Raw genomic sequence first — 288358 nt, forward strand, 5'->3', positions numbered from 1 at the left:
CACTTTGAAAATCGCTGATCCAACGGTGGCTTAACCAAACAGTAAAATCAGAAGCTACCGTTGGATCAGCGATTTTCAAAGTGGCTTAATAAATAGTAAAAAAATTCCAAAAAATATAAAATTTGGTCTCCTAGCACATTTTAATATGGAGATCACATCTAACGGTTTGGATCGATCATTTGGACTTTAAAAATCGAAAAACGACTTGGTTGTACGGGAGGCTAGGAACAATCGATTGTATATTAGCCTATCTCTCTCTCTCCTCTCTCTCTCTCTCTCTCTATATATATATATTTTTTGGATAAAAGGAGTTTGCCCATTTCATTAAAGAAACGTTTACAATCAAATATGAAACAGATATAATCTATTTTGGTTCTGCAATGAAGCCCAATACACTACAACAACTGTATAAACCACACACTATATTTATATTATTGAAAACACTCAAAATATATCATGTGAAGCACAAAAACAGCTGGATTATGTTCATTTGTACCGCAAACAATGTCAGGATTTTGTAATGGGAATTGCAAAAAAATTATAAAGCAATTACCTGTCTGATCTGGCTGCTTTGAGCATAGCAAGTGCGCTTGACCTGGTTAACCCTTCTCTTGGTGAAGCCAATGCAGAACATGCGCAGGGTATAATTGTCAGTGGTTTTCACATCAACATGTGCCTCAATAAGAGTTTGCCACTTCCTGACCAAGGACCTCAACTTGTCAGTGGTGAAGTCCATTCCCTGAAAAAAGCATGCATGAATAACAAACCAAGGAAAAGAGAAAATTCAGTTGAATAGGTGCAAAGCTACAAGTATCTTTTGTAGCTTCCATAACAAAAGATATCAATTTAATACAAAGCAAACAGAAAGAAGCATCTTATTAAACCTAGAAACCGCAAAATACCCCCCCTACTTGAAGCTACCCCAATTGTTCTTCAGCACTCTTGTATTAAATACATGTGAAAATGGGGTAGCGTGAGAATTTTCCACAGATACAAAAGACATGGGTCAGAAGCTTCAGTTTCAATATGACATGAGAAAATTAGCTCTCGATTTGCCAAAGAAACATAAATTTTTGAGATCAACCTGAGTTCAGCAGAGCAAACCCCAACCCAATATATACCAAACCACATTTCTATCTTACACTATATTATCTATTGGAATGAGCCTCTTGCTCTGAAAAAATAATATTCAAGCTGACATAGAAAAGGAACATTTACCCAGAAGTTGGTGAGCACATTCTTTCCCTGTACATCCTCAGCCCGCAGACGAATCTTCCTGAAGGCCTGATCCTCGTCATTCTGAAGATCGGCCAAGACAACCTCAAATACTCTGTGTTTAAGTCCCTCGGAGGCAATCTGAAGTATAGCAAACAAAAAGAAGCTATAGTATTCATTTCAATTCAGCACATGGTCATTTGACTTTCTAACACGTATAACAATATTTATACTGTGGCTGAACAATATACAAGAGATCCTAACAACATTAAAAAGAGTGACAATGGTTAAAAGTACAACTAACCTTGGTACCCTGGGTCCTGGAGACGAGGGTTTTCCCGACGTTCTTGTTTTGGAAAACTGACGGAGCCTTGATATCGTACCAATCCTTCTTGGAGAACGGATCCACACTGTACCAGACGAAAACACAATCTAATTAAGCTTAAAATCAACTTAAACCTGCAAACTATGAGAAATAAAGGATAAATCGGGTTGAAAAGCGTACGTCTTCTTCTTTCCTCCTTTCTTTCCCTTAGAAATTCTCTTGTTCTTGCTGAAAAATTTACCAATGAAAAATCAGCATTGTATCAATTCGTACGAAGGATAGAGCAAGAGAAGGGATCCAAGCTTACCCGACCGCCATTGTTCCGGAGCTGCTGGTTCGTTGCGCGGCGCTGCACGTTACGGGAACTCCTTAGGGTTTTGCGGCGGCGGGAGAAGACGAGCAAGGAAACCCTCGTGAAAAGAGGGAGCAGTATTTATAAGGAGTTGCTTATTATTTGAGATTAGTAAACATCTGATCGAACGGCAGGAAGGAATTTAAGATTGTTGATAGCATTCCAATATTTAGTGATTTATATATCCGCTAACTAAGAAAAAGAAGGCCCGATTAAATTCGAAGATTTTTGTGTTTTATCCACTAACAAGAAAAGGCCCGATTGAAATCGAAGACTTCAGCCCGCTAACAAAAAAAGGCCCGACCCAATACAACCTGAAAGTGCAATTGGAGTTCCAGCCCGAGGGTTGGCCTGGTATGTGAACTGTAAAACTCAACACGTTGTTCCCAAGTATGAACCACGTCGTAGAACATTTTGTGGTTGTCTATTGTACGCCAAGAACACAGTTTTGGCCTATCATGAAGTGTTCAGAGGCTAATTTACCAAAATAATGAAAAAATACAGAACAAACACCTGGTGCTCGCTAATAAATACAATGTTAAAGTTTTAACATGCATTAATGCATGCTTGGATGACAAAAGAACCGCCATTAATTAGGTGAAGGTTTTATCTTCAAAATACGGCCCAGGACCATATATACAGATATATATTGTGATTTCTTTGGGGGTTTTTTTTTTTTGAGAGAATTTCATATATACCACTCAAAAACTGTGAAATTATATACTTACCATCCAAATTTTTATAATTACATATTTACCATCTAAAAATCAATAACTCACATATTTATCCAATATAACTTTAGCACATATCAAATATACCCAAAACTTAGATTAATTATGTTTAATTTTCTTAAAACTATAATCAATCAAGATTAACTTAGCATCCTCTCTCTCATTCCTTAGAACCGTTCTCCTTTATACCCAATATAAAATATTAAAAAAGATATTCCAAATTGAGTCGGTAACAAAACACAGATTCTCAAACTCAGTTACTACTTTGATAACGGGTTGCGATATCAACGTCAAATTCAGTTACCTTGTTTTTAGACAATCAAGCTAGAGTTGGAATCCTTAAATCTGAGTCTGTTGCTCCTTCTCTCTGAGTTTAAGCGAGAGAGACAAGATGAGAAGAGAGTTTAAACGAAAATAGGGAGTTACGACAAAAAGACGGAAGAAAAATCTGTGTGCAAAAGAGGAAGGGGCAGAGAAGGAGAAGCGACTAAATAAATTGTTAATTATATTTTATATAATTTTAAACTTAATTTATTCTCATTTTTTGATTAATTGGATAAATATGTGAGTTATTAGATTTTTAGATGGTAAATATGTAATTATATAAATTTGGATGGTAAATATGTAATTTCACAGTCTTTGAGTGGTATATATATATATATATATATAGAGGTTGGCTAAGATCAAAGTGGTAGTTCATGAGCTTTGGTGCTACCAATTCGTTTTTTTAATTTTTAAAGTTCAAAACATCGATCCGAACCGTTCAAGTTGTTCTCCATATTAAATTGTGCTTGGAGACCAAATTTTATATTTTTCTGAATTTTTTTAATATTTATTAAGCCACTTTGAAAACAGCTGATCCAACGGTGGCTTCTAATTTTACTGATTTGTTAAGCCACCGTTGGATCAGCGATTTTCAAAGGCTTAATAAATAGTAAAAAAATTCAAAAATATATAAAATTTGGTTTCTAAGCACAATTTAATATGGAGAACAACTTGAACGGTTCGGATCAACGTTTTGAACTTTGAAAATTGAAAAATCAATTGGTAGCACCAAAGCTTAGAAACTACCACTTTGATCTTAGCCAACCTCTATATATATATATATATATATATATATGAAGTTCTCCCTTTATTTTGCACAAAATAGGTACTATTGTTCTCTTTGTTGGATTTATTGCCAACCTCGTTGGATTTAATGCCAACATTGAGCATATATGTAATCTAATTAGAGTTAGGCTGGGGTGCTATGGATAGCATAGTGGCCTCTATGTTACGGCTCAATATTCGAGTTTTCAAAATCCAAACGGTCGATCCGAACCGTTCATCTTATTCTCCATATTAATATTTGCTTGGAGACCAAATTTTACATTTTTCTGAATTTTTTTACTATTTATTAAGTATTTTACAAAATTGTTGATCCAACGGTGGCTGCACAAAACAGTAAAACCGTTGGATTAGCGATTTTCAAAGTGGCTTAATAAATAGTAAAAAAATTCAGAAAATTATAAAATTTGGTCTCCAAGCAGATATTAATATGGAGAATAAGATGAACGGTTCGGATCGACCGTTTGGATTTTGAAAACTCGAATATTGAGCCGTAGCATAGAGGCCACTATGCTATCCATAGCACCCCAGCCTAACTCTATACTTATATACATATATTATATTATATTATATATACACATACACATACACATACACATACACATACACATACACATATACATATACATAAACATATATTATATATACATATATTATATATACAAATATTATACATACACATATACATATATTATATATACATAAAAAATAGAGATGCTACACAAATCGCCGCACGGAAAAAAGTGGAAAAAGTAAAAAAATAATAATAATATTGAGACCGGATGGCTCCTCCGGTCTTGAGAAAAGAAAAAAAGTGAGACCGGAGGAGCCCTCCGGTCTTTGTGGTTTTTGAAAAAAAAAAACAATCATGCTGGATTAGTAAAAATAATTTTCTTAAGTATGGTTTATCAAAAAAATTCATTTAATTTGGTATATTTGTAAGCTTGTGCTCATGATAAGGATTAAACCGGAGAACAGCCAGTCGGCCACTATAAGTACGTACGTGCGCGTTTGATTGTTCAATTAATACATAAACGACGGAGGGGGGGGGAGCTCATGATGCCCCCACGCTTTACTCACAGATGATCGATCATGTCAAGAATTTGCGCTTAATTAGTAAGGAGTAGGGTCGACAGTAAATTAATATGTACTGGTTAGCCAATATCATGCACATTCCTGATCAAAAGTACTAAGCCGCAAACTCTTGAAGAAAGCACCAAATTGTGTTCTCCACCCTTAATCTGTTGGCTATCGGCCGAGAGAATCGATCAAACATGTTCCTTGGAAATTTGTTATATTTAACAGTAGTTGGTGTTTTCTTATATGGGGTAATTAATGGCATGGATGCCTCTAAATTTTTGGGTTATTGCAAGTTGGCCCTCAAATTTTTATTAAGTGGGAATAGTTCTCTCCGCCCCCAAACTATGAATCAGTGGCAAATTCTCCAAGAGTTAATTTACTATCTAATACTTAATTTTTAATTATAAATGACCTAATTTAATATTTATATTCATATTTAAATTACAAATGACCAGAATATCCAAGTTGTTTATATAATAATATTTAAAATTTTATGATTTACGAATTACGACCTAAAGCTATTAATTGTTTTTAAATTATAGATATACTTGATTAAATATTCATAATACATGAAATATTTGCTATGTTATTTTTTATTTTGTTTTTTGCATGCTTTATATTATTTTTATAGAAAATATAGTTTCATTATAAATAATTAACAATGATAAAACTATTTTTATTTATACATAAAAATAGCAAGCATTAAGAAATAATAAATTATTGTGAATTTACAATTGATATTGAAGATTGTAAAGTATTATAATTGATAAAAATATTTAAACAAGTATAATTTATCAAAAATATTATGGTTATTTTATTATTAAAATTTAGCGCTATACGACCGCCGTCAGTGCTTGCAAACTGATAACTCGGGGAGAGGAGTTCTTGTCAAAATTAAAAGTTTGAATTTGCTCAACAACAAAAAAAAGTTTGAAAGCTAACTTGTCGCAAACTAAAGTTCGGGAACATTAATTAAGTGAAATAATTCCTTCTTTATTTATTATTTAATGTAATTAATATTATGTCTAGTTTTTCTCTTTATTGTAGGCGATCTGATTTTGTGCCATGTCATGTATGATTAGATTGACGAAGGTTTAGTGTTTGGTTTGGTTATTCAAGGATTTAAAATTTGACTTTGGATTTGACCAATACAATCCCACTGGCACTGGAGAGCGTATCCTCTGCGGAGGTTTTACCTGAGGTGCTGTGCGGTGGTTTTGATCTGGTCCGTTCGTTTCGGATCGGACGGACCAGATCAGATCTTATCCGAATTTTAAAAAAACTCAAAATTTGGTGAACCATTAATCCAGCCCATCCGATCCGAAACGAACGGACCAGATCAAAACCACCACAGCACCGCAGGTAAAACCTCCGCAGAGGATAGCGTTTCCTGGCACTGGCCTTCTTTAATATAAGCCTAAACGAACCAATCACCACATTTGAAGGCCCAAAATTAACATATACACATTTGTCTCATTTGTCAACCCATGAAACATTTGTCTAACGGGAGAGATGACTTTTCCAAGCAAGTGTATACGATTTGGGGAGTACTACAATGAGGATAATTTTTGTGATTTTGAGAGCTAAGATAATTGTTTTTTTCTAAATACTAATTTTGTCTTTTTACTGATAAATGAACTAATAAAGAAAGTTAATTTTTTCCAATTGGATAACATTTAATAAATGAACTAATAAAGAAAATGACTTGAAAGGAAAATTCACTTTCTTATTTGAGATTAAACGAATCAGTATCCCTGCCCTTTCTTTGTTTTTTTTGTCTTTTTCTGTACACAACCATATCATTAAATTTTAGAGTCATCAAATGGTTTTCAAAGCATTGACAGTATTAAGCCAATGATCAAGCAATTAAAAATTATTAATTAGGATTGGTTTGAATAAATGTAAAAAGAAGACAAAAATAAAGAAAAATAAATAAAAAGGTAAATAAAGGAAGAACAAAAAAAACGCAAAAAAAAATAAAGAAAATAATTTTGTAAGAAACTGACAGCTCCAAAAGATTCAAGAGAGCTCTTAATGTTATACCATGTGGTAATTTTATAAAAAAAAAACAAAAAAAAGAAAGATAAATGACAATCATGCAAAAAGGAATGTCACAAATAATTTGCTTTTTTTCACTTTTGTACACCAAATGCGTCAACCTTTATTCGAAACAATGTATCTCATTTTAGTGTGGAAGCAAACAAATAATGAGTCGACCTTTATTTGAAATAACATAAAACGTTAAAATCATTGAGATAGAAGCGATTATTTGTTGTATTGAATCTTCTTTTTAGAGATAGAAAAAATATTGAATTCAAAATACGACAGATAGAAACGGAAGATCTTTGAGATAAAGGAAAGGAAGGATTTTTAGGATGCAATTTTTTTCATATAAGGGAACTCATATTTCTCCTTTTCTTTATTAATTTTTTTTATTAATTGATCTTATTAAGTAGTTAGAGAGAAAAATAGAAGGACAAAATATTGATATGTAGAGAAAAAATTCTCTTAGCTTTCAAAATCAAAAAAGTTGACCTCAATATTAGGACTCCCCATACGATTTTTACAAACGCCTAAAGAATCTTTAGGGAACTTTTTTTTATCCTTTTATCATTTTCCCTTTTTTTTCTACTTCGGTAGAATGCTTGCCTCTTTGTTTATGTAAGAACTACTTGTTTAGGATGTACACTTATACTATCGAATTCTTGTTTGTTTATGCTTAGACAGTTCTTGAATAAATACCCTTATTATGTGCCTCCCTTTTTGCAACTCAATTTATTGAAGTGTGCTGTGTGCAGAAGCTGGGCGCTTGGATTTCGGGCCACTATGGCACTACCGTAATTACTTTCAGCTTAAGCTTAAGTTTAGGTACTGACATAGCAATTGAACTTACAATCAAGTGATCAAATGCAAATCCTAAAACCCAAACAGAAATCCCAATCAGCACAAACAATTGTGCTGTCAGAATATCAGTCATTCCCAACCTATCAAAAGAGAATCATGCCAACACACATGTTCACAGGCAAACATGTAAATAAGATAACTTGGGGGGTTAAATAGAGCCTCTACAAACCTATTACTAACAGAACAGGAGCATTTCATTAATAAGGCAACACCATAAGATCAAACTAATTTAAAAAAAAAAGATCATCTTGACTCAGAGGTAAGCTACTAAGTACTAATCCTCACACCACTACACCTAATTTACTATGCTAAACAATCAAGAATATGTCAAGCCGACAACGCACCCGCTTGAACTTTAAACTTTCTGTTTAACTCTATGTGCGACCTTTCTTGGAGGAAGAACAGGAGGGGCACTTGTAGTGCTTGATCGAGTCGGCCTTGGCAGGGGTGATCTTGACACACTTGCCGTGGAACCAGCGTTCACATGCATCACACATGATCCAGAACTCGTTGGCATTGTAGTTGCCACCACAAGCACCACATGTCTCTCTTTCCTCTTCTTCATCCTCATCATCATACGCTTCATTCTTTGCAGGGTTTCTTGTTTGTGGCTCACTTGACCTCTGAAAAAAATAAGAGGCAAAAATGGGAAAGGTTTTTGTGTGTGTGTTTCATGCAGGAATACCTGACCTGGATTCCTAATTCCTGATTAAAAATCAGATGTATTGAGGTCCTTTCTGCATTTTATGTTCTGGAGCTCTTTAGTTTAATTTAGATATTTTTGGCTGTACGTCTTTTCTATAAATATATTCCATAGCAAATCACATGCTGATACATGGTGGTGTACTTCGAGAGCAAGGAAGGTGCAAAATTTTTAGCAAAGTCTGACCAAGTACTTTGGCAGAGGGAAAAGCTTTTAGTTGCAAAATAATTAGGATATCTAAGACACGATACAGAGGCTGGTACATGAGAATGACAGAACTAGTTTGAATATTTTTAATTTGTATACAAGTAGGCTTCATAATTTACCTTTACAGAGTTCCGGGATTTGCTAGTACTGTCAGTGCCGGGTCTATCTTTCATTTGCACCTTGCCTGATACCACTTCATACACAGTGGGCAGCTCATTGATCATGCTAAACAAGCGCTTCCTGCCAATATAGAAACCATTGATAAAGGCATATAGCTCTAGCACATTACTCAAGACAATGGAAGAGGATGAAAAGGTGCAATCTAGCAGTTGCATGACTCCATTCTGCAAACAATCCGGCTTTGTACTGTCATGTACCAACTGTTGAAACTTTTACCATTTGATGTTAAAGCTGGTTCAGCTGTAGCAGAGAATCTCAAATTCACTGGCAAAGCTCAAAGACATAGTCAAAGCATAAGCTCAATAATTAAATCAGATTAAACAAATTCACTTCGGTGTACTGTCCCAGCAAAAGAGGCCTGGTACCGCACCTGGCAAGGCATAACCATCTTTTTTTCTCTCTTTTGCCAAGAAAAGTCATAAACCCTAATAGAACTAAGTAATCAATTCATTTGGTACCGTGCAGAACAAGAACCTGCAGCTTTTTTTATGCCAAACAAATTTGAGATTAAGAGATAGGTTACCTATCATTGCGGTTGAGGCGAGCCCCAAGATAAAAAGCAACAGAGAGGAGCCATGAGTCGCTGTGAACTGCTATAAGAGAAAGCCAATCACGACGGTTCATCCCGTCTCTTGCAAAATTGATACCGAGTGCGGGTTCAGGAATCTCTGGTGGAACCTCCTCTGCTGGCAAGTTCACCTCCCATGAGTCATTTGGAAGCCCGTACAAGCAAAGGTTATCCTTCTCTGTTTATTCAAGGAGGAAAGAGATTGTATAATTAATAAGGTAAAAGTTCAATGCTTAACCTATGCTGTACTCAGTAACTGTCAGTTGATGCTCAGATGAAAGGATATTGGTTTCAGATTTTAGTAGCACCCAATCATACCGGGTTCCAGTAGATAACTAGTAAAACCCAATAGTGATTTAAGGTATGCAATTTAGTTCTTATTGTTTTCTAACCTATGCTTGCTTGGCTTTCAATTGGTCAACGAGTTGGTGAATACTAAAATCATTTCAAGTGTGCAAAACTAAGATGAACAGGAGAGGAATTGATGATTATGATTTTAAACTCCTCCATAATCCTACTTAAAGCTGAGGTGAAAAGATATCTGACAGCATGGCTAAAAGTTGAATTTAAAAGATGTCTGAAAGCATGGCTATTACCTTAAAACGATAGAGAATGCAAAAAAAAAAGGTATTTTTTGACAAAAACTCAGCAGTGGAGATCCAAAAGTGAAGGTATACCTGGATCGCACTTCGAGTAGAAATCATCCACATCTGAAAAGAAGAAGCAATTCCCAAAAGGTAAGAGAAATAATTACTAGGAAATGAAAAATGATGAGAAAGGGTGAGTAAGAAAGAGAGAGACACCATGAGTGAGAGCACGAACGATTCCAGATCGGCGCGCCGAGAAATCCTTGAAAATCTCCTCGACGGTGCGACGAGACGAGGTGACCGAGTCTGATTCCATCGTTTCAGCCGAAGCTTCACAGATCTGTTTTATTATTGAACAGCCTGCTACTGCTGCTTGCTGTCCGTGGACTGCCGAGTATTCTAACAAAAATTGGAAGAACAGGCAAAGAAAGAAGAGATTCAACAGCTCCATTTTTGGTCAAATGGATATGTCCATTGCTTTTGACTCCTGAGCAGTGTTGTAAATAACGGTATGCGTCCGACGGACGAAACACCGCCAAATGATTAATTGATATGCAACCGATTAATTAAAATTATACAGACAATTTAATGTTTGTATTAAATTTATGTGTATATATCATAATTTATTAAAAATAATTGGGTCTGTCTAAATTGCTGCTAACAGCATTTCAGTATAGGTGTTTCCGGGGCTATATTTAGTCGTGTGATGTCCAAACAATAAATCCAAACCGTTAGATGTTTAATCTATATTATAATCTACTTGGAGACTAAATTTTACATTTTTTGGAATTTTTTTACTATATATTAAGCTGGTTTGAAAACCGCTGATTTCAGTAAATTTCTGCAGCATTGAAATCAGCGGTTTTCAAACCAGCTTAATATATAGTAAAAAAATTCCAAAAAATGTAAAATTTGGTCTCCAAGTAGATTATAATATAGATTAAACATCTAACGGTTTGGATTTGTTGTTTGGACATCACAAAATAAATAAAAACAACGGCAACAAATTAGCCACAGCCAAAATAATTTATTTAACTCATTATACTTATCAAATAAATTTAATTTAACTTAGTTTTATTATTATAACATGACACTACGCTTATTTTTTCTTAACGCATAAGCACCTTATATGTTAAATAACACATTTATTTAATAAATAAATAAATTCAAAATTTAAGTATTTGAAAGAAATGAAACATTCTAACATAAAATCACTAAATTTAGTTTATGATAACAACTTAGTTTCATAAATTAATGTCATGCTAATTGAAAAAATTACATCAGTGAGTAAGAAAAATATGTGGTATATAAATAACAGAAGAATTAATCAATTTCAAAGTAAGTGAGAGAAAATAGAGTTATAAAAAAAAAAGACAGCATATAAAAAAAAAAGACAGCATATAGCTTTTTTTTTTAAATAGAGTTATATGTTGTCTTGATGTTAGGTTTTCTTAAGATTTTAAGACTTTTTTGAAGTGTAAATTAGATCGGGTCAGATTCGATTCCGAAAAGGATCCAACGAGCTTTTTTGCTAAATGTCACTGTATATGTATCACAATTAAAAAATTAAATTATTTGCTAAATCAGAATTAAACAATTGAACACTTATGTTACACATACTGCATATTTTTTTAATAAATGATAAAATGGAGACTTTATAAAATTTGAAATAAAATTTAAGTAAATAGATAATAAACTGAATAATTTGTGAGCTTTTAAAATTTAAAAGTATAAACATGATACTATAAATTTTAGAAAAGAAATACATAATTTTTGATATTCTATAAACGATGTACATAAAATTCTCCCTAAAATTTAGACAAATTTAAACACGATCTGATTCGAACACGAGGCAATTAGAAACCTAAGAAAACTTGATATAAAAAACAATTTGAAAATTTTGAATAATAATTGAAAACAATTTGGAAATTTTCGAATAATAATTGTATCAGAGACTCGATTAGATTTCAAATCTGATAGAATGGATCCTTTCTACTAGGTCAGGATCTCTGCTGCTTCTAAATGACAACTTTATTTAAAACGAATAATCGAGAATAAAAATATCGCTCTCCTCTTTAATATCGCCGAGGCGATTGAAAGGCGATCGGCAGGTTTGAAAGTCCGCCGATTTATTTCGATTCCTCCGTCCTGTCTTCTCTCTTCTGTCCCACCTTCTTCCTATGTCTGATTCACTCAGTCATCTTCCACTTAAGCAGATGCTTCCGTCTGATGAATCTAGTCACTGCTCGTCATTTGCCTTATTGCTCCCCGCTTCATTTTGATTTACCGAATTTTGATGAGGGTCTTGTAAATTCGTCCCGCCTCTACTATAGTATATATATCTACGTAATAATAAGGTATGTTTATGGTTAATGATGATGATGTGCTGACAGTGATTCTTTTTCTCCTTCTTCTCTCTCTTCTTCTTCTTTCTTCTTTCTATCTCTTTCCTCTGTGTTTCCTTCTAAATAAATTAGGTACAAACCTCATCTGAGCACGAAGGCTCTTCTAAATACCCCTGCTTTGTTTTGATTACAACAACATTGTTTTGTGCTAACGACAAGAAATTATGCAGGCTCACAACCTACTAATCTGAGCATAAGCACATAAAATTATGCAGGCTCACTATCTACTGATCTGAGTGCAGTAACCTTTGGTTTTGCTTTTTTTTTTTTTTCTGATTTTTCTTGTTTATTTTTGTAAAGGGGTTCAATTATAATATTTTAAGTACTAGTACAAACACAGTATGTACTGATACAAATTAATGTGTAATTAATTTGATCCTAATTAATGAAATATTGCCTGCGGCCTTTTAATCACAAAATAAATAAATGACAACTTTATTTCAATCTTGTCTGTTTTTATTTAGTCTGGTCCGTTTTAAGCTTTGATTAGAAATGTCAAGGTTTTGACAAATTGATGTGTACATCTAAGATCTAACTTCTATAGTTCTACAGTTCAAATCTGATAACCACTATCAGAGTTTTAAAAAGAATAAAAAATAGTTCTACATTTCAGCTAGTCCTTGAATTCTAAATTGATATCGCCTGAGAAAGAAATTTAGACTGTTTGATCAAAATCCATACGAATATTAAAAAGGCTCGTGTATTCTTCTCGGACCTGATTTGTTTAAATTGTGATTAGCGATTCAGACCTTAATTTTCTACCGCTAGAACCATCCAAATCCATATTCTCCCGTTGGCAAATGAGCATAATAGTGAAAAAGGAGAAAAGAGAAGATACTAAGACTCTATATTATTCATTTTTATATTTGACATATTTGGAATAGTAAAAGAGTGAAATTGAGTGTCACACCCCGCAGCCTCGGATTGTGACAGAGCTCCGCCGTAAACATACAACCAATGTTGTAAAAAAACAGTCTTAACGGCCAATTAATCGGCCGTTTAATCGGAAACGGCGGCCAAACCGTCACGAATACACTTAACGGATTACTTTTTGCGGATTTTCCGATTAATCGGCCATTTTACCGTTTAATCAGCCCTTTATTCCCGTTTTTTCTAATTTTTTTCAGAATTTTTTTTTTTCACATTGATTTTTTTTTTATGTGATAGTGTGTGAAATAAGATTTATAAATTATGTATTGTAGTTTTATTTGTGCTTGGACATACATTCAATATTTTTTATAGATGTTTTTTCTTCTTACTTACTTTAAAATTGATTAATTATTCTTCTATTTATTTATCATTTTTTTTCTTACTAATTATTGATGTATTTTTTTCAATTAGTACGACATATTCATTTATGAAACTAAGTTGTTATTATAAACTAAATTTAGTGATTTTATGTTGGAATGTTTCATTTCTTTAACATAATATGTTATTAGCATTTGAAAAAAGTTTAACCCTTGAATTTATTTTTTCATTAAATAAATGTGTTATTGACACATGTAAAGTACTTGTACGTTAAAAAAAAAAGTGTAATGTCATGTTATAATAATGAAATTAAGTTAAATTAAGTTTATTTGATAAGTTTAATGAATTAAATAAATTATTTTTAATAAATTATGATATATTTACATAGATTTAATAAAAACGTTAAATTGTCCGCATAATTCCAATTAATCGCTTGGCAGTACCCCGTCCGTCCGATGATTGCATACCATAATTTACAACACTACATACAACATCATGTATGCTTACAAGGCAATTAAGATATAACTCATCACATCACAATAAAAGACATAAAACAAGTTTATATAACAGTCCAGGTACAAAATATCTGGGAAAAGTAGAACATACAAAATGTATCTCGTACGGATACTAACCATAAGGTATGACATAAAGAACTATACAACAAAACAAGATATACCCCTCTAGTCAAATAACAAAACAACTACTAAGGTAATATGGTGACATATACCGAAGGTCTCCTACTCGCGTGCCTCTAGAATCAGCCGCACCGAAACCTGTAAAAAGAATCCAAAAGGTGGGGGTGAGAATTTATTTCTCAGTGCAAATTTGCCACAATCAGGTTATTGGACTTGCAATCAGATTTCACGTCCAAAAATTTAATCCATACAATAGCACATTAACAGTTCTATATCCATATATAAATGAATGCATATGCTCGACAACAATAATCAAATGGAACACAACTTACGGAATTTCCAAGATGAAGTTCAAACAAACACATATTAGGCTTAACTCATCTTATTATGGCTGGTAGCACCTACAGATGTTCAATCGATCTGGACCCTTTATTTGACCCTTGTATGTAGGGTTAGTGTCACCTACCTACAGATGTTCCACCGAGCTGGACCCTTTATCTGACACCCATTTGTAATGCTTTGGCTTAACCATTTACTAAAGTCTGGTTCAAAGTCATATAATGAAAATTCACTTGAAATAATTTAGAATGTCGTAATATTCAATCGATCATCCAAATACATTACCACGTAAGATAATGCACCCAAGCCACAGACGTTACACACTAGTCACCCACAATCACAATCAACATATATATAGTCACCCACCCCTCGTCCCAACCGGTACTAAGAAACTATGAGGGCCCTTCACCTAATGCGCCAATAAGTTCTTGAAATCAAAGTCAGCTAGCCAGACTTTGCAAATTCATTCATATATAATTCCACAATCATCAATTTGTGGTGACTTTTAACCATAATCAAATCATAAGAGAACAATCAAAATAACAACCATACGAATATGCAAATCAACCATATCACAACAATTCAGTTTTAAATGGATTGGGTTATGCACATAATTCACACAATTCTAATTATGCAGCAATCAAACATATAATATGACAATCAAAAAAGAATTTAATTTCTAAAAATGAAACATCAAACAAGTCCAAGAACCCCGCACTTGATTATGAAGAGCATATCTCGCACTTATGGTTCGGACATCTCGAAAGGTCCCACAAAATCTTACTCAACCGAGCCTACACCTATACCAACATATATAATTGATTTAATCTTTGTTCGACGATCGATATGCTTACTTGAGTTATATTAGTTTCTTTATACTTTCCTTAACATAATCCATATATCTTTGTATCAACCTTCTTTATTCACCTTTATTACTTAACATCCATATAAATTCACATAACTTACAACTTGGTCCTACAAACCATACACATTTCCAAACATAGAAACACTTTGCAAAAATACCCATTTCACCCTTGCCTATCCCAAAACCAAAATATAAAGGAGAGGACAAGAGTTATTAACTATACCCATTTAATCATCCATCAATCTTGCTAATTTGATTCAATACTTTGGACATCATAGAATATGCAAAGTTCGACTTTTAGAATTCAAATTGAATAACAACATACACAAGAGAGAGAACAAATAAAAGAGATCAACTTGTAGAATTTCACATCTTATACCTAAAGATTACCTTCTTAACAACAATCAAAAAAGAGGGGTGACCAATTTATACTATCAACCCTTCACTTTCTTATAATCAAACTAGAAGAGATCATTAACATAATCACTAAGTATTTGGTTTAAACCCCAATTAAAATACAAAAAAAGATGAGATATACATCAAAATTTCAGATTTGGTCCTTGATCCTTCTACTTACCTTTGGTCGAAATCATTACTTACAACATAATCAAAGTTCATTGTTCAAAATCCCAATTAAATTGGAGGCCGAAATTCAAAGTACCTTTTTCTTAAACCCTAATTACTTGATGGTTATCAATTGATTCTCATATCAATTTGATGGTTAAACATATAAAAGATTTAAGAGGTAACCAATCAATTTCTCAAACTACACCAACCCTAAATCAGTCAAAACCAAAATAATTTCAGATTTTAAAAGAGAGGAACTTACCTATTAAAACCTCTATTTGTTTGATTAGACTAGATTAATCACAACTCCTCTCTAATTTTCGGATTTGAGACCAACCCTAGATAGAAAATCAAGATTGAGATGAAATTGAGAAATAAATTATCAATTTAACAACATAGAAGCTTATTGGAGATTGATTACTCACAACTTACACAAAAATTTCATATTTGATCAAAACCCTAAACAATTGAGATAAATTTCAGATTTTGAGAGAAGAGGAGAAAAAACAAATACCAATTGGAGAACTAGATGACTACTAGAGAGAGATAATCAACGATTCCCACTTCTTTCTTGGATTTTTGAGGGAGAAGAGATGGATTCTCTCCTTCTCTTTCTTTTGGCGGAACACAAAAAGGGGCAAGCGGACCAACCGAGAAGAAACAAAGAGAGAGAGAGAGCTTGAGTTGTTTACATGTATTTTGAAATTTTTGCTAAATAGACCCTCAAATTGCTTGATATTGATAAGAGAAGAATTTATATATATAATTATGTATATGTAATTTTTTTTTCATTTCAATCCCCTAGATCTCTAAATTTTTATAAGATATAAATTTCAAGATTCGATTAAGTCTGACTGTTTTGAAATTTCAGACTAATGTTATAATTGTTTCAATTTTAGACTCCTAGTTCATCAATAAATTTTTTGATTATGTTTTAAACATTCTAATTTTTATTGTTGAAAATTTCTTAACATAACATTGAGCCTATTTCATCATTAGCAAATTAGATTAACTCAAGAATAGCTCTATTCTACTAACCCATAAAAATAGTGGATTAGCAAAAATAGAGCTAGTGGAGTTAGTAATATTAATAAAATATTTGATTCCTCTTATTTAGAGTTAGTTAAAATATTAAATTAGTATTAAATAAAATATTTGATTAGTATTAAATAAATATAATATTATATTATATTAGTATTAAATAAAATATTAATTTAAATTAGTATTAAATAAATATTATATAATATTAAATTAATATTAAATAAAATATTAATTTAAATATTAAATGTAATATAATATTATATTAAATGTTAAATGTAATATAATATTAGTTTAAATATTAGATTAGTATTAAATAAATATAATATCAAAATAGATTTATATTAAATATAATATAATATTAATTTAAAATTTTAATGTAATATAATATTAGTATAAATGTCAAGTGTTGAATAATATAATATTAGTTTATTTATTAGATTAGTATTAAATAAATATTATATTAGATTAGATTATATTTGTATTAAAAAAATATTATTTTAAGTATTATAATATTAGTTTAAATATTAAATGTAATATAATATTACTTTAAAAGTTATATTAGTATTAAATAAAATATTAGATTAAATATAATATATTATTACTTTAAATATTAAATTTGTTTTAATAAAATATTAGATTAAATATAATATAATATCAGTTTAAATATTAAATATAATATAATATTATTTTAAATGTTAAATATAGTACAATATTTGTTTAAATATTAGATTAGTATTAAATAAAATATTATTTCTAGTATTAAATAAATATAATATCTAATTAGATTAGCTTAGTATTAAATAGAATATTAGGTTAGTATAAAAAATATAGTTTAAATATTAGATAAGTTTAATTATTATTTTATTCATTTCTTCCATCGTTATTTCAAATATGTAATCCAAACGACATTTTTACTAACCCAAATAGTTCAAAGCTAGTACTATTCTCAAAACACTCGGGTTAGCACTATTCTCAACTACTAACTAAAAAAATCGCTATTTTTGTACTAATCCTTGCACGATCCAAACGTTTGGTTGTAACATTAGAATAGCAAGAATAGCAAATTTGTAACATTAAAAAATCGCTATTTTTGTACTAATTCTTGCACGATCCACTCGGGTTAGCACTATTCTCAACTACTATATGTTTGGTTGTAACATTAGAATAGCAAGAATAACAAATTTGGTCTTTGTCTTATTAGAATAGCTTGTTTCAACTTTTTGTGAGAATAGCTTGTTCTAATAAGACAAACAAGTGTTATTCTCTATTCTAGCTATTCTAACTCAATCAAACACCGAATAGCTTGTTTTCAAGAATAACTTATTCTCATTGCAACCAAACATAAATATGAAATGGAATAGAATGGTATATTTCAATAAAGTCAGAGCTAGTTCATAACAAAAATAGCTCATTAAACAGATTAGTAAAAAAACAACAATAGTAAAAATAGCTCATTAAACAGATTAGTAACTATTCCAAATTTTAAACAGATTAGTAAAAAAACAACAATAGCTCATTAATCCGGAGTAGCATTACTGATCTAACCACAAAATAGAGAAAAAAATAATCACCAACCTGAATTAACATGCTATTCTCGTGTCACCCAAACACATAACACTAGTGCAAAAACTAAGAATTTAACTGTATATTTCCAAATCAAGTTCACCTTTTCTCTATATCATTCAATTATTATTCCATACAATTTCGCCTGTTCCATCACAAATTCACTTTTCCTCCCGAACTGAAAAGATATCACGAAGGAAAGTCGACTTGATCAAATTATAGGGAGGACTCTTCCAATATATTTTTTATTTTTGCATCAAAGGACTATTCCAATTTAACAAAAGGTAGAAAACCCTTTCCTGCTTTCTCCGCTCCGGCCTCCGGGGAAGGCCTCAAACAAACCAAAATGGTGGTAATAGCGATGTCGGGTTCGTCCGAGCGCGCGGCGGGTTACTTCAACCCGGGGAGGCAAACAGAAGAGGCCATGTCGAAGCTCAAGCAACTCAGGTTCTTGAAGGAAGTGGCACTGAATCGAGATGCCACCCGTTTGAGCGAGCTGTTGCGACTGATCTCCCACCTCCAGTCCGACAATTTCAGCCCAGTGCGCAAATTCGTCGCGCAGTAAGCTCGTTTGCATATTCTCTCTTAACTTTTGCATTTAGAACCTAGAGAATTTTCAATTGCACCAACTCATGAAATCTCACCACTTCCGGAATGTAATGTTCTATTTTTTTTGTACAGCCGACATTGATTCAGGTCCGTATTTTTAGATTAAATCCTGAAACTGGTTAGATGCACTTTTTGGAATTGGGAAAGAACAGCTCCTGTCTATTTGTTTGAAAAATGGTTTTAGTGTTGAAGTGCTACAGGCATCTGATAAGCATAATGAAAGTCCATAGTGTATTGTATGTCCTGGTAAAGGCTCTTTCAAGGAGTAACCTTTTAGGGGGGCACATTGCAAAAGTAGACATTTCAGTGCTCCTTTCATCCTTTTGAATTATGTATCATATATTGAATTTCTAACTGAAGTCTGATTGCAAAACTAATTTAGGGTAATTGGAGAAGTTGGGTCAAAATATACTGAGGTTTTACCAGAATTGATGCCATCCTTGCTAACTTTTCTGGCGGATGGGACCTCAGCAGTGACCAGACAAGCTATTACAACTGGAACTCACCTGTTTCGTACAGTACTAGAAAAGCTAGTTTTTCAGGTAAATGCTATGCATCTCTTCTTCTGTACCTACACATCAGGTTTGGTTATTAACCCTTTTAAATTAATTAAAATGCAGGGTCTATATTCAAGTGAGATTGAAGACTCACTGAAGTTATCATGGGAATGGTTGCTTAAGTTAAAAAATTTGGTACTTCCCATGGCATTCCAGGTAACTGTTTTATGTCTGATTTTTCTGAATTTTTCTCTTTGTGCATCTTTTCTTGTACACGGTCTCCACATTTATAATTTGCTTATCAGGCAACTGGGAATGAAGGAGTAAGACTGCTAGCAGTAAAGTTTGTTGAAGCTATCATTCTTCTATACACTCCAGATCCAAACATTCCCTCTGATCCTCCTCCTGAATTGAGTAATGGTACGTCTATACAAATACATCTAGTTGTTGTTATAATTTCGTAAGTTGATGGATGAATTATACAAGCTAACCATCTAACAATCTCAAATCAATTCAATGAAGAGAGGAAAAAAAGGAACCACAAATGGACTTGGTCTGGTGTCAGTGTGCATTTTACCATGAATGCTATGCTAGGATCAGTGCACAAGTGGTTTGGTACATGCACTTGCTGCTATAATCATTAGTTGAACATTGACTGGGCAAAACCAAATGCACATTAAAATAAAAGGAGCAACAAACAAACTTAATTTATTTTAGAACCCTCAAATAACATACCTAAGTTCGTAGGTTGGAATCATCTTTTCTTGAATATGATTAAAAATTGTAATAGATTTGAGGTTCAATGTATCATGGCTGAGAGGAGGCCACCCTTTCCTAAGTGTTGGAGATTTAGCTATGGAGGCAAGTCAGAACTTGGGTTTATTTCTTGACCAGCTCAAATTCCCTCAAGTCAGATCGCTTTCGAGTTCAATGACCATTGTCTTCATAAACAGGTTTCTTTGTCTTCTAACTTTTTTTTTCCTATATTTATGTTACATCATAATAGAGTACCATAGTTTCTTTTGCCTTCTCCCCAGTAATGCCCTGCAATGTCAGTTTTGCAATTTTTAATGCCATATTTGCCTCTTCTCAATATTTATGTATTCAATTTCTAACATACTTGAAACGTATCTTCGTTAATGTAATTTTGAGACTGAGCTAAGAAGTTATATATTGACCTCAGGTTAAGATGTATTTTAAGTCCATTTTCACTCTGGCATAGTGCGAGGGTGTTTTTCTGGAACTATAGTTTTCTTAAGGTGTATTATTGTAAATAACAAGTTGATGGATGTAAGTGATTAAGGAGAGAGAATTCGCCTACTATTGAATAAAAAAGAATAATAGATAGCTATTGTCTGTACTACCCTTTGAACATTTATAATTTCTTTCGTTTCCTTTGAACTTTGTTCTTTAACAGTGTTACTTTTAACTTTCTACCAGTCTTTCAGCTATTGCGCAAAGAAGGCCTTCCTTCTATGGTCGAATATTACCTGTTCTACTGTCATTGGATCCATCAAGTTCGCTCTTGATGAAAGAAGTGCAGATACCGGGTGCTTTCCATGCTCTAAAGAATGCCTTTTCTGAGTGCTTTAAATGCACTCACTCTAGTGCTGAACCGGTACTATTTGCCTGCTGTTCTTTTGTATTTTTGACATGCATATAAGCCTTCCACAATGCAATAAATCAGCTTTTTGTGTGGAGGCTTGTTTTTTTGCATGCATACATTGTGTAGAATTATTAGATTACCAGTGAAATGATAGTATAAACATTCCAAAATATATTTCGCTCAATTCATGCATATTTTTTGCAGAACTCAGACATCATAACAAATGCGAAATTTCATGTATACACCACTTAACACAGAGGTCACTTGAATACCCCTTCCCTTCCCTTGCCTTTGCCATTTTCTCTAAAAGATGCGCATATTGATACTGCCCCCTTCTTTTTTTGGTCTGTAGTTAAATAAGTAATGGATGTTAAAAGTGATAACTAATTCTGTGCATATTTGTATTCTTCTCTCTATTTAATATTATAGTGGCGTGCAAGGTTAATGCAAGCTCTGAAAGCCATCGATTCTGGTGAGGCAGCTGAAGATAGCAAAGAGTCATCCGGTGACATACCATCTTGTCGTGAAACACAAGAGTTGTCTCCTTTCAAAAAGGTAGATTATTATACACTCTGAAGAGAATAAGAGAAGTAATGAAAAAGATATGAGCTACGGGCTACGGCTAACAATATACTTGATTGACATGTCAGGAGGGAAGCGGAAAAAGAAGCTTATCTGAGGATACAACAGATGGTACATCAGAAAACAGCACCCCATCCAGCAAAAGAGTCAGGCAAGATACTGTAAAAGAGACTGACAAGGTGGTTTCTGACCTGATATGGAGTACAATAAAAAACTCCGAGGCTGTGTACCAGCTCGTGTCAATGTTTGCCACGCTGGCAGCACAGGGGGAGAGAGCTGCAAATTCCTTGGAGGTTCTCTCATCCAGCATCTCGTCTGAGCTTCTGGCTGAGGTCGTTTTGGTCAACATGTACAATTTACCGCCCACTCAACCTAGAGGAGATGAGGAGAATGGGGCCCCTGCTTCTGATGTAGTTGGCACCTTTGCTGAGCTAGCTTCTCTATTTGATGATCCTAATGTATGTGCACTGCAAATTTAAGAGATTTTAAGTGAAACTTTATCTATAAGTGTGTTTATCTCTCTTTTTTTTATTGTATATACGCAAGCAAGTCATTTTGGGGAAATAATTAGCTAACAAATCTCTGAACTCACATTTACAGAAAATGGAATTAGCTACTGAGGCTGTCATCCCATCAACTCCAACCAAACCAGAGCCCGAAATTACGGATAGTGAAATACCAACTCCTGTTACTGCTGTCACCGCCTTAGTAGCTCTCCAAACCAAACCAGAGCCTGAAATTTCGGAGAGTGAAATTCCAGGTCTTGACTCAACTGCCACTCAAAGAACTGTAAAAATCAAGGAAGAGTCACCGGAACCTTCTCTTAGCTCCACCGCTGATGCTTCTTCCACTGGAAATGCAGCCTTGCCCCCGTCAGAAGAACAGAGCACATCAGTTGTTGCTAGCTCGGTGCAATTTGTTCTTCCAAAAATGCAAGTGACTAACATAGATCTCAGTGATGAAGACAAAGACCGAATGCAAAGAGAGGCATTTGTGCGGATTGTCGAGTCTGATGAACAGCTACTGGTTGCAGGAGGGACCCATACACGCCTGTCGCTATTAGCTCACATTGGTGTTGAGGTAATTCATCGTCTTATACTTCATAAAGGAAGTGAATTAGGACCTACTCAGTAACATATCATGTTATGTTAATTTGTAGTTCCCTCTGGAGTTAAACCCATGGGAGGCCTTACAAAAGTATGCTCTCTCTGATTATGTGGATCACAAGGTATGCTATGTTTTGCAATTTTTATTGCTCAATTTGTAAACTTTTTTTGACTGGCCTTAGTTTACCGTAGATGACAAATTGAGTGTTTTTTTTTTCTTGTTTTCCTTTTTAGGGACATGAATTGACAGTGCGAGTCCTATATAGGTTGTACCGGGAATCGGAGCAAGACCAAGACTTTCTTATCTCTAGGACAGCTACATCAATTTATGAATCATTTCTCGTGACTGTGGTACATCTCTGTGATCTAAACTACATTAACTTTTGCAATACTGTGTTAGTGCCATGCCAGAGTATCTTACTGGACCATATAAAAATATGAGACTGGATATATTCTTTTGGCTCTTCTATCTCTGGTTTCAATTTGTGTTCGTAATTTTTGTTTCATTTGTTTGGTAACCCCAGGGTTACTAGAAATCAAGGGGTGTGACCTGTGAATTGGTACAGACATTCCCAACCACAGGTCACCAACAACCTGGTATGGTGCAACTGACGATGTGGCTGAAAAGAGCGTTTCATAGAATTAGCTATCAACCCTAGTTTTTACTTGTATCATGGGGCTTTACAGCAAGAAAAACCATATTTATTCATTTAGGGCCGTAGCTGTCTTATGTTCTTCTTCTTCTTCTTTTTTAAAGGAAGAAAATAAAAATGAAAAAGAATTTGGGAAATAAACAATGACTGTTTGGGTTGGAAGGAAGGAAGTATCATTTAAGTGTTTGGATAGACTTTTTTTTTAAAGGTTAGTGGCTTATGTTTGAATAGACTTGGTGTGTGGTTAGAAAATAAAAAATGCATTGTTAAATCATTATGCAGCCAAGTGTGTGGTATGCAAATGAAACACTTTTCATCGACCTTTTACATTGATTCTGCAGGAAGAGGAATGTCCTGAATATAATATGGACGGCAAAATATTTGTAAAAGACACAACAGCATTACATTCTTGTAAATCAGTAAATTATAACAAATGCTAATTAATTTAAAAGCATCTGTCGGCACTCGTGATACAAAACAATGGAACTCACTTTCAAGAAACCTTATTTCCTTCCTAAAAGTCATACTTTGTTCCAACCCAGTCATTCTGACTCTACCCAGACAGTTCCTAGTTCCACAGGAGGAGTGTACCACATTAGGTCCCGATTCGTCATACCATACAATTCCCATTGCCTGGCAACCCTGGGTACCCCACCATGATATGGATTCTCACTTGAGATTGTTCAAATTTTGGTTCTAAGAATTTTACATGCTTTTAGCCTTTGAGCACATTTTCCTTTGCTTAAATATTTAATATTTAAGGGACTATTAAATTTTCAGAGCTCTAATATAGAATGATTATATTTTTGTCACTCGGAACATCAGGCGGAGGCACTACGCGACACATTCCCAGCATCTGATAAGTCACTCAGTAAGCTGCTTGGTGAGGTGCCATACTTGCCGGAGGGCGCACTCAAGGTGCTCGAAGGGTTGTGCTCTCCTTCACTAGAGAGGTTGAATGCCGAGAAACATGATAAAGAGACTCCAGGTGGGGACCGCATTACTCAAGGCCTCAGTTGTGTCTGGAGCCTCATCCTGCTGAGACCCACCAACCGGGACCGTTGTCTTCAGATTGCCTTGGAGGTGTGCTACTTTCTTGCGTTTATTATTGTTTTCCAATTTGCACCCTAGGTTTTTACTGAATTGAAAAATGACATCATTGCAGTTCATTTGCTCTTAAAATACCCAACTTTTAGAACTAATGTCAAGTAACTTAAGAAAACAATTAGGTTTAGAAACCCTGCTCCCTGCGTTACTAAAAATGAGCGTGTAGAATGTAATATGTACCGTCTGGAAATGTCTCTCAAGTAATTGGGTTTAGGTGGCTGATGGAGATATTAGTGGGCGTACATTGTAGGAGTTGATTAGGAATATAAGTCTATCTATTCCACTGTACGTCAGAATAAACTCTCTCTATTTCCTCAGATCTATTCCAGCAAATAATCTCTATTACATCTCCTATCATATTCCCTCTATTTCAAAAAAAAAAAAAGAAAAAAAAAAGGAAGGGGCAGATCAGTTGTCGTCGGAAGGCCGCACTTGCATCATTCTGCCATGCCGAGCACACAACCCGCTGTGTTGCACACCGGAGACATTCTTGCTTCGCCACTGCCACATCTGACCTCCGACTGACAATCTTGCACTGTCTCTTACCCGTTCTCATCAACATCCCCGTTAGTGGGGATGTTTAGGATTATAATCAACCCTATAAATAGGCTCCATGTAATTGTAATAAAAATACACAAGATTAATACAATATTCTCTCTATCCTAAAACCTTTAGTGGCAACTGAATGACATGTTGAGTGTTGCTTGTAGATAGTGCAAAGAGCCGGGTACAAGTTTGCAGAAACCCTGCTACCTGTGTTTTTATGAAATTATAAATTTCTTTATGTTTTTCATGTGTACCAATATCTGAGATGCATCAAGAAACTCAAAATTGTGACTTTTGGTCTTATTTTTGTTATTTTTTATTTTCATGAAGAGTGCAGTTCATCATCTAGAGGAGGTGCGGACGAAAGCAATACGTCTGGTAAACTCTAGCCCTCAGACTCTTATCTGTACTTTGGTTTCTTTAGTTATTCATTTTTTTTTAAATCAGTTGTCCACTAAATTTTGTCACCTTGGACTAATCTTCTATTTTTGTTTAACTGTAAATATTATCAGATTGCAAATAAGCTGTACCCCATGGCGACTATTTCGAAGAGGATTGAAGAATTTGCGACTGAAAAGCTTCGGTCCATTATAGGCAGTGCTCCTACCACTGATGGTTTAAATGCAGATTTACAACAGGTTTATCTTACCCTTTTTGCTTTTTCTGATATGACAGTATTTGGTTTGTTGCTTAGGAATGTTGAACCTATTAGATCTATCCTTGAAAAAAAAAAACTGTATGTAATTCGTATAATTTTTTTTTCACAGGATCCAGTGTTGGGAATAACTGAAGCTCAACAATGCATGTCACTTTATTTTGCATTGTGTACCAAGGTATACCTAAAATTGTATTAAAACTGCTAACTTAGAGATATCTTTCTGATAACCTGTTTACATTGTTTGAATTCATTTATTTTTCAGAAACATAACCTTCTTCGTGAAATATTTACTCTCTTTGGAGATCTACCTGACCCTGCAAAGCAGGTTAGAGCAGTTTTCTTAATCCTCTTCAGTAGATTCTACTTTTCACTTTGCCCCTCGTGATATTGTAACCTTGATTTTTCAGGTGGTTTATCGGCATATCCCAATTCTCATTCGATCAATTGGCACCTCTTCTGTTCTTCTTGGAATAATTTCTGATCCCCCAAGTGGTTCTGAGAACCTTGTCATGAAGGTACCCCAATTTATAGGGGAGAAATAATATTGGAAATTTTCTGGGTTTTTCTTAAAATTTCCATCTTGTGTTAGCATAAATTTGTATGCAAAAGTTTGACCCCATATCTGTGCAGGTTCTGGAGACTCTAACTGATGGGCTAATCCCTTCACGAGATCTTATCTTGGCTGTCAAAAAGTTGTATGCAAAAATTAAGGTAGCCGAAGTATTTATTTATTTTTCCCTACTGACCCACCTGGCTCTTTAATTCTATAAAGTTTAATATTTTATTGTGACAGGATGTCGAGTTTCTTTTTCCAGTATTGGCTTATCTTCCAAAGGAAGAGGTACTTGCATTCTTGAAGTACTCTTGGTTGTTTTTGAGTTTATACATAAATGTTAAGTTATGATGCTAAATTATCTGCAGGCCTCTCAGAAAACTAATATATTATGAAATACAAATAGAGCTTTTCCTTAAACTACCTCAATCTTAAAGACATCATAGTGACTATTATATGTGAGTAGGGTTAAAATGCCCCATTGGTTTCGTGACCCATCATGCCCCAACATCATTATCTCTATTTTCAAAGTCTAAATAATTTATCTGAACTGTTCAACATGATCTTCATATTGAAATGTTCCTGGATAACAAATTTTAGAATTTTTAGAATTTTTTTACTAATTGTTTAGAGAGGTACAAAATCACTATTTTAGAATGGTCCAGAATCTTCTAAACACAGTGATTTTGTACCTATCTTAAAAAATAGCAAACAAATTAAAAAAAATATAAAATTTTGTATCCAGGCACATTTTAATATGAAAATCATATTGAGCGGTTCGGATCAATTATTTAGACTTTAAAAATAGAGATAACGATGTTGGGGCATAATGGGGCACAAAACCAATGGAGCATTTTAACCCTACTCATAATGTGTATTTCATATTCAATTATGAGTTTAGATTAATCAAGTTTCTGTTGATGCAATTTAGATCTTACCCCTCTTTCCAAATTTCGTTAATCTTCCGATGGATAAATTGCAACTCGCACTTTCACGTATGTTGCCGGTATGTTTATGTAAAATTGGATTTTCCTTTTTCTGTGTTCCTTCATGATTGCAAAAATTATTTAATCCTTCTGACAATTCCTCTTTTGGTCGATTTATTACAGGCCGTGCCACAGAGTGCTTCAAGCCTCTCTCCCTCAGAAATATTAATAGCTATTCATGGTATTGATCCTGAAAAAGATAGTGTACCTCTCAAAAAGGTAATCTCTATCATTCCACTGATATAAATTTATGTCTTGAATCTCTTTCTGAAAGAAATAAGTTATAAATTGTTGTTCAGGTTATGGAAGCTTGCTCAGCTTGCTTTGAACTGAAGACTATATTCACACAACAAGTCTTTGCCAAAGCTTTGAATCAGTTGGTATGGATCTCCAAGCTAGATTATAGATATATTCCGTGTTATGTTTTTCTTCAAGTTTGTTGAGGCTCAGTTGAATTATTATTATTTTTTTGTGTGCAGGTTGAACAGATCCCTCTTCCTTTGTTGTTCATGAGAACAGTCATACAAGCCATAGGTTATTTCCCTGGTTTGGTATGTGTCAAACAATGTAAATTTGGGTACTATACTTTATTTCTTTGTTACTGACAGTATTATAATAGCTTGAATTTTTTACATATATTTCAGATAGATTTTATTATGGAAATTATGTTGCGGCTAGTGAGCAAACAGGTATTCCATGCATGCACAATATCTCAGAGCTAATTTGTAAAGTTTGTTGTTCATTATTTTTGGTTGTTCATGATTCTTGTTATTGTTTACATATACAGATATGGAAATACCCAAAATTATGGGTTGGATTTCTTAAGTGCGCAATACAAACAAAACCTCAATCATTCAGTGTACTTCTTCAGGTCGGTATTTTTCTTTTTCTTTTCCTTTTTGTTTATGCTTGTTCGGTTAGACTGACATATGATTTTTTTCATTATTACATGTCAATATTCTGAATTAATTTTCTTAATTTATCTTTCCAGCTCCCAGCCCCACAGTTGGAAAATGCATTGAGCAAAAATCCCATACTGAAGGCACCATTGGTCGAGCATGCTAGCCAGCCACAAATACGTTCTGCTCTTCCTAGGTAGTATCTTTCACCTTTTATTCATTTAGACATTAACTTTGAATAAATCTTTTGTCCGTGTAGAGAGGGAATGAAGAATTAGTTATAGAAACTGAGATAAATATGTTTTTTCCAGATCAAGTCTGGTGGTCTTGGGGCTTGTGCAAGATACGCCACCAACAGGCCCCACTCAATCTACTAGCCAAAGTCAGGCTGCAGAAACTAGCAAGTCAACTGGAGATGCCCCAATTGAAGCTGCCGCAACTGAAGTTACTGAAGATTCTGCCCCCGTAAGCTGAAGATTGCTAGCTCTTTGGGTTATTTTTTCTAGTTAGGTGCTTGATTTTCCCTTTTGTTCTTTTCTTTTTTCTTTTTGCTATTTAATACATATGAGTTGCTTCTTGTGGATTTTGGCATCTCAGAGCTTGTAAAGGATTTCTCCTTTCTGCATTTGTAAATGCACCCATTTTTAAGATAATTTATGGTAGTAATATGTGCATACATCAGCTGTTGTTGAGCTTTAAATAACGAATGGTGTTATCAGACATACCATACAGCTTTGTAGATTATGTACGACTTGTCATAATTAAGGGGGGAAAAAAATACAATCCTTAAGCATTGTTTTTGCACCAATGCCTATGCCTATTCCGGATGCATTAACTGTATTTCGAGTTGTTAACTGGAGAGGCACTTGTGTATTAAAAATCAATTGTTGATATTTGTCATTAATTTTGAAGGGAAAAAAAAAAAAAACGACCATCGTTTTATCTTAAAATGGTTTTTGCACATGTGCCCTTTCTCTTTCTATTTTCTTGAGGATTGTGGTTGCCTGCATGCATGAGACGCGGCCACAACCGGTTGGCTTGTCTTCTGTTGTAATGGAAAAGAGGCCACGAATCTCCATTTTTATTTTAAGCATGTTACAATCCGTTGATAATTGTGATTAAAAAATGAAGTTTCATATAGAATATCAGTCTTCTAATCAAATAGTCTATTATTTTTTATTTTATATATCTTTTTTTATGTTTATTTACGTGTAGAAGTCCAATATTATTTAGACACACTCATCATACGTCGCCTTTTTAGTGTTCTCTATCTCACAAAATTTATGCTTCATTCTTTTTCAACATTTTAAATATTATTTAAGAAATATTTAGATTGATTGAGAATTGATTAATTATGTCTTCATTTTTTTATATTATTTATTAAATATTATTTGTCATTTAATATGTCATTTAAAAATGCAATTTATGTGTAGATATCATTTAATATATCATTTAAAGAATATTATTTATCATTGTTTAAACTTTTTATAAAAATATATCATTTTATATGAAATTTTTTTTCCTCTAATAATATATTTCCGTTATAACATATAACGTACAAAATACTACGTTACTAGTATCTTATTATCCACTATAAGGTTAAGTCCCTCGTAACGAGAAGAACTTCGGCTTAATCAAGTCACTCGTAACCGGAAGAACTTGAGCTCAAATCATCGAGCCTTCTACCGTAATACACGCTAGTGTCAAAAATTCAAGAAACATAAATTATCCACTATAAGGTCTGCATATCATTTTGTCAGAATAGAATTTGAAGAATCTGTAAGAAGGCCGCATGATTTTTTTTTCTTCATTCGGTGTTTATTTCCAATTCAGTCCCATGCTTGATTTATTATAACAAGCACAACAACTGGTACACAAAAAAAATATGGGAAAAATATTTTGTTTGAAAATTTAGAAATTGGACAATTATTTTTTTAAATGCCTCGATCATTCAATCAAGACTAACGGATTGGAACCGTCTAATTTTCTTTCTCTCTCATTAAATGTAAGAAATTTGCATCTATGTTTTTCTAAAAAGATATAAAACGGGAAAAGTTAAAATTGCGCACTTCCAAATATTTTAGTCGAAGAACCATCTGTATTTTTCTCATGGGCAAAATCACGTCAGTTAGGGGTGCAAACGGGTTGGATATTATCCGACCGTATCCGACTCCGTATCCGAAAATTTAATACGAATATCCAATATCCGAATATCCGTGCGGATACGGATACGGATATGATTTTGAATTTTAACTATCCGTATCCGAATAGTAGATATATATTATATAGTTTAATATATATTATGAAAAAAATTATGTTATTTACTATTATAAAAAGCGGATATCCGTATCCGGTTAATATCCGATCCGTATCCGTATCCGTATCCGTATCCGTCTAATATCCGATCCGTATCCGGAAAATAAAAACGGATACGGATATGGTTTTACCACTATCCGATCCGTATCCGATCCGTTTGCACCCCTAACGTCAGTACGGTAGGAGCTGAGAAAAATCACGTCGATCCCGAATTAATGAACGGTAGATCTGCTGGCCAGTCCAAGCGGTTCTAAGAAATTTTAGAAGGCCGCTTGGACCTTTAGTGGGCACCATTCATTCTAAGGGCCTATTCAACAACCAAAATTTTAGTGGAAATAAGAAATTTTATAGATAAAAATGAAAAATATCAATTAGTTAATTTTCAAAGTTATTTAATTTATGAGAAAATTTAGAATATAGATATTCCGTAAATATATGAAAATTTTGTTAGATTTTTCTTTTTCTTTTTACAATTAAATTTTTTGTGGAAGATGTAAAGTTAAAACTAAACTCTGTTAAGTATATTGACAATGAGCACTGATTCAGATTAATATAATTGTACATATCATACTCAAAAAAATTAAATGAGTGAATAGATCACATAATATAAAGTGATAAATGAATGAGTTAACTATACACTGTAAAACAATAAATGTGAATGAACTAACCACACACTACAAAGTGACAGATGAATGAATTGATCACGCACTGCAAATGATACATGAATGAATTGACAATGCACTACAAAGTGGTAAATGAGTGAATTAACCACACAATGTATAGTGATAAATGACCACACATTACAAAGTGACAAATGAGTGATCGTGAGTACTTTATTAAAAAAAATTCAAAGATGTTTATATATAGAGTCATTCTGCTAGCAAATACTTCTTCACCTCTTTTATAACAACATAATGGATCATTTTCTTCGGTAATAAAAGGAATAATGACAGTGAGAAGCATACAAATTGCATTAGCCAGGGGCGCATCTTAGTACTAGCTGGGGGGTGCTAAGCCACCCCTATGATTTTAAAATTTGTTTACCAAGTATATTGAACCTTGACCGAATTTTTCTTTTTAAACATATTAGCCCCCCCCCCCCCCACCCCCCCACCCCCCATATAATACAATAAAGTTATGAGGGCTTGAATGCTAAATTTAGAAATCAAATTTGGAGGCTGCCTTTTCATTTCCATATACTCGCTTGGGTTTCCTTCATCACTATTGGAAAAAAAAATTATTACTCTTGGAAAGGTTTAAATGGAAGGAAATATTGTAGCCAATTAATTGACAAACTTCGACAGGAGAGAAAAGCTTCAAATATGAAAGCTACACCTTCCCTTTTTTTCAAGAATAAATAACTCTAAACTTTCTAATCACCACTTTATATTTTGACAAAAAAAAAAATTAGAAGAAAACATTAAACAAGAAAAGTGTCTAAAAAAATCTTCAACGGAGAGCAGAAAACAAGAAAAAAAAATAGTATTCAAAGAAAAATTGCACAATTTTACAGTATCCTTAATCAACAATAATGTTTAGCCTCCCCTTTCTTGAGGACTAACATTGCAAAAGCTTGTAAAGATATTTGAGTTTCTAAATGCACCTCTTTTAAAAATAATTTGTGGTAGTAATGTGACAGCATATATACGTCGTTTTTGGTGGTTGTTGAGCTCTGAACAATGAATTGTGTGATTTGCCCATTTTGCAATAGTCAGGGGTACCATAGAGTATATAATTTATACAATGCGTGTCATAAATCAAACAATCAGGAGAAAAAAATGCAGTTCGTAGCGCAGTTTTCACGCCATGTACCTTCGTTGTGTACCTTTAACTTTACTCCGTTGTTGATGTAAAACGCACTTGTCGCTAAAGTTTGCATGAAGTTCATTATGTTATGTGCATCAGTGCATTTCGAATCTATCAGAGCGGATAAATAATCAGACATTGGAACATTACATGCAACTTTTCAAGACTTGCGAGTCTTGACGACACAAATCCAAATAAGTCAACAACGATCAGCTATCACTATCAAGCACACGCAAAATGAATAGCAACTGGAGAAAGATAAAAGAAACGCCTCCTATGGTGGCATACTGAAGCTTGGTGCTGCCTTCAACTTGAGGAAAGTCTTTGCTGACAGATCGGTTGAATCCCCCGGCAAGCCACGCCAAGTTCTTGTACCCTGCCTTGTGTAACATTTTAACTGCCATCAAAGACCTGAATAAAAATAAAGAATGACGCAGTTCTATCAAGCACTCTCTCTCTATATATATGGTTAATTTGGAATAATAGATGATCATTAATTTTTTTTCTTCCAAAATGGTGATTATCATCACTCGCGTGCTTGAGATACAATTGCAACATGCCGGCATGTCATCTCATGGGTGGCCGAAGTTAGCAGCACCGATTAGTATTCGGAAGAAGCCCTAACCAGTGTTTTACAAATCGGTTCTTATGCGGTATTCGGAAAGTCACCGCATACCGCATATATGGTATGCGGCCGCATGTAAGGATTTTTATTCGGATTTATATATGCGGATTTTAAAATGAAAATTCATATTAATTTGTATACAAAGAAAGTATTTATGATTGACTATACATGTTAAACTGGTGATTAAATATTAAAATAATGATTCTCATCTCATACTAAATGAAATACTGAAATATTTATATATTAATCTCAATTCGACCGAATATGCGACCGAATATTCGAATATGCGGCCGAATATTCGAATATGCGGCCGAATATTCAAAACCGTATATTGGATCGAATACTCATTTTCTATTCAGATTCCAACCGAATATGAATATTCGGCCGAATAGACCGATTTTTAAAACACTGGCCCTAGCCCATTACTCCTAGATCATTCAAGAATTTTCAAACCCATTTATAATGTTAGGTAACGAGGAAAATTATACTATAAATTAGTATTGTAATATTTTATGTCCAGAAGCATGTATGCATTTTGTACCATGTATTACTTAGAAGTATTTTGTCTCCATTTAGTAGTATATATAAATGATGGAGGCTCATATATGTATGTGAGTGAGAAAAATGTAGATCAAAGTTTTGTAATTTATAGTATTATTGTACTCTCTCGCTTCTCTCACTTTTTAAAATAAAGAAATTAAAATTTCCCCTTTTCTTTTCACAATCTAAGTAATTTTCAACATTTGATATGAGTGAGACAGGGCAATGTAAATATTTTTTCTACTCTACAAATGTTAGTGGCGCAATGCCATCCAACCTTAAAAAAAAAAATTGATTTGAATATTCAGGTTCAAGGTTCGAGCACAAAGTTAGCATAGTAAGGGGATTTTGTGAAAGTATAAGAAGCATTTGAAGTCGATTTTTTCTAGCATTGGTGTAAATATGACGCAGTCTATGCATGGTTTATGTATTTACGGAGAGAGAACTACGACATGTGGAAAATCAAGATGCAGATGCTGCTATCCTCGCAAGAATTGTGGGATGTTGTTGACAAAGGATTTGTGGCACCAACCACAATCACTGGAGAATTAACGCCAGAGCAAAAAGAAGACAAAATAAAGGACCTTATGATGTAGTTGCTTCTACTTTCTCATGCCTTTTTCGATATGGTCACTCTACTTATTCGTGAAAATAGACTTTTTGCAACACCATGTTGAATTAGAAACACGACCTTGGCATTCTCAATTTGATCTTTCTTTTACTCTGACGTCAATGCTCACGTAATTGACATCGTAAACCTTTGTCAACAACATCCTACAATCCTACGAGAATAGCAGTGTCCGCATCTTAATTTTTCATATGTCGTAGTTTTCTCCCATAAATATGGGAACTATAAACTACGCTATAGCTGCGCCTTCTATGTCTGAAGACATCAACTAAAGACGCTAGCTTCTTATACTTTCATGAGCGCTCCTTACTACTTTGCTACCTTCTTGCTCGAATTTGAGCTCTGATACCAATATTGAAAATTTAACTTAAATTGTGGATAAAGAAGAGACGAATTATATAGTAAATTTTATTTTATTAAAAAAATGAGTACAAGAGAATGGGTTACAAGGTTTTGCTTTCTTTATAACTATCAGAGTAAAATTACGAAGAGTATACTAAATTATTCAATCTAAGATTATACTCGAGATCATTATAGAGTATACTAGATTATTCTTGAATTCTTTACATTGTTCATACTATAGTAGTATGTATATATATTCTAGAAATGTATGCATATTCTATAAAGTTTTAGTTTGTATAATTTAGAAGATGTATGTCTATTTTAGAAATATCTTATTATGATGGATAAAAATAGGACCTGAGGACTATAATTTATATGAGAAAAGATAAAACAAAAAAGTTTGTAACTCATTCTCTTGTACTTTTTTTTATAATAAAAAAAATTACTATATAATTAAAACTTCTCTCTTCTCTATCCACAATCCAATTTAAATTTCCAACACAAATTTCTTTATTAATATGCAAAATTCTAAGCCTAGATCTGATCTAGATTGTAGTCACAGTACAGGTACACCTAAGAATCTCACCTGAGGCCTTCACCACAGGCGACAAGTAATTTCTCGTCTTTGTTTGGCACCACATCCGCCACTTGAGGCACAAACTGTTCATTAATCTTTGTAAAAAGCTGGCCAGTCCAGAGACCAATGTAACCGAAATGAACCCATTTCTTGAGCAGAGTTACCGGCCCGTTATCTGCGTCATCAACAAAGAGCGGAACGTGTATCGACCCAGAGACATGCACCCGCTCCCGCTCCCAAACAGGTCGGATGTCTAAGAGCTGGTATTCTTCAGCTTGTATGGCCGCAGTTGCTTCTTTAGAAGGGATTGAGCGGACAATACCGGATTGGAGAAGGTACTGGGCGGTTGATGATGTCGGAGGAACCGAGCCCTCTTGCTTTGCAGCAAAGGTTCTGGTGTTGGTTTTGGTTCTTCCAGGGAGGAAGGAGGAGAGATGTATGGCTCTTATTGCCATGAGGGAGGATAGAGCTCTCCCTCTCTCAGTCTCTCTTGCAGCTTGATGTGTATTTCTTATCCACAAGAGCAAAGATTTTAGATTTTTTTTTTTTTCTTAGTGCATCTACGGCTCTATACCTGTCAGAAGTTGGTCATCAATCTTTCCTTTTAGTCCCTAAAATTTATTTTTTTCAGATTGAAACCCAAAAGATGCTAATTCTGCTCGCTATTCATAACTTTTAATTTTGCATCTTTCATTTGTTTGCATGAACGCCAACGGAAACGATATAACTAATCAACTAGGATTAATTGGATCCCGCGCAATGCTGCAGTTTACTTTTTTTTTAACCATTATTGTGTGAAAGATTTTGATTTTTTTTTTCTTGATACTTAATTTTATGCGTAAAAGAAAATATCCAAGCTTCGTTTTGAAAAATTACTCAGGCTCGATTTTGTCAACCCGGCCCGAAATAGTTTCAAAGTATACGAGGATAATTAATACATACATTTAATCTCATACTACATATTCGGTAATAAACAATAAGCCAACATTTTTTAAATTTTAACTAACTTTAATTAATGTCGAATATGTATCTTTGATCAAACACATTTATCTGATTTTTTTTTTTTTTTGACAAAAGCGCAGAGAGACCCCAACCAGTTTTATTACGAAACCTTAATAAATGTTTATAAAAGATGGTACTAAGCTAGTATTATATAATGTCAGTGTCAATATTAACCTTAGCTACATCAGCAAAAAGATATATAGAACAGAAAAGGCCACATCCAGCTATATATTATGGATTTTATTCTTGATATTTTTTAGTATATAGTACATATTTTGTTTTCTACTACAATGATTAGTAATTTACTGGTTAACAAAAACAAATATTTATGCTTAGTAGTGTGCAAAAATATTTACGTCGTTGATGATCTGACGGTCTAAAAATTTATTTTCTTTCCCCACTTATTAATTAATTTATGTACATTCGCAATCTATTAAATTCCTTATTTAGGCTTTATTAATTTCTAAACATTTAAAAAAAATCAAAGATTGATATTATACGTATTTTATTTTAGTTAAATAGATTTCTAGAAAAATCTGATTAACTGTAATTAAGTTTAGATTAAATCAATTATCCTATTGATATGTTCAGAGAATAGTACTTGATTTTATAAATGTTACGTGTTTTCCTGAAAAAATCATTCAGATATTTCGTATATGAATTTTAATTATTAATTTTCTGTATGTATTTCTGCGGAATGTAACAATCAGACATTTTAGCAAAGCTATCCGTTGTTCAGGTCAATCAAATTGTTTTGTTAACAAAATGATCCCATTTGTAAAAATTGTTAGTTGCAGAAATTCTTAGATTACCTTTTAACATGCAATGATGTAGTTATCGTTCTTTTGGAGATCAAATATTTTAATTTCCAACTTTTTTTATTTTGTCTTTATTGGGAGGTGTTATCACTTATCATGCCCGCTTTAAGAATTTTAATCTTAATAAATAATTTAGTTTATGAAAAGAGGTTAATTAATTCATAAATAAATAATGATGACCAAGTCCTTCACTGACTAAATGTTCTGTATCTGTTTAAGACATATATGATTTTAAATTTTAATATTCATTTATTATTCACATTCGTTTCGTATTTACTAATTAAAAAATGGATACATATGATATTAGCATTATCCGCTCCGTTTACACCCCTGTGAGTCTGTGACTCGTCGATCTCTTCCTGGTCGCTCTCTAAAATAAAAATAAAAAACAAATTCCAAAATTTCCCGTCGCTAGCCCCAAATTCGCATTCTCTAAGATATCTCGTATTTTTGCGTGACTTTTTGAAAAACCTCAACCCTTCAATTACGTTCTTCATCAATCTCAAAGCTCAAGTATTACTGCCCCTGCGTTATCTCCGAATAGGCACCGGACACGTCGGTCACACAAAATATGAGATATCTAACAGAGTACGCACTCGGTAGCCCCTGGTCGCTCTCTGACTCGGATGAAATTCTTGAAACAAAAAAAAAAAAAAAAACTTGGCACATGAAGTGAAGAAGTGAAGAAACAAAAAAGTCTGGTCCCAACTTAGAAAAAAAAAAAACGAAATTCTCTCTCCCTAACTCGAAGCGACGAAGTGAAGAGGAAACAAAAGGAATGGTAAATTTCGCTATTCTCTAATTTTATAAATTTATTTAAACTCTATTTTAATTTAATTAGAATAAATTTACTTGAATTCCTTAAATTAATTAAATTTTTGAATTACTTGAATTCATTGAATTAGGATAAATTAACTTGGACTCTAATTTACATAAATTCATTAAATTAGAATAAATAACTTGAACTCTAATGTACTTGAATTCGTTGAATTATGATAAATTGACCTGAACCATAATTGAATTGAATTAGGGTTTAGGATTTGATTGAAGTAAATTATAATAAATTATGCATTTTTAATAGTGATGGCAATTAGGATTAGAATCTTAATTTATATTTTTTTTTATTATGTTGATTGTTTATTATGTTTTTTTTTATATACTATCAATTAGTTAATGAGTTTGAACTTAAATTCTGTTCCCCTCTCCCTCTCCCACTTAATAGAAATCATGCATCTATCCCTACCTAGTCCACAATCAAACAAAAATATCTTGTCATCTTAACTTAAAATAAACAACGTGCCTAATATTTTTATTTCACAATTAAACATGGACCAATGCAGTTGTATTTGTTTCCTTTATTTTTTGCCACGCAATTCTCTGCAAAGTACCAACAAAACTAGGCCTAGAGAATTTTTTGAGAGAATATTTTTTCGGAATGATAGGTGTACTTGTTAAAGTCGGAAATAAATCTGTTGTGATTCAAAGGAATTGTAGGGAGCCTGTTATTCCAAATTCAATCTTTCGTTTGTTTTGAAATTTGTTGATAAAAAAAACAAATTTTTTTTAAGATTCGTGTATTCTAAAAAATAAAAAAGTTCGATTTGAAATAACAAGACTTTCTTTGGATCGTTGCAGTAAAGTCGGGTATAAACACACACGAATAGTGGAAAAACAAATCCAATATCCGAACAAAGTTTCGTTGTTAAATGAAGCTGGCAATAGCCTTTTATTAAAAAAAAAAATCCAATATTGTTGCAGCACAGAGAGCAACAAGCCAACAATGGAGGAAACACACAAAAAATAGACATAGGCGATCTGTGGCGGGGATTTTTTTTTAAAAATCATAAATAAAAAATAATATTTTACCAAACTAACTTGATTGCTTTGGTTTTTACAAAAATTACAAGAATCAAAATGTTATTTCGGGACCGAAATACTATTTTGGTCCTGGCCATTTTTATATATTTCGATAAAAAATATGATGATAAAACTTATGAAAATATTTCGGACCGAAATGACGTCCCGAAAAAAAAAATTCTTATGATTTCCGTAAAAACCAATGCAATCTGGTTGGTTTAAAATATTGTTTTTTAGTTATGGTTTTTAAAAAAAAAAATCGGAAGCACAGGAACTTTGTCTTGTGCCCCCACCACGTGTTAGGCTGGTTTTAGCCGGGCGGTATTTTGTGCGAACAACCTAAATAAATGAAATTTTTTTATAAACCACAATTAATTAAATTAAATTTAACAAAGCAGTATGATTAGTTTTTTTTTTTTTTAAATGTAAGGACCGAATTGGAGATTCGATCTCTACATTTTGCTTTTTCCCAGACCGAACCAAGTTTTTTTCACTTTTTTGTGAACGTGGCCACAGATGATCCGAATAACCCTCTTTTACCCCAGACGGAAATTACCATTCGGTCTTGATAATTTGGTTATTTTTCCATGCGCGAAAGGAGAGGTAACTGGAGGGGTAGGGTGCGGATCCGACTCCATTCTTCAATTTGGTTAAGGCCAAATTTCTTTCAAATTTAATAGAGGTAAGAAGGGCTTTGAGATTCGTGCAAGTTGTAATTGATCGATTGATTGAGATTTCTCTGGCAATTAAAAGAACAATACCGTCCATTACATTTAATCAAACGAAAGTTTCTAAACTCAATTTATAATTTGTTTGTATCTTCGTTACCCTTTTTTTTATTAGCAAACTTTTTATTAACATTTTTATTCTTATCAAACTACTTATTTTTAATATGTCAAAAAAAAATTGTATGTTATTTTTATGAAAATTCGTATTTACAGAATTTTAATTTAATAATTTGTACATTATGTAATTTAATAACATATTTTTATAACCTAATTCATTTATGCAATTTCATAACATAGAAATAATTTGTACATTTTTTATAACCTAATTCATTTATGTAATTTAAATGCACATATATAGATAAATGAATTAGGTTATGTAATTTAATAATTACAAAGGAATTAGGTTATAAAAAGATGTTATTAAATTACATAAATGTACAAAATTATTAAATTAAAATTCTGTAAATAAGAACTTTCATTAAAATAACATACATTTTTTTTTTGTAGTTTGATAAGAATAAAAATGTTAATAAAAAGTTTGCTAATAAAAAAAGGGTAACGAAGATACAAACAAATTATAAATTGAGTTTAGAAACTTTCGTTTGATTAAATGTAATGGACGGTATTGTTCTTTTAATTGCCAGAGAAATCTCAATCAATCGATCAATTACAAATTGCACGAATCTCAAAGCCCTTCTTACCTCTATTAAATTTGAAAGAAATTTGGCCTTAACCAAATTGAAGAATGCAGTCGGATCCGCACCCCACCCCTCCAGTTACCTCTCCTTTCCCGCGTGGAAAAATAACCAAATTATCGAGACCGAATGTTCATTTCGGTGTGGGGGGTAAAAAAGGGTTATTCAGATCATCTGTGGCTGCATTTACGAAAAAGTGAAAAAAATTTGGAGATCAAATTGGCAATTCGGTCTGAAAAAAAGCAAAATGTGGAGACCAGATTTTCAATTCGGTCCTTGTGATTTTTGAAAAAAAAAAACTAATTATACTGCTTTGCTAAATTTAATTTAATTAATTATGATTTATAAAAAAATTGCAAATAAATAACTAAAGTCTTCCAGTTGTCCTGTCTTGTCCAGCAGGCAGATCGTGCGGTGTAAAACACGTCCATTTCTCCGGTATTTGGTCAGTTATCCAGTTGTCGCTATTCGGTCAGTTATCCAGTTAATAAAATTGTCGCTATGCAGTGGATTATTTTATAGCAGGGTAATCTGAGACGTCGGCTTTTGTCTAAACTCGAATCTTGATGAAATCAAAGATCTATTTTTCGATGTAGCACGATTGTTGGGAGAAGAGAGAGACCAAATATCAACATTGACTGCAATTCAACAATTACCAAGCGAGTAGATGGTATTTTGTCTCGAATAACACACTGATAAACCTACTACTAGAAACGCACTAATTATCATTCTATGTACAAAGCACTTCATTCCTTATTTAAGAAATATCCACATTATTGTATTCCACACAACACAGATGCACATAATAAACACTAGTAAGAGACTAAGAATTGCCGAGTGTTACTAAATACCCTCTACAATAAAACAACAATATAATTCAACCAAACCTCTTACATACATAAAATGAACCAATATCTATGAAACAATTTCAAACAATTTCAAACCGCATGAGCATCTTGACCGACTTGAATTTATTTCCCTTGTGATCATACAGAGGGACAGCACGAACACCCGGTCTCAATTCAGATACCGGAAGGACAGTCTGGCCGCCAAAATCATCCTTCTCTGACATGTCATACTCGTGTACTTCTACACGAAGCAAAGCTATCTCTGGAACTCTCAAGGGAAATTCAAACTCTTCATTCCAAGATGGGGCCCAATTATCCTCTATTGCCTTTGTTTTTTTCATTATTGAATCAGCTGGAACTCCAGCTATGCCAACCTGTTGATAAAAACATGTTAACTGACAGCCTTTCTGTCGTACCAATTTTGGAGATATTTGCAACTATTACCCAACAAAAAATTGCTTAACATGACCACATTTTAGATTCTAATTTTAGTTCCTAAACCTTTTCTTCCGATTGATGGGTCAAATGTAAAATTCGATGTCGAGGCAGTTAATAATTTCATGGATATCCAGACCCTTCTTTTATATGTTATTAAAAAAATTAAAGAACTCCTTGACATACTCGAGTGTAGAAATCCGGAGGGGAATATTGGTCAAAATGTGTCTGCGTGAAGTCCAGATGCCAACCATCTCCCATGTACACTTTAACCTGTACAATACTCATTAAAAGTTGCACTTTTTGCAATAAATGGCCATCTGAGGGAAATAAACAAAAGGCACATCGATGATAATAGTACCTTTAATGTAGTTTTCACAGGTAACTCTGCTTTTGGATTAAAAACCTCATCATTAGGACCATTTTTCATAAGAAAATCAGGTTTCTTAACATAACCACATCCACCGTTGGCTCTGTAAAACCCATGCATCAACCATAGAGACCTTCCATATCCCTGGATCAAGAACATAATTAGACTTGCTGTTAGAAAAAATCATTAACTGTACCCATCCAAAAGAATTTTAATGGAGAAATAGGAATACTCACCTCACCCCATTTTGAGAAAAAAAAAGGAAACTAGAATGGGAACGGTAGTGCATGTGTTGGATATCTGGATTTATGCAGGATATGCACGTCTGCACGGAATCTTCAACTAATGGGGTGTTGAAAAAACATTTGCCCTTAAAATGTTTTCCAATCTATATGCTAAGCTTAAAATAGAATCAATGGTATATTAAATGTCCTTTACTGCTTTGTTGCCACTGTTCTCATTGTCATCAAGAGGAAAGTTCCCTAATAAAATTAATAGCCCATTGAACCATTTTTCACAAGATTCTTCATTTCTACTAAATAAATTTACAAACAAAGGAAAAGGAAACACACCTGCATATTGAATGCAACCATCTGAGCACCATGGACCCATCCAATAAACGGGTTGTAATTTGAGGAATTTATGCGAACTCCTTTGGGGTAAATCCTCAGTATGTTATTCTGAGTGAACCTACCATTAATAGATACAGAAGTAAGCTCTCATTATCAAATAATAATAAAAAATGTCTCATTTCCCCAGAAAGCACAATGGAAAATGCTACTGCATTATTACTCTCAAAGTAAGCTCGTAGATATCGCATGGCTTAAAAGAAGCTAGCTTTCTATTACTGACAATATGATGCCTAGTTCTCAAAGATGATTGCCATTATTTTGTGCTTTTATCATTATGTTTAGCTTATATTCACTAATGCAGTTGTGTTTGCTCCCTTTTCTGACCATGCAATTCTCTGCAAAATGCCAACAAAACCAGGTAGGTACCTGTCAGGAACACAACTGCCACATGTTGGTGTTGGTCAGGATGGCAACCTACAACATTACCAGTGCAAAATAACAATAGGTAATTTTACCTTATAAGCTCAGCACTGTGAGCAGAGGCAGCTTTAGCGAGCTCTTGTTCACTGAGACTGAGCCTCCGGACTTTACCAGGATCTACTTTAAGTGCTTCACTCATGCTACCTTTGGGCTTCCCAGCCCGAATTGTAATGAGGTGCTTGTATTCTAAGGAATGAACTGGCGGCACCTTCAGGTCATCATTGTCATCATCATCATCATCTTTCTTTCTGTCTGAGTCATCGTCATCATCCTATTAAACAGTTTGCCGTTGTCAAATAATCCTAAAAGGAACAAGACCTTGGCTTCTTTCTTATTTCTATGAAATTTGGATTTGATGTATGAAAGATATCAATTTATGATTTGAAATTTAATTAGGAGCTTGGTAATAAACAAGGGGGCGTAAGTGTTAGTCTTGACTATGATTGACAAATAAACGAAGGCTATGCACATAGAAATGAAGGTGAGTTTGACTAAAATCAAACTAGAAAATAAGACAGGTCAAAGAGAATGGTGGGAGGGGGCACTGGAAGGCCCAAAAAATCACAGTAACTGACAAAAAAAAAAATTGAGAGGCAACAGCAAGCAGTTGGGGGAGTGGGAGGGAGGAAAAGAGAATTTCTAATCTGGTTATGAATCCAACAAGTAGCCAAAAGCAAATAAAAGAAAGCATTAAAAGCAAGATGAGTAATACACCATTGAAATAGAAAGAATAGTAACCTTGGCAGCAGCTGATTCAATTTCAGTATCGAGATCAGGCACTTCTCTTCCCCAGGCCGTCTCTTCATTATTTTTCTTTGAATCAGAATGTTCAAAATCTTTCTCCTTGAAGCTCTTGGCTTCAAGATACTCTTTCGGTGGTTTTGTAGAGAGGATAACTCGGTTTTTGAGAAATTCTGGGGAAGGGAATTCCTTCACATGCTCTGTTTCAGGATAGTAGAGTATGTTTCCAAAAACTTCTGTCACCATCTGAGAAAATGCCGCAAGAGAAGTATCAGCTCAGGTCATTTGTAGGGGAAATTGCACAACAACCTTTTTAGTTTTTCCAAACTTGCACTATACACAAGACAAGCCATTTGTACGATTTGTGAAGCGACCCATTTGTTATCTTCACCAAGCAGCAACATGGACTTGCGTGACGAGTTGCTCTTAGTACTACTGGTGATTGATATAACAGCATTCGTGAAATTAAAAGAAAGGCTTAACTAATCGTTGGCATTCAATATTTCTAAGAGGTCGTTTTACCCAAGTTCAATCTACCTTTTGTTATTACTTCTATATACTTTTTGTGCACAATACCATAGATATTCACCATTCAGAAGCAGTGCTGCTAAAGCTGACCCTGCTTGTTTATGGGTTGACATTGACTGTTGAACATTAAAAGGCAGAAAAAACTCATAAAATGATTTTTTTTTTTCTGCAATTTCCGAGTTTCATAAAAGAAGTGTCTACCTTTGCTACTTTAGCTTGAAGGTCAGGAGTAAGATGGTCCTCCAGGGTAATAATAACAGGATATGGGGATGCTACAAAGGCATGCTCCTTAATAGACTTCAAGCACCTCAGGAGCGAGACTGGAGAGGTCAAGGTTCTACAAGACAAAAGGAAGTAGAAATCTTGATCTAATTTACACTTCTTAGCTCATTATGGTATTTTCACTGTGATAACAAAATTTTGACACTTGAAAATATGGTATTCAGGTCTAAAAAAACAAAGAAAAAAGAAGTGGTTTATCAATCAGTCTACATTGGTTTTCCTGGGTTCATTTCCAATTTAACAGCACCACAAGGTGGAAATTGGTAGCTCTAGAATTTTAGGTGTAACTGGTACGAAGTTATGCCTAGTATAGTGATGATAAATTTTCAGTCTTTATTGGTCTTAACTGCTGCTTAAATTTGTACAATCCACTTTTGTGAAGTATGTGAGGCCTGATACCAGTACACACTGCTATCAATGATGCATAATTCCTATTATTACCTTCCATGAAGAATGTTGATGTCATCCTTCGCAGAATTAGGCCACATATCCAACTCAATTACTCTAACACCTCTTTGCAATGCTTTAATGATAGGAGCATCACTGCAGTCGCTACTGAGCTGGTTTCCGGTCAAGTACGAGTTATGCCCAGTGTATATGAAATAATGAGATAATGGCTCACTCATGTCATGGTGAATCTGAGACCAAAAAAAAAAAAAAAGGTAAAGCAAGAACAAAAATGAGTCAAAACAAATATTGCATGTATTGTATGGTGTGAGAGAAATAGACACAAAATTGCATGTACTATCACATTTACATAGTGCCAGATAGCTTCATTTTAATATGGTCTCCCAAAACTGAAAACTCTTTTTTACTAGATCTCTACCAATTAAAAGCTTGAATGAAATTTTGTAATCAGAATAAAAGAGTTAAGAAGGTTAAAATAATAAAAATAGAGATCTGAGCGCAAAATAAATTCACAAAGAAGAGATTTGCTTGCACCCGTATAGTTAAGGGACTTGGTAGATTTACATAATTTCAGAAAAAAGTTTCCCCAAAATCAGAATCCGAACCAAACCTCTGATTTCAAGGGAGGGTTTAGCTCGAGAGAAAATAAATAATGGTGAAAATCCTCGAGCGTTAGCACGGGCCTTGATATCCGCGCGAGGGGGCCCTTCTGCTGTCGGATCCGTTCGATGATCCTATCCGCCTGGTCGGGGTCGCTCGACGCGTGGGGCCCAGCAAGGAACTTCCTGAGCTGGTCCGCTGACATGTGGGACCCACCTTCGCTGTACTCGTCGAACAGACTCCTGACGTCATCCGGCGGCCCAGCATCCTTCAGGTGGAACTTGCGGGTGAAGCATAAGCAATACTTAAACTTGTGGGTTCCCATTCCTCTCTCTCTCTCTCAGTTACTTAGTTGAGAAGAGTGATGGTGGTTGAATTTAAATTGTTGTTTTTTTCCCGGGGCTTTTGGGAACTTTTCAGGAAAGCTTTGATAGAGGGAAGGAAGAGACGGAGGAGGAGGGCAAGTATAACCGTCGGCAAGATCTGAATACGTCGCTGTTTATCGGGAATGGATTCAACTATCGACTGACTATTCTATTATAACCAAGTAATAAAAGATGATGTCGTGTGTTTTAAATGATGCTAACTGATTACTTATCCAGTTGTCTTCGAATAATTTTATGGGACCCCTCCAGGCAATTTGATGTTGTCTTTTATTTAAAAATTATCTGATAATGCTGTTGGTTAGCTATATACGTCTCCTTGGACCTGGAGAAAAGGATGTGATATCGGCTCATCGCTAGGAAATAACACGAACCCTTTTTCTAGTAAGCTTTGCAGGAAAACACCGCGGTCATGTTCGGCAACAAGGCTTTAGCCTCCTTAGAGTGGTTTTAGCTTTTTTAGTTGCTTAAGCTAGCCGAACAACAATTCCTTAGACAAATTTAGAACATCTTTCTTAAGCTTCCTTAGAGCAAATTCTTAAGCCAAAAAAAACATAGGCTTAGGAAAAAGTGCCTCCTTAGAGCCTTTCTTTAGCATCTTTATACACTTAAGCTTCATTACTCTAAACCTTTGTTAGCCGAATATCTCCTCCTTAGCACAGCTTAAACTCTTAAGCTGCAACACTCTAATCTTCGTTGCCGAACATGACCCACGAGCTTTATTTTATATCAGCTTAAAATACTAAACAATGATCAGAGACAGATCCAGAATTTTTATCAAGCGAGTAAAAAAATATCGAATTGAATTTAAAATCATTAACTAATTAGATACTCGATAAAAAATAATACTTTAATTTATACTTTTTAATACACTGATTTGTAATTTCTGATTTTCTAACTTATAATTCTAATTATCAATCATAATTCAAAAAAATTATTTTAATTTTAACCATAAGTTTAACCCGAATTACAAATCAAACATCCAGATAAGTGCAAAAAAATTTTCAGGAGGAGCAAAGTCAATCGGAATATCATGATCTCCACTAAAATTCAAAAATCAAAATTTTGGAGAAAAGCAGCTGACCCCTGGGACCATGTGGGTCCGCCCCTGATGATGATATTTTTTTCTGCTTTATTTATTTATTTTGCAAAGTTGTTTATATTTTTAAGAAGGAAAAATGATATGTTAATGGGCATCGACTCGCTTGTTAGTCAAGTGAGATCTCCCCCGCTGTCTGATTCATTTTATGATTCATGCGTACGAATATTAAAACAGACGTACACGAATATTCAAGCACAACATTCGGATTTATAGTAAATTGAACAGCAGAGAAACTCATCGAACTCAAAAATTAGTCCAATACACGACGCATCCTTTTCTTTTATTTTCAAAATTGTCATCAGATTAATCTACGAAAAGTACAATTAACAAAGATTAGAGAACATTGAAATGTACATATAACATTTTTGAGTAGCTATGGATAAACAAAAATCTGTTTGTAAAATCTATATTTCAATTTTAATATTTTAAATATTCTTTTGTTTCTTTAAAATTTTGGAAAATTAGACATTACTGATATTAATTTTAATGAAACTTTTTTTTTGACAATTTTTTTAATGAAACTTAAAACTAAGCATCTATTTTTCTCTAACAAAAAACAATCTGCTTGCAACCGATTCAAAAACTCCCATCCCTTGCAAATTAAAGAACTCATACGAAAAAAGCATTTGATCAAACCTGTGGTTTCAGAGAAGGATTGAGTTCATTTGAAAACAAATAAGTTTGCAAATCATCGAGAAGTATCAACGGTCTTGAGATTCGTTTCGTGTGGCTTTTTTGCTGTTGGATCCACTCGAATATTTTGTCGGCGTTATTTGGATTATCACCTGCTTCAGGATCTGCGAGAAATTTCTTAAATTGCTCCATTGACATGTGGGACCCGCCTTCGCAATATTCTTCAAATAATATTTTCACGTCATCTGGAGGCTTCGCCTCGCTCCAACCAAACGTGCGTTTGAAGAACAAACAATATTTGTAGCTTCCCATTATTTATAATTGTATTTTTTTTTCGTGAGATTTTTCTCTTCAGATTAATGTCAATGTTTTTTTCATTTTGTAGGTTTCCATTTCGACATTTTTGATAGGAGAAGAGCGAGAGCAGAGGAAGAAAGAGGAAAACATTGTGTTATTTTTTCACTAATTCAGGAAAAATATTGTTTCTACATTTTATTACATAACGCTTTGTAAACAAAAAAGTAAGTGATTTTCTAAAGCCACATGTCATGTACATACATTAACATAAATATGATAAGAATATAATAATAGTAGATTAATTGTAAATTTTGACGAACACAGGAACTGTACCAAAATCCGAAATTGAGAATTAATTTGTTCTATATTCAACAATTATATGACAAATAAAAATGATAGACTTAATCAACCTAAAGCCCTATCAAGGAAAAAAAATGACGACAATTTAGATAAGACCACTAATATATAATAATAAAAAATAGTGGAAAGATGTACAACCAATATTATCAGAATCGGACTGGACGTCGAACCGCTAAAGTTTCGGTTCAACGGTTCAGTGGTCGGACCGGTGGTTCAACCGGTTCAATGCTGGTTTTTTAAAATATATATAATTTATTATCATAAATTTATTTTCATCCTATTCAAAGCATCTAATTTATCTAGTATGTTTTTCTGTCATCATCATTGCACAATGCACTGACGAAATTGAATCCGAAGTATATGGTCATAATATATAGATTGTAACCAGTAACATGTCTCAGCCCTTATCTTTCTTTCTTTTTTTGAAAAAAAACAAAGATCATGTCTGAAGATTGTGGTTACAAAGTTTATAACCATGAATAAAAAGTATTGAAAAATGCTCAAAATAGTATAAAAGTGAAATGAAATATTAGACCATAAAGGAAACAATATATATATATATATATATATATAGATGAGCTATGGTGAACCATTGAGTAAAATGCGTTTGTACTTCACGCCATATTTTCATTTTGAAAATCCAAACAACCGATTTGAACCTTCCAACATGCTCTCCATATTGAAACGTGCTTGGAAACTAAATTTTATATTTTTTGGAATTTTTTTACTATTTATTAAGCAATTTTGAAAATTGTTGTTTTGTTGTGAATAGTAAAAAAAAACAGTAAAAATTTCTGAACCATCGGATCAATGATTTTCAAAGTGGCTTAATAAATAGTAAAAAAATTCTAAAAATGTAAAATTTGGTCTCTAAGCACATTTTAATATGGAGATCATGTTGAGTGGTTCGGATCGGTCGTTTGGATTTTCAAAATAAAAATATAGTGCCATGGAGCACAAGCGGTCAAAAAACGTTCAAAAAATGAATGCACTAAAATTAATTTATTAACCTTCTAATTTTGACCGATTGACTTTATACTAAATTAATTCAAATGTTTAAAATTTTCACATGTAGACGCATCACTCGTAAGGTAGGAGGATTTCAACGGTTCGGATTTGTCATTTGAAACCGATTTGATGGGTTTTGGAGTTGAGAAAAGGTTTCTGTCCACTGGGTTTTGTCCACCATTTGTCCACAACCTTATCCAACTCCCGTTTAACTTGTTTTAACGACTCCGGTCCCCACATAACTGAAATACGCGTATATAAACAAATTTCTTATTATCGCTATTGATCTCTCTCCTCCTTCTGTTCTTTCCAGTATTTCAAAGGAGAAATCGTAATCAAAGGAGAAATCTCTCTCCTCCCTCCGTTCTTTCCAGTATTTCCAGTATCTTTAATTCTTGTTTGGATCAAGGGCAAGCTGTGCTAGTGTCTCCTCAGATGGAGATGTGTTACTGTTACCCACCACCATCTCTTCACGTGCAGCCGTGTTATTCTATGCTGTCCCTTCAGGTATTGCAGTCGTGTTATAATATCTTTCTCCGAAGATAATATTTGGGGTGTATATCAAAACATCTCCATTAAAATGAAAGAAAGAAAGAAAGAAATGAAGGAAATCATGAACATGATCATACCTGATCGATGCTGATTACAGTAGAAAGATGTAGAAAAGTTATTTTTGTTGAAGAGCACGGCAAAATTCAAATCTAGTAAGTTATTTCTGTTGAATTTATTGTTTTCGTTGTATGCAATAACAGATCTAGCATTTCAAATGAAATCTGGAGGAAAGAGATGATAGAGAGGCGATATGGAGTATTCATCTGTTAATTTTACTGTATTGCCCCGTTAATTTTACAGTATTCATCTTGTCATTTTACAGTATTCATCTTGTGAAAATCTGGAAGAAAGATATGATAGAGAGGCGATATGGAGTATTGATCTGTTAATTTTATAGTATTGCCCCGTTAATTTTACAGTATTCATCTTGTCATTTTATAGTATTCATCTTGTGGAAATCTGGAGGAAAGAGATGATAGAAAGGCGATATGGAGTATTGATTTGTGAATTTTACAGTATTTATCTTGTAATTTTATAGTATTCATGTTGTAATTTTACAGTATTCATCTTGTGAAAATCTGGAAGAAAGAGATGATAGAGAGACTTCTTACTCATCCGAACAATATTCAATTGAAAAATCTACTGTATACAAGATTCAATTTTACAGTTCTGCTGATTCAATTTTACAATATACAAGATTCAATTGTAAATTTTACTGTGTATAAGATTCAATTTTACAGTATACAAGATTCAATTTTACAGTATACAAGATTCAACCCAATGCGGACGCTAATAATTAACTCTAACTGCCAATAACCGCTAATAACTAACTCTAACTGCCAATAACTTCATATAACTGTAATTTCTGAAAGTACAGTTTGAAAGTACATTTATTTTGTCATGTTGTGCAAGTTGCAATTTTTTTCTAACTATCATAGGACCACTTCAAATAGTTGCTGGATGTTTTGTGATTAACTGATATATTTTATGTGATATATTGTATAATTATACAGCATGTAGAAGTAATTTTACAGTATTCGCGCAAGTCAAAGCTGTGGACAAGTGGTGGACAAAAAGTTGTGGACAATTAGACGCTTCCTTTATTTACTATCAAGTCAAGTAATCAAAATATAAAAGATTTTATGAGCATTTTAATGCTTTGTTTTATTTTAAAAAAATTACCGCTTAACTTGACAATAAATAAATTCGAAATGTTTTGTATTGTATATAAAAACGAAAGCTCTAAATCCACACACACATATATATATATATATATAAATTATGTCTCTTCGTAAAAAAAAATATAAATTAAGTCATTAATTCACACAGTCAACACCTTGAAACTTTTCGAGATCCATGTAAATATGTGATGCAAGGGGATTACAAATGGCGCTTCACTGAATTCATATAATCTAAAGTAACTCAAAATTTGAGTTTAGATCTGGACCATCAAATCTATTTTAACACGAATATTAAAGGAATTCCATGTCATCTAGTCAGTGTAATAAAATGCAGTTCTATGCAGCGCATCTACGTATGCAGTCTACTGCCGCATAAAAAATGCTTATGCGGACCGCATATGAGATTTAGGTTAAAAATAAGTTCAAAAATATTCAAAACCCATTATTTGAATCCACAGACTCAAAAATATCCAAAACCCATTATATGAGTTCTAGACCCGAGTCCGCTAACCTCCCAGAACCTCCCTAGGTTCGTTAGTAAAGTAGATTTATAACACTGCCTCTAGTACACTACTTTGAACTGAAATTATCCGAATTCAGATCAGGATGGTCCGGATCTAAATTCAAAATTTGAGTTACTTCAGAAGATCCGGACTCTGCTTCATTAGAGCTTAATGCCAAAATGTGCTGAGCTGTTATAGTACGTGGTATCCTTTCAGGCGTTGGAAGGTGTGCAATTCTGATCGGACAGCTATAGTTGCAGGCTTGCAGCTAAATTTCAATTCGGTATGCGTACGGGTTTATTAAAAAAAAAAAAAAATCAATTCGGTGAGTCGGTGTTGGGTTGCTATCATAGGCTCTCCGCTCTCCAAATACGCAAATTGCGTACAGGTTCTAAGTTGAAATTTCAACTATTGAAAAAATGTACATCTTCATCATAATTTTTTTTATAATTTTATAAATAGATTTACAATTCAGCAGTATACAGGTTCTAAGTTGAAATATCAACTATTAAAAATGTACAACTTGAGCATAAATTCAATTCGATGTTGAGTTGTTATCACTGACTGTAAAAAATAATTCAGAGTCACTCTCCCAATGCTCCGGAAACTTCATCGAGGATTTAAGTTTAAATTTCAAATATTAAAAATTGTATAACTTCAGCATGGAACTTGGATATATAGTTTTACATATAGATTTACAACTTCAGCATATATACATGTTCTGAGGTGAAATTTCAACTATTAAAATTTTACAACTTCAACATGAATGTTGGATAGTTTCAGCATGAATTGAATTCGGTGTTGAGTTGTCATCATTCTCTAAAAAAAAATTGAGAGTCACTCTCCAAATGCTACGCAGACTTTATACAAGTTCTAAGTTGAATTTCACCTATTAAATATTGTACAACTTCAACGTGGATTTTGAACCGTTTTACATAGAGATTTACAACTTTTGAATGTATGCAAGTTCTTAGTTAAAATTTTAAATTTTGAACCGTTTTACATAGAGATTTACAACTTTTGCATGTATACAAGTTCTTAGTTGAAATTTTAACTATTAAAAAATTGTACAAGTTCAACGTGGATTCATGAATTCGGTGGTTGAGTTATTATCATGGCTTTTAAAAAAATTTGAGAGTCACTCTCCAAATGCTACAATAGCAGCAGCACAGTAGAGGAGAGAGAAATGTGGATCCCGTCGTACGTTTACCCGACCCGTATTGTATTCGATAAGGCGGGTATGGATAAGTTTTTTTTTTCGTTAGTTTATTGGGTATGGTTATGGGTAAGAATTTTTTTTCGTTAAATAAATGGGTAAGGGTATGAGTAATTACTATTTTGTACCCGTTACCCTATAGGGTAATTATAAAATCCAAATATATATTCAATTCGATTTCCAACCCACTTAAATGTATATTTAATTCAATTTCTAACACACTTAAATGTATATTCGTGTTTTTGAATTTTTATTCTTTATAAAAAATAATTTTGTTGGAATTGATTGCACATTTATTTTATTTTTTATTAAAAATACAATTATATATGTGTTAAAATGAATGAGTTTTTGATGTTTGATTTGTAAAATATAATAAAACTAATTATTATACTAGTATTATCCGTTATTCACCCGCTACCGTTTCGTTACCCGATAACATTAACGGGTAAGGGTATGGTAGGGTAAAATCAAATTTTAATGGATATGGGTAGGGTATGGATAAGATCAATTTTAATGGGTATGGGTATGAAAATGTCTCCACCCGACCCGTACCGTACCCATTGACACCCCTAAGTGTGATTCCAATTGGCTAGTTGGACAAGGAACAGCGTAAAGCTGGAAACCAGACCGTTTTGGGAATAAATGCCGGACCTTCCTGAGACCCATACAGCCGTACTCTCCCTTTGATAAGTCAATTTAAGATTAAAAAAAAAAAATTAATCTAAAGAGGTTTGATAGTATGCTAAAATAAAATGCAGTAACTAAAATATTCTGTCCTATACGTAAGTTCAAGAATCCGAAGATTTTTATTAATATCCCTGAAACAAATTAAAATTTTAAAAATGTCCCTGTCTCCAATTTTTTTTTAAAAATGCCCTGACCGCCTGGGCCCAGGGCGGCCCAATATTCCCTATGAGGGGCCACCCTATGGGGCGGCCCATAGCACAAGTGAGGCGCCACACAGCAGGGCGCCCCATATCTAATCTGATTTAAACCCCGTTTTCTGCCTCTGTCACTTCTCGATTTGAGAATTTCGCTCGAGGCGAGAAACTGAGTGAATAGGTATGTTTTTGTAATTATAATAATTAGTCATTACTGTAGTTATTTTTTACTGTTGTAATTACTGTTGCGTACTGTACATTTACTGTTGCGTACTGTACATTTACTGTTGCCTACTGTACATTTACTGTTGCCTACTGTACATTGTCTGTAGCGTACTGTATGTTTAGGGTAGCAATTTAGTTGTACAAGCACTGTAGCGTACCGTATATTTACTGTAACAATTGCTGTACACGTACTATAGCAACATTGTAATTTTTTTAAAAAAATTTTTAATTATTTTTTAATTAGTCATTTATTTTTCAATTAGTCATTTATTATTGTACCCATTATTATGTCATGTAATACTTGTCATTTTTTTTTTTAAATGTAGTTTGTTAAAGAAGAGATGTTAGTTGCACTGTATGTCGGCGGCAAGCTAGAAAGGGATGAAGATGGCGTGCATTACACGAAAGAAGTCGCATTTGGCTTCGAGATTAATGAAAATACCACATTTGAGGAACTGAAGGAGCTAATATACGAAAAGACATCTGTAAACCCCAACAGGTATGAAATAGAATTGGCTACACGGATTGACAACTCACGTGTGGGGGGTAGACCTTACTTTGTTAAGTTTCCAATAACAGATGCCAATTTGTGGAGAGTTGTGTATACTCAATTTGTGGCTTGTGGGGTCCCGGTGATGGACATATATTCGAAGAGGGTTCCCCGGACGAGGGCTGGACCTTCAAGTTCGGCTGGGGCGGGACCTTCAGGTTATGACAACCAGGGGTACCACCAGCACTCCCCTTATGACAACCAAAGGTACCACCAGCACTCCCCTTATGACCACCAGGAGTACCACCAGCAATCCCCTTATGACAACCAGGAATATCACCAGCAGTCCCCTTATGACAGCCAGAGGTACCACAGCCCCGGTTATGACAACCAGGGGTACCACAACTCCCCAAAAAATACTGAAGAGTTGCCACCACCACCCAGACAGACACCCATAATCCCTAGATTTCCAACTATGCCAGAGTCAGGACCGGTACCCGTTAATCGAAATGATATTGATATTGATGTTGATGCTATTGATGCCATACCAGAAAGGGAAATGGAAACGGGAGACGAATACCAAGGGGTTTGGGAAGCTGATGACTTATCAGATGGTGATGCAAATGTACCAGGTTTATCCAGGGCAGAAAAATTCCCGATTACAGGTCGGGGAAGTAAGCATCCGGTCGCCACATTCAACGACACCACAGCTTTCGAAGAGGCAGACATTAGTTTCTTCGGTCCTCGTGTTGAATACAATAAAGAACTTGCCGCAGGGCAAGTTTATACCAACATAGACGAACTTGTAAAGAAAATAAATGAGACTCATGTTCACGGCAACTGGGAATGTATACTATACAAAAGGGACCGAACAAGGTTAGTTGTGCTGTGTAAAACTCACCCGCGCTGCGAGTTCCGCCTTTTTGCAACCCCTGTGGGTTCATGGGAAGCATGGATGATTAAGAAGTGTGAACCACCTCATACATGCAAGTCTGCGTCCACAAGGACAGACCATGCGCAGCTGACGACATCACTAATTGCCGATGCAATTGAGGAGGACATTAAGTTGGATCCATCGATGAGCATCAAGGCGGTGGCTATGACCGTCAGACACAAATACAAATATGTAATCCCAAAATACAACAAGCTGTGGAGAGGTCGTGAACTTGCTATCTGCAGGATATTCGGTAGTTGGAAGGATTCGTATGGCTATCTGACACCATTGCTCCAGGCCATGGCAAGTACAAATGTCGGCACCGTATATGAGCGATGGCATGGCCCTTTTTTTGATAAAGACGGAGTACTAATAGAGGGAGCTCAACAATTCAAGGGCATAGCATGGGCTTTCGGTGCTTGTATCCAGGCTGTGCCATACATCAGACCCGTTATCAGCATTGATGCATGCTTCATGTCTGGCCGTTACGAGGGGAGGCTACTGATAGCATGCGCATATGATGCTGAGAACCAGCTGTTGCCTTTGGCGTTTGCAATTGTTCATAAAGAGGACGGCGAGAACTGGGGATTCTTTATGCAGTTTTTAAGAAGACGGGTGATTGGGGAAGGGAAGTTTTTCTGCGTGATATCAGACCAGCACAAAGGAATAAAATATGTTTTTGATCGTGAAGATTACGGTTGGTCAACACGTACTGGCCAGTGTGTGCACAGGTTGTGTATGCAACACGTTGCGGAGAACCTTTCCAAGGCAACCGGGGGCGACAAGTGGGTTACTTATACATTTAGATGGAATTGCAGAAAGAAAAAGCCGAGAAGGGTGGTAGAGATGACTAGCAGTTTTGCAAAGGTACATGTATTTCAATTGTTTACATATATTATTGTACTTTATGAAAACAATATTTTTTAGTACAATTGTCTACTTACATTATTCTATTTCCTTATTTTTTATGTAGTACATGCCAAAGGCAAATCTCTACTTAATGAAGGTGGGCAAAAATAATCCCCGAGATGTCAACGAAGATCCAGCATACGAGAAAATATATCAATCCCGTGATGGAGGTTGGCGTTGGGGAATTATGACCACCAACGGGTCCGAGTCGCTGAATGCAGTATTCAAGCAGAGCCGGATGTTGCCTGTGGCTGCAGTTGTAGAGGACACATTCTACAAGTTAAATGCCTGGTTTCAGGAACGACGTGCTAAGGCCGCAGAATTAATAAGGATGAACCAGTCATTTTCAACAAGGGTGGAGGAGAAACTAAGACGACACAGGGACAAAGGTGCAACTATGACCGTGATCCCGATGGGTAATGATGGAACAGAATTCGAAGTGCAAAATCCAAATGAGTACGTTCCTACCAGCCGTAAACCAGACGGCACTATGGCATTTGTCAAGAGGGCTTGCAAGTACGTGGTTAAATTCGGAGATGCCAGGGCGGTAACCTGTACATGCCAGGGACCCCAACTAAGTCACATACCATGCAGTCACGTGATGGCGGTATGCCGAGTGAGGAACTACTGCGAGGATCACTATGTTGCTGACATGTACCGTACCGATTACCTTGCTTCCACTTGGGGTGGATCTTTCCATTCTTATCCCGATCAGCACGAGTGGCCTGCATATGTCTGTGATAGAATACTCCCTTCAGAAGGATGGATAAGGAATGGGAGGAGGAGACACAAACGTGCTATAATGACCATGGACGAGATGGGTGGTAGGAGGCCATCGGGAAATCAGGCTCGCCGTTCCGTTTCTGACAGGCGTAACGCAGGTATGTAGCATTTTTCGGAATTCATTTATGATTTTATTATATTACTAACTGAATTGTATTCTTATTTTCAGATGCCATAAACGCGCACAACGAAAGAGAAAATGCTAGAGTTGTTGCTGAAGCAACTGGTAGAACACAACCCCCCCCCCCTCCTCCGAGCCAATCATCTAGTAGCAAAGCCTCTACAAGTAATGCCGCACCTGCAGCTCATACCAGTACAACTAGTCGTTTGTTAGGTTTATTGAGACGTCGTGGTAGGGGCAGATAAACTTGCTATTTTGCTTGTGTGAACTTTTTTGTTTATTGTAATATATTTCTGACTGTAGTATTTTTACTATGGGACCGCTGTATTACATTGGCGCGCATATTTTATGTTGTTTGCACTTTACATTTCGTTATTGTAACACAGTTTAATAATACAATTAAAGTTGAACAATATAATTAAAAGCGTAACAATATAATTAAAACCGTTAGATGTTCAATCTATTATAAAATATGCTTGGAGACCAAATTTTACATTTTTTTACATACTCATAATATTTTATTTTTTGACATACACATATACATAAACCCTAAACTTTTTTCACAAAATTATTCAAATCAAAATACTAAGATTTCTCTAAAAAAAAAAAAAAAAAAACACACACACACACATGAGGCGCCCTGCTGTGTGGCGCCTCACTTGTGCTTTGGGCCGCCCCAGGGGGTGGCGCCTCACAGGCTTTTTTGGGCCGCCTGAACCCCAGGCGGTCAGGGCATTTTTAAAAAAAAATTGGGAGCAGGGGCATTTTTAAAATTTTGATTTGTTTTAGGAATATTAATAAAAATCGCCGTCAAGAATCAAAATACTCTTATTACCAGTTACAATAGAATGATAAACAAACAATTGGAGTATTAAATAAATAAAAATCATTTGACACGACGATAGTAATAAAATAAAATCTAAAATGATGAATAATTGAATATAATTAAGATAGATCCTAATGAATAACAATCAAGAACAAAAATAAATTCGAAACATACACCATGAAAATATAGCACGAGTTAGGCTGGGGTGCTATGGATAGCATAGTGGCCTCTATGCTACAGCTCAATATTCGAGTTTTCAAAATCCAAACAGTCGATCCGAACCGTTCATCTTATTCTCCATATTAATATCTGCTTGGAGACCAAATTTTATAATTTTATGATTTTTTTTACTATTTATTAAGCCACTTTGAAAATCGCTAATCCAACGGTTTTACTGTTTTGTGCAGCCACCGTTGGATCAACAATTTTGTAAAATACTTAATAAATAGTAAAAAAATTCAGAAAATTATAAAATTTGGTCTCCAAGCAGATATTAATATGGAGAATAAGATGAACGGTTCGGATCGACCGTTTGAATTTTGAAAACTCGAATATTGAGCCGTAGCATAGAGGCCACTATGCTATCCATAGCACCCCAGCCTAACTCATATATCACTTTCAAATATGTGCTGTCCTCACAAAATTATTTTGTTTATTTGGACAAAAAGAAACTGATTGATTGTTTCACATATCAATGGATCGCAGGTCAAAAAGTGAAATATAGATGACCCATTGTTTTACTTAAATTTGCTCACGTAACAAGAATATTAAAAATCAACTATTAACTCAATTAACTTCGCTTGACCTAGTATTTTTTCCTAAAAAGAACCCCTTTACTTCACAGCATCTACCTTGAGTAAGACGTTAGTGAACTGCCAACTTTGGCAATGATCATACAACAAAATAGGTACCAAATGCAGTGACCACCAAAGCGAACCAATTTCACTAAGAGATTACCAACTCCACAGTTAAGAATTTATTTACATTTTGCAACCACTGCCACAAAAAAAGAAAATTAACCTAAGCTAAAAATCATAGACCTGCATATAAATGGGTTTCCTGCCTAATTACTTCTAAATGTTTGTGCAAAGAAACGCAAAAACCCAATGCATAACAGTAACAATGATGCAGTACCACAGATTAACCTAATTATCCCCCTTCAATTCTGCGAACTTACATCTTCAAAGGCTTCAGATTTGCACACTGGGCAAGAGTTCTTCATTTGCAACCAGTTCTTGATGCAACCAGTATGAAAATGGTGTTCACACCTAAGTGTACCCATTTTATCTCCCTTCTCATATTCCTCCTGCCAAAAGAACACAATGCAACTTGGATGTCAAAAAACATAAGATTTACAAAAAAATAAATAAACAAGTAACAAAAGACTAATAGTTGGTGCAGTTTTCTTGACACCTTAAGACAGTAAAGGGGATGTGTATTGTACCCATGCCCTAGTGTGGTTGCTATTTTAAGGTTACTCAACCTATTATGAGGTTTACAGGCTTCATATGAAATCAAATTTCCTCGCTACCAGTTGGCACTTTACCCCGAACACCAGTTATATATGTCCCACATCTTTTAACCCAAATTCCTTGATGAAGCGTAAATTATAAAAAAAAAAAAAAAATTATGTTTCTTTCCAGAGGCATGAAAATACCATGCATACAACACAGCTATCACCCTGGCTTTCATTGCAAGTGCGGTAAGTGGCTTCCTTCAAGCACTTTGAAATTCTATCATCAGGCAAACCTGTACTGACATATCCAATTCTCTCTTCCAAAGCAAGTAGCTCCTGTAGCAAATGAAACATTCCAATCATATACAATCTGATTAAAAAGTTTTACAAAAAATTGTAAAAAGTAATTCAAACAAAAGTAGAACTCACTTCATAGGTCATATCGTCAATGTCCAATCTCATGTCTCTGTGCTCATCGAACAAATCTCTGGGGACAAAAAACATAGGATCCTCCGCATTCACAAAATGCTGAGAAATATGCAAAAGAAAATTGAGTGAAAACCAGCACAACAAATTATTTGCAATTTGATTCCTACTGCCATCTGTCTTTCTTCTTCAGGTCTTCCCATTCATACCCCAATATAGAAACAACACAAAAATATAAATAAACTAACAGAATGAATAGAAAAGAAAAGAAAAAAATAAACAGATGAAGCATACTTCAAGATGATATACTGGTCAGCGTCACTCAGTATCCATACATAATTATACCACCCTAACTGGCAAAGGGATCAAAAACTTGATGCATATAATACAGAAGGAAAGAGAAGGAAAGAGACACGGTACCTCAAATAACCATCTACTGGCATTATGGTCCCCATGAAATGGGGTGCGGAGACCTGAGTCAGAATTCCTTGGCCTTGCACTGCTCGTATTAGAATCAGAGAATGTGATTGGCCTCGAGTGACTAGAAGATGGTTCAAATTCTGTGAATCCCTGGCGCCACCTAGCACTTGCAGAGGTAGCTGCATAAGTTGGAGTAGGCCCATGGTGCTCTGCTATCTGAGAAAAGTTGGTGCTGACATGCCCAACAGCTCGAGCCATGGTACCTTGATGAGATGTTGCAGGCACAGGGAAACTCCTATTTTGGGCATAATAGTTCGGCTCACACCTCACCATTGGTCTATGGTTGGCAACATGGTTTCCGGCATGATGACCATTGCTGAGATCATAGTTAAATCTGCTAGAATCTGATATTTTCAAAAGTAACCGATTAGCAGATAAATAAATGCAAAATTCTTATCTTAATCTTTATCTTTTTCCATATCTTCTTCTAGCTTGCAGCTTTGGCAAGATATATTATAATAGTTAACATAGCACCATTATCCAGGCCAAATTCAATAATTAACATATCAATGTCAGGGCTAAGCCAAAATTCAATACTTAACATAGCACTGTCATCCAATTATCTCAGCATTTTTGTTTGATAAGCAGCAGTTAATTTTACTTCCAATTGAAAGCAAATGCAGCAAGTTAAAAGGGTACCTGGCATGTTTCTATCTTGAGAAGGAGCATGCACAGAATAGTTGGCATGCTCAGGACCTCTCGTTGCTTGTGAATTGGAATGTACAGAGAAATGCTGAGGTGTCACAGTGCTTGGCACATAGTGTCTTGGTGGATTCAGTTCCAGAGGAGAGTAATAGCCCTGACGAATTCTGACATTCCTCTGAGATCCCTCAGCCATGTCACTACCCCAGTTACGTGGTCTACTGGTACCAGATTCTGGGGGCCAGTACTCAGCATGGATGGGACCAACAGGTACATCATGGTGCTTTCTCTTCAATGCGTTTCTACGGTTATCTGTGACATCGTGAGGCACATGTGTCGGTGGGTAAGACGGCCCTGCTTCACTGTAATTTGAAGAGAAATAAGAACTGGAGCCTTCATTGGAAGCATGGAGCACTGTCGGATGATAGTTGGGGTATTCTGGATGGAGGGTGAAGGATGATGAAGATGATGCATGGTCACGATTTGATCTCGGCATGATAGTTGGATGATTTATGGGGGTGACAGATGTTTGGTGACTGTTTCTCATGTATGGGTTTGAATAGGGCACAGGGGGTGGTGGTGGTGGTACGTCAAGTCTTGAGTCACTTCTTGGAGGCATTGGATTATGACCTGACCATGATTTAACCTTGTATAAGTACTCTATAATTCTAATTTGCAAATTGAAATAAAAAGTTCATTCTACAAAACACCTATCAATTGTTCATATTTGCACAAGAACTATAAATTTTGGTATTTACAAAGAGCCCAGACTGACTTAAGCGTAAACTGGGTAGTATAGAGTAACGGGTAGTAGAGAAAAATAAAGATGAATGTCCTGCATATAAATTCAATCCCATTAAATAGTTCATTTTAATCAAAATTTGAACTAACAAGAAGCACACCTCCATCCCACCTCAAGCTTACAATTTAGCCTCCTTATTTTCCTTCATTCCCTTGTCTATTGTTTATTTTCCCTTTAAAACCACAACCCCAAAATAGAAAAATAAAACTAATACATGTACTATGGTGAAAGGCAAGGAGAACGTACAGTGTCCAAGAAAGTATCACATTCAAATTACAGAGAATACCATTGGATAATCTCAGGTCCACATGGTAGTTGGTGTATTTTGCAAGCACATAACATTTCTGAGAACTTTCGGGTTACTTTGTTTATCAATAGAATAAGAAAACACTAGTTTAGGACAAATACCAAATTGCAAATGACGGTCAGGGATAGGATTGCTTCTAGATTGTTCATAGGTCCTCTCAGAATGTCGAGGCAAATAGTTCTGCCCAGCCATTTTTAGACAAGGAAGTGAGCTGAAATATTAGAAGAAACAAAAGATTTTAACAATTACATCAACCATTAATTATAATCAACAATTATTTCATCAACTGTTTCTTGATCTGAAAATAAAGAAAAATTAAAATTAAAGCAGAAAAAGATTACAACACAAAGTACCTGATCAACAAAGGTTCATACTCTACAATTTATGAACAAAATGAAATGAACCTATGTCCAAAGACTACTGTATTGGCCTGTACATACAGTATAAGCTGGGCATATCGGTCAGGTCTTTCAAAAGGTATCATGTCCATATATGTGCAGGAAATTGATCTTCCTTTATTGGAATTTGAAGAACGATATGCCGGGTCCAATACATCATCCGTTACCATTGGTACATGGCAATGCAAAACACATCCTCACAAAACTTAAACAGGCAACAAAAACAAGAATTTGCAAGACACAAGCAGCTAATTATAATTGCTTCATTTTGTGCGGAACCTTTCCCGCCTATTTCTATAAACCCTTTCCAAAAAAATCAACCAAAATCATTTTAACACAAATATCCGAAAAGATGGGAGTAAGATCAGCCCCAAAATAAGGAAAAATGAACTTAAAATAGAAATTGACATTTCTAAGAGCTCTGCATTGACAACAGTTAAATCACTCCTTGTTCCAATTGCTTGAGAACTTTTTTGAGCCATTTTTAAGAAATTCACCAGAAAAAACTAATATTGTGACAAGCATTATGTAATTTCCATTTTTACTTTGTTCATAGAAGTCAATGATTCAAGGAAGCAATTCAATAATTAGTAAGGTTGTGGTCCCAGAAACTATTGAGATGATATACCCATATTTCTCTTATATGTTATTTTGCATTTTGTTGCGTGAAACAGTTACCTGTATGTGTTATTATATGCCTGCAGCGCCTGATGCTTGCCCTGAACCAATGTTATGCTATATTACATAATTTCTTTCATTTATGTTATTATGATCTCTTTCAATCTGCTGTTCCTTCATTAAGTTCTTTTGCTTCAAACAACTACTTCTGTATATTTAGTATTTATCCTCACCAGCAACTTCATTTATTCATCTTGCCTTAGTGTGCAGTATAAGTTTACTGGTACAAAAAGGCCAATGACAGCTAAAAACATTCATTAGCAACACTAAAGATGAGTATGACTTCACTTAAACTTTCACCATTTTCTAATTTATATGCAGTATTCATATAAAATTAGATAATTAGACAGATAAAAATTGAGTATTAGTGTGATCCACCAAAAACAAGTAATGCAAAATTTTCAAATCCAAAAACATAAACTCATCGTGAAGCTACAGAAGAAATTTGCAGACAAATTAACTATAACATTAGTTATTATATAGTAAAATTATATTGTACATTTCAAAAAAGAACTCAAAGTTTACTTGAAGAAATCAACATTTACAAGGCCTAAATACTATTGAGCTACAAAGTACCATTGGCAACCAGAAAAGTGGTAAAAGGATATTGTTCGGCCAATCAAAATTGCAGTCCTGCCCCTCTCCCCATTGCAGTGCCCCCAATAACAATCCCACAAATCTACTGGCCCACTAAAAGAATTTCTCCATCATATATTTCTCCTAACACATCCATTTCTCTCTAGACAAACCAGATGATACTGATGCTATACTGGTAAGAGAATCTTAAACCTCCAACTCACTTAAGATTAGTCATATCCTGAATTTTTGGAAGAGTTCTTGTTTTGTGAATTCATGCAGATAGTGAAAAGCAACATCTCTCCCATATTAGTTTCACGCCCCTCCAGACAAACATTGATTTCTTGGCTTTGCAATAAGAAGAGAAACATAGCACCCTACTTTGGAAAAGTTCATGGATGAGGTTCTATCAAACAAACAATCCTGCACCAAAGCATCATGCATTATGATGCATGGTGCATTCGGTATGTTTAAGTTGCCCAAGAGGCCACGTCTACTTTTAACCAAAGCCAAAAAAATTACTTTTTTTTTTTTTCTTTTTTATATCTTTCTTCCATTTCTTTTTTGTTCAATGATTGGGCTTAGGGCATGAAACATGTTGCATCTTATAACAATCCCCTGAGAGTCTGAGAAACTAGTTGCTTGGTCGAAGAAAATAAAAGGTGCCCAGAAAGCTTATAGCCAGAAAAGATCTACATCCCAAGCTACCCAAGGAGGCTCAATCATAACCACTATCAGACAATTTGCAGCCACCAAAGGAGAGTGTGAGTCTATATTGACAGGTCGTTGAGGAAATATTGAGCTGCATTCTATCTAAATATCAACCCTGCAAAATTATTCAATATTCACATGAAACTATCCAGAAAGAAAGACATCACCAAATATTCAACTAAGTGATGACTACATTATAATATTGGAGCATGGACAGAATGAGGAAAATGACGGAAACTAAAAGGATAGTGAGTCTCTAATAAAATTTATGTGGCAGGAAAGAAATTAGACGTGATAGAGGCTAAAATTATCGGACAAAGAAGGAACCATGAAGCCCTAACAAGCAATGGATAGCTTCTGAAATTTAAGAAATTAGCTGGTACAGATTAATAAAGAGAAAAAAATTTAGCTGGTATAGATTATAGAAAAAATCATCCCAACTCACGATATTTTAAATGTAGTCAATACCTGTACCCCAGAAAAACCAACTTCAATGTTCTTTTTCTTAAATGTATTGGTAGTTCAATTTATATGCCTTCAAACATGACAGTTTGAACTCCACCTATGGAGAGTATGGACCTGCAAGTGCGGTGTTATAACTTATAACTAGTAGGTTCTACAAAAAGCATAATAGCAAATGAAACATGAACAGCAATTGACAAGTAATACCTAATGGCTCTTCATGAACATCTCACGTAGGCGGGCTATTTACTTAAAATTTGCAGCGATATCATCACAAAAGAAAATTCTAAGCTCCCAACCTTGCTGAATCTACCAAACACTGTACTGGCAAGGCCATGGTTGAAACCTGCCCACCAGTACAGTAGACATGCACTGTGGAAACAACCCACATAAGGCAAGTCTTATGGTACATATTCCCTCTTTCTTTGACTAATCATCAGATGCTTGCCGAAGCAGACTACAAAGTTCAGACATGTCAAGCAGATAAAAATTACATTATGGGAAGAGAGACGACGAGACCTCTGATTTCCCTCTAAATCTTAAAAGATGATTTTAAAATTGATCAAAAGAGTTAAAAATTGTACTCCCAGCAAAACATAAGAAGCCCATTATTCGGAACAGGATAGCAACTTGTTGAGAAGACAACACTTTATCAGAGTGGGGTACATAACTGATTCATGCAAAGGCATCCAATCGGAAAAAATAGCAAAGATAATATTCTGCATAGACATTGGTAAAGTGTAAAGTAACCAACAAGAGTAAGAGAGACTCAAATGACCACAATTTATAATTAATTTGTTGTTATCTTTTAATATTTTTAAATTAATTAGTTCAACATTTTTTACAATGTTTTAATGATAGAAGTACAAGAAGTTTGAGATTAATCTAAGTTCTTGCCAATATTTTAATTTCACATTTGTTTTTCTTCCAACATATTAACAGGGTAATTTTCTTGGAAGTTGTACGGACACGGAGGCTTGCATATAGTTCACACAAAATTTGTGAATAAGCAAAAGCGTCGGAAATATAACCTCGAGACGGTGCAACCACATAAAAGAACGGTCTGGTGTGCATCCAGATCTCGATCAACAAATAAACCTATAGTTCTTCCAATAGGCGATCATTATTCATTCAGCAAATTCTACGATCAACAATCAAATCAAACAAAGAGAAACTAGACCTCGATCGCCAGGTCTGATAGCTCCCAACAATCTTTCAAAACCTTTACGAGGAAAGATAATCGATCGAATCTAAAACGCTCCCGTTTAAGCAATACGATGATAAATAACAGGCAGATTAGCGGTAGAAAATCATAAATTGAAAGAAAATAGTAGATTGATTGCGAGTTTTAGATTTAAAATACCTCAAAATCGTGACGACTTTCGAAGGAGAATTTCTTGTTCCTCTTTCCAAACCGTCGATTAGAGAGCACAAACGACGGGAAGGCGAAATCCCCACGAAATTTGTCGAGTCTTGCTTTCTTGTTTCTCTAGGCTCAGCGGTCCCTTTATATTGAAGCGGTAGGTGCGTCAAGGCAATTTTATATAGTTACCCCTCCTAAATATAAAGAATAAATTACTAGTCCATCCAAGTAACTAACTAATTGAGGCTGTCAATTTCGCGGTCAATTTCTGTGTGTAGTCATGTAGATAAAGCCATGTGAAAATTATTTCCTACAGATTGATTTATTCTATTTTGTTATGTGCATGGAACAAAAATAATTTTATTTTTCTTTAAACAATAAAGAAATTATATTCTCCTAACATGTTACCACTAGAGGGTCTAACTTGTAAATTAAGCAACCTCGTGAATTTTTTGAGGTTATGTTTAGTGGAAACTTAAAACAGAGGAGGTATTACTTAATAATATTAAGTTAGGTCCGTCGAACAGTTTGACTCAAACTATTTTATTCTGTGAAGGTTAAAAATTTAAAAGACCTGAGTTACTCAAATTATGACGTAGAAATGATTTTTCGTAATCATAAGTTCGTAACTATCTTTTCTACGCCATCACCTATACATCTCATGTATTCTTTTTTTAAAGAAAACATAAAATTAGTTTTGTGATATTTTGAGAATATAAAATAAAGAAGAGTCAATTCAATTTTGAAACTATAATTGGGAAATGAGTTTTCTGAAACTGTTTTTCATCATGTTGGATCCTCACATTTAAGTTGCGGATGTAATTAATTGACTCATCACATTTGTTCGACATTTTTCTACAATTAAGCGTTCTTGGCCAGATTCATCCTTGTCCAACTCGAGGTCTTCTGGATTTCGAGATCAAGATGAGCAAACACAAATATTGACTGATGAAGCGCACATTCAATGATGCTACACCAACTGATATTTTAAATCAATAGCTTTTGTTTTGTATTCTCTCTTTCTTTTCAACCTTTATGGTTTATTTAATTAAGCCTCGACTCTTTTGAGCCGGCGTCTTGTGTTTTATATTCATTATTATAAAATCCGAAAAAACTTTTTCAGTCAATGAATATATATAAATATAGAATAGCTTCCTACTTTTTTATGTATAAAAAAAATGCCAAGTTAAGCAGGAGAGAAATTATAAGAAAACAACTTTTACTTAAAAACGGATTCCACATATGAAATAAGTTAAATTAAGTAATTTAGCTTTAACTATTCTCCGTCGGACAACCCAAGCGATGACTAAATCCCTTATCCTTTTGAACTAAAAAAAAAAAAAATTCCCTATCCTCTGATTTAATCCTTAACTAAATCATAGACCTACTGTATATATCTCATTTTCAAACAAAGAGTAAAAGCAAGTCTGGATCAAAAGAATTATAAAATCGTGTATGAATTTCTGACAAACTAGATCGCTCGTCAGGATCCAGAATGAAGAAACATAATTGGTGATGTGATAATTTTAGAAAGATTATTAATTTAGCAAGGTTGTTCAATTGGTATTGTGATCATTTTAAAAAGATTAGAAATTTAATAAGGTTGTTAAATTAGCAACTCTCACTTGTAATCGTCATGGTATAATTTGTATTTTTTTTTATAAGTTAGATAGAGATGCTGAGTATCACACACTATCGAGTATTAATCCCATGGCGAATTGTTGTTATCTTAATTCTCCACGATTAATGCCAGTAGACCTGGAAATAAATCTGCTGCGATTCTCAAAAGAATTACAGGTCCTGCTTTTCAAAATCCACCCCTCTATTTTTTTAAATATACAAATCTCAAAATTTGTTATTTTATATGCACAAATCTCAAAATAAATGAATGGGTAGATTTGGAAAAACAGACCCTGTGATTCTTGAGAATCACAGCAGATTTGTTTCCCAGTAGGCCTAGCCTCTTGGGCCTTTCGCCTTCGAAAGGGGAACCCATTTGTACAGAGTAAATTTTGATGCGTACAGCATTTCAACTTTTGATGAACGAAAAGACCCTTGCTCAACTCAATCCCTGCCCTTTTTTTTTCTGCTCAGTTCGATCCCTGCCTTCGCTGTAGGGGCATTTTGATCCATAAATAATTCAAACTCTGTACGCACAGAATCTCACGCTGTAAAAATGGGTTCCCCTTCGAAAGCCTGCTCATGATTGGTCTGGAGCGGACTCGATCGTAATGAAAATCGGAAAAATATTATAGCAGTAATTCGATCTTGGAAGAAAAACTAAATATAATGATTGAAATCTGAAAAAATAAGATTAGTTTTAAGAAAAAATAACATTACAATATTTGATTTTGAAATTGCTATGTATAATTTTGTTAACACCTGGAAGACATCCCAACCTTTTCAAGAAATATATTCGATATGAAACTCCAGAGAGACTAAACTAGTGGTCAAGAATCCAATCGACCAATCCAAAATTATTACTCAAATCAGAGAGCTCACCACGTATACTTAGAAAATTCTTATTTTCATTGAATCGTTTAAGAAACAAAAGCTAATGACCGGCATACAATCAACCTGCCAAACACAACTAAGCTAGGTTTGCACAGCAAAAATCGCTTATCCAACATCAGAAAAGATAGACCGAATTAATTCTACTATGCTTGAATTCGTGAATGAATAACCACGGACAATGTACCTATTTATCAGTATATGCTGGCTTCATATCGTCTCCGATGAATTTGATAGTATAATTCTGACGACAGGCATTGGGTACCTGAATCACAGCTAATAGCGGAAGACAGAATTCAAGAAGTAATACACCATTACTAATGAAAATACACCCACAAAATAGAAAATCTTTAGAGAGCTTCATTTGATTCAAATCGTGCTAGTAGTGTGGGCTCCTGGAATCTTCTGCCAGAAAAATAATTTCCCACATTTACATCTGCAAAGTATGGATCGCAACAATTAGTGATAAGTCAATTGGAAGAAAAGAAAAGGATAGAAAACTATTATTAGAACTCCAACAGTCTTGACTTATTGAGCTCCTAAAATAGGCAAAAGTGATGAAAAATAAGGGGAAAAAGATACAAAGTATAAACATATAGAGTCCTATGATTCTAAAGGAAAGTTCCTTGAATTAAGAGTAATACGACATATAAATATACAACTACAGTTTAAAATTTAAATCAGGATACAATAATGTTTACAGGAAAGCTCCTTGAATTACTCCTTGGTTTGCTCTAGTAAACAGCATTCAGGGTGGAAGGGAAAGGGTTGGAGATGATTAAATCCTTCCCTATAAAATTGGGGGTACTATTACTAAATTGTGGCATGAGTATCCTGATCTACCTTGTCCTCCTTCCTCCAAAATTTTAAGTTGGAAGCAAGGAAAGATTGGCCAAAGCATTCATCCCATTCCACTTCCCTTTACACATATCTATTCCAAACTGGAACCTTGAAAAATCCTCATTCTTAGTTGCCCGTTTACTATTGCATGAGCACCACCTCTAAAATCCAGCGTCCTCTAGTTTTCAGCTAAGCAACTCCAAACTAGTTCCTTTAACATGAGTAAATACCCAACCCATGCTTCTAAGCACTTTAGGCAGCATCCTAACATTGTACAGCACCCAGCATGTATTGTTTTATAATAAGTTATAACAAAGTTTAGTGCAACATGTTGACACCAAAATTTTGCACAAGGATCACAAAAAATAGACAGCATAACATCACAAATTTATCCTCGAAGGAAATAATTTATCACGAAAAATAGACAACATAACATCACAGAATTTTACTGGAAGGAAATAAATTTTTCATTCCATGTCACATATCAATTCACAGCATAGCCTATCCAGAAACCACACGGCACTGGTAGCACATCATTCACAATAAAACCACAATTAAAACTGAAACTGAAAGGATAACACAATGTTCACACCTATAACATTCAATTGTGCAGCTGTCACAAATTATCGAACAGCTTAAGCCAATCTGGTGCTCTTTATCAACAGCCCAGATTTAACAGCAATTGTGCCAGAAAAAAAAAGGCTACATATAAGGTGAATCAGTAGCCAAGTTGATACTCCACAACACAAATAAAAGGATGGTGGCAGGTGTTACCTTGAATTCAAAACCATATTAAATCAGAAGATTACAAGAAGTGAGAAGAGGCAGAACACAAGCCAACATGCATAAGCTACAAGACCTCTATGCTCGTCCCCACAAGATGCAATCTCAGCCAGAAGCCTCGTACAAACCCTAGTAGACCACAGCACAAAAACCAACCCCAATCCAAACATCACGACCCCACCTCTCGGCACAAACAATGAAATTGCTGAGAAAATCACCATGGGCAGCATACAGTACCCCACTAAACTGAAGCACCTGTACAAATCCAAATTACCATTTCGCCCCAGCAACATGTTGACGGCGAAGTAGAGAAACATGGCTGTGACAGTGACCCAACCAAGAATTATGCCGAAATGGAACTTGCCTGCGAGGAGCTGGAACAGGCCGAAGGCCATGAGGAAGATAAAGGGACCTGAGAGATCACCGTCTTCGTGTAGGTTCGAGTTCACGCGGATCGGGTTGAGAATAGAGACGGTCTTGCGCCAGATCTGGCGGGTGTTGATCCCAAGCTCTTCTAGAAGCGGGGGTTCGTCTTCGAAGGAGGAGGTGGGAATGGTGGACGAGGTGAAGAGAGATGGAGGAGGAGCGGAGGATGTGGAGGCGGCGGCCGCGGACATGTCGAAGGACATGAAGGGAAGAGCGGGGTTGGAGGCTCCCGAGGCGGAATTCTGGGGCCGAGGGGGCTGGAATTGAGGCGCCATTGAAGCGGAAGGAGGTCGGCGAGGATTCGCGGCCATGGCGCCGCCGCCGGAGGGGAAGACGATGGGAGGTGCGTTGAACTCTCGCGACATCTACCCGGCGACGGCTAGTCGACAACTATGAGGGATTGCGACTAACAGATCTGCAAAGACTAGGGGAGAGAGAAGATGGTGACAGTATTGTCTCCAGTATATTCCTTTTCTCCAGTTTCACTGTTGCGCGACAAAATAGACATATTGGCCCAGTAGAATGGGCTTACCAGGGACAAAGCGAGCTTGTCATAATCTTTTGATAAGGCCCGTCAAGGAATTCTTGGTTTTTTTTTTCTTTGTTCTTTCTTTTGACCTTTCTAATCTCTTACGAGTTACGAGTTACGTCTCAGACTCTCACTCTCAAATTTTTTTTTTTTAAACTCGGAAGCGACCGCACTCTCAATTTTTATCCTTTCTCTTTCACCTTTTGATGTTACAGTGGTTTTATCTTTCTTTTTTTGAAATTTCATGGTTGCATTACCAAATACCAAGTGCAGCACAACACATCGAACAGTATTTATAATTACATTAAACATAGAGCTAAAACAGTGTCCTACTCAAAATGCGTAAAAATGAGATAAAGTTTCTCACCAGAACCCACATCAACAAAATATAAGAAACAATACAGTGGATTTTATTTTTTGGAAAAATAAGCATAAGCTCTTTCATTAGAATAATATGCAAAATACAAAGGTTCAAAAACAAAAAGAGTTACAAGTAGAAAGAAAAAACTATCCCAAAACAAAAATCAGGAACTCATAAACAAACTACCAGGCACTAACAAAGTATGTCAGTCCTGAGGCACTAATAGATTGTCTATCACAGAGGGGAAGACCCCAATTATTACATATAATGTTCATGCTCATAAAATAAAGGCAAACTGCATAACAGACAAGGATAGGGCATTGGTTCATGCACTCATCAAGACCGGTACCAGCGGCACATGTGCCATGGGTGGCATAAGAGCAAGCACAGGGGAGAGGGATTGTATAGGCACCATGTCCAAGTCTTCAGGCATCCACCCAAAATTTTTTATTTTATTGACTTATTTACAATACAGACGCTAGTGTCGGCCAATTTCTTTTTTTCTACAGTTTACAATACTTTTGTACTGCCTCTCCTCAACTGCTGTATTTATAAGGTATTTTGGATCCTTCATAGATAAAAGATATTTTGAATTGATTAGAGTCAATAAATAAAAAAAAACATATTATTTTAATATATAAATATAGAAAATATCGATTCCAATGTCTTTTGCTGTCAGCTTCTTTATTTTCTTTTTTTTTCAAAGGAAACTTATCCATTTTTATATATTTCACTATATGCATATGTGTATATATATGAATTTTATAACTCTTATTTGAATTCCTTCATTTCAAGGAATTCGGTGGTATGTTAGAATCAAAATGATCATAAATAATTTAGTAAATAAAAAATGGTAGATAATAATAAATAAAATAAAGAAAACATAGGACAGAAGAAAGATATTTTTGGAATAATTTTTATTCATGATCAATTATTAAAAATATGAATAAAAATTATATGGGTCATGAAAGAAGAAAACATAGAACAGAGAGAAGATATTCTTGAATTTTATCACTATAGGTTCACGCTAGACGGCCGCCATCTTAATGCACTTTTCTGTAACTTACTAACTGCCATTGGAAAACAAATAAGCATTTTGTATGGGTCATGTTTCATGCAACGAATGCGAAATATGAGGAACCTCCTCGTTTTTTCTGTCATTTTTCTCAAAGCTTAAATATAATATAAGTTACCTAAATCTTGTTTGAAATGCTAGAAAATGAAGAATGAATAAAGGTTAGTCAGGAGTGGCTAAACTATTTCTATAATTTTAAATTTTAATATACATAATGAAATTTAATTGAATTTTTCTTTTTTTTTACTTTTTTATAAAGTCAAGCTCCTCGTAACATGTTGAATGTTTATTTGTAGTCTACTAGTTAGAACTTTATTTTGTGATGGTGAAGACATGAGTTTAATTTCCACCAGTGGCAGAGCCAGCTTAATACAGGGGTAGGCAGTCGCCTACCCCTGGATTTTGGAATACGGTGCCAAATTTGTATATAGTTGGTTTCTATTTGGGTTTTGTCCATTTCTGGATTTGGATTTTGTCTATTCCTAGATTTGAGTTTTGCCTACTCCTAACTGAGTCAAAGCTCTCGATTAGTGAAATTGGCCGAGTCGTCGTTACAAATTTGGTAGTCTTTCATCAATTTATTTTGAAATATACCGACAAGAGGAAGGTGATTAAGAATGGTATGATAGTGGAATCACAGTAAACATTTTTTTTTTGAAAGGAATAGACTAAAATGTTTTGTAAAGTAATATACTGAAATTTAATGTAATGCATTAAGTTATTTTTATTAGGTTTAACTATTCAAAATGGACTAAATTTTAATAGAAGAGTCTTGTGAACTATGCTTCAAAGTGAAATTTAATACTTCAATATTTCAGATTAAATTTTTTATCTTAATAATTTTTCAAAAAAATCGAGTTTTCGATCTAATTTGGTTGATTTATACCGATTTTCTCGATTTTAATTCATGGTCAATTACCGATTCCACTTCCAATGAAAATATTTAATAATTTAAATAAATAATAATAATTAATTTTGCCTACCCCTGATGAAAATTTTGACTGCGCCACTGATTTCCACCTACTACATATTGAGCATTTTAAATTTCAGTTCTCCTATCAAAAAATTTAATTTTCTTCTGAATAGAGAAAAGTAGTACATTTTTTATCACTGTTATTTTTTCTGTTGAAAAATCAAAATATATTTAAAAAAAATGAAGGAAAGTTGTCCATTTTTATTTAATGTTATTTTTGCAAATTTTGACAACAAAAAAAACACAAAAAACGTAGTAACTTGAAAAATATTGCTCACATGTTATCATGATTATTTGACTCACATATTGATTGTTAAATAAACCATTTCATAGGTGAAGATATGAGTTCAATTCCCACTTACAATATGTATTTTAAATTTCAATCTCCTATCAAAGATTTGTAGTTCTGTCCTTGAATGAAAGAAAATAGTACATTTTTTGTCACTGTTATTTTATCTCTTGAAAAATAAAAATAGAAGGAAAGTTGTTCATTATTGTTTCATATTATTTTTGCAAATTTTGACCAAAAAACATAGATACTAGTAGAAAAGTATTCCTCACATGTTATCATGATTATTGGACTCACATTTTGTTAAATAGACCTTTTCATCGTGCAAGGATTTTTCATTTGAGCAAGCCCCAAGAGAAAAATTACAGATTAAAAGATGAACAACATAATAATCTGATATCTACAACAGAACACTTGGCAAAATACAAGTATCGTGATCAATCATCCCAGTCAGTAATGCGATGCCGTCAATTAACGGTATTTGTACCGATCGCACATAGCACGCAATCTATGGAAATAAATCTGCTGTGATTCTAAAGGGATCGCAGGACCCTGTTATTCAAATCCATCCATTTATCTGTCTAGAGATTCGTGCTTTAAAAATAAGTGTTATCGAGATTTGTGCATTCCAAAAAGTAGAAGGTTAGATTTGAAATCACAGGGTCCTGCGATCCCTTTAGAATCACAGCAGATTTATTTTCCGCAATCTATAACTCATTGCTGGTTGGTCTGACGAGGAAAGGAACGGAAAGAAAGTCATTGCACGCACATAGCACGCAATCTACAAAAACAAATGATGGATTCTTAGGTAACCCCATTAATTAATTAATTAATCTTACAACTCCTTAGTTTCCAGCAAATTTTTAATTTGATAAAATGGATCAGAATGGAAGCCCTCTTTCCCATCATTCTATTTTAGAAATGTTCAACTCAACAAAGATTGCATCATTTGCTTTAATTATATTTTACTCCCCGTACCTGAAATCAGAATAAAGAAATGGAATTGCAAACCTATCCCTTTCTCTCTCAAAAACCAACAGCACATGCAAATGCAATCACCACTCAATGCATCATCTCCCATGGAGCCCTCGAATGCTTGTCAACTTGACCAAGGTATATCTCATTCTTTTTTCCTCCTCCCTTTAAAAGACTACTATTACAAGATCTCCTGACAAGCCTTTCCATTATCTTATATCCTAATCAATCCTCTAATCCCCTCATCGATTATTTAATTAATTATTGGTTATGCACTAATGCACCACGGCCTTCTCTCTAGAAGCTGTGATTTTTTATTCCTTATTAAATTCTCTCTTTTTCCCTCTTAGCACGTCAGCCCTAGACAGTACGACGCTCCTTCGCCCCCGCTCCCGCCCGGCGACCGACGTCGATCCGTTTCTTGTTTGGCACGTGCGGTGTGGGCCCCAGAACTCCGGGCACGTGAGACCTGTCTGACGTGGCAATAGATATCTTCCGAACAAAATATACGGTTTCTCACTTTCTCCATTTTTTAAACTGGAGAAATCCTGTAATCAATTGAGCGGCGCGCGAGACAAACAAAAATATTCCCATCTTGTCGTGTTGTTCTTATCGCACTGGATAGATCCTGATTAATTTGTAATGGAGAGAATCGCGCAAGAATTATTTCGCGGTTGACCAGGTGCTCGAAGGAAGGATCCAGAAGCAAAGGAAAGCATGGACTGACGTAACTGCCCTTGGAATTGATTTCTCTCCTTTAAAGCGGTTCTTGTCGTAAGTGCAAGGGAACACCGAGGCCTGGTACTGGCTACTGGGTCCATCTTTTAGATTTGTTATTTTTTGGCAGTACATATTAGATCTTTTGGTTACAAAAATCCCGGTTTGGCGGGCTGTATCAAACCAGAAGACGATCATTAATTTTTTCAGGAGTTCGCAATTAAGGACTGTATCTTTTCGAACAGTACAACGAGAAAGGACTAATAATTGTAATCTAAATAAAATTTTCGAACGTATCTCTCAAGTAATTTAACAGAAAAAACTTCTAATGTTATCTAACTTTTATTTTCAACGCTAATATTCAAACATTTAAAGCTATGTTTATAACATTTTACAATGCCACTCGCAAGTATTTAAATCTCTGTCTGCAAGCATTAAAATTCTAAATATGTATAGTTTTAACTCCTAACTATTTTTATTTTCAAACCAAAAACGGAAAGATTCATTTCACCCACTTTTTTGTATTTTCTCTCTCATCATTCTCATCCATTTTCTCGATGATTCGTGATGAATTTTGCGAATATAAAAATATGAATATTTTTTATCCGATTTTTTCTTTCAAATGAGATCCATGAAGAATAACTTTCAAGTTATATTTGTGTCGTAATTTTTTTTACCACTTTAAATTTTTGTGACTTTCATTTTTTTTTAATTTTGCTTCAAAATAATTTAAATCTCTGTTCACAAGCATATAAACCTCATTAATAACACTTTAAATCTCTAGAATAAAACATATAAATCTCATGTACAAAAAATTAAAACCTCAACAATGACATTTCAAAGCATATAAACCTCAACAATAACACTGCATTTACAAATCATAAAACCTCGTGTACAAAGAATTAAAACCTCAACAATAACATTTTAAAGCATATAAACCTCAACAATAACACTGCATTTATAAAGTATATAAGAATAATTATAACAAGCCCCTCACCCCTGTCCCCCCATTTATCCTTGCACTCTCTCACTTCCTTAACTGTCATATCCCCTCACTTATTTGGCTAAAAATTTCCATTTATCCCCGCATTAAATTAGAGTCATTTAATACCAATTCCCGCATTAATTATGCTTTCCTCTAATAACAATTCCCGCATTAATTATTCCTTTAAAAATAATTTCCGCATTAATTATACTGTTATCTAATAACAATCCCCGTTAATAAATGTTTATTTGTTATTTCTGAGAAGTATTTATCCATGTAACATAAAGTATTTATCCATGTAACATAAAGTATTTATCCATATAACATAAAGTATTTATCATTATGTATGAGAATATTTATCATTGATGTTTACTGTAAGTTGCAATTATGTTTGAGAAATATTTATCTATGTAACATAAAATATTTATCCTTATACATGAGAATATTTATCATTATGTCTAAGAGTATTTATCACTGATGTTTTACTGTAAGTGCAATTATGTTTGAGAAATATTTATCTATGTAACATAAAATATTTATCTTTGTAACATAGAGTATTTATCCATGTAACATAGAGTATTTATCATTATGTCTTAGAGTATTTATCATTGATGTTTTTACTGAAAATTGAAATTATGTCTGAGAAGTATTTATCTATGTAACATAAAGTATTTATCATTATGTGTGAGAAGTATTTATCATTGGGTGAGGGGATTGTTTATTTAATGGTCCCCAATTGTGCGGGGACAATAAAAAAAAAAAAAAATTTGTGCGGGGATAACTGACAAGTATTTATGAGGGGATTGTTTATTTAATGGTCCCCAGTTGTGCGGGGACAATTCAAAAAAAAAAAGAAATTTTGTGTGGGGACAATTAATGGATTGATTTATTCAGTCATAAATAGAGATCATTGTATAGGGATTAATACTTTGCAAATTCAAGATAAATACTTTGATGCTTCAAGTTAAATACTAACATTTTTTGCGGAGTATTAATGATTGAGCGGTCCCCCCATGACTTTTTTGGCAGTTAGTGCGGGGTTTTTTGCGGGGATAGACCTGCGGGGATTGTTATCATGATCCAGTATATAAACCCCATGTACAAAGCCTTTGAAAATTTTAATGGTTGTAGACTGAGATATAAAAACTTGAAAATTTAAAGTGCTCATAAGTTTTATATTGAAAAAAATAAATGACTTTAAAATTACTCAAAAATATTTCTTCATTGATCTTATTTGAAAAATAAAATCGAATAGAAAACGCTCGTATTTTTAGATTCGTAAAATTTATCACCGATCATCGGAAAAATAAATTATAATGATCAAAGAAAAAATTAAAAAAAGTGGGTGAAAGTAAATCTTTCTGTTTTTGGCTTGAAGACAAAAGTAGTTAGGAGTTAAAACTATGCAGATTTAAAATTTTCATGCTTTCAGACAGATGTTTACATGCCTACGAGTAGCATTGTAAAATGTTATAAACATAGTTTTAAATGTTTTGATATTTGTGCTGGAAATGAAAGTTATACAACATTGAAAGTTTTTTCTGTTAAACTATTTGGGGGACGCGCTCGGGTATAATAGTTCGAGATACCATAACATTTCTCATTATTATAATCATCCGAACCCTCGCCTCTAAATATGTGTATAACAAGAAAATGTCAAGATTACAAATGTATAATATAGAATTCACTCTGTTTAATGTTACTTAGCATAAAATTCTAACAATTTTAAATGTGACCTCGTCAAATATATAATATCCTGTATTTTATTTTAAATGTGATTTTCAATACATGAATCGAAAAGTACATCAAATATTGCGATTACATAAATACTTGGTAGTTTTTTTTAAATTATACAATGGACGATCAAACTAGTAATTACCGATTTTTTTATATATATCCAAGAATTAAATCAAATTACAAAAAATAACCGAAGCACCGTTGAATTTCGATTATTACCCAATCCGGTTATCCAATAACCGGATTTGATAGAAATGTCCGGTTACTCACTCCCCGGACTCAAAATGCACAAATCCGGTTAATGGTTAACCGGATTTGTGCATTTTGCCTTTTTTTTTTTTGAAAACAGAATTTTTTTATTTTTTATATTAAAATATTAGAAATATTGAATATATTTCTTTGAAAATAGATAGAATACAATATAATTTGATTTATTAGAAAGACTGCAACAAATAACCTGGATCAATATTTTTCAGATCGGATTTTTCGCGGCTGTAAGAAAAATTAATATATTTCTTTATGTGTTATTGGAAAAAAATAAAAATAATTAGATTCTGAGTTATTGATCCCGGTTCAAAAGTCACTTCTAGGTAATCCATAAAATATTGTGACCGTTCTAGTACATTTAATTTATAAAAAGTTGTATCTATTTTGAGAATTCTTTTTGAAAAACAATAATTAAATAAATTAAATTTTTTGATTTTTTGATTTTTTTAAAAAATAGATACAACTTTTTATAAATTAAATGTACTAGAAGGATCACAATATTTTCTGAATTACTTAGAAGTGACTTTTGAACCGGGATCAATAACTCAGAATCTAATTATTTTTATTTTTTTCCAATAACACATAAAGAAATATATTAATTTTTCTTACAGCCGCGAAAAATCCGATTTGAAAAATATTGATCCGGGTTATTTGTTGCAGTCTTTCTAATAAATAAAATTATATTGTATTCTATCTATTTTTAAAGAAATATATTCAATATTTATAATATTTTAATACAAAAAATAAAAAAAATAAAAAATTTCTGTTTTCAAAAAAAAGAAAAAGAAAAAAGAAGCAAAATGCACAAATCCGGTTAACCATTAACCGGATTTGTGCATTTTGAATCCGGAGAGTGGATAACCGAACATTTCTATCAAATCCGGTTATTGGATAACCGGATTGGGTAATAATCGAAATTCAACGGTGCTTCAGTTATTTTTTGTAATTTGATTTAATTTTTGGATATATATAAAAAAATCGGTAGTAATTATAATGGAGATAAAAATAGAAAGAGCGATATAAGAGAATGGAGACTAAAGTCTAAAATAGTGTCAATAAGGCATGCTAACGTTCATATTATTTGATATTTTAAATGTTTGAAAATATTATCTTTTAATAGCTATTATTATAATGTTTTAGCAAAAATAATATTATTTTTTTGAAAGTGTGTCTTAACGTGTCGTGGCTTGCGAGTTGCGACTGCATGTCGAATTGTCGATTCTAAAGTCTAAAGTTTGAACCTTCTCCCTTGTAACAAATACGAATTTGAAGAAATAAAAGGACAGGGGTGCAAAGTGCGTTATTTATTAGTTAAGCGGACGTGAGAGGGGGATTGAAATGGAGTTAATGGCGCCTGCGGCGGGGCATTGAAATCCAGGCTGTGGTCTGTGGGGGCAAAGCAAAGCGCAATCCATCTCACCTCCCTTTTTTCCCTCTCACGTTTACCCTCTCTCCCTCCTCTCTCTCTCTGCTCCCCGCACCCAACCCAACTCTACACCTAAACTAGATAAGGCTGAGAAATTGAACGAGAAAGAAAGCCCCGATTTCCTCTTCCCTTCCACCGCTTTCTTCCCAGAGAAAAACCAGAAATTCCAGAGGGGAATTAGTAAGGAGACGACGCAGCAGCGACTAGTGAGGGGCATAGATGCCCTTTGGAGAACCGAAGTTTGATGCGTTCGGAACAGCCTACACCTCCTCCTCCGTGGGAGAGAAAGGAGAGAGAGCTCGAGAGAGGTGGGTCAGGCTCCGGCTACGGTGATGCCCCACTCGGCGCCTCCGCCTCCGCCACAACCCCTCGATGGAGGGACCTGCGCTTTGGTGGCCCAGTGGTACGTGACTCACATCGCGGACCCCCCTCAGGTACAGATCTGGGCTAATTTGGTCTTTGCTTTGATTTTCTAGGCGTTTTAGCTTTTGCACCATATTCAAGTGGAATTTATCGAGTTACCCGTGCAAAACTGGTTTTTGCCTGTAGGGAGTGACAGAGTGTGGTTCATTCGGTGTGCCGTGGTGGTTTTATCCGTATGTGTTCGTGTTCTTTTATTATTATTATTTTTTTGTTTTTGGGATATATACTTTTTTTCGAAGTTCTTTCTATTGTTAATTTTGGGTGGGTTGGGTTGTTGGTTTGATTAAGAAAAGGGCGGGGGGGGGGGGGGGGGGTGGGGGGGGGGGGGAGAATTACCTCAGAACCTTTAGTTTAGTTTTTTTACTCCAATGGTAATTTTAGCTTAAGGTTTTTGAAAGGGACAAATTTCTATATTCTGGGTATTTGCTGATCTTTAGCGCGTTCATGTGATACTTCATTATTAATTTTTGTTTTGCATAGAAAAAGTGAAGGATTCATTTAGGGAAATTTAGAGAAGACCCCTTTGAGAAATGTGAAGGTCGCTCTTAATTGCCAAAACCACTCTCAATATTATACCATCGCTTAACAAGCTTTTTATTTTTCAATAAAAAGGAAATCTTAACCATTTCCATACTGTAATTGTCCCTTTCTTGATTAGATACAAACATCACAAACTGTCCAAAAAGAAAGGAATGGAATTTATAAACAAGGTCATTAAAACAGTCAAATTGAACGGTAAAATTAGGCATTCTAATGCCGTTGTATTTTCTGTTAAAGGTCACAACAGGATATACCAAGAAGATTCCCCATCCCATTCTGACCGGCTTTACACTGAGGATGAAAGAAGATATGGAAGGGACAACCGCAACCCGTTCAGACGTTCTCCTATTTTAAATGCTCCCTCAAATGGCCCTATGCGTCCTTCACATGATACCTCAATTGTTACAGCTGCTAGATCACTCACTGCCCCTGTTTCAACCACACCAACAACACAACCTTCTTCAAAAGACCTCACTGACAGCAGGGGCCACTCACTGGTACCGTTATCATGGAAACCACTCAAGTGGGTCCGCCCCATGAGTAGTGTACCGTCAGCAAAGGAAGAGACAACCCTGAAGGTTTTGGTGCCCCCAATGAAGGAAGCACCAGTCGCATCCCCTGTTACTTCCCCTTTGGTTGGGGATGAGAATGGGGCTCTTAGAAAGAGGGCACGGCTTGGGTGGGGCCAGGGATTGGCTAAGTATGAGAAGCAGAAAGTGCAAGGGTCTGTTGATTCATCTGGCACAAGGTCTGGTGGGCCTGGCGATGCAGGCAGTAGTGGGGCTGTTGATGTGGGTGTCAGTGGGGCTGGTGATGCTGGCATCAGTGGGCCCATGACAGCTGCCAGTTGTCCTTCTCCTGTAACTCCTCTATCTGCCACTAGTCGTCCTCCTGGTAAGACTTGATTTTATGATTCCATGCACTTGTTGGCTCAGACTTACTTTATTATTTTCCTTTAAAAATGGTTGTTTGGATATAAAGGGGTAAACTACTAGAAAGTGACTTGGTCAAGCTTGGTACGCTTTGTGCTGCCCATGATCAGGATTCAGTTTTTCTTGACCATGCTTTAATAATTTGTATCCTACACAATATAATGATTATTTTAAGTCAGTTGTTGTTGGGCTCACATTTTAGTATAAAACAGTTTTGTCTTCCATTTTTTGGGTACTATTGGATATCATTACTAAAGGGAAGTTTTCTAGAACTTAGTGATCGGCTTTTGTGGTCTATACTATGGACAAAATTACTAAAGAATACTACTCTAGAGTTATGCAAGAGAATACTTCTCTAGAGTTATGCAAGCAAGTTTCAGATAATTTAAATTTGGGTCTCTGTAAATCATTAAACTATTAAAAATTGCATCATAAATGCTTATGAGAGGCTTCCTTACCTTTATAATTTGCAGGGTAAAATTAATTCCTTGGCCATTTTTGGTAGTAATTTGGCCAATGTGCTTGGTGCTTATTTCTTAGTTACATCTTGTTATGACATGAAATATGTTATTCTTATCTCATGATCGCAAGATATTACTACTATTATTCTATCTGTGACTGCTATCATTTTGGTATGATTCTCTAGCAAACATTTTGCCACTAGTTCTTCTTCAACCTTGGAACATTATATATCAATTAATCAACCTTTTTTTTTTCAGCTGTTCCTGCTGAAAAGAGATGTACAGCTATGGCAAACACTGATGGAAACACCTCTCACCAAAATGTGGCTGAACCAGACACTAGGCCGTGCTCGAAAGATTTGCATATCAAATTAGATTTCTCTGTCAACTCCGTCGGTTCCCTTAGCACTCTTCTTGCCAACCTTCTACAGCCAGAGGATGCTTGCACAGGTGATTCAACTTTTATGAACAAGGTCTCAATGCTAAAGGTGGATATATCAAAAGAACTAGAAAAAACTGAAAGTGAAATTGATTCACTCGAGCTTGAGTTCAAGTCCTTGAATTCTGGAACCAAACCCATTAAAGCCCATGAAGCTCAGGCCCCATTTCCCACTGAGAAAATGTCAGAACCTTGTTCAGGGGCTACCAAAGATTGTAATAAATTAGTTACTGAGGAGCTGGTAGGTTGTTTAGAAAAGCAAGAAGACATGCTAGTAGATTTGAAAATCGAAGATTATGAATGCCAGGAAATTGGTATGTTTAGTGATGAGCCAAGCACTAGCAAGGATAATGATAATAATCTGGCACTTGTTGAGACTAAAGGGAGTAACCTTATACATTCAATTGTTGCTGCTAACAAGGATACCGCAGAACTAGCGGCACATTTTATTGGAATTTCCCCAAATGAGGTTGATGTATGGGAGTCAGTTAAGGTAGCTTGCAGTAGAACAGACAATCTGAGAATAAAAAAGAAGTTAGCAGTGCGCAAGAGGCAGATGAAATTCAAGGAGCAAGTGCTTGCGCTGAAATTCATGGCGCTTAAACAACTGTGGAAGGAGGATGTGAGATTGTTTAATATTAAGAATAATTTCACCAAGTCTGGGAAACGTGCGTCTTTGAGCAGCTTTCCCCTGCAGTGCTCATCCCAGAAGCCGCGTTCTTCTGTTCGTGCACGACTCTCATCACCTGGTTTGTCTCTACCTTTACCCCCTCCCTCTTCTTTCCTCTTTCATACGAGTTCAATTTATAGTATGTATTTCAACTAAGTTATGCTAGTGTTACTTTGTAATTATTGAGATGATTCCTTGTTGGTGAATGTGCTTGTTATAATTGGATGAACAATTACTTTCTTAGATTGGGTACATGTTGGTTCCTGCACCCAGTTTATTCAAATCAACCAAATTTTTTTACTAACATCTGCATAAGTGTTTCCTTAATTATTTTTTCTTAGATGGGTTCTAATTTTAGAACTAGTGCATAATAGCCATAGCAACCATACAGTGGCTGCAGTGTAGAGAGAGATTCATTTCTGAACCAATCATCAGTACTGGTAATGTATATGTGAGATATGATGTTGCATTAGTCACTCAATAGGAAGGTTGGTACCAAGCCTGAGAAGCTTAGCGCATGTTAACTTCTGACAGTGCTTAAGGCATGCTTATTAGGATGCATTCAATTTGTAAACAGTACCTGATTCTTGCATGGTGATTAGCATGGTAATGTATATGTGAGATATGATGTTGCATTTGTTACTAATGGGCTTTTCTTCTTGTTGCTTGATTTTGAAAACTCTTGTCCTGGTGATTAACATGATTGCATGTTATTTTTTTTGCTTTATTTTTTTGGAGTAGAAAATAACTGCCCTCTAATCAGCAGGGTTGGATTTATTTTCTACGGTAAAACTTCAGCTGCCTTTTTCTTTTGTTTGGGAGGTGACCTAATTTATCTTTATTCATATCTCTACAATGAATGAAGACCAAATTCCATAATCTCCGCAATTTACCAATGGCTATACGTCCTTTTGTGATTAATAGTTTAATAGTAAGGGTATGAATGTACTTATTTGGAGATTTATAATGAAAACCAAGTTCCAACAGATAATCAAATTCAAATGCAAATTGAAAGCTTGTGTATAGTTGTTTCTTGCATTAGTGTGATTGTTCACCTTTCTTGGATAGATGTTTTGTCTGAACTGAGAGTACAGATTGTATGTGAGGCTGAGTTTCTTGCAGTAAATAACATCTCCTATCTTAATATATTAATGTAATCCTCGTTTCTCTTTGCAGATGATAATTCAACTTTTGCTCCTTCCACTGATGTAGTAGAATATTCAAGCAAGGTGCTGTCGAGTTCTCAGATCAAGCAATATAGAAGCCATCAAAAGATGCCTTCATTGATCATAGACAGCAAAGAGAAGGAGAACAGTCGGTTTCCCACAAAAAACGGTCTCATTGAGGATCCTGTTTCCTTTCAACGTGACCGGTCTATGATAAACCCGTGGAACCCAGAAGAAAAGGAGGTTTTTATGGAGATGCTTGCCACCTTTGGCAAGGACTTTACCAAAATCTCCTCTTTCCTTGACCACAAAACAACTGCAGACTGTGTCGAGTTCTACTACAAGAACCACAAATCAGAGAGCTTTGCTGAGGTGAAGAAACGCCTCTTGATGAAAAAGAAGGAATCACAACTGAAGTTGCAGCAGCTGGCACAATCCAGTACATTCCTTATGGCGACCAGTCGAAAGTGGAGCCGAGAATCGAATGCAGCTGCACTCGATATACTTGGGGCTGTGTCAGTGGTTGCAGCATACAATCAAACCACTGGCTCGAGAGGCAAACAGAAGGTTTTTGGTAGCAAGTCTCGAGGAAATCACAGTGCAGCTGGCAAGAAGGAATCTGCAGGGGCTAATGTGCCATCAAGTATAGGCCGTGCTGTCTCCTCCTCTGAGGCAATGAGCTCTTGTGTAACTACTTCCACTGACCCTACAGGTAAAACAAGTCATGTTCGAGCAGTGGGTGAAGAGGATGCATTCTCTGAGGAGAGCTGTGGTGGTGAGCTGGTCTCTGCCGATTGGACTGATGAAGAGAAAGCTCTTTTTGTTCAAGAGTACAACACCCATGGCAAAGATTTTTTAAAGATTTCACACCGTCTTGGTACAAGGTCAAGGGACCAGTGCAAGGTGTTCTTCTGCAAGGCCCAGAAATCTCTCGGGCTGGATTTTGCCAATCACAGCGAAGACAATGGTGATGCCAGAGGCACACTGCCGGGAAATGGTGATAACAATGGTGGGAGGAGCGATACTGATGATGGGGCGGCTGAGATAGATTCTGGGATTTGTAGTACACAATCTTGTTCTAAGGCAGCTGGTGACATGGCCATGACCAGTGAGGCAGGTGCAGAACCTGAAAATGAAAATGCAAATGATGGAACCAGTGAACAGGAAGCTATTGGTGATGTGGTGAATTCTGAGACGTATAATTGTTTTCCTGGAAAACAAGAAACTATTAGTGATGGTTGTACTGATCTTAATGAAAAGCCGGTGCTTAAAGAAGGAAAGATTGGGTCTGAGCCTCTATTGAATGAAATTCAAAATGCGAGTTTGACTTGCTGTGAGAAGGAATCTTTACCTGAAATTAAGGAGAAGATAATTCTGGAAATTATGGTGGAGCAGAGTAGAACGGAGTGTGCTGAGGCTAGTTATGTTCCTGCTTTGCATTCAACTGGTACTTGTAGTACTGTCCAGCGTGAGGATGTAAGCAAGAGGCCCATTGATACGTTAAACGAAAGAGTGAGTTCAGCTCATGCTAGTGTGCTGCTTCATCAGACTGGTACAGCAAGGAGCAGAAGACGTGCCAGCATTGATCTTGGTGCAAGTAGCAGTGTGATATCATTTGCATCAGATTCAGTTGCAAGTGAGAGCTTACTTTCGAAGTCAGCATTTGGCACCGTTTATCCTTCTCAGGTTCCGTTAAAAAGTCTTCCTGTTACGTTGAAAGAAAACAATGCCAGTAACCGATCAGTACACTTTGGCTCTGCACCCAGCTCCTCCTGCCCATCTGGTTCTTTTTGTTTCAACCCACATGGTTTATCTCAGACAACTTTGAATTTTGAAGAGCATTTGAATAAGCCTCATCACAACGCGCCAGCAACTGACAACTCGTTGCAACAGTACATGCAGAAAAAGAACCCCTCAGTGAATCAAAGCAATCAGTCATCACATTTTCTCAAAGGTTATCCGCTGCAAATGCCAAATCACAAGCGAGTAAAGAATGAAACTGATCTTTTTGGCCAAATGAAAAGAAATGAATTTTCTCAGCCAAACCAGTTCTTTGGGTTGAATGCATCTAATGCCAGATACAGTCAGGTAATTGAGATTTTAACGACCCAGAAAAGAGATGACAAGTGCGAGTTTTCAGGGCGTCCTGCTTCTCAGCCAGTGTGCTCTACTGAGAATGATGCACCTTGCCGGACGGGTGATGTGAAGTTGTTTGGCAAAATCCTCACTCAATCCTCATCTGAAAAGGTGTGCACGAGGCCTCCTTCACCTAAGCCTAATCCCAAGGAGTCTTCCTCGGGCATGCAAAACGGGTCTATTATAAGTGTGCCCAATGGTCATTCTTTTAGTACACCTTTGTTTTCTAAGCCAGTTGGTGCCAGTGCTGGCAATCACTTGGGGTTGGATACGTTACCAGTACCAAGCCATGGTTTTTGGGACAGGGACAGTATACAACCTGGTTTCCCATCCTTGCCGGAGTCGGCTCGTATGATGGCTAAGTACCAAGATTCCCTCGCAGGAGCCTTGCCATTTTACCCTGGTAAAGATGGTAGCAGCTCAAATGTTCATGTTAATTTATCAAACTACCAGCAGCCGCGTATGCAACAGCTGGCTTCAAATGGCGGGAGAGTTGATGGTTTCAGCATGACGGTACCAAAGAGAAATGGAGTTGAGGTGGTTCAACAGTTTGCACCGAGTATGGTTGGGCCTGGTGCTGGTTTGATCAGAGCTGGTGGTGTTGTTTCTGACCCGGTAGTGGCTCTCAGAATGCATTATGCCTCAAATGCCACTGTTTGTAGTACTAGTAGTAATGGTAGTGGCATGGAAGCATGGAGTGATGTAGGGAGGTAGCTGTTAGCTGTTAGTGGTGTTTTCTTAACACCCTCTGTAATATATTTAGTTTTTCTATTTTTGGGGTTTTTATCCTTTTTGGTTATTATTTTTTTCCTTGTAACTTTTAATGAAATTGACAAACAACTGGAAAAAAAAAATTCTCTCCAGTTCATACTGTTAGGCCTGGAAAGTAGTACATTGTTGTAGTTACTCTTTATGTTGCGATAATCTTTTCACCTTCACCTAATATTGAGGGTGTATTTCAGATTTACGCATCTAATGCTCTCGTAGCCTGACATCGTCATTCACTTGTATACTTGAAAATTTGAAGCAGCTTATTGATATCTGAAAGGCTCTTCTCTAAACGAAGCGTGAAGGGTTGAGGATTGCAAACAACAGATCTAAGGTTGGAGTGCATGTGATGAAAGAAAATAGGCAGGAGAAATTTGCATCGCCTGTCGGACTCAAATTTGAGTACAATGGGTTCCTCTAATGTTTGTTTGGTCCGTGCATGTTAGATTGGTACGAATCCTGAAGTGAATGAGCACAGGTATTGAATCTGCACAAATCTTAAAGCAGATTTGACGGTAGAGGAACTCATTGGACTCAAATTTGAGCATCGGATGCAATCTGTCCCCCGAAATAAGCATTTGTTGCATCCATGGTTAACCCTATTTTGATGTAAAATTTGTTCATTCAAAGGTGTTGGTGCCCAACGGTCCTTTTACTTTGTAGGAATTGCTCGTGGTTCATTCAAAGGTGCTGATACCATGTCTGATATTTTTCTAGGCGCGCTGGTTAAAATTTACCTGCGTTGGCTGCAGGATAGGGGAACTTTGAAATTTGAACTATAAAATTCAGCTACTATCAAATTATATCAGAGAATACTAGTTTGATGGAGCGTATATCAGAACAATTTAGAGTTTAGTCGCAAATGTTAAATCTTTTTATCTGAAAGAACCAGGTTAATGTGAAATTTCGAGTCGGCCAAGATGGCATAAGACATGGTAGAGCGCTTATGTAGAACTATATATGTTGGATAACTTAATTGATAGTACAGGGTAGTCTTTCATATTTACAGAGATATACTATTCAATGCACAACTTATTACACAGCTAAATTCGTAAATAGGGAAATTCATGCCGCGAGACATAAAATGTCATAGTAGCTAGTAGAGGTCCTCTCTTCTGTCCCTTATCCACCTCAACCTACAAAATCAATAAAATAGAAATGTGAAGAAGCAGAAAAGAGAATAATTACATGACAATTTACTGTAACAAAGGTAAATTTGACCGCCATCCTACAATTTTAATTGTGTAAGCTTAATAAATTGATGGTAAAATATAATCAGAAAATATAGTAGGACAAAAGATGAGAAAGAACAAACCAGTGATAGTCCCAACGGGGATGAATTTTAGACATGGTAGCATGGGTGCTATGCGGGTACTCCGACTCAGCACGGCGCACGTTTCTAAAGGCGCAACAGCCGATTGCATAAACAGCCATTAGAAAAACGACCACGACAATGTTAAGTACTGATATGTTATGCCAATCTCTTCTCACTTGTTCTAGTACCCCTGCCTTACATGAATTGCACCGGTAGCACAACAAACCGGAATCATTGCTCCACCTACAATATTTTAATTTTTCAAGTGCATATGGTATTTGGTCAGGACTTGAGAATAAAGGGGATAAAGTTGAGAATTGCAGAGATATAACTGGGATGAGACCCAACCTGTAGCAATCTTCATCGAAGACGACCATGGTACCAACAATATTATATGCGCATGATGTTGGTGGTTTGCAACAGCCAGACTGCAAGAGAACGAGTGATATTGAATTTCAAGGTGAAAATATTTACATTAATAAAGCAACACAATAAGATTTAAAATAGATTAATTAAAAATTGCACGGGTTGAGAGAGCTCACTACACAACCTTAAGACTACGAGTACCTCAAATCAGAGGTGTGGCATTTACATCTGGTACGATAATTGTTGGAAGAAACAGAGGGGCGTTTTGAGAAAAAAAAAAAAGAGAAGAAGAAAAACAAAACTTGCTTATTAACCAACTGATGCTTGGTCACTTGGTACCTGGACTGGCGTGAGATCTCTTTGAAGAAAATCCACCGGTGACCAGAACTGCACATCAGCGCATGCCTTAGAGCCAACAATGCACCCGAGAGCCATATTCCAATATTCCTTCTGCTCTATCTTATGTCTCAACCACCCCGAGTAATCCCCTAACCGATATTCTCTATACTCTCTTCCAGGTACCTCATGGCCACCACCTCCAGTTGTGACGGCTAATCCAAAAATGGCAAGAATCAACAACGCTAGAATGAGCAAGAACATGAAGAAGAGGTAGAGCCATAGAGCAAAAGCTATGTGAAAGCACGAGCCGACGAAGCCGGCAAGGGAGACTAGAAGGATGATGAAGCCGATGACAGTGACTGGGGTCTGGAGAGAGGTGGTGCAGAGAGAGGAGGAAGAGTGTGTCATCCATAGACCCGCACCGATTAGCGGTATGGATGAAAGGAGGGTTAGAAGATTTAGATATCCTAGTGTTGTATTGCTGAAGCGGTACATGTTTTTTGGTACCTTACAACTGAGAAAACCTGTCTTGTGTCTCTCTTTCTAATCTCAATGTGTCTCGTTGTTGTCTTCTTCTTTTCTTTTTTAGTTTTTGGCTACTTGCTTGGTAAGGACTGTGAAGTGGAGAATATGTGCTTGGGAACTTTTATTGGAATTGATTCTGATCAAATTGATACTGGAATTGGTTCTAAATTGATTAGTGACATTTATATTTTATCAAAAGATAATCAAATTGACAAGTGAATAAAATATAATAAATGAATATCAGGATTAAAAGCATGATCCACATAACATTATATCTCTTGCTGAATTATTTATTCCAGTAATTAACGACAAGTTCTATACGTTTCCTTTTAGGCAAGGAGATTTGAGAAAAAGCAGCAGTTTCTCAGCTGAGTGGCGAATAAGAATTTTTTTGTCTGAAGACAATTAACTATCTTTTAGACTAGAGAATATATTCTCTTTATAGTGATCAACTTCAATTATTACATGTTGTTATAGTAAAGTGTTGCTTGTAGCGAACTCCAGATTCCTACATATCAGAGAGATTTTTTTTTTTAATTTAGAATAAAATAATATAATGTGCTGGAAAGAGAATGGTTGGAATTGGAACTCCAGATTCCTACATATCAGAGAGATTTTTTTTTTTAATTTAGAATAAAATAATATAATGTGCTGGAAAGAGAATGGTTGGAATTGGATCTCGGGAACGAGGAAGAACCAAGTGTCTGCACCACCAGAATTTTTTTGAGAAATGGCTTTTTTTTTCAACCCTATTTTGAATAGAAATGAGGAAAAGCTGGGTTTAGATTCTTTAGAATGAATGAGAAAAAGAACTGCACCGAAAAACAAAATTCAATGCAACCTCTCTACACTGAAAATTGAGTCTATGGTACTATGCATATTACGATTTGTTACTGTGCTACGGCTCTATATTCGAGTTTTCAAATCCTAACGGTCGATCCGAACCGTTCATCTTGTTCTCCATATTAATATGTGTTTGGAGACCAAATTTTACATTTTTTGAAATTTTTTTACTATTTTTTTAGATTTATTGAAAATCACTGTTTTTGGATGGTCCAGAATTTTCATATCAAGCGATTTTCTAAACATCTAAAAAAATAGTAACAAATTTTCAAAAAATATAAAATTTGGTCTCCAAACACATATTAATATGGAGAACAAGATGAACGGTTCGGATCGACCGTTAGGATTTGAAAACTCGAATATAGAGCCGTAACACAGTAACAACCCGTGATATGCATAGTACCATAGACTCACTCTTATTTTATTCTCTTTTTCCAAAAACTCGCCCAACCATTCCCTTCCTAACATATTATATTATTTTATTTCTAAATTAAAAAAAATATATATCTATCAAGGGCATGTATATGGCCCAATTTTATGATTAGTTGCAGCAGGCCGTGTTATTTAGCCCAATAAAAACACCAACTTGATTTGGATTCCGTGGAGCCCAGATGATGGAAGTATATCACTGTCATTTGAGGCACTCTTTGGAGTTATTGGAAAGGGAGCCACGCTATGGACCAATCTCAACCTTCGTAGGCAAACGCACCAAGCAACTTTTTGTATTTAAGCAAAATAAAAACCTACGGGCTTGTAATTAAAACAAGCAAAATCAAAAACAAAAATTTAATATCCAAGAAAAACAAAGGTGAAAGGATTTAATCATGCAAGTACGACGCTAACATTGTCAACTATCAACGTTAAGGATATACTATGGATATTGGATGCTGACAATATTTTTCTTGCATGTTGTAATGTTTCACCTCTGTGCTAACATTCTCATAAATTTCTCTGGATACAAAATTTTACAACTAAAAATAATTGTTAAATCTTACTGAAAACATTTTTTTTTTAGGTGAAAAACATAAAAATAGAGATGTATGAATCTATCATGAAAATTTTCATGAGCACTTGATAATCTATGGGGAAAAAATATTCTCGCCAACAAATTTTTTTCCTAGCGCTCGCCTTAATTTTTTGTTATATTTATTGGAATTTAATTTAATTTTTTTCAGATTTCTTTATATAGTCTAGTCCTTTTATAAAATATTACATATTTACTTGTAACTTAATAGTTAATGTTTATTTTGCAATTGTGCAAAACTTAAATTTAATTTTGAATCACTGCATATTATGCATTTTAAATTTTAGCCTCGTTCATCTAAAATTTAAAATAATTAAAACATAAAACTATATCAGTATTTGTATCCACACATATATTCATATATCGAATATCATATCTAATTTTCCGAATACTAATTGAATACGGATCATATATTATCCACTACATTTTCACCTAGGATCATTCCAACCTGTATGGATACTTTATATGATATAGTTTTACGTTTTAATTATTTATATTCGAATAGCAGATATAGTTTTACGTTTTAATTATTTATATTCGAATATCATATAGTTTAATATATATTATAAAAAAAATTATATTATTTATTGTTATAATTAGATAAATACTATGAACTTCTTCATCATCTTTTTAATGTAAATGCGAATATGCGTATCCATCTGAGTATTTAATCAGTATTCGTATCTGGAAAAATAAAAATAAATATAAATATGGTTTTACAGCTAGATAGCTCCGTATCCAGAATCCAGAGTTCGAGATATCTATCTTACGTGTTACGTCATGCCCAAAATGAGGCCAGATATTTGTTTTTGGGTGTTTTGGAATATTTGCGCTTTTGTCCTGATTGAATTATTGCCAAATTTCACGTTCATTCACTAGATTTGGTTGTCAAGTAGTGAACTCTATTTTCATTTATTTTACATTTGTACTGGCCAGTATCTGAATGAAAGGATTCTCTAGAATTGCGAAATTCAAATGCAATGATTAGAACACAAACGGAAGCAGGAGATGAATTGTGAAAATTCAAATTCAATCCCATACACGTGAATTGTGAATACTTAAGCTTTTACATTTGTATTATCGCACTTAAGGTGTTTATTGGATCAGCTTTATTTGATTTTTAACCGAACTGACAAATTTTGATTTAAATGATTCAGTTCGGTTGAACTTTTAGAATTATTTTTATTTTTATATTTGGTTCAGTTTATATATATATATTTTTTTTTCAAAACTAACCAGACTGAACTGAACGAACTATATAGTTCAAATATCCTAATGGTGTTTTGCACTATATAGGAACCTCGGAAACACAAGTTGCACAATAATAAAAAGCAGTCCATGTCCCTTCATCTCCTTATTTTTTTTTCATTTACTCTTGGGTGCATATGTTTATATATAGATGGTAAAGTTTGTGGGTCGCAAAAACAATTTACTCATTATTTTATTTTAATTGAATTGTTCGAAAACAAAATATTTTGTTTCTTTCTTGCTTCGCTATGTACAGAGACTTAGCCTTTTGAAATTTAATCTCTCTTATATCAGTTTAATAACAAGCTGAAATTTACTTTTATTTTTTTATGTTTAATTATTATTTGGTTGACAAGTTTAATTCAGTTGGTTCGATTAATTTTTTAAAAACCATATAAAATTTTGATTAAGCTATTTAAATTTGATTTTAACCGAACAGACAATTTGAACACCCCCAATCGCACTATAAAGTTCCTTCCAAGTATTCCAACTCCGGCTTAAGGATTTTTGGTTTATTTTCTCAATTAGCTTTCTCTTAATTCTTTGTTTTTGGTTTATTTTCTCCTCTACGCATGAAATCCTAAATAGGATTGATGGAATAAATGGTAAATTGGAAGAATCGCATGGATTATTATGATAGATGACTATTGAATATTTTCAATTTCAGATCAACTCTATTTTATTCATTTCTATTGAATTGAAATGAATTCTCGTCGAACTTCGTTTCAGTCAAAGATTATGAGATATGAGAAATGAGAATTTGATTTCCCTTCCTTTTTTTTTTTGAAAATCTTCGCAGAAACTACGAAGTCGTGAGGAGAAATTGAATTCTCAGCCTTTGAGTACAACAATTTTAGAACTTTTTCCTAATCAATTGTGCTACCTCCATTTCACAGAGAGGGAATGGCGTCTGGCCAGGATGTTACTCGGGCCTCAACTTGAGTATTTGATAATATGTCAAATTTTTATGACAATAATATTCTTGCACGGGTCCATATATATAAGTATTACTCGCAAACAATCATCATAACAGAGCACAAATAGATCAATTACCTCAGCCAAAATAGAGTACAGAGTAAATGTTCCAATCTCACATATATCATTACTGGTAGAAATCCATATAGGAATACGGGTATTCCACCCAAATAACCCTAATAAAGTTAATTAGGCTCACAGGAATTATAAAATAACAACAACAACACAACCTACATAAACCAAGAACAGGTGCAGGCTTCTCTTATCATTTTCTTTTCTTCTCTCAAAAGCGAGCAATTCACAAATGAAAAGCCAAGAACACAACCTACATAAACCAAGAACAGGTGCAGGCTTCTCTTATCCTTTTCTTTTCTTCTCTCAAAAGCAAGCAATTCACAAATGAAAAGCCAAGCACCAACTGCACCCGAAATCTCCAAACCAGTGTAAAAGGAGACCAAACTTTGTTTGATTATCCACACACAAAAAAGACATCCAAACAAGCAGCCAAATCCTATTATTCTGCTACCAAATTATACGCTCTATGTTCCTGTACATTGAGTTATTTGAAACAATCAGATAACTCTAAGTTTAAAAAGAAACTCCGCGCAGAGGTCGAGGAATAGAAGATGGGGCCCAGTAATCCTTTGCAAATCAAGGAAGTATTTATCTTCCTTTGTCCTATACAGCTGCATTATAAAAAAAAATTGTAACTTGTTAAGACAATTGGTTCATAAAGCTCTGACAGTGTTACAGATTTAATTCATGTGCAGTGTGCATAATTTTTTAGCCAAAAGAGAAGCATACCTGAATTTCAAACTTCATTTCATTATATGATCTCCCTGCAACATTACCATTGCTAACAAATGAGTACTCATCAGAAAAGTTGTAACCGCCATGTGAGACCATGTCAGGCTGAGGTATACCAATTGATCGTTTGCACTTCATGTTGTAGTGCCCATTCTTCTTCCAAGAAACATTCATGTCGTGCAATGCTCTTAGTACCTCTGCCATAATCTCACGGGGATGAGCCCGAGACTACCAAATTATAAATTTATTCATCAACTTCCATAGAAAAAATAAGATACATGATGTCATCAAGAGGCAACACCCCACCCCCGCCAAGACACACAAAAGAACAAAACCAATCCACCCACTTGCAATACTTTCAATTAAATTTTTTTGAAGCTGCCGTATCTCGCAAGGAAATGATGATGGTGGACCCAATAACCAATTATTCCGTGATATATAATATTATTTATTTGTTAGTTTTATCTTGGCATTTATTAATTTTTTCCAAGAATGTAACGGAAGGAAGGAAAAACAGAAAGATATCTATTTATTCTGCTATAACGGTATATCTAGTGAAATGGATTATTCAGTACGTTTGGGTTAGTTTTCTAACCTGAAGCCCAAGAGCCCATTTTTTCTCATGGTGGCAGTGAGACTTCGGGGCCATTGATTGGGGATCCATGCTCCCTTGATGATTAGCAGATCCGTACAAATTGTAATTTAAAGAATCCTGAAGAAAGAAATTTGCATGAAATATTATTAATCAGAACCATCTGTCATTTGTCTCTTAGACATCATAGTATACACATCTTCCCATTTTCAGTAACTTGAATTCCATTTGGTATCACTGTCTTTTGTTGATCTTCATTTTATTTCAGGGGATAAGGTACAATATGTTCTATTAGATGGCATAATTTCCTTTATTTTTACAAGTCAAAAGGAAAAACACAGGTTCCTTAAAGTAGCGTGGAGGCATTTAAATTTTTTCCATTTTTATTTTCTCCCCTTCAAATTATAACTACACTCGCATTTCACCCTCTTTACTCTACGGTCCCAACGTCATTGCTCTATGATAGGAATAACTGGAAAAATAGTTTATGGACCAACTGATTTGAATGTAAGTTATAAAATTGCTAGATCAAGTGGAAAAATTCACAGCAGTGATTCAAAAATCTCATCAAATTCAGAAAGCTTTGAATTTATTCAGCAATACAAATACACTTTCATATGTTCATAGAATTTATATCCGAATGATGATTTGAGATGACCCTAATTAAGTTGAATGTGCCAGCAGATCAACAGAGCATGAGGTGATTCTCGTTAGTTTGGCTAATCCTTGTCGCATGGATTGTTCACAAGAGTGTTTGGCGCAGCGCATTTGGAATAGGCATGTCAAAGAACAACAATAATGAAATAAATCAGAGAGTTCCTTTTCCCAACAGTTATTCCTTTTTAGTTTCAATAGTATATTATGATATTATGTAATATAAACATTAAACTGCAACACGGATGTCCATCATTTGCATTTGGAAATAAATTGGTTACTAGAATTGTTGATTGTATAAAATCTATTCGGTTCTGATGTTCCCATTTTACTTGATTGAGGTTCCTCTCTGATCTGATTTTGGTACCATGCTTAGCCAGCTTGTACCAACAAGTATTGAGGTATATTTACGGATGCTACCCTTGTCCTATCAACACCGGTATTGTATTAGGTGCTTGTTAATATTAATAAACCAGCCACAGGTTTCTTGCTATTTCAATTCAGTTTTACTATTTTCTATTTAGGTTTATCATTTATGAATGAAACGGAGACTAACTGTTTTAGTCTAAATGGCAATAGAAGATCCATTAGAGGACGCAATGTGGCAATGCGCAATTAAGAAGTTTAATTAAATTTTATTTTTTCATATTAGACTAAAAATGAAACCAAGACTAACAGTTTCAGTTAAAATCACAAGTAGAAGATCCATAGAGGTTACAACCTGGCAATGCCCAATTAAGAATCCTAGCAAAGTTTGAATCACTACTATTCATATCTCCGGCGCACGCTTCGCATGGCCTATAATTTCGGAAGCAAAAGCGGCGGTTGCACAAATATTTGCCATTTTAAAAATTAATTCATGAGATTTCAACTTGGAAAACTAATGCTTGATTTTTTTTCTATAAATAGAAAGGATAATAGTATAAAGGGCACTAAATTTCTGGTAAGAAAGTTCTCGGTTAAGAATTAATGGTGTCCAGCATTAGTTTTTAAAAATGATATTGTAAGCACTTAAAATTAAAAACAAGAAAAATGGAAATTTCCTTCTTGTTTCTGAAAAGCAAAAAGAGGAGAAACGAATAGGTAATAAACACAGCCTTCATTATCCAACACATTTCTGAAGCAGTTAACAGATGCTTAATATTTACAATGAAATGTATGCATTTTTATCTCTTAAAGGGCAGTATGAAATTTGACAACATTCACACATATATTATGTAAAAAAAATACCCTATAAAGATACAAAACAAACCTTACACTCTTGATAATCAGCCCCGAGATAGCCACTCGTAGCACGCAAGCGGCTGTCCAAAAGGAGATTATATGTAACAGTGGCCTGTCATGAGATTTTCAGAAATATTTCAACATTACATACATAAATTTTGTTATTAAATTTTGTCAGAATTGTTTCGTCTTCAAATCAGCTTCATTTGAAAAAATCACCTCATTTTGACTTCGGCTAGAAAGAGATTCAAGCAACTTGATCTTGTCATATCCCATCTTAATCACCTGCTCTAGAACTTCTTCATCAATCTGGAGTAGGATGAAAAAAAAATGCTTGAAAAAGGGGAAAACTATGCAAAGCAAAATTGAAAAAAGTCAAGCAAGGCAACAAGAATTGTACCTTTCTTGCCTGAATGGAAGTGTCAGGAGGCGGGACTGCCAGATAGTGGGGTAGTCGAGTCCGAAACCAGGCGTGCTCACAAATTTCATTAATTTTTATTCTCTTCATTGGATCAACAACCAACATTCTAGGAATCAGATCCCTTGCCAAAGCCGACAGATGGCTCGGTAATGTGTATATTCCACTCTAATTAAATAAATAAAAAAATCAATCAAAGAAGAAAAAACCAAAACAGAAGATAAATTAAATGCTATAGGAAAAAAGATATCACCTTTATCTTTTTAAATAAATTGGGGATATTCTCATCATCAAAAGGAAGGGTGCCACAGAGAAGAGCGTAAAGTGTAACTCCACAACTCCACACATCAACCTCAGGCCCAGCATATAATTTCCCAGATATAACCTAAGACAATATAGAAAAAATTATTTTTGAGTCTACAAGAGAAAAATATCAGCTAAAGATATATTTACCTCAGGGGCAGCATAATTTGGACTGCCGCAACTGGTCTTCAAAAAATGGCCATCTCGCATAACATTGCTCAACCCAAAATCTGCTAATTTGACATTGTATTTTGAATCGAGCAACAAATTCTCCGGTTTCAAATCTCGATGCACAACCATGTTCCTATGACAATATTCAACTCCCGATATGATCTGCATAAGAACAACAAAATATCAATTGTCAATTATGTGCAATTAAATATTCATTCCCAAAATGAAAGCGGATATCAAAAACTACTATGGACCTGTTGGAAGATACGTCGGGCTTCATCCTCCTGCAATCTACCTTTCTCCACTATGTAGTCAAATAATTCTCCATATTTGCAATATTCCATTACAACGAATACATGTGTTGGTGAATCTATGACCTCATAGAGACGTATCACATGTGGGTGAAAGAATAAGCGCAATATTTTCATCTCTCTCTTCACTGATAGATCACGAGTAAGAACAAAATTATTATAATCAAATCAAGTTCTACATAGCTGGTATACTGGTATTATGACAAGTTTTTGTTTGCTTGTTTTGTTCTGTAGTGATAACATCTACAAGTATCACTTTGCAACTTATAATTATAGGAAACTCAGCTACAGCAACTGATATTGATACTGTACCTAAACTGAGCTACAGGCCTCAACTCGTACCAATCGGTGTGAATTACATCGACATTTTTTGTAGTAACCATTTAAATGTAGATTTAAAAATGTAAAATCTATAAGTTTTTTCTTGTTTAGTTGTTGTTTGCAAGATTTATTTGGTGATAAGTTACGAATACTAGGCTGCAGCTTAAAGTCATTGGGAAAAAAACACTACAGTACTTCATTTGACACTCACTATCAGAAATATAACAGTATTGTAACTTGTAAGTAGCTGTATATGGTCTGCGCATACCAATAAGAAGCCAGTTACATCTAAATAGTTTCAGAGATTATTGTATTCTTGTTATCCAAACTAGAAGACAAAAAAAAAATTTGGCAAGGTAAAACTCTAATAACACTTTGGTCAATTCAAGACTTATTCTTGACCAAAACTACTAACAAAGAAAGAACTGTGACTCGGTGGTACTGACATGGGTTCATGGTACCTTTTTCTTCCATGTCCATGCTTTTCATCTGACGACGGTCGACAATCTTGATAGCAACACGAAGACCAGTTACTATATGCTCAGCAACTTTTACCTTGGCGAATGAACCTATACCCAGAGTCTTACCCAGCTTGTAACTTTTTACTAATGCCTCAGGATAGCCTCCTCCCCTACTGGAACTCCCCATTCTAAATGCTCCTGGCCAATGGAGAAGTTCCAATATATGTATTATCTCTATTAATAAAATACATCTTATTTATAAACAAGATATAAACAAGATAGTGAATTAGAAAAGTTTACTCCGGAAGTTCTATAATTGAATGGTGAAAATCATTAAACTAAAAGTTTAATATGTTTTAAAATCACAATGCTACCATAATTCCACTTAAGTTGATCAAAAGGATTGATGAGTATTCATGTCTTCGAGTTACCACAATGAGCTAATTAGCTTTCAGCAAAAGACTATTCAATTCTGACTTCAATTCTAGCAGAAAACCTCTCCAATACCAAAATAACATATAGTATAATTCAAGATCATACTGCTAAAAATTCAGTAATTTGACTAAAAACTTACTGTGAATTCAAAATAGTAATTATTCGTGAACCTCCCTGATCAAACTGACATGCCTTGGGCCATTAATCAGAAAAATCAAATTTGATTCAATCTGTGCAGCAGTCATATGAATCCACAACATTCTCCCAAATTAATTTAAAATTTCATCATGAATTAATGTTATATATAATAAGCTGATCATACAAACTAAATACCCAGCTAACAGCAACTCCATTCCAATTAGATATCAACATGCGCCGAGCGAAAAGTTCAAATCGACTTCGAAACCAAATAAAAGAGAAGAGAAATAGAAAAGAAACAGCTCGCTTCTTCAGTACCTGATCTCCCGGTGTATTTTTTTCTCCTTCAGAGAATTAGAATAGTTCAAACTTCTACTCTCGGAGGGAGGAGAGGAAGAGAGAGAGTTCTAGGGTTTTTTAAGAGGAGGATTGATCGGAGGAGAGGCGGAGCAACGGTGCACTTCCGTCCAAAACGATCAGAGACGACCTTTTTGGGCTAGGGGGATTATTCCCTTCTATTTTATTCTGGGCTTTACTTTATTTTTATACGACTATAAATATGATTTGCTTAAAGTAATCCCACGACCTTCTAGTTCAAATCCTCTGAAAATCAATCTACGTGATATACTCTATGGCAAGTCGCTGACAATGTAAATAACTGAATCTTTTCCACTTCAGTGAAAGATAAACGATGTTACGTACAAAATACGCCGCACGGGATCAAAAGTTAAAACTCGATTATCTGCTGCTTCCGTGCTCCGCGAGGCTTGCGAACTTAAAGGATCGGTCAAAGGAAAACGGGTAACCAGTGCGGGGAAATGGTCCTACTTGTTGTTATTTGTTAGTTGTTACTGCTGAGTGCTGACTAGTGCGGGGAAATGGTTCTCTTCCCGTATAATATCATCTATATCAGTAAACCCTTCTATAAGTATAAAAAAAATTATGTAGTAATTCACAAATGTAAGGAACAGTAGTAAAATAAAAATATAGGTTCAGCCGTTCAGGTGTTACTTTGTGAAAATAGTAGCCTCTGTAAATTGATGGTCGAAGAAAAAAATATTAAATTAGCTTTTGTTATTTTTCTCTATTTTATAAGTCCAATTATGAAAATATTATTTATGTGATGGTGAAATTATTAAAAAATAGAGGTTTTTTGCTCATAAAAATGAGATAAACATTTTGAAAATTAATTTAACTTGATCTAAAACTTGAAAGTAAGCATGTATAACACCAAAAAAAAATTATTCAATATTGAGATTTCTTGCGATTAAATATTTTTACATATGTCGATATGCAAAAGTGTTGTAAAAATTGTACTAAGCAAAACCTTATCATGCATAGTTTGTACTTTACAATGATAAAAATCTGCTTGATTGATTGATGATGTTGATGTTAGAAAAAAAATATGAGAAACTTTGAAAAAATTAGAGAGAATTCAAATCCTCTCATTAGTTTAGAAGTTAATGCGCGGTCCCATCACGTGGATGGAAGAAACTCATAAGCTTATTTTAGTGACATTTTCTATTACAATATGTATGACGAGGAGGGTTCAAATGCCTTTATTTTTTGTCTCCATCATGCTTCCGTTTTAAAAAACTTTAATAACTCAAAATTTAAAACTTGAAAGTCAAAATAAAGCCGTTAAATGTGATATATGTTATTTTTTTTATGTGCTCATAAAAAATTATCACATTTCAATTTTATTTTTATGTGAATCAATAAGTTCAAAAATCAACGTCTAAAAATCATCCACATTAGTGTGTTTTTTACAAGCTTTTGATGACAATCAAAATATAATTGAAATGTCATAATTTTTTACACGTGCATAGATAAAATGAGGTAAGTCATATCCAACAGTTTTTTTTTACTTTTAAGTTTTAATTTTGAATTATTAAAGTTTTTAAAAATAGATAGAGACATGGTTGAGGCACAAAAAATAAAGGTATTTGAACCCTCCTCCTGTATGATATTGCCACTTATTTTTTACAATTTATCATCCTATTGCATGGAAAGTTGAATGGTTTGTTATGTTTATATTTTCAACTTAAAATTGATTGATACAATGTGCAAATCTTGATGCAAATTAAATGACAGAAAATAATAGCAAGGAAAGATTGTTGAGAAAGCTGGATTCCTTACCATTTTTATGGAGTATAAATTTGTTTAGAGAATATGAGAAAAGAAAATCTCCGGAACAGTTCTCGAAGAGAGGGAAAAGGTTTCACTCGCTCGAGAGCCGAAATTTTTATTAATAGAAAATATAATAAAAAAATATCCAGATTAGGGGACGCTTTTCGTTATTTTTCAGATATAAGGAAAACGTTTTTAAATATCGCGGCCAATGGCCGTTGTGGCTTATAACGGCCATACTTAGTGCCTTATTAACCGTTCTAACTACATTAACAATGCTAATTGAACCAGAGAAAAAAACCGGAAAAAAACCCTGTCCGTTGTGAATAGAAACGGCCAGGCGAAAAAAAAAAAAAATTGCTGTCCGTGATTAATAACAACGGCCAGCAAAAAAAAAAAAAAAAAAAAAGATGCTGTCCGCGATTAACAACAACGGCCAGGGAAAAAAAATAAAAAATACATGTCCGTGATGGTTTGTAACGGGCAGGGGCGGAAGAAAAAAAAAAAAAGTGGACCGTGATTAATAGCAACGGCCATAGCCCATTCTTTAATTCGCCTCCCTCGTTCTCTCACGCTCTCTCTCGCTGCCCCTTTCGCTCGCTCTCTCTGTCTCTATCTCCGCCGACAGCACCAAAAGAGAAAAAAAAAATCGGTGGTCCTAACTGAGGAAGGAGATCAACAACGTACACAGGACGTTATAGAAAGCAACGGCCAGGTCTCTTCTGCCTCCATTTCGTCCTCTCTCTTTCTCAAGTGAGTTTTTTTTTTTTACTTAAATTAGTAATATCTCAATAATTTATTAATTTGATTAGTTGTGAAGACAATTATTAAGTTTAATTAGGTGAAATTACAACCAATTAGTAATTTTTTGAAAAATATTGTTAATTAGGTGGAATTGAAACCAATTAGGTGGAATTGTAACCAATTAGGTGGAATTGAAACCAATTAGGTATAATTGTAACCAATTTGATTGTAGAAATTAGTAATTTCTCAAATAGATTTAATTTTGTAATTAAGCATCAATTTTGTATTTAAGTTTAATTTCATAAATTAGCACACACTATTTAGGTTTAATATTTTAATTAGTATCCGATTAAGTTTAAATTTACAAATTAGTTTTAATTTTGTCAAATTGTACCAAACTTGCATTAACTTTATGTTTTAATTTTATTCAATTAGTTCTAGATTTATATTTTAGGTTTTATTAAAATTTAACAAATATTATGTAGAAAATTCATCGTATTATGTACCTCAAAAATGTACACTTGAATATAAATTATTTAAAATGTTATTCATGCAGGATGGCAGAAAATTTTAGCAATCTGTTATGGATGCCGCATGCACAGCATAAAATATCATTATTATCTGATCCTGTAAGTTACTCGATGAATCATATAAAATTCAAATTTCATATAACTTTTGCTATGAGATAAATGCTTGAATTACGATATTGTTTTTAATCAAATTGTATAACAATGACAGACTTATAACGGGTTGGATGTTCGACACCGTCGGGCTGTGATTCCATTTCACAAGCTCTGTGAACCATACGTGCAGAGGCTTGGTTTGTTTCAAGTTGCTAGAATGAAAGAAATAAATATTGACAAATTCCTCCTCGCTAGCCTTATTGAGCGGTGGAGACCAGAGACACATACGTTCCATCTTCCAGTGGGAGAGATGACAGTCACACTGCAAGATGTTTCATGTTTATGGGGATTACCAATAAAAGGGGCTCCGGTGACTGGTTTTGCAGACGTACAAGCGTCTGAATTAGTGGAACGGCTTCTTGGAGTTGGGCTTGCAGCTCGGCTACTTAAAAAGAAGAAGAGAACGGGGCCGAACGAACAAGTTGTTCGCACGACTTCTGGATATTCTATAGAATTGAAGGAACTACGCAATCAATTTCAGGTCATGCCACACTTACAGCCGGGTGAGCCTACAGAAGAGCAAGTACAACAGTATACTCGGGCTTACATACTCGACTTGTTCGGGACCATGCTTTTTGCTGATTCTTCGGGAGATTCTGTTCCTGTCATGTATCTGCAATTTCTTGAAAATCTCAACTCACCGACTCAATACAACTGGGGTGGTGCTGTTCTAGCAGTACTATATAGAAACTTATGTAATGCCGTTGAGCGTAGCACAAGAACAGTGTGGGGGCCGACTCTTCTTCTCCAACATTGGTGTTGGACCAGATTACCGAACGGACGTCCTCGTCTCCTCGGTGGATGGAATCCAAATTGGGGCAACCCGGATTTAGAAAAGTAAGTACAAAAAATTTTACAATAGTTTAATTTATCATTTATTATGTGTATTAAGATTATGTATTTGTTTATTATAGGTGTCCTGCAATCGGGGAACAGTGGTGTTATTATCATAACTATAAGGAAGCTCACGGTCGTGCTGGAGTTGGTTACTTTCGTTCGACACTGCAAGATCTTGAAGACCACATGGTAAGATGGGAACCTTACAAAGATAAGTTACAAGAGAATCCACCCAAACTGCCGTTACGAATTTACGAGGAGAGTGATGTATGGCTTGCATGTGTCCCACTAATACACTTTTGGATAGTGGAACATCATTATCCTAATCGAGTGATGAGGCAGTTTGGGTATTCACAGGTCATCCCACCTCCTGAACCATTGTTGAACGAGATTGAGGTACGTCGGTTACATAACATTAATCACAATGTCAGTGTGGTCAGAAAAAATTGGGCCAATGAGCACCAATTTTACATAGAAAGGGCATCTAATCCTGCCGACAACTTGGCTGAAATAACGGGGATATGGACGGATGACCAGCTTTTTGATTATCGAACTTGGTTTCAGAGGGATTGTATGTTTAACGTCTTCTTGAATAGAAGGTTCATACAGGGTGTTGATAATCCCATGCCCGAATATAGAGATGAGCACAGCGCAGTAGGGTACATTCCCAGTGCCCCGAAATCAACACGTGTTGTAAGTTCAAATTTAATTACAAACACAATTATTTTATGAAATTATTCTATCAGATAAGTTACAAGTTTTTTAATGTTATAGGGACTACGAGGGATAAAATTAAATGCCATTAGTATAGCTCTGAGCAAATCAACCTCAAACACTTACAAGGCTATCGGGAAGTTTTTGCTAAAAATAAGTTGTGGCCTTCTACGAGATAATGGGATGGAAACTAAATATCGTAACATGATGAGAGCGGCCAATCTTCCGGAGAATCCCGATGACATTGAAGTTGGTGATATTCCACCTGATCAAGAACCCATCCCACCCTTTCCCCAAGATGATAATCCCAACTATCAACAGAATTGGATCAACTCTGAGAACGGGTTGATGGACTATCTCGCACAAGTCGCGAACATGCCACCTCAGTACGATCTGGTAAGTATAGAAAACTTCACAGTAGCTTTAACAAAGTCTTGATTATGATGCCGATTATGTTTATTGAAATATTAATGTAATTTTTATGATATGGAGCACATGATCATGTTGCACAGGGAGACGCAGGTCCCAGCCAGCCACCTCAGTACGCAGGTCCCAGCCACCTCAGGTCTTCCCTCTGTGTTGGTTGTGTTTGATAGGGTTGGAATAGACTGGGACCCGTTTGTGGAACACTGTATTGGGTATATACAGCTTGTGGTTGTGTCTCTGGTACCGTACTATCAATAAATAACTGCGGTTGTATTGAACCGACAATTGGAACCAACTCAACGTATAAATCAACATAAGTAAACTGGGTACTCGTGTTTACACTTTGGGTATAGATACCTCTCCAAGTCTGGTCGCAGACGATTTCTAGTATTTCATAATAAGGTCGAGAAGTTGTACCCACATTAACCCGTGCAAGTATTTTTAGATTGTACTCACTCTCAGAATATCCAAGTTGACAATAAATGTCACCTATCACATCATACCAGCCAGATTCATCAGTTGCCGTCAATGAGAATCGCGGAGCAATACTATACGCCGCTCCTTTACGACCGTGTCGTACTTCACCACCGAAATGAATCCTTAGCAGGAGCATGATTAGTTGTTTTGATAAACTAACCTACACAATAATAAATAAATTAACATGATTAGTTGTTTTAAACTAAATTATACTTAAATGCATAATACACTTTACGAAATATATAATAGCCTGGTTCTTTCCTTTTACAAAATTCTAATTTAAGAATGCAATTTTACAATAACATGTAGTGAACAAATACTAACATATGGATCAAACTTTCCAAATAAATACATATTTCGTGTGTCATTTTCTTCGAGTGGATTTCAACATTATAAATTTCTTACTAGTTAAATACCATTGTACATCTAACTTTAAAAAGATAAAAAAAAAACACCACACAACAATTTGTGACAATTTGTGACAATTTGTGACCTCATGCATCCAATTTTTTTTTTTTGCGTCCGAACAATCCACTACTATGCATAATTAATAAAAATAAATCCTTGAAATTGAAACTAGTATATTTTCCCTATTTTTTTTTTTGGAAAAGATAATATTAATATACCATTATCAAATAAATCATAATCATAATCATCAATAGCAAGACAATGGTTATGGTGCATTAATAATTTAAAAAAAAAATATTAGAGTAATTACAGCGTACATCCATTTGACATTTAAAAAAAAAAACACAGGCCTTGTCACAGGTCATAATTGTTATATACCATCACATTAAATCAGGTCAACACACTTTCATTAATAAGTTGATCCCTGACCATATTTAAATTAACTATTTTTTTTTTCTGATATGTTATCATGTATTATACAAATATTATTTTTTAGGTCTAACTTGACCCATGTAATAACAATATTTTATAATGCTCCATTTTTAAAAAAATGTCTACTTTAAAATTCCAAACTATTAAAATGTTTTAACAACATCATAATCTAATTAGCAAAAAAGAATGGGTTTCGTTTCACGAATATGGACTAAAACAAAGCATATCCAAAAAAATAAAATTTTAGTTAAATAAGTTATTGTAATATAATTTAATTTTTTGAAAGAAATTAAAAAAAAAATATTAGCTCTTGCATAATTACAAGAAAAATTCAGTCATCCATCCACCACATTTTTTTAATTATTTGTTGAGTACAGGGCATATATATATTTATGAGATGCTAATCTTTTTCAATGATACACATGCATGCGTAGAGTTATAAAAACTAAGCATTTATGACAACAAAATAATAATACAAAAAAGTGTTGCTAGTGTGGTGATGACAATAATGCGACATGGATTGAAGCTATAATTCACAATACGAGAACCTGAGAAAGTGAGGGGGAGCTTTGTAACGTGAAACAGATCAACGTTCCCCCCCGAGGGACCGTCAAGAAATCTAGTTTCAGTCTATGATAATAATGACATAGAAAAATTTGAAACTAACCTGTTGATGGTCCAACGGAGGGAACGATTATCTAATATATATATTTCACGATGCAAAACTCCACAACACTTTCTACAATAAATTAATTATTTTTCATAATTGAAAAATATCTAAGAGGGTTTCTTTCTTTTTTTTTCAGAGGAGATTAAGAGAATATTATGAAGTTATGATACAAATCAAGCTGCTGATGGCAATTTATATGCTGTATGGACGTCATGGAAAATTACGTTCAGAGTATTGTTTTGTATTGCCCTTCAGAGATAATTACGTCCAGAGTGCCCTTCGGAGAGAATTACGTCCAGACTTTTCCACCGACAGGCCGGTGCTATCTATCACGGTCCAATTTTTTTTTTCTTCCGCCCCTGCCCGTTACAAACCATCACGGACACGTATTTTTTATTGTTTTTTCGCTGGCCGTTACAAACCATCACGGACAGGCATTTTCGGAATTTTTTATTTTTTCCGCTGGCCGTTGCTATCCATCACGGACAGAATTTTCGCAATTTTTTTTTTCCGCGCTGGCCGTTTCTATCCATAACGGACAGGGTTTTTTTTCCGATTTTTTTCTCTGGTTCAATTAGCATGGTTAATGTAGTTAGAATGGTTAATAAGGCACTAAGTATGGCCGTTATAAGCCACAACGGCCATTGGCCGCGATATTTAAAAACGTTTTCCTTATATCTGAAAAATAACGAAAAGCGTCCCCTAATCTGGATATTTTTTTATTATATTTTCTATTAATAAAAATTTCGGCGCTCGAGAGTGATCACTTAAGGCTCACGAGGACGATCGCACGAAAATTAAAAATTCATGTGTACAAACTTTGGTGCGTCCGGAAGGGTGAACACTGAGCATTGACACATTGTAAAAAATATAATTTGTACATGGATTTGTGTGCGTGGATCAAAAAGCACGCCGGAGATTCTACGTCAAATTGTAATGCGTCAAAAAAAGATAAACTATGTTATCCATGTGCACAAATTCTCAAATTTTGTATTAACGTCTGCACAAGCGTTGGACGGCCACTCTCCAATAATTGTTAGCACTTCTCAAAATCCAAATGATGAAATCCGCTTCAGGACTTGAAAGGGAAGAGCCAACATTGGAGCTACTGTTCCAGTGCCATCAACCATGCATGCGTGACGAAAAGATAACTAATCCAGTGATCCCTACGGGTTCATGATATTCCAAAAATTCTGAGGGCTTAAATGCAAAAAAAATACTTTGTTATGTTGGTCGTTGTGTATACGCTGAAATTTATTAAGGAAATTTATAGGAGTGGTACTACCCGGTAACAATGTAGTGCCAATACAGGGGCGATGATGATTGATAACACGACTTATTCTCGTTGGTATTTAATCTGAACACATATTTCTCTTGGTAATAATACTGGATTACCATATTTAGGTATCCGGCATTTTGTAGTAATACAATCTCACATTAGTTTAAAGAATTCATGTTATTAATTTAATAACATGGACTATTCCGAATTGTATGAAATTAACACTTTTTCTATATTATTCGAATATTCTTCTCGTACTATTCTCACACACTAATCCGGGAACCACTATTTTCTTATTATTATTTTGATGATCCAATCACACCCTAGATTAGTGGTTTCCGTAATTCGACAGGATGGCAAAGACTATTCCCGGGTTAATTTTTGTAAGGAACTTTTTAGTATTCATATAGGCGTTTTCATAAGAATAAATAGTAAGAATCTTTTATCATTCTACAACTAGAAATCAAGCTACCGATTAACATGTCTACATCCTACTTGCGCATATAGCAGCATTGGTGGGACAATATTCGATTAATGAAAGTTACTGATCGCTCTTTATTCCTCCCACTTCCTCTGTGCCTAATTGGCTAGATGCCGCTAATCGTTTTATCTATGATATTGATCAACGACTAACCCTCCTCTCCAGTCTATAGATATACCTCCCCTTCTCTCCAATTACCCAATTTATATATACACACGACTGTTAAAGAATTCAATACGTCAGCTCTGCATCAGGTTCAATTCCTGAGACTGATCTGTGGAGGACTACAATTGATGCTGGTTTCAAAAAAAATAAAAAGGTTAAAGTGATACAGATACTGCATACAATAAAAACTCGAAGAAAGAAATATCTTATTGTTACAGTTCAGTCATTAATATGATTATAAGTGCCCACATATACAATCATACCAAATTAACAATAACTTAATACATATCTCCGGGTATTTAGGTCGAATTTGACATAAAATGCATACCTCCATTTAAATTTTAACTCTAGATAGTAGACAGTAGACACCAAATCTTAGGCCTTGAACTTTCATAGCAAATAAAAAAGAAAAAAGTTACAATTAGGTTTCAAGAACAATAGAATATCGAGTTACATCAATCAAATCATCTCCAGTCGAGGAATAAAGACTACACACAAATCCATGACCATGTTAAGCTGCACAAAGAATCACGAACTAATCTTATAGAAAAACCTAATAAACAAGTTTATCTCAAACAACTTTATAAAATTTATTACTAGTTCAAGCTCCTAAAAATTCAAAGCTGAATATCTAGAAGACGAGCGTAAAACCAATAGACTGAGGCATTTGTTGATAGTACATCAATCTCCCAGTGATATTGTTCCTGAAAAAGAAGGATAGACATTTAAATGGTAACATGTGATAAATACCTTTACAAACACAAGAGTAAAGCTTCACAGAGCCAGATCATTGTACCAGTATGATTATTACAACTAAGTGAATACCTTTGCACAGTTTCCGATAAATTTTCAACTTACTTCCTGCATTGATATGCTTAGTATGAACTTCTACAGTGCATTATTAAAGAAGTGCAGAATTCAGGATTCAGATCCTTTACAGTACTGTACTGATCCAGTAGCCATTGCCTGATCATTAAAATCTCACAGCATAGTGCTAAACAGGATGTGGTACAGCAGTCGATCAATACATTTTTACATGCTAAACACTAATACAGTCGATCAATACATTTTTACATGCTAAACACTGATACAGTAATACCCAAAATATTCGTTGTGCAAAGAACTCCACCTTTTTTGGTTTATATGTGGATAACACCAAGCTGTTTAAACTAAACACATGTTGATTAAAAGACATGATAAAGTTGCACACTTAGACCCAATGCATCTTGAATAAACCAAAATGTTTTCTAATCAACAGAAAAAACATGAAACCCAACAGAAATAGTTCATGTTTAATCTTAGCACAATTTGAAAGTAGGTAAAATGCTCACAAGTCGCAACAGTAGAGGCAAATTTGTCAACTTTTAAGGAACCTTCCCCCTCACTCTAATCTAACAGTTGGTTATATTAAAAATAACATATAAGTGTCAGCTTCTTATTAGGAAATTGCAAGTCTATGGTATGATATCTGTAAAAATCCCAAAACTATTGGCATAATCTATAATAAAGCTTCAAATGCAATAACCAAAACTTTACCTTGCTAAGTCACCACAGAGTCAGTCAAGGAGGCTTGTTCTTCCATAGGTCCTTCAACCTTGGCTATGCTAACTAAAACATAAAGAAAACTTTGCGAAATTCAAATCACCCATATAAACAAGAATATTACTCACTAAACTGGAGATGTCTCACCGTATTTAGTTTTCTCATTTTTCGTTGCTTGTTTGCCTTTGCTCTTACTCTGTTCATTTGCACCATTACCAGCTTTCTCAGTCGAACTCTTTTTCTTTAAACAGGTTGTGGAGATCTCATTAGAGAGTGAGCCTCTAGTTGGTGGAGACTTCTTGTTCAATTTCCTGGCTACTTCATCAGATGAAGAATTGGAGCAATCTTTCAAAACATGTTGCTTCAGTTTGTCGTTTGCCTCCTCTATTAGGTCAGAATTTGATACCTCACAATGCTCAGTTTTGACAATTTCATCCTGTTTCTGGTCAGACTTAGGTTGCTCTTGGCTTATGTTTAAACACAACCCTTGATATGAATTACAATCATGCTCCTCTTCCAATGTAATATTTTCAGTTTTACACACAAAACCATCGGCCTTTTCCTCGAATTCATCTTTATCTGTATCAGAAAAGAGTGCTTCCCTTTTTGACTCGGGAATTAGAATTTGAGTGCATTCAGATTTAGTTTTCTCAGCATAAAGTCCATATGATTGCAAGAGGTCATCGAAAAGGGAGATTGTAGAGGTTGTTTGGTGTCTTTTTGTATACTTCTTTAGCTCAGAACGCATTTTCTCGAATGGCTGCTCCCATAAAACCACAAGCATAAATTCAGATTTTAGTAAGACATAAATAATGCTATTAAAATAGTACTAGTAATTACTCTTTCATGTTTTTCATTTACAATGATCATTCCATTATCAGATATTCTCAGAGACAAATAGGCATGTAATTTAATGCATATAACAAGTTTCTCTTTGCATAGCTATAGTCTTCATAATCTGTTTTACAATAGTTTGTCAAAGGTCTTGAACCCAATTGCTTGGTTTGAGTCACTTTGTCCTACTAGAATATTAAAAGCTAAGCATTCTTGAAAGAGAAACAAACTACATTACTCAATTAATCTAACTTGAATGACCCTATAAATAGCTTTCCCCGTGATACATGAAAACTAGGAAACTTATAAACTACAGATCCAAGATATATAATTGTTAAAAGGACACAGTTTACAAGCACAACAATTTAAAACCATAATGACGAGCAAAAGAGTTTAACAAACCTGAGCATGGCACTCTAAGGCAAGGCGAAAGAATGCAGCTGAGACAAAATGCTTTCCCACAGCCTCAGAAACTCTGATCTGGTTAAGCCAATAACTGGATGTCTCCATCCGATCGAGACAGCATTTACTGCAATTTAATGCACTAAGATAAGGGGTCCCATCTTCCACTACCTTCTTCGCCACTGCCAATGGGGTCCGCATTGCTTCTTCTTGTCTTTTTTCCTTGTGTTCCTTTAAAGGTACTTGTTGCGGCTGCTTCTTCCTTTCAGCAGGTTTTAACTTGGCATTTTCTGTGGATGTTCCATTTCTTTTTGCAGGGATAGCCGGTTTGGGTTGCTTCAATTGTGCCTTTTCCACTGGTATGTTGGTGTTTCTGCTGACACCAAAAGCACGCTTCGGCCTGAATATAAGGATTAGTTTGAACCCCAATTTTAGTCTTATTCATGTTTCTTAAATTAGCTAATAGTATAAGTAAAAAAAGGGAGTTGAATAATATGATGCTCTCTGATACCATGTCAAGTGGCTTATACTGCAAGAGAGAAAACCTCAAAAAATATAGAGCACCATCTCAGACATTTTGTCCTCTAGACAATTATTTAACTTAATACTAAATTACTTTTGGATGGAACTAAATTAGCTTTCTTATATGGAAGAGCAATTAATTAACTCCGCACTAATTACGTTACCAAATTACACTGGAGAACCTGTTTTGCTCACTAGTGCCACTAATTAAAAACTTGAAACGAGAGACTTTGCAATAAGTATTTACTACCTCGTCTTGGCTGGTGCGAGGGGTTGTGTCTGTTTTTCCTTCTTTGCATTAGGTCGAACCGTAGTCGGTTTCAAAGTGGGGTTCACAGCAACACGGCGCTTTGTCACTGCCAAGAGGGATCAAGAATTCAAGATGAATAAATCAGCAGATAATCGAAGTATTATTCAAACCTAAATCAGAAGAAAAGAAAAAAGAAAAAGAAGAAGAGAATTAGAGTACCCGGAATAAGAGCAGGATGGGGATCCATGGAGAAAAATGTTTTAGCAGATGCGGGAGAAGGAGAGAGGGAAAGGGGGAAGGATGGGGTGTTTGAAATATTTTGAACCAAACCGCATGTTCGCAGTGCCAGCCTGGCAGAGATAAGTAGATAACTAACTGATAAGGAAGACTCGCGACGTTTTGACTGGATTAATTTTTTTTTTTTTTTTTAGTATAGCCGTAGGCCCCAATTCTGCTCTCAAGCAGAATCAATCCCATGTGATCATGTCTCTTCCGTAGGGGACTGGATTATTTTGATGATACCCTAATAACGACATACGGTTTTATTCACCGCCCCGTAATAATTCAAAGGGAGGATTGGATTGGGCCAAATTTTTTGTCCAAATCCGCAATCTGCTTAAAATTTAGATTTTGGGCTTTCACTGAAATCGTAGTCCTATCTTTCCTGTTTATACATACAGTTAAGATTAAAATGTAAAAAAATTTAAAAAATTACCTCTTGATGGAAACAATAGTTGTGTTTTGGAAAAAATAAAAAAAATCTGGTCTGATGGAGAGAATAATAGTGAACACGGACGCATTACAAGACATGATAAAACAAATGACAGGCAATTGTGTCAAGTGTTCGAAAAAATTAATAAATATTCATGTCCATTGCATCCCTCAGTTCTGTAACTTTCGCCCACTCATCTCGGTGTTACATCCATCACATTAGCTTGGAGAGAATAGCATCTTGTCGTAGCATCTTCATCTTTTTTTCATGGTCTATATCATACCAAAACTAGCACAACGTCGATGAGAAGTTCACAAATTTCAATCGAGCGGTGTAGATGTACAATCTGAGGTTTATAATCTTACACTTGCAAATTTGCTCCGATTATTTTCTTTTATCGTATTGCGATCTACATCATTTTATCTCGAACTATTACAAGTATAGAACATTAGTCAGTGTTTCAGAACCTCAGCCAGTCCAGATCACCGAGAACAAATGCATCTGCACTAGACTGACATAACGACATTAAAGAAAAGGATGACAGCAGTTGAGAAGCAAAAGAAAATTCACAACAAAAATAAAAAATAAAAAAATACATGGATTAGACAAAAAGTAGACGATCTCTAACTTTTAATCAGAAAAAAAAAAGAGTAAATAAGCTAAGTTACTGCTAACATTCAGGATCAAAAAGGGTAAGGGAAAGAAAAAGGCGAATCAAGCGTTAGCTTCTTTCCTTGTTTCCTTTTGAGTACTTCTTGTAAATAGACTTGGACTTCTAAGCCCAAAAGTCTTTTCCTTCAGACCTAACAGAATATTTAGAAAACAAAATACCTAAATCAGAGAAATATTCCAAAAAACAGTGTATGATTGCAACTCCCAAAAGTATGTAAAACTACTGGGATCAAATCCCGCTGCTATAATTTCTTCCTAAAATGCCCAAGCTACCCTCCACTCCCATTTTGATTCTAGTCTCTATGAATGAACGAGGGAAGTGTGAACGTCATTTCAAGACAAAATGTGGAGGAACCGGCTAAGGATATAATTCTCATTTTGAATGGCACTTGAAACTTTGAGTGCAGTGTTTTGACAAAAAAAGAGTAAATAATAATAAAAAAATTACAACTATTCAGCACCTTAGCTAAGTAAAACCTCTCAGGCCTCAGTGTCTGAATCAAGGACAGAGAGAAGGTTGAGAGCAGGTGACCCCAGCTGAACTCCTCTTACCACACTACCATAATCTTCGTTAATTTTGTGGCAGAATAGCAAAATCGAATCCCAAAATGCTGTTCTTCCCTAAGAAAGAAAACAAAAATATAATAGAGGCTTTTGTTAATGCTTATTAGAGTGAAACACTTCCTTTTCACTACATGCGTGTAACCAAAGCCAATGAAGGCTTCAGAATCATTCAAATGTATCTTTAAAACAATCAAAAGCGCATATTTAATTTAACCAGGAAAACAAATACTTCATAATTACCTGTTAATGATTGCTTCAGTTCAACCATAGAAGGCAAAACTTGTTTTTTTTTCCTCATTAATAATAGTTCGATTATGGACCAAACTTAAAAGCATGAGGCACAAACAACGGCTAAAAAGCAACTTAAACTAGATAACTACAATGAGATACCAAAAGTTCTCATCTTTTGAAAAAAGAAAAGAAACATTAAACTTACCTGAAGGGAGAATTGAAGCTTCTTATTCCAATAAAGAGAAAAAGTCGGTGTACTCTGCTTCCCTACAGATAGTATCAGTGCACCCGGGTGGATGACTGATGGGACCCCCAATATGATAGCTACATATTTCTCTGGAAACCTCTCTTTAGGAGGGAGAACACCCAAAAATAAAGGATTTTCACTAGACTCAGACCCAGAAAACCACTGTGTGTCAACGTGAAGCGTCCAGCCAGGATGCTCCATGAAAGCCGCAAATAAATAGAGGAGGAGGTGGGAATCTGAAGGGAGATCTCCAGTCCACTTCTTGCCTGCTTTATCTGAGCTATATCCCTTGCCCATGTAGTCATACTTTTTTAGACAGGTTCCTTCAGCCAGATCTGCCATACAAAGGACAAAAGGATTGCTGGTATTAATGATTATAAATGTTCACATTAGATAAATAAACATTAATAAGCATTTCAAAATCCATAAAATATAGCAAACTGCAATGATAATGACCGAGTTCACCTTTGCTTAGTTCAATAGAATTACTAGCTTCAGTGAGATAAAATAAGATTAGTTTTTGTACGCAGCAAGCTAATTAAAACCACAGCTGCCACAACCTAACACCAAGCAACAACCCAATGTGCCTGGTTAAGGTAAAATTAATCAGGCCAATGCATTTAGTGCCCCCTTTTAGAATAATTGGCTAAATCTCCACTACCATCATATTGAAAACGTACACACCTCATATTCTTACATGTACCCCAGAATTTCGTATTAAGAGTAAAATATTATAATGTATCAAAATGCAGTGCATATCCAAATCCAACCAAATTACGTTACTTGAGAAGCCAACCCCGCTAGTGTGGGTTAATGGGTCAGTTTAGGTTCAGGCACTATGCCTTAACCCAGTATCGGGTCACGTCAGACCCAACCTGATCTTATTTCCAATTGGCACTCTTCAGCCTGCAATACTACAGAGATTACAACAGAAACAGTGTGGGGTTGGAGATGTACCTTCAACACGACAGATAGTATAATCAGCATGGACACCTCCATGAGGTAGTAAGCCCTTTATAAGCTCCCCTTTCATGAGAGATTTTAGCCTCTGGTGCTCAGTTATAGCATCAAGGCATGCTTGAATGATCATGGGAGGGGGATTTTGTGGGGCATTTTGTACACTACCAAAAGATTGTTGTGCTGCAAATCAAAAGGAGTTTATCTCTTAAGGTTAAAAACAACAAGAAAATGGATTAAACTAGAAAAAAAAATACTTCTTTACAAACAACCTTCTCTCTTAACAGGTATCATTACAAACAGATTGGGAAAACCCTAAAATAACTGGACTAAGACCAGGCTACCAATCAGCTAGTGTGGGCCCACACAGTATAGTACCTACCAGTGCAAAGTGCTACAGCATTACTCCTGCAGTTTTATACTAGACCCAAAACCCTGCAATCGCATTTAATAGCTTTATTAAAAAGAGAGCTACTACCAGGAGTATAAAAGGCTCACCTGGTGGTTTGTTTAGGGCTTGTATAAGAAAAGTCTGCAACTTGTGAAGAAGTTCATCTTCATCCAGTGTTACAATAGGTTGCCATCCATTAGCTGCAGACAAGCTGATTGGAGCAGTCGAGGCTGCTGTATCACTTCCAACTTGACTGACAGTAATCGGGAAACCAACACTGGCAGCAGCTTGCATTACCTACAACATAAGCATGAGAAATCAACAATTGTGCAAAAGGTATTGTATTCTCGTAGGGACATTTGCCGAAGTATTGTACTTCTGAAGATTATGGGAAAGCCCCACAATATGCATGTCATTTTTAGTCATTCCTTGAATGAGAATTCAGAAATTTTAACAGTCAAATTATTTAATCAAGGTCAATTTTGTCATTTTGTCAGGTAATGCTGGTATTAGTGTGCAATATAAACGGTTGTAAGACCAAAAGATGCTATAGGCATAATTTTATAGAAATTAATAGACATGAAAATTGTGCACCTACAATGAAAAATTCCCAAAGTAGAGTTACCTGAACATGACTAGTTTTGATCTTTGCAAGGAGAGGGTTTATCAGAAATGAAGAGAACCACTGCCTGAGGCAGTCTCGCCACTCCTCGATCTGAGGATATATACCCAAAGTCTTGTAGCCTTCAACAGCCTTCTCCATAGACATAGGGGGTGGTACATCTCCTTCTCCCTTCTTGGGAGAAGCTGAGGTAGGAGACATGCGCACCGGCCTCAGAGGAGTGCTCCTAGTGGTACCAGACAGAGGGGTCGAACCAGGCATTGAGCCAGGGCTGGCTACACTCAGACCCCGCACTGATGCTGGTGGTGTAACTGTGGCTACCTTAGACGCAGATGATTCCCACATTTTCTCAATCTTTTCATCAACTTCTTCCAGAAACTTCTCCAGCATCGCCTCATTTTGGATCCTCTTGCCACTTCCAGATCCGTGGTTTCCACTTCCAGATACATGCTTTGACCAAGAAGTAACAGGAGAGGAGCTAAGCTTGGGAGTTACTGGTGAGCTGATGGCCCTTTTCTCTGTGCAGGGTGGGGTTTGAGTAAATAAGGACCTTCTTACGGGAACGAGAGGCTCATAAGTAGATTTTGATTTAGGAGGCTTCTTGTTTGATCCTGAGTTGATGGTTTTGGATTTGCTTGAAGTGAGAATAGGTCTGGCAATCGGCGCCATATATGCAGAAAAAGCTCTAAAGAAGGCTGTCAAGAACACTACTAGAAATAGCCCTGTTGTGATTTGCATGCCTTTAAATGCATATTCTGCAAAATCCAAAGAGGAATTTTTACAAACATGTGACAGGCACCAAAAAGTAATTAAATTCTTGTCAAGGAAAGAAAGATTTACCAGTTGCCCTGGTTGAGAGGAGGATATTATACATGATGGTAGTGATCTTCTCTTCCCTTGAATGATTAGACAAACCGAAAGGTGTTAGCAATTAGATTATTGTCAGCCTTGAGTTTATGATTAATCAGGTAAAATCGGTGCCAGAGTTTGACATCGCTCCACTTTATTTACAGTGTCCGGTGAAACTAGCAACGCAAAGGAATAGTTATTTACTACTCAAGAGAAAGCTCATTTTCTACAAATGCTGAAACTAGACTATCCAAAGGAGTAACCGAGTTACACAGAGATAAGCTTTGGCGCGCATTATAAAACCAGCTAGCCGGTAAAATAAATAACCCGGAATAGAGCTCAAGCTCTTTCTCTTTTCAGTTATTCTGTACCTCCTTATTCCCGAACAAAACACCACACCGTAAAAAGCAAGAGCTAACAGGAGTGCAAAAAAACCTGGAAGAGAGGTAGAATAGGTAGAAGGAAGAGGCAACTACAGCGAAGAGGAGGAAGAGAAGATCGGTGGCGTACGGACGGGGGCCACGTGGTCCCACGCCAGAGGCTAAGGTCGGGCGGCGGACAGAGAACTTGGGTTTGGCGCCGCCTTGGGGAGCCGGAGGGCTCCGGTGTCCCTCCATCGGCGTAGCCAGTGAGAGAACTGGAGAGCGCTTCTCTATGAACCTGAGTTATTCTTGTGCAACAACAGTAGCTCCGCACAGACGCATTTTGAATTCGGCTAGGTTGGACGAAACTTTAGGCTGCGCCGCGATCACGGGCGGGAAGACGCTACCGAAATCTTGTGTTGGGGAAATTTTACCAGGAAAGCCTCCTCAAATGTTATAATTTATGAGATATTTGATATTTACACGTAGTTTAATACTTAAATATGATAAGTTTGAGGGCGAGGCGGTAGATTGGGTAAATACTTTAACAGAGTAGTTTTGGCTTCATTCAGCGCACGTACAATAGAATCAAAAAAGTGTTGCATATGGTTCTTGCGCTGCATGAAGCTAAAACTACTCTGAAAAAATCTTTACCCGGTAGATTCATCGTGTGTTATTCACTGTTCGATATTTTGGAACAAACCGTGAACTTGGTCTTAATTTTCGTAAATGTAAAAATTTTAAAATAAAAAAAGAACGTTTTAACTGATTCATCGTATCTCTTAGCCTGGGCTCCAGAAGCGTAGAGGAAGGAGAAGGCACGGGGAGCATCGCTTACCTCAGTGCACTATTTCGTACATTCTAATTTGAAGATATAAATTTCAATAGAATACACGTCATCTCTGAATAATGTCTGCTCTCCTCCGCTTTCTCTTTATTTTTTCTCTTTTGAAACAAAGGACCACGAGAAAGAGGAGGTAACACAATTGGCTAGAAAAATATCCTAGAGTTGTTATACTCAAAGGTCGAGAATTCAATTTTCCCCTCACGAACCTTAGTAACTACTACCAAGTTTTCAAAAAAAAAAGAAACAAAGGACCACAGACATCTTGTGGTATGATCGCTCTTCATCTCATCTCCTTTTCCTTTCCTTTAAGAACGGCTTCTTCTCTTTTTCTGAAACACGACTTTAAAGTGGACCACTTAAATGCGGCGCTTAAGGCTATTGAAAACTCGTCCAAGGCAATGCTGCTGCCTCCCACCTCTCTTACCCTCCAGTCCACCCATCCACTTCGTTTAAGCAGGTGATTTTGCTCAGCGGATCTGGTTATTGTTTTTGGTGCTTCTGTCTAGTGGATCTGACCACCGCTTTTCGCTTCGGGCATCACCTTGCCTCTCTAAGATAAGCAGTTCGTTTTTCTCCTCTTCTCCTATGTTCTTCTTCCTCTCTTTGACAATGGAAGAGTAGGTGGAACGAGTCGTACATATAGTTACTTATATTATATGTTTGTTGTTTTTGTATTGTGTTGGTTGTTTGCTTGTGTTTAGCTGCTTCTTCTCTCACCCTCTTGCTCTAATAAACTTTTATGGCTCCAACTCTAGCGACTCTCCATTTGAGAGGTGGACTGTCTTAGTCTAATTGATTCAGTTCCTAGTCTAATTTGATTCAATGCCTTCTTGGCTGCCTTTGAACAGTGAATGTCATGATCTAGTTGATTCAGTTCCTAGTCTGACATGATTCAGTACATTCTCAGTTGTGCACAAGGAAGAGTTTGATACGGTGTAATCTGCCAGAAGAAAATGAGACAAATATGCACACAGTAGAAACAATTATTAAGCTCTTATAGTTACAATCAAATCAAGTAAAGATAATTACATTTGTGTTCACAGAACACGCATGTGTTTATTTGTTTACAGTTGAATACTTTAAAAAATACTCGTTGTCTAATATTACGTAACAGCTAGGTTGTAATTTTTTGGAATAACTATAATCGCTTTCGGACTTTTAATGAAAAAAACGATTCATCGTTCTAGAACATGTTTTTGTAATGTTTTTAGGAGTGAGGAGCGGAAGATTATGTTTCTATTATATTTAGAGTAGATAGATTGATGGATATTTTCTCTAATTTCTTTAATTAGCATGACACTCCATTACACGCACTACAACTGAAAATCAACATTAAAACGAAATTCAGAAAAATACAAGTGATAATTTCTTTTTTCACATAGATTAACAGTTTTTATATACCGTCGTTATTATAAAACAAAGACGATACACATTTATTTGCAGGAGAGCTATAAGTTGCAACTATGTTCGATTGGTTTAAAAATTGCATATAACTATAATATATCAAATTCTCAATTAGAGGTGCTATCGGATTGAATAATGTTCGGATACTATTATATTTAGACCTGTACACTAAAGTGTTCAGGTCTGAATTTCGGTTCATATATTTATTATTTTCAAATCAGATCAAGTCCAGATACAAATATCTATTTACCGTAAATATTTTGGATCTAGTCTTTTGATTCCGGGTAGATAGATACCCATAATTTGTTTGTGGATTATCGGGTCCGAATTTAGAATAGGTACATGTCACAACTCAGAAAATATTTGAGAAACCGTGTACATTTAAATATAATTATAATATCTTAAACATCTCACATAATATATCATTGTAATATAAATTAAAAGCTGCTCCAAAATAAAATTTATATTATTGTTGTTATTGTTGTTAAATATTACAATATAACATGCTACATAGCAAAATACAAATAATAATCCTAAATTGATTTTCTTTTTTATACTTCCAAAAATTCATAAATAAAATATTAATACCATTTGTTTCAATTAACGAAGAGAGCGATAAATTTTAATGATCTGTGCAGAAAAGCAGATAGATGGTAGACAAAGATCAAATATATTGTAGAAGAACTTAATTAGCTTCAAAAATTTATAGGCAAGAGGTGAATATAACATTTTATTTCAATGATCTGTATAAAGAGAACAACAAATTTCATTTAAGAAATTAATAGACAAAATGCGAGTTACGTGACATTTGATTTAAAATAAATAAAATTATTAATTATTAATCTAGATATGATAATTATAATTTATTTCTTGAAAAAATATTACAAATGATTATCTTTTCATAGTTATTAATATATATTTTTGTATTAAATAATTATAAAGAATGATATTATTATTTTATCGGGTATTTATACGGGTATCGGGTCGGGTACGATTATGGGTCAGATAATTAAATCAAACTCATATTCTATTCATTACAATATTTGTTCCGGTTCGAATCTAGATCAGGTATTAAATTATTGATTTTGTAACCTTATCAATTACAAAATATCCAAATTAATCATATAAAAATAGCACCCTATCCAAATTATTGGTTATATTTTTTAAACCACACTCTATTCAAATTAATCAGATCCGGATCAGTTTCAAAACATATCTAGATAATAAGATAAAAATAGCACCTCTACTCTCAATTCTAGAGCCTGTAATAATTTCAAGTAACCATTGGCCGAATTTATTTAGTTACCATCTTTTAAAAAACAAAAAAACATAATTGACATGAGTTTTGGAATAATGTTATTTTTACCATAAAGGCTGCTAATAGTTGTGTTCCCAATTGAACTAAAGCAATTAAAAAAATATATACCAAATTGGATGCCAGCTGCGTGTCTAGTAAAAGTAAAAAAATTCACTCCTGACAACCACTGTCAAGCACTAAAAAAACACTGAAAATCTATCTATAGATATAATTCAGGATGTCCCGGTTACTGTAGATGAACAGTATCATCTACAGAGACACTCTAATTCTCCTTTGTTCGATCTATTTTTAACGGTTATTGATATATCGCTGATTCATTCAACATTACCCACTTGATGGACACGTGTCTTTCATTGTTTCTTCATCGTTTGATCGACACGTGTTTGATTTTCTCGGTGTCTTCGTCTTTCCTCTTTAATTTATCTCCGTCTAAATTTTTTTCCCAACGTTCTATCCTCTTCCAGCTCCATCTATTTCGCTCTCTCCCCGTCATCAACTCCACTCCCTTCCTCTCCGCTCGAGTCTCTCTTCCTCTGTTCCACTGCTCAATCAATTGAAGAAGAAATCACTCTCCTCTTTTGAGCTCACTGCTTCACTCTCTCTTGGATAAGGTAATGTTGTTTGTTCTCTCTCTCTCTGGTCGCTCCATTTGTTTTCCATTAATATTATGATACACCTCACTAATTTAAGGTGTTTGTTAGTTTATTGAAGGAAATAATCCCAAAATTTTCAAAAAAATCCTATCAAATGCTACTTTTTTTGTGAAAGATAATAAACAAAAACTGTGAATGATAGCGTACAATTTGCACTTACACTAATAGTTGAGGTTGTAGAAAATTAAAAAAGAAAAATTGATTAGAAAAAATATCAGAAAAATTCAACCTAAAAACTAAATTTAGGGTTTAGGGTTTATTAGAAAAAATGAAACCATAAAACTAAATTTAGGGTTTAGGCTCTAAGGTTTGTGTTATATCAGATCTAGGATTTAGGATTTTCCTTCTGTTGGACAAATTGGAACCTTTTTAACTAAATATGTACTTTTTTTTTTTACTTTTTAATGCAAGTTGGTTAACAACAAAGTTCCAATTTGTGGTTGCTTATCTTGCTTGCTGTCTGTCTATCTTTGGCTTTAAAGAGGTATATTGTTTGTTTTACCTTTTCTCCTTTTATTCTTTGTTTGTCAATTGACTTACTGCTTAATTGGTTGCAGTTACTAAAAACAATATAATTTTATTTTAATTCCTTAAAGGAACTGCAAAACACTGAAGCAATACATGTTTAAATTTCTATAGATAGCAAAATGTAATATACTTTTGTAGTTTCAATTAGGAAAACAAACATCTATTTACATCGAAGATGAAATGCTTTATAATATTTTCAGTTGGGAAAATTCTTTAATCGAGAGATAGGAACTTATCTGTAGATTTTGTCTAATGTTGTTAATTTTGTGGGGCTTTTTTAATCAAATCAGGCAAATGTGGGAAAAAATTGTTGGCTGGTTGGGCAAAGAAGGCTGAAATAATGAGAATTTGTGTAATGTGGTATGATCCATTGTGTGGTACTAGCGACTTTATTTGAACTGAATCAATGGTACCCTAAATGGCTAAATTTAAATTGGAATCTTGGCTGGTTGATTTCTCATTTTGTTTATGGTTATTACTTGAAAAAGGATGTGCCAAGTGGTGTGTGATATGTGACGGTCAGATTGGCCGGCAATGCCACATGGAGAAACTGGAGAGCCTCATGCATCTCCTATTCCCTTTCAGGTATTTTGCGTACTCTTTCTTTTTTTAATTTCCTTTTCTGAAACATAGTTCACTTTGGAGGATCTCTGTAACTGATTGATATATGGTATGAAACTCTGAATGCATTGAATGCCTTGATGCCCGGAAGTACTGGTAAATTAGCAATGTCAAACTATATCTATAATAAAGAAATATTTAAGGTTAAGATTACTAATTTTGTTGCCCGAAAATGACTAGAGCTATATATAGAGCAAATTACTTGAGATTATGAAAATTTTATTTAACGTTAATATTACTAATTTCTAAAAGTGAGTGCTTAATTAAAAATGAAAGTAATATAATTATTGAATGCACTTGAGATTTAATAAAATGAAATTATGAAAATCTAAGCCGGCACTCTCCCTCCCTAATTTTTGAACCATTTTTTAGCTTCAACTTATTGGTTGCTTGAAAGCTAAGATAATATTATAATCTCTTACTATTATTGATAGGTATGAATCGAAGGAGAAGTTCTTGAAATACGCTAATGATGTCATGATCGTCGATTAGGTCATTGAGGACTGGTCACTGGGCCCGTCGCAAGTTGAACCTAATTGTAAAAATACTCAAGTGCTAATAAAGTGTAAATCAATGACTTCGCACAAGTTGAACCTAATTGTTTCATATTTAATAAATTTTATCATGAAATTTGGTAGTTAAGTAATTTTATTGTACTTCAATTTGGACTTTTAGCAAAAAAAACCTATCATGTTTAATTGTACATTGTCAGTAAATATAGTACCTTGTCCATCATGCTAGAATAAAAGTTGGCACTTGGAAGTTATTTGCATCATCCTCCTGTGTAATGAGAAAAACCGAAGAGGATTATGGCATGTCTAAACAGACCCTAAAAACCATTACAACCAATGTCGACAGTGCAATGCTTAATAACATCACGTTGATCCATGTTTAATGCAATTGCAAACAAATAATATGGGGGATTTCTTTTAAGTTTATTATCTATGTGATTAATTTACACATATTTGTCGCTCATTTTTTACTTTTAGTAACAAGTATTTGGACATTTAGTTCTAATGCATAGTTGTATCCTTCATTCTAAATGTATATAGAGTTATTTGTTAATTGCGATTATTTTTCAAATGCAGGGTCTGATATAAGCCAAAGATTTGGGTTTGTCCAGTTGTAAGTTCAACACTTTTGATAACCTTAATCACTTTAAATTAAATTGAAGACAGTATAAATTACTACATCCATTTATTTTTATATTTTCTTTAGGTGTCAGATGGCCTCGCATGTAATTGAGCTAAAAAATAACCATGAGATATGGAAGGTAAATTAGAGTTAAGCCTTGCGATGCACCACACCACTGGAGCAACGCATGCAAAAGGTTAAGAATGATTAGTGTCTTTTTTCGTAGACTTTCCTCTAACGAACTGAAACAATATGGAAAGGAAATTCAGAATGACTTTGTTGCTTACATCTAATTAAATTTTCTTGATTGCTTATGCTTCCGTTGGGCCATCAATTATAATAATTGTGTCAATAGATTCTAGCATATACCATGTAAGAAGAATTTCTAACAAGACTAATTAATCTGTTGATACATAACTAAGGTTTGTAATATACATTTTTTTCATGCCTCAAAAAGTAATTGCCGAAGCAATGCGAGGCCTATGGCTAGTATGTAAATATAGCTTTGTAAGGAATTGTAAGAATCTCGCAATAGTATCTCTGATTGAAAGCTAGTAGGATTAGATCTGGTTTTCCTTGCATACATAAATTAGACATGAATTGTGATTTATCAAGAGGTCAAAAGAAAACAAATAGGCCCCATTTTAGTCAAATCAAGTGTGTCAATAGGATGGGCCCAAAATTATTTAAAGATACTTCGGCTTGCCTAATTTAGGCCCAAATAGCTACATTGACAAAGTTGTTTTTACTTTGGACCTACTGGTTTTCTAAAAGCTGCGACGACTTCCTTTATTTATTTTTTTATGAAATTGTAGCTAAAAAAATCCGGAAACATTAGATGTCATTTTTTTATCTCACTATTGAAAAACAAATAAAAGTTACATTATGAAGTGCACCTTACCTCTAATTAAGATGGCATTAATTCCAAGTGCATGACTTCTAGACTGTCCTGAAATGTGGAAAGTGGAATGAAAAATTGATTCAATACACGGACAAATTTTCTAAGAAGTGAGCAACTTTGAGAATAATTTTTGCCATATTTTTCTCGTGTGTGCGTGTTTCGTATGGTTGAAAACACATCCTATTTATCGGACGATGCAAAAAAACTTTGGGTCGAAATGAATCATAATAACCACGTCTTTATCTCTGTGTTCTCTTAAAAAACACATCCCATTTCTCAAATTTTACAGTATTTTTATGATTAATAAAAGGAAGCGTCTAATTGTCCACAGCCTTTTGTCCACCATTTGTCCACAGCTTTGACTTGCGCGAATACTGTAAAATTACTTCTACATGTCGTATAATTACACAATATATAACATAAAATATATCAGTTAATCACAAAACATCTAGCAACTATTTGAAGTGGTCCCATGATAGTTAGAAAACGATGGCAACTTGCACAACTGGACAAAATAAATGTACTTTCAGAAATTACAGTAATAGGAAGTTATTGGCAGTTAGAGTTAGTTATTAGCAGTTATTAGCGGTTATTGGCAGTTAGAGTTAATTATTAGCGTCTGCACTGGGTTAAATCTTGTATACTGTAAAATTGAATCTTGTATACAGTAAAATTTTCAATTGAATCTTGTATACTGTAAAATTGAATCTTCTACACAGTAAAATTTACAATTGAATCTTGTATACTGTAAAATTGAATCAGCAGAACTGAAAAATTAAATCTTGTATACAGTAGAATTTTCAATTATATCTTGTATACTGTAAAATTTTCAAATAATACTGTAAATTTTCAATTGAATCTTGTATACTGTAAAATTTTCACATAGTACTATAAATTTTCAATTGAATCTTATATACTGTAAAATTTCTAAAACTAAACCATAAAATAATACCATCTATACTGTAAGATAAAATGTACCAAATGCTACATTTCAGTTTAAACTACAACCTACAAAGAATCATGTATACTGTAAAATTGCAAAATATAAACCATAAAATAATACCATGTATACTCTAAAATTGCTAAATCTATACATACATCCATCATCACACAAAAAATCTGTTCACCACAAAACAACATCTGTTCAACACAAGATAAAAATATTCACCATAACATTCAGAATAGCATAATAGTAACAAAAAAACTATGGACAAATAACTTTTACATTAAAAACCTCTTGTGTTCATTGTTCGGATGAGTAAGAAGCCTCTCTATCATCTCTTTCCTCCAGATTATCACAAGATGAATACTGTAAAATTATAAGATAAGTACTGTAAAATTAACAAATCATCTCTTTCTTCCAGATTTTCACAAGATGAATATTGAAAAATGACAAGATGAATACTGTAAAATTAACAAGACAATATTGTAAAATTAACAAATCAATACTCCATACCGCCTCTTTATCATCTATTTCCTCCAGATTTCCACAAAATGAATACTGTAAAATGACAAGATGAATATTGTAAAATTAACGGGACAATCCAGTAAAATTAACAGATCAATACTCCATATCGCCTCTCTATCATCTCTTTCCTCCAGATTTCATTTGAAATGCTAGATCTGTTACTGCATACAATGAAAACAACAAATTCAAGAGAAATAACTTACTAGATTTGAATTTTGCCGTGCTCTTCAACAAAAACAACTTATATTCGATCGCGCTCCATGATTGAAGGTTCCATTGCGATCATGTATAAAAAACGAGATCGAGTCAGTAATCTCAATTAAAATCGACATTGCAAAGGAAAAATGAATCAGAAAAGGTAAATACAAAAAAAATACCTCTTCTCTGTCGTGCCACAGCAGCAGCTAATCCACGATGATCTTTTGTTTCACTATTCTAATTCAGATCTGACCGAGCATCTTGCCTTGTCAGAAGTGTCGGTTAAAGAAGCGAAAGAGAAGAGAAGCGAGATTTGTTACCTGCTGAAGGAATCAAGGTTAAGCACATAAAATAGGGTAGCGGGAGTTTAGATAGGGTACGTAGCGGAGACAGTGAGCAAGGAGAAAAGAAAGAGAGAGAGAAATTCAAAAAACGAAATATGATCGGAAATTTGAGAAATGAAATTCGGAAAGTTACGACATGTTTAAATAGAGTAGAGGAGACCGTTAAAAAGTGAGAACCGTATAAGGTTGTGGACAAATGGTGGACAAAACTTAGTGGACATAAACCTTTTCTCTTAATAAAATCCTATTTCGGTTCAAACTAACAAATCAAAATTTATTTCGGTTTGTTTGGTTCAATTCTTATTCGGTTTTTATTCTATTTCGGTTTGATTTTTAAAAACCGTAAAACTTTGATTTGGACCAAACCAAACCGATGAACACCTCTAATTGAGACGTACTGTAAAAAAAAAATTACAACGAAATTAGCTGGGAAAAAAAATAATAATGAGAAAGTATTTTCTCATATTTTGACGAAGCGACTTGCTATTTTGGTACACCGAAACGCAAACCTGTTTGTCAAGATAACGAAATTATTAGAAAAAATGAGGAAAAAAAATTCACGTCTTTATTTCCATATCGGTTAAAATAAATTAGTTTTCCGGTGCTGTAAATTTTTATGGATCAAGTTTACTGTTTACAAGTTAATTAATAAAAAAAGAACTCCCTCGGGCTCATGCATAACAACACTCCATTTTGCATACAACTGGAGCACCAGGTCTCCTCTCGCGCTAAACACTCCGTCACCTCTATCGCGCGCCCCTTCTCCTACTAGTTCCTTCTAGCTTGCTTCCCTCCCTTGACGCTCTAAAATGGAGGCTTCACCAGCGAACCGACTTCCAGAAGCGGATTCTCTCCCCGACGGATTTGTCGACAGCTCCGCTGAACCCGCTTCATCACAGCTGTCCGATCAAGGAAAAGACTGCTCCATTTCCCTCGATCTCGATCGACCTGAGGAGACAACGAAATCAGCCGCTGCCTCTAGTGCAGCTGAAACCCTAGATCCTGAAATTCTGGCTCAGAGTTTGCAACAGCTCAATACATCTGACAATTCAGTGAATGAATCAAACAATGTCAACTTACCAGGAGGTTATTTATCTTTTTCATTCCTAACTTAGAATAACCATTTAGTTATCAAAACTTAATTGGCCGAACTGAGATGTGTTTTGTCTCTTCATTTACATCTGTCAGTGACATGATCTGACCTCACTTCAAGTTGAAATTTTCTTTTAGTTTTAAAGTATTTATGACTAAAATCAGCAGTATAATAAGTAGAGTTCTGTGGCAGTCTTATCAATAGATTTATCTCAGTGCACTGCAGAGAATCTAAAAGTATTAGAGCTTGGTCTGTGGAAGTTCAGTAGAAATCAATTGCCAGTGCTTATATCTTGCTTGTGCCACTTATTAGGTGTCATACCTGACATAGTTTATGCTCACGCATTACAGGTGAAAAGGAGCTGCACATTGACGAAACAAAGGAAATTTCAGCAGCAGCAGCTGAAGCTGCTGAGTGCCTGAGGAATCTCAAGGTAAATTATTTTTTTATTGCAGTCTTGTATGCCAAGGTGTCTTTCACATTTGTTGCACATGTCTTTTATCTTGTTGGAGAGGTTAAATTATCTCTTTTTTATACTTCACACTTTTCAGGACAACAATGAACCGAAGCGTAAAGCAACAAAACGAGGTGCAAAATCAGAGAAAGAGCTCGTGGAGCTAACTTGGATGTATCAAAAAGCTATAGCAGAAAGGGATTCAGGCAAGTTCAGCATCACAATTATTGAAGTCTATAAATTGGAGAGGAAATAATTATTTATTTCGTTGTTCCATTTTATTTCGTACAGCAATTGCGATGCGAGAAAGGCTTGAATCGTTATGTCGAGAGTTGCAGCGTCAAAATAAAATGCTTATGGTAATTATTTTAATACATTTTTATTTTTTATTTTTTCGCTGGAGTGCACTCTTGTATTTGTATGTATTGTGCAGGGAGAATGCAAGAGGGTATCAACAGAGGGGCAAAACATGAGACAGGAATTGTCTGAAAGGTTTAACAATGCTATCAAGGTATGGATATATCTAGTATATTTTTTCTAATCATTATAACGAGTCAATTAATTAGCTCACCTTTTGAATTAATATTCTGTCTTCTTATAAGGATGTGAGTATCAAACTTGATGAACAGAAAGAAGAGTGCATTTCCCAATTAAAGGAGAATGAATTGTAAGATGACATTTTCCAGAAACTGAATTGCAATGTCAGATATTGACCCATGCTATTAGAAATGAAAAATAGCATTAGTTTTGTCTTGGATTTTATTAACATGCTTTCTTCTTCTTAGGTTGAGAAGTAAATTAAAACATCTTGCTGATCAGTATACAATTTCTGAGCAACAATTTGCTAACAAGGTGATAATTCTACTCCCCTATTTATTACAAACCGTTAACTCCAATTCCAGGAAAAGATAAGCTGCAGGAAATAGCTGATTTTTGTTGAACCATTCTGAAATGCTATGGGGTTTGGACTGTCATTTGACTCAACTGGCACAAAGGTCATACTGAATAGCAAATATGCCTTTTGCAGTTAGTTTAAGCCTCAACTTAGCATTTTTCCACTAATAGAAAGCCTGATTTACCCCTACATTAGGAAACATTATGAAGAAAAAATATAACACTTGAGATCAAGCTTGCACCAATATTTTTGTTTTTGTTTTGTTTGCTCACCTTAAGCTCTTGGTATGGTACATGGTTCAATCTAGTTGAAAGAGAAGATGCTGGAACTTGAGTTAGCAGATTTGAAAATACAGCAACACCAAGAGAAATCAGCTCAGGAAAAGACACAGTTGCAACTCTATGCTGACCAAATATCTCAGCTCACTGCTACTGAGAAGAGTTTACGCCTCCAGTTGACTACCGACCAAGAAAAGTTCCAACAATTTCAGGTACTTGTTTGACATTCTGTTTATTATTGTATACTGGACATTGACGTGTGTATCTTTTTGTCATCTTAATATATTCTTTACAACTAATCTATGTGAAGTTTAAGTTTAGCAAGATGTCTGTGAATTTAGTACTTGCGGATAATTGATAATGCAATATTTAATGAAGTTGTCTTTGATCATTTATGCAAAAATGCATTTCACGTATTATAGATAATAGTATTACATGTATTCTCAAATCAGAAGATTATGCCTTTTCAGGAAGCATTGACAAAAAGTAATGAGATCTTTGAAACATACAAGCAAGAGATGGAAAAGGTATCTAGTGCTGTATTTTGAATTTTTCATAAAGGTCCCTGGAAGTTGGAATGACATGTAATACCATTTCGTCCCGAAGTACCACAGTTAGGTAGAGAAGTGAGACCATATTTCATCACAAAGTTGGCCTTTTAGAATTCATGTCTGGACAGATAGGGTTAGGATTCAAATTGGAAAATTGATACCTTTTGAGGTAGGACCAGTATTGGTACTTATTGGATAGAAATGGAGGTGTGTACTGGTATTTTTATATGAGGAGGGCTCAAATGCCTCCACCATGCCTCCATTTTTAAAACGTTAATAACTCAAAATTTAAATCATAAACGTCAAAATAAAATCTTTAGATGTGATCTATGTTATTTTTTCCATGTGCTCATAAAAAATTATCACATTTTGGTTTTGTTTTTATGTGAATCAATAAGTTGAAAAATTAACGTCTAGAAATTATCCACACTAGTACGTTTTTACAAGCTCTTGATGACAACCAAAACAAAATTGAATTATCATAATCTTTTACCCAGTGCATAGATAAAATGATGTAGATCATATCCAACGGTTTTATTTTGACTTTTAACTTTTAAATTTTGATTTATTAAAGTTTTTAAAAATGGAGGCATTTGAACCCTCAATAATAAAAGTTGGTTTGCTTGCACAATATTTTCAATAAAAAAATAATAATAAAAGAGTTGCAGTGCTCCTAAGTTCTTGAGAAAAAAATTAAAAAGAGCAAACTTTACTATCACATGCTCTTCTTGACTAATGAAGTTGATCAAGGATTAAACATCACTGACCAAAAAGGACCTTTCCAAAAATTAAGGACTAAGTTGAGAAATACATTCAGGACTAGTTTTCACAACTTTCTTTTGTCATCTCATGGAAAAGGAAACCCATTCAACCCTCTTCTATTTTAAATCAGATGGTCAAGATGATAAAAGATCTGAAGAAGGATAATGAATTCCTAAAGAGCAAATGTGAGAAATCAGATATTGCCATTGTGAAACTTATTGAAGAGGTACTCAACCATCTATACAAGCTTTTTTTAATCTCTGATTTTAGTTCCACAAAGTTGTGTATGAATTATGATATGTTCACGGTTTAAGTCCATGAACCAATCCATCTTTTTTGAAGAACCAGATAAAAAAGAAGTATCTTTTGTGATGCGTGGTTGCTTAACATTAAAACACAAAATTCTTTGAACTGTCCTTGATGCTGATTTAGATGGCTTCTATGTTGCTTGTGGTTTTTATGTTGTATCAATTATCTAATAAGTCACTTGTTTATGTTATGTAGCGCGAGGCTATGAAGAAGCAGTTAGACAAGATGAAAAATCAGAAGGAGAAGTTGGAATCTTTATGTCGATCTCTTCAGGCTGAAAGGAAGTGTGCCAACACTGCTCCAGTCAGCGACTCTGCCAAGGAATCTTGAAGGTCTCTTGTCTTTACTTAGGAGGGTTCAATTGACTAGCAAGATGTGCCTTCTATTGTGGGATTTCTTAGTTTTATTAGTAGATGTTTAGCTGGTGTTTTTTATCAGCAGCTTGAGAGAAATTTTGGAAAACTTGTGACTAGTGTTGTTACTAAACTAGTGAAGAGAAAAAAAAAATGCAAAATTCTAACGTAGTGGATGTTTAGCTGGTATGTTTCTTGAAGTGGTGCTTTGTGTGGCTGTCATAGCCCGGGACAACCCGTTACGTATTTTTACGTAAGGCGTATTCATATCACATACATTATCAATAACAATATAAATAAAGCCACATTTATTCCATAATCAAGCGAGTTTAACAAATGATCATAACAGATATGGCTAGTAACACAAGTATTGCCATGCCTGCTCAATATATCAATTATTGAATCATGGATATAAAAATAAACATGTGGCAATTTATAAATGATAAGCCTTTTCGCTTAGTCTTACTCTTGTCCTTCCTCGAATCCTTCTTCTTCATACCTGAAATCCACGTAAAAGTGAAACGGGTGAGAGATCGAACCTTCTCTCAGTGCGGAATTTAGTTCCAATCCAGAGCTTATAAAACCTTTACTTACATTCACAAATATGATAAGAAAATAACATGCGTATGCTTCTTCTAATGTAATGCATATTCTATCATTACTTACTACTTTCATTTATTTAAAGAAAAATTCGTTAATCTTGTTCGTTTGACTCACTAGACGGTGAATTCATATGCCGCTAGGTCTTGGCGTGATAGGACCGCTTCCGCCTACAATCACGTCAGTGAAAGGATCGCTTGCGCCTACGATCACGTCCGTGAAGGGACCGCGTCAGCCTACAATCACATCCATGACATGATCGTTTTCGCCTACAATCACGTTAACGAGGGGTCCACTGGTCTAGTCGAACACTAGACCCAATGTATACATCCCAATATGCAAGCATATTGGCCCCTGTTCAATTACCATATTAGTTCTTTTTCAAAACACATTTATTCAATCACATAGTTCATGCCATGCTCAACACATCCTATTCATGCAAGCCCATTGGTCAACATATGAATCATATCATTTCATGCAAATTATTTATGTCTACTCAAATCATACGAATGGTTCGAAAACAATATGCATAAATCCAACTAATGGAATAATAATAAATAATTGAATGACAATAGGAAAGTAAAATAGTTTTATAAAGTATAGGAAACCCGCACCTGTTATCGTAGGAGATTTCTAGTAAATCTTGTTGTACTCTAGTACTTTGAAATTTAAACCTAAGTCATGTAAATACTACTTCTAATTAATATCATTGGATGACCGTACTTGTCCATATTTTCTAAAGTTCTTTAATCTTATTTATCATTATAGTTGTAGATATAATCTAAATTGTAACTAGTTTAATATTACAGTACTGTTATTTCAAGACATAATTAAAAGGAAGAATGAAAGTAACCAAAACAAATTTGAAACTTTGTCCCGAACCATTTTAATATTCACTTATTACATATATTTGAGAACTAAAAATAAATTAATCAAATCAATGTGAAATTTAATAAGAATCCGAAACTTATTTATTTGGTTCATAAGAATACAAAAACTTTGGTCATCTAGCAATAGATTCATTTCCAAATTAAACTTTGTCATCTAGCAATAGAAATAAAAATAATAATGACTGTATCCGATACTAATGAAATATGAATAAATAAAAGGACAGTGATAACAACACCCGCAGGTTTATCCCCGCATTTATCCCCGCAGATACTGCCAAAAAAAACATGGGGGGACCGCCCAATCATTAATGAGCATTTAAAAAACTGCGGGTATTTAACTTGAAGCATTAAAGTATTTACCTTGAATTTGTTAGGTATTAAACCATATGCAATGATCTCTATTTATGAAAGAATAAATCAATCCATTAATTGTCCCCGTACAAAATTTCCTTTTTTTTTAATCGTCCCCACACAACTGGGGACCATTAAACATGGGGGGACCGCTCAATCATTAATGAACGTTTAAAAAACTGTTAGTATTTAACTTGAAGCATCAAAGTATTTAACTTGAATTTATCAGGTATTAAACCCTATGCAATGATCTCTATTTATGAAATAATAAATCAATCCATTAATTGTTCCCGCACAAAATTTCCTTTTTTTTTTGAATCGTCCCCGCACAACTGGAGACCATTAAATAAACAATCCTCTCACCCAATGATAAATACTCTGAGACATAATGATAAATATTTTATGTTACATGGGTAAATACTTGACATTATATGGATAAATACTTTATGTTACATGGATAAATATTTCTCAGGCATACTTGCAACTTTCAGTAAAACATCAATGATAAATACCCTCATGCATAATGATAAATACTTTATGTTACATGGATAAATATTTTGTATTGCATAGATAAATACTTCTCAGACATAATTGCAACTTACAGTAAAACATCAATGATAAATACTTTCAAACAGTGGCGGAGCCACCTGTATCCAGGGGTAGGCAGCCGCCTACCCCTGGATTTTGAAATACGATACCAAATTTGTATATAGTTGGGTTGGATTTAGGTTTTGTCTACCTCTAGATTTGAGTTTTGTCTACTCCTGATTGAGTCAAAACTCTCGATTAGTGAAATTGGCCGAGTCGTTACAATTTTTATAGTCTTTCATCAATCTATTTTGAAATATTCTGACAAGAAGAAGATTAATAAGAATGGTATGATAGTGGGACCACAATAAATTTGTTATTTTTTGTGAAAGGAATAGACTAAAATGTTTTATAAAGTAATATACTGAAATTTAATATAATGCATTAAAATATTTATATTATGTTCAACTATTCAAAAAGAGCTGAATTTTAATAGAAGAGTCTTGTGAACTATACTTCAAAGTAAACTTTCAAAAAAATCGAGTTTTCGATCTAATTCGGTGGATTTCTACCAATTTTCTCGATTTTAATTCATGGTTAATTACTGATTCTGCTTTCAATGAAAATTATTTAATAATATTTTACAATTTAATTATTTAAATAAAATAATAATAATTTATTTTGCCTACCCCTAATGAAAATCCTAGCTACGCCACTGCTTTCAAACATAATGATAAATACTCTATGTTACAAGGGTAAATACTTCTCAGAAATAATGATAAATACTTTTTTGAACATCAATTAACAGATAAACATTTATTAACAATGATTGTTATTAGATAACAGTATAATTAATGCGCATATTGTTTTTAAAGCAATAATTAACGCGGAAATTGTTATTAGAGGAATGCATAATTAATGCGGGGATGAGAGTGCGGGTTCTTATAATTAGTGGGGGGGATAAAATGAAACTTTTAGGGAAATTAGTGGGGGATAAAAGAAAACTTTTAGGGAAATTAGTGGGGGGATATATGGCAGTTAAGGAAGAGAGAGAGTGCGGGGAAAATGGGAGATGGGAGTGGGGGGTTTGTTATAATTATTCTAAATAAAATATCAGTCCTTGATCTATATATTACAATTTAAAATCATGTATCATTAAGTAAAGGACACCCAAAAATTTTGCACGGTGTATGACGCATTTCAATAATGAAGGCTATATATATATAATCCATTATAATTTTTGGAAATTAAGAATTCCTCTGCCTTATTTTTTTTTCCTGTCGAAACGTAATTCAATGATTTAAAGATATTTAGATATAAAGTTTGTTATGATGATATATATGTAGATAAGTCTATAAAAACAAGATAAGCATCTTATTAAATATTTACTATTTGCTAGTCAAACTTATTATTAATAATAATAGGAGACTAAAATCTAATAAAAATAAATTTCACATTTCTTATTAAAATAACTATAAGGAAATAAAATCTATACATAGCCGACCTCTATTTCATCAAATAACGAAATAAATTTACTGTAAATAAAGATTGAATATAAAATCTATGACCCGTATAAGATTTGAAATAATAAAAGAATAATAGAGAAGAACATAATATAAAGAAAGAAAGAATTGTACACAAAAAATAAACTGTGATTTATTCATGATTATTAATTACTATTTATTTAGATTATTATTTTTGTGATGATCGATTTACCATACTAATTTAAATATGAGGAGGGTTCAAATGCCTCCATGTTTTTGTGCCTCCATCATGCCTCCATCTCTTTCCATTATTTTCAAAGTTCAAACAGTTGATCCGAACCGCTCAACCTAACCTCCATACTAAAATATGTTTGGAGACCAAATTTTATATTTTTAGGAATTTTTTTACTATTTTTTTAGATAGGTACAAAATCAGTAAATCTGAACCATCTAAAAACAGTATTTTTGTACCTATCTAAAAAAATAGTAAAAAAATTCCTAAAAATATAAAATTTGGTCTCCAAACATATTTTAGTATGGAGGTTAAGTTGAGCGGTTCGGATCGACTGTTTGAACTTTGAAAATGATGGAGAGAGATGGAGGCATGATGGAGGCATTTGAACCCTCCTCTTTAAGTATATATGAATCTAATTAATTAGCAGTCTTGTGGGTTACCTCGGAAGCTCGGACGCACAGGAAATAGGGTAGCAGTTGTTGGTAGTGTTCAGTGGGCAGCGCATGACGGGTGAGGCTGATGATTGTGATGGCTGCTGGAGTTGCAGTGGGCTGCTGCTTTGGTTAAGGGTGGCTGTCGCAGCTTAGATATATATATATATATATATATATATATATATATATATATATCTTTGTTTTTTATTATTACGAAAGGAAGACACGTTATGGAAATGAAATGGCCGCATATATAGTGCATGATTATTTATAGAGAATTTGTTTGATGCATCTAGGTGTGTAAGTGGCTAAGTTCAATTAGAGTAATTAAGGAAGTTGGCAGAAATCAAGGAGGGATTTATGGTATGCATTTATCCTCCATTTGAAATGAAAATCTGGAAAGTTTGGAAGGAGCCTTCCATATATCCGTATATGTCAAATGAATGATCATAATGAAAATGATATTTCTTTATATATTAATTATATATTTGAAGAATCAGGTTCATATTGATATAATTCTATGTCCATGAGTATATTTTGGGTAAGCTATTTTAGTACCTAAACATTCGTTCAAATTTTAATCAGTCAAATATATACAAGTTGCATATAAGTTGCATAGGTTTCATAATTAGTTCTGTGAAATTATTAACATAGAAGTTGTGCGTATTATATTATCTTTTAATAACTTGTTTCTTTAAACATTTTTTTTTTTTGAAGATCTGTTGTATAAATCAAATATTTAAATAAGACTAGCGTTGTGCATACCATTTTTCAAAACAAGTGATCAAGTAATTATTTATTTATTACGTTCCATATTAGCAGTATTTTATGATTTATTTATATAAAAAGTATAAATATTATTCGTTCTTATGTTAATCAGAAAAAAAAATCCACATGACGGAATGTTACAGTGGCAGACGTTTAATTCTTGCACAAATGCAAAATTCTAACGTATTTCGATTGAGGGAAGCTACACCTGGTTTGTTTGATTCTTAGCCAATTTTGAAGTCATGGGGATTTTGCTACAAGGGTGTGTCAAGATTAATTGAAATAAAAATCTGTCAAATCATATACGTATACCAATTACAAGTTTGATTTTATTTTGGCTATTTGCAAGTTGCAACCCTCTTCAAACACAACTTATGCGGAGCAATGCTGACGGCATCCCATCCATTTTCTTCGTTTTGTTTTTTTCAAAATTAAAAAAATGCAAATAGCCTCTCCAAGATTGATTGGTAATCCTCTGTTGTAGCATTATTCGAAATGGTAATACTATTCAGAACAAAGGTCACTAAATACGAAGTTACTATTGAGAAGAGTGCTAGAATAGCATTCTTCAGCTGTTCCATGAAAATATGATTAGAATAGATGCAAGAATAATGATATTCTCAGTGCTCCTCTGTATTTTATTGTCAAACATACTAAACACTATTTCAAATGGTATTCTTCCATCATCCTTCCAACTATCACTGTTGCATGTGTTGCCAAACAAAAAACTTCCAAGTAAAAAATACAAAAAGTTTTTACAATAACCTCAGCTATAATAGTTACATGCGGATTACATTACATCATCGTATAGAACTGTAAATTTAAACTTGGACACTGATCGTATTGGATCAAAAAGAAAAAAAAAAAATTACTGGCCCCGCATGGCAGTTGAGATCTGAACTTTAACCTTCATTAAAAACTGACTTGTGATAGAAAAACCTGCACGAGATGTGCACATGGTAAGTGGTAAATTATAGTATTTGTAGGTGATTGAATGCATAAATCAGAAATTCAGAATTAAAGAGACGAAACTGGTGGAATGTTATGTTTTTGCATTCTCTAAATCCATCTGATGCGGTGATACCATGCAACAAATCCTACTAACACACTAATTTTAAAGCTACTCCCCCCGTGCCCACCAAAAGTGAAGTAGAGTGTAATTTGACATCTTCTATACTTAATACTTCCCTTGTAACACACACAAAATAAAATTACTTCATATCTACCGTATAACAATGCTTTGAAGTAATTCCCTATCTACTTCATTTCAACTTCACTTGCAAAACACAAGGTTTAATTTCAAAACATCGGTCTGGTACTCTACTGAAAAGTAAGAAAAAGTAATAGATGCAGTGATCTCAGAGAACAAATTACCCTCGTATGTTATACAAGTGAGGGTTAAAAGTAGTAATATCTGGTGCTTTGAGTTTACCAAGCTGCTTCATTACTAAGGTAAAAAGTAAAAACCCACTTTAAACTCCTGTTTGAGACAAGGATCCTAAGTTAAATCGATGTTTCTCCACTTGCCAAGGGCCTGTACACATCTTTCCCCCCAAAACCAAAACAAACAGAAAATGAAGATTTTTTTCTCCCAAAACAAAGAGTGGGCAATTGATACAGTTGGAACAGGATTTCTGTTCATCTGTTAACTAAGAGTAGACTTACAAAACACAAGTTATCTGATAGTAGATCCAGACAATGAAATGTCTCAACCCCCACCCCACCCCAACCCCACCACCACCACTCTGCACGGCTCTCCCCCACAGACATCGACAAGCATATATACAACAACAAACTAACAGAACTAATGTTCAACTCTTTAAATTTCTGTACCCACAAAGAATTGCTCTCCTTTCTCCCTTTAAGAATGAGGCACAGTTTTACTTTTTTAGGAAAAAAAAAAACATACAGGATCATTGTAAAATTGAACTTTCCCCTAAAATTAAATAAATGAAAAGAATAAAGTGTGGAAGTCTTACAATTCAATCGGTCGCTACTTTCTTGTGTGCGGCCCTGGCATTATCATACTCAAACTTGAGCACATTCGGTATATGGGAGGTATCTTTGATATACAACCACCTTCCAATTGCACTCTCCTCAATTGCAGGAAAGTACTCAACAAGCATGGTATTCACAATCCAGTACCATCCTGCCCCAAGCACTAATCCCAGTGCGGCCCCGGCAAATACCTTAACAATTTTAATTGAATAATGTTGGAATTCTTCTCAGTTTTAACAACATACAAAAATAAGAATTCAAGTACAATCCGGTCTATTTTGCAGGTTTCTTCATTTACATCTTGATAATTGTACAGAGCAAAACCATATAACTTGGATTGTAATTCTGTAAGAGCAGAAAATCTAGTTAACACTTGATATCGGCATATCAATTAAACAATTTCATAGTGTAGTTTGAAAACAGGCAATACCAGGGTAAACTATATTGCATTACAAGGAAAAATAGATTGGTATAGTGTTGGCCAACAATGGAAATGAGCTCAGGTTAGAAGAATAGGGAACACAACTAAACATATAAGGTCAAATAATTTTTATTTAATAAAAACGTCAATTAATAACCTGAGCAACAGTGTGATATCCAAGATAAACCCTAGAATACATCGTCAGCACCGCAAAAGGCCACGGCAGGACTACGAGAAGAAATCGGGAACCCCAATGTCCAACCCCGGTCTTTTTCCCGAGGGAAAGCAAGGTCAAATAAGTAGCGAAGAAGAACATGTACTGCGAGTGGCTGGAAGGCCACCCGTGCGAGTCGCACGCCTCCAGGAGGGCGCACGTATCAGGTCGCGACTGCTGTACAGACGACTTGACCAGCTCGTTGAGGAATTGCGAGATTATGAGGCCAAGAGTGAAGAAGAGCCCCTGGATCTCGCGCCGAAAGAGGAAGTGCGAGACGAAACCGCCGAAGGAGATGAAGACGGGAATGAGAGAGACCCAGGCGAGGAAGAGCCCGAACGGGTCGCCGCGCTGGTATCGAACGTAGGTCAGGGTTATGGCTTTCATCGCCGGCGGCATAGGCGGCGTCAGCTCTTCGAAATTTACCGACGACATAGTTTCTTTGTTTTTCAAATTGGGTCCGGTGGAGAGATGATGAAATTGTCTCGGGAGAATTCGGGAGAATGGAGGAATGAATGGCGCGTGACTGCGATGTGCGAGACGAATGAATCAAACAATTTCTTCTCTCCGAAGACGTTCAGTCCTCATCTACCGTGTTGATGACAGCAGATTTGTGTTTTTTTTTGGGGGAATTTCATGTATCACCCTCAAAAACCTTGAAATTACATATTTCCCCCTCTAAAATTCATAATAACATATTTACCCTTCTAAATTCAAAAACTCACAAATTTATCCAATTCTTTTACTTTTTTATTAAAACTCATTTTAAATTTATAAATTACCAATTTTACCCTTTATTAAAAAAATAAAAATCTTCTCTCCCTAATCCTCCTCGGCCCCCCTCTTTTTTTCTCTGCGAAAGGAGCCCCGTGGGCAATGTTTGCTCATCCAAATGTGAGATAAAAAGCACACAATATTTCTTTATGCCCATTGACTGCGCCCATCTTGTATACGAGTCTAAGCTCATTGAACTAGTAAAAAATTTCTATACACCATCTATAGAATTCATTTTTCCTTGTACTTTTTACAACGATAATATTTATTTATTCTTTTATTTCAGATAATATTGTTAAAACCAGGGTTCTAAATAGCTAGCTATAGCGGCGCTATAACTTTTCCGGACCATAAACGCTAAGCTATGAGATAAAATTGCGCTAACTCAGCTACGACCGCTATAGCTATAATAGCTGACCGCTATTACCACTATATGAGACCCGCTATAGCTACCGCTATGCTACATGGTTTTTTTTTTGCAATTTATATGAACTTCTGTACTTCTATTCTTATTTCTAATGCTACATGGTCTTCTGTGATAAGTATACTAAACCAAACTATATGCTTCTATTTTTATTTGTGATTTATTCTATCATTCTATATCGAGAAATATTCAAATACTAATTCTTCATTTTGATTACTCTTTTTATAGTATTAATTTGTAAAATTATTATCGTTCGTTTCAATTGAAAGCTGATTTTGATTATTATTATAATTATAAAATGTTTAAATATGTATATTGACTCTTCATTTACCTTATAAAATTAATTGCTCTTTGTCTATTATAATATGTAATACCATGAAGTATAAACTATTAAATAATGTTACTTTTTAGATTTTTTTTCCTTCTTATTTGTGTAATTAATAAAAAGTATAGACTTAGATTAGTTGTCATTTAGTTGGTACATCAATTCTCTAATATTGATTATGTTGATAATTAGTAGAAATATAGAATATAGAGTTTGAAAAGGGAAAATCGCTATATGTGATAGCTTCCGCTATAGCTACGCTATTCGCAATAGCTTTTTTTTTTGGTCTCCCCGCTATGCCGCTATAATCGCTATTTAGAACCTTGGTTAAAACACTATGCTTGCAAGTATGTGGTGTGTGCATGAATAACAGTTTTTTTTTTTTTTTTTACATTGATTTGACTGTTTTTGTTCAAATCAATTTACATACAACAAGCAAAGTAAATAGCATTTTTTTTTATATATTATTGTCTTCAAATTGATTTTAATAACCTGTTTTTATTTAACCTGGTACACCATAATATACAGGTCTATTACTTGGCTTTTTTTATTTACTTTACAAATTTGTTTAGTTCAGTTCAGATTCTAATTCTCTGAGCAAAAAAAATTTTGATTTGATCAATTTTGGTGTTTTTTTCATCGTTAGTCCATCTATTTCGGTGAAATCTTTCTATATGGCCATGATAGAAGGACTGACAATCAAACTGCATATTCAAGTCATTTGGAAATTAGAGGCGCCGACAAGAGTCACAGTTTTACGTGGTTAATGTTGACAAATAAAGTCCTAACGGTTGACAATCTAAGAAGAAAGAGATGGGTTATATCGAACATATGCTATATTTGCAGAGCATAAGAGAAAACAACACAACATCTATTCATGCATTGTGAGTATGCAAAGCTGGTCCAGAGCAAATTGCAAGTTCCATTAGAGCTGCCACAGAGTCGCTATATACTGCAAGAGGACTATTGTAATGCAATAATTAGATATGAGCATGTGGTCATCAGAAAAAATACAACTCACAACAACATTTGTAATTTGACAAGAAAGATGTAGAAGAGTATTCACAAAAAATAAGAAGACGATTAATGCAGTGGTGACTGAGGTTCAGAGGGAGTACATCAATTGGTTTGCACGCTAAACATAAAACAAAAAGGAGCACACTGGCAAAAATACCAGTATCCACGCATGGTACTGCCTTTGGAAGGTTTACTGGTATAGTTTGTAATTTTGGCTTTCTTTTTTCCTTATTTTATATAGTTTATACTTTATTTCTGTCACACCCCGGAACAGGGGGTCGCGCAGTTTTGTTTTAAAATGCGGTTTTGTTCATGTAGATTTATATATATATATATAAATTGTTATGTTTATGTGTGTGGGCCCGATTCTATTAGTATGCGGGGGGTGGCAGGGGGGCGGCAACCCCCTGCGAGCGTTGTCTGAGGTTACGAAGCACCGCTCAATAGAGCACGGAAAATTTTATTTTGGAGAAGTCAAATTGCATGAAAATCCTTTAACCGACGGTCCAGATTAGTCAAATTATCATATGATTTGATTTAAAACAAGTTTGGTCCAAAACCGATTTAATTTGGCTAAGTTATACCCAAAACAGTATTTTTGGGAACCCATTGCGGCCCGCAATAGGGCTGTTGCGGCCCGCAATAGGGCTGTTGCGGCCCGCAACCCTTCCCAAAATTTCCAGCCTCTGCAAACTGCCTCTGACTCCATTCATCGCGGCCCGCAATGAATTTATTGCGGCCCGCAACAATTTCCAAATTTCCCAGCCTCTGAAGGGAGCCTCTGCCTCCATTCATTGCGGCCCGCAATAAAGTTATTGCGGCCTGCAATGACCTGGTTGGAAGTCAGCCTGCGAACTTCCCTCTGTCTGCTCTCATTGCGGCCCGCAATAGGGTTATTGCGGCCCGCAATAAGAGTACTGTTTTTCATTCCTTTGCCCATTTTCGTGGAATATCACCCCGTTTTCAAACCCGATCAAATCCCCGTATACTTAAACAATTACTCCCCATTCACTGGACCTTTTTATGACATTAAAAATGCAATTTCAACATTTAAATCATAACAACTATTTAAAACATACCGTTAGGGTTTTATAACATAATACGGTTCGATAACAACCTATACATCAAAATAACCGACTACGGGTTCAACTACACATTCAAAATGGACATAAAGGGTTTGGCATAACCTATTAGCTCGGCCTAACTCACGCGTCGAGCCCGAGTCCCACTTCACTCGCGTTTACCTGCACATATCAGTTCAAAGGGAAAAATTCCCCGAGGGGAGGGGGTGAGAAAACCTGTCATCCGTTTTCTCAGTGCGGAATTTAACAGGGCTACTGGATTTGTGAGAAATCCATCACCAGAACTAAATACACTAGTAATAGAGCTTCTATTTAATTATTCACCAATAATAATAAATGCACATGTACCGGGAATAGATTCAAACGGATTTCAATTCACATCTCATCAACATCAATCAACGAATTTCCAGAAAGATTTGGTTTCACAGATATAATATATATACGTCTGGTTATGAGGTACAGATATCAACTATCGATCACCTCCGGCTTAACAGTTCTAATTTCTGGTTTCAAGTCCTACAATTTCATCAATTCATCACTTGAAATATGCACGGGCATATTCCGCGAATATGCAACAGAATATAAATTTTCTCAAAAAGAAATCACTGACACTTTCACTGAATCACTGAACCACTGAACCACAGTTCTACCTAAAATTACACTGCACTTCCCTTACCCAACCGGTACTGGGTTCACTAGGGCCATTCTCCAGATGCGTATAAGGGTCCTGGATGAAAGTCTAGTAGCTAGCTAGACTTTCCACTATGATACACTGTTCACTTCACACAATCAATCCAAGTCATACTGTGGTTCCACTCACTTATTCAAAACGACAGATCAACAATCGATAAACCGTACCAACATGAGAATCATAACAGTTATACAATTCAATTACACTAATATCATAATTATGCAATGCGGCAACAAATGCTTTCAATCAGAGATTCAACATGCTATGCACAGTTTATTTAAATCAAGCAATCAACATAAATATAATAATATGCACCGTTATTTAGTTCTACGAATAAACCCCAAAACAGATCCCGTGAACCCCCGCACCTGGTTATGTAGGGCACGTAGAGGGTCCGCGATCTCGCGACTCGGTAAGCTCGTCAATCCCGCTAGCCGTGCTCGTTAGGATCTATCCATAGGTCAATTTATTAAATTCCGGCACTTTTACAATTTAAACCCTAATCAATTTTTTTTTGGGAAAATCCGTAATTTGGAAATTTGGTTGCACTTTGGAACACGGAATCAATCAATTTACACTTTAGAAACAACAAAGGCACGGAATAATCAATTTGGTATGATTCTACGGGTTTTCACCGAAACCCTAAAAACACGGAATCGAGAAATTTGGGAAAATCCGTAAATTGGAAATTTGGTGGCACTTTGGAACACGGAATCAGTCAATTTACACTATATAAACAACAAAGGCACGGAATAATCAATTTGGTACGATTCTACGGGTTTTCACCGAAACCCTAAAAACAAGGAATCACGAAATGAGAGAGAAATAGAAACGAGAATTACCAATGGAACGGATGGATGTGCGAGATTTGAGCTCCTCTTCCTAGATCTCGGTTTTCGGGCAAAATGGTCACCGGGGTGCCTCTCTCTCACTCTCTCTCTCTCTCGTTCTTTCTCTCTTGGCGGAAACAAAGGAAAGAAGAAAAAAAGATGGGGGCAGGAAAGGAAAGGAAGGAGGGGAAGAGGAGGGAATGACAAGGGCCCCCACTTGTAAGTGGTATTTTTGCAAAATAAACCCTCCACTTGTTCGATATTGTTTAAATGATTTATATAACCCCAATTGCTCCTCTCTCTTAACACAATTAATCGTATAATTATTTTTCACCATCCACGTCACTAATTTCGTATATACGTATATATATATTATTTGATTTAACCACTTATTATTTTAATTAAATCTGAATTTTAAAAGTTCACGGTGTTACAATTTCCTGACATAGTATAGGTCATTTTGTCTTTTATTTTATTTTTATTCTTTTCACATTCCTTTCTTTTTCATTCTTTTTTGTAAATTAAAAAAAAAGGGCACAATTTGTGTCCGAGGTTAATGGAACTGGAGGGCTTTGGCTCACTTTTATCTCTAAAAAAAATTATGGTGTGTTTGAACTGAGATACTAAATATAAAGTCATATCCTTGTTTCTCACATAAATTTATTATAGATGAATAATCAATAAAATGATAACCTGATATCCGGCTACTCTTATTTTGAACTGACCCATGGCGCACAAAGAGAAGGGGAGAGAGGGAGGGAAGTTTTTATTTTTTAATAAAGGGTAAAATTGGTAATTCATAAATAAAAATGAGTTTTAATAGAAAAAGTAAAAGAATTGGGTAAATCTGTGAGTTTTTGAACTTTAGAAGGGTAAATATGTTATTATGAATTTTACAGGGGAAAATACGTAATATCAAGGTTTTTGAGGGGGATACGTGAAATTCCCCCTTTTTTTTTAAGTGTTAAACGATTGAAATTTTATATTAATATTTAAAGAGTGAGTCTATGGTACTATGCATATTACGATTTGGCCCGTAATACGGCTTAATATTCAACTTTTCAAAATCCTAATGGTCGATCCGAACCGTTCATCTTGTTCTCCATATTAATATGTGTTTGGAGACCAAATTTTATATTTTTTTGAATTTTTTTTACTATTTGTTTAGATTTATTGAAAATCACTGTTTTTGGATGGTCCAGAATTTTCAGATCAAGTGATTTTCTAAATATCTAAAAAATAGTAAAAAAATTCCAAAAAATGTAAAATTTGGTCTCCAAACACATATTAATATGGAGAACAAGATGAACGGTTCAGATCGACCATTAGAATTTTGAAAACTCGAATATTGAGCCGTAGCACGGACCAACCCGTGATATGCATAGTATCATAGACTCACTCATATTTAAATATAAACTTTTATCTGATCAAATCGTTTGGTAAAAAATAAACGATTCAGATTTTATCATGAAATTATTTTAAGCAGTCTTGAATGTCGATTATTTTATTTGATCAGAACGATTTGATTTTAACCGATGCAAATTGTTCCAAACTTATTCTTAGTGAGGATTAAGATTTGAGATGTATCCAATCAATTTAGGAATGGGTAGTTCTTTAGATCAGATATTTAGATGTCAATGGATGTCTTTCTCTATTACTTACCTTGGTTTATCATTACATAAGAAAAAATTAAATGTCTCTGGTTAAAAATTTTTAGTTGGCAAGACTGAAAGCATTTATGTGAAGATTTTTAAAAAGTAGCTAATAGTCTCTGGACTTCAATTCTTCCAAAATCTCTAGAGAAGTCCCTATAAACTAATGTAGCAAAATTAGTAAATTTCAATATTAAATCTTATAAACCAATTCAATAAATAGTATAAACATACAAATTTCACAGAAAAAATTTCTCATTTCTGTGTGGTCCTCAATAACCTCTATTTTAACAACTTAAACTGCTTTGACCGGAACTACTTTTAGATCTTTGACCAGAATCACATCTAAAAAATCTCTAATAACTTTTCAAAATTAATAACTAACCATAAAAGGAAGAAGAGATACTCATGGTACTCCGAATAGCAAACAACAGAAAACAACTTTTTGTAAAATTACCATACCTTCAGGCTTTAGCTCTCTTAGGAGAGACTTAGATAGAAAAAGATGGAAAACAAATCTTTAAAAGAAAATGAAAAGAATCTTCATATTTAAAAGAAAAAAAAAAGTAGAAAAAGATCAAATATATACTTCTATCTATATACCTTAACAATATATATAAGAAATACAAATATTCATAAGCTAAGCTAAGTATGGTATTGTCATTTGTTTATAACTCTAAGATATAATCAACATATTTGTCTAGTACATAACAAAATAAAAATAATAAGTGTTTCTCTAGCATGATCAAATAAAATTACGGCGAAACTAACACATACATGAGTATTATTTATTTTTATTTTTTATAATTATTTTCAAAGTGACGCAACATGCAACAGTTTTCATAACCCACAATTTATGCAGTCAAATCTCTAACTTTTACACTTTAGTCCCTCATGTATTCCTAAATGAGCTAATTTTCTATTACGCGAAAATAGTAGTATAGATAAATTAATGCTTTTCGAGATATATAATTGACTCATTTACTAATATTCTATCACTTGATATTAGATATTTCATCGTTAGTGTTTTAGTGGACTACTTGCCAACTAACCCTTAAAAAAATGTTAGATTTTAAAGTAGTCTTTGTGAAGTTGTGAATTTCAACACTAGAGTTGAGTTGTCCCTAATTCGTTTCTCCCAATGTCGACAAATTATTTTGTCAGGTTTTAATTTTTTATTTGTCCGGTTTTTGATAAAACGAAACACAACCAAAAAATAATAACCGAAAAACTTAAAATTATCAGTCGAACCGAACAGTTTGAACCGGAATCCAAACCAAATAATCCAGTTTGGCGTTATTGGGCCGTGGCGAACAGAGTACTCTTAACACCGGCCCAGCTTAACGAAAAACGGTTCCTCCATTTTACACTCGGAAGTTTTCTGCCAGAGAAGAAAGTCAGATCAGCAGAGAGCAAAATCAGCGCCGCAAACAAAACGCATCGAAATGGCGTTGAGACAACGATCGGCTTCGGTCTACAGCCTCATCGTGCGCCAGTGTCAGGTGAAGGCATCGCCGACTGTTGGTTTCTGCTCAGGCAAGTACCTTCGCCCGTCCTTTCTCTTATAGGGTTTTTCAATCAAGAGCATTTTGGATCACACATAATGAGCTGATTGGTTGTTATGTAGATTGGTTTCTGTTATATGTTCCGGTTATCTTGGTCAGAATCCTTGCCATTGTCGATTCATTCATTCTTCTAAAAATAACCGCCCGGGTTTCTATATCTAAGCAGGGGTTTTTAGGGTTTTGAGTAGGTCTTTTGGGACCAGGCAATGGATCTAAGCATTACAGCACCAATTTCCAGACCTGAGCTCAGTTTCTTAGCTATGATTCCTCTTGAATCAATTCTACCTACTTGTTTTTAAAAAGAGGAGCTTCTAAAAGGACCAAAAGTTTTGTTTGCTTATTATTATCTCAGACAATTCCTTTGTTGATGCAAAGGATATACTACCCGTCTGTACCCACTGATACCAGAACTAAATTCACAGTACCAAGCTTTCAGAATACCATGAACTATTAGTGCTTCCTTTTGCCAGAATTAGATTATTAGTCTAGACTCTAGAGTAAGCAATTAGATCTGTATATATGGGAAAACACAAAAATGAGCAAATTAATCCATCTTAGGTCATTCTTATAACATGATGACTGATCTATTTAGTGACTTCCATAATATTTAAATAATTTATTATAGTAGTAATAAATCTTACTTTATTTGACCCCTTTTTTTACCAGATTCTCCTGTTCATAACTTCAGCACATGGAAACAGTATTTCCCAACCAGTCCAACCTCTCCATTGAAACTCACCAACTTCATATCACCCGTCTATTCACTCACCCAAAGCCGACCCGCATCTCAGGCAACCGAGTCCAAGATTGCCATTGGGCCTGAACTCAAGAGAACCCAACCTGTAGAAGGAAAAGAATCTGGCCTCGTCTATGTAGGCCCTATCTCATCAACCATCAAGAAAGTCAAACTCCTCTCTCTTTCAACATGCTGTCTCTCTGTTTCACTTGGTCCTGTCATAACCTTCATGACTTCACCTGAAATGAATGTAATACTAAAAGGTGCGGTGGCATCTACGGTAATTTTTCTTAGTGCTTCTACCACTGCTGCCTTGCACTGGTTTGTCAGTCCATACATCCACAAGCTAAGGTGGCAACCTGGTTCGGACAGCTTTGAGTCCGAGATGATGTCGTGGCTTGCGACACCTCTTAGGAAGACTATAAAATTTGCTGAAGTGAGAAGGGCCGACACAAACAGGCCTTTTGTTACTTTCAAGGCTGACGGCAATTATTATTTCGTAGATGCCGATCATTTTCAAAATAAGGCTCTCTTGGCAAGGCTTACACCAGAGAAGGGTTCACAAGAATCTGCTTTCAAAAACTTGTAAGGGTGAACTTATTTAGGAGCTTGTCGGCTTCATATTTTTGGTACTTCTGAGAAACTAGACTGCTTTATGTTTGCAAGGAGCTTTGTTGAAGCTATGGATATCTTTGTTTGGCTATCTTGCTTGCTGCAGAATAAAGTAAAACTGCAGCTTAAACCTCATGCGCCTGTGTTTTTGAGGAACAAATTTTCTCTCGTGTGATTTTTCCCCAAATGACCTTAACAGTTGTTGGTCTGTTTGGAAAAACAATACTCTTTCACTGTATTTTTTTCGTGGCTATTTCATTTTTGATGGCGAGCAATTAGTGTGCTGGATGTATAATGCTTGCACCTGCTATAAACAAATTCCAGAAGTTGCTTTCTATTTTTCTTGTTTTTTACATGGATTTTCGTCGCACCAATCACGTCAAGTATGATATGTGCTGTCATCTACTGTATGCTGAATCTGGATGCACATGTGGAACAGTAGGTACCCTAAACGAGGTTGGTAATTGGGCGAGTGTTATTTTTACTCTATTCGTGTTAGCTAGTATTAATTGATGTTACCATGAACTAGGGTTACAGGGAATTATTTTTTTCTGAGATCATTACGCAGTAAGAAAGCTGTTCTGATCAGCAAAAATGCAAACTACTTGTAAAGTACAAGAAACTTATGTTGTAAGATTAAATGTAATTATGAACTTCTATGGATTGACTTGGCTTACAGATTTACATAATAAAGCAACTCTTTGTCAATGAAAAGGTGACAGGCTTTTCAAAGTGAAACCCATCATCCGCCTAATATAAAGTTGTAAACCTAGCGTTTTTCTTGCAACGATGTCAGTCAATCAGACATTCTCAGGATTCATCAACCAGCTAGAATCAGAAAAATAAGACCTATTGGCACTAACAGATGGGTATAGAAAGAAAATCATAAGAAAACTATATATATCCAGATCAAGAAGTTTGTTATTCCTGTTCAGTACTATTGTTTGTCACCGTCTCTTCTGTTGTTGTCTCTCCTGGTATAGTTGTCTCTTCGGTGAACTCTGCTGGTGGTTCATCGATTTCTTGTTCTATTGCAAGGGGACCTTGTGGGATCCCAAAAAGAGTAGAGAAAATTTGTCTATGGCACTTGTCACAGAAGCAAAAGTATGAAAAATGGCCTTCTCCATGTAGTATATGGACTGTTGCACCTGGAACTACCCTCCTCACAAACTCAGTCATGGATGGAGGCACCACTGTATCATCCATCCCCTGTAAAACCGCATAGGCCAAGTCAGCACTTCTTTCTTTTTCCAAGTATTAAGTCAACATGCTATTATATATTAAAACTTGCGTAGTTTGATCAGGTCCTATTTCTGCTAATAGTTTGAATTGTTTTTGGTCCATCCTTTTTGGTCTGCTATGAAAAGTTAAGATGCATAATTTTATTTCTCAATGCTGAAAAGGGATGCCAATGTCTACAACTGATCAGGTTCATTATCAGGACTAACAGCATGTAACGATACTGGACAAAAAAAATTGCAGTCCACCCCAAGCAGTGGCAGAGCCACAGTAAAGGAATGGGGGTCAATTGACCCCCATTTGCTTTAAATTTTTTTTTAATTGTGCCTTATTTTCTATATAATTTATAGTAAAATTCTATGGGCAGTGTAAAATTGACCCCATTTGTAGCAAGAAAATTTCATATGATTGACCCCATTTATGTTTGACCCCCATAACTTGAAAGTCTGACTCCACTCCCCAAGCAACTTAAATAATAAGAAAAATAAGAAAACATCCTCAACGAACCTGCCACACATGTATCGGGCCTAGAAAGCCAGTCCACTCTTTTTCAGCCGGGCTAAGCAAAGACTTGAGCAATGACAGAAACCCTCTCCCTTCTTTTTGTTTCTGTACTTGTAGGTCAGAGAGTGTAAACCCCCAGTCTGATACCTGAATTACAGCCTCCTTTACAAAGGGATCTGCATCACCTTGCCGTACCGACTCAGCCACATCCTTTTCCCACAAGTCCCTGAAAGCTGGCTCTTCTAGAAGCGATATGTCCTGTTGAAAACTAAACTAGTTTACAAGTCTTTAATTGCAAATGGCATTCTAGATCAAGCCATTGATTATGCTGGTCTGAGAATTTTTTTTGTTAATCCTGAGTTGCCAATCATACTGGTCAGGAAATATTGTGGCGTCAGGCTTTATGGAAAAAATTACAAATCAAAGAAAATTAAAACGTATAAAGCATTACAAGTAAACATTTCACATGTGCCAAAAAATGCCCTGAAAATGAAAATAATGAGGGAGGGAACATCCTATTAACCATGCCAAACTATAGTATATCTAAATGTAAACATGACCTTGTATAGTACAGTAATTAGATTTCTTTCTCAAAGTAGACATATAACCTTCTTAACTAGCGACAAAGAAAGCCACTTCTCAGGCTGGCCTTCAGTCCCTGAGAGAAAGCTCCTTCGGTAAAAGAAAGACAGAAGGGATGGAAATTTGCGTGCTAGAGTGTACATGAATTTCCTCCCTGCTGTCCATTTCTCCCATGTTTTGCGCCTCTCTTCCTTGTTCATACTTGGGTCATATGGATTCACCATTGGAGCAAACATCGCCACCCCTGTATTTAAACCATTTGTCATAATAATTTGGAACAGAAGACAAATCAGGAGTTTTTATAAATTTCTGCATATAAATTGTAACAAAATGTATTTATTTTTTCCATATCCTTAATAATCTGCTATATCCTATGGCTTCAGATATCCTCACTTTTATTTTTCCTGCAAAGGGCCTATTAGAAAGAAAATTTTAAATTGTCTGGCAATAACTATTCTTTTAAAACTGAAATTCATCTTTATATTATCTGGTGCCATGTAGAGCACTATAATTTAAGTCAGCTTTTTTCAACAACTACCCAGCTACATTTATAACTACTAAATATAACTAAGTACAGAAAAAAAAATTGGGGTACAGAAATTTTTCTTTCAGCTCACTTTGTCCTTCCCCTTCTCCCTTTTGTAAGAACATATTCTTTTACATTTCTATGCGAGAATAGGGGGGCTTACCAGCTAGATTGTCGGGTATATATCGAACAGCAGCCCATGCATGGATGGCACCACCCGAGTACCCAACAACCCAAAACTTGTTATTTATTCCAAGAGAATTGGCCAAATGAAGCATATCAAGTGCTGATGTGTTGAGATTTCTATCCGGATGCGGGTCACTTTCCCCAAAACCCGGTAGGTCATATGTGACTAGATGGACACCAAACTCCTCCAGCAACGCTGGCCTCATCCCAGGTATCCCTGCATATGGTTTTATCATTTTTAGTATTTAGTTGACTGTCATTCCACATGAACTCGAGCAAAACTGTAGCAGTATATAAACAGCAACTCAGGTACACTGAAAAGCTCTTAAAAACTAGGACTGGTAAAGTCATACTGCAATGAAAACATACAAACAGAACATTTCTCTGGTTGCATGTGGTCTCACAGGAATGCAAATAGAGTTGCATGCTTATCGTCTTCCTTCAAAATTGCAAAGTGTTTCTACATGTAGCATGAAAACTGGTCAGCATAAATACTGGAAATGGCAAGAACCTTTATCAGAATATTCAACGCAACTCAGTTATCCAATATAATATACCTGAAAAAAAAAAAAGGCCTGAGCCAATGAATAAAAAACATTGCGAGATTGTATCATCCCATCTTACTTACCAGCCAATCTAGAGGAAAGAAAAGAATGTGGCATGATCAGGTTGAATCGAGCCAGCTCAAGCGGGACCCCCTGTTGTAGATATGCTAAGTGCCTCCCATCAGGTAGCTGAATTCGTGTAGCACTAGGGGGAGCAATATACATTTTCTTTGGTGCTTCCACTGTAGGGGCCTCATTGCTGCTACCGCCTATATTTAATACTGCATAAATAAATGATGTCAGCAAAGTGTGAAAAAATGTATATGTTTAGAAAATACAGTGTATTTGCACAACAACTAGAAGAAAACTAATCGTGTCTATGTATATGAACTGTGTTTGACTCGTATAGATGACTGGAAAGTAAAATAAAAGTTTAGACGAAATTTAAATTCTCATTGTTCAGTGAAACTAGTGGGGTATGAAAATAATTTAGCACGTTGTAAACCATTATCGGAATATAAGATGTAAAATAGTACTGATGATTACATAATTCTGAAGAATAGTTTAGATAAAAGTTAAGAAGTTTAGCCCCACGAAATAGTAGTACATCATTCAAGATGTAAAACAGTACTGGTTTGAAGAAAAGTTTAGCCCCAAATGCCTACATAAATGAACAATTAGATTCATCCCCAAATCAGAATTAGAAGATCAAAGATAAAAATCAATCAAGTGCAGGGAACAGATTAGTCTTAAGCACGGAATTAAAACAATTTGACGGTTTCGTCATCTTTCTAAAACAAACTGTTCGCCAGTTTTAGAAAGTGGAAAAAACGAAAATATTAAATTCAGCAAGAAGACGTTATTTCTCCGCTCGTAAATATGAAGAAGCACTCAAAAAGATCTCTACAACAGATATTCTCAAAATAATGTAAAAGCACGACAATGTACAGTTAGAAAAAACACACCAAAATTAGATTTACCCAGAATAAACACAATGAAGCCCTGTAAAATTAATACGTGTTACATACAAACATATCAATATACAATTTACCTATAAAAGCTATCAGGAACACTGAGATCACAACCGGCCACGCTTGTGCCGGCTCCTTATCCTCTGGTAAGTACTCGTTCAAGAAACTCAGCTTCTCCATTGCCTCTGACACTGGGCCCCGCATCTTCTTCACCAATTCCGATTCCTCCACTCCCTGCACGCTCTGCTTCGCAATGTCCCAGCAACCTCTTCCCAGCTCTCGCATCATCTCAGCCGTCGATTCAACGAAGCCCTTAATCTGATCCATCCAAGGCTCCTCCACTATCTTCTCCTCTTCGTACGCTAAAAAACCTTCCGTTTTGACCCCGTGTAATTGGCCGTTGTGGTGACTATCGATAGGATCACCGTTCGGGTATCGGATCCCTGTGTCGCCAACAAGTGTAGCAAGCTCCTCATGCCACGTCATCGCGGCGCCACCCGCTGGCGCCGCCATGGGTCAGCGTGAATGTAGTAATGGTGGGAAAAAAACGAGCGGTAGGCGGAGTGAATGAGGAGAGGGAGTAGGAGTTTCTCTTCTCCAGTGGAGAGCGTGAATCAAAAGCTAGTAAGAAATTATATAATGTGGGACCGCAAAAAATTGACGGTCGGAATTTTCGCTAACCGCTGAAGTACCGGGGTAACTGCAGTTTAGTAAATGAAGTCCCTGGGTAAGCCCGGCGTACGTATAACGCCTACTCCAGAAAAAAAATATTCCACAGTGAGTTCGATGTACAATCAATTTGCCGAAATTTTTATTAATATCCAATATTAAATTAGAATTAACAGAAATGCCCATGTATTTTGACAAATTATAAAAATGTCCAGGCCGTCCAAAAACTCAGTGGCTGATAAAAGAATTGGGCTGTCGAGATCGACGGCCAAAGTTTTTTTTTTTCCTTCGAAACAAGCTATATAAGTCTTGTTTCTCTCTCCTCCCACTCACAACTCACTCAAACTCAACAAGAGAGAAAACGAAAAAGAGAAAGAGGAAGAGGAATACGATAGCCAAGCAAGGATGGCATCTGGTAGTAAATCAAGGGCATCAGGTAGCCAAGTAGAGGCAGCGAGTAGTCGACTCCCGTCTTTTGCAACTAGTCGGTTTCTCGAAATTATTTTCAGGCGTATTTGATTTAAACTAAATTATATGCATGTTGTGTACTTATTTATTTAGATGTAGCTTTGTGAACTATTTTATTTGTAATTTATGTTAACTTTATTTGTATGGTTTGAACTACTTGATTTAGACTAAGTTATGAGTAAGTTGAAAGTCAGTTTTTATAACTTCAATGTTTTTTACCATATTCAAAAATTAATTCTAGGATTTTTAATAAACCAAAAATTGGTTCTTTTAATGAAAATATAGAGAAACATCAAGTCTACATGCATGCCAATTTTTGTGATTTATTGATTTTTTAAACGAGGTCAAAAGTTTGTCCAAAAGTAGAAACAAATGAGGTAATTTGTCATTTTGAAAAGATGAACTTCAGAAATACATTAAAATTCGACTACAATGTTTTACACAACCTACAGCACAAACACTAAATTGATGAAATTAAAACTCCAGTACGAAATAGTAAAACCCTAATTTATCAAATTTAAAACCCTAAAATCATAATTTAAGCATTAGTAATCTTACTTCTTAATAGTTGGCTATGGATCAGTGACAGCAAACGAAGTGCTAGCTTTACCAGTACAAGTACAAGTAACAAAGTCCCTGTCCGATGTTAGAGGCTCTCGATCAACCATTTTTTTTCAAACTACAGCCATAAGAACGTTCCACAAAATCATCGTTTGAAATTTCATACTGAATAGGTTGCCTAAAAAGTTTCTCCACAAACCAGATTTGATAGTTTTTTTCTCATTTTTATCTCGACCACTTATTGACCCTCCTCCTGCTACACTACGATTGGACAATCTACCTCAGTTGCTACTGTTCATTTTTTTTTGCCTCAAATCAGTTTCGAAATCGCCTCTTCTCTTCCTCTTCTTTTTTTTTTCTCTTTCATTGGATTTAAGTGAATTGTGAGCGAGAGGAGAGAGAAACTAAGAACTCAACGGCCCAATTCTTTTCTCGACTGCTAAGTTTCTCATTGGCCTGAATATTTTTTTAATTTTTAAAATAACGTGGACATTTTTATTAATTTTTATTTAATGTTGAATATTAAAAAAAATGGCGGATCAATTTGGACCATTGCAATAATGTCAGATTTTCTTTTTCAATAATTCATATTATTATGTTACTGATTAGCGAAACGAATAAAAATAAAATTTTAAAGAGAGAAAGAGACCCAAATTTTTATTAATATAAAAAGTATGTAGAATTTAAATTTAAATTTTTACTTAATATTTAATTTTTTTATCCAATTCAGAGAATAATTCTCTAAATCCAAATTTTCTTTTTGGAAAATTATTTTCCGGAAAAATATTTAGATTTTTGAAGAATAATTTTCCATATTTGTATTTTTTCATTTTTTTTAATTAAAATAGAAAATGTTATGATTTATTTTTTTGTATTAAAATATTAGAAATATCTTTTACATTTCTTTAAAAATAGATGGAATATTATATAATTTAATTTATTAAAAAGATTGCGACAAATAATCCTAATCAACAATTTTGAGGCTGAATTTTTTACTGTTGTAAGAAAAATTAAAATATTCCTTTGTGTGTTATTGAAAAAAAATAAAATTATTTTGAATATAAGTTATTAATTCCAGTTCAAAAGTCACTTGTAAGTAAATAAAGAAAATGTTGTGGTCCTTCTAATACATTTAAATTCTAAGATATTGTATCTATTTTGAAAAAAAATAATGATAAATAATTTCCTCAAAATTGTTATTTTTTTTAAATAAAAGAACTATAATATATTTTTGTATTTAATTAGAAGTGACTTTTGAATCAGAATTAATAACTCAAATTCAATTTTTTTTTATTTTTTCTCAACAACACACAAGAATTTTTTTTTATTTTTTCTTACAGTTGTAGAAAATTTGGCCTGAAAAATATTGATCTGAGTTATTTATCGCAGTCTTTCTAATAAATTTAATTATATAGTATTCTATCTATTTTCAAAGAAATACAAAATATATTTCTAATATTTTAATACAAAAAATAAATAAATCATAAAAAATTATATTTTAATTAAAAATTAGAAATACAAATTCGGAGAATTATTCTCCAGAAATCTAAATCCGGAGAATTATTCTCCGGATCTGCGTTATCCAAACCGCTTCCGGATCCGGAGAATAATTTTTCGAAAAAAGCTTGGATTCTGATAATTCTTCTCCGGATTGAGTAGATTTTGAATTTTTCTGAATTTAGATGCAAAATGATAAATTTAATATTAATAAAAAGTTCAGAGAAAGAGATATCAAATAATCTCTGGTGGAGGGGTTCATCGTTCGATTTTCTGTGTAATCTAAAAGTTCTAAATTATCTCTTTTTTTAGAGAGAAATTGAGGGTCAATCTCTCAAGTTCCATTAATAGTTGACATCAAAAGTATCTATTTTTGTTACAATGTTCAAAAGAACTTATTATACGATAATGATAAATAACTGAAAGTAAATAGCAAAAGACATGATAGATAAAAGACATAATGTAATATCAGGGCGTGGCGTACCAGTCTTTAAAGTCTTGTGTAATTTCTGTCAGCAGTGCATACACTGATTTTACTTCATCTCTAAAAATCCTCCTGCATCTCTCTCAAAACTATGAAACACACACACCGCAGTCTGCATTCTTTCCTCCAAATAATATGGAAAATCAATGTGGAGATAGACTGCAGTGTGTTTCAAAGTTTCTACACAATGATAGATAATGTAATGGAGATAACGAAGTGACAAATTAGAAACTCTCCTATTAAATATCCAAATAAATATTAATTATGATATCTTTCCTCCACTCTTCTCTCCTCTCCTCTCCCTCTACTTTCCATCAAGACAAGGTGGGATCGATGAGCAATTTTTTAAATGGCAACTCAGTTAATTTGTATTGATAAACTGATAAAAGAATAGATGAATGTAGATAAATGGGTACAAAATTTTTATCGGTAACTCAAAAAATTTATGCGAGGACCTCTGTCAAAATAAGATCACAAGTTTTTCTAAAATTTCAATACCTGATATACTCGTCTATTATCGGTATTTGGTACGGCAGAATTATATCAAGGAGCGAAAAATCTACTATTCCAAACACCTATTATTTTTGAAATTATCTTTCATAATTATCTTCTATATTTAAAATATATAGAAATATTTAAGTATCTCAAAAAAATTGCAAAATATGTACACAGCTCTTTCAAATGGTTATAACGGCGTGTATCATATTGTTTGTAAATTTTTCTTGCGCCTTGTAATATAGGTACATTAAATTGTTTCAAAATTAAAGATACCTGAGAAATATAGTTTAGACAGTTTTGTAAAACTTGTATCAAATATGTTAATATTTTAATTTAAAATGCCAGGGCAGAATATTAAAGTTATCACGCTAAGCTATAGGCAAAAGAAGTTGAGTGGTGTCATTATGTACTTAAATTAGGAATTCATATTGTTTGAAGAGATGAGCTACGGTGAGCTATAGAGTAAAACACGTTTATACTCCACGCAATATCTTCATTTTCAAAGTTCAAATAGCCGATTCGAACCTTCAAACATGTTTCTTCATAATAAAATATGCTTGGAAACTAAATTTTATATTTTTTTTTGAATTTTTTTACTATTTATTAAGCCACTTTGAAAATATGAAAATTCAGGCGAACAGTAAAAACAGTAAAAATTTCTCAACCACTGGATCGGCGATTTTCAAAGTGGCTTAATAAATAATAAAAAAATTTCAAAAAATGTAAAATTTGGTCTCCAAGCACATTTCAATATGGATATCATGTTGAGCGGTTCAGATCGGTTGTTAGGATTTTCAAAATGGAATTTTTTTGCCATGGACTAAAAAACATCTCTTACTTTATAGCTCACCATAGCTCATCTATTGTTTGAATTAGTGTTGTAAATAATGGTATGTGGTTTGAATACATATATATTTCACGAGAGACACTTAAATTCTAATTTAATAATTATTTGAACTCATTTATTATAAAATAAATCAATACAAAAATAAATATTTATAAATTATTCTATTATATTAAAAAAAATCATTTTTTACTGCTTAATTTTATATTAAAAAAAATAAAAAATCACGAATTTAGTATATAGACATGTCACTCATCAGATTAGATTGATTTTGACAATTTTAATTCAAAATTTATAACAAATTCAATAAATTTAGAGCTAAATTCACCAACCATCTTAACAAACTCATGTACAAGTTAGCTTCACTCAGAAAATATTCTATCATGACTTGAGCCCACTTGTTTTAACTATATTAAAAGAAAAAGCAGTCAAATATGAAATATATCACGCTAGACTATATATTAGGTAAAATAATATAAACTCGTGTCTGAGACTCTGAGTCCATACCAAATTCAGTCTCACTTGTTTCATTGAATATCAAATTTGGTCAATCAAATTAAGTAGTCTAGAAAGAGAAGATTTTAACAGAGTAGTTTTTTTTTTTTTTAATTATATAGTCCGTGAAATTTAAATTGCTCTGTAAAAATCTTTATCCCCATAAGCGATCAAACTTCACTGCTGACCTTATCCATTAGTCCATGACTCGGTCTATTTACTTCCATGAACCGTGGCTACCTGTGTTTTGGCCACCGATTGCCAACTTGCCGTCTTTAGACGGAAATGGACATACAAAAAGGAAAATCAACGAGTGGGAAAACGGCGATCTGACTGTAGTGACGGGGAATGGGGAGAGGTGAACTGACAGATGTGGGTCCGTTGACACGTTGGATTTTATGGGTCTGCCAATGGCCGCGTATCAGCTACGCTTTTATGAAGGCCCTCTCGGGATCCACCTGTTATAGCCGGTCTTTCTATTTAGATCATCGGATGCAGCCGATGGAACAGCTGACAGCATTACTAAACTTGAAGACACGCGTCCCATAGCGGGAGCGGGATAATCGACAAGGGCAGTTTTGGAATTGTAGGGGAATTAAGATGGGAATTTGGACTGTGAATTTTGTCGGGATCCAAGACCTGGTGTGCTTCTGCCTCTTTTATGACAGAACAGCGAATAGCTTTTCTAACCACTGAGAGAGTTCCAAGTAGTCTGTTACGAGGCTTGACTTTGCTTTGGATAAACCGATCGTTAAAATGGTTAATTAATTTCGGGTGGTGGATTAGTTGTGGTGTACGGGTCATCTCCAGTTTCCTCAAACTGGATTGATACTGGAATCCTGTCATTCAATTTTTTTTTAATGAGTAGCGAATCTATTTTTCAACGCATCAATTTAAGAAAATTGATCGTGCATATTATTGCTGGAGAAAAACAAAAGACTCAAAAGGTTGATATTCCTAGTGCCAAGATAGTGACGATATAAAAAAAATAATAATAAGTACATGGAATATGCCTATCAAAATGGAGAAGCTGATTAAAATATTCCATAGATGCCCATGCATGGCTACAGTATACAGTGTTTGTAAGAGACTGGATGCTAGAGGGAATCCAGACCAGCGGGTAAGCACAAGCTCTGCCACCGGATTTTATTTCTGTTTGTTTTGGCTTTTATATCCAAACCACCGATCGAATTTCTTACGTGGGTATTTTGTTTCTACTTGTGGAAAAACCGGTGGGTGAGAAGTCGTTTTGGACCGTACGATGGGACTTTGGACCGGCTTGATGATCAATATATATCATTGAAAAGTGCTTGTGAGGCTCAGATTAATGGAAGGTGTTAAAGTTAGAAAGGAAAGGAGTGAGTTAGTTGAGGAATAGAGATAGTGGGGATCTGCTTTTGCATAATTAAAATGCATACAGATCCGAGGAATCAATTATAACGCTTTTGTTCAACTCAGAGAATAAAAATATGTGTAACGCTTTTGTTTGCCACGAGTAAAATTACAAGAGGAACCTCTCGGAAATGGGAATCCAACTCTGCTGTAATGAGGCGGGCTTAGTCAGAAATTTTATCGGTGGTAATCAAAAAATAAATACCGGTATAATGAGAAAGTTATGGACTGCAGTTTAAACCGATTCAGACTGTGAATTGTCTAAAATAAGTAAAAATAATAATTAAAAATAAACAACAAACTGATTATATATAGACTTAGAAATAGACAATGTCTATACTTGATTTAATATGACTCCATCACTAACTATAATGTCAACACTTGAGCTATGTTACATTGCAATATACAAGTCCTCTTGTATATTGGACTGTAAATCGTTAGATCTAAAGTACTTAATATGTTTTCCATATTAAAATATGTTTGAAGACCATATTTTATATTTTTTTAGAATTTTTTTTTATTATTTGTTTAGAATTTTTGAAAATCTTTATTTTTCATAAATTTTTGGATCATAAAAAAACAATAATTTAAAAAAAAATTCAAATTGAACGGTTTGAATTGATTGTTTGAAAATCAAAACTAATAATTTATAGTCCAATATACAAAAAAACCTATACATTGCAAGGTACCCATAACCCAACTCTATATATATACATATATGAGGAGGGATCCAATACCTCATGTTTTTTCATACCTCATATTTTATATTTTCGTTTTCAAAGTCTAAACTGTTGATCTGAACCGCTCAATATGATATTTATACTAAAATATGCCTGGGGATGAAATTTTATAATTTGGTCTGAAATAATTTGATAAACAATAATTCAAATTCAAATTCAAATTGAACGGTTTGAATTGATTGTGCTTGGAGACCAAAATATATAAAAAAAATTCGAAATAGAGGTATATAAAAAATTGTATTATAATTGAAGTAATTTAAAAGGAAGTAATTTATCAATATCAAATTAGAAAATGAGTAATATTTCCGAGAAGTTGCCCTCTTGTTTGTTTTTTCTACCACTAGTGGGCTAGTGGCCCAGCTAATTATTACCACTTGTTCATTTTTCACAGTATAATGTGTGTTGCTGAGGTCAGTGTGCAGAGGTTTAATTTTTAAGATTTCGTTGTTTATCGAGTCAGGTCTATCTATATCCAGTTTCATTTTCAATGAATCGGATGACTTGTCATCTTTATATATTATATTAAAAAAATAGATGCTGATGAAATTAAGAAATTAAAGCTAGCCACTTATTTATTGTAACTAATGTATATATTTTTTTTCTTTTGTGCAATAAACACAACAGACAGTTGAGGAAAAAGGAACAATATATATATAGTAACATTTTTTTTTTTTAAAATGAATAACTACCTGATTCATTAGAAAGATAGTTGTTCTTACATAAGAGATAGCACCAAGTTCATAGAGGGTACAAAAGATAGCTAGAAACATAGTAGAGCAAAGTATGCAAAACTAATAAAATTATGACACAGCACAAAAGAGAACATGACTAAGCAATTAGACTAAACCAGTGAAGGGCAACAAAACTATCAAAAGAAGAATTAGTAGCTTCTAAAGGTGACTCAGTAGAAGAAAGAGGAACAAAGACACCTTGATTATCCAAAAATACAACATCAATAGCCTCAATTTCAGCTCTATCACGAAGATAGTGTGACAAGTCAGATCCTTCTAAATCAAGATCATGGCCGGCTTACTCTGAATTTAATGAGTTGTTAACCCTTTCCTGGGTATCTAAATTCGAGATAATAATCAAGGAGTCTGTCTGATTCAAAGAAGAAATATTCATAGATAAAATTAAAGTTAATTTGAAAAAATAATCATCTAATTTATTTTTTCACCAAAAAGAAGTAAGAACAATAATATGAAGATCTAAAGAGAAATTAGAGAGAATAACAGCATTCTGAAAACAAACTTTGTTTCTTGCTAACTAAATAATCAAAATAGTAGCAGCTTTAATCATTTCAAACATCTAATAACCATAATTCTGAGATGGAGATACAATTAAAAGTAAAAGAGTTATGTTGGGCAATCCTAGACCAAATAAAATGAGCTAATGGACAAGTCACAAAGAGATGATCAGTTGATTCAAAGTCTCCACATAAGAGACAAGATGTGTCACCTTGCCAACCTTTCTTACTTAGGTTTTCCTAAGTTAAAATTTTATTTTGCAAGACCAACTGCTTAAAAACTTTAAGGGCCTGTTCGGCCGACAAATGGAAATGGGCGCGGGCGCGGGATTTGAACTGAAAAACACTGTTCCCGTAGGAAAAAAAATATTCAGTTGAACTGAATTTTTTTTTTCCCACGTGAATAGTGATTCGGCCGAACAGGCCCTAATTTTGAGAAGAATATTAACACTCCAAAAAGTATTATAAGACTCATTGGGAATTCCCCTATTTACAGGTACGTTCTAAGTATACAGAATGTACTATGAATTTGCCAAAAGAACCCCGTCTTCATAATATATGGTCAGATTTGAAGATGTCAATGAAAACCTTATCAAAAGTAATAGAAGATTGTAGAAGTAATCATTCAGTGAGATAAACTTCAGTTAACTGTCTATTAAAAATTAAAGTAAGAATAAAGTTATGGAATGCATCAAAAACTGAAATAACATATACATAGATTATTTAAAATACACAGAGAAAAATTACAAATGCATTGACTTCGATGCACTTTATTTAAAAATAAATAAATAGAAGAATAGAAACGCATCGCAAACAAAATTCTAAGAATTAGGTTCATGCGTGTTAGATTAGCATATGAAATAGAGAAATTTTTATTCATATAAAATATTATAAAACAATACAGGTAAAGAGAGAGTAACTTCAATTTTTCATGCATAGGACCACTAGAAATATTTTCGATTTAATTTTTTGCCAGAAAAAATTCTACCGATCTAATTTTTCTTTTAATAAACCTGTCTGGATTCCTCTATGGCAACCAAGGCAAGGAATTTGAAGGTTTTTTTTTTAAGTCTAAAGTTTGTCTGATTTATAGCAACCGAGCAACAAAAAAAATGATTTTTTTCCAGTCCAAAATTTGAATCATAAAAAATTATATGTCATTCTATGTATAGAAAATCGAAGGTAATCTTTCTCTTTTTTTTTTCAATTTTATTTTATAATATTTTTTATGAATAAAAAATTCTCCCTGAAGTAGGTACTAGAAACTGTGAAGTCAATAAAAGGATTGAATTGAGTGAAAAAGGAGGAACTTAAATCAAATTTAATGAGTCTAATCAGCATCCATAGTGGTATTAATAGCCGTAACATCAATAAAAAGGATCAAACTGAGTCAAGGATAGAAGATAACATGCGAAAGAAGGATTTTCTTTTTCTTTTTCTTTTTTTTTTAGACTATGGATAGAAGGATAAAGTGGATAATGCATCATAAGATGAAGAAATGAGGTGTTCATGACCTGTCCTGTTGTAGTAAAAGAGAAAAAGTGGTTGAAACAAAAAACAATATTGTATGTTAGGTACCACGCTGCACATGGTGGGGCCTTGAGCAGTTTATCTTTCACTCTTTTATCGGTCTAAAAAGAAACAATTAAGGAAGATTCTTCTAGACCTGTTGCATTTGGTATTATTGGTTGTTGGCAAATGATTTTATTAGCAAACGATTCTTCTATGAATAATTGTGCATTTTGATATCACATTTAAAATTTGTGCACATCAATATAATTTTTACAAGTTCTTAATGACTAAAATAAACTGAGATGTTGTAACGTTTTATGTGTGCAAAAAGAAAATAATTGTTGGAATAAATTTTCAAAAACAATTTGAATAGTTAACAATTAATAAATAAATTAAATTAAATTGAAAGGATAATATCTGAATCGTAATAGTAGCATTGTCCTTAAGTGTATTATGTCTTTAGCGTGCAAGATTTGAAATTGCCATCGAGATAATCCGGAGATGTTGCAACTTAGAATTTAATTAATTTGAGACAGAACAAAAATGAAAAATAAATCAAAGGAAACTTGAGCAAATAAAAAAAATGTTGTTTGTTTCTTTTTATTTTTATTTCTCTGATACAATAAAGAGGAGAGACAGGGTTTTTATTTTAGATACTCAACGGAGAGAGCAAAGAGAATTCAAATGAGTACAGAAATGCATGCTTCGAAAGAATGTGCAATAATTAAATAAACCATCCAAATCTTCCAATAACTCTTCATGATAGGGTAGGCATATCGACACTACAAATGTTTATATTAACACAACAATTTTACAAAAATTTAATGTATGAACAATTTTAACCCTCATTAAATGTTTCTCTAACTACCATTTTGTTCATAATGTAATTAATATAGTGGTCATTAAATTATTTAGTTTCCATAATTACTAGATTTTTTTTCCCTTTTTTTTATATTTTGCATTCATATAAAATCAAAAGCTACATAAATTTGTTGATCTTTCCTTTTTCTCATGACTCATGGTGCGTATTTAACTTTTTTTGTAAATTTATTTATTTTTATATTAAGATACACTTGCTTTAATAAATGATATATTCCAACTCAAACATTTTTTTAAATTTTTTAAATTTTTTTCTTCTTTATTTTGATACTTATAATCTATTAGTCTATTTTAATTAAAATTGTTAGCAATTTTTTTATTGATGTTTTGTAATTAATTTATATTTGTTAATTGAATAGATCTATCAATCCCCTAACTTATCAGAAGAAAACCTTGAAAATCAAGTTTTGAATTATGCAAGTGAAAGCAATCAACTTCTTAATTTGAAGTTTGAAAATCGTGATGATATACTTCTTGTTGTTCGTAATTTATATGGTGCTAAAAGCTATCTGTGCTAACAATTTGCGGATTGCGACCAAATAAATTTGTTAGTTTGTAGTCTTTTGTTGTACTTTTAATTTATTATTTTAATTATAATTTATTATTTTAATTATAATTTATTATTTTAATTATAAGTTGAATGTCAAATTATTCATGATAATTTGCATTCAATATGTTTTTTTATATAAATAATAATGTTGTTTTCTTAGTGTTATTGCGTAAAAAAAGAAGAAAAAATGTTAATAGACAAACTTTTTATAGTAAATTGTTAAATATTTTTTTGTGAAGTTGTATAAAATAAATCGATATATACAATGTTGATAAATTTTAATAATATAATAAAATCAATTCATTGTTGTAATTTTCTCAAAAAATCTTAAACATTTGATTAAAATAAATAATGAATACTTATTATACGATAACATAACGTTTATAAACATATTTTATTATAACTTTTAAGGAACATATTTTAAAATAATATATGATAAAAAAAACATATTTTTTATGAAGTAACATACTTTATAAAACATAACTTTTAAGGAAAAACAATTATGTGCTAATATATGAGAGAGAATTAGTTTTTAAAGGAAACACTTAATGAAGGGTAAAATTGTCTATAATAAAATATTTTAATGATGTTGTGTCAATATAAAATTAAGTTGTTTTAATATCATCACCCTTCATGATAGTGCATTACAGATAAATCTAGAAACAGGTGGTTGCTGGGTGTTCCGAGTGTTGGATACTCTGGTACATTGATTTTTATGTCCACTTCACAGGACTTTCTTTTTTTTTGTTCTTATTATTATTATTTTTCTGGATAGAAGTTGCCATTAAAGCTACCCGTTTCCATCAATACAGAGACAGATCAATTACAATACAGTGTCATATCAAAACAGAGAAAGCATGGATCTTACTGTAGGAAATAATTAAAAGGCTATGGCTATAAATCTCAGTATTTAGGAGTGTCAATGGTTACGATACGGGTAGGGTGGAACCATTTTCATATTCATACCCATTAAGAATTGACCTTACCTATATCTGTTAAAAATTTGCCTTACCTACCCTATCATACCTGCTAAATTAGCTGGTAACGAAACGGTAGTGAATAAATAACGAATAATACAAATATAATAGTTTTATTATTTTTACAAATAAACTATCAAAACTTATCATGTCATACATATGCAATCATAATTACTAATATAAATATGCAATTAATTGTAAGTAATAGTTTTTTATTAAGCAAAAAAAATCAAAATCACAAATATTTCTTCTAACAAATTCAATTCCTTAACTAAATAATAAAACATTCAAATAAAAAAGTAAAATGTTTAGCATAATATTCTTCTTATGATATAATTTATTTTATACAATTATCCGTTACCCAACGGATACGAAATAACCTTTAAACCTTCCCATACCCATTTATCTAACGAAAAAATTCTTACCCGTACCCATACTAAATAAGTTAATGAAAAAAAAATATTATCCATATCCGTCTTATCAAATACGATACGGACAGAGTAAACAGGTGTCATTGACACCTCTATCAGTATCAGCTTTGCCTCAGCCACATGTAACAAACACAAAGCCATAAATAATTACCTCCGATGCATCCTAGAGGGATCAATTTGGCACAAACCCCCTCAAAGATCCCAATTTTCCTTTGTAAAATAGCATGGCAAATTGGCAATCAATATCAAAATTGCGATAAAAAAAATGGTACCAGAAGGCGGCTCTTATTTTCTCTATTCCTCCTGGACCGGGCTTCTTACAACCTTCGGCCTTTAATGGATTTAATACGACCTAAATTTGGGCTAAGTTCGGGTCCAATGGCAATCGTCTAATACGCGACAAATCGGAGTTTGACATTTTTTTTCTCAAAAGAAAACCTGAGGCCTCGGCGGAGGCGAATCCGTACACCGACGATGGATCTGGTGCTCATGCGGTATCTTTGCCTCGCCTCGATCCTTCTCTTCTCGCTCGTCTGTGTTTCGCTTCCCCCAACGAGAGCAGAGGTTATTACTCTCACCGGGGAGACCTTCACCGATAAGGTCAATCACTCAATTGTTTGTGTTCTTTTTCCTTCGATTTCTTATTGTTTGTGGGAACCAAAAAATCTGGTTCGATCTCAGTTCTCTGTTCAAATTAGTACTTGTCTTGTCTTTTTCTCTTTAACTTTTTTCTGTGCTGATCGGATCAGAGTCTGAGGCGATGAGTTTGTATTGAATAACTTACTGTTGCCAATTCCTGGATAAATTATATTGATTTTGAAGCAGATTTTCAATGAAGTCAATCTTCTTCTTTTCTGCTTTTCAGGTCAAAGAGAAGGACACAGTATGGTTTGTGCAGTTCTGTGTCCCATGGTGCAAACACTGGTAACTAAACGTGCAATCTCTATTTGACTGTAAATATGTAATGCAAATTGCTTGATGGACATTTCCAATAAATATGAGTTTCTTTTTCAATTTTCAGCAAGAATTTGGGGACGCTTTGGGAAGATTTTGGAAAGGCAATGGAGGGAGAAGATGAAATAGAAATTGGCCAAGTGGATTGCGGTTTAGAGAAGGAAGTTTGCTCAAAAGCAGACATACACTCATACCCAACTTTTAAAGTTTTTTATGACGGCGAAGGAGTTGCAAAGTATAAAGGTACAATTTCTGAGGAAATCAGTGCTATTTTTGTTAACCTATCCTTATGTGACATTAGCTGCTTGAATAAATAATGTTTCATTTTGTAATTTTACTATTTTTTGTACCTTCTCTACTTTTGAACTTATGCTAGTTGATTGTTCTCGGCATCATTATTTGAAGTCCCAACTATCACCGCACCTATTTTGTACTGGTACAACCTGTTACAGTGGTATGGAGCTGCAACCATAACGATCTAAAGAGGCTTTATTTTTATAAGGCTCATTAATGCCTCAGTTAATTCTCTGAGCACTTGAACGGTTGAACCCAAAAAAAGCCAGAATAATAAGTTAAAAAATATTGACGAGTAAAAAAAAAAGAGTAAAAACTGAAATCCATTGGTTTCTGGTCAGGTTAATTTGCATACCAAAGCATGGATTATCCTATAGCGTATATTTAAGCTATCAACATGTACAACATGAGTAATATATGAAGTTCTAATAATTATAAGTGTCTTATATGACATACTAAGGCCGATTACCTAAAATTATATTTACCTAAACAATGGACATGTTACTCACATGCCAATATTCCTGAATATGCCAAAGCCTGTTCAGGGTAGTTATGAATGCCTAACGTACTGATCCTACCTTTTGCATCTTATTTCAGGCAAACGGGATATCGAATTGCTTAAGAGCTTTGTTCTTGAAGAAGCAGAGAAATTGGCAGAAAATCAGTTGGCAAGGGATTAACTTTGCTATGAGGGTAGTAATTTGTTTAGGTTGAAGCTTGTATGTTTTGGATATTTTTTTTTCTAATATTTATGGCTTAGGATTTTTTCTAGTAAAGAGTTATTGGTGTTTAAAATGCTGTTTATGCGGCTCTATATGTGTATGTGGTTACTCACTTGCTTAGAAAATAATATGCAGTCAGTGATATACGGATTCAAATATGCTGCCTTATAATTGACTGTGGCCGCATATGCAGGATGGTAGTTGATTATGCGAACACTTAACAATTTGTGGGATAGGCGGTTCCAAACATATGTTACGTAAAGTGCATATGTGGTTGCATATCATGTTTTTTTTTTTAGGAGAAGCCCTTAGGCATGGCTGCATATCATGTGAAATGATATAATAAAGCTGTATACTAAAACTGAATATATGGTTTTGCATATGAATCCATGCAGCATGCCGTTCTCTTTGGCATGTGTTACATACTGCGTTTTACCACCTGTTATTATTTTGACTGGGACGTGGGACGTTTCCTATCCATTATTTGGCGATACAATGTAAATTTCAACAACTCTTGTTGAGGATTTTGATATTATTCATATTCAGCACTTCATTACTGAGGATAATATTGCTTAAACTAATGGGATGATATTTGGGGAAATTTTACAATCACATGGTTTAATACAAAATATATTGATGGCATGAAATGAGGCTTTTTATCCGTCCATCCTCTTAAAAGAGTGCTGTTTGTTGCTTAGAGGTCATTCAGTGCTGGTGTTAAACCCTTGAACGGTCATTGTCGCTTGCAATCACCGTGGCCGAAATGATCCCATGAGAATCACGGCATCTGGCCTCCAAGATTCGGTGAGAATGCTCTTACTCGAGATTCATGTAAAATTTTTAAAACTTCGCATCCAAAATTAATGTATAAAATATAAATGCATAACACGTGGGCCACATGGCATGGTGCTGACTGCTGTGCGAGCAGAGGTCAAGGACTAGCGGCCCCGGTATGAGTCCAAACTGACCTCACTGGGTACAAAAACCCAAATCATGTTCTGATCACATCTAATAGATAGACAATTTTTTTTCTCCTATAGCACGATAATCGCTACTCGTTAGTACAAAAGAATGATTGCTATGTGACTATTTTCATGTTCTCCTATAGCACGATAAGAGATTGCTATGTGACTATTTCTATTTTAGAACCATGCTAGAACAAAGAATGAACTTGTTAGTTCCATTCAATCTTGAGTTCTCTGTCCTGAAAATTATTTGTTTGGATTCCTGGAAAGACCATAATGGTAAATTAGTTACAACATTGTTGCCGCCACTAGGCACTAGAACACCAATTGAGATGACTTAATGAGAATTTAGAAACCGCAAGAACATTCGGTGCTCTGGACCAACCGCAAAAAAATTCATCTTTATATCTGTTTATAATATAATTGACATACCTAAAGAAACAACTTTTATACTGTTGCAGTATTAACACTACACGTTGTGTTGGCAAAAGGAATGCTATTGTGATATTTATTTACACGGGCGGGAAGAGTATTGTTAGGCACTGATCAGAAAGGAGGGGTGGGATTCTCGGGAAATGACTAATGAGACGCTTCTCGCGTGATCGGAAGAGTGACGAACTGGAAAAATAAAAGAGTTGGTGCGATTTGGAAGCAACAAAAAGGATATAGATTTGGCGAGAATCGTTTTTGCTGGAGTGAAGTGTCAATTTCACTTCTCCGTTTCACTGTAGAGGGAGAGGATGACGATTCAACTTTTCAAACACTGTCGAAGTTCCAACAAAGTAATTTCTTTTTCTCCTTTCCCTTCAGGTTTCCATTTTACTTGGTTTCATAGTATTCTCATTTTCTTTTTTTTTATAAATTTTCAAAGCCTAGGTAACGGCGCTAGAATAATTTTTAAGCAATACCAGTGGTTTAAAATAGATGTATACTGAATTCTTTCGGAAGAATTAAGCTTAAGCATACATCTATTTACGGCTTTTGATCAACACAATTCAGTTCACAATCAATTCTTTTTTTTTTTATGTTTTTTCTATTGAATTGAACTCTATTCTTCTTAGTTTCTATTGAATTGTGTACATGCACAATGTTCTTGAAATAAACATATGCTATGTGCTGGCGGATGGCTTGTTATTGGCTTCGCACAATTTATGTATAGATGAGAGAATGCAATAAGCTTTTCTGAGCAGCAATTCTTCTGAAATGACCACACATCAAATTCCATTAAAAAGTACATAGGAAGTGTTGTTTCAAAAACTAAATGCAACGTTATTGCAATTGCAAACCCAACACCATGAAACTTCTATTATATGTCACGTCTCAAAAAGAAAAGATATCTAAATGGCACTTGAAACATAACCTAATCAGAATCATGACATATATTGCTATTTGTTCTCAGTTAGAAATTTATAGTTCAGCAACAATATGTCAATAAACGCCCATTGGAAATAAAAGATATGTTTCTAAAATATGAAGAGGAGAAAAATGAGATACCAAATTCTGCAAAGTACTTCCTCATTCCAAACGTGCAGTATGCTGTTCCGGGTGTGGCTTTTGATTTTTTAGCTCCACCTATCCTAGGGATCAATGGAGGCTATTTTTCTAAAATTCAAGCAAACCGTGCTTATTCTGTTGAAACTTTTAAAAAAAAATCACAAAAAACAGCAGATAATGAATTAAAACAAAAAAAATGAAAAAGAACATAGAAAATATTCAGAAAAAACGAATTTTCACTAATATTAAATTCGAGTCACAGTCAACATTCAAAATAACACAAAAGAAGTGCATGACATTTTAAAACTTGACAGCGACAAGATAAAACAGACTTGCTAAAGTAAAGTCACCCTTCAAAACCATAGCACCCAGCTTGTTCAACTGGCTGCCCTAACATTACTAAACAAACCAAAAGACCATAACTCAAATAACACAACTAAACATCCTTCCCAGTTCCCATCAATTCACCAACAGAAAACATACCACCACCTCATTTCTTCTTGGCAGCAGCCTTGGTGACCTTGGCACCGGTGGGATCCTTCTTCTCCACAGCCTTGATGACACCGACGGCAACGGTCTGACGCATGTCCCTCACAGCAAACCTCCCAAGTGGGGGGTACTGGGCGAAGGTCTCCACCACCATGGGCTTGGTGGGAATCATCTTAATCATACCAGCATCACCATTCTTCAGGAACTTGGGCTCCTTCTCGAGCTCCTTACCAGAACGACGATCGATCTTGGTCTGGATCTCAGCGAACTTGACGGCAATGTGAGAGGTATGGCAGTCGAGCACTGGAGCATAACCATTGCCAATCTGGCCAGGGTGGTTCATGATAATGACCTGGGCAGTGAAGTTGGCGGCCTCCTTGGCAGGGTCATCCTTGGAGTTGGAGGCGACATACCCACGCTTGATATCCTTAACAGCAACGTTCTTCACGTTGAAACCAACATTGTCACCGGGGAGAGCCTCTGAAAGTGCCTCGTGGTGCATCTCAACTGATTTAACCTCAGTGGTCAGACCAGATGGGCCGAAGGTAACAAGCATACCAGGCTTGATGACACCGGTTTCAACACGACCGACAGGTACAGTTCCAATGCCTCCAATCTTGTACACGTCCTGGAGGGGGAGACGGAGGGGCTTGTCTGAGGGACGTTTGGGCTCATTGATCTGGTCAAGAGCATCAAGGAGGGTGGGGCCCTTGTACCAGTCAAGGTTGGTGGAGCGCTCAATCATGTTGTCTCCTTCAAAACCAGAGATGGGCACGAAGGGGATTTTGTCAGGGTTGTACCCAACCTTCTTCAAGTAGGATGAGACTTCCTTCACAATTTCATCGTATCTCGACTTCGAGTACTTGGGGGTAGTGGCATCCATCTGTAACACATCCAGGATATTTGTTAACAAATATTTTGAGAAACCAGTACTATCAAATATGACTCATGGGTAGGCTGCAAAAACAAATTTAAGCAAATAGGCCTACTAAATTAAACCTTTACAGAAATATCAACACTAATACCAACAACAAAACAAATATTGATCAAGTATTTAGAGAACAATCTACAATCTGAATATCTCAAAGGCAACTACTAAATAAACCTTTACAGAAAGTACCAATACCAGCAACAAAACAAATATTTATTTTAGTATTTAGAGAACAATCTACCATCTGATTAGCTTAAGATCTCAAAGGCAAACAAATCTCAAATCCAATTTTATTATTTCTAGCAAATCAAAGCAACTGGTAATCACTACATGTACTGCTGTTTAATCACATTGTTCAATCAAGCCTTGAAGTCAGTTACCAAATCGATCAAAATGAACAAACATTTTAGTATCAGCTAAAAGTAAAGAAACATGAGCTCAAATATACCTTGTTACAACAGCAAATCATCTGCTTGACACCAAGAGTGAAGGCAAGAAGAGCGTGCTCACGGGTCTGTCCATCCTTGGAAATACCAGCCTCAAAACCACCAGTGGTTGAGTCGATAATGAGAACAGCACAATCAGCCTGGGATGTACCGGTAATCATGTTCTTGATGAAGTCCCTGTGGCCTGGGGCATCAATAACAGTGCAGTAGTACTTGGTGGTCTCAAACTTCCAGAGAGCGATATCAATGGTGATACCACGCTCACGCTCAGCCTTGAGCTTGTCAAGCACCCACGCGTACTTGAATGAACGTTTGTTCATCTCAGCAGCTTCCTTCTCGAACCTCTCAATCACACGCTTGTCAATACCACCAAGCTTGTAGATAAGGTGTCCAGTGGTGGTGGACTTGCCAGAGTCGACATGGCCAATGACCACAATGCTGATGTGAATCTTCTCTTTGCCCATGGTTGGTTGACTTGTGTATTATCTGTCAAATACAAAGAAAAAAGTCCTTTCAATTAATAGCAGAAATATTCAACTATATTATTGATCCCATATACAACAAAATAAACTCTGAAATGTGTACATTTGACTGATTTTGATTAGGCAGTAATGCTGTAATGTACATCAATGACACTGAGGTAGCAAAATTAATTGGAAAACAAGTTATGATTTTTCTGATTATATACTGATATCTTTAGGAACAAAGGAACCAGAATGAATCAGGAACACCACGTCCTTGTTTTCATCAATTATTTTGCAAGTGCCAGAGATTTCCCAAGGAGAAGTGATTAGAAGGCATCCAATAGGATTCGAACCTATATATCAAAGGCCAAATGACCCCTGTCCTTCCCATTGGATAATGGATGCTTTCATCTCCAATTTGTTTACTCCCCTTCACGTTTCTAATATTATATACAAATACAATCGCACTAACAATAAAACAAATCTATGCAAGTTTCGAAGCTATCATTGTTAAAAAGGCAACTACTTCAAGCATTATTGAACAGTATCTTTACAAAGATGAGCTTTAAATTTTATTGAGCGTAGATCTACAAAACCCAGTAATAACATGAGATTGCAGTACTAGAATCGCAAGCTCAGGTTTCCAAAAATCTAGATCTGCGAATCCGAGGAACATAAATCCTATTCACAGACCAGATCTTGAATTAAATTACGTAAACTAATTGAACGTGCATAATAGTACTGGTGCAAACTGCTCAGATAAACAACTACTACAATTATATCTAATATTATTTCAAACAAAACAAAATTCCAAACTAAAGACAAATCTAAACTATAAAGAAGCAAAATAATTCCTCGATCTAATATATGAAACCGATTACAGGCTACGCAGATCTAACTATCGATTACCTACTTACCAAAAAGATGTAAAGAAAATAGAAAATATGATAACAATTAAGGGGGGAGTCTGGAGCTCACCTAGCAGGAGGAGGAATCGATGCAAAGAGCGGCGAGGGTTTCTGAGGGAGACAGGGAAGATTTCTAAGCTATTTATACGGATGGGCTCTCTGTTCTCGCTGCGTTAGGGTTTATGCATGCGCCGTTGGATTTCTCTGGTTGGACGGTGATTGGAGTGTGCCTTTCTCCCGTTTGATTTGCCACGTAAGACTGAGGTATCGTGGGGAGGTCCGAATCTGCTGTTTTTCTTGTAGAAAAGCAGAGCCTCCTTTTCTCTCATCTCAACCGTTCAGCTTTATCTCACGGCTTCAGTTGATTTAATAACTTTTATTTATACCCAGCTGACCTAGGGGTGCAAACGGGTTGGATATTATCCGATCGTATCCGCATCCGTATTCGAAAATTAGATACGGATATACGATATCTGAATATTCATGCGGATACGGATATAAATATGGTTTTGAATTTTAATTATCCATATCCGAATAGTAGATATATACCATATAGTTTACCATAAATTATGAAAACATTTATGTATATATCTACGGATATCCGCTATCCGATCCGTATCCGTAAGTATCCGTTTAATATCTGATCTGTATCCGTATCCGAAGATTAAAAGTAGATACGGATATAGTTTCACCACTATCTGATCCGTATCCGATCAATTTGCATCCCTACCTATTACCCGTTCTCTTATTATAAAACCTTAATTTTGGATGCTGGGATGAACAGTACACCCCCCTGATCTGCCTCACGATTTAGCATCGATGGCTGATGTTGTTTTCACCTTACGTCATCTGACGTCATGGTCTCATTCCTGTTCAAACCAATTTGAGCTATCGCTGTGACATTAAAAAAAAAAAAAAAGGAAAAATCACAGCTTGCGACATACAAAGGGAAAAAAAAAATTGGAAAAAAATCACACCGCCTCTTCTTGAGGGCTATCGGCGCGACAGGGAAAAAAAAGGGAAAACAACACCGCTTCCTCGGTTTCTCAGGATCGCGCACACGGCCACACCTGGCTACCGATTTCTTTCCCGTGCGCTACACGTGGCACGACCTCGCAACATGTTCTTTCCTCTATCACCGCCTTCTTCGGTCGGCCTATCCCTGCTGTACGCCTCTTGCAGTCGGTCCTCTATAGCGAGCCCATTCCTGACCCTAATCTCGAGGGAGGACGCAATTCCCACTGCCTTTGGTCTTTATCGCTGCTCCGAGGTACGGTACTATTCTCTTCATTCCAAACAAACGATTTCATTTCCCGCTAATTAAAACCTACCTTATTTTGATTTCTTCCCTCTCCTTATTCCGGACAGATTGTCTGCATTGTGGAAGACATTGTTTGCTTCAACAATTTCGCATACAAGGTAAAGTTATTTGTTGCTTTCAATTTTCCCCTTGTCAATTTTTGCACTACATATTGCCCTTGTCAATTACAATAGTTCCAGTATTCCTGCCATTACATATGTCATATATCAGATTGTCGTACCAGTACTACTTTTGGATAGGTACTGGTACCAAGGTATGGTACCGTTGGATGTGGTGTAGGTTTTATCTATTACACTTTCTTGTAATATTAATTTGATTTTTTCAATGAAATTGGTGGCATTTCCATTTTTCTCTAATAAAATAAATTAAGAGAAACATTGTTTATGAAATATGAATACATTTCATTCAACTTCAACAAATTTCTCCAGCTATAACAGGTGCAGGTTGTGAAAAAAAAACTGACTCAACACTTCCAATTTCATTACTCTTTATCCTTCAGGTATGGCTTCTTTTCTTTCTTTCATTTTATCTCTTTATTGCCTCCTTCGCTGTTAGTGAGTCTTACGTATTAGGATAACTAAATTCAATGCAGTTAGGGATGGGCCACACAAAAAAAAAACCTCAATTTCTAAATTTAGCTGCCAGCCACCAACTCAATTAATTTACTTTTTTCTTATTCCAATGGAAAACATGCATTTACAATATGCATAGCAAACCCGCTAAAGTTAAGTACCTTTCTTAAGTTGGGTCCTACTTCAGTACTGGTATCTCTCCTCATTGACAACTGATGTATGATGGTATGTATATGTGCATGATAATCTAACATTTCCAGAGATGGTATGTATATGTGCATGAGAAATACCCAGAGATAGAATATGAAGAGGTCATCATTGACAAATGCTGTATGATGATGTATATATGCATGAGAAGCTAACATTTTTTAATAACTTTAAGCATGAGAAGCTAACATTTCCCTCTCATATTTATACAATTTGCTGCAGTTGGTGAAGAACCCAGTTATTTGATGTTTTGGTCATACCTAACCTGTATGGTGACATCATTAGTGATCTCCGTGCCGGTCTCATTGGTGGGTTAGGTCTCACTCCCATGTACAATTTATTTTACACATTTATTCACATTGGATTGTACTCAAATCTTATTAATTTTGAAAGGAAAAAATTGGGGGAATTTCAAATGGCCTAACCTTACTGGGTTTGACATTGCGCTAACAATTCATGCTGGACCCATTCATACTGTTTACTACTAGTAAGACAGATCTGTGTTGTATGGTCGTAGTATACTCTGTATAATCCAAATAGTAATTATATTTTACGCTGTCTTCCGTTTTCCTATACATTTATTTGAATATGTTCGTTTTCCTTTGGAAACTTCTTAGTTACAATATTGGTGAAGATGGAATATGCCTGGCTGAAGCGGTACATGGATCTGCACCTCATATTGCTTGAAAGGTTAGTTGCCCTAAATTAAAAAATAAAGAAAAAAAAATTAAGCATTGGTATGCTAGCAAAATGTTTAGCTACGTGAAAAACTGCATACCTAATTATGTTAGCAAAATGTTTTGCAAATTAAAGCATGGTTTATATACTGCAGGAGGCTTTAATTTACCATAATAATTAGGAGACTTTAGCACAAAACAACACTACACAAACCTGATTTTAAACGAGCTAATTGCAAGAATAGAGCACTGCTACGAGTACCCAATAGATGCATCTCAATTTTGAAAGTTTTTCCCTCAACATTTTTTTTTATATATAGCTTCAATTGCTTGAACATTGTACTTTGTATTCATTTACTGCATATGTAGCTTACAAAATCTGAAATGTTTTTTGTTTTTTAAGCAATTCAACAAAATATACAACTACGTGTTTCTATCAAAATAACAAGTATATTTCTCAATTTTAGAAATCTCAGTTGCTCTTTTCTTTCTTGGCATTTTCTCAACTATTTTCACATCCAATGTAAACATGTATTTATGCATACACTAATAAACAATTTTACATCTAATTGAGTCTGCCTACACCACTTATATAAGCATATCATAACATATACCTTTACTACATAATTATTTTACTTACCATTTCCTGTAAGATTAATTGTATGGTACTATGCATACCATTTTCTGTAAGAGTGACTCTATGGTAATTATTTCTTACTATACCTTTACGAGACAATAAATTATGCAGTATTTGACTGTCTGTAACTCTCTTTGCCTTCCCCTTCCCAGTTTCAATCTTCCCGCAGCATCGTGCGTACCAGTCGAGCAATGATCTCCCCTGCAGTTGGCATGTACTGAAGGTAATTACTTTACTTACCATTCCCTATAGGAGTGACTCTATGGTACTATGCATAGCACGGATGGGTCCATACTACAGATCAATATCTTCGTTTTCAAAATCCTAACTGTCAATCCAAACAATTCAACATGATTATCATATGAATATGTACTTGCAGACCAAATTTCCTGCAACAGTATAAATGAGTATTTTATACATTTAAAACGAGTTCCAAAAGACTGGGTAAATTTGTTAATTTCTTAAATTACGAAAGACAGACATGATATTATGAAGCTTATAGTTTATAAAGGAATTACAAATCTCTCCTCCAATCCAGAATTCAGATTCAGTGCAATTATTCACTAATATATATATTATAATGCATGACTTCTAAGTGTCATTTAATTTTCCTGCTATGTTGTTCGACGTTCGACCTACACCTGACACCGGTACGGAATTGGAGCGATTGGAGCATTTTCAGTTACTGCGACGGCTGGTGATAACCAAGGATTAGCTCAGTTAAATTAAGCTTTTTATGCTTTCTAAGTTGCTACAATTTTTTCAAACTCTCTGTATTATTTTTCCCTTCCTACAAAACTTTTTGAACATTTTTCATTTGTTGTACACCTACTAGAAAGCTCTCATAACTTTACAATTATCAATGAAATCAAATGTCACCTTCAATTAGAACAATATATCTCACAACTTAAATTGACTAACTTGACATTAGAACAATATATCTTGACTGACTTGACGTTACAAATTACTCCATACTCAAAACTTTTAAACTGCACATATACAACTGTACATATTCATTTGACGCATAGTTTAAATCATTACTTTAAACTGCACATATTCATGACAGAAAATTTTGCGGAATAGCTGCAATTAGGCAACTAGTTATCTTGAAATAAAATAAACTCTCATAAGCTTTTCACGTGTCCTCTCTCATAAGCTTTTCACGTGCATCTCTTATTTACTCTGTTAAGTAGATAATTCACAAATAAGCCCTTCTAAGAAAAAAAAATTAAGAATTAGTTAAAAGAGCGGCTCTTTGGTCAGAGAAATTCAGATTTTATGGTGCTTAAGCATTCGTAAAAAACTTTTTTTTAAGGAAAAATTAGCGTCAAGTCCTCTTATTTTATTTATGATGACACTGTGTCTAGATTACGTTTTATAGAAAATTGCAAAGCATAAGCCTAAAAAATGACATGAAAAGCTAAGAAAAGAAATAAACTAAAAAAAAACATACAAAAGGAAATAAACTGCCAAAGTAATTAAAAGAGACTAAAAGGTGTTATCCCCAAATTGTTCTCATTGAACCTCTCTGACATCTGATTTTTACCAGAAATTATGAACCGATCTGATTTTTACCAGAAAATCTGAACCGATCTGATTTTTACCAGAAAATCTGAACCGATTTGATTTTTACCAGAAATTGTGAACCGGATCAGCATGTGACTGCACCAGTATGTAGCTCTTGATATATTTATTTTACCAATATGTAGTTGCACCAAATATGTTTTTCTTACCAGCATACTTGCATACCAAAATGAATCATGCATTAATCTTTGCATACCAGCATACCAAAATGCATTGGTACTGACTGGTACCGCCTAACCGCACCCAGAAACTTACTTATTTAACATAAACGAATAAAACCGTCAATAGTCAAAGATAGATCTTACACCAATGACATAAATTGTTTTTTTTTTAATTTCTAAAACCCATACTTTTTGTAACAGTAAATGCTTATATCCAAGGTTATAAAATGCGGTTTTCATGCGGTATGCGGAAGGCCACTGCATATCGCATATACGTTATACGGCCGCATATACAGATTTTTATGCGGGAGTACATATGCGGATTTTAAGATATAAATACTAATTAACACAATTCAAAATTAAGAAAATAAATAAAATATATGAAATATAGAGTATTTAAATTATCTGTGCAACCCTGTAATTTTTATTTAAGTTTATTTAAAAAAATTAGTTGTAACTGGTTGAATAAAGACATTATAAGGATAAAAGCATAAATCATAATTATAATAAAGTTTTGGATGAAAATTAATACATTACTCTATAAAGAAATGAACATCTCTATATTTAGAATTACATGAAAATTAATACATTACTCTATAAAGAAATGAACATCTCTATATTTTATTCATATTTTTTTAATTATTATTTTATTATTATTTGTGTGAATCCATTCAAAATGAATAACACATAAAATCCAACTATTTAGCAAATTTCCACCAAAGTTTAACCTTTGAAGTAAACTATTGCAATGAATATACCTTCATGTTCATAGAAGCGTGCTTTTGAACTATTAAATTTTAATACATCAACTTGGTTCAAGAGTAATTCATAAAGAGACATTCTAATTCTACTCTACATTATGTAATAGTGTTATGCTAATAATGGGACAACAATTATTAAATGGAAAAATCATGTAATGTTTACCAGTACGTGTTAGTGTAATAATCTAGAAGTCAATAATACGATAATTGATTATATATAAAGCTTTATTCATGAATTGGATGATTAATATCATTTTGTTGCCTTGAGTATTATTGCATTTATGGATCATTTCGAGTTCATGACTGAAATTGTGAAACTCCATAATATAGATGATATATACTCTTAAAAGGTCACTGACCAAGGTAATTAGCAGGAACACTAATTACCGCTGTAAGGTTAGTATGTGGATTAAATGATGGTCAAGTTTTACAGACCATAGACAAGGAGTTGTCATTTTAATCACATAGATATATGTTCCAGGAACATGATATCTGACAGACCCCGAATGAAACATTATACGGAATTGTGTTCGTGTCATTAATGCTTTCATTCAGTGTTAAGTTCTAAAGTATGAGGTATTCATCTTTCCTACTAAGAAATGTATATGTGTGATTGTTATCAAACGCTGTCGGTAAAATGCAGTTATAACGGCAACTCTTCGGTATACATGGCTTAGCTGAGGTAGTGATGGTTTACCAAAAGTACTATTGTCCCTCGTATCTCTATACGAGCTATAACATCACTGGGCCCCTTGATAGAATAAGATTATCAGCGCGCGGTATGATTACAAGAGTAATCATATTTGATAATCTGCTCAAGATCAAGAAAAGATTAAGTTTACAAGGATGACACACACCTACCTTGAAACTAATCTGATACCTATGAGACAGAAGAACAGACACAAGTAAATTGTTTACTGGATCGTGATATTGTACTGTACAGCATCATCTGTGTAATTGGATGGTCATGATGTGTTGCCAGATGCCGCTCATGATTATAGAAGTTAAAACAGTTTTAACTCTATTTATCAACATAACACAGATCCTATTGGGTCACACCATATAGGAGTTAATCGGAGAATCTTATTGTGATTGATTATAAATTGGTTATGATCAATAGTAAGATGGTTATAATTAATTATACGTGTTATAATTAAATTATAAATGTTATGTAAAAATAACAAGCAAAAACATTGGTTAATTTATAAACGTGTGTGACACATTGTATAAAAGTTAACCGGTTAATTTATAAATGTACAGGACACGTATAAATTACCGAAATAACAACCGCAAGAAAAATATATATAATTGGTCAGAATAATTATACGAATATTATTTGTATTCGGGCCGAGGACATTCGGGTCTTTTCAGATTCGTCCTTATCTGCATGACATGTCATCGACCCTATCCAGATGACACGTCATCGATCTTATCCACATGACATGTCATCCTTATCCATTCAATGGCATATCTTGTAAATAGGCCGAACTTGGAGGGCATTTTGGTATTTTGGCAACTGACCCTAAACCCTATAAATAGGGGTGGAGGGGTAGAGAGAAAAATCGCTAATTCACTCGTATCGTTTCGTGTCGAAATGAATCGGTATTTTATCTCTTTCTCGGTTTCTCTCCCAAATAGTGTTTCGGTTGAGAAAAGAAAGTTATACGTAGTTGACGTATAATCTTGCGGATTGTTGTGAAGTATATTTACAGGATCGATGAATAGTGTTTTATCGAATTTCGCGGTATGTCAGTTTTGCATATTGATGAAACCGAGCAACCGAAAATTCGTGTTTACGGGTTTTCGTCTTTTTCTCGTGAATAGTGTTTTTTGCATAATTCCGCAGTTTACGGTATTTCTGGCAGAAGAAATAAACCGCTCTCCGATTAGTCCTGGTGGATAACCGATAGAGGTATCACACGTGTGATACTCCGAGTCAATTCCTTCCTTGGTGAGGCTCTACTCGCTCGGTTTGCATTCCAACTGTGATTTGGAAACAAGGTATAAATATGTTACATTAATCTATTTAATTGGTAAGTAGATTAAAGTTTTAGAAATCAATCATGGAGTAGATCTGTAAAAAGATTAAATTGGGTTTTGATGCCAAAGGAATACTGAAGGTGGACCGCCTTAGAAAGTTTCCTGACATGCCCCGTTTAATCCTTGGCTTAAGTTAGAAGTAAAAATTTTTGTTTTACGTTCTTTCCGCAGCTTAAGCCTAAACGGGTTTTGGTTACAGCACCGTAAAAACCCCAACAAATAGAACGGAACATCAATTTATACTGAACCAATTGTAACAGGTAATGAAATATGTGATACTCTATTTGCTTAGATCAACAGGGCCGCACCAATTAACTCTGCATAAATTTTTTGCATGAAGTACCAATATTTTTGTTATTTACTTGCATATGAAAAGCATTTTTGATTTATCTTAGATCAATTTTAGTTTGTATGATAAATGTTGAAGCTTGATCCTAGCATTGGTGCTAGATCAGTAACAGGTGTCAAGAGGTTCAAATTTTATCAAGTTTTGCAATATGGTTTTCATTTTATCTAATTCTGGATTACTATTCACTTTGTTAACAGATGAATCTTAATGAGCCGATCAATAATGATGACATGGAGAATGAAAAGCTTGAGTTAATCAGATTAAGCTTCGAGACTTCTGATGAGTTGATCAAGGGAACACGCGCTTTTTTTTACGAAAGAGGCTATGGTTTATCCATTCGTAGCTCAAGGAAAGATAAGTATGTAGTTTTGGGGTGTGATAGAGGTGGTTGTTATCGAGACCCGCGCAATGTTTCGATAGAACAAAGAAAAAGAATAACCACAAGTCGTTTAACAAATTGTCCATTTAATATTAAGGAAAACGACAAGATAATAGGTTATGGACTATTGAAATAAAGAGCTACGAGCACAATCACGAAGCTTCGGTTGATGTAACCGGGCATTCTATATGTCGTAGGCTATCGCAAGAAGAAATCAAACGCGTTGACCATATGAGCAAATCTGGAATACCGCCAAGGCAAATTCTTTCTTCTCTTCGGCAAAATAACCCCAACCTTACTGCAATTTCAAAAACCATTTACAATGCAAAAGCAAAAATCCGCAAAGATAATCTAACGGGTCGTTCGGTCATGCAAGCTCTTTTGGAAGAGCTTGCCCAAGGCGGTTTCATGCATGACATGTTAAGTGAAGGAGGTCATCTCACTCATATCTTTTTTGCTCATCCATTATCGATAAATCTAACCCAAAACTTTCCCAATATCTTTATTGTGGATTGTACCTACAAAACCAATAAATACAAAATGTCGTTATTGGATATCATAGGAATTTCAAGTTTCAACACTTTTTTTTATTTGGGTTTTGCTTTTTTGAAAGGAGAGAGGGAGGAGGATTATGTATGGACATTAAAAATGTTTAGTAAAATTCTTGGTGAAAAAAAACCTCATGTCATAATAACTGACAGGGAGTACGCATTAATAAATGTCATTAATATTGTCTTTCCAGAGTGCACTCATTTACTTTGTGTGTGGCATATAGAGAAAAATATATTGGCAAAGTGTAAAAAATATTTTGAATCCGAAGATATTTGGGTAGTTTTCTTGAGTGCTTGAAAAAAGATAGTATATTCTTCGACTGAGGTTCAATACAACGAACATTGGAAATAATTTGAATCGAGCTACATGGAGAAAAAGAAAGTATTAGAGTATATTGAAAATGTGTGGCTATCGTTGAAAGAAAAATTTGTTAGTGCATGGACCGATGAACAGTTGCACTTCGGCAATCGTGCCTCTTCACAAGCAGAATCAGCATATGCCAAACTTAAGATGTATCTGCAAGTTTCAACTGGCGTTCATGAAGTGCGGAGCCAAATATGTCTTGTAATTGAAAATGAATTCAATGAAATTAAGGTACTATTGACATATCTTATATTCTTTAATTTGTTTTACCATTCTCATAAAAAATCTTTTCAACTATTTGTACTGAAGTTTTGTAGTTGTCAAAATGACTTAGTTTTGTTGTTGTCGAAATTTTTCTCATATGTGACACTTTCAAGAGAAAAGATGTGCCTCCTTCACAATTGCAATAGTTCATTTTTTAAAAACGTTGTTTTCTGTGTGTCTCTTTATGCTCTAAAAGAACTGCACAAAAAACTTATGAAAGCTAAGTTGGGAACTATGAGTGCGGTTTGTAGTTGACACTTTACAAAAACTATGGGTCTTCCTTGTGCTCACAAAATGAATAATTGGAGAAATGGGCCATTGATCCTTGACTTCATACACTCATAATGGCGGATTGATGGAAGGATCTTGAGTGCTTATGCGGTTACACACAACGATGACCATGATGATGGCTTTGGTGTCATGCTCGATAAACTTCGCACTAAGTATCAAGAATGGCCGGGTTTTAAAAAAGATATTGCTCGTGAAAGGATAAGTGAACTCCTAAATCAATTTGATATCCTCTTGGAACCTAATGCTCGACCTCCTAAAGGCCGTCCACCAAAGCTGAATAATAAGAGAGGCAATAAGTTCTACGCGACGAGATCCTTCTAGTTTTGAGTTTGTCGAAGCTTCCCGTCATTGTAGTTCGAGCAAATGAGTTTAGATAAAATTTTATATATTTTGTACCAGAGTTTATATTTCTTTAATTCAATATGTGTTTTTTTTTTCGTTTGGCTATCTTATGATTCTCGATTCTCTTTAATCAGCTATTTTTGAATTCACTATGGATTATTACAATATATTTTTTTATATAGTTAGATAAGCGTTGGATTTAAATTGATGGTCTACATTATTAATTAAGAGTTTGACTCAAATGTTGCTTTATTTTTAAAGTTGTTTTTATTTGCTAATATGTGTAATATGTGCTATAAGATACTGATGTACAATTTTGTTTGTTTCAATTATGAGTCTTTCTTCTAAAAAAATTATGAAGCAAAAAAGAGTAAGCGATCATATGAGCATAATTATCAAGTATGCAATGAGTTTAATAGTTCTACTGCAAATTAGAGAAATGAAAATACAAATATTTTATTCTAAATAAATATTGCGCATGAAATATTAATTTCATCTAGTTTGGTCAATTAGCAGAAATCGGTAGAATTTGGAACGGTAACTTTAGCAATAAATACCTTCCATTATTTAAGTTACTGTTAGAAATGCAAATATATTGTTTCCTTTATAAACTTTTGTATTAATTAATTGAGAGAGATAAGAGAGAGAGTACAAGGGTAAAATAGACATTTAGACATAAAATTTTCTCTCAGCCCTCAATTTAGTAATTATTGACCTTAAAATAGCACTCCCCATTTGCAAATTACTCATCTCAAAAGTATTGGAAACAACTGTCACTATCTTGACTATTAAAGGCAACGAATAAATCCCGGTTCTTGCTTATCATTAGTCCCACAACATAAATAAAAAACAGTTTGAATCATTTATATACATCTTGGTACATGGTCCAATAAATAACTGAAAATCCTCTAGGCCTGAGCCATATGTGTACTCTAATAAAATCATACCAATTCCCAATTGTGTATATGGGTTAAAATTCGCATATTGTGCTGCATTGTCAATTTTTCTATGCGGTATTGGGCCGCAAACGAATATACGGGCATATATACGGCTGTATAGATCGTATTTTATAACACTGCTTATATCGAAAACCAATTTAAGAACTCATTGAGACCTCTAAAACATATGAGATCCAAAGAAAGAAAGAAAAAACTTATAATATAGGAAAGGTTTCAGTTTGTCAGAATAAGTGAAAATTTTACAACTAGGTCCCTATTATTATTTATTATTGCTCAAATTACCCTTTGTCAGAATAAGTGAAAATCAACTTCTAGTTCATGGTTTCATATTCTTTTGATCAAATTACCCTTTTGCATTAATCTTTTAATCATAATCAACAATATGCTCTATTTGTTCACCTATAGAACAAGTCAAAACAATGTGCTCTTTTAATCACATATAACACATCTTGTAAATTTGGACAACACGTATAAAACATTCAAAATTAATACTCCAGCCCTTGAGTTTTGCAAAATGTACACTTTAGTCAATTAAGTGAACCAATCAACGTGCTAGATGTTCATTTAATTTCTATACAAAAATCTGAATCTCTTCAGGCCACACAAAAGAGGCTATCTCTTTAAAGAACTTGCATATAACAAAACAAACAAAATGAGATACTCTCAATACAAAATGGACTACTTTAAAGAAAGTTATGTATGACTTCAACATTGCTCGTGCATCGAGCTGCTTACATCATGAAGGCTTTGCAAATTGGTTGTTTTATTCATCATGAATTCACCAAAAATAGGAGCGGTTCATGATCGACCCTTCCAGCTATCTCCTACAAAAAAAGAAAAAAAAATAGATAATTTGAAATAACAATGTGCAATTTTAGTGAAATAACAATGTTTTATATGTATACATATATATATTATATTGAACCTGAGTCATAGATGCACTTTCCATACAATCAATAAGTAGTGGAAAAACAACACTTGATCTTCCCTAATAATTTCAAATAGAAAATACAAGATTACAAATTTAGTTTATAGAATTATTTTCAATTGAAATATAGAAAAATCCTACCGTTAGATAATTTATGTAACTATTTAGATATCCATATTCTTCATATTTTGCTGATATTGCTATGAGTGAATTAGATGTCTCAATTCCCTGAAAAAAAATATAAATAAGCATAACTTTGACCAGAGGCATTATTTCAATAGTATTGTTTTACCTTACAAATAGTAGAGTTTTACCTTACAAATTTGGTGTTGTGGTTCATTATCAGAGACATTATTTTCATTTTGCCCCCTTTGCATTGGCTGATTTTTCTTTAGGAACAATTATCTAAGGTTTGGTCATAAAAGTACCTTAGCATGCTTACAGCTTCACCGCGAGCCAAATTTTTCTTTCACTTATCTCGTAAGCGATTTTCATGATCTCTTTTAGTAAAGGGAAGGTTTGCCTGACCACCAACTTCTTGTCCCATCAGCTCATACGCATCTCTCGGCTTAATTCCCGAATCATCGGGTAAATCAATAGTCACGCCAAGAGGTTCTGGAATCTTACGTTGTGATGACATTAAACCAATTGCTTCATGGCATTGTAAAACATGATTATGCTCCTCATAAAAGCCAGACTTGGTATTTCTGTGTTTGCCGTATCAACTTGAGGGAAAAACGAACAGGGCATCCGATTCTGGTTTCAGCTCGGGGCCTTTTGACTTCACGATTTCGTTTGTCATTCATGCGATATCCTTCATTAGAACAAACAAACCGTCTCGATGTAATCGGTCCATCTTTTTTCTGATTCTTGAAATCTTTTCGGGTGAGTTTGGATCGTGCAAGGATTAGTGCAAGAATAGCGATTTTTGGGTTAGTGATTGAGAATAGTGCTAACCCAAGAGATTCAAGAATAACACTAACTTTGGCTATTCCGGATTAGTAGAAATGTTGTTTGGATTGTATGTTAGGAATAGCAAAGGCCAGCGGGTGCTAAATCGCTAACCCAACGTTTTCACGGAATAACGGAATAGAGCTAATCCTACGCTATATATTCTTAATTTTAGTTTGACGTTTGGATGACCCTGCTCTGAGAATAGCTCCGCTATTCTGAGAATAGCTCTATTATCTGAGAATTAAAGCCTATCTTTCCTCCATAGCTAATCCGAAAACCCTATGCTTCATCTAGTGTATCAAACTCCATACCAACATGAGGAGTTGAATCAACAGATTCTATCTCATCAAGAACCTCCATTTTACAAAGAAAAAAACTTATGATTGATTAAAGGCAAGAAGGCATGAGAGAATTTCAAATTGGTAAAGTAAATGAGAAATAGTGTTTTGATGAGATAAAATCAGAAAAGTAGAGACTGAGAGGAAGGAGAAAGAAAATTCGAGGGAAAAGCTCGTCTCTCTCCCGCCTAATCACAAACGATCTCACCGCGAGCAACAAGACGCGATGAGCGTATCTCACTAAGAAATCAAATGAAGAATGGGCAGGCTAAATATATTATTATATTAGAAGAATCAAATGAAGCCGTAAGATTATATTGAACGGTCAAGATGAAAGAAAATGAGGAAGCTGCTTTTCTATAAGAAAAGCAACAGAGTCGGATCCATCGTGGGACGCACGAGTATATTTATTCTAGATTTAGCCATAATATTTTTGTTAAAATCTCATAACAGCGTCGTTTCTCCCTAATAATTATGGACAACTCTAATTACTAAATATATGTTTTTGGATCGTCTCTTTATAATTTTGTGTAAAAAATCTATTTTTGTATCGTCTTTTTATAGTTTTGTTACGTTTACACCGTTGTATTAAAATTTGAGTCTAGATTGGACAAATATATTAACAATTCAAATTTCATTAAAATATTAAAGTATAAGTTTAAAAACTACAAATTACATATTGCATTATGTGTTGGCAAATTTGAACTTCACATAATAGAAAAAAAAATTAGAATAGAACAACAATTCAAATACAATAATATAAGTAAGATCTAAATTGTCTGAACAGTGCCACAATTTGTACGGACGATTGTTATGGGTTGGATTTTTGTCCAAAAGGCAGTGGATAGAAATTTATTCAAAGTAAAATCTAAATAGTCTGAATAGTGCCACAATTTGTACGGACAATTATTATTAAGTTATAAATCATTCATGCGAATTTCAAAACAGATCGGGCGATATGAATAAGCTTTGGATTGAATTTTATCTAAAGCTTTTTTTTGACAAAACTAGTTTTCATTGTTTATTATAAGAAAACTGTTTTTAGTTTCTCTTTATGGTTTCTTACTTCTACAAAATTCATCAGAAAATATAATATACTCACAAATATTTTGAACGATGATTGTTATAAAAAAGTCATTTTTGGCCTGTCTCCTTATATTGCTGAAGATATTGTAAAGTCTTCGGAAATAATTTATCTTCCATATGCCTATAATATATTTCGTTATGGTATTTATTACAAGAAATCTATTTCTGACTTGTCTCTTTATAAAATTATAATTTTAGACTTTTTGTAAAAATCCTCGAAAATTTATTTTTGGAATTTCTTTTCTCGGTAAAAGTTCAGAATCAAGGACGAATTTGCATAATTAAGTCTAGCATAAAAAAAAGGTTGGAGAGAGGGTTAAAGATTTTAACATAACAGTTTTAGCTTCGTGCAGTCAAAAGAGTGTTACGTATATTTTGTTTGATGTATGAAGTCAAACCACGTAATATTTTATTTCCCCCTCAAAATCTTTAAAAAAAAGTGCCAAGTTAATGGCAAATAATATGACAACTAAAATGAACTGCAAGCATGAGTTATTTCTGAAATTACCAAATTAATGGAAATAATACGACAACTAAAATGAACTGTAAGCATAAGTTATTTTTGAAATAATTAGCATAAGTTTTCCCCTCAAAATCTTTAAAAGTTGTGCCAAATTAATGACAAATAATATGACAACTAAAATAAACTGCAAGCATAAGTTATTTCCGAAATGACCAAGCAATAAAGGGGTGCATATGAAGAATGTAAGGTGTTAGTTTTTATATTAAAAAACACACAAAATGGAGAAGAGGCGTGCTGGAGTTAGAAAAAAAAATTAGCGACAATGTAGAAAAATATCTGAGCGACGTATTCACTAGTAACAAAACGTGACCATTATCCATTCGAAATGCTAATAACACACGACAATTATGTTGGACACGGTTTCCGAACCGTGTCTATATAGTATCAACATACACGATTAATAAAATCCGATTGTGTCAAGTCTTATAAAAAAGGCACCGGTAATGCTGATTTTTACACGGTCGAAGTAATTGTGCACAATAACAAAGCCTATATACACGGTTTCTACAAGGCATCCGTGTATTGTTTTGGAAACAATACAGGGTTTGTTATTTAGAACCGTGTATATTTTGTGTTTTGTGTTTTTTTTAACGACTTGTAATTGACTAGCAATCATATTTGCTAGCCATTAAACATACCATTAATATTACACATCCATTATTCAATAAATATTCAAGATCAAAGCATATCGAAAGCAATAATCAATTATACATTACAAATCACCGTTCACAAAGTCACATCCACTACTTCAAATGAAACAACAACACAACAATTAATAAACAAATTACAAACATCATCACACAAAGTACAAATTAATACTAGTAATTGTTGCCTGAGGATTGAAGTGACTTCTCCTTCAATTCTATATCTTACAACTTACTGGTGATGTTGCGTTTGAGAATTGACGCTTGCATTATTAAAATTGGTAGTGTTATCGCACCAGCCTGTCGATCCATTGATTACATTATGAACATTTATAATATTGTCTGCCCGGATTCTTTTTGTTCCCCGAAAGAAGTACGATATATGACTTATGATATCTCTTACAAGAAAGATTTGATGAGTAGTGATTATTTTGGCTACTCATTTCACCTACACAAACAAAAAATAACATTAATAAACTAAACATTATACAAATGTTGGCTAGTTTAATGGCTACTCAGTTCAAATCAGGCCCTAAAGCCAAACCCTGATCATTTCTGTCGTTTTTACATTATAGTCCTTTAACTTGTTTATTTTTGCAAACTTATTTAAAAGCTTGTTTAATTAAGAAGGACAATTCTCTAAATAATAAACTAAGCCTATCATAATTTCACAAATTTACAAGTTTGCAAGTTTACAAATTTAAGCTATTAAACCTGAAATAAGTCTTGATTTCACAGTGAGTAAGAGAGAGAGATCAGAATTCATTGTTGTTAAATAATTCGTTTTGAGTCTTCCACGCTTCGTATTTTGAATCCTTCTCACTTCAGAAAAATCCTAATGAACCAAGCTTACAAAGAAAAAAAGAAGGTAAATTTAGTGGTGTTCACACAGGGTTCAGAGAAAGTTTAAAAGAGGAAGAGACCGAGGAGGCGAGGAGCTATATTTATTTGATTAGACACGGAGATGCTGGGAATTAAAGACAGGGCAAAGTTTGAATAGGTGGCAAAAAAAACAAAAAAAAACCCTAAATACTAATCATACATGGTTTCAAAACAAATCTCGTGTAGACTTTTAAAAAATAGATGGGAAAAAACATAAACCCTAATTCCCAAGGGTTTATACATGGTTAATTGCATGCCTCATCCGTCTCTTTGTTTTCAGTCCCTTTTAAATAGCAAGGGCCCCCCTACTAAATAGTGTTCAGTGCCCCTACATTTGAGTACTTTGTTCTTTCATTTCACTTTAATTATCAGTGCATTCGTAGAATTTACAATTAACCAATTGTTACTGTATTGTACCATTGCTTTCCATAGTCTGTATTAAGGCATCCTCTCCTTCAATGTTAATATTTTCAATTTATTGTCACCATATTTATGCAGGTGTGATTTTACAAGCGCTAGCAATTTCCAAAAGGTTTTAGGTCGACTGATGGTATTCCAAGATAATTTAACTGGAAATCAGGCATTACTTGGACAAGTAAAAGGTTCAGAACTGCCCTTATGCATGTTCTGTATATAATTGGAAAAAGGTCGTGCATTTCAGATTTGGTAAATTTATAAATTTTCAAACTAATCTAGTATAAAGTTAAGTGGTGCGTAAAAAGAACAAAAAAGATGGAAAAAATGAGCAACTCGAATAAAATCAGGGGGGTTTTCTGTTGTGTTCACTCTTTGACTTTCAGTGGCTGTCATTGAGGTGTACAAAAATGGCCCCATCAAATTCTAACAGATGTAATTGCGCCTAGATTGTCATTTATAAACTCAAAAGTTAGGAATTAAAGATAACCTAGGATGGACAACTAACACATCTATGTTGATGATCTTGCCAAAATTAAGGAAATGCTTCCGACTTGTATAAAAAGAAAAAAAAAAATCTTCATATTCATACCCTCAAATCAGTGTTATGTGCTTATATTTTGATTAATAGAATAATAATCTGAAGAAGTTTTCCGTTGACAATTAGAAGCCCAAAGTAAAAAAAGAAAAAGAAATAAGGGCACACCCCTGAATTTACAATTAACTTCGTATTTACTGAAATGCAGCCTTTTTAATCCATATGCTGCAAACACAGAGCATTGCTGTTATCTGAATATGGTAAAACATTAAGTGTCTTTCGTAAATAAAATATTTACGTCATTGCTTTCCTCAGATTTCTGATAAAAAAATTTGTACTTCTTAGCTATGGCACGAGAGAAAGATACAAGGGAAGGTCACACTGCATGGTTAGTCATTGAAGATATTAGAAGGATGATCGATAATGAAGAAATATAATTTACCATTGATTTGAAAAGGAAAACTTGGGGGGAAAGAATATATCCTCTGTGGGTCTAGGGCATATAATTTGCAACTGATTAGAGTGCCAACCGGTTATCCATTTGTTATTAAAGCTAAATATATTATTTAACATCTATTTTGAAAATTTGAACATTACCTGAGATTCTGAGAATACTTTTTCTTACACAAATATATATATAAAGAAAGATTTCAAAAAATTTACAGGGGAAATTTCACTCCTGCTCTGTGGAATTCCAATTTGTGTCGTTGCTGCAAAAACATACACAATTTCTTCCGTGCTTTCCCTTTCGATAAGTGCTACATACAAAAGCATCCAGATAATGAAAAATGAAATACCAAATTCTTATTCAAATTCATTCCATACGTAGAACGGTTAAAAAGATGAAAAGAAGAACAAAACCACAGCAAACAATCATAAAACCGAATTCAGCTACTATTAAATTCAAGTCACGGTCAACATTCAAAATAACCCAACAGAAAGGACCCTTCAAAAACTTAGCACCCAGCTTGTACAACTGACTGCCCTAACATAAAACTAATTCCAACAAGACCGAAAGACCACAACTCAAATACTCTAATAACACAACTAAAATACCATCCTTCCCATCAATTCAACAACACAAGAAAACATAACACCTCATTTCTTCTTGGCAGCAGCCTTGGTGACCTTGGCACCGGTGGGATCCTTCTTCTCCACAGCCTTGATGACACCGACGGCAACGGTCTGACGCATGTCCCTCACAGCAAACCTCCCAAGTGGGGGGTACTGGGCGAAGGTCTCCACCACCATGGGCTTGGTGGGAATCATCTTAATCATACCAGCATCACCATTCTTCAGGAACTTGGGCTCCTTCTCGAGCTCCTTACCAGAACGACGATCGATCTTGGTCTGGATCTCAGCGAACTTGACGGCAATGTGAGAGGTATGGCAGTCGAGCACTGGAGCATAACCATTGCCAATCTGGCCAGGGTGGTTCATGATAATGACCTGGGCAGTGAAGTTGGCGGCCTCCTTGGCAGGGTCATCCTTGGAGTTGGAGGCGACATACCCACGCTTGATATCCTTAACAGCAACGTTCTTCACGTTGAAACCAACATTGTCACCGGGGAGAGCCTCTGAAAGTGCCTCGTGGTGCATCTCAACTGATTTAACCTCAGTGGTCAGACCAGATGGGCCGAAGGTAACAAGCATACCAGGCTTGATGACACCGGTTTCAACACGACCGACAGGTACAGTTCCAATGCCTCCAATCTTGTACACGTCCTGGAGGGGGAGACGGAGGGGCTTGTCTGAGGGACGTTTGGGCTCATTGATCTGGTCAAGAGCATCAAGGAGGGTGGGGCCCTTGTACCAGTCAAGGTTGGTGGAGCGCTCAATCATGTTGTCTCCTTCAAAACCAGAGATGGGCACGAAGGGGATTTTGTCAGGGTTGTACCCAACCTTCTTCAAGTAGGATGAGACTTCCTTCACAATTTCATCGTATCTCGACTTCGAGTACTTGGGGGTAGTGGCATCCATCTGTAACACATCCAGGATATTTGTTAACAAATATTTTGAGAAACCAGTACTATCAAATATGACTCATGGGTAGGCTGCAAAAACAAATTTAAGCAAATAGGCCTACTAAATTAAACCTTTACAGAAATATCAACACTAATACCAACAACAAAACAAATATTGATCAAGTATTTAGAGAATAACCTACCATCTGATTAGCTTAAGATCTCAAAGGCAAACAAATCTCAAATCCAATTTTATTATTTCTAGCAAATCAAAGCAATTGGTAATCACTACATGTACTGCTGTTTAATCACATTGTTCAATCAAACCTTTAAGTCAGTTACCAAATCAATCAAAATGAACATACATTTTAGTATCGGCTAAAAGTAAAGAAACATGAGCTCCAATATACCTTGTTACAACAGCAAATCATCTGCTTGACACCAAGAGTGAAGGCCAGAAGAGCGTGCTCACGGGTCTGTCCATCCTTGGAAATACCAGCCTCAAAACCACCAGTGGTTGAGTCGATAATGAGAACAGCACAATCAGCCTGGGAAGTACCGGTAATCATGTTCTTGATGAAGTCCCTGTGGCCAGGGGCATCAATAACAGTGCAGTAGTACTTGGTGGTCTCAAACTTCCAGAGAGCGATATCAATGGTGATACCACGCTCACGCTCAGCCTTGAGCTTGTCAAGCACCCACGCGTACTTGAATGAACGTTTGTTCATCTCAGCAGCTTCCTTCTCGAACCTCTCAATCACACGCTTGTCAATACCACCAAGCTTGTAGATAAGGTGTCCAGTGGTGGTGGACTTGCCAGAGTCGACGTGGCCAATGACCACAATGCTGATGTGAATCTTCTCTTTGCCCATGGTTGGTTGACTTGTGTATTATCTGTCAAATACAAAGAAAAAAGGCCTTTCAATTAATAGCGGAAATATTCAACTATATTATTGATCCCATATACAACAAAATAAACTCTGAAATGTGTGCATTTGACTGATTTTGATTAGGCAGTAATGCTGTAATGTACATCAATGACACTGAGGTAGCAAAATTAATTGGAAAACAAGTTATGATTTTTCTGATTATATACTGATATCTTTAGGAACAAAGGAACCAGAATAAATCAGGAACACCACGTCCTTGTTTTCATCAATTATTTTGCAAGTGCCAGAGAATTCCCAAGGAGAAGTGATTAGAAGGCATCCAATAGGATTCGAACCTATATATCAAAGGCCAAATGACCCCTGTCCTTCCCATTGGATAATGGATGCTTTCATCTCCAATTTGTTTATTCCCTTGCACGTTTCTAATGTTTAAACATATACTAATACAATAGCACTAACAATTAAACAAATCTATGGAAGTTTTCTAAGTTATCAATGTTAAAAAGAGAACTACTTAAAGCATTATTGAATAATATCTGCATAAACAGGAGCTTAAAACCTTATTGAGCTGTGATCTACAAAAGCAAGTCATAACATGAAACTACAGTACTAGAATTGCAAGCTCAGATTCCAAAAGTCTAGATCTGCGAATCTGAGGAACATAAATCCCATTTCACAAACCAGATCTTGAATTAAATTACAGAAACTACAAGGGTATAATAGTACTGGTGCAAGGCTGCAAGCGGTTCAGATAAACAATAATACAATTCTATATATATCTAACACTATTTCAAACGAAACAAAATTCCAAACTAAAAGACAAATCTAAATTATGAAGAAGCAAAATAATTACTCGATCTAATCTACGAAACCGATTACAAACTAGCAGATCTAACAATCTATTACCTACTCACCAAAAGATGCAAACAGAATTGAAAATATGCTAAGAATTGAAGAGAGATCCGGAGCTTACCTAGGAAGACTCCCAGGAGGATGAAATTAGGGAAAGAGCGGCGAGGGTTTCTGAGGGAGGCTGCCAATGTTCGTAAGGTATTTATAGGGATGGATTCGTCGTTCTCTCTGCGCTGGGGTAAGGGTTTATGCATCCGCCGTTGGATTTCTTGTGTTGGACGGTGATTGGATCTCGTCCGTTCGATTTTCCACGTAAGACTTAAGGTATCGTGGGGCGCACGATGGCATGAGGCGTTTTATGCTAGATTTAGCCGATGGATATATATTATTTATTATTTATTTTTTAAACGGTAGAAGCGTCGTCTCTGTGATAATTTTGGATAATGTTTATTACTGGAAATCTGTTTTTGGATCGTCTCTTTATAATTTTGTTATGTTTGCGAAAGTCCTCAGCATTTTTTTTTACTTAACTGGTTTATTTGTGGATGTGTTTATTACAGGAAAACTTTTTTTGGCTCGTCTTTTTATAGTTTATATGTGCAAAAATTCTCAAACGAAATAAACTCGTAAATATTTTGGATAATGATTACAGGGACTAGAACTAAGGTGTTCCTAATTTTACTAAGTTTTTTTTGAACTCAACTCTAAAATTTATCTTATTGATTTTAAATGACAAATTAAATATTAATTGAAAACTATAAGTTGGAGCATTGTAAATTATAAGTCAATTTTTTTTTTATTGAGTATTTGATTAGCTAATGAATTTGAATCCAATTCATTAGTTTTTGTTCCCCCTATAACAAAAATCATAAATCCACCCTGCCAATATATTTGACTTTTAAACATTTACATCGCTTCTTCTTCTATCAAATCCAATTCATTGATTATAATCTTGCCAAACCACAGTACGGTTGGCATGTACACTGACTAATAAAAAAAATGTTTATAAAGTACAATGCAATATCGATAACAAACGATAAAGTTGAGAACCACGTCTTCTTATGTTTCTTCACTACTGTTTTGTAATCACTCGTGAAGTAAATTGATTTCAATAGTTTGAATTTATTATTGAAACATATTCAGTAAATTTTTAAGAGGTGACACAATACATCATCATGCAATAATATGTATGACAGATTGACAACAATATTTCTTTTTTCGTTTTTTGAAAAAGGCTTCTGAAATAACAGCCAGAAGATTGTTATTTTCTGCAGCTAGTCCTCAAATATATAATTAGAAATCGCTTGAAAAATTGTATGCTATTTTAGAATCATTTTAAGCATCTCCGTGCTCGATTTGAGAAATTAAGAACACTGTAATCGAACCAAAATCTCAGGCATGCTATTCTTACATGCACCTTGACATCCATAATAAAATAAGGATAAACTTGAAATCCAAGAAGCCTTTGTTTTCTGGTTATTTATGTTGCGATAGATGCGTCAAATGTTAAAGCACTAAAACTTGGAGGCCAAGAAGTCAATAACTGCTGTTAACATGACTCAGTTCTTTCCGAGTCTAATTTTATATTTTTCAATCCAGGTTTTAAAACCCGCAAGTTCTTTTCAATCAATTAATATTTAAATAAGATTATATTCTTATTTAACAAATTTCACAAAACCACCAGCTTAGTTCCATTTTAAGAAAATGATTTAAATACCTCTATTGTTATGCCTTCATTATGTATCAAAATAAAAATATTAGATTTGATCTATATGATTTTATCTGCACACACATAAAATATTATCGTTTTTTAATTTTTTTAAACGAATCAATTAGTGGAAAACAATATAATTTTGCAAGATCTCGACCCCTATAAGAACAAAATTGGGATGTCGTAATCTCGTTCATTTGAATTTTTGTATATGATTCATATCTAATAATTTATTTTAACAATCAAATTTTTAAAATTTAACTTATTACTATTTTAAAGTTAAAAACATGATTAAGAGAAAACAATAGAGATATTCGGCTCTCTATTCTAAGTCTATGTTCGAAATGTCCTCCAATATGCTCTTGCTTAAACCCATCTGGCCTTTTCATGGTCAAGCCCATTTAACGAATATGTTACAACAACGAGCCCAACTAAAATGAATTATGATTTCTATCCAACAGTGTCTTGGGCCTACTACATTTCTTTGGAAAAGTTAAAAACTAAAATCAGTGCCTAATTCGTTGAATATGTTGCCGCCTACAATTATGTTGGGCTTTATACAATAGTACTGGACCAATCACATATAGAAAAATGATCAATAAAATGTCACGGTACATGTGGAAATGACAATCAGAAAAATAAGGAAAAATTGTGAAATTGTCATTAACAGTGTATTCTTATAATATTTTTTATCAAAAATTAATTTGAAGAGGCGATATCAACTGGAGTGTTACTGTTTTTGTATGAAGGGTATAATCGGAAATACATAATTATGTATATCAAAACAGTATTTTTCAGTTATTTTTTGATAAAAATATTATAAGAATACACTGTTAATGACATTTTCACAATTATGGACGTTTTATAGTGGCATTCTCACAATTTTGAAGTTTGTAGTGGCAATCTCACAATTTCAAGGTTTTGTAGTGGCATTAATTCTCACAATTTTCCCTTAAAATAATGTTTTCTTTGCTCTAATTTAAATAACTAGAGATTCTAAATTGCTATATCAATAAAAGAAAGGGTGTTTGGTCATACCAAGTGGATACTACACGTTGCATTTGACGTTGACACACACACACAGCACTTTGTTTCCACCATTCCATCCTCCTATATTCATCTGAAATTCAGTCAGTGCAACTACCAGTTACCAGTGATTTGCATAAACCACTTGGCCAAACCACAGGCAATTAGAAGCTAAAATTCAGGCTATTGTTTTCTGAACTTTCTGTAAAATGTATAGCTAGAGCCAGCTACACACAAATCACTAATGGACAATTCTCATCAACTTCCATTATTTGGTTGACTTATTTAGTTATTTTGAGCGAGTGCTGCACAGTTGGCTGTCCATCAGGACATGATAATATTTTTCTTAAATAATATCGTAATACATCCGTACAATTGGTTTCAATTAATTTTAAATAAATAGCTAAAGTAGACGGAATCTTTGTAGAAAATTCTTACTGCACATGTATTATTCGCATGTTTTATGAAATTTCTTATACTAGATTATATATGCATTACTGGGGGAATGCATGCAACATTTTCTTTGCTTTCTAGAACTTATAATATTTTTACATATTATATGATTTAGAAAATAACACAGCCATTACATTTTTCTCCGTATTATACTGGAATAACGAATTGAAGGCCTAGAAAAAATATTTTTGAATTCCAAATTTTCTACTATGGTTAAATGATTAAGATTATTTCTTAAGTCAGGACGAAATTAACAAGTGTTGTATCCTATTGAACGGTGAAGACTGAAGAGGGTTCAGATCCTCTTATCGTGATACTTCAATTACGCGCGCGCGCGTGTTGGTCTTGTGTTTTTTTTTTGGAGATAAAATATGAGATCAAACTTTTCTACTTTAAATATTCGTAAGACATTTTTCAATTGGATTTCAAACATACTATCTTTCGTACCGAGGATCTAGTCCTAATCACCTAATCAAAGACATATTCTACGTATGATAATCTTGTATTCAGTCATTTTTTTTCATTCTCTGTTTGCCATTCGTTTATAACTCAAAAACTTCTAATAATAAATTATTCAGTATCACGGAGACAGGAACTATTAATCTAAAATTAAAAAAAGATAAATGGCCAATAATGAGTTCCCTAAACTGCTCGTAATGATTTAATGAAAAAAATGTATAATCATGCGGGTCTAATCAATCACCAAAAACGCACCAAATTAATTTGGTCAAAAGATTCCAACTAAAAGGGTCCATGCTGTCCCGGGACCTTTTAAACCTACTCCTGTACCCTTAGAAGAGAAACAGCAAATCAGCAATGCGATACATGTTGACAATTTAGGGTATTCATTCTGGCCAACACCTGAAATAAACCGATTTTGCATATAAACAGCAAACTTGCTTTTATCAACAAAGGCAGATTTAGGATTTTCGTCACGCGGAGTTAAGAAAATAACGAATCGGATTTAATAGCTAATTGAGTTCAAATTCATTAGCTAATTTGATATTACATAAAAAAAACAATGTATTGACTTCTAATTTTTAAAATCCTACCGTGTAATCCTAATTCAATGCATTTATTCTAATTTTAACTCTAAATCTAACTCTAATTACTAATTAGAATTTCATAGAGAAACAAAGTTAGCTCCAACCTATTGATCACCGTAAAAATTCAAAATTCCAAGAGGGCAGTTGCCCCAGTACTGGTCCGCCCCTGGTTGTCAACTTTGCCAGAATATGGTAGAACGAGGAAAGCTAAAAGCCCAACAAATCTAGCCCAACAAAATATTTATACGGCCTATAATTCTGGCCTTCAAGTTGAGACAAATTTCTCTCTATATGACAAGTGGAGCATATAGAAAATGGCGTGCAGGTAGAGGAGGTCATGAAACTTTTAATTTGGAATCTATGGATAGATTTTGTAAAAAGGCGGTGAAAATTAAAGAATCATGCCCAGTTCGATATCTAGAAAGAATATTAATGCTAAATTTGGCATCAGAAAAGCTTCTTCCAATTCTTTCCTTTTGTAGAAAAAACAATCTGAAAGGATGCTGACTTGCTGAGTTAGTCAATCTAAGTATCTATAGATCTTAGAGGATACCTGTATATCTCTTTCTGCTTTTCTGTCAAGACAAATTGTCGAGTATCCATCCACTAAAGAATCTAAAAGAGATTGAGAGATAGTAATTAGGTAAATTGTATGGTTGAGATTGACCGGAGGGTTCCTTTGCAACTTTACTGTCAAGTCATTTTTTTTCTTTTTCATGAAGTAAATACTGTCAAGTTGATTCTTATACTCCTTTCTAGACTTAATTTGGTGGGATGAATCTATCAGTGAATTCGCATTTGGTGTTCTAAGGTTGCCCTCAAGAACAATAAAATCTTAACTAAGAGTAGCTTTATCAGTAGGAATGGCCGAAAAGGAGATCTCATCTAGCTTGTTCTTTTTTGTCTGACTCAAGAACTTGTCAAGCACTTGATCCTCGACTGCCCTTGGATCAAAGTTATATTGAGACTGACTTATTTTGGATGGGGGTTTCGATATGTAATAGAACTTTAGAAGTTGTATCTCCTCTTTAGGATATATTTTTTTTTTTTTCAGTTACAAAATGATGAAATAGAGTGAGCTGAGACGCTTATTTGCATTGTTTTCTGACAGAAATATGTATATGGTTGCATTTAATAATTTTAAGATTGAAAGCAAGAAAATATATAACTGCTGCAATTCTGTATTTTTTCAATTTTGTCACAATAAACCCGTTGTCCCATTCGTAATAATATATATATCAACAATATTACTGACGAGGATGCGCCAGGCAGTGAAGACTTTCATAACAGTGATGAGTTTAGCAGCATGCCAGCACTTCTATGATTCTGATAAAATTTCTAAGCTGAATATCATCGACGACGATGCAAATAATTCTCTGATTTACTGTCTTTTGCTGGCCGTAGACCTGTAATTCTCTTTTGTAGATATTGATATCTAGCCAGTTTGTAGACTAGAATTTTCTATGTATTTGGTGTGGGGGGGACTGGTGGGGGTGGTGGGGTGCGCTGAATGAGTCCGTATCCTTAGACGATACAGTACCGCACTCGGTCCAATAAGCTGAGATTTACTCCCAGGCGAGCGATTGGAATTCAGTGCCTATTTAGACATGGGGTCCGTTTTTGAGATCCGTGCCACAATTAAGGAACACTATGGATTTAGTAATTAGACGTAGTGTATTGAAAATACCCGCCCGGGTCGGATCCGGACCGGATTGTACCCGGATCCGGGTTTGGAACGGGTAGGTGGCTAACCTGGGTAAGGGTTAAAACGGACCGGGACCCATTTTTTGAAAAAAAACTCGTGATAACACGGACCGTGAGTAAGTTGGGTGTACATGTTTTTGAAAGACTTGTGTGCTTGAAAAATTGGATTAATGCTAAAAATCGCACGCAACATGGACATCGTCAAGTAACATCATTCAGAGTCGAAACTGAAGAAAGTGGTACCGAGCCGCGGCCCGAGGCTAATTCGGAATTAGATGATGCGAAAGAGAACGGACTATGGTATATGAATGAGAATTTCTAGATAGGTAGTGTCGGTATAAATTTCTAATCTCTTTTAATCTTTATAGTTATTTTTTAAATTGTAAATTTCTAAACATTTCAATTAGTTTTTAAATTATTCATTTTAAAGAAAAATTACTAACAAAAAAAAGTTAGAACTCCGTCTATGTTATTTTACATAGCCGGTCTTAAGTCCGGAATAAAGGAAGAGGATAATTTTTTTAAATATATTGTTTTAAAATAATTCATAATTTTTTTTAAATAATTGATTTAAGACATTTTTTATTTATATTTTATTGTTTTAAAGTAATTGATTTAAGCAACATTGTTTTAAAATAATTTGTAATTTTGATTTATATTTTATTATAACAAAAATTATTGAGTTGCAATATGCAATCATGTCAAATGAATTTGAGTTTAAATAAATTTTAATTTATATTTTATTGGTTTAAAAAGAAAAAAAGGAAAAGGAAAAAAAGAACAGCAAAAAAAAATGGTCCGGACCCGTACATGTCCGAACCAACCCATGGACCCAGACCGAGCAACCCGTGGACCCGTGCTACCCGGGAGTTGAGCTGGGTAATGGTAGAGTTTTTGAAAATAAACCCGTGCTACCCTACCCGAGCAACCTGCGGACTCGAGCAACCCGTGCCCGTGGCAACTCCTCGCCCGTGCGGGTTTGACCTGTACCCGTCCAGTCCGGCCCGTTTTCAATACACTAATTGGACGTGTGGGACCATGGGTGATCCGAATTCGGGGGTGAATACAGGTACGGATCTTTGTGATTGTTTTAGTAATATAAGTGGTCCTAAAATTCATTTTATTTATTAATAAAACGCTTCTAAGATTGATAAATTTATTTTCCTGATAAACAAATGTCCATTAGCACATGTAAATTTAGCCAGTATGAAAGACAAAACAAAGCGAGTCATTGGTCGGTTCCGTCTGAGAAACTCCAGTTTAAAACAAGCAGGATTCTTCCTTGTTGCTGGGCCTGTATACATACCAATTCAATGATTAAAGAGAGAAAAAAGACAGATTTCGTTGGGCAAGTATACCATGTGCATATATATAATTTTTTTTTTTTTTTTTCATTATTTAAGGCATTGAAAGCTATTCTTATCCAGCAAAATAAAAAAAAGGTTTCATAACTCACACCTGCACAGATTGAGAAAGTCTAACAACTGCTTTAGTAGTCATAACTTTTCTTTAAGTACGTTTAGTTGAACAGTGATCTGTCAGAGATTCTTCACCTTAATTATTAGTCATATATCTCAACTTTTAAATTGTCTTAATTCAAAAAGGAAAAAAAGACAGTCAGATAACTTCACATTATTTATTTTGTATTACAAACAATTTTTTTTGGGAATATTAATTAATTGTTATTGTTTTGTAGCAAGCGGTATATTTAGGAACATTAGATTCTATGGAGGTTCTCAACAATTTCTAGGAAAAATACAAATTGTGAATAAAAAGAACATACATAACTATTTCATTGTATATCTATATATATTTGAAGATTCTGCCCCCACACAAAAGTGCTTTGCGTAAAGAAAACTCAAAACTAACTAATATCTTTTCTTAATCCAGTCTCAACCAACTTGTCAATCAGGTGATATGGGGCTCTTTCCTTGCCATCTACCCCTCCAAAACAATTGACATGCCTTTGTTATCACTTGACAGAAGCCTTGAAACAAACCCCTCAACTTATCAACAAATTAAAAAGTGTACATCTAAAGAATACCAGTAATGGGTAAAATCTATATATAAACAATGTGTATTAATTGCTTGAGAGACTAGGGACAAGTTATCTTCTATGAGGAAAGCCAAAATTTCATTTACAACCCCCCTTTAGCGGTAATTATTACATGTTGTTTCTTCTCTCTGTCTATCTTCTATCATTTTTGTTTACCAAGCTTGATGTGTGGAGATGCCATACCATGACTTGAGAACAGTCAGATGGGATGCCTTTTAACTTGCTCTGGTCTTGCAATGCCACCTCTTGAACAAATCTCATAGAATCCTACCCCAAAAAAGGAAAAGGAAAAGGAAAAATTGATTAAAAATTCTCAATTAAACTAGGGTAAATTTTTAGGCAGAGTTACAAGTAGGCAAAATATCTTTGCTTTTCATTTGAAAATATAAAAATAACATGTCCTAGCTACTTCCCATTCTGCAATTATAAATGCCTCCTTCAATGATTACACTTCACTAAATTGTTACCCTGAGTAATGAAATTCATGATGATTATAATATATTTTTGTCAATTATGTAACTTTCACTTGGCAAAATATGGATGCCTTTATTTATTAATTTTTGGGCGTACAAAAAGATAAATCTTTGATCTTAATTAATTCAAAGTATTACAAATGGAGGTTGGTTGTTCAAAAGGGCCCATCCACACCAGTGCCTTTTTTTGGTGAATTGGTATTGGGTGTCTTTATCAAATGGGCCCTCTCTTGCTAGTGGTTTTGGTTGCATGAAGAGATGAATCAGCACAGCTAGTAGGAGCAGTACCTTCTACTAGGGTTTTCAGAAAGAAAAAGTGTGTTTTGGTCTGCTTAGGTGCCTAGCTACCTGTTTATGCTGCTATATATTATTGTTTGTAGATCCTGTTAATTATTGTGTTTGGTTGCAAACAAATATTATCTCTAAAATGTTTTGGTTGCTTGCACTTGGTTTCATGATATATACTTGAGTCTGTTTAAAAAACTATTGTAATTTGATGTATTGGTACTATAACATAAAATGACTATCTATACTTGCATGTTTTGCCATCTACGTTTTTTTTTTTTTTTTTTTTTTTTTGCTGCTTCATAATGTACGTATCTAGCAGATATTTAATAAGAGGCATGCCTAACAATGTGTAGTATTTGACATCCACAAGTTTTGATTAATTTTCTTCTTGAAGTTGCTTCTAAGAATATAACTAGTTTTCTTTATTTAAAAAAAATACTTCATATATATTTTTTAAGGACTTAATAAAAAAAATTAACATTTTTCTCACAAAAATAGGATAATTTGTTTTTTTTTTCAGAGAGGATATATGTTAAAAGTAACCAACCTGTGATGTGTCAGGCTGTGAAGTCGGCCGGCCCCACCTTTCCGGATCCCACAGAATCGAGCTGTTAAACGCAAAACCCGAAATGCTGATCCTGCTAGGTTTTAATCCTGCTGGTCGCTTATTCTCCTCTCCCCCTGGAATCGATGAGGCAGCTGCGGCTGTGCCATCGGATGAATCTTTCTTATACCACCCTACAACTTTTGATGATTTGCAAATGGGTCCCTCAACTTCTACCTTTTTCGTGTTTTGGCCCATTGTTGCCACCGGCCATGTCCCGAATACCCTGCATATAGTTAAGTTCATTCAATTTAGGATCAAGCAACTATATATCTAACATGTATGTCCTACTTAAAATTAATACAATGCGTAATTATAATGTGAAGTATTGGACTCATGTACAAAATCGAACAAATAAGAGATCGATCTCCAATCTGCACGTCTGATTCGCATATAATATAAATATATATATTTAAAAAAAAGTATACAATAACTTCTTTTTGTATTTATATTGAGCTATTGCATTGAATAAGCTAAGTATAATAGCAAACGAATTAATTCACAGCGAAAACCAATGAACACGGTTATGGATCGGCTAACAGATCAGTAACAGTTATGTCTGGTATTTAATGGTACAGTAGCTAGCCTCCGCACCGTTGCATGTGGAAGCGATTTGCAAACAGGAAAGAGAAAATAATTTCACCGACAATAGCGACATCGTTTAACTATAGAGGAATGTACATGAAGCATGATTGAAGCCTTCCCTATTGTTCCCATGCACGACAGCTACACAAGATGTTTAATTAATTTAATTACTTCCTTTTACTATTTCGTTGGGAAAAATAAAATAAGAAACCAACCTTTCTTTTTCTAATTACAAAGAAAGAAACCAACTTTTTCCATCCCCTGGTTGTATTTATTTATGAGAAAAGGAAATGAGAAGGCGACCTCGTCACATGGTGCCGATTTTGTTGGTACAACATGTCAACATCTCCTCTGCATTTCCTCTTAATTTCACGGAATTGCAATTTTTAATTAATTTGAGTATGATTATTGAACTTCTTCTATGTAATGCATATCATTTTATTTCAGATTTTTTTTTTCAAAAATATTATTTAGTATGAATTTCAAACTTGAGATCTTCCGGAGAAAGAACATTATTTAGCAAAGAGGAAATATCAATTAACAATTTTGAGATCTTTCAACTTCTTTTAAAGGTTCAAAAACTAGAATCAGGAAAATTTGAGAAAATATCTAGTAGCAACATTTTTTTGTCAAATTAAGGAAAAAGGGGAAAATGAAAAAAAAATTGAGAAATTGACGACTTACCTAACTGGCTAACTCTATTGAAAGACCAACAGTTGAGAAATTGATATATATATATATATATAAACCTTTCTCCTCATGTTAATTTGGTCTCACCATGTATTTCTTTGATAATGATTGCTACTTCTACCTTTGTACAGCAAGACTGATAATTGCATTTGAGTCTCCTACTATGCTTTTTTTTTTTTGACATTGGTCTCCTACTATGCTTGGAAGCTACTTTTACTAGCTATCAAATCTAAATAAATTAAATTTACTACATCTATAAATGTGAGTAATTTAGCTGTCCAACAATAAATCATTCATCATAAGTACTGATTGTTTGAAAAATTATTAAATGATGACTTGTTGGAGCTTTTAATTCACAGTCTAACTATATCATACTAGTTCGGTTCAGCTAAAACTGGTCGTCTAATAAGATTTAAATAAACTCAAATTAAAGGATTCAAAATCAGTCTGAATATCTTTAAAAGGCAGCTGGTATATCTTTTCTACTTTTATTAAGTACAATAAAGTTGTACTATATATGTGATGCTTGGTGCTTGAGTTAATCATACCAGTTAATATAATTAGACGCTATAATAACGACATATAAAATGGAATCAAAAGCATGAAAAGACCTAGCTGGAATTGATGGAGGTAACATGACATCTTAAAATAATACCAATATGTTTATCCGACAAGTAGAGAGAGAGACAGAGAGAGGAAAACCCCCAAATTATATGTAGCTAAGCTAGGTTTCTATTCCATTTCTATTCCACCTCTTTTATTCCAGGTTCCTATTCCAGAGGACCATTATTGTTGGACAGCACAATACCATTACAACATTAAAGATAGTTAAATACGAAAACTGGTGAAGTAAAATTTTTGCAATACGATACATAATTGCAAGTTTTCATCCATCATTTCATTTTTATTCTTTTTCTAGCCATGTGCATTCATATGGTTTCCGTGGAAGAAAAAGAACGACATACGGTCATCCTAATGATTAATCTGGTTGATCAAAGAAACTTTTGGGAGTATAAAATGGCAAATTCAAGTATAACTTCAAATTTAAAAAATGCTAAAAATATATAACTAAATCGTATTTATTTAAATATGTACTCGCCCAACATAACTCCCCGGTAAAAGATGCATGGTTATTTCCTATTGTTTTTTTAAAACTCATAAGTTGGTAGGTGTAGACATGATTAATGAGAGAAAGATGAGGATATCTAGAGAGAGAGAGAGAGAGAGAACTTACTCAATTTGTCTAATCTCCTCAAAGAATCTTGGATCATAAAAGTTCGACCGGTCGGCAAAATGCACGAGTCCAGTAAGCCGGTGATGCTCAAGGTGGCTCAAAGCAACGTTTCTTTGATGGTGAACCTCCTCTTCAAAATCTGTAAAGTTCTCCTTGTATGTGACGTGGCGGTACATCATGCCGGTGTCCCTTAACAGTCGTGCGGTTTCCGGCGCATCAGAATGCGACTCCACCACGACCCACAATAGTGGCGGATGAACCGACTTTAATGTGTGGGCCATCCTCATCAGGGAAGCCGGTTGGGTCGAGTCACCAGATTGGGCTGTGGTTATAATTATCAGGAGGCCTTTCGGATCAGACTCAAGCGGATTATCGGGTACCGGGTTTGGTTCGCTATGCATTGGGAGTTGTGCAATAAGGCTTTGATTGAGTACGTGCTGGCTGACAGATTTTTGCAATCCATTAATCGATTCAGGTAAGACCGCCAGATTATTTATCGGTTGATGTGTCTTGTTCGAATTAGTGGTAATTGTTGTTGGCGCGAACCCGGTAAAGAAACCCATGACAAAACAGATGGTAGAATGGATCAAAGCTTTCTTCCATATGGGGAGCTTCTTCTTACTAGATGATTTCTCCAATATGTTCATGTTGTGTTTGTGCGAAGATTGAGGAGGAGAAAGGGAAAAGAGAAATTAAGAAGGGGGTCAGGTGAGAGAATATAGAGGCGGAAGCAAGGCTTTTATATGTGTTGTGGGGTTGAGGTGTTTTTATTATCAGTAGGTAGAGAAAAGGAGGGGTTAAAGTGGGTGGTTTGAAAAGGGCGGGAATGCAACGGTACTCTATTATTAATTGCTGGTGAAGATGCTTAATTTCTCAAGAAAATTATAACTTGTGTTTGGGATGTTGATAAAAATATATTTTATATTGTTGGTAGGTCATATATAATCCACGAGTAATTAATTGCTCTTCAAACTTTAAATGCACTTCTTCTATTATTTATGATAATCAATTTGCGTATTAATTTGTTTATATATAATCAGTAGATAAATACAATTATGTATGGTTGGTCATCTTTAATAATGCTGTCTTTTTGCTAAACACATTATTTAATAAAAGTTCTATATTGAAAAGAGATCCCGTCTATTTATGTTTTGGATTTAAATTTAATATATATTTTTTAGGTCCAAAAATATATTTTGTTTAAGAAAAATAGGGCAAGAAAATAAACAGAAGGCGTTCGTTCTTTGCCTACGGATTCATTTTTTAATTTTAATATAAACAGCTTTAAACCAGGAGTAATTATTACTAGTTGCGGTATTTCCTTGATTTAGGGGCTTTTGAGCCCTGGAGTCACTTTTGCATTTGCTGATGGGTCCCTTTTGTTTAGAGGAAATGACACTAATAATTGACCCCACTATTCATTTTTTATTTCTTTCTAAAAACATGTTAATTGACACAACCAACCCCTTGTGCTTTAATCTTTTGCTACATCAAGCTCTTATTTAGGGAACAATATGTCTCAATTCTTTTACTGTTAGGACAGTAAAATAAATTACTTTATTTTCATTAAAAATAAACTATTTAGTAAACCGAAATGTACTAAATTACTTTTATTTGTACTGAATTGAATTTTAAATGCTTAAAAAAAATCAAGTTATTTGGACCAATAAAAAACAAAAATATTTATTGAACTTACTATTTAGCATCAAATCAGTCCTTCAACTTTCTTTTTTTTGAAAATCTGATAGAGGCTATCAGTTTAGTTACAACTTTAGAAATTCAGTCCTTCAACTTTCAATAAAACAAATATAATGTAAACTTCTCACAATATGACAAGAATTCCTTTTGACAAGGACTAAGACGTACTATACATCTCATACCATAGGGTAATTGGAGTAGCGTGTCATGCTTGCAGATGAATTTATCTGATTAAAGTAAGATGGTTAAAATCAGAAAAGAGTTCCCTATAAAAAATAATCAAAATATTGTTTGAACCGTTTAATTTTGATCGGATGGCACATAAAAAATAGCTTAATAAGTAAGCCATCACTTAGCAGGCAATGTGGATTCAATGAACTAACTAGGATATTTTGCAGGAAACTTAGGGATTAACTTTATTTTTTCTTAAACAATAGGGACTAATTTGTTTTTTTTTGTGAAAATTTCAAACACCAATTCGGTACCAAAGAAAGTTCAGCGACCAGATTAAGAAAGTTCAGCCACCTATTTGGTTTTCTCGTTCAAATTTTCAAGCACCAGATTATTGTAAATCAAAGTTCAGAGATCATTTTTTAAAGCAAAAATTCAAGATTAAAATCGGAACTTTTCTAATTTATTTTTTTAAAAAAACTGATTAATAAATTCCAACAACCACTTTCAATACCCTTACAAAAAATTTAAGGATCCTATTATTTTTTATACCTTTTTTGAACAGGATATAACATAGCTAATTAACTAATATGATAACCACAATTTGCACGTCTAATTTATTATCTAACTAACAAGCCTATTGTACCAAACTAGGCAGACGGAAAGAGCTTAGCTTGAAGGGAAAGGGAAAACCAGCATATAAAAGAAGCAACATATTCATATTGGTAGAGATTGCAACTTAGCACCTAGAAAAGATGTAAATTTGTAAATTAATGATGGAGAGATTAAGAAATCCCACCACTTTTCTTAATTAGGGACTATTGAGGTCATTTCTGTTGAGGCTCACATGTCTTGGCCCCACCTGTTTGTCTACACAGTGAATTTAAATTCAGAATTAGGAATGTGTCACTTCTATATTTTAAGGTTTCATTATCTTTTTTATTTTTATTTTTTCTACTTTGCAGCTTCAATTATCAGAAAAGTTTTTGACAAGATACATAATTTATTATAGGTTTGAAAGGTGCACCGACTACAATGCAATAATGAACTTCCCATCAATGAAATTAACAGAAACTACTTAGAAAGTCACATTTTGATGCCATGCAACATAAAAGCATTAAACTTTAATTATTTCATATTCTTTTGAATTATGTAAAGGCTATTAATTGAAGTAATAAAATACAAAAAGAAAATAAATAAAAAGGAGGGTTTGAAAAATGGTGCTTATTGAGTAAAAAACCCAGACTTCCGAGGGGTATATATGTAAAGAGCTCTCTAACTTGGTGTCGGTGGCCGCGCTTATCATTAGAATTGAAAATAGACACGGTTTATGTTGATTTAATATGAACAGCATTTCAACATAAATATTATCATTTGGTTGCTTAGGTAATCTTGCGGTGACACTTCAATAGTCGGATCTCATTTTCTAGATTTTCTTTAGAACGCGCTTTTTCGGTAATATTTTTATATCACTCCGAGTGTAGCGAAGAATGCAACAAATCACTCAGTTCATAGATCCCAAGGTTCTAAATAGCGTTTATCGCGTCATAGCGGGAAGCCGAAAAAAAAAGCTATAGCGAATAGCGTCGCTATAGCGAAAGCTATGCCACATAGCGTTTTTTTTTATTTTTATAAAAATTATATCATATATTTGTACTAAATATCAACATTATATAAGTCTCATAGAATAATAAATAACATCAAATTGATTAAAAAATTATAGTATTCATATTGAACTAATATAAAGTCCAAATTGCGACTCAAAATATCCATAGTATTACTAATATCATAAACTATCGATCTTTTTCTATTCAAAATATATTTAGCATCATGACATAATCTATCTTTTTTCTATTTAAATTTCAAAATAACCTAGACATCATGGCATAATTAATTATCTTAATCTATTCAAAATATTCAAACTACCATATAGTAAGTATCATTTTGTTACTTCAAGAAATATCTTAATATATTTAATTTGAGCCTTTATTTAAAGCCCATATAAATTAAAAAAAGAAAAAAAAACAGCTCATGTTGCATAGCGCGCTCTAGCTTCCTTATTTGATCTCATTTAATAATTAATAATTTTTTTATTAAAATAATAATTAATAATTTAATATAAAACTTAGTATGTCAATTATAAAAAAAATCACGGTTAAAATCCAATCTGAGCCTTTATTTAAAGCCCATATAAATTGAAAAGAAAAAAAAAACAGCATGTTGCATAGCGGGCGCTATTTGCGCTACACGCTATGCGCTATAGCGGACCGCTATTACCGCTATAGCGTCTGTAGCTCAAATAGCGTGTTTTAATTGTATAGCTTAGCGTTTTGGGTCCAAAAACGCTATAGTGCCGCTATAGCGGCGCTATAGCGCGCTATTTAGAACACTGATAGATCCCCATTAATTCTATAATTTGACTTTTGAGTAAATTATACAATTGACCCTTAAAAGCATCACTCATTTGTTCCGGTTCTCAATATTTTTAAAATACTTTGCGGTCTTTAAAAAGTTTCAATTTATATCAAATCAGTCTACTTTTGTTATCCATTAAAAAAAAAGCCTTTGCCTTATTTATATATCTTAATATTTTTTTAACATTACAACTAATGCGTACTCTTATAAATAAAATAGATGACATAAATGCCCATATCATTATCCTCAGCACCACATATCAATTGAATGAATACCAACATCAATATTCATGTCATTGTAAATCAATTAAATAAATATACATCTCATCATAAGATATCAGTATGACATTGATACTAATATGAATTCTCATTTAATATTTTCACTAATGATGATGATAGAATCAATGTAGTATATAAATTGAAAATTTAAGAACTGAATGATATAATTGAGTTACAAGAATCAAATAATAAATGAATTAGGCTTTTAAAAACTATTTGTATAACTTTGTTGTGTAATTTATTACTGAATTTTTAATGAGTATGACTTTACCATGAGTCTAAGTCTGTGCCAATATCCAATTGGTAATATGCTGATTTAATTTAATATCTCACTTATTTCAACTAATTAGTAAATAATCTTTGACAAAAATTGGTAACAATATATCTCATTGACGAATAGACATTTATCATACTAGTGAATTCATTATAAAAATATGAAGAATCGGAACACTTGAGACTTTTTATTTCCAAACAGATGCAGTATATATCTTCAATGTATGACAATATATATTTCTTCCGAAAAAAGCTCGATAACAATTACTGATGACTCCCTTATCAATAAGTGTCACTCACTAGCTTTCTGCATCAAATTAAATATTATTTGCGAATTGCGATTGATTCATACTCCATCAATTGCTGTCTGCTGACCTTATTTGTGTTAAATGCTGATTGAAATTATTCTGAGAACAAAAATTATTACCCTCTTTCTTATTTTGTTGAAAGAATTAAATCACATAGAAATCAGTCGCTACACAAACATATATATAGGAAATAAAAACAAAAGAATTAGATTAAGACCGCACGGAATAATCATTTGACGTCAAAATCGGATTGAAGTTTACGTCCAAAAACTTGAACAGTGCCTCACCAGCTAAAAGACAGCTTTTTGGTGCAATTCTCTTGCCATGTGCCTCATTTCCTTTTTTCACGGCTCTACAGTAAGACATATTTTAGGTAGGTTCTTCTCCACTTAAAACAAGTCAAACAACTCAAGTGGCTGTAGCTACACCTAAATGCTTTTTCTTAATTTGCTATTTAAAAAAATATATATCTCTGTTTATTTTTTTATATAATTTTTTCTGGAAGTTTGCAGCTTCCTATTTAATTTAATTCGGGCGTGAGTCATTTTCAATCTTATACTACTGTTAATCAATCATTATCATTAATGGTCCCAGGTATGACAAAACATGCGCATAACTAAAAGTTTGTTTCCATACTGTTATCTATACTATTATACACATGTTGTAGTCTCATTGCCGGCTTTAAGGGATGTGCTAACTTGGAGTAATTAAAAAAACAAATTATAAATGTCATATATAAAAATATACTTCTGGCAATCCATAATTAAGTACCTAACTAACAATTCCATTATATATATACACTACCTGCACATCATGCCAAAAGGCAGGTAGTAGTTCATTTATCACCTTAACCATATACTATTTAGTCAACCAAAAATAGCAAATCAGATAGAGCACATGATTATATGAATGATTGAATCATTTTGCATGCTTATATAAATCAAATAAATGGAACCAAGAGCCTAGGCCGGTTAAATGATGGGCCAATTTAATGGGCTATATTTGATACTCATATCCTATCTGGTTATTTGCTCCAAGTCTTCTCAAAACCAATACATTGAAGTATTGAACCCTATCAATAGCTCAAATTTTAGGCTTTACTGATATAGCCTGGCCCATTGAAGTTGTTAAAATGGGTTTAAAATTTGCATAAATTTGGGAATCTGATTTTCTTTTCCCTTTTTTATTTTTATTTTTCTCTCTTCTATCTTGAGTGCTCATGGTTAAGTACTTAAGTGAATTCATACCACCTAAGGTAACAGAATATTTCTGTTTAGACCTGGATCGTCTGATCAGAATCCACACAAATATTAAAGAAACTCATACATTTCCTCTCAGATCAGATTAGTTCAGATTTTAATCTGACGGTCCGGATCTAAACATAATATTTTGTTACGGATATGTATTCTTCTGGTTAAGTTAGCTAGTGGTGACAGTTCGCTGTGGTCCTGGCGACAAAATCATGATTTTGCCAGAAGTATTACTTTTGTACCTTTTGATTTTGGTAGAATCGACATTTTCAAATCTGATACCCTGGCAATTGAAACGCTGGACCATATATTGACATAATCCTTTTAGATTTTGAATCTAAATCGTTGGATCTGTAATACATTTGATGAACTGCGAATAACGATATCTTGTCTCAATTTTGTCATGCACAAAGAGCCCCACGAATTAATTAACAAGTGAAGTAAGTCGAGGTTTCTCCAGAGCCTGATTTATTTTTCCTGTATGGGGTCAATTGACCCCATAAAAATTTCTGAAATATAAATAGTTTTGTATTGTGTTCTTTCAAAATTGACTTCCAAACTTTTAACCAAAATTAATTATAATGACTATGCTTTCAAAAATAACAAATTAAATATGTAGACTATCGGTGAACTATGGTGTTCCTAAGTTCACCGACCTCTTTTGTGACTCAACTCTAAAATTTATCAGATTGGCTTCACGATACGGCGAATCTGAATTGTTAAAACCCACCTATCTTACAAATAGCTATATATGGACTACATATGCTTGCAATTGTATAGTCCAACAACTTTGTGGGGAGGTTTGAACTCATAACATATGAAGTGTGGTAAAGAACACAAACCACTAAATTAGAACAATTTTGTGTTATAAATTTGTTTTATTTTATATTTATTCTTTTAACAATTCATAGTAAAACTACGTATGTATAACAAAATATAATTTTAAAAACACTGATTGGTATGTTGTCCCTTCTCAATTATTTGTGTATCTATTTTATTCTATCACTAAATATTGATGGGACATTATGTGGCTTTATAGAATGTGATTCACAAAATATTGATTCGGATCTAATCAGGTGTTGAGACAATGGATTACCTTTTTTTCTAGCTCGGTCACTTCTCAAATATTTGTCACTACGTGGCTTTATAGAATGTGGTTCACAAAGCAGTAATTTGAATTTAAGCAGCAATACAGCATGTACCTATCTACTATCGAATTCGTATCCTCTGCGTTAACTCAAAAAAGAATCCATTGAGTTAATGTATATGGACCGTCCGATCTATTTTAAGATTTGTGCAAATTAAATTCACACTAATATTAAAGCGCCTCTGAATTATAAGCTGTGGCCGAATTGACTGTGTTTAAAATCAGGCGACTGAGATGCATTAACTAAAAAAAATGATCTTTTGAGTTAATGTAGACGATGCGGACTCTCTACTATCATGGTAGTGACTATTGTATAACTACGATAAACAGTTGTAACTATCAGAATTAAATCGACCGTGCACTAGTGGAAAAACTGGAATTAGGATCGGTTATTTACGCACATTAAGATCGGAATTTAACCGATCTTGATCCAGGCGATACTAATACGAAACTAATCTGGATCGGTTAAACAACCGATCCTAATGACCAACTATTAGGATCGGTTGTTTAAAATAACTGATCCTAATAGTACTAATTAGGATTGGTTATTTGAAACATCCAATCCTAATTTTTTTTTCACAAAATGCTGGCTTTTCAAAAAAAGAAAAGAAATTATTGTCGGTTGTTTCAAATAACCGATCCTAATAGTATTAATTAGGATCGATTATTTGAAACAACCAATCCTAATTCCTTTTTTTTATTTTATTTTTGTAGAACTAATATTTTGTGAATCCAAATATAATGCATTACATATAATAACAAGAAATTTAAATCCAAAAAATTAAATATTACATATCAGAATAAAAAGATATTACTCAGGATCATCATCAAAGAAACCACCAATATTTCATAGCACCACCATAAAAACGTAATTGTTACCAAAATATCATGTTCATGCAAAGTTTATACCCCATTCTAGAATTAAACTCTTAAATTATTACAAATTATCACATCCTAAATTGTTTTACTTTTTTTGAACCAATACTTTCTTTAAGAAAAATTTACCCCACACAAGGCGAATGTCGTCGATGTGTGAGATATTGTAGCTAGCGGGGAAGTCCTGCATTTTTTAAATGATAGAAAAGCATACACAATTAATTGTGTATTTAATTATATTTGAAGCAACATTATGATACAAGAGAGTGAAAATAAATAAACCTCAACAAGTTAAAAAGATTATAATTACAATATTATGATACAAGAGAGTGAAAATAAATAAAAGCACCTCAATTATAGAGTCCTTGTTATCAGAATTAGAAATTGCATCTTTCTCTGAGGAATCAAGTTGAGCTGCTTCTCCATCAGCAATAGTGTTTTTGAAAATAAAAAGCATAACATTAGAAAAAGGAGAATTGCTTTTCAAAAACACCATATTAAGTCTGACATTACTGTACTATTCTTCTTGTTAGATCATTTAGAAAGAAAAAAGAAGCACAAAAATATGCACATAGTAATTAAGAAAAATCTCACCTAACATAATCACGATCCCTTGAGAAAGTTTGCAAAAATTCCTCTTTTCTCCAGTAAAGACTCACCAAATATACTCTATGCAAAAGAAAACAATAATCCAATTAGTAATTAGATGTCTAAGAAAAAAAAAAGATAATACCAATTTAATGTTGCATGAAAAAAAAGATTATTGACCTTCAGAGGATCCTTCAGATTAGTAACACCTTTCCCTCCCTATCAGTAAATTAGTAATTCAATAAGAGTTCTGCTAATAAAAAATATACAACATGAAATATTTATTTACGCAAGAGTGCTGCTAATAGTGAACTTACTCTTGCTAATAGTGAACTTACTTGACATTTGCTCTCAAATGATACATCAACATATTCATGGAAAGAAACCATACTCAGCCAAACATTTATCTGCATTATAAAAATAATTATGATATGAAAAATCAACATGCCCCTTGAGTTTGAAAAGGACTGCATTTGAAGAAATTATTACTTGGGAGAAGAATATGAAACAATGTAATACCTGCAAACCATTATAGCCATAAATCTTGCCATCTTCACCAAAGAAATGGTTAAGGTCAACCGGTTCTATTTGCAAGCAATTAGTCGATCCAACTTCTTCCTCATTTTTCACTACATATAACCATTTTACCGGGCACACAGTTAGATAGACACATAGCAATATTTTTTGGGAGAAGTTTAAAAAGAACAGATTAGCAATTAAGAAATGTGGATAGAAAGAAAATTTTGTACCAGCAAAAATCTTGATGTTGAGAAAGGGGATGTAGCACAATTGGCTAGGAAAAAGTCATAGAGTTGTTGTATCCAAAGGTCGAGAGTTCGATTCCCCTTCACGACTTCGCAGCTTTTGCGAAGGTTTCAAAAAAAAAAAAAAATATTGATGCAATCATTAGGCTCAATACCAGCATCTGCGAAAATAAACAGTGTAGAATCAGTACCAGAATACCAGTATTTTTTAACCGTTCTTCTGTGACAGCGAAAAAGAGAGAGCCAGGCGCGACTTGAGAGCGCTGAGCGAACTTGAGCACTGAGAGGGTCTGAGAGCAGCTTGAGCACCGAGCAGACTTAAGAGCCTAGCGGAGCGGAGGCACAGGTGATTTTTTTTTTCTCTGGGTGAGGCCGAGCGTAGGGAGAGCCTAGAGGGTGAGGCGAGAGGGAGAGCGGCTTTGAGAGGGAGAGACGGAGACAAAGAAAGAGAGAGACACGGAGGAGAGGGAGAGAAAGAGAGAAGGATGAGTTAAGACTCAAATTTTTTGGCTAAGTAGAGAGGCGCGAAACAAAAATAAACCCTAGCGCCAAATTAGCATTAGAATCGGTTGTTTCAAATAACCGATCCTAATTAGTACTATTAGGATCAGTTATTTTAAACAACTGATCCTAATTCTTTTTTTTAAAAATTAGGATCGGTTATTTGAAACAACCGATCCTAATTAGTACTATTAGGATCGGTTATTTTAAACAACCGATCCTAATTTTTTTTTCTTTTTTTTGCAAAACCAATCCTAATTAGGATCGGTTATTATAAAAAACCGAACCTGATAGTTTTTAGGATCAATTTTTTGAAATTAACCGATTCAGATAAGTATTAGTATCTGTTTTTGATAATAACCGACCGATCTAGATAGGCTGATTCTAATTTCAATTTCTCCGCTGGTGGTGCCAATACAATGCAGCATTTTAAGGAGGATATTCTACATCCGTGCAATGCAAATTAAACAACAGGGACTGCATGTCATATATAGTTCTACATGTTATACTTCTCGAATCAGGTCGAGACAACGAATTATCTTTTTATCTAGCTCTGTCCTCTTTTAAATATTTATGTATTTATTTGATTCAATTATTAAATTCCAACGAAACACTGTGTAGTTTTATAGAATGTGATTCACGTTGCATAGGATTTTTGTCGAAAGATTAAAAAGAAAAAAAAAACATGTGGATTCACCCTCTTAATAAAAACGAAACAGGAAGTGATGAATTAGTTGTGAAATTGTTAGATTGTTTTGATTTGCATTGTAGTTTTGTTTGAGAGTGTTTGCTTATTATTTACCTTCATCTCAATAATATAACTTGAACTTTGTATATTTTGTAACTCTTATTATACAAGTTTTAATGTATTATCGGTGACAACTGTCATCTAATCTCATGAGAAAAAAAGTTATAATGCTAGATCTTGAAATTGCTTTTAAAGATAGTGGAGGCTTAAAATTAAGGTCTAAATTAATTATTCATAAACTATCTTTATTTGTTCTGGTGGAAGCTTAAAGATAAAATAACTTAAGTTAAATAGAAAAAAAAATATTAGTACTTTTTTAAAAAGTGGAAATAAGTCAAACTATCTAAGAGCATCTCCAATGACATGCAAATGCAATTGCAAAGTCCTTGTTAGTAGTTTCAATTCTATTTTAAAAAATATTGAACCTAGTGCATTAATTATACCCCAGTCGGGTATACCCTACCTTGCCCGCCCGTACCCTATGCCCGGGGTACCCGTGCCCTAGCCCGGGTATAGGTCGGGTAAACGGGTACGGGCAAAAACCGGACCGGTCACTGTTTTTTTGGCAAATACCCGACCCTACCCAGATCGACCATACCCGTACCCGACCTTACCCGAACCCGACTTTACCCTACCCGGGTACCCGTCTACCCGTACCCGTACCCGTACCCTTATACTCGACCCACTTTAATTCAAAAATCAAACCCAAATTTCAAATTTCCCCCAACCCTTATACCTCATGCAACTACACAAAAAAAAAAAAAAAACACAAAAAAACACAAAAAAAAATAGAAAAAAAACCGGACCGGACCGGACCGCCCTGCCCCTCAAGGGTACAACGGGCACGGGTATAGGACGGGCAGGGTACAGTTTTTGAAAAAAATGCTCGAGATACCCGTCTACCCGTGATACCCGTGCCCGACCAATACCCTTGCCCCTGCCCGGGTATACCCGGCCCGCCCTGCCCTTAAACCCTAAACCCGACTTTAATCCACTAATTGAACCCTTTCAAAATTTAAAAGTTTTCATATTATGAAAGCTTTCAAAATCACTTTCATGTGAGAAAATTAGCGGTTACTATTTTTTAAAAAGTAAAATTTTGCAATTACTACTCTTTTATGAATGCATTTATTTTACAATTAGTTGCTACTATCAATTTAACAACTATCTTGCAATTAAGCAATTGCATTGATAGAAATATATGATTTAACTTCTGATCTAATATTAAACTTACATTATTTATAGACTAACATAATTATTTCGTATTTAGCAATCTAAATGAGTAAATATTTTATTTTTGATTTAGTTCTCAATCACAAGTTATTTATAACCAGCGATAAAAAAAAAATGTTCACTGCCGTGGTAAAAAAAAAAAAAAAAACCAGAGAAACATTACCATTACCTGTTGGAGTTTTTTTTTTTTTTTTTTCTTTTTAAATCATTGACAGAGGCTGCCAAAGTGTACCTGTTGGAGGAGTTTTGGGGCCAAATTCGTGTGCAATATGTAATTTCCATCAATAGACCGGATGAGGTGGGACGAGTAGGAGATCCCAAATACTCCAAATTCCATCGACACTTGACACTTAGCGGAAATGGCAGCCTTCACTCCCTCTCTGTTTTTTTTTTCTTTTTTTTTTTTAAAAAGAGAGAGAGAGAGAGAGAAGGCTGCCATTTCTGTTAAAAAAGCACGCGTCAGAAATATATCATTGCTTCCAATTTCCAAAAGATAGCACGGTCTCACTGCCGACATTTTTATTTTTACTCAATTAAAAAAATAATTTAATAATAATAACTATGATCCATGAATAATTTTAAAACTATCCAAGCCGTGGAATTTTTCCACGGTTTGGAATTAAAATTCCAAGCTGTAGAAAAATTTCACGATTTTTTTTACAAAACAGAATTTTTTATTTATTTTTTGAATTGAAATATTAGAAATGTTGAATATATTTCTTTAAAAATAGATGAAATACAATATAATTTGATTTATTAGAAAGACTATAACAAATAATCCGGATCAACATTTTTCAGGTTGGATTTTTCGCGGCTGTAAGAAAAATTAATATATTTCATTATGTGTTATTATAAAAAAATAAAAATGCTTGGATTCTGAGTTATTGATTCCGATTCAAAAGTCACTTCTAAGTAATATAGAAAAATTGTCATCCTTCTAGTACATTTAATTTCTAAAAAGTTGCATCTATTTTGAGAATTCTTTTTGAATAACAATCATTAAATAACTTAAAGTTTTTATTTTTTTCAAAAATAGATACAACTTTTTAGAAATTAAATGTACTAGAAGGATGACAATATTTTCTGTATTACCTATAAATGACTTTTGAATCGGGATCAATAACTCAGAATCCAAGCATTTTTTTTTATAATAACACATAATGAAATATATTAATTTTTCTTACAGCCGCGAAAAATCCGACCTAAAAAATGTTGATCCGGGTTATTTGTTACAGTCTTTCTAATAAATCAAATTATATTGTATTTCATCTATTTTTAAAGAAATATATTCAACATTTCTAATATTTCAATTCAAAAAATAAAAAATTCTGTTTTGTAAAAAAAGAAGTTGGAACCATGGAATTTTTCCACAGCTTGAAATTTTAATTCCAAGCCGTGGAAAAATTCTACGGTTTGGATAGTTTTAAAATTATTCCTGGATCATGGTTATTATTATTAAATTATTTTTTTAATTGAGCAAAAATAAAAATGTTGGGTCTCACTGATAACTTCTATCAGTTTTTCAAAAAAAAAAAAAAGATAGCACCGCCTTGAAAATTAGCACGTGCGAAATTACATGCAATTTGAGCTAAAGCGCCCGCTACAACTACAAGTCACCGATGTAAATATATAATTTTAGAAATTTCAAATTGATAATATTCCGGTAAGAACTGTTTTCATAGAAGAATTTCAAAATATATCTAAGCTCAGACTTAATCCAATAATCAGAGTTAGCGGTAGATTTTCAAGTTATAGAGATCAAATTTTAGAAGTTTTATTGAAGATCAACCATATAATAATTTTACGAAAAATTTGGAGGTCAATTATATAGTATTGATAGTATTTATTTTTAATTATATACTAAAATCGTATTAAAGTAGACATATTTTAAAAATAAATAAAAGCCAATTGATCTTCATTTATTGAGGATTGACCTGTCTGTCAATAACAATACGACTTTTTTAAGTATTAATAAAATTAAAATTTGGTAAAAAAAAAAAAGATTATTCCTTTGTTCAAGTTTCTTATATTGTTATGTACATGGGCGTAATCAAGATTTCATAATGAGCAGGCAAAAATTTAATAGTACAACTAATAGATTGTGGATTGCCGCGAATTAATCAATTTATATTGGAGGCTATCAACGAGTAGAAGACAACCCAATTATACATTGACTTGTACTTGATATTCATAATTCAGGGGTACGCAGTTGCCTGCCCCTAATTCAATGAGACTCTGCCACTGGTTGCGTGGCATGTATTAATATTTAGTAAAACTAATTAGGTGTATGAGTTAGGGTGTTCTTAATTAAGCTCACTAAGTATCTAATGAATTTAATTTCAAAACATGTCAAATTGGTGTATGCATTGTTCATTTGTTCTAGTAGGTGATGAAAATTCACCATGGAAAGTGCACGGGGCACTGTTATGAACTGTTTGTAAATTCTCGTCGAATAAATTATTTATCAATATTAATTGATTGCCGCGCAACAACTAAGCTTATGATTTTTATTATTGACTGACGACCGTAGGATCACGTCAAGACATATGTAGCAGATTTTTCTAAGAATGGAAAACATAAATTCCAAGAAAGTTCGATCAGAAATTTTAACGAAGATTATAGCGTGATTTATTTTATAAACTGTACTTCGAATATTTTTTGGAATTTTGAATGCAATTTGGACGATGTCTATATGACTGTATAAGGCCCAATACAGCAAGTTACTTTAAAATGATATGAGTTGATTTCATACGGCCCAATACAGCGAGTCATAGGATCTTATGTATATTCGAGGGCATAATTTTTTGTTGCTAGATTAAAATTTGGTTCATTCCATCTGTTTATTTTTTTTTATTATATGCCACATGAAGTGCACCCTAATACAAACAGAAAATCTAAAAATGTTCGACCTGTATTTGACCTGTTGCTTTCTGGTCCTTGAATTTGTCATATTTTGATATCACCGTCTCTACGGAACCTTAGAAAAGGCTTTTATGCTGTGTAGTTTTCACATTCAAAATTTATTTGTGGCCTTTACTTAAGCTTTTAGTTTTTGCATTGTACGTGAACATATTGTCCCTTATTTCTAATCTCTAACATCATACAAGTTTTCCACACAGGGGCCCAATTTAATTGAAAAGGAATATTTTTCCTCTGTAGTTGACAGATTCACATTTGACATCTATCATTTTTTTTAATAATATATCGAATTTAAAATAAAACAAAATTGTGATACGTTCTTCATTATTGAAAATATGATATGTATCAAGATTTAGTAATTTAAAATTTAATTGGTTTAATTGGTCAGTATTTATAAGATTTTAACATTTAAAAGTTAAAAATTTATAATTTTTTATGGAAAGATTAATGACTTTATAATTGATCCCAAATTTAATACAAATCTTATTTAAATAAATTAATTTTAATAATTTCAATAGTTTGACAAATATTTATAAAATATCAAATATTTATATAATAAAAAAATGGATATTAGTTAGAGCTAGGGGTGTCAATGGCACCCTTTTATCCGTTTACATGATCCGTACTGTATTCGATAAGATGGGTATGACTAAGATTTTTTTCGTAAACTTATTGGGTATGGGTACGGATAAAGAATTTTTTCCGATATCTAAACGGGTAAGGGTAAAGTCTATTCCGTACCTGTTACTCAATAATTACCCGATTGGGTAATTATTTATATATATATATATATATATATATAGAGTTAGGCTGGGGTGCTATGGATAGCATAGAGGCCTCTATGCTACGGCTCAATATTCGAGTTTTCAAAATCCAAACGGTCGATCCGAACCGTTCATCTTATTCTCCATATTAATATCTGCTTGGAGACCAAATTTTACATTTTTCTGAATTTTTTTACTATTTATTAAGTATTTTACAAAATTGTTGATCCAACGGTGGCTGCACAAAACAGTAAAACCGTTGGATTAGCGATTTTCAAAGTGGCTTAATAAATAGTAAACAAATTCAGAAAATTATAAAATTTGGTCTCCAAGCAGATATTAATATGGAGAATAAGATGAACGGTTCGGATCAACCGTTTGGATTTTAAAAACTTGAATATTGAGCCGTAGCACGGGAGGCCACTATGCTATCCATAGCACCCCAGCCTAACTCTATATATATATATATATATATATATATAGTAAGGCTACCATGCTTTGCAAATTAAAGTGGGTGTTTTAATTTGCGCTCGTATCTTTGGTTTCAAAGTTCAAAACGTCGATCCGAACTGTTCAAGTTGATATCCATATTAAATTGTGCTTGGAGACCAAATTTTATATTTTTTGAAATTTTTTTACTATTGTTTTAGAATTTTTCAAAATCAATGTTTTTCAGAAAATTCTGGACCATCAAAAACATTGATTTTAAAAAATTCTAAAAAAAGAGTAAATTTAAAAAAAAAAAATGACAAATGATATGGAAGTTGTCCTACCAATGCAACAAATAATGCACAGGAAAAAAAGAAGAATTTATTTTGTGTCTTTTATATACTTAACACATAAATTGTTTATATCTTTATTTGCAAGTGTTTGTATCTAGTATAATTCACTTATTTTACTCTTTTTTTGAATGATAATAAGGAAGTTTAAGTCAAACTAAGGCTAGCAAAAAAAAGAAATTGTAGCTCGTGACTCGTTTGATATCGGGTTGGGAAAAAAAGCTCATAATTAGCTTGATCGATTTTGGTTCAGTTTGTCATTGATGAGTTTAAGATTTATTTATGTCAGTCAATTTCTTACCTCATGACAAGAAGAAGATAAACTTATTTTCCGACTCTTTCATTATCTCGCTTGGAGTCTATAATGAGAGTGTAAGTTCGTTGCACGAAGATGATAAATTCTTTCTGGCTCAGCTCGTTAGATCTAATTCAAACTCTTTTCTTGAATAAGCAAAAATATAACTTTAAATTTTTTATGTATAATAAATAAAGGGTGTAAATATTTTTAAATTCAATTACAAGCACCTTTAAAATTATATATATAAACGCGTTTAAATATTAGTAAGGTATACAAAATAAAAATAACATGGTGGTACATTTAGAGTTTTTTCGTTGTTAGGCTTTGAGGAAATATCAATAGAATATTATTTTTTAATCTAAAACAAATGGTCTATTTACATCTCTTTCAGCTTATTATCGGGGACATAAAGTGACACTTATCAGACGGTCAAATGACTAATATTTTAAACAAATTAATAACCGATTTAAAATCAGTTTGCTGCCTTAGTGTTAACCAAAGATTAGTTGCACCTTTAGTCTGATCTGTCATGAGAGTACATAAAAAAAAATGTTTCGCCATTTTTATTTTCCGATAGGTATTTAATGTAAACCATAATTAAGGTACTAGCAATACATAAATTGTAATTATTATCAAACTCGAATACATAATCTATATATTTTAAAACTAAATAAAGTAACACTTTGACAAGTGAGGTAAAATTGAAATAAAAATAAGAATTAAGACACATTGAAATTATAGCATCTGATAATAATCAAATAAGTAGATAAAGTAGATAAAGTAGTGCTACATAAAAAGATCAGTTGTTCTGATATACCATAATAGCAAGTGAAATCGTAAATTGGGGAGGGGGGGGGGGGGGGGGGGGGGGGGTGGAGATTCTTTGATTCAATTTTTTTTATATATACTTCTATTTTTATATTTTCTCAGAAAAATTTAAAAATATACTTAAAATTGAAAAAAAAAAATTGGCCTCAACCTCATTTCTTTTTCCAAAATATGTTTTTTTTATTCTTTTCTCAGAATTTTTATTTTAAAAATATATTTAATATTTAAAATATTATAAAGTTATATTAATTCTAAAATTTCACTCCACTCTATTTAAAAACTTATTTCTGCCCTATCTAAACTATGGGCTGTTGCAATATTATAGCGGCTTCAAGCTCCAAACACAATGATATACAAAAAAATAGAGTAAATTTCGTTGGAGGTTATAAACTGTCTTTTGTCACAATTTGATAATTCAAGTTTGATTTATTTCAATTAAGTTACTGAACTTTTCATTTGTTCTAATTAAATCACTTTATAACTTTTTCATCCAAAATGCTAATAGAATATTCTTATCTCCTCAGTATTTTGAATGAAATGTGCTCATTCCGTTAGTATTTTAGACGGAATTAATATATTCCGTTAGCATTTTGAATGAAATAGACATATTCCATTAGCATTTTGATAAAAAAAGTTATAAAGTAATTAAATTGAGACAGATAAAAAATTCAGTGGCTCAATTAAAAATAAATCAAATTTAAGTGATCAATTTAAAAAAAAAAAAAGTTTAGTGACCTCCACTGAAATTTACCCAAAAAAATAGTAATTACAGCTATTACTGCTGTAGCAGTCTCGCGTGCCACATTGCAGATCGGGGTCAACGATATTTCTTAATTATACAGCTTACGACAAATGCTTGTCTCTAGGACTTCATTATTTGTTTAACCAAAATATTTCCAATACAGAATTTTACTTTAATTTTACTTGTTGGTGTTTGATGCGGCCAAAATGGGTTATTGCCGTGATATGCTGAGATTTTGTAAGCAAACATTAAAAGGATTTGTCTAAGAAAATTATGACAGAGCTAGTTTAAGCATGGCTGAGCTAAGTGGAGGCTGACGCGGACATTTACTTACTCCTAACTAAAAAAGAAATTTGAAGAATATACTTCTATGTTTTATCTTTTTTTAATAAAATTATAAAATTGTACATATTCTAGGTACCTTTTTCTTTTAGAATATACTTCTAATATTTTTATGTTTTTCTAAATAAAATTATTATAAAAATATACTTAATATTCAAAATAAATTTAATATCATGCCTCATTCTAACATTTTGCCACATCCGCAAATTATTATAGGTCTGCCACTGCCCACTGAATTTAAGGATTATTGTATTTATTTTTTTCCATAGAAAGATTTACATAGGTAATCCTGCTGTTTAGACTTCAAATTAACTCTATTGGAGGCCTGGAGCATTTGTCTACTTTTCATCAACTTATGTGATAAACCTTATGAGCTATGAAAATTTCAATGAGGTTTGTGTCTTGATAATCAGTGAAAATTATTACAGGTAAGACCTGTTTTAGTTCCTTTTTTTATTATAACTCTGGTGTGACTTTAGAATACTAGTGAGGAATATTTCAACCATTTGGAGAAAACATAAAGTAGCATTACAACTGATTTTTTTTCAAGAGATGGATTTTACTTGTTTAATTACCAATGTTCTTCCACTTTTATACTATTCCACACTTCCACCATTAACTGAACACGGCCGAAATAGTAAGGAATTAAAGTTTATTCCAAATTTAATTTTCTTTTCTCACTTTTTCTCTATTCTAATGGTTTAATTGGTGAACAGGTCCATAAGAATATGTTTTATCTTCAAGAGTTAAAATAACTATTGCTAAGGGTAAACATATTAGAAATATAACTACAAAACTAAAGTATAATCGGATAATAACATAAACTAAATTATAATAAAACTTTGTTATTTGGATTGTGCAGCACACCGTCCTTAAGTAAATTTTGTCTCTTTCATGCAAGACTTGGAGCCAAGATTATTCCGTCTCTTCCATGCAACGCACCATCCTCATAATAAACCAAGATTATCCGGGTTTGTCGTTTCTTGGGGCATGTCCTTGGAAGCAACTGACAATAACTCCTCAATATCCAACAACTTATCGAATAATGATATTTTGTAAAATATAATCTCAAATATATATATTATTTGGAGGAATGATATGAGTGGATATACGGAGATGAGAAGGACTAGGTATTGTATAGGAATAATATTTTCCTTTCGATATTCTGTATGATCAATCAATAGATGGGACAGTAAAGAGTATCAGAGATCAATTAAGAAGTTGATATGAACTTATTGTATTTATAGATAAATTATAAACGGCTAGTAGAATGAAAGGGTGTACATGTAGATGCCAACCAGATGATAGCTTTCACATTACTAATCAACAGATTAATCTTAGATGGAAATAACAGAGAATCATAAGTGAGAAGGTGCTAATTCATAAATAATCGGATGAGTGACCTGTTAACAGTTGTAATAGTAGCTTTAGAGCATCTACATTCCTGAAACTATTAGAGTTTCTAATCTGAAATGACAGTTTCTAATTCAGTTTCAGGGATGTGGGAGAGTTTATTATTTAGAAACTATGCATGAAAGTTTCTTATTAAGAAAAGAAACTGTTTATAAACTCTATGTTGGCCAAATGATTGGCTCAAATTGTTTCTCCTTTTTAATTTGTTGCTGACGTGGCTTAATAGAAACTCTAAAATGAGTTTCAGGGATGTAAGAGTTAGAAACTTTAAAGATCATAATTTCTAAAAAGTAGTTAACAGTTATTTAGAAATCCTTTTGAGTTTTAGGGATGTAGATGCTCTTAATCAAAGAGTAGGAACTAAAATGAATTTTGAGTTTTATATAATAAATAAATAAATCTTTAACAAAATCGACATAAATTCTATTAATTCTTCAAGATATCTGTCAAGTTATTAAGCATTATTATTCTTGCGGATATGAGGTAGCTCGGCAAAAGTAGAAAAGCATAGAAGCACTTTCTAAATAATTAACTAAATAACTAGTATTGTGTCCGTGTGTTGCAACGGAGACATATTATAAGATTGAATATAATATAAAGAGATTTTTTTATTTGACAAATAAAAAAAATAAAAAAAAGACAAATTGAAAAAAATGGAAATCCAAATAATAAATCTCCATTCTTATATTATGCACGTAGTTGTCCTAATACAACAAATGAAAAAAAAGGATTAAATATAACATAATTTTTTTTTTTGAAATATCATTGCGATTTAAGATCTAATTTTCTCCACAAGCGAGACATATCATTAAACAATTTATAGGAGATCATATGTAAAGAAACAAATTTGAAAAATATATAATTAAATGATTCAAATAAGGATTTTCTCTACATATATATATTCTTCATGAAAATCATTTTAACAATAGAAATTTCTCTACATATCATTTCTATACACAAAAGTTCTAGATATTATTCATTTTCTCTGTAGATCAGAAAGATTAATTGCTTTTGTCAGCACAAGATCTGATATTCATCTATTCACAAATATACAATAGCCCTAAACAAAATACGAAAAAATATGATTGTTTCCATTTTCATTGTCGAAACTATAGATGAAGGGGAGAAATGAAGGAACCAAATTCTTTACCCACCGGTGGACAAATTTTTTTTCTACCATCTATGAAAACTAACCAATCCTGATCTGCCACGTTTTGGACCTCTCAATGATGGTTTTCACAATTATTAAATACTTGGTCCATCATTAATATTTCTAAGCATAGAAAAATTGACTCACGTGCATGGTCAACAAAAATAGAAAAAAAAAATTCAATTTGTCTTCATGAAATCTCTATTTTTATATTATGATACCACAAGTAAAATAAATTTATAACAAATTACGAGAAGATATTTTTTTATGAAAAAAAAGTAAGTTATATAGAAGAGAGTTCCAATACAATAATTTTTATGTCCAATTTGAGTTATAAATTTTCAAGTATGAATGAAAAAGTAAACTTTGAACATTTTATAGCACAAAAATTTTGCCAGAGAATTTTGAATTTTAAAAATTATTATTAAATAATATAGGAAAATTAATTAAGTACGTCAAATTTTCAAAGGTCTAGAAGGCTCTGAGTTAGTGGTTTGAATTAAAACTTTTGAACCATGTTAGTAGTTCAGATTCAAACTTTGAAGCCGAATTAGTGGTTTTGACTTAAACTTTGGACCCAAACTACTAACTCAATTCCAAAATTTAAATCTGAGTTACCTACTCAATGCCTGCTAAGCCATAAAAAATTCACATACTAAATCTATATTCTTATATCATTTAATAATAATTTCTCAAAATAAAAATTCTTTATAATGCTACGACATTTTGTAGCAAAATTTATTTTTTGTTTATATTTGAAATTTTTTAACCCATTTTTCACATGAAATTGGTTATATTGAAACTCTCATCTGCATAAGTTCACATAAAGAATACATTGTGATATTCTTATTATTAATTTTTTATATTAATGTATATTCATTACAATGACTATTCTCTAGATAAATTGTGGTATTCTTAATTATTTCATAAAATATATTGGATTGTATTTTTCTATCTTTGTTCATTATGTGAGTTAATTTTTCGGCATTTAAAAAACTTTCTATATAAGTTGGTCTACATATATTAATGACAATTGATTATTGTAAAAACTTTCATTGAGAGTTAACAAAACGTGGCATACACAGATTAATTAGTTTTTATAGATGGCAGGGAGATGAAATGGAGGAAATGAAAAAAATAAGGAAATAATTTAATTGGAAGAATAGAAGATAGCTAAGGATTTATTCAATTTTAATGTGATAAACCATGTAGCAGTCTGTGTGGCGAGCATGTTTTTAACTAAATTTAAATTTCTACACATAAGATAGATGTATATAATCAAAAGAAGACATATTATGTAATTGGAGGGTTGATATTCAATTTGAAAATTCATCTTTCAATCTAAGCCGTTGGAGGATCAGGACAACTACGTGCATAATATAAGAATGGAGATATATGAGGCAGCTTGTTTAGTGTGTAAGTCAGTAATGCATGATTTTCTAATCGTTTAAGCTTTAAATCCCAACAATTCAATCAACGGGTTGTGGGCACGCTATAATGTTTACCACAGTGTTGCACCCGCAAGCAGAGAAATTCCGGCATACTTCGGGTCCGTCATTAATCTTGTGCAACAAGATGTTGAGAATTTCCGACGTAATTCGGAGCCTTGTCATTGTATTAGATATTTTGTTTATAGACTCTTTATACATGCTTTGACTAAAAATCATATAATTGAGTTCTTCTGTATGCAAAAAATAAAAATATTATTTTTGAGTTGCACTTATTAATTAACTACAAGTATAGAAATATTCAATTAAAGAATTAAAATGATATACTACAAGTAGCAACCATACAATAAATTTATTTACATTATTAGGTTGAAATTTCAGGAAATCAATATGGTATATTAATTAATTGTTGAAAGATTGAAGGGAGATTATTGAAGAGCAAATTCTGTTAAATAGAACTTTTTTATAATGATTGTCAATAATAAAATATGTCGTGCTAGTCTTATCATTATTTTTATTTTTTTGTGCCAGTCTTATCATTAGCGAGCAGCTTTGGTGCCACCCCAAAAAGACGTCTAGAATGCAATTAATGCTGCATCAAATGCCTAAATAATTAAAGCACTTTGGCTGTCTCAGCCGTTACAGTTCTCTGTTATTAGAATATAAAAGCAACAACAAAAGCAAACCCACTGTTACACTGAATTCATATCCTCTGAGATATCTCAAACTTTGCGTGACTTTATGGAAAATCCCAACCGTTTAAATACGGTCCCCACAAATCTCAAAGCACACATAATATGACAATACTGACCCCCTATATCACCCCCGAATAGGCACCGGACACGTCGGTCACGCAAAAGTTAAGATATCTCAGAGGAAACGCACTCCTGTTACACTGTACTAGACGATACAAGTGTCAAGTCAACCCAAAAAAGGGTGGGCCTAGGTGGCCTATCCTATAGGCGACCATCCTGCAACAAATCCAAATGGCTACATTTTCTATTTGTTCACATTCTCGGCCATGACTGACATTTGGGTCCCAGGCTCCCAGCACATAAAGTTAGGCTGGGTACCTTACCAGTTGTACCTAGGGTGGCAACGAGCTGTTAAAGAACAAGCTAGGTCACACTCGTACTCGGCTTGTTGGTGTATTTGATTCAATTTAGAGAACACAAGCCTCCCAAGAAATCCCTTCCCTCCCTCAATTTTATTTATCAAAAATCGGTATTACAAATTCTAGTTTTTTTCTCTGTTTTTTTCTTAACCACTGTACATGCGCCTCACCCTATATTTATTTCTTTTTTTCCTTCCTATCTATATTTAGAAATAAACAAATACAATACAAATCAAAGATCCTATACAGCTAGACTAATTTACAGAGATGATATGGTGATTGCCTCCGAATTGGTGAGATTCCTTTCCTGCTTATCTCCTTCCGGTTTTGTTCCTTCCAACCTTGGTATCGTGACAGCTTGTAAATCTGACACCCTCCCTCAAGTTGGCACATACATATCCTTCATTCCCAGCTTATTAATTGTTTCACTGAAAATTCTACTCACTACAGGTTTAGTTAATATATCTGCAAGTTGTTCATTTGATCGCACGAATGGCATAGATATGATTTTAGTTTCTAGCTTCTCTTTAACGAAATGCCTGTCAATTTCAACATGCTTCATTCGATCATGCTGTACCGGGTTATGGGCAATATCTATAGATGCCTTGTTATCACAAAATAATTTCATTTCGGATTCTGGTTCAAATCCTAATTCAGTTAAGAATCCTTTTATCCATAAGAGTTCGCAAATTGCTTTAACCATCCCTCTGAACTCTGATTCTGCACTTGATAGAGACACCACATTTTGTTTCTTTGATCTCCATGTGACCAAGTTCCCCCCCACAAATGAGAAATAACCTGCCGTTGATCGTCTGTCCATAGCACAACCTGCCCAATCTGCATCACTGTATGCAGATACTTGAAGATGTGAATTTTTTCTGAATACTATACCTTTCCCAGGTGTGCCCTTAAGATATCTGAGAATTCTCATTACTGCTTCTAGATGCTCTTCCTTCGGAGAGTGCATGAATTGACTCACTACGCTCACGGCATATGCAATGTCAGGTCTCGTGTGAGCCAAGTAAATCAACTTGCCCACAAGTCTTTGATATCTGTCTACATTGGTGGGTGTATGATCCGTGTAGGCTTCTAACTTCAAGTTTGGAATCATTGGTGTATCAACCGGCTTGCAATTTAGCATTCCTGTTTCACATAAAAGATCAAGTATATATTTTCTTTGTGACAAATATATTCCTTCTTTATCCCGGGTTACCTCTATCCCCAGAAAGTATTTTAACCCACCTAAATTTTTCATTTCAAATTCTTTGAACAACCTCTCCTCTAATTCTCGTATTCCCTCTTTATCACTTCCCGTTATGATCATGTCATCAACATAAATTATGAGAACAACAATTTTTTTATAGCTCTTCTTGTAGAACATTGTGTGATCTGAATTGCTTTGGGTATAGCCGTATCCCCTCATGGCCTGACTAAACCGGCCAAACCATGCCCGTGGGGATTGTTTTAACCCATATAACGCTTTCTTTAGTTTACATACTTTACCCATCATATTCGGTGGTTGGTAACCTGGCGGCATTTCCATGTAAATATCCTCCTCTAATTCTCCATGTAGGAACGCATTTTTCACATCAAACTGGTGCAGTGGCCACTCTAAATTTGCTGCAATAGATAAAATAACTCTAACAGAATTCAGCTTAGCAACAGGAGAAAAGGTTTCTTGAAAATCAATTCCATATGTTTGGGTATAACCTTTTGCAACTAGCCTCGCCTTGTATCTTTCTACCTTTCCTTGTGCATTGTATTTTACAGTATATACCCATTTACAACCCACGACTCTCTTGTCACCAGGTAAATTAGTAACTTCCCAGGTATTATTTTTCAGTAGTGCACTCATTTCTTCATTCATTGCTTCTCTCCACTTTGGGTCTGTTATGGCTTCTTCCAGAGTTTTTGGTACTGATACTGATGATATTTGGTTCACAAAGCCCTTTAAAGGTTCTGTTAAATGATTCGTTGTTGTATATTTTGCAATTGGGTACAGTTCTGTGCTTGTCCCATCTTCAGGTACATACCGTTTTGGTGGTCTTCCTCTAGTTGTTCTTTGTGGTAAAGTAAATATTTGGTCAGAAGAACTTACCTCATTAGGAGAGCCAGACCGTGTTGGATCATCGGCGGGTTGTATTATTATCTCTTCTTGGTCTTCAGTGTTGTTGTTTCTATCTGAGTGGTTTATTTCATTTTCATTGTTTATGTCATGGTTTATTTCTTCAATTTCTTCATCCGAATTATTTTGTGTTTCATCCGAATTATTTTGTGTTTGGTGAGTTTGATACAATACAGGGGTAGATAAGGCTACTATATCATGATATCTTGTGAAATCTAAAAAATCAAAATTCAATTCTTCCTCAGATATATTTACCCTCTCCTCTTGAATTGGATTTTGTGAAGATTTAAAATATGGTTCATGCTCTATAAAATCTACATCCATAGTAGTGAAAATTTTTCTTGTATTTGGACTATAACATTTATATCCTTTTTGATTTTGACCCATTCCTAAAAAAAATACATTTTTCCGCTCTTGGTTCAAGTTTTGATCGGTATTGTTTTTGAAGATGAACATAGGCTGTACAACCAAAAATTTTTGGAGGTAAATTTAAAATCGAATTAATTTTTAGGTGTGCAAAGAAAACTTGTAGTGGTGTTTTAAAATGATTGACTTGTGTTGGCATGCGGTTCATGAGGTATACAGCAAACGTAATTGCATTATCCCAAAAAATATTTGGTACATTTGTTTCAATTAAAAGAGATCTCGTAATTTCCAGTATATGCCTATTTTTTCGTTCTGCAATACCATTTTGTTGAGGCGTTCCTACACATGATGTCTCATGTACTATGCCGTTATTTTGAAGTATTTCTTGCACTTCTTTATTTATATATTCTGTTCCATTATCACTTCTAATTACTTTGATATTTTTCTCAAATTGTGTTCTAATCATAGTTATAAATATTCTAACCATGATTCAATTTAGAGAACACAAGCCTCCCAAGAAATCCCTTCCCTCCCTCAATTTTATTTATCAAAAATCGGTATTACAAATTCTAGTTTTTTTCTCTGTTTTTTTCTTAACCACTGTACATGCGCCTCACCCTATATTTATTTCTTTTTTTCCTTCCTATCTATATTTAGAAATAAACAAATACAATACAAATCAAAGATCCTATACAGCTAGACTAATTTACAGAGATGATATGGTGATTGCCTCCGAATTGGTGAGATTCCTTTCCTGCTTATCTCCTTCCGGTTTTGTTCCTTCCAACCTTGGTATCGTGACAGCTTGTAAATCTGACAGTATTAAACTAAGTGAGCGAGTTTAAATTTTAGGTCTCAAGCTAAAACAAAATAATATTTTCTTTCCTGCTATATCTTAAATTTTCATAACATATCTTATCGATTATGGCTAAAACAAAATAATATTTATATGACTAATTAATGAGGAATACTCTTAATTCAATTGTAATTAAGCAAATTAACTACTATAAATTAAGTTTACAGCTAAATTTATACATACAAATATATCAAAATCCTAAATTCATACAAATATATTCACATAATAAATTCATGCATACCAAATCAAACAAATTCATACAAATTAACTTAATTGCTTATAATTAATTCACATATATCTCATATAAAATTACCAATCAACTTAAACATAATCCAAAGTGCAATTGCCATAACACTGACTATAACATCCATAGACCATAATATCCCCAATCCGAAGTGAACGGATCCGATTAAACTATTAAACTATGTATATTAAATAACTCGTTAACGACCGAGCTGGCTCGTGCTGAGCCAGGCCAAACTCAAACCCATTAATTTTGGCTCGAGTATGTAGCGAGCGAGCTAATTTTAACTCGATCCACTAACGAATGAGCTGTTACCGATCGAGTCATGGGCGAATACCAAACGAGCCACAAGCCACGAGTTTTTTTGCCAGTCCTACTTGTACCGGTATGCTGCTGGTAAACATCCAAAATCGTTCTTGCATAATTATAAGATATCATTTTAAACGAAATCATGTTAGACTCCTTAATTTATTTTAAATTCCTTATATTTAAAACCGAGTAAAAGAGTTAAACACGTTCATAAGTACTTTGTTTATGTGCTTTGTGTTAAAATTTGTAAAACAGTATCAACGTGTTCTCCACGGTGACCAATTAATTCTTTTTTTTGATAAACTGATAGAAGCTATCAGTGGGTGACCAATTAATTCTTAGAGCAAGTGATTGGTATATGGACTCCAAAGGGAATATTAGCCTCGTCATTTTCATTGATGGTTGATAGCATAAATGAAAGGTTTATTTGTACGTGATGTTATTGTAATTTAATAGCATTGACCATTTTAGCCTGAAAATAACCTCTTTTGTCTATGTACGGATATAACCGTACCTTAACAAGCCGCCAGCCCGCCACCTCGCAACTAATTAAATTTTTTTTTATTAATACTAATTAATTTCCAGCCTGATCAAAACACAATCAAAAGAAAATATTCCGAATTGCAAGCTGTTTCCTTCCAAAATTTAATTGATTATCCGGTTAACAGGTTATAATTTATGAAAGCATTTCATGACCCAGATTTGAATTTTAATGGTATGAATATCTATAATTTGAGGGATAAAAGTCCAAGATCTCTTTTAACATCAAATATTTAACATGGGTTATGAACAAATATCACGAGAATATTAAGTGTCATGACAAGATATAAAAAAAAAATATTAATATTAATATAAGGTATAATAAAAAATATCCGGTGTTATAATATATTTATATATAGATGAGTGAGTCTCTGTTACTATGCATATTATGCATAGTAAAGATTATATTGGTCCGTAATATTGATTAATATTTTCATTTACAAAATTCTAACGGTCGATATGAACCATTTAATATGTTTTTCATATGAATATGTACTTGCAGATTCAAATTTTATACAACAACAACAACAACCAAGCCTTTAGTCCCAAACGAGTTGGGGTAGGCAAGAAATAAAATCCAATCACAATCAAACAATAAAGATAAGTAATAATAAAGTAATCATAAAATAAAAGTAATAAAAATAAAAGTGAAAGTGATAGTAATAATATTAATACTAATATTAACTATATTCTACCCAATCGTAGAGGTCAAAATCCTAAGCTTACATCCTAGACTCCAACTTTCTACTCCTATGACCTAAGACCTATAATACTATCTCTAAATAATCTCTAACTAGCACTAAGTCATGGTTATGGTACTTGGATCGCTAGCTTCCACGCACTCCTGTTCGAAGCCGACTCCTTAGCTATATTCCACTCCTTCAAGTCTCTTTTTACTGCTTCGTCCCATGTCAATCGTGGCCGACCTTTGCCTCTCCTTGTGTTTTCGATACGCCTTATAATTCCAGTACGCACCGGTGCTTCAGGAGGCTTCCTTTGGAGATGTCCAAACCATCTCAAACGATTTTGGATGATCTTCTCTTCAATCGCTGCTACCCCAAGTCTGTCACGTATATCATCATTTCTGATGTGGTCCCGTCTTGTATGCCCACAACTCCAACGCAACATACGCATCTCTGCTACACTTATCTTCTGAACATGTTGCCTTTTAGTAGCCCAACATTCTGCACCATATAATATCGCAAGTCTGATAGCCGTCCTGTGAAACTTGCCTTTGAGCTTTTGGGAGATTTTTCTGTCACATAGAATGCCAGATGCTTGTCGCCATTTGACCCACCCCGCTCGAATCCTATGACTAACATCTTCATCAATCTCACCATCACTCTGCAACATCGATCCTAAATATCGAAAGGTGTCCTTCCTAGGCACTACTTGTCCAGCCAAAGTGACATCTCCATCATCTGACCGGACACCGCTGAACTCGCATCTCATATACTCGGTTTTAGTCCTACTAAGTCTAAAACCCTTCAATTATAGAGTTTGTCTCGACAACTCTAGTTGCCTATTAACTCCTATCATACTCTCGTCGATTAGCACCACATCATCAGCAAAGAGCATACACCAAGGGATCTCCCATTGTATATCCCTTGTAACTTTGTCCATCACCAGGGCAAAAATGTAAGGGCTCAAAGCTGACCCTTGATGTAGTCCTATCTTAAGAGGAAAGTCATTGGTTTCGCTATTGCATGCTCTGACACTAGTCACCAAGCTCTTTGGTGAACTTAAGTCTAAAACCCATCAAATTGGTTTCAAATGATGAATCCGAATCGTTCAAACCCGCCAACCTTATGAGTGATGTGTTTACATGTGAAAATTTTAAACATTCGAATTAATTTAGTATAAAGTCAAGCGGTCAAAAAATGAATTCATTAAAATTAATTTATTAACCTTCTAATTTTGACCGATTGACTTTATATTAAATTAATTCGAATGTTTAAAATTTTCACATGTAAATGCATCACTCATGAGGTTGGCATGTTTCAACAATTCATATTCATCATTTGAAACAGATTTGATGGGTTTTAGACTTGAGTTCATCAAAGAACTTGGTGAACTTAAGAACACCCTAGTTCTACTCGTCTTATATTATTTGGAAGAAATAAAATGATGTCATATATCATCTTGACATTTTCTCTCTTACATTGTATGTTCATTTTTTTTCGAATAATTCTACTATATATACATCCATGTTTATACTACACCTCGAATCTAAAATATATTGATTTCACAAGGACAAAACGGTCACTTGTATTAGGTTAAATTTAATTAAATGGATGCTGTCAAGGAAAATAATGGATGCATAACGTACGAATGTTATCTTTCATCATTAAAGTCAGCCCAACTGGCTCTGCCTCCCATGCTTTTTTTTTTTAATTAATTACAAAAGAAACTTAAAATATGAAAATAGTTATTTTCATTGGAGATGCAGACTATGAAGTGACGTTGCTTGATAACAAGAAGTATAAGGAATTCAGGGGATTATTACTAATTGCAATATTTATAATATGGTGAGAGGTTGAGAGTGCTGTGTAAGACTGTTTCGAGAACAATTTCAAATGATTGAAGATCGAGCATAAGAAGTGATGATTCAATAAAAATTCTCAAATCCAGAAGTTACATGAAGTCTGTTTTGATTTTGATTTTGATTTTTTTTTAACAGAAAATTAATCTTTTTTTTTTCATTTCTTTAATCATTTGTAAATTCATCAAAGGGTTATTTTTCAAATTAGCTCTTAAAACCATGTAACCAATTACGGTTAATAAAATAGAAGCATGACTTCTATTCTTACTCAAAGAAAATAGTTATTTTTGTCGACTTATTTTCAGAAAATAGTTAAATTCACGTGCATAAAACAAATTCTTATAACGTCATTGCTTATTACCACATGAATTGAATTGAAAGGAGAATTTTTTTTTTAGCCTCTCCCTTTCAAGTTTCAATCCATACCCACCCCATATACCTCCTATTCCTAGGGCTTTTTTTTTTTTAATTCTCATTCTCTCTAACCTCTAGTCCTCCCTTAATTTTGTTTGGAGAGTAGCTCCCGTGAAATCTGATATCCGTTCTAGAAGCTTCTATTTATTGTCTCGTGTCAGTGGCACATATCGTCGATCAAATGCCATAGCTACAACTGCTCTTACTCACCTCTAATTTGTTCATCAATTTGTGAACTCTGTAATTCGAGCAAAGCTAAGGTGAGATTGTTCATCAAAAGAGATTGATTAACGTAATTTTAAAAATCTATCGGATTAGTTACAAACGACGGATCTAATATGTTGAAATCTATTTATTTCATCTTTATAAAGCGCACAACAAGAATGAGACACTTTTCGCGAGGATAAAAAAGTGACTTTTTGCGACGGACTACTCTCATTATTCAGCTTTTTCTTTTTGCGACGGTACTTTTCGCGACGGACGACCGTCGTAAAAGTGTTTTTTCTCTCGCAAAAAGTGCCTACTTTGTTGTAGTGGCGGTACAAAAAATGATAAAAAATGAATACATAAAACAATTTATAAAATAGCTTATAAAAGGTTCATAATTCTGACTGCTTGAGTACTTGTACTACATGAATTCAAAAATTTCAAAAAAAATTGATGTATATGCATCACTCATGAAGTAGATGGCTTTTATCGGTTTAAATTCATCGGTTAAAAATAATTCGATAAACTTTAAAGTTGTGCTCACCAACTATTTTTGATGAGTACATCATACTCTAATTTGCTCCTCACAATTCAGTCCCTATTTGGTGACCTATAGATGTAATATGTGAATTCGAATTCAGTACATCATACTCTAATTTGCCATTTGTGTGAGTAGCAATTAGACAAGATGTGGCAAATTAGTTTTCAAAATTTTCATCAAGTTATTTTCGTAAAAAGAAGAAAATTTGCAGTAAATTCTATCCAACAATATTGTATATTAATATGTCTATTATATTCTTATTTATTTAGTGATTGACTTCGTCCAACAAAATGATACACTGCTGAGTCTAGACACATTACACAGTAATTCGGAGGATCTCTGACCAACTATATATCTTGTGCAGGCTACATGGGATAAGTACGGCGGGTCAGTTTGAATCACCGGAGGCTGCTACCACTTCCTTTCTTTATCAAGAACTTGGTAAAACTTCTCTCATTCTATACATGTGCGGTACAAATGGCAAATGATGAAACCGTGTGGCGCGCGTTGGACGGCCTTTAGTATATTCACTTGCGGTTCGGCTTACAAGGCAATGCGTCACAGGGGTATTATTTTGTTAACTCAGGGGTTGATTTGGAAGTTAAGGATACTAATTAATGATGGTCAAAAAATTTGGTTGGCTTATGTTAGATAACAAAATTTTGACTCAAAATGTTTTGCTATATATTAAAGGCTTGTACGGTGCAAACAAGTTGCCTATTTTGTGCGATAAACATGACTGAAACAAATGATCATATCACGTGGGGAGTGTTCCTAGCTACTTAGCAAGATTTTAGAGAGGGCTCCTAACGCATCATAATATTTTCATATGTAGAGGTCGTCAGTTGCGGAGTAGGCGGACAGAGGCGGGAAGAGAATTATAAAGACAATTCGAATCCGAACCCATTTAGAAAAAAAAATATTCGAACCCGATTTATGTCCACCCCTGACTCAAATCTTGACTACGCCACTGGAGGTCGTAACATAGTGCATGTATGGATAAGTGACATATATGCATTCTATGACATCGACAGAGAAGAATCATTTGAATATGATATAGGCTGCGGAGATGTGGGCGCTCTAGCGCGAGAAAAACATAAGTATTCTCAAACAAGCAACACGAAATGCTTTGTTTGATAAATAGTACAAATTTAGAGATTTATTAGTGGATGAACTCGGTATAATGCATTAAATAAGATATATACTAGTATATTGTAACTAGAGATATAATAGAAATTTGTAAATAGACTTTTTTTTTTTATCAATATAATTGTTGGCTTCCACCAACTATAAATTTTTTTTTTTTTTTTTTTTTCTTTGTAAGCAATTTTACAGCCGACGAACTTGTGCATTTGTTAGATTTGGTCCAATTTTTTTATAGAATTCTTGATTCTTTCTTTATGATTGTTTATTTGTAAGGGGTAGATCTAGTAAAGGAAGGAGGGAGGGGGTCACCCCCAACCCCGCATCCTTAAATTTAAAATTTTATAAAATTTTATAAGTTTGGACCAATTATATCCCTCCTCTTTCTCCTAAAATTTTACTTGTTCCTCTCTTAAAAGCCCGTCATACACTAGTTCAAAGAACGCTATTAAAAAATAAGTTTATTCTTTTCTTTTTTCAAATTTGTACAAACTAAGTAAATCTGATAATTAGAATTAAAATTCTAATTTACTTAATTTTTTTTAAATTTGTTAAATTTGTCAAATTCTAATTCAACTAACATATTTAAATCCAACTAACTATCTAAACTCAATTCGCTATTTTTTCGCTCCAGCGAAAATTCTGAATTCGTCGCCTGCGCTACGCTGTAGTGCTGTTTTCGTTGTGCTTACTCCAAGCTCTCGATAACAGACTAACAGTGTCCCTCATTGCCCACGCGCCACGCCCCCGACCCGGACCCCCTCCCAGCAGCACACCATCAAGCAGAAAAATAATTATGGCTTTCTGACATCGACTTTTTCTCTTTCTCTCAACCTTTTCTTTTCTCTTCTCTTCCACACAAACACAAGACGACAACCTGATCCGTCTATAAAATGCCTTTATCATTTTTTTTGTTGAACCAAGGAAAACAAATGTTTAATATCTGTTCCCCATCAGAGCGCACATTCAATTCAAGAAATAACTCGCTCCATCTCTACTCCACCATGTCAACTGATCCTTCCATCTCTCTAACCTCATCTCCTCTGCCAGTTATCCCTAGATTGATCTCGTCCAGCCTTCCTCCTTTGGTTGTGCTAAGCCCTTGTGCCGCTTGCAAGATACTACGTCGAAGGTGCGCTGACACGTGCATGCTCGCACCGTACTTTCCACCTACCGATCCCCTCAAGTTCACCACGGCACACCGCGTGTTTGGTGCTAGTAACATCATCAAGCTCCTGCAGGTAATAATTAATCCTCATTTTCCTTTTTGGCCTTGGCATTTTCTCAGTTAATTTGGAATTATAATTGACTGCGCAGTGAATACGCAGGATGCAACATGTTTGTTATTAATATCTTCATCTATGTATTTGTTTGTTTGTTAATTTGTTTACAGGATGTTCCAGAGACCCAGCGTGCAGATGCAGTGAACAGCATGGTTTATGAAGCAGATGCCAGGATACGGGACCCGGTGTACGGTTGCGCTGGCTCGGTGTGCCAACTACAGAAGCAAGTGAACGAGCTCAAAATGCAACTGGCTCGGACGCAAGCCGACCTAATCAATGTGCAAACTCAATATGCAAACTTAATAGCTTTTGTTTACATGGAGATGACTACAGACAAGCAGCAAGATAACACCAGTGTTCATGGAATTGCGTTAGACACTATAATGAATTAATGTTTTTATAAGACAAAATATCGGAGGAGTTTCATTGGAGATGAACATCAGCCTGTTGTTGGAGACAAAATTTGAGAATTTTAAAATTGATTGCTAGCTAGTAGCCTAGTACCTAATTTGAGAGAGATTGGTGTTTGATAATATTGAGTCACTAATCATAATTGATTGCAGAAGTGTGATTTTGTAATGTCGTCGTCTTCTTCTTCTTTTTCTTCTTCTTCTTCTTCTATTATTATTATTATTATTATTATTATTATTATTATTATTTATTTTTGCTCTGCATAACCCTTGAGATTAATCAAACTATAATCTCTAATTAATTCTTTCCGCAGCCACGTACGTACATAATTATACGAAGATATATACGAAAACAAAATAAGCTCATCTTGTGGATTAATTAAATAACAATGATCTGTTTAAACTTCAAGTACATTATTATAAGTCAAACAAAAGTCAAATTCTGTCAAATTGACACGCTTTGAATGTTCCCTTAGTTCAACAAGCATGTTCACATTCACAAATTAATGGGCCTTCTATCAGTTTATGGACTGCACATGAAAGAAAAAAATATTATTAGGTTTTGGTGAATTCTCAAGAAATTGAGACAAGTTCAAACTACGGTAAAAAAAAACAAACAAGGTTGACCCAGTGAGTTCAAAAGGTGCCAAAAAAAATTAGAAGATGTGATATACTCGGATTTCTTTGGATCTTCTTTCAGTAACGAGAAAAGAGAAATCAGAGTATATGTACCAGTAACATGCTATCGTATTACTTTTCAGCATGAGCGGCGCCTGACATTGTCATTTTTAGCGATTGTTTATTTCTTCTTCTTTTTTCTTCTCAGATACTGACGTAATGTTACCACGAGCTGACATTATCAATGATTGAGTATTTAAAATTTCTATACAGTATCCATCCATTTAACATAAAATTAAAATAATTAGAATTTGAGAAAATAATCAACCACGATTAGTGTTAGTGAGTCGTAATGAAATTCTCCTCAGAAGCAAAATGATTTATAAATATAAAAATTAGTCATAGATGACCTAGCTATCCACTTTAAAAAATCGGCGACTAACTTTTTATTTTTTGTTTTCTATTTTCATGTTAAAAAAAGGAAATAAAAAATAGAAACAGTGAAACAACCCAACAAAAATTTGATAAGCAGTGTGTTGTAGACAATACGGTTCGTTTATTAATTAAGTTGGTTTCTTTAGTTACATATTCAGTTTCAATTTATGGTTTTGGTTTTGACAGATTGAATACCAAAAATAAAAAAAAATAAAAAAATCAAAAGGCTATTATAATATTGCACATTTATACATTTAGATTATCAAGTTAATTAGCAGTTGAATTAATTATTGTAAATTAATGGATATAACTTACAAATTACTCCGTTAATCTTTGTGCGAAAGTGGATGTTGCGAGCGTAGCAGTATTACTGGTTCTGCAAGGAATCACAAACCGAAGTCGGAAGCCCTGTGTTTTTCACGACCTAAGACCTTCAAGTATTAATAGAGTGTTTCTTGGTGCTCTCTATTTTTTCTCTCTTTAATTGGCTGTCACTATTCACACGTTTTTCAGAGAGATATTAAGAGACAGAAGGATAGAGTTTATATAAAACCAATACACCTCTTCATAAAGGGTCTGCACCTATTTATAACGGGTCAGCACCTCTTCATAACGGGTCATGTTTTGAATTCGAGTTTCCCATAACGGACGTACCATTTAATAAATCCAACAATTATGAATATATTTTTAACACTAATTTGGTTTATCCGAATAAAATAAATTTAATTACATTCAGTTTATTTGGTTTAATTTATAGTTCAGTTGGATTGAATTATTCCGTCAGTTCAGTTTATATTTATGAAAACAAAACAAAAAAGTTGGATTGGACAAACTTTAGTCCAGTCCGAACTAAATAGAACAATAAACACCCCAAAATTGGGTAAAGATTTTAACTGAGCAATTTTGACTTCACACAGAGCACTAATTATATGCAACGTTGTTTTGATTTTATAGTTTTGTATGCTACATAAAGCTAAAATTGTTCTGTTAAAATCTTTAGTATATGTGAAAGCAATAAAGGAAAAAATATACGACTAATATATGGTTTGTTGCAGTGTTACGTCTGTAGCAGCTTCATATTCTACAACAATCTCCTTTGCCAGTAGGATATGAGTTTCGAACTTTCTAGAAGTTCTTTTGCATGCATATATATTTTCTTCACTGGACGATTGTGTTAATTAATAACAGCCGCTTTTCAGTTTATTTGAGAGGGGTAATGATTAATTAGCTTGAAATTACACAGAAATTTTCAATTTTTTGATAAACTAATTAGGAGCTCCTCACTCAAAAGTGCCAAACAACTAACAAGTAATGTTGATATTTGACTAAGGGTCTCTCATGCATGGATGGAGCGGAAAATTATAAAATGTTCCATAGTCTGAATACAAGAAAAAACACTGACTTTACATAACTAGTCTAAAATAAGTCTATTGAGGATCTTCTTCTTTTTCCTTTATTGTAAGACCGAGTCTCGAGTCTTGTTTCCACACTAATAAATATTGAATTTGGAGGCCCATTTGAACAAAAATGGGCTTAGGTGGTTTGCTTTCTCGTACTTGAATATGATCGCCATTCAAAAATGTCAAAAAGAAAAGGAAAAAAAAGTGGCCTAACGCGATCCGGCCCCACCCAGGTGGCCTAATCTCAGAAGTGCAAACGAATCGAATATTAGATTGAACAGTGGTAAAATCATATATGTATTTTTTTTTTCGAATATGAATACAATATATTGACGGAAACTAATACAAATATAATTTGAATACTTAATTAAGATAGAGATTGAGATTTTTTTTCATAATTAGCAGCTTATTTTTCTCATTAGAAAATAAAAGTAACATAAAATGCATATATAATTCTGATATACAATTATTATGGTGAACAAAATATTATTTTTCGTACTAAACTTGCTACGCTATTACAATATATTTATTCAGATTTATTCATGCCAAACAGAGATTGGATGGTCTGGATCCAAACTCAAAGATTAAGTTACTATAGAGATCCAAATCCCTATTCTATTGTGAGGAAATTCTCAAATAGAAAAAAATCTGACCAAAATTCATGGACTAACGAAGAAACTGTGAAGCACTTATTCAATGAGTGTACTGTTTCGAGAAAGGTTCATATGAGCATTGTGAATCTGGCAATGCAACACTTTTTTCGGAAAATCACATTGACACACATGACTTTATCACAATATTGGGAGATTAGAAAGCACCAAAGGAAATCAGAGCACTCGTCTTAATTTCTCAATTCATATTATAGAGAGAAAGATGTGCACGATTGTTTAGAGGTAAGTGTTAACAGAAGAACGAACTGGCAGAACAAGACTATTACAACAAGGCTGTATTTTTTATCTTTCAATTTCGTTTCTGTTTTCTGATTTTTATTTTTTCTCTCCTTTGTTTGTCATTGTAAATCCATGAAAAGTCGTCAACTGTTGTTCTTCTAACCGTTGTGTTAAGTCGATAAGTAGACACTTACATATGAATTGTGTTCAAAACCCTTCAAAACTATGTAACCAATTGCGGTTAATAAAATAAAAGTTTAACTCTTGTTTCCTACTAAAAAGAAAAACCATAGACTATTAAAATCCGACTATTTGTAAGGACTCAAGTTTTACAAAGTTTTATGAGCAGAACTAGAGTGTTCTTAAATTTATTAAGTCTCTCTGTGAATTTAATTCTAAAACTTATCGGATTGGTTTTAACCGATAAATCTAAACTGTTGAAATCTATCTATCTTACGAGTAATGCATCTACATGAAAAAAATTTTTAATTTTCAAACTACTTTTTTTATAGAGTCAAGTGGTAAAAAAAATGTTCAAAAAATAAAAATTAATTTATAAAGCTTGTAATTTTGACCATTAACTCAGTATCTTGAAAGGGGAGGTAGCACAATTGGCTAGAAAAATGTTCTAGAGTTGTTATACCCAAAGGTCGAGAGTTCGATTCCCCCTCACGAACCTTGGTAGCTACTACCAAGTTTTCAAAAAAAAACTCAGAGCATCTTCAATCCAGCAATTGAAATTAATTGCTAAATAACAATTATGAAAATTTTAGAAATTAAGCAATCCACTTCTACATTAGTACAATCAACCAAATAATTGAGAATTAAACACTTGGCCAATAAGAATTAAATATTTGGCCAACTCATCTTTAGAAAATGATTTCTTATTAAGCAATTCTTTCCAATAATTGCTAAATAAGCAATAGCCATACAATCCAGCAATTACAAAAACAATTGACATAAGCAATCACTGTTGGAGATGCTCTCAGTATCTTGGAACCACACTTGATAAAATTAGTTTTCAGTTGGACCAAAATAATTTCGATGCGTACTTAAAATTAGGGTAAGATTCAAAATTAGTTTTCAATTGAACCAAAAAATAATTTCGCTGCGTATTTAAATTTAGGGTCCGCTTCAAAATTCGTATCTAGTTGAAATTTGAAAAGAACAATGCATATTTTATTCCACGTAGTTGGCCGCATTGGATCTAAATTCGATAACTTGGGAGGACATAAGGCCGAAATTTTTATTAATACCCTTCCTCTAAATAAAATTAACAAAAAAACCTCTAATTCATGGGAATTCAAAAAATATCCGGATTACAATGACAATTGGCGGCTCTATTTTTGGGGGCCACCATTTGTTGTTGCGAGTTGCAACCCAAGAATAGAGCTGCGTATTGTCATTGCGGCCTATTTGTTTTATTTTTTTTAATAAAACATAATAGATTTAGGAAAAATTTCTAGTGTACCTATCAAAATCTTCGAAATAGCCAATTTCTCCATCAAAATATCACAATATCCAATATGCCCATACAAATTTATAATTCTTTATTTTATCTCCTTTTAACTATTTAATATTTTATTTAATTATTTCAAAAGTTAAATTGACCAATATATCATCTAATTTTAAATGGACATGTCCATTAATTCTAAATGTCCTTTCCTTCCTCAAATTCATCTCTCTTCCTCATCATCTCAGTACTCTTTCTCTCTTCTTGTCCCCGTTAAATAAAAAAAAATGTTGGGTTCACATATCCAATCTTTAAATTAGAAGCAGTTTTGGATTAGAGAATTACCTAGCTATCTGATTGTCTTTTTAAGTTTTTCCTACAGGTATTTCTCCGCAAGAAGAAAAAAGTTACAACATAGTATGTATTGGTAGTAGTCAAAATGAAAATGAAAATTACATCATCAATGTTTTTCCACAAAAATGAACTTATAAACATCCCTCGATGCCAACACCATCCTTGAATATATAAGACGAAGTCAACTTGAATATGGAGTAAATTGAAATTAGCTCAAACAACAACCTATGAGGAAATTAGTTGTAAAGAAACCTGATTCATTAAGGAATTCAGCTTCTGATCTAAAATCAAATTTAAAATTGATACTTAATAAAGAATCGACCTTGTGAGTAATTATGTCATCTGTCTAAGGTAATATTTGTTGTAGTCTCGGGTGTTGTCGTAGCACGGCTCATAACGGTTCCACAGTGACATATACAACCCAAGCTCGAGACTAAATTCCTCCACGGCAACCACCAAATCCCCAACTACATCCCCATTTCCATCCCGCCACGGGCTCGACTTCACCAAATATAGTTTGTATAAGCCGACGGCCAAAGACAGAATCTGTCATGGACCCATAGTGCTTAATTGATAGCACCATTATGGCAAACCTGGTATTGTTTGCTATGCAGGCCCAAAGCCGGGTATTGAGGAAAGTCGGGTCAAAGATAGACGGGTTGGCACGGCCAGTACCCACTCGGAGTCTGTGAAGGTGTTGCGTCCGAAGTGGAGAAACATTGTCATCTGAGATTGTTGCCATATCAGCTAGGAGGCAGAGAGAGACATGACACTTGCTGGTCGGATTGTTGCAATGCCAAACATGTTGAAGTGCAAATGTAAGCGATCAATTTATGCAACCATGAACAAATCCTAATAATAATAGCTTATAATAGCTTATATTGTTTATTGATTTAGTGTATCTGTTGCTATATATCCTAATTTCAATGCTACATTTGTGAGAAAGAAATGTTTTGCTTTAGAATAAATGAACGAAACAGAATATTGACTTGAATAATAAGGATGAGCCATTTCATAATACAAAATTACTTCATTTGTAGGCACCAATCAAACATTAAATGTTCTCAAATCAATTAAGGTAACAATGAGAACGAGAATGCGAACACGAAAGAGATGGAGAGATTAGAAGAGAGATTAGAAAACCATCCTCAGCAATGGCGTGTGAGTCCTCACTGTGATAGGCATGAAATGGACATGTCCAGTTAAAATTTGAGGGTATATTAGTCAATTTGGATTATAAAATAATTAAATATAATGTTAAATAGTTAAAAGGGGATAGAAGAAAGAATATTAAATTTGTATGGGGATATTGGATATTGTGGTATTTTGATGAAAAAATTGGCTATTTCTAACATTTACATGGGCACACTGGAAATTTTCCCATAGATTTAATTTTGTTTTTGTTTATGTGTTTATTTTGTTGTAGTATATTTTGCAAAAATAATAAATGTGGGTTTATTTATTTATTTCAATTTTATAAAAATATAGAAAAGTAAGGTGTATTTTTGTTTCACCGGACAATAATAACAATATATATAAAATATGTCATTAATAGAAAATAGAAACTGCATATGTTCTCATGAGTGTTGAAAATGATGACATTAATAGAAAAATAGAAAATGCATACTTCAAATGATGAATTTAAATTGTGGAAATCAATCTACTTCACGAGTGTTGAGTGCTGTGCTTATATGTGACATTTATAATTTTTTTTAATTGATTTAGTGTAAAGTCAAACGGTCAAAAAAAAAAATAAACATATTAATATTACTTTATAAAACTTCATTTTTATCGCTTGACTTTATAGTAAATTAATTTAAAAATTTATAAATTTAACCTATAAACCCATTACTTGTGAAAATAAATTAGTTTTAATAGTTTGATTTATTATTTGAAGTCATTTCAATAGATTTTGAAATTAAAATCAACAAAATACTGATGAACTTTGAGAACATTCTAGTCTTACTATTTATAATATTGTCCTTGGTACTTTGAATGTAATGTAAAATTGCTACGATTTAATTGTCCATTAAAAAAATAATTTGTAATAATATTAACATCGCTTTGCTCCAATTTTTTTATTAATAAAAAATAAAATAAAATAATATCGGAAAAGGATACCGTTTTGTTAGAAAATCAAAATCTAGAAAAAGCGGGATGATTTATTCCGTCCAGCTACAGTGTCTGGACGAGATAAACCATCCCGTTCAGATTATTACTCCGCTAATCTCGCTAAGCAGAAAGAAAAATATCTCTAACACAGTAGCATTTTTTTTTGGGATTTGATTTCATCTAAGAGAATGAAAAAGAAAAAAAAAATGCTACAGTGCTAGACAAAATAATCTATTCTGTCCAAAATATATAATTTTTTTTAAGTTAAATTGCTAATTAGAATTAAAATTAACGGAATAATTTAGCCACTTAGCTGAATGAAATAAAACATCTCGTTTTTCATAAATTTCGATTTTTCAGCAAACCATCGTATAATAAAAAAATCGGTCGCTTTGCTTGCAAACTCCTCGTGTCAACTTCCCCACCGACCGGTCTGGCCAAATTAGATAAATATAATATGCCTACAGAAATAGCGACGTGGTCCAAAGTTCGCAAAGGAAAACTAAAACATATAATTATTTTAATATAGTATTTTATTTCAAGCGCAAAAATAATTGTAGATTAAGACACGATTGTGCCGAACCGCTCATGTTTTACTAACATACTCAAATTATTTCAGAAAATGAAACGTAAATACTCTGCTTCTGTTTGATTCGTACAAAAAAAAAAACCTAAAATCTAAGACATAACTTCTTAACATCAATGTCTTTTTTTTTGTATAAAATTTGGAACAAATATGAGAAAATAATGAAAATCTTGTTTTTCTATAAAAGTGGTTGGAGAGTTCTTTCTATTATCCGAGACACATGTACTTGTTTACTATTTATTTTATTCAATGTTTATACGGATATTTATGGCTCAGATCTTCACCATTAACTAATATATGACTATATTATACAATGTCATGTCGAAATTTATGCGTCTTTCAGTGTTGTATTCTATTTGATAGCCTATATTTCGACTTAGCAATTGAACTCTTTTTCTAACATATTTTCTATTCTCGGTGCACAGTTCAAAAATTGTCCTAATAGTTTTTCTTATTTTCTTTTAAAATAATTGAGATTTGAGAATCAAACAACATAAACTCAGAAAATTTTACTACTTCCTTTTTTCTTCATATATTAATAGTTTTATTAACAAAGTCAACACAAATTTGGGAAGGACATAGGATACAAAAATAGTGACTTGTATTACATCAAAGAAAAAAAGTATAAAATTAAAATTAAAATAATAGCAATAATCGACCAAAATAGAAAAAAAAAAAAAAAAAACCAGAAACAAGGTATATTTGTAATCATTTAATTTCAGCCATATCACGTAATAAGTAATTACAATATTTTTTTTATTTGTACTTTCCATCCCTATTCCATGTACTAAATGATAATCTCGTCGTGGAAAAAAAAAAACAAGGAAAACTTGCAACGATGGATTAAGCAAAAGGTTGAAACTTTTATTATCCCCGAGAAAAAAAGTTTAAGTTAGGATTTCGTGAACAATGAGCATAGACCAACCAAAAGAGGAATCCCATTTTAGGATATTCCCCTCGAAATTTGTCTTTTTCCTTTTCCTTGATACCGCATCAAACATAAAATTCTTACGGAACCTTTTCTCCCACCCATTATTTTGCACCTTTCTACATTCTTTTGTATATCCTCTTTTTATGTGGATATGCTCAACTTGCGACAAGTATTGTTATCATTGTTATTTAGTATCATTTACGGTAACCATCTACCAATTCAAACATAATTTCCTTATTTCGCAGCAAGGTAATATTAGAATTTAAACGTTAATTTATTTATTAGTATGCAAAAAAAAATATTGGTAAAATTCAATTCAGCAATTCTGAACTGATCTAAGAGCAGCAAAGATTTTTAATTGAATACTCCACGGTTGTTTTTCCATGCAAAATACTCCTGATTAAGTCTTTGAAAATTATTATTATTTTACAAATTCCGATGCAACAAGTATTTGGTTCTACGAAACGTCAGAAATTTACTATTTTTATTTATATTTCAAATTTTAAATTTAAATCTCAAATATAAAATGTTAATCTATGACGAGATATGCATTTCCGTGATATTTTATAATTAATGGAGCTCATTTTATACTAGATCAATTGGTAAAAAAAAATATAATTTAATTAACAATAATTAGTTAACTTTAATGCATTCATTTTTATATCTTGATCTACTATAGAATAAATTGCAAACATTATAAAATTTTACGTGGACACATCTTATGGATTTTAATTTGAATTTGAAACTTGGAAATATGAATAAATAAGTGGGTTTGTAACATTGTTTAACATTTAATATTTGTGACATTGAGCCCTCTTCTTGTCCAATAAGATAGGCATTCATTTGAACAAAAGCTTTAAGAGATTCTTAAATTAATCTTGTTATTTTTCAGACAAGTTTTGGACACAATTATCATGAATCATTTCTAAATTATAACCTACTAACAATAGTTTAAAATAAAAAAAAACATCCCAACTCACCAATTAATAGAGCACATTATATACGAGTGCTATACATAATTTAAAAAAAAAAAAACATAATTTACTTATATGGCGTGGTCTCGTCGGTGAACGAGCCTGAAACCATTTTGTTTCCAACAATCATTTCTCCTTTTAATTTAGTTTTTTTTTTTAGATTTTCTGTGGCCGGATCTTTTTAGCTATAATTTCATTAAATAAAAATAACAAACTTGCCACTGTTTTAGAAAATTTTCAGTTTTACCAAGGACAACTATTCTCAGATATGGGACAGCTAGAGCGTAGTATTAGCTGCATTCCTGGTAAAAAAAAAAAAAAAAAATTCTCCAAAACTCATGTCAATTCATTTTATTTTATTTTAAATATTATAACTAAAAAAGTTCTGTTTCTGTGGCATTATTTTTCTGATGCCGAGTAATTCTGAAGAAAGAATTATCATTTAATCATTTTATCTCATGAAACATTAATTAAACTTTTGATAAATTTTTCTTTGATTGAAGGTGCATCAATGTGCCACATGTTGTAAAATGTGAAATTACAATGTGAAATTAATTTATGAACAAGGAGAGAAAGCCAAACATTTGATATAATTTTTTTTTTATGAACATTATTATCCACTCACATTTGGTAATATTTTGTTCTACCTGTTTGGCTACACAATATGATGCTATCTCTGGCCACAGTAGATCCGAAATGTCAACTTAGGACCATTCGGAGTCTTAATTAGATTACTATTTTTAATTCCGATGCTTGAAATCTCAGCCATGTAATCTCAATCAAACGATATAATACCAAAAAAAAAAAAGCATTTCTTGATCATTGGTTATTCAAAGTCGTCATACTTTGTTCTTTTTCCCAAAATTAATATTTCCAAATAAAGAAGAGGCGTCTAATTTTACGCAGCTTAAGTTTTCTCTACACATTTTTGGATACAAACATGTTTATTTATCTCCAAACTATTTCATTATCAAACTATCTTTCTCAAGAGGGTCCCTGTTGAACACTTTTTCCCGTCCTTCTCTCTTCCTCTCTAGAAAAAAATTTCTTACCAGAAACAAGGAGAAGCAGGAAATTTTTTCTCTCTCTCTCTCTTCCCTTTTGGAAATGGTTCAGCTCAAGGAATTGTATCCTTTGTTCTTATTTTAATCTCCAAATTTCTATATTTGCTTTTGGATTATTTTCTTTCAATCAAACTCATGTATTTATATATATAATATATTGTTTTTCTTCCAATTGTACTGTTTGTTCCTTGACTTGTACTTTCTGGTGAATCTGCTTGTGCAGTCGGATTGTCATGCCAATGACAATGGAAGAGGTAAACAAAATTAAATGCACAGAAATATTACTTGATTATTTTGCCCGAGTATTAAATTATAGGGAAATTATGTTTTATTTCTCATGTAGTATGAGATTGGGATGAGCTACACAATAATGAAGATGGAGGAACAAAACACAAACAGTCAAGAAGGTGTGGAGATAGTAGAACATAGGCCTTTTGAAGATGAATTGCTAGGCAAGGGGCAATTCACATCTAAAATCTATCATTTGCAAAGGTATTTTGTGGAATTCTTTCTTTAAAGCTTGCCAATTTTAGTAAGAAATAACTTCACTGGGAAAAAAAAAACTGAACAGATAAATTTAAGTGCCTAAATTTTTTTGTGGACAGTAAAATCCCATCTTGGTTGAAAACTTTCGCACCGCCGAATTCTCTGGTCGTGCATGAGGAATCATGGAGTGCCTATCCCAAAAGCAAAACAGGTGCTTCACATGTTAAAAGAAAAGGCTATGATTTGGCCATTTAATTGTTTCTGTAGTAGCTTCAAGTGAAATCATACTAATTCTCTCTTTTCTTTTTCTTCTTTTGTTGCGGTAACTATGTCAAACCTGTGCAGTGATCAAGGTACTTGATGCAGAATTTTTTTTTGGGTATACATTATTATATGAGAGCACAAACAAGATAAATAACTGAACCTCATCTGTTTATAATTTCCTTTCTTTTTGACAGTGCCCATTCTTTAACAAATGCTCTCTAACAATTGAGACTGTTCAAGTAGCTGATAATGGTTCTTCAGAAAATGTAAGTCAATTACTTTACCATTTTTATTTTTATTAGATAGGATTGATCTTAACACCTGAATATCTGTACTTTGTTGCTTTATCTATTCCTTATCCATATTTTTCTTTATAAAAGGCATGTTTAATTGCATAACAATTGGGAGGTAGTATGAAGCTAGTTTTGGTACTTTTTAGAAAAATCAAAGCTTAATTGTATAAGAGCTAATTGAGAGTAAATTTCACAACTAAAGGTATATATACTATGAGGAGGGTTCAAATGCCTCCATTTTTTGTGCCTCCATTTTTAAAAACTTTAATAACTCAAAATTTAAATCTTAAAATAAAAAAAAAACCGTTAAATATGAACTATATTATTTTATCTATGCATATGTAAAAAATTATGGCATTTCAACTTTGTTTTAATTGTCATCTTGAGCTTGTAAAAATGTATACAAATGTGGATAATTTCTAGACGTTGATTTTCCAACTTATTAATTCATATAAAAGCAAAATCAAAATGTGATAATTTTTTATGGGCACAGAGAGAAAATAACATAGATCACATCTAACGGTTTTATTTTGACGTTTAAGTTGTAAACTTTTGAGTTATTTAAGTTTTTAAAAATGGAGGCATGATGGAGGCACAAAAAATGGAGGCATTTGAACCCTCCTCATATACTATATATAGGTTAAATTGAATCTTAACGCCACAGTCGGGGCAAGAACTATAATCGTCTAGTCCAGTATTAGCATCTATAAGTTCCATGGAATTGCAAGCCTGGTAAATTGTATTTATAACGTAACTGATTATTTGATATATTTTTACCAGGTGCATGGATTAAATAAAGAGCAGCTAGCTATTAGACAGGTGGAATATCTTGATATTACTACAATCTCAAAAGATTACTGGAGTAAAATTATTGGGGCCAATAATATTGACTTGAAAAGCTTCAAATCACAAAAAACTGGCCGGGGTCCACTTCTGAAGGGATGGATGGTAGGTACTGGTACTCGAATTATGTGATACTTCCATACGTAGCTGATTCTTAATAGTTGTGTATTTCATTGTGATCCTTTATTTATTATCATGTCATTTCTTTTGAAAGGAATCATGCAAGCCCAAGGTGACGACATATAAATTAGTGACAATGGAAGCTCCTATATGGGGTTTGGGTGAACGATTAGAAGATCTTCTTGTAACTGTAAGTTAGTAAAAATATAGGATTAGAGACTTCTTTTACTGTTAAGTATGCAAACCTATTTAAATTGTTGAAGCATTGATGGTGCAAATAAGTAAACATCTCATCAATAAAAATTTCCGAAGATAATTACTACAAATTGGAGGGGCATTTAGGGATAGGACAAGTATTACACTTAAAACTGACAGAATCTGTTACTTTCTTATTACTTGTTTTAATTCATATTGCATTTCAGATTTCAAGATTTTTTAAATTTTGGATACACTTTATATAGGGTGAAAGGGCTTTATTTTTGGCATGCCACCGGCTATGTTTTGCATGGACAGATGAGTGGTTCGGTATGACTATGGAACAAATTACTGAAATGGAAAGAGAGAAGAACATTTTGCTTCAGAAGGTTTGTTGACTTTATTAATTAACTTGTCCCTTGAAGAGAGAAAATTGGAGACCTTTGTTTAGATATTTATTTAGAGCAAGGATTGTAATTCACACACTGGAGCTGAGCCAGCTATTGATAATGGCATATATCAGTACCTCACTTCGCTTGCCCAAGATATTAAATATTCAAGCTTTGACCTGAATTACATATCCTATGCAGATTAGGCTCAGCACTGGTATAATTTTTGGGTGAAAATATCAGTATAGACCAGATTCTGGTTTTAATACAATAGTGTTCCGGTTCTGCACTCTAGTGATTTAATGAGTTAATGCTTTTTCTCTATAATCTAATTATGTTTTATATATTCCTGTTCATAATTTACAGACATTAAAGAAAACTCCAACAGTACTAACCAATGGTCAACCCGAAGTGAAGGTGCTTAGCAATAGTAAACCTGCAATTAAAAGGAAAGACGTACAGCAAGAACAGGGACTTGCATCAGTTCTCGCTTAAATTCAAATTCCTTCCTTTTTATACTTTTCTCACCAATTTCCTTTTATTATATATATCCATTGGAAAAGGGTGTGCTAGGGAAAAAAATTAAGCAATTTGTGTATATATCCAATGGAATGCCAGGGCACAAATTGGGGCTCAGGAATGCTACCTTAATCAGCTAGTTATTTTTTTATTAAAGACTTTGTTTCTTCAATCATCTGTATGCGTAATAAAAATGTATATAATTTTAGCAAATTTATGTTCCTTTGGAGATGCTCAGTTTTAGCGCATCACAATTCAAAACATTGTTTACCAAATTAATGTTTATTATAAAATTTTAAAAATCTTTAATTTAATCCCTTATTGCTCCATCTTTTTTATCTACCATATTTAAATATCAAAATTATATAGAACCAACATTTGATCTAGTAGCAAAAGACAACACCATCTGTGTGGAGAGTCGTGGGTTCAAATTAAAATTTTGGATAAATGATACGCGCAGGCTTGGCAGCCGGTAGACCAAATTACCAAAACCTAAAAACCTAAAGCGCTCAAGGTAAAATGGATTTTTTATAACACTTTATTTTATTTAGCAATGTTAGCTTCTGTCTCTATACTACTTGATGTGTAAAGCTCTGTTTTGGAGGCTTTTGGATTTCTATTTTTTTTTTGTGAAACTTTGTAATATATTGATGTTATTCTAGTTTCTGAGCAGAAACTTTGTGAGAATCTTATTTTTGTGAGCTTCTGACTCTATGTTACTACGGATTTTTACTGTTAAAAAAAAATTAAATAAATTATGACAATTGGTTGAATTTTGTAACTCATAACTAGTGACTAGCTCACTAAAAATTCATTAACAACTCGCTCATTATACAACTCGCTTAAATTCACTCATTAACTTAATGAGCCGAGCATGAGCATACCCAATTAGGACATGCTGGCTAATTAATCACCCCTACGGTGATTAACCGTTGTTCTGGAACAACGCTCAGTCCAGTGTACGCAGGCTAGTGGCGAAACCACATTGAGCCACGTCTAAACAGATATATTTTGTTATAGGATATGGACACACATAGCTGAAGCCTCTCCCCTTGAACTATTTGAGAAAAAATTTACAATTTCTGATGCAGAGAAGATTGATAATGCAAAATCATCTTCACAGTATGAGAAAAGAGAAGATCTCGGATTATGTGTTCCTAATGAGTTGGGCTTCGCCAAAACCGCACCATTAGTAGGTACAGAAGATTTAATATGGAGGTTGCTATTTTATTAATTAGTGGAATTTATATGATAATATAATATTTATTTCTCTCTCTCTCTCAATCTCTCATGTTAACAGATATTAATAGTAGAGTATTTGGAGCAGTATGAATTCAACTTCAGCAAGGCCTCTTAATTTTGACGAGACATCAATTATTTATCCTTGTAATATTGATTGAGAGAAAGCAACCTTTAATTTATCACCAAGTTAAGAGAGCTATATAGTTAGTACGTATCAGAAGGCGTACCAGTGACAGTGTTGTCCCATATCAGAACCACAAACCAGCCACGATTGAAATGATCAAATGTCTCAACTTCATAGAAGTTTCCCAATCCCCTCACCTCAAGACAACAAAATCCAAGCAAATCTGAACTTCTGAACTGCACCTAAACCTGAACCTTAAATAAGATCTTTCAACAAAAGAGGGGGGAACATCTATTAACTTAAAAATACTCCAAAATATTCTGAATTCTAATTTGTAGTCACTACAAGTCGACAACCTAACTAATTGTCTCCTTAGCCTGCAACAAACCCACTGGCAATGCTTGCCGGGTCCAGCTCATAACATCCATCTGGAACTGGTCCACCATCAAGATTAAATGCCAGAAAGCATCTGGTGTCAGTGGGCCCCAGTCAGCTGACCAGTTCTTTTATAGAGCCCAAACCTCACCACTTCTCGGAAATATCCGGATCATGCCCTGGGGGGCCCGCTCCCAGTCAGCTCTGTGTGAGAACAAATTCTCAGCACGGGCTATTTTACACTTTTTCTCGACCCGAAAATGACCGAGTGTTTTGATGAACCCGGAGCCAATCGAAGTTAAACAGCCAAACTCAGCAGTTGATGGAGATTTCAAGTATGAAAATCATATCTTGAACTTTTTAGAAGATAATATTTTTGCAGGAGGGCGTAAAACCTTGGCATGCCGTAATCATCATCATAACAGGCCCAAACTTGTTCCTTTTGAAAGGCATGGCGGGTCCGATCCATATCAAAGTCATGGAATTCTGGATCAGGTACATCCAAGATCGAATCATCATCGTAAACAATATTCTTAAGCGTTTCCAGTTTTGGTCCTAGGTCAATCCTGGCTCTCTCAACAAGCATTTTTCATATGTCAGATGGGGGGAACTCCTTGGTCAAATGGATCCAGATTGGCCAAGTATTAGGAACGAAACGAATCTCTTCATGTCTAATGGCATTTTCAACCAGATTGTCATTGCCACTTTCACAATAAGTCTTCTCAACAGCTACAAGTTTGCTGTTTTCTTTTGTAATGGTATATATACTTGATAGGTTGAGATCCACAACAGACTTTGCTGATTCATATTTTCTGCACTTCCTTTCTTCTCTTCCTCTCCTCCAACTGTTGGTAATTTCACAGATTCAACCGCAGTATAAATTACACTTTTATCCATGCCCTTTTTACCAGACTTTGCCTATTTCTTGGCTGCAAGCAATGCTGCTGCCATCTCCCTCTCTCTGATACACGGCCACACAGGTCCTTTCTTGCCTTTTTTGCAATAGGGCAATCATGAGGCGAAAAAACTTTTTATGAACCCCATTTGAGAGGGGTGTACTTGCGAACCACTGCTTGTTTCTTGGCCATCAAGAGAGTGGCCGTCATTTGTTCTCTCTCTTTAGCAAATGAGTCCTGGTCATCAGCCAGGTCAGGTTCGAGCAACGGATTGAGCCCACTAAACTTAGCAGCAGGCATTATGCAGCGTGCAAAACCTACAATTTTCAAGAAGACAAAAATAAAAATTACAGAAATAATTAGATTATTATATCAAACAATTGAAGTTTAACAACAAAACAGAATAATTTCAAACTCCAATTAATTTCGTAAAATACTATGCAAATCAGTTTTGGCTTCAGCTAACCAATTCCATAACATAGAGATGTAATTAAAACAGAGGCCAAAGTGGAAACCAGGGTATGGTAGTTCAATATACAAATAATCAGCACCATAAAACCATTATGGATAAGCAAAATAAATAAAAAATAGTGCACTGGAATGTGTCAAATGTTTATTTACTGAGCCTAAACGGTTAAGTGCAGCAAAGATCATTTGTTGAAATCAATAAAATAAAAACCTCATTTTCTTTGTATTTTGCATCTAAGTTCATTATTTTATTCTATTCTTTATTTCTTGTGATCCCTTCACACAAAACCGTCCCATATGATTGGTACCAAGATACCAGAAGCATTGGAGATATTTCTAATTTCGGAAAACATTAGAATTGTTAGAGTTAAGCTAATTGATTTATATTTTAAACCTACTGAAAATATATCCAGCATACTGTAAACTAAAATTAAATCTGTGCAATCAGACAGAAAATTATAGATCAAACTTGACATATATGAGACATTTCAAAGTACAATCAATCGATTTCACATAGGTAAAATCACAGTGAAAATCAGCTAGAATAAGAGCAACTAAAACCTATATACAAGGAGGAACACAAAAAACACCCTCTAACATAGCTCATACCTTATCACTAAACAATTCTTACGCCTTCTCCATGACCTCTACCCTTGTTCTATATTCTTTACAAGATACACTATTTTTACCTTATCCACCATAAACCACAACGTAACCTTCTTTTCTCATGGAAGATCGTACACAGTAGTGTCAGCTGTATAGCATCCCAAAATTCTAACAAAAACAGAGAACCGCTCGATCTCCTCAATCACCTCCTGGATGACTGGATCCTCAATTGACCCCTCGCAATCCACGTACAGGACATATGGGAAAGCTCTCAGAGATCCCCGACCTCGCACGTCGAGAATCATCACGGGTGCTTGCCCCTCCCCAGATGAATTAATAACTTCCAGTTTTGTCAAATTAATTTTATGGCTAGAGAAGGCTGATAAAACCTTAAGCACCACCATCATGGACCCGCCGCGAAGGGCAATCACCATGCTGGTTTTGGCATTTTTGAATACCCTTTTGGCCGGCAATTTGGACAGGAGGAGAAACCGGGTCATATTCCATGACTCATCTTGTAACCCATGAGCGAGAATATTTAGGCCGTAAATTGACGCTGTACGAGGGCTAGCAATTGCGGCTGTGTCGAGGAGATGATTCGCACGAAGCATCTCGACAGCACCAGCTGTGTCTTCAACCGGCTCCCGGTCAAGCCCGAGCTGAGCTAGTGCACGACCACAGTGAGCCAGAGCCATGGGGTGACTAATCACTCGTCTAAGCTGAGTCTGGCGTACGCCAGGCATGGCGAGGAGGCAGTAATTTACAAACAAATTGATTTCTTGGACAATACGCAGATCATGCTGAAGCAACAAATCATAATTCCTTAGTTCGGTCCCCTCCATGGTGCTCTCCACAGGGACCACGGCCAGGTCGGCTTGGTCACGCTCCACGGCTGCAATTGCTTCTGCAAAACTGCGCCGAGGAAGTGTGTTGCAGTCGGGGTAAACAGTTTTGGCAGCAAACTCGCTGTACGCACCAAAGGAGCCTTGGAAGGCCACTCGTAGGCCTACATCACCGTTGATCCCAGCAAATCCGTTCAAGTGGGGTGATGTAGAACCGTTAACTGGTCCAGATCCATTGATGGGTTTAGAGCCATAGCCGTTAATCTTAGAGGGTTTGTGGGAGTGTGAGCCATTGATTTGAGCCACAGTAGAACACTTGAGTTCAAGTGAGGCAGTGGGGAAGGCCATGGAGGAGGGCTTACGGGATATTGGTGATTTGGATAGTTTGATTGTGCTAGAGATCGAATTTGGGAGGTCAAGGGCGCCGGCGCACGCCATGATTGGGGAAAGTTTTTGAGAGGGCGGAGTCGTCGAGGAGATGCAATTCGACGAAGAAGGAAAGTGGGTTAATTAATATTGATTATTTTAGTTGACCTGCACGGCTGCACCTAACTCGTAGTAAATATAAAATTACACAAATATTCACGTTTTCTGAAAATTTTAAAACTGTCCAAACTAAAGAGATTCTCGGACGATCCATTTTTTTTTCTGAAAAATTTAAATAATATTTTTATTATATTCACAGCAAATTAAATAACAAAAATTGTGTGGTGTAGTTGGTTATCACCTATGCCTCCAATCTAATGATTCCTAGTTTGAATCTGGACTTTCAATAATTTTTTTATTTTCAAATAAGATTCGATTAACAAAAATAATTACACACCTAAAACCGTCAGAACTAATGCTCTTTTTAATTTCAAATGAGGTTTGTTTTTCGAAAATAATTTATACTTCTTGGAAATTAATGCATAGTAAATAATAAAACATTAATTAAGAGCATCTATATCCCAGCAACTCAAATGAGTTTTTAAATAACTATTAACTATTTTTTAGAAATTATGATCTCTAAAGTTTCTAACTCCCACATCTGTGAAATTAAGTTTAGAGTTTCTATTAAGTCATATTAGTAATAAATTTAAAAGGATAAGTAATTTGAGCCAATTATTTGGCCATTGTAGAGTTTATAAACAGTTTCAAACTTTACTGCATAGTTTTTAAATAAGAAATTCTTTCACATCTCTAAAACTGAATTAGAAACTATCACGTCATATTAGAAACTCCAAAAATTTCAGGAATATAGATGCTCTTAGAATATATTGTGGTCGAAAGATCGTTATGGCTCATGATGCGTAGTCAAGAATAATTAATGTCTCACAAATAACGACCACCAAAATTAATGTTCCTTTGAACAATAGTATCAGATAACAAATGTAAAAAGCATAAAAAATTTATCAAATGGCCGTTTTCTTTGATCAATGCGACCAACTAATTATATGTGGCCATACAAAAGTGCAAGGAAGATTGAGATCAACGGTACGTAAGTTAAGTTTTTGTTGAACAAAATTCATCAAATTAATTTTAAATAATTCAAATTGTCAAAATAATCTATATAAATGATTTGTATGTTAAAAATAAATAAATCAAATTAATCTATATTATGAGAGATGTATTTATATGTTAAGTTTATAAAAGTTTAATCAATTTAATATAGGAGAGGTTAACAATATTGATAATTTTATAAAAGAAATCTAAATTTGAAATTGCCTGACCTGAGGCTAAAGGAATTTCCACTCAATCAATTTAACATAGTAGCAATGGTCTAACATATCATGTTTATAAAAAATAATATAATTCAATATATGCTTTATCATATATCGAATAACTTGAAATTTTCAATAGCCAAAAATTAGTGATCGTTGATGCATAATCAAACAATGATAGAATTACATGAAATTAGATTGTCAGGAGATCTAACATACGAGTAATGCTTATGTGCTATAGATAGCATAAGGCCTTCTGTGCTACGGTTTTAAAACCTATTGTATAAACTTAAATTTTCGATCTAAGTAGCTTAGTAAATTGATTATATAATGAACTTGTAGAATACCAATTCTTACTATTTTTTATTTTTTTTTACTATTTTTTATGATTTATGAAAGATGGTAAAATATGGCCTAAAGACAAAAATATTGGCAATATTCTTTTATTAAGCATTTTTTTTTTTGCCTTATTTCATAAATCACAAAAAATAATAAAAAAAAATTAAAAAACTAGTAAAAATTGGTATTCTATCAGTTTATTATATAACCAATTTATTGAACTACATAAATCAAAGTTTGAACCTTATATGATAAGTTTTTGAGACTGTAACACAAAATGCCTTTATACTATTCGTAGCACCTAATACTTACTCCTAACATATCTATAAATTTACTTTTTAATTTTCAATAATATAATTAATGCTTCTTGGAAATTAATTTCTCACAAATAAAACCACCAGAATTAATGCTCTTTTTATCAAATGATGTTCGTTTTTCGAAAATAATTAATGCTTTTTGAAAATTAATGTCTACTAGTCAAGAATAAAAATGAATTAAAAATTTGTCCAAAAGCATCAAAGATAACAGCATGGACTCGAACCAGAGAACTCTAGGTGCTTGGCAAGGATGTTAACCAACTCACGAACCAAATTCTATTGTCTAATTCACTACGAGTACAATAAGATCATCGAATCCGACGGTCCACTTCCTTCCTGGACAGCCATCTATCCTGACAGTTTTGAAAAAAATTGGACCGTTAAAAATATCGGCGAATTGGCCATTTTTTAATTTGTTTCAAAAAATATGGACACTTGTGTAATTTTTTATTTTCTGCTTTCTATTGAATACTAATAAAAAAGTTGGCTCGTAACACTGACATGGCGCTGGTCCTCAAGCGGGCAATACACGGCTGGTTCAGTCTACAAAATTATGATATCAGCAGGCTGATTAAATGGAGAAATATGGAGATCTGGTCAAACAATCAAGCCGGGCAACAACAAATTAAAATAGAGCGGGAAAAATAGCACGGCGGAGTCGGCTCCGTCATGGAATGACACGGTTACGGCACAGTACATGAATTGATTATGTGCCGTGACTTGCAAGTTCCATACCGTGATCATTTTTAGAAAATTTGACACAACACGTCACGCGAAAGATCTAATCACAGCACGACACGATACGTAGTCACGCGAATCACGTGTAATTAATTAAGACCGTTTAATCTTGATCAAATGATGAATTGTCAATAAATTAACCTAAATTATATGATTAAATGGTCACACAAGTCATATTTGGTCATTGCACGTTTGAACACGGCGTGAATCCCGTGGCGTGACTATTCGCGTGCCGTGATCATCTTTTGATATTTTGATCACCACACAATACGGCATGTGAAAAATTAAATTGATCACAGCACACGACACGACACGAGACCAAAATCACGACGTGTTAGTCACGACACGTTAAACACTTTTTTTCCAATCTAGGCAAAGGTCAAAATCTTCGCGTATTGTGCCAAGGCCCAAGGTAAAATACTGACCCATGACACTATGAGAAAGAGGGAAATGATATGGAATATGGACTGTGTTATGTGCAATTCAGAGCAAGATGAAACAGTTTTACATCTCCTGTTTCAATGCACATATGCTGCTCAAGTGTGGAGTTCAATTGCAGCTTAAGACGGGTCACACTTTTTAGTGCACAATTCAGACATAGTTTTGGCCACTTGGGACAAATCATGACTGAAAATTAGAGCAACTGGTGCAATTAAGAATAAATTAAGAGAGGTGTACACGATTCATGGCTCGGATATGGAGCATATATATGGAAACAAATAAACGAGGTTATCTTCAGAGGAAAGACACTGCCATCAAGATTACTTGCAAATAGAGTGGTGCAAGAGAGTGACAGATTGTGGGGAAAAATAAAAATGTACGTAAGGGGATAAACAGGGAAGAAATTAGAGAGTCGGATATGTGAAAGGTGTATTAGTGTGATCTGATATTTGTAATCCGATAAGAAACGATGTAATCTTTTTAATTTTATGCAAATTTAGTAGTCATACACATTAGTATTGTGTCTGTGTGCATTACAACGAGAATATATTATAAAGAGAATGAAAAAGTATTTCATACAAAATAACATATTTAAAAAAAAAATAAAGCAATAGAAAGAATAATTATTCAACAATATTTATGAATGATATTAAAATAAATTAGTTGTAATTATAAATCAAATTATTTTCAAAAATTCAATTACTATAATAAAGTATAGTGTGAAATAATATCAACTTGGTGTAAATTGAAGATATCATAATAGTAGCTATATTATAGATCTTGTATCTATGCATTACAATGAGATGCTCAGGTGTTCGTGCTACCAATTCGTTTTTGTGGTTTTTTATTTATTTAAATGCACATAACTTGATTTGTCTTAAATAACAAAGGAAGCTGATAACAATATCCGGACTCAAGTATTTGTAAAATTCTCATACCATAACTATTTGAGAGGACCGCAAAAACTCCAACAATAATTTTTTTAAGTATTAACATATATACACATAAGTATTTATTCCTATGAGTTAAACAATTCTTTGAACAATTTTTACATAAATAATTCTCTCCAATCAAATTTTCCAAACGTATCTCCATAAGTACCTGTGAGGGACCACTCAAACTACATAAGGAATCCATACACGATTTTAGAGGTGTGTTTTTTTTTTCTCCGTTCAATATCGTCCATATTTCTGATGATCTATAAGGAATTTTGTGAATTTAAAATCATGAACGTCTTCTACACAATTTTATCTTTCAAATGAGATCTATGATGACATACTTTCGGCTCGTCGTCACATAAGTTTTTATATTTCGTCGTGCAAATATTTATACCTATACTTGTAAGTATATTTAACATATGACACCATATGGCGTCTAAAAGTATTAATAGCAAGTATTGCAAGTATTTATACCTATGAGGTCAACTATTTTTGTTAGAAAAAAGTTTACGTGAGGACAATTAGGGAAGGTTGATGCAGGGATATAGGTCTCGACTACTTCATTAGAGGGAGGTTAATTAACATGAAAACGATAGGAGGACTGAAAAAAAAATGATCATAACAAGTTAAGCATTTAATATCTTATTTTTCAAGTATTAATATATTATCTTTCAAATATTTATACCTATAAAGGTTGACGCAGAAACGAGTGCGGGAACTAGAAATTAAAAGGATACTATATAATTAGTAAAGACCATAATACATCATTTCTCTAATATTACTGCAGAGATTTTAAGACTACTAGAGTGCGGAGACTCTAATAATTATTCAATAACAAAACATATGTCAAATATCTAGCTAGAAAATCAATTTTAATGTATAAAGCGTTTGTGTATTGATTCATACTTTTTTTTTATCACATCCCTCTAAATTTTATCAAATACCGGGACAAAAGTCTACTTGTACTCATTTTTGAAATTGTATTAACTTTTGTGTAATTAATTTTATTGGAATACATCAATAATACATCTAAAATACTAACCTTAAATACATGTGGATAATACAAAAGAGGAGGAAAGAAATCAGAGAAGAGCACAACTAGGATCAGATCAATCCTTTTAACCACGGCAAACTCTTTAGCTTGTTCCAGTAATCTTACAAAAGAAAGCACAACTTAATATACTAACCGAACTTCTGACTAAAACCGAAACATACTCGGCGCCGTCTTCGACATCCGATTAACCCCATAAGTCTCATCATAGTGTGCCCTTTTGGCATGTCGATATGCCATGTACCCAATCAAGTACAAAATTACCAAGAGCACGAGAACAACTATGTTGATCACAGAGACCTTTCTCCAGTGGCGGCGTGTGGTGGCAAGCACACCGGCCTTGCATGAATCACACTGGTAGCAGAGTACTTGTTGGTCATTGCTCCACCTGGTACAGTCTGGATCAGTGGCTGGTACACCTGGTACAGGGTTCCATACCGTCTCGTTTACGTATGTGTACCCGCATGAGGTAGGTGGTTTGCAACATCCAGACTATGTATCAGATAGAAAAAAAAGAAAATATTAAATATTGGTGTATGAATATCCACAATCCACTATTTCTGCTTTGAAATATTCAAACCTCTTATTCGCTTTCTAAGTATTAATGCAAAATATCTTATTCCCTTTCAGAGCACTAATTGAGAAAAGAAAAGAAAAAAACATAAAACAGCGTCTTCCTGTAATGAAGGAAAGAAAAAGACACTTGCTTAATTAAAGAAAAGAACATACATTTTGACTAACATTGTTTTTCTTTCAAAAAATTTCCCCCAGATCAGTGGGTTTAGAGACCCACATTGATTGAAACAAAAGTACAGATACATACAAGTCCAACTGAACCGGTGCCACTAACAAAAGAAAACAACTCAAAACACCACACCTCGATTTGTGCATTAAAAACCTCGTAAGAAAGCAAGAACAAGGAGAGAAGACAAATGTAAGTGAATTCTTTATCAGTTTAGGACCTTTCAAAAGTTTGTCAGAATAAATTAAGACAACTGATGTGGGGCCCTTTTATAACCTGAACTTGTGCAATAATTGGTCACCCATACTTTTAGGCCCTCCAATAAATTTTCTTTGGGTATGATATTTGTTTGTTTTTAATAGTTTGGTGGTTATGAAATTGTGCTAGTTGGCTAGAAAACTCGTAACCCCCCTTCGCTGCATCTTGCAACTTGCCACAATATGTTCCTAACAATTACTATGTTAAAAAGTCATTCTAAAACGGATCCGAATCTGCTACGATCCTTACATGTGAACAGAGTAGTCTACAATCTCTGTTTTTTCAAATTCAACTGTTAATTTGTTTCAAGATGCGTGCACAAAAAAGTTGAATGACTAAATTTAGAAAAGCAGAAATTACAGGAACACTGTTCATGAAATTCAGATTGCAGTAGATTTATTTCCTTCTAAAACAACTTTTTATAATATTGTTATACAAATAAATTAGAGTAAGGATATAATAATCTGTTGTTTCTAAAACAGTTTATTTCAAAATTAAGAACTAGAGTTTGAACTTTCTTTTGAAATAAGGACCTTTTCCGTTGATCCCATCATCAATTTCTTTTTAGATGCCTATCTTTACAGAGAGCCAATGCCAAGCTTTTATTATTCTTTTTTTTTTTTTTTTTGAAAGAACTGATAGAGGAAGCTTTTATTATTCACTGCAATCTCTTATAGCAAAAAGTTATGGAGACAGAATATAAAACATAGATGGAAAAAATGGTGGTTCCCACAATTAATACCAAAGAAGTCCCAATTGTTCAGTAAAGTGACTTCTTCTTTTGATTTCGTGGAAGAAAAAGACGACAAGGACATCGATTCAATCCCTTAATAATCAATCAGGCTCGTCGTGTACTAACAAGTGTATTCTCTTCTAATTTTGTAATCATTATAAAGCAATTAGATTCGAGATAGTACTAGAGAAGCTACTTGAAATTGCTTGAACTAGCCAGATAATCTTGCATTATTTTATAGATAAGATAAGATAAGATATGATGGGAAATGTTATGGAACTACATGCTCTTATCCGTATACGGTATACAAGCTGGGTTTATCCTATAATATTTCTAGGTAACTTTATACTAAACCAGAATTTTTCTACAATCACTTATTATTGTTAATATATATAATTAGCAGAGCCGGGAGCTATCAGGTAGTTGCAGTTGTAGCTGCATACCCGCTCCCTGAATTAATTATTTTGTGCAACTTTTCATCACAGTAAGCAAGCATTATGTTTGCTACTACTTGTCAAATAGATTCTCCTCGGTTTAAGGAATATAGTATGGAATTTTTTTCTAAAATTTGTTGGAAAGAAAGCTATGTATTTTAAGTCGAAGTATCTGAGATGAACCTTGCCAACTAGGGCTTATCAAGAAAGGATTTGTCTACAATGCGTTCGATAAACCGTGATTAGGTCAAATCACATCATCTTTTTTCTTAAATTATCAATCGATTCGATCCAATCCATTAATTTTACTGAAAACAAGCTAATAATGTCCGGATCAGATAGGGGTGTCATAGGGTATAATAAGAGTTATGTTCATATCCGTATCTTTTACAAATTGTTTTTATTCATACTCTATCTTTACTCACTATAAATTATCTTATCTATACTCTACCCTTAACTGTTATAATTATCGGATAACGAAATAGTAGCAGACAAATACAGATAATACTAATATAATAATATTTATTATTATTTATTAAATAAAAATAAAAACATATACATTTTATTTCACACATGTCATGTCAGTACTTTGTTGGAAAAAATCTGATCATGCTAAATTAATTAAAGAACTCTTTTCAATACTTATTAATATATATATATATATATATATATATATATAGAGTTAGGCTGGGTGCTATGGATAGCATAGTGGCCTCTATGCTACGGCTCAATATTCGAGTTTTTAAAATCCAAACGGTCGATCCGAACCGTTCATCTTATTCTCCATATTAATATCTGCTTGGAGACCAAATTTTATAATTTTCTGAATTTTTTTACTATTTATTAAACCACTTTGAAAATCGCTAATCCAACGGTTTTACTGTTTTGTGCAGCCACCGTTGGATCAACAATTTTGTAAAATACTTAATAAATAGTAAAAAAATTCAGAAAAATGTAAAATTTGGTCTCCAAGCAGATATTAATATGGAGAATAAGATGAACGGTTCGGATCGACCGTTTGGATTTTGAAAACTCGAATATTGAGCCGTAGCATAGATGCCACTATGCTATCCATAGCACCCAAGCCTTACTCTATATATATATCCATAGCACCCAAGCCTTACTCTATATATATATATATATATATAGAGTAAGGCTTGGGTGCTATGGATAGCATAGTGGCCTCTATGCTACGGCTCAATATTCGAGTTTTCAAAATCCAAACGGTCGATCCGAACCGTTCATCTTATTCTCCATATTAATATCTGCTTGGAGACCAAATTTTATAATTTTCTGAATTTTTTTACTATTTATTAAGCCACTTTGAAAATCGCTAATCCAACGGTTTTACTGTTTTGTGCAGCCACCGTTGGATCAACAATTTTGTAAAATACTTAATAAATAGTAAAAAAATTCAGAAAAATGTAAAATTTGGTCTCCAAGCAGATATTAATATGGAGAATAAGATGAACGGTTCGGATCGATCGTTTGGATTTTGAAAACTCGAATATTGAGCCGTAGCATAGATGCCACTATGCTATCCATAGCACCCCAGCCTAACTCTATATATATATATATAGAGAGAGAGAGAGAGAGAGAGAGAGAGAGTTAGGCTGGGTTGCTATGGATAGCATAGAGACCTCTATGCTACGGCTCAATATTCGAGTTTTCAAAATCCAAACGGTCGATCCGAACCGTTCATCTTATTCTCCATATTAATATCTACTTGGAGACCAAATTTTACATTTTTCTGAATTTTTTTACTATTTATTAAGGATTTTACAAAATTGTTGATCCAACGGTGGCTGCACAAAACAGTAAAACCGTTGGATTAGCGATTTTCAAAGTGGCTTAATAAATAGTAAAAAAATTCAGAAAATTAAAAAATTTGGTCTCCAAGCAGATATTAATATGGAGAATAAGATGAACGGTTCGGATCGACCATTTGGATTTTGAAAACTTGAATATTGAGCCGTAGCACGGGAGGCCACTATGCTATCCATAGCACCCCAGCCTAACTCTATATATATATATATATATATATATATATATATATATATATATATATATATATATATAGATATATATAGAGAGAGAAAGAGAGTGTGTAACTAATATGTTTTCGGTAGCACTTCGGCCGAAGTGTTACCGGTCCAAATTCCAAAAAATTGCATTCGAAACTTCGAACTAAATAGCTCAGTAAATTCGTTATATATTGAACTCATAGAATATCAATTTTTACTATTTGTGGAATTTTTGTTACTATTTTTTATGATTTATGAAAGATGGCAAAAAATGGTCTAAAATAGTAATTACTTGATCGGGTAACAGGTATGAAATATGTTTTACCCATTTAGATAAAAAAAAAAATCTTTCTCTGTACTCGTATCCGATAAGTTTACCAAAAAAGAAAAATCTTAATCGTACCCATCTTATCAAATATGGTATGGATCGGGTAAATGAATAAAAGGGTGTCATTGACGAGTCCACATCGTCTGCATTAACTCAAAAGAGCATCTTTTGCTCTTTTGAGTTAATAGATATGGGCTGTCTGATTGTAAACGGAGTTCATCCGGTCCCCGCCTAAAACAAACAAGGTCTTTAATATTAGTGCGGATTTAATTTGCATGACTATTAAAGCTGATCGGACAGTCCAGATGTATTAACTCAAAAGATTTATTTTTGAGTTAATGCATTGGATACGAATTCGCCATTGACACCCTAGGATCAGATCACATTATTTTTTTTCTTTTGAAAAATATAGAGTTGATCTTGTCTAATCCGTTCATTTTAAATCTAACCAGCCGAATATGAAAGGGAAAATTTTAATTTTCATGATTTGGTTAATATATAGTATGGCGTAAATAATATATGGACCCATCTAAGCACACAAATGACAAGGTTATAAAGTACAGTTATCTTTCAAAAGCATCGCATATTCTAAAGCAGCATGTACTTTTTTTTTTATGTTAAAAAAAAAAAAGTACATACTGCTTTAGAATATGCAATATATTGAGATCGGCACTTACTTTTACTGAAAATAAGCCTCAATAAACTTTTAGTCTTCTTTACTTCATTGTAAAAGAAAAGCAGATAGTTCAAAAGCAGGATTCCTTCCGTAAAAAATAAAAAAAGGCATTATGCTACATCCGAAACAAAATTTAGACCCGTTTTCAGTCAGAATGACACTAGGACAAGCTACTAAAACAAATTATGATCAACAGAAATAATATTTAAATAAGCTAAAAAATGTTTGAACGGGATCAATAGAACACCACCAAACCTTCCCTTTGAAACAGAGGAACTTTTACAATCATAAAATAATCACAGAGACCGAGGAGGGTATAAACTGACTGACCTCTAGAGGAGACAGGTTTCTCTGGTAGAAGGCATCGGCCGACTCAGGCACAAGCAAACCACTATTCAGGTCCCGCACGTACCGGGCCATGGAGACCCCGCACTCACCGGACCTCTGCATGCACCCGCTCACCTTCTCCCAGTGATCTCCATCTACAACCCTATCCTTCAGCCATCCGGAGTAGTCCTCCAAGTGGTACTCCAAGAACACGCGGTTCACAACCACCTGTCCCTTCCCTTTGTCAGTGACAGCATAGGCGAAGATGATGAAGAAGAGGATGGCAAACAGGAAGACGAAGAGGAGGAAGAGGAAGAAACGGATGAGTTTGATTTGGCCGTAGCATGCGGCCGAGAGGCCTAAGAGGGAGATGGCCATGAGAGTGACACCGAGGATGATGAGCGGCAGCTGCAGGAAGCGGATGCAGTCTGTTGCCGAGCTCGATAGCCAGATGCCCCCCGCCAGAATCGGTATACCTAGCAAGAACGCGATGAACGCCGTCGTTCCGACCGGTCCTGTGGCTCTCCTATACATCTTGCTATCTGTGTGTGGTTGTGATTTGCTGAGTACTTTATTGTGGTACTGGTATGGAACTATGGAAGTTTCAGTGCTGGTGCTATTTGGAAGTGTAGGTGAAAGAGGTCAGTGAGTTTATTTAAGAGTGAAGGCCAACTGGCTTCTTGTAGCAGGGTGTCAGGAACGAACGAACGGATTCAGAGGCTATGCAGGGGCGCAAGGATTTCAGTTAAAAACATTTTTTGAAGAATCATTTTTTAATTTGGTCCTTATATTCTTAAAGTATTAATAATGGAGATGGACTTGGGTGAGACGCGGACCACCATGCGTTTGTACTTCACGCCATATTTTCATTTTGAAAGTTCAAACAACTGATCCGAACCGTTAGATGTGATCTTCATATTGAAATGTGTTTGGAGACCAAATTTTACATTTTTTGGAATTTTTTTACTATTTATTAAGCCACTTTGAAAATCTGAAAATCCGGGTGAACAGTAAAAATTTCTGGACCACCGGATCAGCGATTTTCAAAGTGGCTTAATAAATAGTAAAAAAAGTAAAATTTGGTCTCCAAGCACATTTCAATATGGAGATCGTGTTGAGCGGTTCGGATCGGTTGTTTGGATTTTCAAAATGGCTAAAATGTACTATGAATCACCAAACGCGTATACTCCGCGTCTCACCCAAGTCCATCTCTTAATAATGAGTCCGATTTATGATCTTAAAAAGAAATAATAAGAGTTTGACTGCAAATTTACGTATAAAATTAAAATCGATTGGTTAGTGACCAATATGATCTGCATATTAATATTTGTCGAAAATAAAACATCAAGTTTTCTTTTTAACTTTTTTTTTTTTTACTTTTTCTGTGGATAAGATAAAAAATAGTGATTTTAAAACTCTAAACCGTCTAATGCTTTCCGAGTTCCGACCAAACCAAAAAAAAAAGGTCAAAGATCTAGCTACAAATATTTATAATTTGATTTATATATATATTATTTTAGGGCAATTTCATGTATATCCCTCAAAAGTTTCAATATTACATATTTATCCCTCCAAAATCAATAATTACATATTTATCCTTAAAAATCAAACAAACTCACATGCATATTTATCCAATCTAACTCTTTAGCATATCAAATATCTCCAAAAATAATTAAATAATATTTTTTTAAACTTAAAAAAAATATTTTACAGTATTAAACTATTAATTAAAAAAAATGTTGACTATTATGCTCTTCGTTTTTGTCTCTTTAGCCATTCTAAGTTCCCTTCTCTCTAAGGCGCTAAACCTCCCGCCTCTCTTCAAACGAAAATGAAAAATTAAAGCAACGAGGGGCAGCAGAAATTTGTGAGAGAGAAGGCAGGAATAAATATGTGATTTGGCGTGTTCGGAGAGAGTGGCAGAGGAGGTTTGGCGCCTTACAGAGAAGAGAACTAAGGCGGACTAAAGATATCGAAGGATATAATGGTCAGCATATTATTACTTAATATTGTAAAATAAATTTTAAAGTTTAAAAAAATATTATTTAATTATTTTTGAAGATATTTGATATGTTATAGAGTTAGATTGGGCAAATATATGAGTTTGTACAATTTTCAAGGATAAATAAGTAATTACTGATTTTGGAGGGATAAATACGTAATATTAAAACTTTCGAGGTATATATATATGAAATTCTTCCTATTTTTTAATATAAAGGATATTGAATGTGTTTGCATCGAATATAAAATTGAGTTTCCGTTGATAAATCATAAATGTGTTGATAATTGTACCATATATTTTTTAAAGCCGTACTATCAAATATCCAAAATCAGAATTTAAAACCGTAACATCCGTTAATAAATGCTAGACATAGCACAGTAGTCTAGCTCTTACTTTTAAGATCATGAATTGGGCCCATCAAACTAATGGAAATAGAGTAGGTCCGATGAGCATTGACCTACTTTGATTCCAACGGGTTCATTCACTGTCGGATTGGCTTTAGAATTCATGTCAGAATTTTCACGTATGTTTTGATATTTGTGCGCACAACTCCTGAAGCAAATTAGACGGTATATCTACCCATCGGAACCAAACTAGGTCCGATGGGCATCGGACCTACACCTTTCTCCAAACTAACTACTGCATTTCTGATTTTCTGAACATCAAAAGCATTTTCAACGCATCTTCTTATTTTAACTTTAACTATTTATGTGTTGACTGGGTAAATTCTGTGTAATTGAACGTGAATTATGTCATTAGCGGATAAAAAAAGCAACACAGCTAATTAAAAAAAGTATAAAGAACTTGCAGGTGTTTTATTCAAGAGAAAAGTATAAAGAGAATTGTTATTTCTCAAATTTATCATCTTTCTTTCTCCAGTACAACAAAAGAAAGAGAGTAAATTATCATGCAGAGAAACCATTTTTATTAACAAAATTTAATTAAAAAGTATTTATTAAAAAAAATCAAGGTGTTCATTTAATTTAAAAATTGCATACACAGTTTCGAAACTTTGATAGATTAAACAAAACTAAACAAACAATTGAACTCGCCTCCGATTCGAACATAACGAGCTTAAATTTTCAGGTTTAGGAATCATTTTTACAGTCGGTTGAAGTCTGGTGCTACAAATCAGAGTTTGCTAAGGAAATTCTTTCCTAAGTTCTGCAATTTTTATTTAGTACTTAACGAAACATGGCAGCAGGTTTCGACATTTTTAAAAAAGGGAAAAAAATATCCAATTAGCAAAATATTTTAATAATAATAATTATGTATTAGATAGAATTTAAAAAGTACTCAAACCGTGAAAAAAATTCACAGCTTCGATTTTTTTTTTTTTTTGCAAAACATAACTTTTTTAAATTTTTTATTTTTTGTATTAAAATATTATAAATATTGAATATATTTATTTGAAAATAGATGGAATACAATATAATTTGATTTATTTGAAAAACTGCAACAAATAACCCGGATCAACATTTTTCAAGCTGGATTTTTCGCGGTTGTAAGAAAAAATTAATATATTTATTTATGTGTTATTGTAAAAAATTAAAAATGCTTGGATTCTAAGTTATTGATCCCGATTCAAAAGTCACTTCCTGATAATACAAAAAATATTGTCATCATTCTAGTACATTTAATTTCTAAAAGGTTGTATCTATTTTTGAAAAAAAAACTTTAAGTTATTTAATGATAATTATTTAAAAAGAATTTTCAAAATAGATACAACTTTTTAGAAATTAAATGTACTAGAAGGATGACAATATTTTCTGTATTACCTAAAAGTGACTTTTGAAACGGGATTAATAACTCAGAATCCAAGCATTTTTTTTTCCAATAACACATAAAGAAATATATTAATTTTTCTTACAGCCGCAAAAAATCCAGCCTGAAAAATGTTAATTCGAGTTATTTGTTACAGTCTTTCTAATAAATCAAATTATATTATATTTCATCTATTTTCAAAGAAATATATTCAACATTTTTAATTTTTCAATACAAAAAAAAATAAAAATAAAAATTGTTTTGCAAAAAAAAAAAAAAAATTCTAAGCTGTGAATTTTTTCTACGTTTCGAATTAAAATTTGAGTACTTTTAAAATTATATCTAAAACCTGATTATTAGTATTAAAATATTTTGCTAATCGGTTATTTTTAAAAATGTCGGCAGCAGGTTCCCATTTCCTTGAGAAAATAAAATAATCAAGGAATCTCTCGGCCGTTTCCAGGTTTGATCACCGTCCAAGTCGTACAACAGTTTAAGAATAGATAATGATAAAGAGGACAGTTTATGCACCAGTTTCCGTGTGGCCGGTGCACACGTAAATAACTGCATCGGGAGTCGGCAAATAAGGATTCTTTGTGACAATCACAGACCAGCATTTCATATGGCAAACATCTGACAGAGAATATTTCAATTTTGGATCTTAGCCGGTCGGGATTTCTGGATGACAGGGGGGCAGAATTATTGTGCTTTGAGATGCGTGCCAATCCATTTTCAATAGGTTAGATTTATTTTTTTGAATATGTGAAGTAATTAGATTTGTTTTGAATATGTTAGATTTTATTTTTTAAATTTGGATTTATTTTTAATAGGTTAAAAAAATAGGTTAGATTTATTTTTTTGAATATGTGAAGTAATTAGATTTGTTTTGAACATGTTAGATTTTATTTTTGAAATTCGGATTTATTTTTAATAGGTTAAAAAAATAGATTAGATTTATTTTTTTTGAATATGTTTCCTAATATTGAATTTAAGAGTATATGGGCTGCTACCATCCCCCTCAAAATTAAAATTTTTTTATGGTTGGTTAAGCAAAATAGGGTTTTAACAAGAGATAACCTTAGTAGGAGAGGGTGGTCTGGAAATTTGCAATGTGTATATTGTTCCGAGATGGAGTCGGTTGATCATTTATTTGTCAATTGTCATTTTGCTAGATCTATTTGGGCATGGATTGCTACGTTTAATAGGTTTGTTTTTGTATGTAATTATGTTGTTGATTTATAGGAGTTGGATTATTGCATCCCTCTCAAAGATGCTAATCTTGTTGAGATAATCCGGGGGGCTGTTTTATGGAACATATGGTTGGACAGGAACATGATTTTATTTAATGCAGGTCACGTATACACTGTACAGGTTTTAGGAGCCAAGATTATGGCTCTAGCTAAATTTTGGGCTACGAATCAAAAATCTAATCTTACATCTCAACTTAATCTAATTTTACCTTCTGATTTGAAGGACCTGATAGGTTCCACTATGGTTTCCATGGAGGCTATACAGGATTCAACCCATATGCATGGTCTAGGGATAACTTTGATGGATGATGTGTCTGACTCAAGCTCCTCCATATCCTCTGCCAATTAATAGGCGTACAGGGTCCCTTTTGTCTATTGGAATGTCTATGGTTTTTGTGGTGTTGTTATAGCTTGTTACCTTGTTTACTTGTTTTGGTTTTGCCAAGTTGTAGTAGGTTACTATGTGTTGTTTCATTTTGTTGATGTATCGATCTCGTCTGATTGGTACTAATTGGATATTGTATGATTTTATGTTATATGAAAATCGGTGGCTAAGCCACTTCTTTCAAAAAAAAAAAAAAAAATTTTTTGAATATGTGAAGTAATTATATTTGTTTTGAATATGTTAGATTTTATTTTTGAAATTCGGATTTATTTTTAATAGGTTAAAAAAAGATGTTAGATTTATTTTTGTGAATATGTAAAGTAAAACAGTTGGTATCAGAAGATGTTAGATTTATTTTTTATTTTAAATGTTATATTTATTTTTAAATAGGTTAGATTTATTTTAAAAATGTTAGATTTATTTTAAAAATGTTAGATTTATTTTGAATATGTTAGATTTATTTTTAAATAGGTTAGATTTATTTTTAAATAACCTGTTCTCAAACTAACTAAACATACCCTTGTAGATTTGGAGGACAACATAAACAGCTCAAGACAGTCTACGGTGCCTACTCGGCAAAGAGAATCCATGGCAATTCTGGTACATCACCAAAACAGTTGGTATCAGAATACCGACCCAAGGGATGCACGTGCAAAAGAGTATACTGAAATTGTTTTGGTGATGTATTGGAATGGCCCTGGATTTTCCAAAAAATATTCATTTTAAAGAAGAATTACTAATGAAGAATTGCTAATATAAATATTCATTTTAAAGAAGAATTCGAATTTATGCAAACGACCTATTAACATTATTAATTCTAACCCAATTTATATTCATTAGTTTATTCATTAATTAATTCTAACCGAATTTATTATATTAAGAATGAGTGCCAACACAGCGGAATCTCGTACGCGAGTCCTCAGTCCGATTGCAGAGCCCTCAGTAGAATCTCATACGCGAGCCCTCCTCTACTTCCACTCAAGAGATCTCGAGGAACTTATGAAAGAAGAAAACCCCGAGAACCTTCATGAAAAGTCCCAACAACGTACAAACAAAGAAAATGTGGATTTTTGCAATCCCTGTCACCAATATGGGAAGAGGAGCGAGATGTTCTGTTGTGCGGAATGTTTTCAAGCTTTCCACCCTTCCTGCATTAGCGCCTACCTAGTGCGCACAAGGGAGGATATAAGGTTCAAGCATTTTATATGCCCACCCTGTGCCTTAGACAAGTCTAAGCGAAGCAGGCAAAAGAGAAAACAAAAGAAGCAGTGGAACTCTGATTCCGATTAGGATTATCTCGACGTTGTATTATTTTTACTTTCAAACGCGAGCTATCAGTTGCTAGTTGTAATTTCCTTTACTTCAATGTTATTTTCCTTTCATTTATCTCAATTAATTTTTACTTTCAAAATTTAGACATTTATGGCTTTAATTCACAACAAATGAAATTTTTATCTTTTGATTTTCTTATTTCATTTTGTATATATGTATTATTTATTTTTATAGGAAAGATATAATTACATAAGCAATTAAAATGGATATAACTATTTTTAAATTTAAACATAAATGAACTAAAAAAAATGGAATAAGAAAATATTATTATTTGAAAATTAATATTGAAATTTGTGAAGTATTTATGTTCATAAAAAATAAAAAGATACGAGCAAGGATAATTAATCAAACTGGAAAGTGATCACTTAAAATAAATGAATTTTGTTTACTTAAAATTAATCAACCATGTCAAATGAATTTTAGTTTATAATTTATTGGTTTACAAAGAAAAAAAACAGAAAAAATAAATGAACGTTTAGAAAATATATTATCAATTTAAAATGAACGTTTAGAAAATATATTATCAATTTAAAATGTAAACTAAAAATTTCGAGATATAAATAAATTATGAAACTATATAAATAGAATGAGAATTTGAAAATAAAATAAAATAACTCGTGTAAAGAAATAAATAAATAGATTTTTCCTTAGCCAAATAAATATACAAATTTTTCGCACGAATAATTTTTATATATAAGTTACAAATTTTATTTATTTATATACACTATTTGATATTGAACTATTAATATTTTAAAAGTCGAATTATAAACACATAATAATATTTGTACAACACCGTAAAAAAAAAAAAAAAAATCCGGACCGGACCGCCCTGCCTCCGTGGGTACAACGGGCACGGATATAAAACGGACAGGGCAGGGTTTTTAAAAAAAATACCTGTGATACCCGTGCCCTTGCCTATCCGTCTACCCGTAATGTCCGTGCCCTTGCCTATCCGTGTCCGTAACCGGTTTTGCCCGGCCCATGCCCGTTAGCAATACACTAGCCGACATGCCTTTTGAGGGTACACGGGAGCTGAAGTCCAAAACGGATCACACCCACTTCTACGTGGCACTTAGCAGCATAACACGTGTCATCGAACCTAAAGATCCCGCCGCATGTGCCCCTCTTAATAATTCTTTAAAAGCATCATTATACCGCGAGTTGAGAAGAGAAACACTGCAAAAAGAAAAGAAGAAATTTATCAGAAATCAGAGAGAAATGGGATCTGCTACATTTGTGGAAGTATTGTTAGCCATAATTTTGCCTCCAGTTGGTGTTTTTCTTCGTTATGGATGTGCTGTGAGTTAATTAGTTTAAATTTCGATTTTCAATTTACAGAAACAAAAATTGTCTTATTTAGTATTAGATCAATAAACATGAGCAACTAATTTTATTTTCCTTTTTCGTATTTTCTTTTTGCGACATGCAGGTGGAGTTCTGGATATGTCTACTGTTGACTATTCTAGGCTATATTCCAGGAATTATTTATGCCCTTTATATTCTGGTGTAGTGTCTCTCTTGATGTATCTTGCTAATAAATGGTAGAGGTCATGAGTTTTGAGCTTGTGATGTAATTAGTTGTGTGTTGGGTGATATTTATGTGTTATTTACGTTGTTTATAAATGTACATTGTGTAAATCGATCAGCTAGTGTGTGAAAACAAGGTTTTTGGTTCCCTATTGAACTCGGTAGTTCTTGCTTTTTTCTCGTTCCTATTACTCTTTTACATTTCGTTTTCACTGTTCAATCCGTGCTTCATCGCAATAACATGATGCTTGAACTCTTGGTTCGGTCATATTCATTGAATTATGGGATTGTTTTTGTTTTCAAGGGTAAATTTATAGTTTGTTTTACGATTGCATATTTTATAGTTAAAAACTTGGAATGTACCTGTCGGTTCTGACAAGGATGCATAATTTAAGAAAAATATTGGGGAATGGAGTATTCGTTGTTTTAGTTCCAGAACATGCATAATTTATAATTGGAAGCTTATGAGTAGGCGCTCAAGTAGCTGTACGACCTGTACTTTTTAAGTGCCATAATTATTTGAGAGGATTGTAAAAATTGAAATGCTGAATTTTTTTTTTTAAATCTTTATGTTTATGCACAGAAATATGTATATCTCTATACTGAAGTATTTATACTTATGCACTGAAGTATTTATATTTATGAGGTGAATAATTTTTACGTAAATAATTTTTTATTATCAAATCTCTCAAAATGTACTTGCACTATAAAAATCTGTGAGGACCATTCAAACTATATGAGTAAGGGTGTCATGCACGTTTTTACGTTTTTAGAAGTTTTTTTAAGTTACGCATGAAAATATTAATATTTTATGTTACAAGCAGTGGCTGAGCCACAATGCTGCAGGGGTAGGCAGCTGCCTACCCCTGGAAAAAAAATTTCTTCTGGACGAGGTTCTTTAATGGATTTTGTCTATCCCTGGATTTGATTCTGCCTACCCCTGAATTCAATTCGGAGTAGCAATTGTCAGTTCATACTTCAGAGATGGATGTGTGAGTCGTTTAATCTAATTAAGGAAGAAAGATAGTTTTAAATCTTTGTTCAATTCGGAGTATCGATTCTCCTCCGCCTAATTAATACCAATTATTTTAAAAATTACAAGTAATTGTTTTAGTAATTTTGACATCAATTAGTAATTTAGAAATTACAACCGACTCGATAGACAGAGATGCAATTTGGTAGGCGGGTGGAGGCGAGAAGAGAATTTTGGAGGCGATTCGAATCCGAACCCGATTTCCGCTTACTCCTGACTCAAATCTTGGCTATGCCACTGGTTACAAGTATTAATATCTTATGTTCCAAGTATTTATACTTATGAGGGTTGATACGGAGATGAGTGCGAGGACTGAAAAAGAAAATCATATAATTAATAAGAACTATAGTTAGGGGTGTACAACGGGCGGGTCGATGATATTTTATTAAAATTTGAATCCAACCCGATTACACCGGGTTAAACAAATTCTTTACTTGACCCACCCATAACCCAACCCAACCCATCTATTTTTTTATATACGGGTTATTACGGGTTATACGGGATAGACGGGTTAAACAAGTTATAATTTTGATTGAAAATTTTAATAAAATATCATCGACCCACCCATTGTACACCCCTACAAATAGTTTGTTATTATTTTTGTTATTTTTGAACTAATTGTTTGTTATTATTTTTAAAAATGATAAAATATTTTTTTATCTAATAATTATATTGTAGCTTGGACATATACTGCAACATTAAATCTTGGTTTTCAATATTTTTTAGACATCTAGAACACCTGGCTTTCTTAAAATCTATCTCTGAACGCACCAATATATAAATACCCAACAAAAAATAAGGATGGAAATGTATGCCTAATGATTGCCACATAGTGTATGCAACAAAGGATTTGAATAACATGATTATAGTGATGTTGGTGAAGTCAAGTCCACGCCAGTTATAGAAGTTCGGCTCATTTATTAATTTTACTCCTGCTCACACCTCTTTCTTTAAAGTTCAGTCTAATTTTGAACAGTAAAGTTCCGGCCTATTATAAAGAATCTGGTCCGTTTCTTTGGAATGAAGTTAAAGGTTTATATCGTGGTCCCACCATTCAGATCTTTCTTCCCCATTTTTGCATCCCCTTTCGTTTTATTTCCGAACCAGTGACAAAAACTCAATCAAATTTTCATAGAATCTGACGATTTTACCAAATGGTGAGGCCTAGTCAGTCAGGGTTAGGTTTGAGGCCGGATCCGGGTATAAATGGGTTATTAAGAGCAAACTCATGATCCAATCCAGAGTAACGGGTTTGTCAAAATCCAACCCGTACCCGACCCATTAACATCTCAACTCGGTAAAATACGGGTCAAGTCGGACGGGTCAGACAGATTGGATGGGTTGACAGTATTTTTGTACACCCCTAACTATAGTACAACTTTTCTCTATTGTTATTGCAGGTACGATGCGACTACTGGAGTGGAGGTGGATTGAAATAATTATTCGTTATAATTACTTTAAAAGCGTCACAGAGACTTTGAAAAACGATAGCTGAATAAAACCTGTTGGACTGGATACATTTTACTGAGAAACTTACCCAAAAAATTTGAAACATTTTACTGAAAAAAAAACTTAAAACTTAAATTCCAACAATCGGAGAAGGATCATAACTGAATAAAACCCGTTGGACTGGATCCAGCCAGTACCTCTCTCTTCCCTCTGCCTAGAACTAGGGGTGCAAACGGATCAGATACGGATCAGATAGTGGTAAAATCATATCCGTATTCATTTTTATTTTTCGGATACGGATACGGATCGGATATTAGACGGATACGTACGAGTACGGATTGGATATCGGATATCCGTAAATTTATATATAAATATTTTCATAATATATATTAAATTATATAATATATATCTATTCAGATATGAATAATTAAAATTCAAAATCATATCCGTATTTGTATTTATATCCGCACAGATATTCGGATATCGGACATTCATATCTAATATTCTGATATTGATCCAAATACAGTCGGATATTATCCGGTCCGTTTGCACCCCTACCTAGAACACCTACTTCTTTTTCCTTTGTCGTTTGAACAAACCATTTATTTCTGCCCAATTCTTTGGTGTCGTGTTTACCGGACGCTTGTAAAATTAGACCGAATCAAATGACACTAAAGAAATCCAGTCATCCCCGCTAACGGAAAAAGGAGAATGATGTTTCTGAGCTTTACAGTTAAACAAACAAAAGGAGAATTTTTTTTTTTTTTTTTTTTTTTTTTTTAACTTGAACAAAAGGAGAATTTCTCGTAAGAAATGTTATACCCCCAGGAAAGCTTATAGCGCTTGTGCCGCAGAAAGTGTATAGAAACAAGTGGAATGGGACACTCGCAACAGAAGATAAGATCAAACGAGGATCAAAGGGCAGGAGCAGGAGCCGCAGGACACAGAGTAAAACCAGTGTTGTATAACGGTATGTATTCGTCGATCAGACAATACTGTCAATTAGTACGGTTAATTAATTGGAAACTTACGTACAATTTTATATTTTTATTAAAGTTATTGCATATATTCGTAATTTATTAAAAATAATTAATTTAACTAATTAAATTTATTTTGACTTAATTTTTTGTTAATTAATAAATTTCATGAATTATTATTTAGAAAAGATTAGATAAGATAAGACAAAACATCTAATTGATTAATTGGAAAATCAACCAACTTTACATACTAAATGATTCGATATATAACAAATAATGTTTTAATAAATAACTGACTAAAATATCTACGGATCTTATAATAAAAAATAAAAAAACTAAATGGGATAATTGACAAATTAATCAAAAAAAATTCGGAAACACACCTTTGTCGAGTCTATTCGTGACAGTTTTGTCACCTCCACCAACTAACCAGTCGATTAAGGTTGTTTAGTTCTTTTTGTTACAATACTAGCGGCCATTTTTATTAATATCCAAAAAATAAAACTTAATTTTAAAAATAACCATCAGTTCTGTTTTTTTTTCAAAAATGACCCAACCGCCAGGCCCACGGGCGGCCCAGGATACTTGCAAACCGCCAGAACTATGGGCGGTCTCCCTAGGGACCAAACCCCCCCCCCCCCCCCCCCACGGGCGGTCTGGTCTTTTTTTTTTTTTTTTTAAAGAGATCTGAGTATTTTGATTTAAATAATTTTGTAGAAAATGTTTTTTTTTTTTAGAATGTATGCCAAAAAAATAAGACTGGGATTTTTTTTCACGAGGATAAAAAAGTTTTATGAATTGTATGCTATTGTAGTGTTTTATGTTTGAATTGTAACGGTTTGTATAATTGCTATGTTTGAACTGGTTGTTGTTGTATGAATTTTATGTTGTTTTATTTTATGGACTGTATCTGAATTTTATGTATTATTAAAGTTCATCAATACAATCAAAAACGATATTAAAGTTCATAACTTAGTTCAAACCAAATCAATCAGTTCACATAAGCAAAACAACATAATTTTTGTAACTAATAAGTTGTTTTTGTTCGAATAGAAATGATGAAATGTAAAGTGCAAACAACATAATGCCAACATGAATGCCAAAGTCGAAATACTACAGTCAGAGTCAGAACTCTATCACAATAAAAAAACTCTGCAATCATCCTCGTCGTTTCCTTCCGGATAGAGACAACCTAGGAGCCGCTACGCCTTTGCCCTCCTGGTGTGGCTGCACACACCTCTGTATCTGCCCCTGCGGACTCACATCTCCTGAGTCCTCCTCTCCACTCTCCTCTCTTATATCCTCATATCCTCCACCCGGACTCTCTGCATACATGTGCTGCGTATCTGTACTGGCTGCCCATGGATCAAAGAAATCGGCTGACTGTGCATCGGCCGGGCCTGTACGCTGCTCCCATGTATCTTGCTCCCATGTTGGAGGATACGTAGAAGGAGGCGGTGCGCCAAATAATGCAGAGACAAAGCCATCTGCAGTCTGAGATGTACTCCCACCAGCCTCAAAGTCGTGCTCCATCTCCACTCCATATCGCGGTCTGTGGGAGCCAGTCACCTCTGCATCTGTATCGAACGGTGGCAAATCATCCACGCTAAAACTGGGATAGGCATTCCAACGAGGTACTCCATCCTAAATTAAAAAAATGTTAGATTTGTAACATTCAAGGAACTTTGCAATAAATAATATAAAGCGGTAACTGACCGGCCCAAGCTCTACCGGAACTCCATATTTATTTCTATAAGCGTCCCATCCTTTAGTTCCCAACACCCAGTGGTGGAACGCCCAATCGGAGTCATCATCTGCATAATTGAAAGTTACCTGAGTTAGAACAAATAATTCGAGAAAAATAAAATCATTGTGTGTGTCCACCCCAGTTATATCTTGATTCTCTCTCCAAGTCCCTCAGCAGGGAGAGAAACATAATCGGAACCGCGTCACCACTAGAATCCTCAAACATGACAGCTCCACACAGATCCAGCACATACGCCCTAGTATACCTGCAATATAAAATAATTAATATAAATAATTGAGTTTGTTGATGAATTACTAAGTTACTTTAAAGAGTGCAATGGTACCTCCTGACCGCCTCAATGTCATCAGTATCAGGGGATATCTGATTCTGGAAGAAGTGAGACCGGAGTGCCTTTAGAGAAATACAGTACCCAGAATACCGTAACTCCTCATCGTCCCCCTTCTTCGTCTTCTTCAATTTCTTCTGCAGTGTCTTCGGATCACACCCTAACAACTCTGGTATCATCCTCTGCAGGTCTAGATGGTCTGAGATGCCACCTATGGGGTCGCCATCAATACGTAAACCCCATAAGGCGCTCACATCACCAAGGGTGACTGTCATCTCCCCGACCGGGAGATGAAATGTATGGGTCTCAGGTCGCCATCTCTCCGCTAGACCGTGCATTAGAGATTGATCGATCTTACTCTGTGGCATCATTGCAAGCTGATACAACCCAAGGTTCAAGATGTATCGCTCCATTTCTTTATGGGGAACGAACAGAATCTCAGACATGCGGTGCCTCATCGTAAGCATCCCTGCATCCTGTATTTATTACCAATTTGTCGGACTCAAATCGTGTCTTTTTTTAGTAGTTTTTACATTAAGTATTGTAACACTGTGAACTTTTAAAATTCAGATTTAATTAAAATTATAAGTGGTTAAATCGAATAATATATATATATAC

General features: G+C 33.9%; 24 protein-coding genes, 8 long non-coding RNA genes and 1 pseudogene across 55 annotated transcripts in view; 13 read left to right on the forward strand and 20 right to left on the reverse strand.

Annotated features, from left to right (window-relative positions):
- Positions 1-1986, reverse strand: part of LOC144556051 (small ribosomal subunit protein eS1) — a 2995-nt gene extending 1009 nt beyond the window's left edge. Inside the window, exons 1-5 of the mRNA XM_078304534.1 lie at positions 1848-1986; positions 1721-1768; positions 1520-1625; positions 1219-1356; positions 554-739 (exon numbers count right to left, since the gene is read on the reverse strand). Coding sequence (XP_078160660.1) covers positions 554-739; positions 1219-1356; positions 1520-1625; positions 1721-1768; positions 1848-1858 — 489 coding nt within the window. The 5' untranslated portion in view covers positions 1859-1986. The remainder of the gene's footprint in view (positions 1-553; positions 740-1218; positions 1357-1519; positions 1626-1720; positions 1769-1847) is intronic.
- A 5669-nt stretch (positions 1987-7655) lies between these two features.
- LOC144555690 (PHD finger protein ALFIN-LIKE 2-like) lies at positions 7656-10355 on the reverse strand. Its single transcript, XM_078304093.1, has 5 exons — positions 10176-10355; positions 10050-10082; positions 9328-9550; positions 8744-8864; positions 7656-8337 (listed from the first exon to the last, which is right to left on the reverse strand). The coding sequence occupies exons 1-5, from the start codon at positions 10273-10275 to the stop codon at positions 8089-8091; spliced, it is 726 nt and encodes a 241-aa protein (XP_078160219.1). The 5' UTR covers positions 10276-10355; the 3' UTR covers positions 7656-8088.
- Positions 10356-14154: 3799 nt separating this feature from the next.
- LOC144555594 (uncharacterized) lies at positions 14155-15709 on the reverse strand. Its single transcript, XR_013512071.1, has 2 exons — positions 15577-15709; positions 14155-15488 (listed from the first exon to the last, which is right to left on the reverse strand). It is a non-coding gene; the product is annotated as an uncharacterized LOC144555594 (long non-coding RNA).
- A 191-nt stretch (positions 15710-15900) lies between these two features.
- LOC144555595 (uncharacterized) lies at positions 15901-16267 on the forward strand. Its single transcript, XR_013512072.1, has 2 exons — positions 15901-16033; positions 16096-16267. It is a non-coding gene; the product is annotated as an uncharacterized LOC144555595 (long non-coding RNA).
- A 2617-nt stretch (positions 16268-18884) lies between these two features.
- ESP4 (HEAT repeat-containing protein) lies at positions 18885-29090 on the forward strand. Of its 3 annotated transcripts, XM_078303483.1 has the most exons (27): positions 18887-19183; positions 19614-19773; positions 19852-19944; positions 20034-20148; positions 20519-20681; positions 21169-21346; positions 21764-21889; positions 21985-22374; positions 22517-22996; positions 23076-23144; positions 23257-23373; positions 24501-24758; positions 25659-25706; positions 25841-25966; positions 26096-26161; positions 26249-26311; positions 26394-26501; positions 26617-26697; positions 26780-26827; positions 27471-27545; positions 27649-27744; positions 27825-27905; positions 28005-28076; positions 28170-28214; positions 28313-28396; positions 28517-28620; positions 28736-29090. In XM_078303483.1, the coding sequence occupies exons 1-27, from the start codon at positions 18969-18971 to the stop codon at positions 28896-28898; spliced, it is 3624 nt and encodes a 1207-aa protein (XP_078159609.1). In that variant the 5' UTR covers positions 18887-18968; the 3' UTR covers positions 28899-29090. The 3 variants fall into 3 exon arrangements, 2 of the variants coding, with proteins under 2 accessions (XP_078159609.1, XP_078159610.1); XM_078303484.1 differs by lacking the exon at positions 19614-19773 and having other exon boundaries at positions 18925-19183; XR_013511998.1 differs by lacking the exons at positions 27649-27744; positions 27825-27905; positions 28005-28076; ... (2 more) ...; positions 28517-28620; positions 28736-29090 and having other exon boundaries at positions 18885-19183; positions 26780-26997; positions 27410-27542.
- Positions 29091-32197: 3107 nt separating this feature from the next.
- On the reverse strand, positions 32198-35797 carry LOC144556041 (Rhodanese/Cell cycle control phosphatase superfamily protein). Its single transcript, XM_078304524.1, has 2 exons — positions 35268-35797; positions 32198-32957 (listed from the first exon to the last, which is right to left on the reverse strand). Exons 1-2 carry the CDS (start codon positions 35711-35713, stop codon positions 32756-32758), a joined length of 648 nt encoding a protein of 215 aa, XP_078160650.1. The 5' UTR covers positions 35714-35797; the 3' UTR covers positions 32198-32755.
- A 5286-nt stretch (positions 35798-41083) lies between these two features.
- On the reverse strand, positions 41084-46142 carry LOC144555226 (phosphoinositide phospholipase C 2-like). Its single transcript, XM_078303485.1, has 9 exons — positions 45633-46142; positions 45056-45252; positions 44534-44669; positions 43802-44050; positions 43099-43334; positions 42584-42701; positions 42003-42155; positions 41828-41914; positions 41084-41580 (listed from the first exon to the last, which is right to left on the reverse strand). The coding sequence occupies exons 1-9, from the start codon at positions 45945-45947 to the stop codon at positions 41287-41289; spliced, it is 1785 nt and encodes a 594-aa protein (XP_078159611.1). The 5' UTR covers positions 45948-46142; the 3' UTR covers positions 41084-41286.
- A 12804-nt stretch (positions 46143-58946) lies between these two features.
- Positions 58947-66452, reverse strand: LOC144555254 (uncharacterized). 9 transcript variants are annotated; one of them, XM_078303525.1, is made up of 10 exons: positions 65996-66450; positions 65549-65683; positions 65172-65421; positions 62580-65081; positions 62241-62350; positions 61028-61660; positions 60329-60732; positions 59912-60010; positions 59684-59818; positions 58947-59332 (listed from the first exon to the last, which is right to left on the reverse strand). In XM_078303525.1, exons 4-10 carry the CDS (start codon positions 62705-62707, stop codon positions 59186-59188), a joined length of 1656 nt encoding a protein of 551 aa, XP_078159651.1. In that variant the 5' UTR covers positions 62708-65081; positions 65172-65421; positions 65549-65683; positions 65996-66450; the 3' UTR covers positions 58947-59185. The 9 variants fall into 9 exon arrangements, with proteins under 9 accessions (XP_078159651.1, XP_078159653.1, XP_078159652.1 ...); XM_078303527.1 differs by having other exon boundaries at positions 62580-64617; positions 64971-65081; positions 65172-65683; XM_078303526.1 differs by having other exon boundaries at positions 65172-65683; positions 65996-66062; positions 66328-66410.
- Positions 66453-68966: 2514 nt separating this feature from the next.
- Positions 68967-71326, reverse strand: LOC144555231 (Integral membrane Yip1 family protein). Its single transcript, XM_078303492.1, has 2 exons — positions 70453-71326; positions 68967-69274 (listed from the first exon to the last, which is right to left on the reverse strand). The coding sequence occupies exon 1, from the start codon at positions 71250-71252 to the stop codon at positions 70476-70478; it is 777 nt and encodes a 258-aa protein (XP_078159618.1). The 5' UTR covers positions 71253-71326; the 3' UTR covers positions 68967-69274; positions 70453-70475.
- Positions 71327-74968: 3642 nt separating this feature from the next.
- Positions 74969-76102, forward strand: LOC144555819 (uncharacterized). The gene is made up of 2 exons (XR_013512129.1): positions 74969-75227; positions 75440-76102. It is a non-coding gene; the product is annotated as an uncharacterized LOC144555819 (long non-coding RNA).
- Positions 76103-80161: 4059 nt separating this feature from the next.
- LOC144555227 (uncharacterized) lies at positions 80162-87898 on the forward strand. 2 transcript variants are annotated; one of them, XM_078303487.1, is made up of 5 exons: positions 80162-80655; positions 80771-80817; positions 81422-82078; positions 82836-83765; positions 84863-87898. In XM_078303487.1, the coding sequence occupies exons 3-5, from the start codon at positions 81559-81561 to the stop codon at positions 87700-87702; spliced, it is 4290 nt and encodes a 1429-aa protein (XP_078159613.1). In that variant the 5' UTR covers positions 80162-80655; positions 80771-80817; positions 81422-81558; the 3' UTR covers positions 87703-87898. The 2 variants fall into 2 exon arrangements, with proteins under 2 accessions (XP_078159613.1, XP_078159612.1); XM_078303486.1 differs by lacking the exon at positions 80771-80817 and having other exon boundaries at positions 80186-80655.
- Positions 87899-88694: 796 nt separating this feature from the next.
- On the reverse strand, positions 88695-90357 carry LOC144555230 (tetraspanin-6-like). The gene is made up of 4 exons (XM_078303490.1): positions 89777-90357; positions 89420-89499; positions 89072-89314; positions 88695-88892 (listed from the first exon to the last, which is right to left on the reverse strand). Exons 1-4 carry the CDS (start codon positions 90269-90271, stop codon positions 88853-88855), a joined length of 858 nt encoding a protein of 285 aa, XP_078159616.1. The 5' UTR covers positions 90272-90357; the 3' UTR covers positions 88695-88852.
- Positions 90358-94457: 4100 nt separating this feature from the next.
- LOC144555229 (serine/threonine protein kinase OSK4-like) lies at positions 94458-100760 on the reverse strand. 2 transcript variants are annotated; one of them, XM_078303488.1, is made up of 12 exons: positions 100545-100760; positions 99654-99851; positions 98815-98999; positions 98540-98722; positions 98340-98471; positions 98069-98254; positions 97888-97977; positions 97697-97780; positions 95794-95910; positions 95196-95426; positions 94717-95077; positions 94458-94621 (listed from the first exon to the last, which is right to left on the reverse strand). In XM_078303488.1, the coding sequence occupies exons 2-11, from the start codon at positions 99838-99840 to the stop codon at positions 94964-94966; spliced, it is 1509 nt and encodes a 502-aa protein (XP_078159614.1). In that variant the 5' UTR covers positions 99841-99851; positions 100545-100760; the 3' UTR covers positions 94458-94621; positions 94717-94963. The 2 variants fall into 2 exon arrangements, with proteins under 2 accessions (XP_078159614.1, XP_078159615.1); XM_078303489.1 differs by lacking the exon at positions 94458-94621 and having other exon boundaries at positions 94841-95077; positions 95196-95395; positions 100545-100721.
- A 9285-nt stretch (positions 100761-110045) lies between these two features.
- Positions 110046-113631, reverse strand: LOC144556129 (uncharacterized). Its single transcript, XM_078304618.1, has 6 exons — positions 113442-113631; positions 113223-113328; positions 112451-112850; positions 111362-111974; positions 111209-111280; positions 110046-110376 (listed from the first exon to the last, which is right to left on the reverse strand). Exons 1-5 carry the CDS (start codon positions 113467-113469, stop codon positions 111213-111215), a joined length of 1215 nt encoding a protein of 404 aa, XP_078160744.1. The 5' UTR covers positions 113470-113631; the 3' UTR covers positions 110046-110376; positions 111209-111212.
- An 872-nt stretch (positions 113632-114503) lies between these two features.
- LOC144555577 (cytochrome B561, amino-terminal protein) lies at positions 114504-119256 on the reverse strand. Its single transcript, XM_078303965.1, has 8 exons — positions 118903-119256; positions 118459-118514; positions 117622-118373; positions 117104-117293; positions 116606-116788; positions 115607-115983; positions 115068-115227; positions 114504-114737 (listed from the first exon to the last, which is right to left on the reverse strand). The coding sequence occupies exons 1-7, from the start codon at positions 119082-119084 to the stop codon at positions 115087-115089; spliced, it is 1881 nt and encodes a 626-aa protein (XP_078160091.1). The 5' UTR covers positions 119085-119256; the 3' UTR covers positions 114504-114737; positions 115068-115086.
- A 3579-nt stretch (positions 119257-122835) lies between these two features.
- LOC144555578 (uncharacterized) lies at positions 122836-125742 on the forward strand. Of its 3 annotated transcripts, none has more exons than XR_013512066.1 (6): positions 122836-123009; positions 123463-123535; positions 124068-124164; positions 124635-124765; positions 125289-125325; positions 125419-125742. It is a non-coding gene; the product is annotated as an uncharacterized LOC144555578 (long non-coding RNA). The 3 variants fall into 3 exon arrangements; XR_013512064.1 differs by having other exon boundaries at positions 124635-124738; XR_013512065.1 differs by lacking the exon at positions 124635-124765.
- A 3187-nt stretch (positions 125743-128929) lies between these two features.
- LOC144555442 (alpha-taxilin-like protein) lies at positions 128930-133111 on the forward strand. Of its 2 annotated transcripts, none has more exons than XR_013512048.1 (11): positions 128930-129331; positions 129689-129771; positions 129890-129998; positions 130084-130151; positions 130226-130303; positions 130395-130459; positions 130578-130644; positions 130995-131177; positions 131436-131492; positions 132375-132504; positions 132783-132921. XR_013512048.1 is itself a non-coding variant. In XM_078303770.1 (11 exons), the coding sequence occupies exons 1-11, from the start codon at positions 129055-129057 to the stop codon at positions 132915-132917; spliced, it is 1218 nt and encodes a 405-aa protein (XP_078159896.1). In that variant the 5' UTR covers positions 128931-129054; the 3' UTR covers positions 132918-133111. The 2 variants fall into 2 exon arrangements, 1 of the variants encoding a protein (XP_078159896.1); XM_078303770.1 differs by having other exon boundaries at positions 128931-129331; positions 132409-132504; positions 132783-133111.
- Positions 133112-138847: 5736 nt separating this feature from the next.
- LPPGAMMA (Phosphatidic acid phosphatase (PAP2) family protein) lies at positions 138848-141415 on the reverse strand. Of its 3 annotated transcripts, none has more exons than XM_078303772.1 (3): positions 140807-141415; positions 140210-140419; positions 138848-139174 (listed from the first exon to the last, which is right to left on the reverse strand). In XM_078303772.1, exons 1-2 carry the CDS (start codon positions 141296-141298, stop codon positions 140213-140215), a joined length of 699 nt encoding a protein of 232 aa, XP_078159898.1. In that variant the 5' UTR covers positions 141299-141415; the 3' UTR covers positions 138848-139174; positions 140210-140212. The 3 variants fall into 3 exon arrangements, with proteins under 3 accessions (XP_078159898.1, XP_078159899.1, XP_078159897.1); XM_078303773.1 differs by having other exon boundaries at positions 138848-139137; positions 140807-141414; XM_078303771.1 differs by having other exon boundaries at positions 138848-139169; positions 140807-141413.
- A 7618-nt stretch (positions 141416-149033) lies between these two features.
- LOC144556006 (uncharacterized) lies at positions 149034-150791 on the forward strand. The gene is made up of 2 exons (XM_078304474.1): positions 149034-149194; positions 149890-150791. The coding sequence occupies exons 1-2, from the start codon at positions 149104-149106 to the stop codon at positions 150546-150548; spliced, it is 750 nt and encodes a 249-aa protein (XP_078160600.1). The 5' UTR covers positions 149034-149103; the 3' UTR covers positions 150549-150791.
- A 423-nt stretch (positions 150792-151214) lies between these two features.
- On the reverse strand, positions 151215-155762 carry LOC144556004 (uncharacterized). The gene is made up of 6 exons (XM_078304473.1): positions 155205-155762; positions 154237-154434; positions 153586-153825; positions 152923-153140; positions 152318-152572; positions 151215-151780 (listed from the first exon to the last, which is right to left on the reverse strand). Exons 1-6 carry the CDS (start codon positions 155635-155637, stop codon positions 151493-151495), a joined length of 1632 nt encoding a protein of 543 aa, XP_078160599.1. The 5' UTR covers positions 155638-155762; the 3' UTR covers positions 151215-151492.
- A 12981-nt stretch (positions 155763-168743) lies between these two features.
- PDIL5-1 (PDI-like 5-1) lies at positions 168744-170493 on the forward strand. The gene is made up of 4 exons (XM_078304475.1): positions 168744-168967; positions 169233-169291; positions 169389-169564; positions 170213-170493. The coding sequence occupies exons 1-4, from the start codon at positions 168842-168844 to the stop codon at positions 170293-170295; spliced, it is 444 nt and encodes a 147-aa protein (XP_078160601.1). The 5' UTR covers positions 168744-168841; the 3' UTR covers positions 170296-170493.
- Positions 170494-173012: 2519 nt separating this feature from the next.
- Positions 173013-176230, reverse strand: LOC144556008 (elongation factor 1-alpha). The gene is made up of 3 exons (XM_078304476.1): positions 176105-176230; positions 174665-175148; positions 173013-174168 (listed from the first exon to the last, which is right to left on the reverse strand). Exons 2-3 carry the CDS (start codon positions 175124-175126, stop codon positions 173287-173289), a joined length of 1344 nt encoding a protein of 447 aa, XP_078160602.1. The 5' UTR covers positions 175127-175148; positions 176105-176230; the 3' UTR covers positions 173013-173286.
- Positions 173013-197737, reverse strand: LOC144556009 (elongation factor 1-alpha). 4 transcript variants are annotated; one of them, XR_013512172.1, is made up of 4 exons: positions 197628-197737; positions 196175-196658; positions 194746-195780; positions 173013-173147 (listed from the first exon to the last, which is right to left on the reverse strand). XR_013512172.1 is itself a non-coding variant. In XM_078304478.1 (3 exons), the coding sequence occupies exons 2-3, from the start codon at positions 196634-196636 to the stop codon at positions 194899-194901; spliced, it is 1344 nt and encodes a 447-aa protein (XP_078160604.1). In that variant the 5' UTR covers positions 196637-196658; positions 197628-197737; the 3' UTR covers positions 194672-194898. The 4 variants fall into 4 exon arrangements, 3 of the variants coding, with proteins under 3 accessions (XP_078160604.1, XP_078160605.1, XP_078160606.1); XM_078304478.1 differs by lacking the exon at positions 173013-173147 and having other exon boundaries at positions 194672-195780; XM_078304479.1 differs by lacking the exon at positions 173013-173147 and having other exon boundaries at positions 194672-195780; positions 197638-197693.
- On the forward strand, positions 176968-177807 carry LOC144556011 (uncharacterized). Its single transcript, XR_013512176.1, has 3 exons — positions 176968-177304; positions 177403-177453; positions 177784-177807. It is a non-coding gene; the product is annotated as an uncharacterized LOC144556011 (long non-coding RNA).
- LOC144556010 (uncharacterized) lies at positions 177802-179663 on the forward strand. 3 transcript variants are annotated; one of them, XR_013512174.1, is made up of 4 exons: positions 177802-177854; positions 178357-178442; positions 178752-178824; positions 179601-179663. It is a non-coding gene; the product is annotated as an uncharacterized LOC144556010 (long non-coding RNA). The 3 variants fall into 3 exon arrangements; XR_013512173.1 differs by having other exon boundaries at positions 178357-178824; XR_013512175.1 differs by lacking the exon at positions 179601-179663 and adding an exon at positions 178967-179588 and having other exon boundaries at positions 178357-178824.
- On the reverse strand, positions 188262-188815 carry LOC144556072 (uncharacterized). Its single transcript, XR_013512183.1, has 3 exons — positions 188736-188815; positions 188419-188649; positions 188262-188317 (listed from the first exon to the last, which is right to left on the reverse strand). It is a non-coding gene; the product is annotated as an uncharacterized LOC144556072 (long non-coding RNA).
- Positions 197738-205480: 7743 nt separating the features above from the next.
- On the reverse strand, positions 205481-210106 carry LOC144555930 (putative beta-1,4-xylosyltransferase GT43A). The gene is made up of 3 exons (XM_078304372.1): positions 209377-210106; positions 206811-207093; positions 205481-205769 (listed from the first exon to the last, which is right to left on the reverse strand). The coding sequence occupies exons 1-3, from the start codon at positions 210021-210023 to the stop codon at positions 205635-205637; spliced, it is 1065 nt and encodes a 354-aa protein (XP_078160498.1). The 5' UTR covers positions 210024-210106; the 3' UTR covers positions 205481-205634.
- An 8280-nt stretch (positions 210107-218386) lies between these two features.
- Positions 218387-219022, reverse strand: LOC144555113 (uncharacterized). Its single transcript, XR_013511980.1, has 4 exons — positions 218900-219022; positions 218719-218787; positions 218561-218599; positions 218387-218461 (listed from the first exon to the last, which is right to left on the reverse strand). It is a non-coding gene; the product is annotated as an uncharacterized LOC144555113 (long non-coding RNA).
- A 24625-nt stretch (positions 219023-243647) lies between these two features.
- Positions 243648-244500, forward strand: LBD1 (LOB domain-containing protein 1). Its single transcript, XM_078304197.1, has 2 exons — positions 243648-243951; positions 244104-244500. Exons 1-2 carry the CDS (start codon positions 243715-243717, stop codon positions 244383-244385), a joined length of 519 nt encoding a protein of 172 aa, XP_078160323.1. The 5' UTR covers positions 243648-243714; the 3' UTR covers positions 244386-244500.
- Positions 244501-255002: 10502 nt separating this feature from the next.
- LOC144555309 (uncharacterized) lies at positions 255003-258566 on the forward strand. Its single transcript, XM_078303597.1, has 10 exons — positions 255003-255283; positions 255444-255474; positions 255564-255712; positions 255826-255917; positions 256052-256059; positions 256165-256236; positions 257044-257211; positions 257321-257416; positions 257688-257810; positions 258177-258566. The coding sequence occupies exons 1-10, from the start codon at positions 255264-255266 to the stop codon at positions 258303-258305; spliced, it is 888 nt and encodes a 295-aa protein (XP_078159723.1). The 5' UTR covers positions 255003-255263; the 3' UTR covers positions 258306-258566.
- Positions 258567-261878: 3312 nt separating this feature from the next.
- LOC144555825 (arogenate dehydratase 3, chloroplastic pseudogene) lies at positions 261879-263380 on the reverse strand (annotated as a pseudogene). Its single transcript, XR_013512131.1, has one exon. The product of XR_013512131.1 is annotated as an arogenate dehydratase 3, chloroplastic pseudogene (transcript).
- A 5077-nt stretch (positions 263381-268457) lies between these two features.
- LOC144555886 (tetraspanin-3-like) lies at positions 268458-274579 on the reverse strand. Its single transcript, XM_078304322.1, has 2 exons — positions 273932-274579; positions 268458-268898 (listed from the first exon to the last, which is right to left on the reverse strand). The coding sequence occupies exons 1-2, from the start codon at positions 274460-274462 to the stop codon at positions 268554-268556; spliced, it is 876 nt and encodes a 291-aa protein (XP_078160448.1). The 5' UTR covers positions 274463-274579; the 3' UTR covers positions 268458-268553.
- Positions 274580-281798: 7219 nt separating this feature from the next.
- On the forward strand, positions 281799-282285 carry LOC144556083 (low temperature-induced protein lt101.2). The gene is made up of 2 exons (XM_078304580.1): positions 281799-281960; positions 282091-282285. Exons 1-2 carry the CDS (start codon positions 281880-281882, stop codon positions 282169-282171), a joined length of 162 nt encoding a protein of 53 aa, XP_078160706.1. The 5' UTR covers positions 281799-281879; the 3' UTR covers positions 282172-282285.
- The last annotated feature ends 6073 nt before the right edge of the window (positions 282286-288358 follow it).

The sequence above is a fragment of the Carex rostrata genome, chromosome 6, assembly GCF_964058835.1.
Source record: "Carex rostrata chromosome 6, lpCarRost1.2, whole genome shotgun sequence".
In the NCBI taxonomy this organism is placed as follows: Eukaryota; Viridiplantae; Streptophyta; class Magnoliopsida; order Poales; family Cyperaceae; genus Carex; species Carex rostrata.

Excerpts from the sequence above, each read along its gene's own strand:
- LOC144555690 (XM_078304093.1), bottom strand. The coding sequence starts at position 10,275 with ATGGAATCAGACTCGGTCACCTCGTCTCGTCGCACCGTCGAGGAGATT. Across the intron at positions 9,551-10,049 it reads CTACTCGAAGTGCGATCCAG|AGAAGGATAACCTTTGCTTG; the intron begins GTATACCTTCAC and ends TTGAATAAACAG. Across the intron at positions 8,338-8,743 it reads AATCCCGGAACTCTGTAAAG|AGGTCAAGTGAGCCACAAAC; the intron begins GTAAATTATGAA and ends TATTTTTTTCAG.
- ESP4 (XM_078303483.1), top strand. The coding sequence starts at position 18,969 with ATGGTGGTAATAGCGATGTCGGGTTCGTCCGAGCGCGCGGCGGGTTAC. Across the intron at positions 23,145-23,256 it reads CTGATTATGTGGATCACAAG|GGACATGAATTGACAGTGCG; the intron begins GTATGCTATGTT and ends TTTCCTTTTTAG. Across the intron at positions 26,828-27,470 it reads CTTATCTTCCAAAGGAAGAG|ATCTTACCCCTCTTTCCAAA; the intron begins GTACTTGCATTC and ends GATGCAATTTAG.
- LOC144556041 (XM_078304524.1), bottom strand. The coding sequence starts at position 35,713 with ATGGCAATAAGAGCCATACATCTCTCCTCCTTCCTCCCTGGAAGAACC. Across the intron at positions 32,958-35,267 it reads GCCTGTGGTGAAGGCCTCAG|GTCTTTGATGGCAGTTAAAA; the intron begins GTGAGATTCTTA and ends ATTTTTATTCAG.
- LOC144555226 (XM_078303485.1), bottom strand. The coding sequence starts at position 45,947 with ATGGGAACCCACAAGTTTAAGTATTGCTTATGCTTCACCCGCAAGTTC. Across the intron at positions 45,253-45,632 it reads ACCCTCCCTTGAAATCAGAG|ATTCACCATGACATGAGTGA; the intron begins GTTTGGTTCGGA and ends TTTTGGTCTCAG. Across the intron at positions 41,581-41,827 it reads CTCCGGATTTCTACACTCGA|GTTGGCATAGCTGGAGTTCC; the intron begins GTATGTCAAGGA and ends TTTTATCAACAG.
- LOC144555254 (XM_078303529.1), bottom strand. The coding sequence starts at position 62,707 with ATGGTAACGGATGATGTATTGGACCCGGCATATCGTTCTTCAAATTCC. Across the intron at positions 60,733-61,027 it reads TCAAGATAGAAACATGCCAG|ATTCTAGCAGATTTAACTAT; the intron begins GTACCCTTTTAA and ends TGAAAATATCAG. Across the intron at positions 60,011-60,328 it reads CCAGTAGATGGTTATTTGAG|CATTTTGTGAATGCGGAGGA; the intron begins GTACCGTGTCTC and ends CATATTTCTCAG.
- LOC144555231 (XM_078303492.1), bottom strand. The coding sequence starts at position 71,252 with ATGTCGCGAGAGTTCAACGCACCTCCCATCGTCTTCCCCTCCGGCGGC.
- LOC144555227 (XM_078303486.1), top strand. The coding sequence starts at position 80,466 with ATGCGTTCGGAACAGCCTACACCTCCTCCTCCGTGGGAGAGAAAGGAG. Across the intron at positions 80,656-81,421 it reads ACATCGCGGACCCCCCTCAG|GTCACAACAGGATATACCAA; the intron begins GTACAGATCTGG and ends TTTCTGTTAAAG. Across the intron at positions 83,766-84,862 it reads TGCACGACTCTCATCACCTG|ATGATAATTCAACTTTTGCT; the intron begins GTTTGTCTCTAC and ends TTCTCTTTGCAG.
- LOC144555230 (XM_078303490.1), bottom strand. The coding sequence starts at position 90,271 with ATGTACCGCTTCAGCAATACAACACTAGGATATCTAAATCTTCTAACC. Across the intron at positions 89,500-89,776 it reads GAGATCTCACGCCAGTCCAG|TCTGGCTGTTGCAAACCACC; the intron begins GTACCAAGTGAC and ends GTTCTCTTGCAG. Across the intron at positions 89,315-89,419 it reads TTCGATGAAGATTGCTACAG|GTGGAGCAATGATTCCGGTT; the intron begins GTTGGGTCTCAT and ends AAAATATTGTAG.
- LOC144555229 (XM_078303488.1), bottom strand. The coding sequence starts at position 99,840 with ATGGGGAGTTCCAGTAGGGGAGGAGGCTATCCTGAGGCATTAGTAAAA. Across the intron at positions 99,000-99,653 it reads CATGGACATGGAAGAAAAAG|TGAAGAGAGAGATGAAAATA; the intron begins GTACCATGAACC and ends GTGATCTATCAG. Across the intron at positions 97,978-98,068 it reads CTTCCATTCAGGCAAGAAAG|ATTGATGAAGAAGTTCTAGA; the intron begins GTACAATTCTTG and ends ATCCTACTCCAG.
- LOC144556129 (XM_078304618.1), bottom strand. The coding sequence starts at position 113,469 with ATGGATCCCCATCCTGCTCTTATTCCGG. Across the intron at positions 113,329-113,441 it reads CCATCCTGCTCTTATTCCGG|TGACAAAGCGCCGTGTTGCT; the intron begins GTACTCTAATTC and ends CCCTCTTGGCAG. Across the intron at positions 111,281-111,361 it reads AAATGAGAAAACTAAATACG|TTAGCATAGCCAAGGTTGAA; the intron begins GTGAGACATCTC and ends TTTATGTTTTAG.
- LOC144555577 (XM_078303965.1), bottom strand. The coding sequence starts at position 119,084 with ATGGAGGGACACCGGAGCCCTCCGGCTCCCCAAGGCGGCGCCAAACCC. Across the intron at positions 118,374-118,458 it reads CCTCTCAACCAGGGCAACTG|AATATGCATTTAAAGGCATG; the intron begins GTAAATCTTTCT and ends TGGATTTTGCAG. Across the intron at positions 115,984-116,605 it reads TACTATCTGTCGTGTTGAAG|ATCTGGCTGAAGGAACCTGT; the intron begins GTACATCTCCAA and ends TTTGTATGGCAG.
- LOC144555442 (XM_078303770.1), top strand. The coding sequence starts at position 129,055 with ATGGAGGCTTCACCAGCGAACCGACTTCCAGAAGCGGATTCTCTCCCC. Across the intron at positions 129,332-129,688 it reads CAATGTCAACTTACCAGGAG|GTGAAAAGGAGCTGCACATT; the intron begins GTTATTTATCTT and ends CACGCATTACAG. Across the intron at positions 130,304-130,394 it reads GGTTTAACAATGCTATCAAG|GATGTGAGTATCAAACTTGA; the intron begins GTATGGATATAT and ends TCTTCTTATAAG.
- LPPGAMMA (XM_078303772.1), bottom strand. The coding sequence starts at position 141,298 with ATGTCGTCGGTAAATTTCGAAGAGCTGACGCCGCCTATGCCGCCGGCG. Across the intron at positions 140,420-140,806 it reads GATATCACACTGTTGCTCAG|GTATTTGCCGGGGCCGCACT; the intron begins GTTATTAATTGA and ends AAAATTGTTAAG.
- LOC144556006 (XM_078304474.1), top strand. The coding sequence starts at position 149,104 with ATGGCGTTGAGACAACGATCGGCTTCGGTCTACAGCCTCATCGTGCGC. Across the intron at positions 149,195-149,889 it reads GACTGTTGGTTTCTGCTCAG|ATTCTCCTGTTCATAACTTC; the intron begins GCAAGTACCTTC and ends TTTTTTTACCAG.
- LOC144556004 (XM_078304473.1), bottom strand. The coding sequence starts at position 155,637 with ATGGCGGCGCCAGCGGGTGGCGCCGCGATGACGTGGCATGAGGAGCTT. Across the intron at positions 154,435-155,204 it reads GTTCCTGATAGCTTTTATAG|TATTAAATATAGGCGGTAGC; the intron begins GTAAATTGTATA and ends TTATTTATGCAG. Across the intron at positions 152,573-152,922 it reads CTTTGTCGCTAGTTAAGAAG|GACATATCGCTTCTAGAAGA; the intron begins GTTATATGTCTA and ends AGTTTTCAACAG.
- PDIL5-1 (XM_078304475.1), top strand. The coding sequence starts at position 168,842 with ATGGATCTGGTGCTCATGCGGTATCTTTGCCTCGCCTCGATCCTTCTC. Across the intron at positions 168,968-169,232 it reads GGGAGACCTTCACCGATAAG|GTCAAAGAGAAGGACACAGT; the intron begins GTCAATCACTCA and ends TCTGCTTTTCAG. Across the intron at positions 169,565-170,212 it reads AGGAGTTGCAAAGTATAAAG|GCAAACGGGATATCGAATTG; the intron begins GTACAATTTCTG and ends ATCTTATTTCAG.
- LOC144556008 (XM_078304476.1), bottom strand. The coding sequence starts at position 175,126 with ATGGGCAAAGAGAAGATTCACATCAGCATTGTGGTCATTGGCCATGTC. Across the intron at positions 174,169-174,664 it reads TGATTTGCTGTTGTAACAAG|ATGGATGCCACTACCCCCAA; the intron begins GTATATTTGAGC and ends GATGTGTTACAG.
- LOC144556009 (XM_078304478.1), bottom strand. The coding sequence starts at position 196,636 with ATGGGCAAAGAGAAGATTCACATCAGCATTGTGGTCATTGGCCACGTC. Across the intron at positions 195,781-196,174 it reads TGATTTGCTGTTGTAACAAG|ATGGATGCCACTACCCCCAA; the intron begins GTATATTGGAGC and ends GATGTGTTACAG.
- LOC144555930 (XM_078304372.1), bottom strand. The coding sequence starts at position 210,023 with ATGAACATATTGGAGAAATCATCTAGTAAGAAGAAGCTCCCCATATGG. Across the intron at positions 207,094-209,376 it reads GAGGAGATTAGACAAATTGA|GGTATTCGGGACATGGCCGG; the intron begins GTAAGTTCTCTC and ends AACTATATGCAG. Across the intron at positions 205,770-206,810 it reads CACAGCCTGACACATCACAG|GATTCTATGAGATTTGTTCA; the intron begins GTTGGTTACTTT and ends TTTTTGGGGTAG.
- LBD1 (XM_078304197.1), top strand. The coding sequence starts at position 243,715 with ATGTCAACTGATCCTTCCATCTCTCTAACCTCATCTCCTCTGCCAGTT. Across the intron at positions 243,952-244,103 it reads ACATCATCAAGCTCCTGCAG|GATGTTCCAGAGACCCAGCG; the intron begins GTAATAATTAAT and ends ATTTGTTTACAG.
- LOC144555309 (XM_078303597.1), top strand. The coding sequence starts at position 255,264 with ATGGTTCAGCTCAAGGAATT. Across the intron at positions 255,475-255,563 it reads TGCCAATGACAATGGAAGAG|TATGAGATTGGGATGAGCTA; the intron begins GTAAACAAAATT and ends TTTCTCATGTAG. Across the intron at positions 255,713-255,825 it reads AAAATCTATCATTTGCAAAG|TAAAATCCCATCTTGGTTGA; the intron begins GTATTTTGTGGA and ends TTTTGTGGACAG.
- LOC144555886 (XM_078304322.1), bottom strand. The coding sequence starts at position 274,462 with ATGTATAGGAGAGCCACAGGACCGGTCGGAACGACGGCGTTCATCGCG. Across the intron at positions 268,899-273,931 it reads GAAACCTGTCTCCTCTAGAG|TCTGGATGTTGCAAACCACC; the intron begins GTCAGTCAGTTT and ends TCTGATACATAG.
- LOC144556083 (XM_078304580.1), top strand. The coding sequence starts at position 281,880 with ATGGGATCTGCTACATTTGTGGAAGTATTGTTAGCCATAATTTTGCCT. Across the intron at positions 281,961-282,090 it reads TTCTTCGTTATGGATGTGCT|GTGGAGTTCTGGATATGTCT; the intron begins GTGAGTTAATTA and ends TGCGACATGCAG.